Raw genomic sequence first — 288,358 nt, forward strand, 5'->3', positions numbered from 1 at the left:
ATGGTTGCTGTTGAGGTTCAGAAGGGGGATGCAAAACCTAAAGGTAAGCAGTCAACGGCTGTGCATTTCCTCATCGGATTCAGAAAGTTGGAATCCTTGTTGTAACCCCAACACTAAAAATCTTTAAACCTCTTTCGGTTGAACAAATTGTCCCCTAAAGTCACATTACATTATGGTAATCCCACCACCAGCAATGAGGGAGGCTCTGAACAATTCCTGCCTGACCTCCTGCTAACTGTGAATGTGCGGCTCCTAGATAGTTCTTTTAGATTGGTGATAAATTAGTCAAATTCTTCTTCCTTCCCCAGGAGTAACTTTCAGCCCGGCTTTGGGCGAAAACACACACGATTTCTGTGATATTAAGAAGTACACCAGACACCTTATTCAGAGTCCCGAGGGCAGAAGCTATTGACAGAGTCACTGAGCCATCCACCAGACCCGAGTAACTGCCTGCCTGTTAGGCATTCTTGCTCTGTTAATAAATTCAATCCAAAGAGGAAGATGGTAACACATCAAAATATTTTGTCTTTGTATTTCTACAAAGAGTGTATGTACTTCATATATATTTTGGGGAAAAAATTCAAGTTCACAATCTCATCAGTTGCGTTCGCAGGTTTCTGATTTTCCTCTTTGTTACGTTTCTTAAAATCTAACATTCTACACAACCATATGTATCCTTGCAGTGTTCAGATCATGGTAATATGTACTCAATTATGTCTGTACAGAAAATTGATGTTCCATACATAAATCCTATCAGCAGAGTCAAATCTAACACGTTCACCGTATGACTCGGCATATTGTTCTCAATTCACCAGACTGCTGTAGAAAACATATTCCTCCCCTGACAAAACGAAATTCCAGCTTGTATTTTATGACAGACACACCCTTGATGTTATGTTGGCTCAACACTGTCAGTCCTCCTCTACCGATCTGAAAACAGATCACAGGATGGCGCCTCATGACAACATGGGACCCTCGTGGGCCAGTTAAGTGACTGCAGCACCAGCATGCATTGTGCCCACTAACTGGTCTTGGGATGATTGAGATGTGACCACTTCATGAGGTGTGGTGTGTCACGGCGGCCAGATGATGAAGGGCGAGAGAAGAGAAATGGAGGGCACACCACCTATCTGTACCCCCCTCCTGTTAAAAGTTGGAAACTGAACAGGGGCCTATCCTTCACTTCCACTAAGTATGGGATCCAGGCATTTGTGCAGACATGTTCAGTAATACATTCTAAGGGTAACAGTTTGGTTGTGTCAGCATTTTGATTATTACCAGTACCTATCTTTAGAGTTCTTTACGCAGTCCCAAAAGTGCTGCAGGCCAAAAACTGCTACGGATACACCTGAGGCAAGAAATAAGGAAACCAAGGAAACTGGCACTTTCTTTGGTACTTGCATTACAAGATAAGCACAAAAATCAATTCTAAAGTATTATTGGGCTGATTTCTATTTTTTCCCCTTGCTTATTTTGGTATGAAGGGTAAAAACCCAAGTGTCACCAATGGTTTTTAAGAAAATCCATATGTCCACAATTTTGGTTTCTGTTAGTTGCTCTTAGAAGTGAACCAATCAATACTGCGTCCTGGGGGGCCCATCGGGCCAAGCATCTCCTGAAGTACAGGTATAAAAGAAATAAAAGCAGTGCCTACATGAGAGCTCACAGTGTAAATGAAGTTACATAAGATTAGTGTCTTTTCTTCAAGAGTTGTACGACAGAAAAATTTAGTGTAAATTCAATTTTAGCAAGTCAGATTTAATTTTAACTATGTTGGGAAAACGAGACAGATAAAAGTATCTTACAGTTTATCCTTTACAATTTTAAAGCAAAACAAACACAATAGTATATATGTATATATGCATGCATGTATTTAATTTTTACATATTGGGCTAAGAAAATATGTTTGCAAGGGGGAAAAAAGCCCAGTCAAGTATATGGTATATGTGTAAAATAAAGTAGAATAAAATGCATACTGAATACTTAAGTACCAAGAGGCTGACGAACAAAGCATAAAATCAGATCTGAGTGGGGTTAATTAGGGAGGGCTGCATTTCTGTGTGTACATGCTGCTCTTTTTGCAGCACACTATGCAACATTCCAGGACAGCCTGAGGGATGCAGACTATGCAGGTATAATCTGACATCTCACCACCACAGGACAAACATTATTAGATAATTTCATCCCACTCTAGAGGCATAGAAGCCAAAATGCAAACCCTTCTAAAGTCAACTCTTGATTATCCACATTTACAGACAGAGTAAAGGCCATGGTAATCTAAGAGTAGATAGATGGAAAGATCAAGGAGTTGGCTTTAGAATGCACTGATTTGTGAATATAAGTGTATCTAACATTCAAGGAACCACAAATCTGCTATGAATATTATAGTCATGCAGAGTTATAAATCTCCGGAAGTTAGAAACCTTTTCACCATTTGATTAGAGCAGCTGAGAACACAGAAAATTAAGTGATAATCTTAAGACACATTCTTAGATTGGCGACTAAAGATCTATGGGTTCTACTAGACAAGCCTATAACTGTGCAAAATGTAATTTTGGAATTTGGCATAAAAGCATGGCATGAACAAATAATCCAGTCCACAGTTGGAAATATCTGAAAATGATTTTGAAAAAGTCTACTGAACACTGGCAATTCTCTTTCAAATGCTGTAAGTGATCTCTTCTTGGTTCGGTTGTCTCTCTTGTTAACCTTAATTTTTTTGCTACCTCTCTGTTCCTTTCAATAAATTCACCTTTCTTATTCTCATCTTTATTATATGGAGCAATTTCTTCATTTCTCTCCCAAGGTCTGCTGCTTCAGTTTCACAAGCCATCTTCTGAATTTTGCTCTAGATGTTTTCCTAGGAAGCTTTTGTCTGTGAAAGTTTCAAATAAAATCTCTTCCAAGTTTCATCCATTCCCCACTCAAGTCAGAGAAACCCACGCTGCTGAGCTCTACAAGTGAACTTTTGGTATGTGCAGTTAGTTGGGCAGGCATCACAAGCTTCCAGGGCAGAGTTCAAGACATCAGGCACTCATTCATATTGCCAAACGACATGACCCTTCCATAAACATTTTACATCCTATAACCCAAGGTTCACAACCATCAAAGAATGTGTACGGGGCCATTCAAGCCTCCTCACTTTATAATGATTCCCACATGTCTAGAATTAAGGCAATATAATGGAAAGGTAAAGAGTATGTACTTTCAGAGTCAAGACAAACTGGATTGGGATCCTAGTCTTACTGCTATGAATTAACTACATAATTTTGGCAAAGTTTCTAAACTCTGATCTTACCTTTCTTTCTTCATCTATAAAGTGGGGATATCAATAGTACCTATCTCTTAGGGGTACTGTGAAAATTAGAAGAGATAATGTAGGTAGGATGCTTGGTACAAGGTGCTCTACAAGTATTAGCTATTATTAATAAAATCTCTTGGACTTAAGATAACGAGCGGATTCTAATTTCATAGTCTTTAGCACTACAGCTTAGGTGTCAATATTGAACCAGTATCTCAATGTGATTTTCATCTTGTCAAAACTGAATTAAGCTTTCTACTGTTGATTTAACTTTCCAGGGGCACCTTCTCCTTCTAAGTTGAGGTACTAATGCGAATTTATGGTCAACATCTAGTCTGAGTGATCATGTTCTGCCCGTGTGAAATAAAACTCTCTCTTGATGTTGGAGATTGTATATCTGTAAGTTTCAGACTTAAAACATTGACCAGTGCTGCTAAGCACTACTGAACTGAATGGAGGGGGAAAGGGTTATTATGGCAGGAAGAGAAATGAATAGTACTTAATGAACTTACATTTCAATTGAGCAGGGTTTTTAATAATAAAAAAAAAAGCTTTTTATAAATTCTTTTGCTCAGCAACAATAAAAAAAGGAAAAGAGCACTCAGCTGGGAACAATAGCTACTCAGCTCATAAAAATCATTAGAAGGAACATTTTCTTTGTCTACCATGCCCAGCAATTTCACTGGTAGGCAATGATCCAGATCACTTAGATTCTACCTAAAAAATGAGTCCAGAGAACTTCTCAACTTTTTTAGCTAATAAATTAGAATTCTAATTTCCTAATGTGTATAACTCTACCATAAATAAAATTCAGCCCATAATTCATGGAATGCTTTTGACAAGTAGATGATACTGATCTAGTATTAATGGGATATGCTCTTTGGGTTGCCTTTCTGTTAGGATGGAGGCACATTGCTGACACATTCACTCACTGCCAACAAATCCTCCTTGGAGCCAGAGGCCTTTAAGAAGGTCCCTATGGGCGAAGAGATGAGTGTCCATGGATGGTGTGGTTCCCAATGTGCAGAATGAGCTGGCCTATTTTGGATATTTAATTTTGCACTGCAGCCTCTGTAGCTCATCTGAAGTGAGTTGAGTCAGAGAAACTTCAGTATTTTTGACATTAAGGGCCTACCTGATTCATCTCCCACAAATGTCATTAACTACCTTAAGCTCATTGCCAAATGTGTTGAAGATACATCATTAAAGGTTCTTTTTCTGTGTTCAAGATTCCCCATGGCAACCAAAGGATTTCTGTCCTTGGATAAAATATGTTATTTCTAATGACCATGCTGGATAATCACAAGCATGCCTAGTAATAAAATTCAATATTTCTTAATTCAGAAGTATCAGGAAAAAAAGAGCTAGCTCTCTATATTTAAGAATCTGGGTTTTTCTGTTTAGTTTGAGCATATTATACTTTTTAAGAATGTACTTATATCTTTACTGCCTGACATAGTATTTAATATTAGCTGAATTACTAAAATGCATTTCAAACCAAATAAATGGTTTGAGGACTAAATAAAACAAAGTCTTCCACAATCACCATAGTTTCTTCCTTACTGAACTTCTCTCCACTTTTGACTTTATGATGGAATTTGGTGCCCTCAATATAGTCTAAATGGCATTCTATGTTTCCTTTAATTAGCTGTCCACTTGACTTAGACTTTCTCTGGAAGCTGGGAAGTAATTGTTTTATCTTTAAAAGGTCTTTCCTGCTCCCTCAGATTGCATCTAAGATGTAAGAATAAACAGAAACTGCAATAACAACAAAGAACTTAATTAAAAGAATATGCAATGGCAGCAAATATGTAAAAGCCATCTTTACTGAAGATAGGTAACCATTCAAACAAGCATTTTATAGATAATAAGGAGTTGAGGGTGGGTAGCTTTTAAAATTGGTTTTCATAAGTACAATGCCATTTATAGAATGATTACTGAATTAATATGTACCTAAAGTAGTCGTGTCATCTGAGGCTACTCTAGTTTACTTGAATTCTACACTCCTGACAAATTTTTAAAGCAATGCCTTAACTGACTTGAGTAAGAGTGGTAAGAAATCTAAACCCTGCCCTGCTATATATTAAAAATGGCCACTAATTCTTTCATGATCCTCTATATACTCTCCCTTTGAGTTTAGGCAGAACCACTGCCAGTTTTCAGACCCAGCTTGAGTTTGCAGCTTCCATTTCCTGTCTCTTCATTTTCTCTTGTAACACAACCATAGTGTGATGACGCTTCTTTCCATAGCCCTGTGGAGAAGCCTATGCAGAGAATAACTGAGGCTCCTTGCTGACCAAAGCCAGTACTGACTTGTCAACTACACGAAGTGGCTCCCCCAGCCCCAGCTGATGCTGCATGGAATAGAGATGAGCTGTCCCTACCATGTACTACCCAAACTGCAGATTCAAGAGTGGAACAAATGATCACTGGAACACACCTCAAACCTTAACTCAAGGTATTCTAAAAGATTTTAAATTAATTACATGGGGCAGTGAAAGCAGCAATAATTCTATTTTTTGAGCATTTGCTATGTGAGTAAATGCTTTACACATCCTTATTTCCTACAATAATCTTATTAGATAGGATTATCATTTTCTTTATTTTATAAATGGGTGGACTTACAGATTAATTGCCCAAGTTCATGTATTAGGAAGAGAGTATTCAAAACCGTATCTGTCTGACTCTTAGGTACACGCTTAGCAGGAAAGTGGGAATGAAGGAAATTCCAAGGTAATACTATAGACTCAAATTCTTACAAATATGGTGTGGATTAGAAAATATGTCAATTAAAGGGTACCTGGATGGCTCACTTGGTTGTGTCTAACTCTTGGTTCTGGCACAGGTCATGATCTTATGGGTTGTGGGATAGAGACTGAGCTAGGCTCTGTGCTCAGCAGGGCATCTGCTTGAAGATTCTCTCCCTCTGGCCCTCCTCCTGTTTGAGCGCTCGCATATGTATGAGCCCCCTCTCTCAAATAAATAAATTAATTAATCTTTAAAAAAAAAGAAAATATAATGTCAACTAAAAGATATGTCCTGAGGGCACCCCAATATTGCTTTAGCCTAACTTTCAAAATTAGTGATAACAGGAGCACCTGGGTGGCTCAGTGGTGGAGCATCTGCCTTGGGCTCAGATCCTGATCCCGGGGTCCTAGGATCGAGTCCTGCAACGAACTCCCCATGGGGAGCCTGCTTCTCCCTCTGCCTGTGTCTCTGTCTCTGTGTGTCTCTCATGAATAAATAAAATCTTAAAAAATTAGTGATAACATTTTTGAAGCATAGCATTTAGAAAACAACATTTTCTTAGTGCTTACAACTTTATGATGTCTATTATATGTATGTGTTCCATAGCAGAGAGGTTACAAAGATAAATGACAAGATTCTTGCTCTAAAGATTATTGCATTTTTAGTAAGAGAAATAAGACATGTTACACAAACAGGTTTTTTCACAAGGTACCAAGTAATACTATCATAAGTGAGGAATAAAGTGCTTTGGAAATTTATTCATTCATTCAACAAATATTTACTGGGTACCAATGCAGCAGCAAACAGATATGATCCCTGCTCTCAGAATACTGACAATCCATGATATTACTTTTGCTGGTATCAGAAGAAAAAGAAGGATGCATTTTAGCTTGGCCTCGACCTATCCCTAGGCTTTTGACATGTGGAGATCTGGGGATTAGGACATTTAAGGAACAGGGATAATAATGAACAGAAAAATGAAAACCACTAACCCACAAGAAAATTAGGACATGCATGGGGACTTTAAAGCAAAAGCCGTATTTTAGTGACTCTAAGATTAATTTCATTTTCAGTGAGGCCATTATTTTACATACTGAAGGAAAAATACTTAAATTTATAGCAGTGGCTCTCAACTGGGGCAATTTTCTCTCCAAAGAACATTTGGTAATGTCTGCAAACATTTTTGGTTGTCACAATGAGGGTGTTACTGGCCTTTAGTAGGTATAGGTATAGACAGGGATGTTGCTACTCATCCTACAATGCACAGGAGAACTCTGCAGAAAGAGGAATTATTCACCTCAAGATGCCAATATTGCCAATGTTGAGAGCTACGAAATTATGGAATGTCATACATTACGATATGTATCTAGAATTTTTTAAAAAGTATTTTAGAGGTAGATGAAATATAGTGGTTTAGTTTACCTGGGATGACCCAGGCTTTGTAAAAGAGTATTAGAAACTAATGCTGACACCCTGTGTCTGAATCTGTTTTCTCACCTTTGGGATAGTAAAGTGATGGTGACCGGGATCTATCTGAGATAATTTCACGCAATATAAATTAAAGGGCTGATCCTTCAACAGCATGTGTCCATCCATTACTTTTGAGATACCCTGTACTCTAATCACACTAATAAATCCTATTTCTGCTAATTGTGACTGATGTTAAGGGAAACAATACTGACTCATCAATCTCTTCTCTTATTAATTGTATTTAGAGCCCAATTCTCATGCCACTTATTCTTGGAAGCTCCTCCTTATGCTCTCAGTTTATAATATTCTTTTCTTCTTTGAACTTTAGCATATCACCTGTACTTTTCTAATAGTGTGATTTTTCTTTCTTCTAAATATAACTTCTTCGGGGTCATGATCTATGGTTGGTTCATACCTGTAACTCTCAGAGGACCCACTACAGTGCCTTACACATTATAGGTGGTCAATAAATATTTGCAGAATGAATAATTGAATAAATATACAGTATTAAATGGCTATAATTAAAGACGAATTCCTCAGACTTCTCCAACCTGTTTTTCTGCCTTTCCTCACAGGGCTCATTTTGCAAATCTTTAATCATTTTAGTAGCTCTCCAAGTTCTCATGCTTCAGTTATACGGTCTCAGAGAGAACACAGTTCTTTAACAAATCCTAACCACTACTTTACAAAACACCATTTAGTACATTCGATTGAGTTTCTGATCATTTCCCCATGGGATGGCAGTCAGTGTTTGATCTCAAAATATTTAAAGCACCTTACATAGGCATAGTACTAAAGTCCTCTGAGGAAACAGGGGACAATGTGAATATAAATATCAGCAGTAAGAAAACTTATACTTACTGCTCATAAATCCCACATTACTGATGATGATACTTAAGTGAGGGTGGGGAGCCAGGAGAACTTAGGACAAATGGAACAAAAGTCTTAAAATGTATGACTATCACAGAGAAAGGAAGAAAATAAAAATCAGTTAAAGAATTTTAAGGTGTTCCTTTAAAAGATAATAAAAAGACAGACTGTTAATCTTTTATTATTATATGCCTTAATAGTGGAATAAATTATTGTGGCCAGTAGATGTATGAAAATCATGAATACCATAGTTTAATTTGCTGGACTTTTTTGTTTTAAATTCCCCCATCTTTTCCTTCAGAGTGATTCTTGGGCATCAATCAATGTTTGGTGGTTGCTTCTAGCAAGTCTTTTGCTTCATTTATTTTGGTTGCTAAGTAAGGAGATCCACCTGAGAGGACAAAGAAAACATAAATGGATTAAAACACACTTCATTATTGACATTTTTTAAAGTCTCAAATAAAGAAAAACACTCTTAATTAGAATTCTCTGATATTTTCCCACACATACATCCTCTTGACAAATTATTTTATAAGCTAAACAGAAATCACAACAGCATAAATTAAATTTGTTTAGTGAAGCACTACAGATACCCAACAATCAAAGATAACCTGAGAAAAATAATGAAAGAAAGTTATGATCAGGAATAATTTGAAAAACACTCAAACATTTCACTGGTCAGACACGCTATTCAAATATTTGATCAGAGAATTTTTTGAAATGAAGTAGATGGTTAGGTAAATAAAGGTCTCACTCCAAGACTTTTTCTGTAAAGGGAAAAACATTCAAGTATGAAGGAGAGTATCTTTCTGAAGGAGGTAAAGCAATCCAAGGGAACTTTCAGAATCATATCAAACCTTACATTTCCACAAAAACAAAAAATTTGTTAGAAAATGCAAGTATATAGTATCCAGTTCTAACAATCATATTTATTAATACAGATAAATGAATTAAAAATTATAATAGGGCAGCCCTGGTGGCGCAGCGGTTTGGTGTCACCTGCAGCCCGGGGTGTGGTCCTGGAGTCCCGGGATCGAGTCCCAAGTCGGGCTCCCTGCATGGAGCCTGCTTCCCCCTCTGCCTGTGTCTCTGCCTCTCTCTCTCTCTCTGTGTGTCTCTAATAAATAAATAAAATCTTTTAAAAAATGATAATAAAAATAATGTTAAAGGAAATGCTCCCTGTTCTCTGCAACAATCCTAATTAGAATACTTAAGGAGTAGTCTTAGATTCACTGTGCCCTAAAATAAAATTACATCAGTTCTTTTTTTTAGAATTCTTTGCAATGAATCCTTTCTAATGCAAACAGCAAGAGGGAAGGAAATTGAGCTGAATTTCAAATTCAGAATCATTATAAATCACAAACAGAATCTGACATACAAAAATACTAGTTCCAGTCATATTAAAGCTATTTAAGCATTAGAGGCCTTCTAACTTCTAGTCCTGAACATTTTCACTGCTTAACACTTGAGCTAACAATCATATTATGGTTCACCAGTTTCTTTGTGTTTGTTTTTATTTTTTATTCTCCCCTTGAGTACAAACCATCTATGGCTTTGAACACCTCCTAAGACCTCAACACAAGGTCTTGTGTTGAGCAACACAACTTACAACAAACCAAAACACATCTACATAGCATTGGTGTATAAATTGTCCAAACCATATCCAAGCTCTTATTAATATCATACCACCCACTTTATTCAGGAAGAAGAAAGCAGGGAAAACATCAGAAATACGATGTAGTAGAAAGGGCAACACTGGAGGAAGCTATATTTAGCTTTTTGCGTTTTGCCCTTGAGGATACTACTGACATTTTCATATCAAGATCTAAATTGCTATAAACACTTATGGAATATATCATGGAGTGTCCTTGAATATACAGTAAGAATTACAAATGAAGTTGAAAGTTTCCATATACACTTGATCATAAAATAAACTGATTTCATGATTATCTTTGAAAATGATCTTGGAATTAGGTAATATCAATCTTGGTAAGATGTTTAAATGTTTAGAGTTACCAAGGTAATGCCAGGCATTTTGTATATCCTCAACAAATATTAAAATATTAATTGAACTCAAATATAACCTGTAATTGATTGATTGACATGCATCCTGGATATTTAAATCATAGGCCATAATATGCTCATTTAGCAGATAGGAAAAAAACAAAGGCACTTAAGATTAAAAGTTGCCTTAAACATTACATTTATTGATGGAAATGTTAGAGAAAAAGGATTGACAATTTATTTAGAATACTGTTGAATTACCACTCATCCTTCCTAAGTTAAAGAACAGTGGACTTTTGATTTATGTGCATGGTAGAAACTTTGGTCTGGCTCTCAGTCTACCCTTCTTCTATCTTCCTAAAACTTGGAAAAGTTCCCAAGCCCCAAACTACAACTCCTATATTCTTTTCAAGTAGTGTTTGACTCAAATTAGGATCAGTGAGGGGAAATCTTGTGAGATTTGGAAGGCTCAAGTGACAGAAAGGCTTTCCTGCTGGCCCTCTTTATTATTGGTGCTAGCAAATGAGATTAAGGGATAGTAGTGACAGCAGCTGCGCTTCTTGTACAGTTCTAGTGGCAGTCTATGAGGTAGTAGCTTCCCTGACAGAGCAGCTCTAATTACTCGCGAAGTCATTTTTGTCAGACTATTGCGAAGTCTGAAGGAGTAAATTCTAGGTCTGTAAACTCTTACTCATTGTACTTAATGGTCTCCTGCTTAGAACATCCAGTTTCTGGCACTGAATCTTGACTGATTTAACAATGTAGGACACATATCCTATTATTTAATGGACACAATCTACTTTTGGATCTTTCAGTCTTGCTCAAAATTCTTGGGAGAGTCCCCTGAATTCCATTTAGTTAGAACACTCACCCTCACGCTTGATCTCTATACCATTGTACCTTCACTAAACACTGCCGGAGCTCTTCCGCCTTTGGCTACCTGAACTATTATGTTTTAGATCAGCTGTCCCACTGACACCAACTGGAAGAGCTGAATAAAATACAAACACACGTAAGTATGAAAGCACTGGAGTTCTACCAAGTCGGCCAGGTCTTGAGGGCCAAGATCCTAGAGAGAAGGAAAATGCATTGTGATGTGCCCAACATTCTGCACTATTTATAGCCTTCATAGAAATCAACGCAAAATAGTACATATTATACAATTTCACAATTCCACTTATACGAAATGTCAGAAAAGACGCATCTAGGAGCATCTGGGTGGCTCAGTTGGTTAAGCATCCGACTCTTGATTTCAACTCAGGTCATTATCTCAGAGTTGTGAGACTCAGCCCTACATTGACCTCTGCATTAGGCATGGAGTCTACTTTAAGATTCTTTCTCCTCTTCTCCCTCCGAGCCTCCCTCTTCTTCCTCCAAAGAGAGAGAGAGAGAGAGAGAGAGAGAGAGAGAGAGAGAGAGAGAGGACATATCTAATCTATAGTGGCAAAAAGTAGAATGGTGATTATCCAAGTTGGGGTGAAAGACTGGCAATGGCAAAGGGCACCAAAGAACCTACTGAGTTTTACAATGTTCTGTCTTAATTGTGTTAACAGTTACATGGGTATAAACATTTGTCAAAATTCATCAAACAATGCATTTAAATAAATTTTTATGTGTGTAAATTATATCTCAACATAGTTTTAAAAAAAACATGATAAACAAACAATCTAAGTGACATACATAAAACACTTCACCCTGCAAGTATAGAATATGCCTTCTTTTATTTTATTTTATTTTATTTATTTATTTATTTTAATTTTTATTTATTTATGATAGTCACAGAGAGAGAGAGAGAGAGAGGCAGAGACATAGGCAGAGGGAGAAGCAGGCTCCATGCACCGGGAGCCTGATGTGGGATTCGATCCCGGGTCTCCAGGATCGCACCCTGGGCCAAAGGCAGGCGCCAAACCGCTGCGCCACCCAGGGATCCCCAGAATATGCCTTCTTTTAAAGGAACAAGGAACATTAACTGAAGTTGACCACGTGGTATGTTATAAAGCAAGTCTCAACAAACTTCAAAGACTGAAATCATGACAAGCAGTGTAACTTGGAAGTGTGTTCCATGGACTAGTGCTGGTTCAGAGGTGTTAATGGACCACAACTAGATAGGTTTAGATATTGAGAATAAGTGTCTAGAAAATATAGCCTCTTGATGTAGCATTGTGTACCTGTAGAATCTAAAAAAACAAAAACAAACCAACCCTGAGACTTTGCTCTTACATATCTTTTTATTTCAATTTTCTAACAAATTCATTTTAATTAAAAAAAAATTTCATTTTAATTATATTTTTTAAAAGTTGCCAGTCCAATAGAGATTGGGAAACAAGTCCTCTATCACAGACAGTTTGAGAAGTACTATATAAAGTATGCTAATTTACTTTAGTGGAATTAAGCTGGAAATCAGTAACAAATACACCTAGGAGATAGATCCTAACGCTTGGAAATTAATCACTAGATTTGTAAATAACCCATGCATCAAGGAAAATATACCAGAAATTAGCATTCAAGAGAATTAACAAAGCCAAAGGTTAGTTCTCCGAAAAGAACTGATCAAATTCATACCAAAGCATTTGAAATTTAAATGAAATAAATTCTAGGAAAAATGTAAGGTATCAAAACTGATACATAAGAAATGAAGAATCAAAAGAGAATTCTATCTATCTGAGAAATCAAATCTGTAATTAAAATCTTCCCACAAATAAAAAGCCTGGTCAGGATGGTTTTATCAGTGATTTTTTTCCAAAACCTAGAAGAAAAAAAACACATTTCAACTCTTTTTATGATGCTAGCATATCTTTGATAACAAATCCTGATAGAAATATCACAAGATGAACACAGATGCAAAAACAAATCAGGCTAAATATCATGACCAAGAATCTGAGACTGGCTTTAACATTAGAAAATTAATCAATGTAATTCATCATATTAACAGAATAAAGAATAAGTATCCTTTAATTATCTCAACAGATGTACAAAACTCAATACACATTCATAAAAACTTTTCATAAACTAGGAATGGAAGGGAACTTCTTTTATGTGATAGAAGTTGTCAAAAAGTATCACAAACATACTTAGTAGTAAAATGTTGAGACTTTTGGCTCTGAAGTCAGCAACAAGAAAGGATACCTACTATGATAATTTCTATTTAACACTATATCAACGGTCTAGCCATTTTAATAAATGTTCCTTTCCATTCACAATAAAAAAATAAATAAGGATTAGAAAGAAACTGTCATTCTTCATAAATGATGACTAGGTATATAAAAAAAATCCAAAAGAATCTAAAGACAAAATTATAGAATTAAATGAATTTAACAAGTTGCTGGATACACAATAACAATATATACAAACCCAACTGTTATGCCGTAGAAAAAAATGACTTTACAATATAAACTTTTCAAACAAAACAATTCATAGTAGCACTTAAAAAATTGATACCAAGGGATAAATTTAACAAATTAAATATATGATTATAACCCAGAATACTTAAAAGCCTTATTGAACAAGTTAAAGATAACTTAAATAAGTGGAATGATATGTCTTGTTCCTGGCTTAGAAAATTCAGTGTTGTAAAGATGTCAATTCTCCTGAAATAGATCTATATGTTCATGGCAGTCCCCAATAACCCCAGGATTTTTGTGTGTGAATGTGTATGTGTGCACTTGCACATCTTCACATGCATATCAATGTGATAATTCCTAATTTATATTAAGGTACAAAGGGCCAAACACAGTGGAAAAATTATAAATAACAAAAATTTGAAGGATTTATACTACAAAAAAAAAAAAAAGATTTGTCATGAAGCTACACGAATTAAAACAGTATAGTATTGGCACAAACACAAATTAACCACCAAAAGAAGACAGAAAATACATAAATGTCTCCAAAAATATCTAGTCACTTAATTTATAACAAGGCAATACTGTAGATCACCAGGGGGAAAGAGTCATCTTTTCAGTAAATAATGCTAGACCACTTGGATATCTATCTTTTAAAAAATTGAAACTTTATCCTTATCTCACACCATACACAAAAATTGATTCCAATTTATTACAAATATCATTATATAAGATAATAAAGATAATTCAGAAATTATCTTCATGACCTTGAGACAGGCAAAAATTCCCCAGACAAAACAAGAATGCACTAAGAATAAAGGAAAACTTGGATAAACTGGACTACATTAAAATTAAGAATTTCTGTACAATGAATGGACACTATTAAGAGGCAAAAGTAAGCCACAGAGAGAAGATACCTACAACACAAAGAATCATGTCTATTAATACCGGAATATATGATGTTCTCAAAAGTTAATAAGAAAAGAAGACAACACAACAGAAAAAAAATGAATAAATGCAGGATATTCATACTATGGAATACTATACAGTAATAAAAATGAGGGAATCATTACTATAGCATTCACTGCTACATAAATAAATCTCACAAAGATAGTTAAAAAAGACAAATATAGAAACTGTATACTATATGATTCTACTTATATGAAGTTCAAAAATAGGCAAAGCTAATCTATGGCAATAAAAGCCAGGACAGTGGTCACTTTTGGGGAGTGGGGAATGACAGGAAAAGTACCTGAAGAAAAGTTTTGTATGATTTTCTTAATCTGGGTAATAGCTACCTAAATGGGTTTACTTTGTGACAATTCATTGAGTTGTACACCTATAATCTGTGTGTTTTCATGAATGTATATTTTAATTTTTAAAAGTTTATTGGGGGTAGCCCCGGTGGCGCAGCCGTTTAGTGCCTCCTGCAGCCCAGGGTGTGATCCTGGAGACTCTGGATCAAGTCTCACGTCAGGCTCTCTGCATGGAGCCTGCTTCTCCCTCTGCCTGTGTCTCTGCCTCTCTCTCTCTGTCTCTATGAGTAAATAAATAAAATCTTTAAAAAAAAATAAAAGTTTATTGAAAATTTTACTGAGATATGTTGACCTCCTGGAGTTCATTGACACTACATATTCATACTGTCCAAAAATCACTAGGGCACAGCAAACCTATGATCAAGACCATGAGGAAGAAACAGTGACTTTCTTCAAGCCCATAATCTCATCCCAGGTCCCCTTTCTTCTGGAGAAGATTGTAATCATGACTATGATTTGTCATTTAAATATGCCTACCTACCCATTAGATAATAAATACTTCGAAGAGCAATCCTGTCTTAGATATCTATGTATTTTCAACACAGTCCTGAGTACACAGATGGGGCTTGAGACACTCTTTGTGGAGGAGTAGGAAAAGTGATTAGTCACTACTCCATTATTTTCTTGCATCAGGTACCAGCTTCATAGAAGTAAAACCACTCCAAAGGTGCAGAAAACAGGCAAACAAGAGTGTAACAAGTAGGTGCTCTAAAAATACATAAATGCCTACAAAACCCTAACTAGCACAAAAGAAAATAAGCAAATATTCTATAATTAATGTTTCAAAGTTAGGTAGAATTATTAATAATGATATATAACTAATAGTATTAGTTATAATTTAATAATAACAATTATACCTAATTAAATAATAGTCGTTACTAATGTGAGTTTCATAATTAGCACACCAATCTGAGGAATGAGAAGATACAAGTTGCCTTATATCCTTGGGTCTTTCTTATACAGATCTTTTCATAGATTTTTATATATTCTTTAACTTTCATTAAAACTTATGAATGTCTACATCCCAAATCTGTAAGACAGAAGTAAAAAGTATTACCATCTGCTGATTTGAAGGCTTCTTAAAGGGCACCCACATCTCTTAAAAGAAAAATGTTAAAATCGGCACACAGATTGACTTCTGGCATGAGGATCTGCTCCCCATTGGAACTGGTAAAAACTATGTAAAATACCCCAACCATCTAAGCCTCTGAAAATGGTCTTAAAAAGCAAAAGTGAAAGAGAAACATTTATTCAATAAAATCTATAAAATTTCAGTAAGAAAGGCAGGAAACTGTGGTATTTGAACCAAAACAGCTCCTTCCTTCTCTCCTCCCAGCTCAGCCAGAGATTTCTGCTGGACTGCTGAGGCAAAAACACAGGGCTCCCTCTCTCCCCAGACCCTGAATAAAAGGCTTACTTTCTGGGAGCAAAAGGATCTCCATATTTCTCTTCCTGCCCCCAGCTGCCTGATACTAAGGTTAAGTTCTAAGCAAATAATACAGAAGCTCTACCGAATTGTGGCTTCCTTAGAATACTGGGCCTCAAGAGCCCATTTCCCAGTCCATAAGGCATGGTAGTTCCACACAGGAGAGGCAAGGCACAAAGACATTAGGCTGCTGTTCCCTGTATTGCATGCTTAGTTGCTACAATGGGGGTTTCACTTGGAGAGAAGACTGCCATAGTTTCTACCCTCAGCTCCAGAGCCCTGGCAGAGATTTTGCCTGTGAAGTAAACAGGCCATAAAACAGAGAGCCCCTAATTTATTTTCAAAGGAACTGACTTCATTTGCAACAGATTATGGAGGGTGCTCTCAAGGACAGTACAGGGACAGCAGAGGTTTTAAAAAGCAATTGGGAGGAGATTCATGAATCCAGTGAATATACAGCTTAGACTGTAGACCAGTTCACAGGACAGAACAAACAGCAGTGATGAGCCCTCCTAGGGTCAGAACAAATATCAAACACTGACCTCAGAAACTGTTCCATCAAAGGAAAAATTATTTGATTGTGTTAGAGAAATTTATGTCTTACAGCATTGTTGAGAACGACTGAGTAACTGGTCAGAAATTAGTGTAGTTTACAGTTGGGTATGATCAAGAAAAGAGAGGAAGAAGAGTGCCCTATCAGTATCAGTGTCATCCCATGATGACTGATGGCATATTCAAAGCTATGCCTTCTTGAGGAGAAGTGTAAGAAGCGTGTGGGGTGTGGGGTAGGGGGTGTGACTTCCCTAAAATAATCTAGGCAGTTACTAAACAAATAAATAAAAATAATAAGGCCTCCTTGGGGTGCACAAGTTTCCAGAGCTGCTACAATACATATTCTAAAATGTTCAGTTTCCAACAAAATACTATAAGGCCTGCAAAGAACAGGAAAGTATGACAGTATGATCCATACAAACATAATGAAAAAACAGCAACAGAAACTACCTGTGAAAGTGATCAGATGTTGCATTTATAGGAAAGGATTCCAAAGTGGCCATTTTACAACTACAGAACAAGATTTAAAAATCAGTAGAGGTGCTCAAGAGTAGAACTGGCATAAGAAAGAATTAGTGAGTGAACTTGAAGATAGAGCAATTCAGATTATGTAAACCAAAGAACTGAAAGAAAAAATAACAGAGCCTCAGAGACATGTGGGACATCATTAAACTCACAAATATACATATAATGGGAGTATCAGAGGAGAGAAAAAAAAACAGAAAAAATCTTTAAAGAAATAATACTTAAAACTTTCCATTATTGAAAAACAAAAATCTACACATCTAAAGAACTCAACAAAATCCAAATAAGATAAATAAAGAGATCTAAAAACAGATAAATCATAGTAAAAATGCAAAAAAGTCAAAGGAGAAAATCTAGAAAGTAGTGTTAAATTAATTAAATAAAAAAATTGGGAACCCTGGGTGGCGCAGCGGTTTAGCGCCTGCCTTTGGCCCAGGGCGCGATCCTGGAGACCCGGGATTGAATCCCATGTCGGGCTCCCGGTGCATGGAGCCTGCTTCTCCCTCTCCTTCTGCCTATGTCTCGGCCTCTCTCTCTCTCTCTGTATGACTATCATAAATAAATAAAAATTTTTTAAAAAAATTAGTTGAATAAGGAACCCATTAGATCAAAGTGGCTTTAATGCTTTAGTAGCCTATATAATCAAATCAAAACCTAAGGCTGTAAACTCCTCAACATTAAGAAATTGAAACCTGAAGACAACTAATCACAGTCAGCTAGGCTTTTCCAAATAAAGCAAATGCTTAAGCCATAGTCAATCAAGTAATTTCTTTGTTTTGCTTCTGCCTCTTCTCTATAAAAGTATTTCCCTTAGCTCCTGTCAGTGGAGTGTTCTTAACCAATTCCAGTTTATAGATTTTTTGCTCAAATAAACTCTTAAAATTTTTTAAAAGATTTTATTTATTTATTTATTTATTTGAGAGAGAGAGAGAGAGAGAGAGCAGAGGGAGGGGCAGGAGAAGGAGTGCCAAGCTCCCCCCTGAGCAGGGAGCCTGACATGGGGACTCAATCCCAGGACCCTGGGATCATCACTTGAGCTGAAGGCAGATGTTTAACTTACTGAGCAACCCAGGTGCTCCAAACTCCTAAAATTTTTAATATGCCTCAGTTATCTTTTAAAAGTAGCAAAAGAAAAACAATGTGTCACTTACAAAAAAAAAAAATCCTCCAATAAGATTAATAGTTGACTTTGCAGAAACAATGAAGGACAGAGGTGGTGGGATAACACAATCAAAATCCTCAAAGAAAAACAGTGGACCAAAAATCCTAATTTCAGCAAAGCCTTCCTTCAGAAATGAGGGTAGTACAAACAAAACTGAAAGAATATGTTGTTAGTGGACCCACTTTAGAAGAAATACTAAAGGGTGTTCTTTAGGCTGAAAGTAAATGACCATAGATGGTAATCTGAATTCATACATACAAAGAGCACTGGTAAAGATAAATATAATTATAAAAGACAATATAAACACATATTTTTCTTTCTTCTCTTAATTGATTAGAAAGACAACTGTATAAAATAATACATACACATAATGTATTGTTGGACCTATAACATTTAGAAATATATGCATAATATATTTGCTAGTAATAATACAAAGGGAGTGTATGAGAATAAAGCTGTAATGGACTAAGGAAATAACAGCAGATGGTAAAATAATAATTCTAACAATGTACTGTTGGGTTTGTAACATTAGTAGATGTAATATATTTAGCAATACCACAGAAAGGGTGAGATGGGAATAGAGCTACATTGTTTCTATGTATTACTGGAATCTAGTATAAATATGAAGCTGAGTCTGATAAACTAAGATACATATGATAAACACTAGAGCAATCACTTTTTTAAAAAAGATTTTTATTTATTTGAGAGAGAGAGTGTGTGTGTGAGAGAGAGAACACAAGTGGGGAGCAGGGAGGGGAAGGGCAGAGGGAGGAGAAGCAGATTCCCTACCATGCAAGGAGCCCAATGCAGGGCTCAACCCCAGGACCCTGGGATCATGACCTGAGCCAAAGGCAGACACTTAACCTACTAAGTCATCCAGGCTTCCCAATCACTTTAAAAAAAAAAACTCAAAAATTGCGAAAAACTTATTAATGAAATTAAAATGCTACATTAGAAAATATTCATTCAACATAAAATAAAGTAGTAAAGGAGGATTAATAAAGGAGTAAAAAAAACATAAGACATAGAAAACAAAAAAGTAAATCAGACATAAATACAACTATGTTAATAACAATATATATGAATGGATTAAATAACCCAATCAATCAAAAAGTTATTAGATTTGATTTAAAAAACATGACCCAACTACATGTTGTCTGCCAGAGACACATTTAGATTCAAAGACATAGAGACTGAAAATAAAAGGATGCAAAAAGATGTATGATGAAAAAACCAACTGTAGAAACCCTAGAGTGCATATACTCAATAGGCTTTAAAACAAAATGTAAATGAGAATTTTATTTTTTTTAAATGATTTTTTAAAATTTTTATTTATTTATGATAGTCACAGAGAGAGAGAGAGAGAGAGAGAGAGGCAGAGACACAGGCAGAGGGAGAAGCAGGCTCCATGCACTGAGAGCCCGACGTGGGATTCGATCCCGGGTCTCCAAGATCGCGCACTGGGCCAGAGGCAGGCACCAAACCACTGTGCCACCCAGGGATCCCCGTAAATGAGAATTTTAAAAGGGACATATAATAATGATCAAAGGATCAATTCATTAAGAAGATGTAACAATTATAAACATTTTTGCATTTAACAACAGAACACCAAAATATATGAAACAGAAACTAACAGACATAAAGAGAGAAACAGACAATTCAACAACAAATATTAATGCCCCACTTTCAATAATGGATAAAGCAACTAAACAGAAAATCAACAAGAAAACAAAAGAACTGCACAGCACTTAAACCAACTAGATCTAAGAGACACCTAAAGAACATTCTACCAAACAAAAAACAGGATAAACATTCTTCTCAAGTGCACATGGAACATTCTCCAGGAAAGACCATATGCTAGGCCATTAAACAAACCTAAAAAGATAGAATACATTACGTTTATCAAACACAATGGTATAAAATTAACAATAAAAATAAGGGCAAATTTAAGAAATAAATACGTGGGAATTAAACAACATACTCTTGAACAATCGAGTCAAAAGGGAAATCCAAAGGAAAATTAGAAAGTACTTTAAGATAAATGAAAATGAAGACACAACATATTAAAATTTATGGAGTACAACTAAACTAGTGCTTGTAAGGCAATTATAGCTATAAATGCCTATGTTAAGAAAGATCTTAAATCAATGACCTAACCTTCAACCTTAAGACACTAAAAAGAACAAACCTAAAGCAAGTAAAAGGAAGGAAACAGTAAAAATTAAAACAAATTAATGAAAGAATAGAAAAAATATAGAGAAATCAATGAACCCAAAAGCTGGTTCTTTGAAAAGAATCCTTTAACTTGTTGATCAGCAATATAAACCTTCAGCTTGAAAACTAAGAAATGCTGAGATGTAAATTTATAGCATTCTATGCATATATTAGAAAATAGGTAAAGTCTCAAACCAATAATTTAAGTTCCCACCTTAACCTAAGAAATGAAGGAACACATTTGAATTACTAGAATTAGAAACCAATGTTACTATCAACCTTAGAGAAGTAATAAAGATTACGAAAGAATACTATGAACAATTGCATTTCAACAAATTAGATAATTCAGATAAAACGGACAAACTCCTTGGAAAAACAAATTCTGAAACTTGACTCAAGAAGGCATAGACAGGGGCAGCCTGTGTGGCTCAGCGGTTTAGCGCCTGCCTTCAGCCCAGGGTGTGATCCTGGAGACGATGGATTGAGTCCCACGTCAGGCTCCCTGCATGGAGCCTGCTTCTCCCTCTGCTTCCTCTGCCCATGTCTCTGCCTCTCTCTCTCTGTCTCTCATGAATAAATAAATAAATAAATCTTAAAAAAAAAAAGCATAGATAATCAAAGAGACTTATCACAACTTAAGAGACTGAATCAATAATCAAAAAACTATGCACAAAGAAAAGGCCAGGCCTAGCTGGTTTACAGAAGAGGAGGAAACACTTCCTAACTCATTTTAAAAGGCCCACATTATCTTGACACTAAAACCAAAGATATCACAACAAAACTACCAAAGACATCACAACAAAACTACAGACTAATACTTCCTATGAATATGGATTTTAAAAACTCAACAAAATACAAGCAAACTGAATATAGCAACATATTAAAAAATTATACAGCAGACCAAGTGAAATTTATCTCAGAGATGTGTGGTTGATCTAACAACTGAAAATCAATTAATGTAATCCATCACATCTACAGAGTAAAAAGTAAAAGTAGAAGGGAACTTCCTAATCTGACAAAGGGCGTCTCTGAAAAACCCACAGTTAATTATACTAATGGGGTAAAGATCAGATGTTTTTCCCTAATAATCAGAAATAAGATAAGGATGTCTGTTCTCACAACTTTTCAATATTATACTGGAGACTCTACTCAGGGCAATTAGGTAAGAAAAAGAAATAAAGGTATCCAGACGGGAGAGGAAGTAACACTACCTCTATTCACGGATGACATGATCTTATCCCGAACCCACTAAAAAAACCACGGGAAATAATAAATAAGTTCAGCAAGGTTGCTAATTACTGTAAATCAAGTAATATCATTCCCATCACACTTAAAAATAAAAGCCAAAATTCTTAGTATAGCTTTCAAGGTACTACAACATTTGGCCTTGGGTGTCCTATCCAATCATATTTCCTACCATTCTTCCTTTTGCTCATTATACTCTGGCCAATCTCTTCATAATTCCATAAACATATAATATGCTTTCTTTTCAAGACCTTTGTACTTGATGATCTTTCTGCCTGAAACACTCTTTCTTCAGATTTTTATATGACTTTCTCACCCAGGTCTTTGCCTAAATGTTACCTCCTTACAAAGAATTTCTAGGATGCTACAATACTGCAATTGCAGAAGGCAGTTGCCTCTCTCCAGCTGCCAATCTCTATTCCCCCTACTTGTTTTTCTTAAAAGCACTTATTACGGGACATTTTCTACATTAGCCTTTTCTGTATAACAAACTACCCCAAAATTCAGTGGCTAAAACAAATGGTTTTTGTTTTTTTAAGATTTTACTTATTTATTCATGAGAGACACAGGCAGAGGGAGAAGCAGGCTCCATGCAGGGAGCCTTACGTGGGACTCGATCCTGGTCTCCAGGATCACACCCTGAGTGAGCTGAAGGCAGTGCTAAACCGCTGAGCCACCTGGGCTGCCCAACAAATGGTTTTTAATTCTTGCTATTCTATGGATTAAGCTGAGTGGTTCTTCTGAGTTGGGTCAGGTCTGCTGGGGCTGGATGGTCCCCAATAGCCCCACTGGCACTTTTGCTGGGACAACGAAGTCTCTCTCTCTCTTAGTCTTTCATCCTTCAGGAGGTGAGCCTGGTTTTCTTCACATGGTGGTCTCCAGGTTCTAAGAAGTTAATAGCTGACGCTGCAATACTTTTTGAGCTCAGAATTTACACAACTGCACTTCTACTATGTCCTATTGGTCAAATCAAGTCACAAGGCTAGCCTGAATATAAAGGGTAAGGAAATAGACCATCTCTTGATGTGAGATGTTAAAATTAATTTGTGGACAATTTTAACCTACCAAGTTACCTATCTACTGTCTTTCTCAGTAGAATCTAAGATGTGTGAAGACAAGATTGGTTCTCTTGCTCAGTGTCTGGTATACTGTCTGGCTTGGATTAGATACTCCATAAATATGTGTTGAATGAATGACCACTCATATGACATTGCTTCCAGCTCTTCAACATCCTGTTTCCTTTCCTCTGAATACTACTTAGTTTGTCAGTATCCTTCAAAATTTGGAATCTAAAAAAGATAACAAAATTTTACACAGGGTGCCTAGTGCCTAAGTGCCTAGGCTCAGATAGGTAAGTATTAGGTGAATGAATGAATGACAAGTACAGAAGACTGTAGTAACATTCAGTCTTACAATACTGATACTGCGTGTCCTTTAAGGCAGCTTAAGAACTCAGTGACATATTTTTAGTGGCTTTTACACTATTGAATCTTGTGGGCTTTGAGATCAAATATACCCCCATGGCTCCTTTACAACTGAAACATTGCCAAATCTCTGCCCTCTATTTACACAATTGATTTAGAGGACCTAAAAGAACATTATATTTATCCCTGTCGAATTTAAATTTAATCTCTTCTAAATCATTGATCTCTCTCTAGTTGATCATTTCCACTGACACAAAAACCTGCTCAAAATTGTTTAATAAGGTTCCAAAAAGTGTATTTAAAAAGTTAAAAACAAAGAAATCAAACAAAAAAAATTCTTTCCCTTAATGCCACATCCCTGTCTTCCAGCTACTAATCCATTTCTCTCCTTTTCTTCCTCACAAAACTTCTAAAGAAAGTTATTTATATAAACTAACTCAACTTCTTCATCCTCCTTTCACTCTTCAACCTACCACCAATTAAACTGTTTTTTAAGGTCATCAAAGTCTTCCAAAGTTGCAAAAATACTATGGACCCTCTTCTCTGCCCTCATCTTAATGGTTCTCACAGCAATACTTGGCACAGCTGATCACTGGTTTCCTGAAATATATTCCTCTCTTACCTTCTATGGCACCATTCTCTCCACTCTACTCATTTTTTTAAAAATGTTTTGGCAAATGCAAATTTTTATAAAGATTATGCCATTTATATTAACATGTAACAAGTTTAATATTTTTTTAAAGATTATTTATTTATTCATGAGAGACACTGAGAGAGAGGCAGAGAGAGAAGCAGGTTCCATGCAGGGAGCCTTATGTGGGTCACGCCCTGGGCCAAAGGCAGGCTCTAAACCACTGAGCCACCCAGGAATCCCAACAAGTTTAATATTTTTAAATGAATTAAAACATAAATATCTTTAAAACTTTCTCAGTTTTACTTTCTAGTATTACAAATATTGATAGATAGAATCCATACAAAGGCTTTTTGGATCTGAGACTAAAAAGCTTGAAAACTTAGCTTTCATACAAAACATAGGGCATTCAAGAAAAAAATTACTTTGTATCCCAAAGAAGACCTGAAAACCCAAAGGAGGAAATACACAGTAAGAGAAACAGAGGTGAGCTAGATTCCTGAAGTATTAGCCAAAAATCTTAAAATAAAAAAGTCATATATTTAAGAAAATTAATATGGAGAAGATAAATAAAAACAGAATTTCAAAGTAACTGGGATTCCATAACAAAGATTTGGAAATTTTAAAAGATTAAACTAAGAAAAGGCTTAAGAGCGGATTAGACAGTGGAGGGTAACAATAATTTAGAAGAAATTAATAACAAATATCTACAAAAAGGATAGAAATATAGAAGAGAGTATAAAAGACATGAAGCACGGTGGAAAAAAAAGGAACACAGTGAAAAAAAATGGGAACCAAATGTGCACATAACTGAAATTTCAGAAGAAAAGGAGAGAATAAAGAGAGGAGGCAATATTTAAACAGATTACAAGTAATAGAATAGAATTTTCTAAAAATTTTTTAAACTTTCTTTTCTTTAATTTTTTTTAAGATTTTATTCATTCATTTGTTTATTTATTTGTTTATTGAGAGAGAGAGAGAGAGAGAGAGAGAGAGAGAGAGAATGGCTGGGACACAGGCAGAGGGAGAAGCAGGCTCCATGCAGGGAACCTGACATGGGACTCGATCCCGGATCTCCAGGATCACACCCCAGGCTGCAGGTGGCGCTAAACCGCTGCACTGCCCCGAATTTTCTAAAATTAATGAAAGACTTTACCCCACAAATTCAAGAATCTCTACAAACCACAAGCAGGATATATGCACAAAAACCTATACCAATTCACAGCATAGTAGGATTGCTGAAAATCAAAGACCAAAAAATCTTAAAAGCATTCTAAGCTCCCAGTATTCTCTAAGGAGTGACTGCTGCAACATTTTACTTTACACTTTATTAAGTCAAGGAGGTATGCTGTCTTCTTTGGGTAATTACTAGAGAAATAGGTTTTTATTTTTAAGTAGATCTATGAAGTCCAAGTCACTAAAGAAAAAGACACACAAATCTTTTAAAATTTTGGATGAGCCAAAAGAAGTAAAGAAGAGGGAACATAAAATAGATGAGTCAAACAGAAAACAAACAGTAACATGGTATAAATACACTCAAATATCATAAGTACATTAAATGTAAAAGAACTAAACACTTAAAATAAAACCCAGGGGCACCTGGATGAGTAGAATAGAACAGATTCTGTTCGGGCAGCCCCAGTGGTGCAGCTGTTTAGCGCCGCCTGCAGCCCAGGGCGTGATCCTGGAGACCCTGGATCGAGTCCCACGTCAGGCTCTCTGCATGGAGCCTGCTTCTCCCTCTGCCTGTGTCTCTGCCTCTCTCTGTGTCTCTATGAATAAATAAATAAAATCTTTAAAAAAAAAAAAAAAAGAATAGATTCTGTTCTATTATTTGTAATCTGTTTAAATATTGCTTCCTCTCTTTATTCTCTCCTCCACTCAGACAGTTGAGTGACCGACCGACTCTTGGTTTTGGCTCAGGTCATGATCTCATGGGTCATGGGACTGAGCCCTGTGCTGGGCTCCAAGATCAAACAGAGTCTGTTTGGGGATTCTCTCCCTCTGCCCTTCCCCTGACTCATACATGGGCACATGTGAGCTCTCTCTCCCTAATAAATAACTACATCTTAAAAAATAAAAATAAAAAATAAAACCCAACTGCACACTGCTTAGAAAAGACAAACTTCAAACTTCAAACATAAAGATATAGAAAATCTGAAGAAATTGATGGGAAAAGATATACCATATGAACACTAACCAAAAGAAAGCTGGTGAAGCTATAGTTTCAAATAAAGCAGACTTTATGGCAAGAGGCACTACTAGATATAAAGGAGGATATTTCAAAATGAAGAAGGGTCAATCCACAAGGAAAAGAAAACAATCCTAAATTATCTGTACCCAAATCATATAATCATACTATCACAATAAGTAAAGCAAAACAAACACACAAAACCTAAATGGAGAAATAAACACACAACCATAGCAGGTAAATAAGAAGTCAGCAAGGATACAGAAGATCTAATCCAGCAAACAAAATCTACCTTACTCATATATCTTAAATACTATAGAATATATACTGTGTTCACAGAGTATTTGCCAAAATTAATCATAAAGTATGATTCAACTACTTCCAAAGAACCAAAACCAAAGTATGTCCTCTTCCCAAGTGGAATGAAGATAGATATCAATAATATAGAAAACCAAAAATAATAATAATAAAATAAATATAGCCAGAAAATATCCAGTCACCAGAAAATTAGGCAACATATGTTAAATAACATGAGTGAAAAAAATGTTTTGAAGTAATGATAGCTAAAACTAATGATTTGAATATCCAGTTTAAAAAATTAGAAAAAGGGATCCCTGGGTGGCGCAGCGGTTTGGCGCCTGCCTTTGGCCCAGGGCGCGATCCTGGAGACCCGGGATCGAATCCCACATCGGGCTCCCAGTGCATGGAGCCTGCTTCTCCCTCTGCCTATGTCTCTGCCTCTCTCTCTGTGACTATCATAAATAAATTAAAAAAAATAAATTTAAAAAAAATAAAAATAAAAAATAAAAATAAAAAATTAGAAAAAGTAGGATGTCTGGGTGGCTCAGTGGTTAAGCATCTGCCTTCGGCTCAGGGCATGATCCTGGAGTACTGGGATCGAGTCCCACGTTAGGCTCCCTGCATGCAGCCTGCTTCTCCCTCTGCCTGTGTCTCTGCAGACTTTCTCTGTGTCTCTCATAAATAAATAAATAAAACCTTTTAAAAAATTTACTTAGTGGATCCCTGGGTGGCGCAGTGGTTTAGCGCCTGCCTTTGGCCCAGGGCGCGAGCCTGGAGACCCGGGATCAAATCCCATGTCGGGCTCCTGGTGCATGGAGCCTGCTTCTCCCTCTGCCTATGTCTCTGCCTCTCTCTCTCTGTGTGTGTGACTATCATAAATAAATTTTTAAAAAATTAAAAAAAAAATAAAGGGGACATAAAAAAAGGGGGACATAAATGAAAAATGAATGAGAATCTCTACTGCAGGCAGGCGGATTTCAGTTAAATATAAGGAAGAACCCTCTAGTAATTAGAGGTGCCTACCATTGGGCTTCTTGTAAAAGCAGGAAGCTATCCATCACTAAAAATCTTCAAGGGCAGTGAACAGGATATTTTCCCCAGGATAGAGTAGAAACAGTCTTGATTTAGCAGGCAGCATTGATCAGATCGGTGTCCCTCAAACTATGGTGAAGAAGCACTTTTTTAAAAAATGTCGAATTTTTGGTGGATGATATATTTACAAATTATAAAAGTATCACACATTTGGATGTTGTTGCAATGTGCAACAATGTGCAACTGCTATAAAGGTTTCTAAATACTTCCTTTTGATTTCTGTCTTTAACTTGTTGCATACAGGTAACAAATTAGCTCACATGAATAAGCAAACTATACTTTTGAGTATCACCAGATTAGAGAGTTTATAAGAGATGACTGAAGTTCTACAGCTTTTCAAATTTACCTTTTCTGTCTTCCTATTTTTTTGTGCTGTCTTCCTATTTACATTAATAACAAACTATTTATTTGCTGACAACCCACCTCTCTCTCTCTTTTTATTTTACCCACCTCTCTCTTTAGCAATTTAAAAAAGCATCATCTAAAAGATATTTAAAAGACATTGATCTGAAAGCATTAGATCAACTGAGATTTTATCTCACGAAATTGAATAGCAAAATTTACTTTGTACCAAAACACATTTGAATGTTCATTTAAAACTGGTTACAAAAAATTTATTTTCAAAATTAATTTCCCCACACCTAATTTTCTCATGTCACTTTCTTTCCATAAGCTGATAATGAAATGTGTGACAAATTATTGTTGATCACACATTTGAAGTTCTAACTTTGACTTACTATACTAGCTGGCAGCAAAACCAGCAGAAAAGCAACTTGGGGATGAAGTGGGGGTACATTTATGAATTTCAGAAGCATGGAATACAAGATTTAAATTTTTGCAAGTACCTATATAATAGTCAGTACTAACCTTGCCAAATCAAATATAGTAGTCAGAAAAAGAGAAGACAAAATTAAGAGCTGCCCGTTCTCATATTTCCATTTCTTCTGCCTTTCTCTCTCAGAGGACAATGAGACATTTTTGTTTAAAATCTATTATCTTCTTCTCATTAAAAACAAAACAAAACCACTTTCCTTCTCAAGAGACCATTTCAGGATTTATGAGTTATCTCCCAACTCCATCATCCATAAATACTTTCCCTCCAGTAATGCCAATATTCCTTTATTCACCCTACTTTTACAAGAGCAGTTCTTAACTGTGAACATATGCATGGGTATTGGGAAATCTATGAACTCTCTGAAACACCAAATGTTTTTAAAACTGGGGGTGAATGAACAATTATATAAACAAAATGTCCACAGTTGTCAATACATTCTTAGAGGGTACAATAATCCAAAATAATTAAAAGCATATTTTTAAAAAGATTTTATTTATTTATTCATGACAGAGAGAGAGAGAGAGAGGCAGAGACACAGGCAGAGGGAGAAGCAGGCTCCATGCAGGGAGCCCGATGTGGGACTCAATCCCGGATCCCAGATCCTTCGGCCCTGAGCCGAAAGCAGACGCTCAACCGCTGAGCCACCCAGGCGTCCCAAAAGCATCTTTCTTAAGTAAAAAAATGTGATCTTAATAGAAATAGAGGGTACAGGTTCTTCATTAATTGAATAGGCAAATAAAGATATTATATTACTTAACAAAAAGGACTTTAGAAATAAATCCGGGGGATCCCTGGGTGGCTCAGCGGTTGAGCGCCTGCCTTCAGCCCAGGGCGTGGTCCTGGAGTCCTGGGATCCAGTCCCACACATCAGGCTCCCTGCATGGAGCCTGCTTCTCCCTCTGCCTGTGTCTCTGCCTCTCTCTCTCTCTCTCTTTCTGTCTCTCATGAATAAATAAATAAAATCTGAAAGAAAGAAAGAAAGAAAGAAAGAAAGAAAGAAAGAAAGAAAGAAAGAAAGAAAGAAAGAAAGAAAGAAAGAGAAAGAAAGAAAGAAAGAAAGAAAGAAAGAAAGAAAGAAAGAAAGAAAGAAAGAAAGAAAGAAAGAAAGAAAGAAAGAAAGAAATCCGTTCATTTTGTAGAAGATAAAATTGATACTTGGAGAGGTTAAGGGAATGTTCAAGGTCATATTGCTAGCAAGAAAACAGAAGCCAGAGAAAAACACCAGGTTCCTGCTTCCAGATCTATTCCTTCACCTCCTGCTACTACACAAGGCCAGAGAGGATATCAGTAAGCATCCTACAGGCAATCAACAATCCCACCTCTGATAAATACATGACCTCAGAATAAATCAAATAATTCCGTAAATACTACTGGCTCAGAAAACACACATTTCCTTTTCTTACTAAAGATATCTAAAAATACATTTTCTCTTAGACACATTTTAGAACTTGATTCCTTGCCAGCAGGCACAATCAACAACTTGTCAATCATCTGAAAGACATGAGCACCTGATCCTACTGCAATCAATCAGAGAAGGGCATACACTTGACCTGGAAGGGACAAAGGATGTTTAGTAGGAGGCAGAGGGGCTTCAAGGAGGCACTTTAAACACATTTCTTTCTGAGTCAATTACTCTGAAAGCCCACAATGCAAAGTAAATTAGTTGAGTGGATCTCTTAGTAACTGTTGAAGCTATTTAGAAATTTTAAGCAAAACCTCTTTTCAAAGTTTATTCTCTTGTTTATTCACACTAAAGAACAGCAAATAAAAAAAAACCCAAAGATGATGTTTAGTGAAAAGAATTTTTATAGTACATACTTAAATGAAAAAACTGAAAAAGAATGCCCTACTTTGGTGTCACTTAGGATGTGTACAAATCCAAAATTTGTTTTTAATTTTTTTCAAAATAACAAGAAAACTGAAAGTCTGTAAATAAGAATCCAAAAAACCCTTCACTCTCCTCCCCCACTCCACCCTTGACTTCTGAAATACAGTGCAACTTTCTACCATCTGTTATTTTAGAAAAGAAACAGTAATGAACATATGGGCTTTCTCTCTCAAGCAGCTGTAGTGTAGTTAAAGTTATAATAATTGTCTTTCTGTAAGATAAATTTACATTAAAAACCTGGCCAGTTAAAAACAAATGGCTCAGCCTCAGAGCCTTCCAGAATAAAATTAAGAAATTCAGAATTATCTATGACATATTACAGAGATTTAGAAGATATCCTCTAAATCTTATGCTTTTATGTTTAAGGTTAAACAAACATAATTCATGATGCCCGTATCAGTTTACAGAGTCCACAACTCATGTCTTCTCTTTCCCAATCAAAATGCTAAGAGCTTCAAACAGAGGCTAGGTACTCATATATAAAAATCAGTAACTAAGTTCTTGAAAGCTGATAATATAAATCTACCACTTCTGTGGGTTACTGAACTCTAATCCAAAAGCTTATTTATTTATAAGAAAAATCACAATACGCATGGCACATAAACTTCCATTTCAACTATATACGTATCACTTATATATACCACTTATAATGAGTTTAAGTAACTGAAAAGAATTCAGAGCCGACACAGATCCACATATTATGAAAAATAGGAATTTTACCTACCTTTATCTGGATGATTCAAAATCATAATTCTCCTATGAGCTGTTCTAATCTTAGCCTTGCCAGCAGATGGGCTGTAAAAAGAAAATTAAAGTGCTTATAATAAATAGTGTCAAATGCAGATTATAAATTAAAAGTTTATATGGGTTTCAAGGAATTAAAAACTAATGAGAATTTCACCATCTTGTGGATAAATATGAAATTACAGCTTGTCAGTTAATTTTACTAACCATCAAAATAAACTGTGGATTCAGTGTTACATGTATTTTTCTTCCTTTGTAACGCCAGTCTCTATTTTCAATCAATTTAAAAAATAAAACGCAATAGGGGCACCTGAGTGGCACAGTCAGCAACCCACTTGTGGTTTCAGATCAGGTCGTGATCTCAGGGTCACAAGATAGAGCTCCAAGTTGGTCTCTACGCTCAGCCTGGAATCTGCTTGAGTTTCTCTCTCCCTCTGCCCCTCCCATTCATACTCTCTCTTTCAAATAAATAAATCTTTAAAAATAAATAAATAAAACCACAATGAGATCCCACCTCACACCAGTGAGAATGGGGAAAATTAACAAGGCAGGAAACCACAAATGTTGGAGAGGATGCAGAGAAAAGGGAACCCTCTTGCACTGTTGGTGGGAATGTGAACTGGTGCAGCCACTCTGAAAAACTGCGTGGAAGTTCCTCAAAGAGTTAAAAATAGACCTGCCCTACGACCCAGCAATTGCACCGTTGGGGATTTACCCAAAGACACAGATGCAATGAAACGCCAGGACACCTGCACCCCGATGTTTCTAGCAGCAATGTCCACAATAGCCAAACTGTGGAAGGAGCCTCGGTGTCCATCAAAAGATGAATGGATAAAGAAGATGTGGTTTATGTATACAATGGATTATTACTCAGCCATTAGAAACAACAAATACCCACCATTTGCTTCAACGTGGATGGAACTGGAGGGTATTCTGCTGAGTGAAATAAGTCAATCGGAGAAGGACAAACAGTGTATGTTCTCATTCATTTGGGGAATATAAATAATAGTGAAAGGGAATATAAGGGAAGGGAGAAGAAATGTGTGGGAAATATCAGAAAGGGAGACAGAACATGAGAGACTCCTAACTCTGGGAAACGAACTGGGAGTGGTGGAAGGGGAGAAGGGCGGGGGGGGGGGGTGAATGGATGATGGGCACTGAGGGGGGCACTTGACGGGATGAGCACTGAGTGTTATTCTGTATGTTGGTAAATTGAACACCAATAAAAAATAAATTTATTAAATTAATTAATTAATTAAAACACAATATATAGGGTAGGAGAGTCATAGTCTATAGACTATACTGAGTTTGAAAACCTATGCTTCAAGTTATTTGGGGGGAAGGTAGTTTATGTAGTATAACAGACAAGCATCTAGACTTCAGAGCCAGATTTCATTCCCATTGCTATTTAGGATGAAGTAAATTTGGCCAAATTATTTAACCTCTCTACACTTCAGTTTCCTCATTGTAAAAACAGGGCTAGGAACAACAAATTCCTCATAGAGTGACTGTAAGGGTGAAAGTATTAGAATAGTGTCTGACATGTAGCAAGTGCTCCAAAATAGTTAGCTTTTACTATTATTATGTTTCAACAGAGCATCTCAAAACTCTTCATAGCTCATAACTTATTTAGCTTGTGAGAAACCTATGGGAAAAACCTCGCTGTTAGAACCTTTGCAATAAACAAAAAATGAGAAAGTTAAATAAACCTAAAATGATTTCAGTAAAACTAGTTTATCCAGTATTGAAAATGTTTCTCACTAATACATTTTCCAGGCAAGGAAACAAAATTGACACTTAACAACAACTAAATTCTGATATTGCTAATTAATAGCTATACTATCTTATCTAAGTACTTAACTTTTCTGGGTCTCAAATGGGGATAACAGCATCTGACTTAAAGTACAGAGTCGTCATTGTAAAGCTTAAAGTAATTTAATTTGTATGAATGAATCACACTGTATTGGCTAAAAGCAGATACTTTTAGAGATATTCAGACATAGGTTCAACATCCTGATTCCACCATTCATTAGCTACAAAACTGTCTTGCTCACTTAAACTCTCTGACTAAAAATTTTCTCATAAGTAAAACAGACATACTAAACTACCTCCTAGGATCATTATTAGCATAACCTAGCATAGAGTCAGTGTTCAAGTGCTCAAAAATAACTAATCCTTAATTATTATTATTAAGATAAAGGATGATTATGAAAATATATTACATATTTCCTACTTTTAAAAATGAAGTATAATTAACCTAATTCAATGTTTCCTGAGTAACTCAAAAGCATTAACCTGAGTATAAATTAAGTGTAAAGAAATTCTTAAGGTCTGCAGAGATTTGCTCTCCCTTGTCTTAAGGAGTCCGAGAATACTTTCCATTTAAGTCCTCTGTTTTTAGCACTGCCTCCCTTGCTATTAGCTGTCAACCCTTGATTCTGCCATTGTTCCAGTCTAACTATTCCTTGACAGTTACTTATACTTCTAATCTTTTGAGGTCAAATAACAGATCAGGGATCCCTGGGTGGCGCAGCGGTTTAGCGCCTGCCTTTGGCCTAGGGCGTGATCCTGGAGACCCAGGATCGAATCCCACGTCGGGCTCCCGGTGCATGGAGCCTGCTTCTCCCTCTGCCTATGTCTCTGCCTCTCTCTCTCTGTGTGTGTGACTATCATAAATAAATAAAAAAAAAAAATTAAAAAAAAAAAAAAAAAAAAAAAAAATAACAGATCACCAGCATGTTAAAACACACTATCAATTGCTGAATATGCATATAAAATATTTTTCCATAAATAAAAAAAATGTCTTGAGTCAAAGACAAAATGAAAAGAGAAAAAATATCTTGAGACAAATGCAAATGAAAATCTAACACAAATTTATAGGATACAGCAAAAGCAGTTCTAAGACGAAAGTTTATTGTATAAATGTCTATATTAAAAAAGAAAGAGGGGATCCCTGGGTGGCGCAGCGGTTTGGCGCCTGCCTTTGGCCCAGGGCGCGATCCTGGAGACCCGGGATCGAATCCCACGTCAGGCTCCCGGTGCATGGAGCCTGCTTCTCCCTCTGCCTATGTCTCTGCCTCTCTCTCTCTCTGTGTGACTATCATAAATAAATAAAAATTAAAAAAAAATAAAAATAAAAAAATAAATAAAAAAGAAAGAGCTCAAATAAACAACCTCATTTATACCTCATAGAATTTAAAAAAAATAAATAAATAAAAGGAAAAACTAAGAACAAAGTTAGTTGAAGGAAAGAAATAACAAAGAAATAACAAAGATCCAGAGTAAAAATAAATGAAACAGAGACTAAGAATTGTTTTTTTTTTTTTTTTTTTAAGGTAAGCAAAATACACAAACCATTCGCTAGACCCACCATAAAAATAGGAGAGAAGACTCAAATAAAATCAGAAATGAGGGGCACCTGGGGTGGGGCTGGGAGGGCTCAGTGGTTGAGCAGCTGTCTTGGGCTCAGGTGGTGACCCTGGGGTCCTGGGATGGAGTCCCACATCAGGCTCCCCACAGGGAGCCTGCTTCTCCCTCTGCCTATGTCTCTGCCTCTCTCTCTCTGTGTCTCTCATGAATAATTAAATAAAATAAAATAAATCAGAAATGAAAGAAAAGACATTACAACTGATGCGACAGAAAGACAAAGGATCCTAAGAGACTACTACCAACAATTACACACCAACAAAATGGACAATGTAGAAGGATCCTAAGAAACTACTATCAACAATTATACACCAACAAAATGGACAATGTAAAAGAAATAAATTTGAGAAACATACAACCTACCAAGATTGAATGAGGAAGAAATAGAAAATCTGAACAGACCAATTATTAACAATGAGACTGAATCACTAAACAAAAACCTCCCAACAAAGAAAAGCCCAGGACAGAGAGCTTTACTGAAACCTACCCAACATTTAAAGAATACCAGTTCCCCTCAAACTTTTCCAAAAAATAGAAACACTCATTTTATGAAGCCAGCATTATCCTGAAGAACACTATAAGAAAAGAAAATTACAGGCCAACATCCCTGATGAACATAGATGCGAAACTCCCCAGCAAAATATTAGCAAACCAAATTCAACAAAACATTAAAAGAATCATATATTATGAACAATTATATATTATGAACAAGTAGGATTTATTCTAGGGATAAAAAAAGTGGTACAACACTCACAAATCAATGTGAAACATCATAAATGTGAAACAAAATAAAGGATAAAAATCATATGATATTCCAAAGAAATAGAACAGACCAATTGACAAAATTCAATACTTACTCATGACAAAACTCTCAACACAGTATAGAGGGAACATACCTCAACATGATAAAGGCCATATGACAAATGCATAGCAAATATCATACTCAGTGGTGAAAAGCTCCAAATTTTTCTTCTTAGATCAGATATAAAGCAAGGTTTTCCACTCTCACCACTTTTATCCAACATAGTACCGGAAGTCATGGCCAGAGCAATTAGGTAAGGAAAGGAAATGAAGGGCATCAAAATGAAAAATGAAGAAGTAAAACTGCAGATGACATATTACATAAAGAAAACCCTGAAACTTAGAACTAATTAACAAATTAAGTAAAGTTTGAGGATACAAAATCAATATACAAAAATCTGTTACCCTTCTATACACTAATAACAAACTATCAGAAAGAGAAAGTAAGAAAACAATACCATTTACAATTGCAGCAAAAAGAATAAAATATCTAGGAATAAATTTAATCAAGGATGGTTAAAGACCTGTATACTGAAAACTATAAAGCATTGATGAAAGAAATTAAAAACACCAATACACAGAAAGATATCCTATGGTCATGAATTGGGAGAATTAATTCTGTTAAAATGTCCATACTACTCAAAGCAATCTACAGATCCAATGAAACCCCTATTAAAATTCCAAAGCATTTTTCACAAAAATGGAACAATCTTAAAATTTGTATGGAACCACAAAGACTCCAAATAGCCAAACCAATCTTGGGAAAGAACAAAGCTGGAAGCATCACGCTTCCTAAATTCAAACTATATTACAAAGCTATAATAAGCAAAATAGTATGGTATTATGTTAAAAACAGACACATAGATCAATGGAACAGAGAACCCAGAAACAAACCCATTCATATATGGTCAATTAATTTACGACAAAGGTGCCAAAAATATAAAACGAGTAAAAGATAGTCTCTTCAATAAATGGTATTGGGAATCCTGGACAGCCACATGCAAAGGAATGAAACTGGACCCTTATCTTACATCATAGGCAAAAAATCAACTCAAAATGGATTAAACCCTTGAACTAATTAATAAAGACCTGAAACCATAACACTCCTAAAGAAAATACAGGGGGCAAGCTCCTTGACATCAGGGTTTGCAGTAATTTTTTAAATATGAAATCAAAGCAAAGGCAACAAAACAAAATTAAACAAGTGGGATTATACCAAACTTTAAAAAGTTTCTACACAGCAAGAAAAACCATCAATAAAATGAAAAAAGCAACCTATGGAATAGGGAGAAAATATTTGCAAATTATATATTGGATAAGATATATTTCAAACTCCTACCGGGGATCCCTGGGTGGCGCAGCGGGTTAGCACCTGCCTTTGGCCCAGGGCGCGATCCTGGAGACCCGGGATCGAATCCCACATCGGGCTCTCGGTGCATGGAGCCTGCTTCTCCCTCTGCCTGTGTCTCTGCCTCTCTCTCTCTCTCTCTCTGTGACTATCATAAAAAAAAAAAAAAAAACTCCTACCAATTCAACAGTATAACACAGCTAGATACATAGACAGACAGACAGACAGATAGGATTTTAAAAAGAGTGGTGGATCTGACTAGATCTGTTCCCAAAAACATAAAATGGTAAACAGGTAAATGAGGTGATCTGCATCACTAATCATCAGGGAAATGCAAATCAAAACAATGAGATATCACATCACAGCCTGCAGAATGACTGTCATTAAAAAGACAAAAAATAAACAAGTGTTAGAAAGATGCAGAGTTAACTTTTGTACACTATTTGTTGAAATGTAAACTGGTACAGCTACTATGGAACAGTATAGAGGTTCTGAAAAAATTAAAAATAGAACTACCATATTATCTGGCAATTCCACTTCTGGGTATATATCTGAAGGAAATAAAATCAATGTTTCAAAGAGGTATCTGCACTTGCATGTTCACTGCAGGATTATTTACAATAGCCAGACACAGAAACAACCTGTGTCCATCAACGGATGAATGGATCAAAGAATGTGACACACACACCTCCCAGAATATTTTTCAGTCATAAAAAAGAAGAAAGTCTTGCTATTTGTTGACAGCATGAATGGACCCTGACAGCATTATACTAAGTGAAATAAGTTGGAGAGAAAGACAAATACTGTATGGTCTCATTTATATGTGGAATCTGAAAAAGCCAAACTCACAGAAACAGAGAACAGTTTGGTGGTTGCCAAAGACAAGAATAGGAGGGTGAGGGAAATAGGTGAAGGCAGTCAAAAGGTCCAACTTACAGTTATAAGATTAGTAAGTCCTGGGGATGGAATGTACAGCATAGTGACTACATTTAACAATGTTGTATTTTATATTTGAAAGTTGCTAAAAAAAAAAAAAAGGTAGACCTTAAAAGTTCTCATCACAAGAAAAAATAAGTCTGTAACTATGTGAGATGAAGGATTTTTTTTTTAAGATTTTATTTTTTTATTCATGAGAGACACAGAGAGAGAGAGAGAGAGAGAGAGAGAGAGAGAGAGAGAGAGAGGCAGAGACACAGGCAGAGGGAGAAGCAGGCAGAGAGAGCAGCAGGCTCCATGCAGGGAGCCTGACGTGGGACTCGATCCTGGGTCTCCAGGAACATGCCCTGGGCTGAAGGCAGGCGTTAAATTGCTGAGCCACCTGGGCTGCCCGAGGTGAAGGATGTTAACCAAAGTTATTGTGATAAACATTTTGCAATATATATATTATATATATATATATCAAATCAATGTGTTATACATCTTAAACTAATATACAATGTTACATGTCAATTATATCTCAATAAAACTAAAGGAAAAATTTTTAAATAAAAAAATGTAAATAATAAAGAAGTCTTTTAGTGTAAGGATTATTAGGATATTTCCTTTTCACTGTTGATGAAAGTCCGTTGCAGGACCATTTCAAACTTACTCTTTGGTTTGCAGATACATCTCAAATAGATAATCAAGACCTTGTCTGATTCTAAAGACTACTAAGTTTTGAAAAATAAGTCATTAAACATTGCACCAGGGCTATGACCACTTTATTGTTTAACTGCCTATTAAAAACTGAAAAACACATTATTTTTTTTTTTAATTCCAATGTTTAGTTTCCAGTAGCCAATCTACATTTATCATTCTCTTTCGTGGTGCTTTATAGTACTGCTTTCCTTTACTGGTTATGTTTTCTAGTTGTCTTATAGATATTTGACATGTCTCCTCAGATAGATACCAAACTAAAGAGCAGAAGCTATGATTTGCATCTTAAAATAGTATCTAGTATTGAATACGCTATAGGTGCTTAATGCATTTTATACAGACCTCCAAAAAGAAAATGGCTATAAAAAAGGTAAATTCCTTCAAAGAATAATGGCTCTCTATTAGTAAATACTGACACTATAAGGGATTATTGTATTGCAGGAAATGTTAAAGTAGACAAAGAGGAGCTTTAAAAACATTTCATAAAGCAAATCAAATGTGGACCACTATATAATGAAGATGATAAATTCAGTAAAATCTAATTTTTCATTCTATGGGTTCTGAGGGGGAGTTTACATGGTAAGTTATATCTTATTCTGGATATTAAACTTTAATTTAGCACGTAGGACAAAATCTGAAGTATTAACCTTGATAATTAAACCTGCTAAATTATCCTTGATAATCACTCACAATGCCTATAAAAAACAGTACACACGGTTTTGCACACAGAAGTCCATAAAGCATTATGTACAGTGCGGTCTGCCAACTGCCAAACTGGATAGACTGAAGGAAGTAAGAGATGCAAGGAGAGTTTTATGTACAAAGATGGCCATTCAAAATATTCTGCCTTTAAGATAATAATTATGACTCCTGGTGGTGAGCTTTGGGGTTGAAAGAAGTATTCTTGTGTGCCTGCAGAGTTCCCCTTTCCTTACTGCTCTATTAAGTCTCTAGAAACTTAATACATTTTAATGCATTTATTTGTTGTTCTAAAGATTAAACAAGATGGGAGAATCCTAGTTCTTAAACATAGTATAAAAATTGAATAAAGCGTGATGTATCTCTAGTACAGACAATTTTACCATGAAATTGAAAGTATAATTTTAAATATCACATTGCCTGGATCAAGGAATATAAACCATGTTCCCTGGAATGGATCCAACTGGAGAAGGGGGTACACAGAACTGAGTATTCTCTAATCCTGTGGTAAATGGAACAGTTTTGGTTTCATTGTTTTTACTACTGGTCTTTTACTACTAAGCTAAATAACATTTAGCTTAACAAAGTTCCACAGAAGTTTCCAGAAAGTATAAAAATCACAATGTGTATCATTTCGGAAAGTAGCAGGTATAATAATAATTTTCCTGAGCAGCTCAGTAAATTATTTTAGGCTTCATGAAATATGTAAGAATGGCACATAGAATATTAAAATATTCTTAATAGGTTATCAAGAGTCAGCTCCATTTTGTCTTTACCTACTTGTTATATAATCTAAATAGTTTAGATTCATTGAATACAGAGAATGGAGCCACAGCAATATATTCACATCTTAAAGAATCTTTTCAAAATCAACACTACTTGACTGAAAGAAAGGGCTAAAAGAAAGCAAATAAGGTTTACCTTTCTATTTAATGTGTTAAGGGCAAATATTTAGCTTCTGCATTTGTGATACAGATGGGAAAAAAGAGGAGCCAAGATTTATTTAGTGCTTGTTATTTGATAGGCACTTTTATATAAAATATCATCCTATTATTTTATATTATTTCAACAAGGCTAAATATTATTAATTCTATTCAAAACTTAAGAAACTGAAGGGTAGAAGAGCTAAAAATAACTTGACCTGGGTCATACAATGCAGTGCTTCAGTGACAGAACCAGAATAAGGATCCATTTTCCTCAGCTGGTATTTGTTGAGTAGTTACTAAGTGCCATGTTTATATATTAAGAATTATCTATGTATTAGTCTTCACAACAACCCTAGACAATAGAAACTAACATTATCTCTATTTTATAAATGACGACATTGAAGTCACACAGCTAGTAAATGGTAAAACTGGTATTCATGCTCAGACTCACCTGTTATTAGAGTATATATGCTTTTTTTAAAAAGATTTTATTTATCTATTCATGAAACACACAGAAAGATAGGCAAAGACACAGACAGTGGGTGAAGGAAGCTCCCTGTGGGAAGCCTGGTGCGGAACTCAATCCCAGAACCCTGGGATCACGACCTGAGCTGAAGGCAGATGCTCAACCACTGAGCCACCCAAGTGCCCCTAGAGTATATACTCTTAACACAGCAAATTATCCTTGTGAAATTTTATACAGCTTCTAGTTCAAAAGGATAAACCTGTATAATCATAAATCTCAAGTCCTATTTATCTGTCTTAACAACAGGAGTGCCTTGGATGATGTTAACTGATATTCTCAAAAACCTTTATATTCAATTTTGTATTAAGTTTCATATTCACATTCCAAGACTATGAATAGGATGGTAAGGGGACCCAATAAAAGTTCAAGTAAAAAAAACATGGCCATCCTGAATAATATTAAAATAAAGAATAATCAGTAATACCATCAACTTCCTAATTTGGTTCCCCTACCTAAAACTTTTTCTCAGTGAGATATTTCATCTCTTATTTAATAAAGCATCAAGCTGAACTGAGCTCTTTCCCTTGCTCTCCACCCCTTTGTTTTTCTTGCTAAGTCAAAAGAAATAATGAAATGTTTTTGGCCTTAAAAATCTGCTAATCTACAAGAGATTTAAAAGGCTGTATCAGGGTGCCTGGGTGGCTCAGTGGGTTAAGCGTTTGCCTTCAGCTCAGGTCAGGATCCCAGGGTCCTGGGATCTAGCCCTGCATTGGGCTCCCTGCTCAGTGAGGAACCTGCTTCTCCCGCTCCCTCTGACCCTCACCACTGCTTGTGTGGGTGCGCACGTTCTATCTCCTGCTCTCTCTCAAATAAATAAAGTCTTTAAAAAAATAAAAGGCTGTAACAACATAGGGCTTTATGATCTATTTTGCTTGTATTGATTAAATCAACAGATTTGTTGTAGATGACATACTGTAACCAACCCCCACAAAAATTTGAGTGAGTTCTAAGGGAACATAAGGTAAACAAATGAATATAGTGACTAGCAAATCTATAGCAGGGGACATCACTTAACATTGAAAGTTAAAATATCACAGAGCAATCACACAACATTAACTTCCTCCTACACTGACCAAAGTCACACAATATAAATAGATACTACGATGAAACAATTATAATAAAATATGATGGATGTCAAATTGTGGAAGTAGAATTGTCAAACAGATCCCATATTATAACAGGAAAATGACAGATATCAAATTATAAAACTAAATCCAGAAAGAATTCAGTGTCACAATAAGGGATATTTTGATAACTGCTGTGAAACAAGTATTCAAATATAAGAGCTCAGATTTCCTTATTAAGGAATAAAGATGCATCATAACTACGTCTGATATTTTTAGGGGAAGTAGGATATTCTCTTAGATTTGAGATTTTAAAATGTAGAAATTTTGTATTTTCTCCTCTGCCTCCTATTCAAAATTTAAAATACAAGGATAACTTTACTGTAATATTTTCTCTTTTTTTTCAAAACAAGCTTGGCTACAGAACAAAATAATACATATGCAGCACACCTACCTTATACCCAAAATAAGACTAGCTTCTCGCCTACTCATTTTCTGTTCAAATCCTCCTTTATAGTAGGATGAAAGGCTCTGTACAGGAAAGAAAGAGCATGAAATAATTAGTTCCATGTATGAGGTGGCATGACTTCAATCCCATCATAACTGCAGTAAGAGGAATGTATTTTACTAGAATCAACTCGAAACGGTGTGGGGGGGGAGCACTAAACAATGATTCTTTATAAGAAACTATGACCAAGGTGAATTTAAAAAACATTAACAATTTTTTCCACCTTCAAATACATTAATTTTTCTACATTAAGATATAACAGAATAAAAGAAATCAGTAGAAGCCAAAGACTTGAACTTTTCCTAAGCTCTGCAGTAATTTTCTCATTGGATAACTTGATAAGTCATGAATGTTGGTATGACACACATCTTTTTTACCTACTGGATTGCCTGATAGAGAAGGAAGAGAAGGAACTGACAAAGTGGGGAGGATATCAAGTTAGCAGACAGGCAGGCCAAAAAGACCAGAAAACGACTGCAAGATCACTGAAAGGTGGCTAGAAAGGCATGAGCAAGGAAGAAAGTAGTATCAGAAGTATCAGAGAGGCAACTGGGCCAGATTGGGGTGGGTGGGTAATGGGGGAGACGGCTGTAAGCAACTGAAATAATTTAGGATTCTATTCTCAGCAGCAGTAGAAGCCAGAGCACTGAGGTAATGTCATCTGACTTTATTTTGAAAGGATTACCCTAAATGCCAAGTGGAGAATAGAAAGGTGCAAGAGGGAAGCGGGAGACTAGTTAAGAGGACAAAGCAATAATCTAGGCAAGAGATGACGGTGGTATGGGCCAATGTGGTAATGGCAGAGCTAATTTAAAAGTGATCAGATTCTAGATATATTCTGAAAGCAAAACTAACATTTTCTTGGTAGATAAAATAAGGGGTATGAAAAGAGAGGGATTAAAGTTGACATAGTAAACACCACTATACACTGTTCAGCTTCCCTTTTAGATCCTGAGGCTGTTACTGATAGATAGTACTCAAGCTGTCATATTCTTTAGGAATTGCCTTGGCTGGAGAAATTCAAATTCAGGTCCCTTTCCCAGAGCAGTTTCTGTTTGATATAGGAATATAAACATTGTAGTACTCTAGAGCTCAGTCCTTGGACCTCATATCTATAACTCACTTATCAGGTTAAGTATCATTTAGCCTTATGGCTCCTTGCCCCAACCTGGGACAACCACAATGAGCCATCTGAGTCTTAGAGCTTGGCATGAGGTTGGCTGAGGCCTTTGTTACGACTGTACTGCAAACTAAATCATCTCTGTCCTTCTTCCTTCTCTTCCCTTCTGGAGCTGTTGACCCTAAGAGCACTCCCTAATGAACTACTGTTGCAAGATTTCTATTCCTTTACTTCCCACGGTTCTTGGTCATGCTGCTTCCAAGGAGAAAGAGGTAAACCAGACAGAGTGTGTGTGTGGGGGGGGCAGCAAGGCAAAGTTTATTGAGCAACAGTACAAAGCTCCGAGAGAGAGAGAGAGAGAGAGAGAGAGAGAGACAGACAGACAGACAGACACGGACACACCAGAGACGGTTGCTGTTCTGGCATTTAAATCTAGGGATTCTTGTGAGCTCTTTTGTAAAACTATCTTAAGCATCCTGAGTATGCATCCCCTGTGGATTGGCTGCTAAGGTGTGCCAATCAGGGCTTTGATCACACACCCGTCCACCTACTGAGTTATTGTTCATATACTGGTGATCTTTTGGGGCTGACAATTAGAGACTAACTGCCTCAACCAATGATAGTGACCAATGTTTTATGGTTGTTTTTGTCTCAGGATATTTTACAAAAGTCACCTATGCAGAAGCTGCTAGACAGGATACTACTATGGTCCTATTTAAGCTGCAAAAGAAGGATGCTAATGCAGTTTTGTCTTAGCTGTCCTCGTACCCTGTTTTCTTGTCAGGAACCTTGGCTCTGACTATTTAATTGTCTAACTCCTAACACCATCAGCTTGCTAATTTCTGCCTGTCTGCTTTGTCTCAGTTCTGGTGAACTTAAACTGCAAGTGACTTTACGATTTTTTGCCTAAACTGCCAAACTGCCATTTTAATGACTTAAGAGTGGAAGCAGTTATTTGTTGTGGGTAATAAATATTAGGAAATTGGTTTTGGATATAGTAAGTTTGAAATGTCTGTTAAATATCTAAATGGAGAAGTCTGACTTGGAGGTAACATTTGGGACTCATGAGTATACATACAGTCTGTAAAGCCATGAGACTGAATGAGATTACCTAAGGAGTGAGAGTAGAGAAGTCCAAAGACTGAGCCCTAGAGACTGCAAGTTTGAAGGGGTCCAGAAATGGAGAGGAATCAGGAGGCAGACTGAGGAGGCCCAGCAGTGAGGCAAAAGGAAAAGCAGACACCAAAAGTAAGGAAGGGAAAAACAGTTTCAAACACTTCTGATAGGTTAAGTCAGATGTGAGCTGAGAACTGACTGCTGAATTTATCAGAGGTCAAAGTCTTTGACAAGAGCTGCAGGGAGTAGCTGTGAGAGTCTGATTAGAGTGGATTTAAGAGAGTACAGGAGGGAAGGAACAGGAGACAGCAAGTACAGACAATGCTTTAGAAATTCTTAACAGAGGGATCCCTGGGTGGTGCAGCGGTTTGGCGCCTGCCTTTGGCCCAGGGCGCGATCCTGGAGACCCGGGATCGAATCCCACGTCGGGCTCCCGGTGCATGGAGCCTGCTTCTCCCTCTGCTTGTGTCTCTGCCTCTCTCTCTCTCTCTCTCTGTGTGACTATCATAAATAAATAAAAATTAAAAATATATATATAAAAAAATAGAAATTCTTAACAGAGAAACAGGATGCATGAATTCAACTTTTAGAAGGAAAAAAAATACATCAATGATTACACTGCATACATGATTTTAAAACATGAACCCCTATTTTTGTATGGAAAAATAAGCGTATGTAAACATAAAACAAAATCAGAAAATATATATATACTAAAATATTATTTTTCGTTGGTAGCATTATGAATATTTTTTTCTTCTTTATGTTTATTTTTACTTTCTAAATTTTCAACAACAGAGGCTACCTGTACAATTTTTTAAAAAGGAGAACTAAATAAAAGACAAAGGAAATCATTAGAATTTAAAAAATGAGCCAGATCTGGTCATTTATATAAGCTGTTGTCTTTGAACAACTTGTTATAAATTTCCACTTCGTAATAAATCCCTGGCAATTAATTCATTTAACAAACATTTCAGCACCCACTACATGCCAGGAACATTTCAGTGAGACAGGTCAAGTTTTGTCCTTCATCGCATAGATGCTAATCTATCAATGTACCAGTGTTGTGAGGAATAGGATATACTATTTCAAGTTTCGAGTAATTTACAATCTAGAAAGAAAACTAACAACAATGCCCTTCTCCAACTTGTGAGAGGAGGAAAAGAATCAAATTATTTAAGTACACAAAGTAACCTGGACATGTGTGGGTGCACACACACATACACACAGAATATATAAAGGACTAGGGGATTTAATAGAGGAATAACTGCTGGTTTTAAGCTTTCTCTCAGCAGATCAAAATTTTTACTAGATGCATACTTACTTCCTGACATTTCTATCAGTATTTATTTACCTTAGGGAGCTCCAAAATTTCAGAATAAACAGATAAATTGATGTTTCATGAAGTGTCACTCCCACTAGTCACAAAGCTCATTAACCCTAAGGGCAGGTATTATATCTGAGCAATTATTTACTTTTAGTTTTGCCCAGGTGGAAAAGGAGACCCAGAACTTAAAATTTCACATCTGGATGAGGCTCACATCCTAAAACACTGGCCTGCTTATGAGTAAGTTAATCTGTGCATAACTGGAAGGAACAACATAGAAAAACTCCATCAGGGATCCCTGGGTGGCGCAGCGGTTTGGCGCCTGCCTTTGGCCCAGGGCGCGATCCTGGAGACCCGGGATCGAATCCCACGTCGGGCTCCCGGTGCATGGAGCCTGCTTCTACCTCTGCCTATGTCTCTGCCTCTGTGTGTGTGTGTGTGACTATCATAAATAAATAAATAAAAATTTTTTTAAAAGTTTAAAAAAAAAAAAAAAAAAGAAAAACTCCATCAAATAGAGTGGATGGCTATACTTTTCTAAAAGACTTTCCAAGAACAGAAACAGTATGATTCCACTACTTTTATGCTGCTGTCTATTTGAAATATACCCTGAACCTTACAAATTACTATTTTGTATCACTCTTTCATAAAGTATATATATAAACAACATACCTCAATATAATTTTCCTTCTAAAATTAGCATTAAATGCTATAGTGCCATATATTATCAAATATGAAATGAATCAAGTTAAACAAAATCTTCATTAAATAATTTACTCAGCCAAGAGCCTGAAATACAAAACCCCCCAGACAACCAAAGAACTATATCATTCCATAATCTTGAGAAGAAATACATTTATCATAAATTCCTATTATTTACAATAATCTATTTAGAGAACCACAGAGAGGATTTTAATTTATGTTGGTTACTTGAATATCACTTAACTGTAAGACAAAAGAAGTGCAATTTTTAAAAATTGTAATAAAATAAAAGGATACTTTCACAAATAGAAAAATAAAAGCCGGGGATCCCTGGGTGGCGCAGCGGTTTAGCGCCTGCCTTTGGCCCAGGGCGCGATCCTGGAGACCCGGGATCGAATCCCACGTCAGGCTCCTGGTGCATGGAGCCTGCTTCTCTCTCTGCCTGTGTCTCTGCCCCTCTCTCTCTCTCTCTCTCTGTGTGACTATCATAAATAAATTAAAAAAAAAAAAAAGAAAAAGAAAAGCCTCAGAAGAAGATGAATGACTTGAGTTTTTCCCCCAGGAAAAAAATTAGGGATAGTCAACATTAGCTGAGTTAATTAGCTGAGTTTTTAATATACTAAAAATCAAGCAAAAAACTAAAAAAGTTTAAAACAGAATATTGCATTAAAAAGGTCTTTTGCGGGGATCCCTGGGTGGCGCAGCGGTTTGGCGCCTGCCTTTGGCCCAGGGCACGATCCTGGAGACCCGGGATCGAATCCCACATCGGGCTCCCGGTGCATGGAGCCTGCTTCTCCCTCTGCCTGTGTCTCTGCCTCTCTCTCTCTCTCTCTCTCTCTGTGACTATCATAAATAAAATTAAAAAAATAAAAAAAATAAAAAATAAAATAAAAAGGTCTTTTGCTTCCTAAAGTATCTCTGAAATGAGAAGAGAGATATTTTTAAAAGGAAAAGTCCATTATAGGCCTAGAAAAACAAGAAATGAGAAAAGTAGTAAGTCAGAAACTTTAAATACTAGAAGGTTGAAAACATGTAAGACTGCACATACAGAAAAATCACTGTAGCCTCAAACACCAGAAGAAAAAAGAAAAGCCTTCTCAGGAAATTAAGAGGACTGCCACCTGTCATTTTGCCCTCAGGCTAAGAAAGACAATTGCATGCCTGGGATATATTTCATTGCAGGTGGTAGGTCTGAGAGAAGCAAAGGGGAGTAAATAGCAGCTCACATTTCAGAACCCAGAAGGCCAGGGAGGGACAGAGTGTGCCAAGAAATAAAATACACATAGTACTCAATCTCTCCTCAACCTCTCTCTAGAGGTCCCAAGCCTGCCTCTGGGTGCTCCTTGCTTTGGAAGACATGTCTGATGACATAACCTATCATTGTATTCATAGCCCACTATGAACCGTCCCATTCAACTAAATTACTGAAGTAAGTCTACCAAACTGTTTAGGAAGGCCACTTATATTAATCAACTTAGTTCTCACAAACATAAACCAATAACCAAGGCTTATCAGATATTTGAACAAATCCAGTATCATGGGGGAAAAGTGGAACAAAGATGAACAAATAACACCTAGCTTTTGGAAGAGGGAGATAAATCAGGAAGCAGAAAAAGATTTGACAAAATTTGAATTAGTATCTTATATCCACAAAGAGTAAATTGCTATGAAAAAGAAACAAGAAAATTTTCAGGTATTAAAATATTACTGATGTAAAAAATTTAGCAGATGGACTAAATAACAGAATAGCCATTATTAAAAAATAATCAGGTAATATGGAAAATAAGCTTTGGAAATACTGTGGAATGTAAAGCAAAAAGATAAGAGAGAAAATGTTCAGAGACATGAAGGATAGACTTAGAGGTCCAATGTGTCTCTAATAAAAATTCCAGAAACAGAGAAGAGAGACAATGGAAGGAAAAATAAAGTATGAGAGAATCTTCTAAAACAAAAATAGACAATTTTCACTTAAGTCACACTAAGAATACCTGTGAGATTTTAGAATATCAGTAATAAAGAGAAAACCCCAAAAACTTCTAGTTAAAAACAAAAATCACCAAAAAACTAAAAGCCTAAAGTACAAACAACAAAGACAAAAATCCAAACAGGCTGCTTGTTTACAAAGGAGTAAGAATAAGAACATCAGAAATTCTGGCTGAGAGTGTACCAGAAAATGCGGCTAAGAATATGCAGGAAAGAATTTATGTGGGCACTGAGGTTCATTCAGTCTGAGCAGAGATTTTTTTTTAAGTAATCTCTACCCTCAAGGTGGGGCTCAAATTCACGACCCCAAGAGCAAGAGAAGCAGCAGGCTCCACTGACTGAGACAGCCAGGAGCCTCCTGAGCAGAGATTTCTGTACTCCTCTCCTACTGGCTCCACCAGATTTCAACCAGCAGCTAACTGATGATTAACAGTGAGAGCAAAAGAAGCAAACTGTTAGCAGAGAAGAACTTAAAACATTTACCATCCATGCATTCCATATGAAAAAATTACTCCAGGCAGTATTCCAGAAAAATGGGGGGAGGGGGAGTATGAAAAAACAAAGATGGGTTTTAAGAAAAAGATGATGTTAAAGCACAGAGAAAGCAAACCTCAAGAAAAAAATCTAAAAAAGAATCCATAGGAATCTGAACCTTGCAGGCTTTGAGTCACAGAGATTTAGTGGCACATGATTATAAATCCCATTTTTTAGCAACTCTATTTGGTTTAATGATGAATCATATTTATAAGATTAAAACTCTGTAAATGCAGTGTTTTATGAAGTTTGACACTTGGAAATCATTAGTGCCAAGAGAAAGTATGCATATATTTAATTTGTCAGTTTCCCTAGATTTTTTAATACTTAAAAATTGTTTAAGACATTCTTATCTTCACAGAGGTATAATTAGGATGATGACGATGATGATAAAGATGTTCTAAGAAATATTTTCACTGCAAATTGCAGGAGTAGTACTTTGTAGGGGAAAAAAGGGCCAGATTTATCAAAAATTGCTCCTTACCTCAGACCCACAGAGGAGAAGGAAAGAGGGATACATCATTTCTCTCTCCTTAAGAAATGCAGGTGCCAAGTTCCGTACACCCGTGACAACCTCTTAAATGCGTCTACCTTATCCGTGAGGCTCCATAGAGCGGTGAAAATTTTCTCATTTTCTTGTTCTCTCTTCCTTTACAATGTTAAATAATGTAGTTCTATAAAACTTGTGAGTCTTTTGTTTACAATATAAATATATCTACTGAAGATCACCTTAACAGAAGAGAAATAATTTCTGAAATTTTCTCCATTCATTATTTATAAACATATGGAAAGACATAAATAACAATCCATTAAAGAACTATGCCACTGTTTCCATTCCTTTATTTCAAGCCAACATTATGTATTACTTGCACTATCTCAATACCCTCTTAACGGGATTGACAGCTTTCACTCTGGCTCATTCTTGTCTACACTCCAGGCAGCAGGCAGAGTGATAATCTAAAATGCAAATCACACTGCCCCAGGGCTCACAACGTTCCAAAAGCTTTCCGTTATACTCAAAGTGAAATTTGCAGTTTTTATCATAGTTTGTTGGGCCTTAGATGATCTAGGCCATTATTCTCTTTGCATATTCCTCTGGAGTTATTCTCACTGCAAAGATCATTTCCACCTCAGGACCTTTGCAGTGTTCTCACTGCCTAGAAAGCTCTTTCTTCAGAGATTTACCTGGTCTGCTCCCTCACCTTCTCAGAGAGGCCTTCCCTAACCCATCTAATATGGATTCCTCTCTGCTGTTATTCTTGAACCTCTTACCTTGATTTAGTTTTCTTAAAAACAGTCAACATTTCTACATATTAGGTATTTTACTTAGTCACTTGTTAATTGTCTGTGTCCACTAAAATGTACACTCTTAAGGCCAATGTCTTTGTATGGTCCATGTCTATAGCCCACTCCCCAAAATACTGTCTGTCACGTAGTAGGAACTTAATGAATATTTACTAAATGAATAATAAATACCTAGTATAAATAAATAAATAAATAAATAAATAAATAAATAAATAAATACCTAGTAATACTGCAGAAAATAAAATATAAGTAGGTAAACAGAGGGAAAAAAGAAACATGTTCCCTCTAATCATAGACATACATATATATATATATATATCTGCAAAATCACTTGCAGTTCTTTTGAAACTGAGTTTAATTGTCAGTATGTCATCCTTTGAAAGTATGGTCATTGTTCATAGCTAACTAAGCTTCACAAGCCTGTAATGCCTTTGCTAAAACAAGCCATTCATTCTCAAATTGCTGCAAGACAAGTTGATCTATCCCATATCTGCTTCTATTTCCCAGAAGCCAATGTTTATGCTGCAATGCTTCAGTGAGTTTTCTTTGCATTGTGTCTAGTGGTACAAACCAGTTCACTACACTGCAGCTTTTTAGATATCTACTATCATTCATTCTTCACTTATATTCAGCTCAGCATAGCAGCTACAATGCCTATAGATTAATGTGTAAGCCCTATAGAATTTCAGGATTGGAATCTCATAATTTTATATTTGAGATGACCACACGGTGGTACAAGGGGGTCAGTTTCAAATTTTAGGATGAAATAAACTCTTGGGTAAGCTCCATCAGGGCAGGGACAATGCCTGTTTTGTTCTTCAACTATACCCAGCTTTTACCACAGGGATTAGTATAGAAAATCACTACAAGAATAAATTAATATTAATTAAACAAGGAAGAGAAATTACCTCAAGGTCGGTGTACTTACTACTAAAAAGAATATAGTAATTAGATGTCAAAAGCAGGAATAAGGTTAGAAATAAAAATAAAGTGACCAAGACTAAAACAAATCAATAAATTGGACCAACTGTCCTAGGATATAATAAAGAAAGTAAACTACAAGTGCTGGAAAATCCAAGACATTTTCTAAATTACTATCAAGAATGGCATATGAACAAAAATTAAAAAGAGCCTTCTAACTAAGGCCATCTTTAACTCACAGGAGTAGAAATCTTCTTTGTCGTTTCTGTGATTACTTGTTCTAGAGGTTTCCAGAACTGAAATGCATAGCGACCTAAATAATAACAGGAATAAAAGCAAATATATTTTCTATAATCAAATACAATACCCACAAGGTACAAACCACAATATTTATTGATAGCTTCTTCTATCTATGTTATTTCAACAACTATATCAAAATTTGTCAGGAAGTCCTATTTTTTCAAATTTCTAATTTATTAAATAGAAGAAGCATTTCATTTTAACATCAGTAAAATAGTTACTAAATTTATCAAGTTCTAATTCATTATTATAAAATTAGAAAATGTCAATGTTTATATATCTTACTTTCATAGAATATGCTAGGCAACAAAAAAATAATACCCTAGCACTCTTTCTACCACAAACTATAGATAAAGTCCTTTTGTGTAAGTATATTCACACACCTGGTTATTTGCACTGGTTTTCACAGTGATAATCACTTTGAAATATATAGAAAACAAATACTACTTATGATCTGTAAAACATGGGATAATAGTAATGGCATGACCTCTAAAGTAAGAAAGCAATTATGTAAGAAATATTCACCAAAGTTGTTTACTGTTAATTTCTTACTGAGGATGACTATTCTCCTAAAAACATTTTATTTTATTTTAGTGCTTTCTTAGGTATCCTAATAAACTCCTCTGAATCTTCAATAGCAAAAACAGGTTCCAAATTGTTTTGAGGGTATGGAACAAGAATGAAATATTACCTGGCTAATTTACCTTTTGTACACTAATCAGCATATGTATCTACTAAAAGGAGATACTAGTAGTATCTAGTACTAGTAGTCTTGCTAGAAAGCCCATTATGACACTCTGGACTTTATTCAATTTCCAGCCATAACCTTCTTTACAAATCAAGATTTCCACTGGGAAAGTTCAATTACCTACATCTTTTAGAAAAAGTTATCTGTCTAAACATATTGTTATTCCTGTGCAAAAAAAAACATATGAAAGAGAAAAATAGGATGCTAGAAATGGGAAGTAGTCAATCCAAGTAAAGGATAAAAAATTCTTAAGATCAAGGAGAGCATTAAGTAAAGTAAAATTAAATAAATAAGTGAAAGCCTAACTCATCCAAATCTCTTATCCTAGAGTTGTCAACTTCTATGTGATTCTATCATAGTATAAAGTATAACTTTTAAGTTATCTCAAAATAATTAAAAGCACATACAATTAGGCAGTCTCGATGAAAACAGCAGGCAAAGCCTTTAATAAGTGACATCTGGAGGTTTACTATAACCATAGACCAAAAGACTTAGTTTCAACAAGTTTAAGTGTACTTTTTCCTAAATTCTATTATTCAGTTATATTTGGCTCTGAAAGAGATCTGCCTGCTATTTAATATTCTAGTTAGTAATAAGAACTTGGCAACAGTATGGTATGTACACAATACACATGCCAATTCTTCTCATTTTAGAAAGAAGACTCTGGCAAAAGTACAGCATTTTTCTTTAATTTCAAATAAAAATCTTACATTTGAATTTTAAAATACCTATGCCAATAATAGCTAATACTCTAATAGTTAATACTAAAATTGTTTCATGTTTATGGGCAAATTTGTCAGAATTCCTTTTTGGACATGATAGTCTCCTCATGAAACCTCAATATAGTTACAATGAGACACAAGTTCCTGATGCCACAAAGACCAAGAGAATCTGAACCATTGGTCTTCTAGATTTTTGTTTTTTTAAAGATTTTATTTATTTATTCATGAGAGACAGACAGAGAGAGAGAGAGAGGCAGAGACACAGGCAGAGGGAGAAGCAGGCTTCATGCAGAGAGCCCGACATGGGATTCGATCCCGGGTCTCCAGGATCACATCCTGGGCCGAAGGCAGTGCTAAACTGCTGAGCAACCCGGGCTGCCCTAGATTTTAAAGTGTTTATTGTTAAGGTGCTTTAAAAGATAGTTGTGTGAAATTAAATATCATATAAAACAAAAAAAATTTTTTATGTCCCATTTTTCTACTCGATCTTACTAAGTCCATATAACCACAATAGAATGTAACTTCACTTGAAAAGAAGATCTGAGGGATCCCTGGGTGGCGCAGCAGTTTGGTGCCTGCCTTTGGCCCAGGGCATGATCCTGGAGACCCGGGATCGAATCCCACATCGGGCTCCCGGTGCATGGAGCCTGCTTCTCCCTCTGCCTGTGTCTCTGCCCCCTCTCTCTCTCTCTCTCTCTGTATCTGTCATAAATAAATAAAATATTAAAAAAAAAGAAGATCTGAAACACAAAATTGTGGAACTTGAGACACAAATGCTAAAACAAAAAATGTAAATCTTTATCAACAAGATGCTCTCAGATTAATATCTGACTAGGAAATAACTATGCAATTTAAAACTATATGTTAATGACTAGAAGAGACAGCAATTTTGCTTTAAATTTTTACAGCTATTCTTTGGTGAGTAGTAAAAAAAATTCTCCTGAGTTTAAAAGGAAATTACACCAATGTGTTAAAAATGAAGTAATTAAAAAAAAAAAAAATGAAGTAATTAATACATTCTGGGGGAATAACTGCTCATCAGGAAAAGTGACAGTTCAAGAAACATATAATCTGACCTGCAAGAAAAAAAAATCAATATGGAGGGATCCCTGGGTGGCGCAGCGGTTTGGCGCCTGCCTTTGGCCCAGGGCGCGATCCTGGAGACCCGGGATCGAATCCCACGTCGGGCTCCCAGTGCATGGAGCCTGCTTCTCCCTCTGCCTATGTCTCTGCCTCTCTCTCTCTCTCTCTCACTGTGTGCCTATCATAAATAAATAAAATAAAATAAAATAAAATTGAAAAAAAATCAATATGGGAGAATAAGGGAATCCCATATCACTTACACTGCTCTATATTAAAAAAAAAAATTAAAGTATACTATAGCTTAAACTAAAAAAATGCCAGGAAAGTCAACCATTATTGGAGCTAGTTTTCCTAGCTTCTATATTGTTAATTTTCTTCACTACACAGTTTATCTAGGTTTTGCTACACTGACAAATGTTCAGTGACTATAATTGGAGGAAACAATGAGAATGTATGTCTTAACCCAAACCTCAGAATGTGGAGGGTCTCCTCATGAATCACTACAGAAGCTATTTGGAAATATTTCTCCTACAACATTTATTGCTAAGTATCCTTTATTTATCTTACCTGCAAATGCAACAGCTGCAACACCCAGTCCTATAGCTATCAAATTTCTTGCCTATGGAGGAAAAAACAATTATCACTTACAGTCTTACACACCAGCTCTTTTTAAGTAAACCATTTTAATAATGAAAATAATTATGTTAAAAAATTTTTTCCTCAAGCTCTGCTGTGAAGAATAGAACTTCTTTTAACCTTTAGAGTCAGGCAGCCTGGGTGGCTCAGCAGTTCAGCGCTGCCTTCAGCCCAGGGCGTGATCCTGGAGACCTGGGATCGAGTCCCACATCCGACTCCCTGAACAGAGCCTGCTTCTCCCTCTGCCTGTGTCTCTGCCTCTCTCTCTCTGTGTCTCTCATGAATAAATAAACTCTTTAAAAATAATAATAATAATAATAATAATAATAATAATCTGTAGTGTCTATGGTATTCGACCTATTGTGTACTATATATTTAGCCAATTTTCAGTGAGCTAAAATTATTTTTGTTTAATTCCCATATATTTGAATTCATTCTATCCAAGAGCTTTTATGTTACCTATTGTAAAATATTTTCTGTATTCTTTTTTTAAAAGACTTTGTGTATTTATTTTTTGGGGGGTGGGGAGCAGGAGAGGGACAAGCAGACTTGGCACTGAGCACAAAGCCAGACATGAGACCCAATCCCATGATCCCGAGATCATGACCCGGGCCAAAACCGAGTCAAATGTTCAACTGACTCGGCCACACAGGTGCCCCTGTAAATTATTCTTAATAATGGGTTAAATATACTTACCTTCTACAAAGGTAAAAAGCACATATTTCCTTTATATTTGCAATGCTCAATGGCATTTGCTGTTTTTAAAAATTTGATAAAACATTAGATCTATGTTTAGTAAAGTCAAACTGCCAAAAATTAGTAAAAATTATGAATAACTTAGAAGTCAATTTATTTCTACCTTTCTAGACCAACGTAAAAAATTTTAAAGAGCCAAGAATTCAGAATCTAAAGTTATGAGCTCATTCTGATAAAAATCTATTTTAAATTAGTTATATATTCCATATTATTCTATGCTCTTCCCCTTTGCTATCTCAGAAAAATATTTAAGTCACAACAGCAAAGGTTTATGTAGTAAAGATCAGTGATCCCTCTCCCCCAAACATCCATTCTCCCTTTTTTTTCTCTAGGATGAGGAGTTGCTATTTTTAGGCAGACATATTTCCAAGGGTCCCTTAGACTATGGCTATGTTAACTAAGTGTTGGTTTATAAAATAATAAGCAGGGTAGTACGCACAACTTGAGAAGTCCTTCGTGGGACAAGAAAAATGTCTTTCTCCTTTTCTATTTCTCCTTCTGCTGGCTGAAACACAGACATTCTACAGCCATCTTGGATAAAGAAGGAAAAACTGTTGGATGAAAGGCGACTATGTCCTAGATGATCATGGAGCTGCCATAGCACCCCTGGACTGCCTTTATTTATATAGGAGACAGAAATGTTTTTGTCTGATTTGGTGAGAAAGGTAAATCCGTAAGATCAAGGAAAGGCCATAAAAATAAAATCTAGTATAATCTCAGGAGGGAACAGAATGGATTCATTTCACATTGGTGCAGAAGTAGTAAGATAGAGGCTGAGACTGGAGAATGATAAAACCAAAGAGCCCTATAGACATCAGTCTTCAAGTTAGTAAGGGAATACAAATCTTAGGAAATCAAAGCCCCAAGTCTTCAAGGGAACACTCTATCATGAGAAACACCAGAAAACAAAGAGCAGTTGTATGAAGGTACTCTTAACTTCAATATCTAGTAGCTTTCTCATAGAAATCTAGAACTCTTCATAGACAAGATGAAGTTTGTCTACAGCTCTCAGTTCTTGTTCTAAGATATACCTTTTCACCAGGCAGTAACACTGGAGCACCTTAGTAAAGGAAGATTCTTTCCCTGGCAGAGGGGAGGAAGCCTAGAGATAGTTATCCAGAGAGGTAAAAAATATCCAGAGAGTTTCCAAAGTTCCTTTCAGGTTGTCTAGACAGGTTGCCCTGAATAGAAAGGAAGGGAGTACTGATTTTAAAGAAGATATTCTGTTGAGGTATAATTTTGCCATTTTCTAGAGCCTCTCTGAGGCTATATAGTTTGAAATTTCCAGTCTTATTTTCCACTGGTTCACTCTAATGAACCTCAGTCCAAACAAACTACTCAAATGTTTCATGTGTGAATTTCTTCTCCTTCCTTATAACCTTATGTATTCTTTCATCTGACTAGAAATATTTATCTTTGTCTACCCAGATATAATTTGTTAACACTTCAACCTAAATCTACCATAGAATGGAAGAAATCATTTGCAACACAAAACAATGAGCACATATCCAAAGACATAAATAGGATTCCTCCACATTAATAATAAGTAATTAATAATCTTGGTATCCAAGCTTGACTATAAAGTCAAACACTGGAAAATGCTTTACTTACATTAAAGAAGATACAGATCAGTTCCAGTTGTATGCATCAGTTGGCTAGTGGGTGCCCCCAGCAGCTAAATGACTAACAGAAATGGGCCTATAGGCACCCACCCCTCTGGTGGTATAATAGAAGGACCTTACCCCTCTCTACCCTACATTGTCCCTGGAGTCTGAAACACTGAAAGCTGAGGGCATACGAAAGCCATTGACTATGCTTAAGCAGAACAAAGAAACACTCAGTAAGCCTGGCACCAGGAAAGATAACACCACAAAGGTGGTAAACCCAGCACAGGCTATGTTAGCTCCTCATCTCTTAGTGGGGAAGTATTCCGAGCATAAGGCTGACTTTTATTTGGCCAAGTGGGATTGAAATACTGTGCACAAGAGACAGTCCTTCCCAACAGGAAGCATTAGCAGAAAAGCAAAAGGTAGAAGGATATAGAAGTAATGGTACAATTTACTCTCACCCTATTTCCTCTTTGGCCACAGCTCCTATTAAAGGGCTCCTCTTCCATGCCTACAATTGTCATTGGGTTCTGGAACATAATTCTGATCCTCTTGTCCCTTTCCTTGGGTGGATGTTTCCAACCACTGCCAGGCCCTGGGTAATTCATCATTCATTTTTGGTTACCTTAAACCATGCCCACCTCTGCAAATAATCCCTTCAAATAATCTTCAAAAAAAAAAATCATTACTACCAGGACCCTCACTAATACAAACATTACTGTACACCAGTCACTATACTATGCACAAGGCAAAGGCCTATATGAAATGAATCCTATGTAGGACATTGAACATGATGGGCCTCTAATGTTTACATTAATCTCCCAAAGACCTTTATTTTTATCCTTATTACAACATTTATTACACTAATTTATAGTTAAATGTTTTATCTCCTTTACCTTTTCTAGATAGCAAGTGTCTTTCAAATATCTGATGAAATCTATGGATCACTCCTTAAGCCATAAATATATGCACACAGCAAAATTTGTATATATAGGGCAGTCCCAGTGGCTCAGCGGTTTAGCGCCGCCTTAAGCCAGGGCCTGATCCTGGAGACTCAGGATAGAGTCCCACATCAGGCTCCTTGCATGGAGCCTGCTTCTCCCTCTGCCTGTGTCTCTGCTGCTCTCTCTCTCTCTCTCTGTCTCTCATTAATAAATAAATAAAATCTTTAAAAAAAATGTATATATAATTTGAAGGGATCCAAGGGCTTCTCTGAAGCCATTCAGTTTATAAGCTCCAACATGAGAATACCTGTAAGAAATATATAAATAAAGCTCACTAAAATCAAAAAAGGTATATCATTTATCTTTGAGCTCCTACAGCACATCAGAAACCTGCTATATATATTTCATTTTTCATTTATTTAACAAGAAAAATAATAGTATAACAAAATAATAATATAAGAAAAATGTTGATGTTGGAGTTAACATCTCTTTCTAAAGACTAGCTTTACAGAAAGATAAACATGAAAGGCCTTGCAACCTTTAAAAACAACAACAAAACCAAACCCAAATTAGGTAGATCACTGGAGCAAATAAAAATATTCAATATATGACCAAAAACTGTGCAATCAAATCTTATTTATCCACAGTGAATGGACAAAGTATACCACAGCTCATCAAAAACTCATTTTCCTTATTGGAATTAAAATTCCTTATTGGAAGGGAGGTATATCTGATTTACCTCTGTAATGGTATTTGTAATTAATGTGATATTAAAATATAATTATGGATCCCTGGGTGGCGCAGCGGTTTGGTGCCTGCCTTTTGCCCAGGGCGAGATCCTGGAGACCCGGGATCGAATCCCACGTCGGGCTCCCCGTGCATGGAGCCTGCTTCTCCCTCTGCCTGTGTCTCTGCCTCTCTCTCTCTCACTGTGTGCCTATCATAAATAAATAAAAATTTAAAAAAAAATAAAAATAAAAAAAAATAAAATATAATTATTTGGAAGTTGAACTCAACTTGAGATTTTCAAAAAATACCATATATCTTACATAATCAGATTTTACACCCTGAAATAACAAAAATCTTTCTTATAGTTTTCAATGGAAATACTAAAACTATTAGATGCTTTTAAGCAATTAAAACTGTAACCTTAATTGGTCCAGAATAAAAATATGATCAATTTCCCAGAAAAACTATTTATCTATACGTAACAGTTTTCCATTCATTACAAAATCATTGGTATTTTTTTCAGACACAAACTGAGAGAACTCTAAAACAATAAATTCCCCCAGTCCTCCACATATGTGAATGACCCTCACAGGGAAAAGAAACGATCTAATTGCAAATATAGAAAACAGGAAGTACAGGAGAGCGAATCTAAAATCTCAGCAAGCAGTTCACACACAACTCTTAACCACGCCTTTATTTGACTTTAATTTTTAAAAGTAAAATAACATGTAAAACATTCTAAGGCTTTTAAATTGCCCATGGTTCATTTGGCATAACTGTGTAAATATCAGAGAATTCCATCAACATCTCTAATTTACCACTGTTGAAAAAAATTTCACATATGCTTTATTATTATGCTATTTCACATTTACTTAAACTTCAGGATTATATCCTCAGGCTAACAGGATCTAATTTATTTCTTTAATATATACAACATCATATCTGATCCAGTGTCAAGCGCATGGTATACTTCAATTTTTATTCTGAATGTTTTTTAAATAACAATTCTTTAAAACTAAATTGCCAGTAACTGACAAAAACGAGACTGAAAAGACAATTTAAAAGCAAAATGGTGAATCAAGCATAGTGTCAGTACCACAGGACAGTCATTTTCTAATAACGAGGCATTAACCAGGTTAAATGTCTAAAACTGCTTATGCGACTGAGATTGACACCATAGTACATCTGTGGGTTTACACAAACTAAAAGAAAGGTGTGTATATACCAGTACTCTGGCCCAGTCAAAACTGCCACAGGTGTCATACATACATTGGAGAGAAGAGATGGTAAATGTGAATGCCATATAAGGGTTCTTGTTGCTGGTTTTAAAAATATCCACAATACTGCCTTGGGCAAGTTTTCGTTTTAAACATTTTTTTTGAAGACTCAGATATATATGGGTTTGGAAAGTAGCTAGCATTATCTAGGCCGGCAGAGATCTAAATACATTCTCAGATACATTATTCTTTTCTTTTTTTTTTTTTTTCATTATTCTTTTCTGTATAAAATTAAGCTAGCACAGTTGTTGTTGTTTTTAAGATTTTATTTATTTATTCATGAGAGACACACAGAGAGAGGCCGAGACACAGGCAGAGGGAGAAGCAGGCTCCCTGCAGGGAGCCCCATGTGGGACTCAATCCTAGGACTCCAGGATCACGTCCTGGGCCGAAGGCAGCACTAAACCGCTGAGCTACCCGGGCTACCCAAGCTAGCACATACTTATAGAAGCTGATCTTTCTATAAAAACATGCACATATAAGAACAACAAATACCATGATTTTACTCATATGTGGAATTTAAGAAACAAAACAAATGAACATACAGGGAAAAAAGAGAGAGAGAGGCAAACCAAGAAACAGACTTTTAACTACAGAGAACAAACTCATGGTTACTGGAGGGGTGGCAGGGAGGGATGGGTAAAATAGGTGATGGGGATTAAGGAGCGCACTTGTGATCAACACCAGGTGTTGTATGTTAAATGATGGAGCACTAAATTCTACACCTGAAACTATTATTACATTATATGTTAACTAACTAGAATTTAAATAAAAACTTGGGGAAAAATGTGCACGTATATACCTAAGAACTAAATCAGTTACACATCAGTTAAAAATTTCACCAACTAATTGTTTTACAACTGGTCTATCCTGGTGTTTGGGAACGGTGGTCTATATAAGAGAAACAGAAAATATTCTATTTACTCCAAATTTGGAAATTCAGTTTTTAACAATTTCATTATGGTCACCATGAAAAACAAAAACAATATGTTTACACATAACAAAATTATGTGATATTGGCCAATGTTATTTAGTTCTTAAAAATTCATGACAACTCTAGGTTTTATCTGTGAAAATGCCAAAAAGCATAGTTCTCACTGTATTACCTATGACTATACACAAAGCATGAATATTTTAGATACTAAAATGTTCAGGCATCTGCATAATAGAACTGCAGAAACCAATGAATGATAAAATCTCAACCAAATCATTGATTAGTTTCAAATTGGTTGGAGAGTTACCATAGAGATCCTTATTCCTAAGTTTGGCTAAAGAAAAGTCTAATGTCCACACTAAATGCCATTGGAAGAAAATTATGGCTTCTGATGTCGGCTAGTCTTTAAATCTGCTTAATATCATCCTCCTTCTCATCCTCATACCATTCCCCATTCCTCTTTGCCTTTGGTATTCTAAATTTGTACTTTTTTAAAATAAGACTTCATGTTTTTCATCCATGAAGCAAGCATGAACTCCCTCAACCTTCCACCTTGATTATCCACACATTCCACCCCTGAATGTATGGATAATCAACCCATGGGCTTCAAAGTTAATTGGACTCAAAATCCAAATCAACATTTACCAGTTCTGTTACCCTAAGCTGATTTGTCTGGGCCCATTTCTTCATCTATAAAATGGAAATGTGGATACCTACATCATTAGGATGCTCAAAATGATTTATGAGGCAAGGTTATGAAAAATGATCAGCACACTGTTTAAACATGGTAGATCTCTGCTAGTCCTTCTTTACTCCCACGTCTTTACTTTTATTCTTTTCTATTCCTCTCTGCTCAGTCCTCCTGGAAAATTCCTACTTACTCCTCAACAAATAGCTTCAAAGTCATCCCAGTGAAGCTTCCCCCTCTCCCCCCATTCATCTCCTCAACCAAGCAAACCTCTTTAGTGTCCCCACAGGATTTAACAGATTACAATACATGGTACATTATTTAATAATGGTTTTACCTATCAATTTCAAATTCCTTCTAAAATATGAGCTTTCTGGAAGATGGGACTGTTTATCTCTTTGGAGTTTCAAAATCTAACAAAGTACCCAGTACATAGCAGGTTTTCAAAAATTTGTATAATGAGATTAAAAGAACCTTTAAGAAGCTTCCCCACTATCCAGATACCTTTTAGAGTTTAGATGATTTGTGTACTATATTCCATCTGCTAGTGAATGGAATTAAATTTGAAATGGGAAAATATAATGAACAGTGGTCATCAAATTTAACTAAGAAACTAACACACAATCATGTCTCTTAACATCCTAGACCAGGTAAACATATCCAAAAGTCTCACAGATGACCAAGAAAATGAAATAAAGAGTAATGTGCCAGGTAAATTACAATACAAAAATGAAGATAATTCACAGGTCCACATAGGAAAACATGAAGACAAAACTGAGTTGTTTTAAAAAGAAAAATAAAGAAACTTCCAATAAAAGAGTTAGGTACTTTTCAAGTAGCTATTTGGAGGCTATCTCTCATCTTTAACTGGTTGACTGATTTCAATAAATACTCAGTGAGCACCTACTATATTATATGCCAGTCACAATTCTTAGTTCTGATGATTTATCAGACAAAATCCTTATCCTTCTGAAGCTACATTTTAGCACAAGAAACAGACATTAAGCAATATAAATCAGGAAAATATATAATAGAATGTTATGTGCTGTGGAAAATATTAAGCAGGTAGAGAAGTGGGTGTGTATTTGTATATCAAGAGTGATAAATTTAGATACAGTAAGCAGGGAAAGCTTCACTGAAAAGGTGACTTTTGGAGGAAAAAAAAAAACCTGAAGAAAGTGGAGAATCTATGCCAATATTTAAGGGAAGATCACCAGGCAGGCAGAATAAGTATGAAGGTCTCAAGGCAGAGGTATGCCTGGGGTGTTTAAGGAATATCCAGAAGGCCAGTGTGCACAGAGGAGAAAGTGAGAGAGGAAGAAAGGAATATGGAATGAGGTCAGAGGGTAACACGGACAGCAGATCATGTCTACTTGGCCTTTGGGGTCAACATAAGGACTTTAGTTTTGGGTGATATGAGACATGATGGTTTTAAGAAGAGGCCTAACATTATCTTATTCAGAATTCTAAAATGATCACTAGTTGTCATGTTAAGAAAAGACCTGTCAAAGCCAGAGGCATGGAGAGGACTTTGGAGTGTATTAAAATAACCCAAGAAATAATGGTAGCTTGGACCAAAGGGATTAGTGATCGAGATAGGGAAAAGTGGTCAGCTTCTAGATATACTCTGAAGATAAAGGCATTAAGATTTGTTGAGAGATTGGATGTGAAGTATGAGAGAAAAAGAAGAAACAGTGTCCACTGACAGATGAATGGATAAAGAAAATGTGTATATATACAATGGGATATTATTCACCCATAAAAAAGAAGGAAATTCTGGCATTTGTGACAATATGGATGAATCTGGAGCACGTTATACAAAGTGAAGTAACCCAGACACAGCAAGACAAATACTGTATGATCTCACAATTATGTAGAATCTAAAAAAGTTGAACTCATTGAAGCAGAGAGTAGAATGGTGGTTGCCCGGGGCTGAGGGTAGGAGAAACGGGGTGATGTTGATCAAACTTTCAGTTATAGGATGATTAAGTTTCATATTTGAATTTGCTAAGAGTAGGTCGTAAGTGTTCTCACCACACACACACACACACACACACACACAGAGTGAAGTGATGGATGTGTTAATTAGTCTGATGTGGTAATCATTTCACAATATGTGTGTGTGTGTGTGTGTGTGTGTGTGTGTGTGTGTATCTCCACCCTGTATACCTTAAATGCAATTTTTGTTTGTCAATTATAATTCAAACAGATGTCAAGGTCATTGCCTTAAAAAACTGATAGAACAGAGTTGCCTTTTGCTGAAAGCAAAGTCTGTGAGACAACTGGGGTCAGAGGAAAAGGAGGTCATAAGTTCTCATCTAAGAATGAAGATGAGACTGGTTTTTCACCTGGACTGGTTTTTCTAAAAACATGCCATGATGAAAATGATAAAGCCCAAGCAAAGCAGTATGTGAATCTGTAACACTCAGGGAGAAAAAAGGTCTCATTTAAGAATGAAAAAGAAGAATGGGCAGGTTGTCTCAAAAAAATTCTTTCTTTGTTATCTTGCAGTGACTCAATTCTCAAGGGTTAATCACAAGCAAATCACTTTTTGCTGAACTCAGTGTTTTATGTTGTCTTATTATTTGGTTCAATTTCTACAAAGAAAGCTCTTTGAATTTAAACAACCTAAGTGGAAAAAGAAAAAAGAAGAAACAAGAAAGACTTGGCAAATCAGCAGAATTTGGGAAAGAAAGGTATTGCACAAACAGATCAAAAGAAAGAGGGGAAGAGAATTTATTCAAGAAAAAGTGTCAGACATGATAAAATGACATTAGGAAGATAATTTTTACAATTACCCTTCCCTAAAATCTTCAAGCTGGCAAGAATTTCACAGATTTTTATATCTAAATTGGACCAAAACACATTAATCTACTTGGCCTTTACTAAGTAGAATAAAAATCCAATGCCAAAAACAAATACATTTGAAACTCTCTCAAAACACTAATTCCCCTGAAAACTTTAAGTAAAAAGGAAAAACAAAGCTAACTACATCTGTATTTGCTCCACTTTAAAGTCACTTCATTTATTTTTAACTGCAGGCAAGCATTCATCTCTACAGTAAGCCTAAAGAGTAAATAAAAGGGCAAAACCAAAACAAAGCAAAATAATAAAACCAAAAGCCAAACATAGTAAGAAACAAAACTCCCAGGCTTGGTCTAATCGAATATTTCTCTACTTTCTAATGTAATTAACAAAAATTCCTCAAATTTATGGGGTGCCCAGGTGGCTCAGTCAGTTAAGGGTCTACCTTCAGCTGAGGTCATGAATCAAGGGTCCTGGGACAGAGCCCCAAGTCAGGCTCTCTGCTTCTCCTGCTTCTCTCTCTCCCTCTGCCTGTTTTCCCCCTGCTTAAGCTTGCTCTGTCAAATAAATAAAATCTTAAAAAACAAAATTTCCCCAAACGTACATCCTTGCTATACATAGTGATTTATGTATTTATGTTATTATTGAGGAATAAATAATCTTTTAAGTACTGTTTTGCATTTCTTCAGTGACCCACTGATGTAAATCTTGTCTCTGCTTTCTCCTAATAAAATAAGCAGGCTTTCTTTGTTTACATTAAATGTAGCTAGTCAAAGTCCTGCCCCAATATCAATGTAGCCCTGGATGCCTCAGAGAGCACAAAGAGCTCCCAGGATCATCATAAGTTTGCCAAACCAGGCCGTACATTTGGTTGCAAATCCCTAAATCCAAAGATACTGTGATGGTTCGTTTTCTATGTCCATTTGGTTAGGTCAATGAAACATTGATCTAGGTGTTGCTGTGTGGATATTTTGTACATGTGGTTAGTGTCTACCATCAGTTGCCTTTAAAGGAGTTTGTCTTTGATAATATTGGTGGGCCTCATACAATCAGTTGAAAGGCACTAAGAAGAAAACTGAGGTTTCCTTGAAGTAGAAATTCTGCCAAGAACAAACTACTGTCTGAAAGTTTCCAGCCTGCAGGCTACAACTTTCTTAAAAGATGTTATTTATTTGAGAAAGAGAAAAAGAGTGAGCAGGAGTGGGGGGGGGGGGGGGGTCAGGGAAGGGGGGGTCATATAGTGGTCAGAGGGAGAGGGAAAAGAAGGGCAGAGAGTCTAACCAGGGCTCAGTCCCAGGACCCTGAGATCATGACGAGTCAAAAGCAGACCCTTTACCAACTGAGCCACCCAGGTACCCCGGCCAAAAATTTCAGACTTGCCGGTCCACACAATTATGTAAACCAAATCATCAAAATAAATAATATATACTACTTGGTTCTGTTTTCTGAAAAATCCTGATATAGATTTCTGCTGTGTTTCAGCTTTTAGAATATCCCCTTGATTCATTCATTATTCACTAATTGAGCATCTGAACACTTACTGTGGGTGTCCACCACAGACTAGGAGTACTAGGGGTAAAGAAAGAGATCAGTAAGATGACCTCACAAAGGTTACAAATGGATAGAAAAATCTTAAAACATGTATGTCTCCAAATTTTACTAGCTTGCTTTAGTTATTTTATTTATCTATAAATGTATCTAATTCCTTTGAGAACTTAACTAGGTTTTTAACTAGAAATATTTCTTGGGATAATAAAAATATGCTAAAGCTATTTGTCAATGATTCTCAAAAGTTGATACATAGGACATTTCATTGTTAGGCTCAGATTTTTTTTTTTAATTTTTATTTATTTATGATAGTCACACAGAGAGAGAGAGAGAGAGAGAGAGAGAGAGAGAGAGAGGGAGAGACACAGGCAGAGGGAGAAGCAGGCTCCATGCACCGGGAGCCCGACGTGGGATTCGATCCCGGGTCTCCAGGATCGCGCCCTGGGCCAAAGGCAGGCGCCAAACCGCTGCGCCACCCAGGGATCCCTAGGCTCAGATTTTAAACCAGATTACGGACCACAGGTTATTTGCAAAGGCACATGGTTGTAAACACCATCCCATTTCTCATGTTGCTATATAAATGTGCAAGAACACTATGGTTAAGATCCACTGCTTTGGGATGCCTGGCTGGCTCAGCGGTTGAGCGTCTGCCTTTGGCCCAGGACATAATCCTGGAATCCCAGGATCGAGTCCCACATCAGGCTCCCTGCATGGAGATTGCTTCTCCCTCTGCCTCTCTCTCTCTCTCTCTCTCTCTCTCTGTGTCTCTTATGAATAAATAAATAAAATCTTTAAAAAAAAAAAAAGATCCACTGCTTTATACAATTACACGGAGATAACCAGTGTGCTGAGAATACCCTAGTGCACAGACTTTACTAATGTTAACATGGTTCGTCAATTTTGGAACAAGGATGTACTAACTTAAAACTCTAAGTATATAAAATTATAATAATATAGTAATTGGAATTACTTAAAAATTTGTAAAAACTTTTAACACTAGGTTTTAACTTGAAAGGGGAAGACTTCATTTTTCTATCTTTATTACAATTTAGTAATGTAGTAGGGAGCAGCAGAATTGAGAGGCCTAAAGATGACGTTAGCAGATTATTTGACCAGGTACCACCAATAAGACTACTCTACACATTTTTCCTGGGAGCTGGTTCCAACCCTATACCCGGACCATGGCACTTTTTCTCAAAATAAGCTCTCCCTCTTCTGAAGCTGCTGGCTATGAGGAAGGGAGCAGGGGTATCTGAGTCATACCCCTACTGCCCTCACTCACTCTATTAGTCCCTGCCCTTCTGTTTCACCATCTTCCACAAAAAGATAGTATGTTCAATCCCTATCCCTAACACCGAAGCTGTTTGATATATGGCTTTGTGGCTACTAAACAGGGAAAGAAGAAAAATGGAACTACTCTAGACAGGCAGCAAGATTAAGTAAAACTCCCAAATATGAAAGGAATCAATGACATTAGAATCTCCCCTATTCCAGTATCACCACCTCTCTACCTCCCAGTTTATTTCTCTGTTATGATCCCAGACTACAACTTCATAATTTATCTCCCTTACTAAACTGTGAGCTTCTACAGAGCAAGAAGTAGGCTTTATTCATCAATGTAGTCTCAAAATATACTATGGGCTAAATAAAAGTGAATGGTTAATTGACAGGATGGATGCATATGGGGTAGATGGTTAGATAGACGACCAGCTGAGTATTATGTTTCTGGGCAATAGATGACTTCTCAGAAGAACCCAGATAAAGCTGAAGGACAGAGTTAAGGTTCAGCCAGAGGGGAAAATGGGAAGGTATAGGGACAAAACAAAGGTTAGAAGATGAGAAACCTGAATTCTGATTAAGGTTTTGCTCTTCCATCATTGTGACCTTAGGTTATCCCAAACGAATATGTATGTGTGTTGGGGGGCAGGAATCATCTATAGACTATGTTAAATATTTATAAAATGTTAGATACAGATTAGACCAGTTACCTGTGGAATATTTTAAACAGATTCAACCAGACAACTTATGAAATATAAAGTCAACTTCCATCTATTTTAACAATATGGAATCATCTCAATATTAAGCAGACAGGCCAGAAGCAGGCAAGATCTGCAAAGCAAAATTCTAATCAGAAAATTAATTCGGGGCAGCCTGGGTGGCTCAGCAGTTTAGCACCACCTTCAGCCCAGGGTGTGATCCTGGAGACCCAGGATCTAGTCCCATGTTGGGTTCCCCACAGGGAGCCTGCTTCTCCCTCTGCCTGTGTCTCTGCCTCTCTCTGTCTCTGTGTCTCTCATGAATAAATAAATAAAATCTTAAAAAAAATTAATTCAGAATGATACTGAAAAACAACTATGACGTTTGGAAAATACTTGTTAGGAAGAACTAGTGTAGCATCCTTGCTCTGTGTTTCTCAATGCTAAACATCTCAGATCTGTAAATGTAACTTCTGAGACTTGTTATTTGGTCTGAAGCTTCAGATATACCTGCTCTCAAAAGCTGGGTCTTTTTAGGTACTTCAAAATCTAAGAGTTAGTTTCTTTAACTTTCGTCACTGCCCTAAATTTATCTCTTAAGTTTAAGGAATATCCTTTAGTTGTGTTTTCCAGAATTTGGAAGAAAGGAACTTGTTCAGCCAATGGATATCCTTTACCACTTTATTATTGTACTTTTATTTTTTTTAAAGATTTTATTTATTTATGCATTAGAGACACACACAGAGAGAGGCAGAGATATAGGCAGAGGGAGAAGCAGGCTTCATGCAGGTAGCCTGATGTGGGACACGATCCCCGGACTCCAGAACCACGCCCTGGGCTGAAGGCAGGCGCCAAACTACTGAGCCACCCAGGGATCCCCCTATTATTGTACTTTTATTAAATTATCCCTTTGTCCAATGACTTTCTGAATTAAGAGTTCTAAACTATCTCTGAATTAAGTTCCAAATTATTTCAGCCATTCTTCAAATGAGCTTTCCCCTCCCCTCACTTCCACATTCAATACATACTTCTACCTTCAATACATTGGTCTCTTACTAAAAATTTCTATTGACTGTTTTATTTTATTTTTTTTAAGATTTTATTTATTTTTTTTATTTTATTTATTTTTTATTTTTATTTATTTATTTTTTTATTTATGATAGTCACAGAGAGAGAAAGAGAGGCAGAGACACAGGCAGAGAGAAGCAGGTTCCATGCACCGGGAGCCCGACGTGGGAATCGATCCTGGGTCTCCAGGATCGCGCCCTAGGCCAAAGGCAGGCGCCAAACCGCTGCGCCACCCAGGGATCCCAAGATTTTATTTATTTATTCATGAGAGACACAGAGAGAGAGAGAGGGGCAGAGACACAGGCAGGGGGAGAAGCAGGCTCCATGCAGGGAGCCTGAAGTGGGACTCGATCCCAGGTCTCCAGGATCACACCCTGGGCTGCAGGCGGCGCTAAACCGCTGCGCCACCGGGGCTGCCCTCTATTGACTGTTTTAAAAGATGCACACAGAAGTACACACAGTATTCTAGATACAGAGACCCTATACTTTTATACAAAAAGATATATTTGTTTTCCTTTCAAAGCTTCCATAGGGTACTCAATATTTTGTTGGCATTTCTGACTGCAATACAGTAAGTCAAAGTCACAATCATAGAGGTGGAAGAAATGATAGAAAACATCTAGTATAGAAAACTCCACAATTTACAGAGGAAGACACTGAAGTCCTGAAAAGTGACATGCCTTGTCCAAGTTGTAACAGGGATTATCAGTGTCTGCACTAAAACTAAAATAAGAGGTATTCGAATTCCAGACTGGACCCTATGTCTTCAAGCAACAATTTAAAATTATGCCCATACTCTTTAAATTTTTTTTAAATGTTTATTTATTTATGATAGTCACAGAGAGAGAAAGAGAGAGAGGCAGAGACACAGGCAGAGGGAGAAGCAGGCTCCATGCACCGGAAGCCCGATGTGGGATTCGATCCCGGGTCTCCAGTATCGCGCCCTGGGCCAAAGGCAGGCGCCAAACCCCTGCGCCACCCAGGGATCCCCATACTCTTTAAATTATAAAAATCTGTAAATCTTTCCAGCTCATATTCAATGAAACATCCTATCTGACTTTAAAGATTTACTTATTTATTTATTCATGAGAGACACAGAGAGAGAGAGAGAGGCAGAGACACAAGCAGAGAGGGAAGCAGGCTCCATGCAGGGAGCCCAATGCAGGACTCCATCCCGGAACCCTGAGATCATGCCCGGAGCCGAAGGCAGATGCTCAGTCACTGAGACACCCAGGCATCCCAACATCCTATCTGACTTTAACACCCATTCACAAAAACCTTATCATGTCTTATCCTATTTATTAAATTACCTAGAGAACATAATGTCATTTAATTATCTAATGCCAAACTAGATCCTAGCACCAGTCCTTGATGCTCTTGCTCCTTATAATTCCCTACTTCTCATAAAATTTTATCTTCCCTCACCCACCCTCAAGAAGTTATATTTTCAAGACTCTATATTTAATATAAAAAAATCATTCAGTTTGTTAAGTATGGAAGTAGATAAAATTGACTACTTTAATAAGAATAATGGAATTACTCATATTTCCTTCAACTTTTCTTCTGGATAGGGACATGTGGCAATCTGTCATTTTTCCAGTAAAAGGGTCATTACTAAGGCGAGGCATACATTTTAGCCAACAACTCCAAGTCTTACAAGTTGTTGAGGGAGTGATTCAGTGAACAATCTCATGAACTGGTGCTGGGAATTCAAATTGGGACAATCTGTCTTGAGTAATTTCATCATTGGAATCAGCAGCCTTAAATACATTCCAAGTTATCAGGCTCAGTAAGCACAACTTAAAAAAATTATCCTAAGAAAATAATCTGAGAGGTGCATAAAAACTTATATATGAGGAATATTCATCACAGCAGTATTCATAATATAAAAACTGGAAACAATTTGAATACCCAACAAAGGGGTATAATTAAATAAATTAGGGCATATCTGAAATAGGCACTGACAAGTAATATACTGAGGAATGTTTATAGACAATATAATAAATGATTATAGGGATGCCTGAGTGGCTCAGAGGTTGAGCGTCTGCCTTTGACTCAGGGTGTGATCCTGGGGTCCCGGGATCGAGTCCCACGTTGGGCTCCCTGCATGGAGCCTGCTTCTCCCTCTGCCTGTGTTTCTGCCTCTCTCTCTGTGTCTCTCATGAATAATAAATATTAAAAAAAAAAGATTATAATCAGAATGTGCAGCATATACACAAAGGAAAAAGAAAACAGAATGAGATGAGCCAAAATTTAACAGTAGTTATATATTCTTTTCTTTTAAAGATTTTATTTATTCATGAAAGACACAGAGAGAGGCAGAGACAGACAGAGAGAGAAGCAGGCTCCTCACAGAGAGCCCAATGTGGGACTCTATCCCGGGATCCCAGGATCAAGCCCTGAGCAGAAGGCAGATGCTCAACCGCTGAGCTACCCAGGCGTCCCTAGTAGTTAGTTACATATTCTTAGTGCCTACATTTTATCATTTAGACAAAGTCCTAGAATCGCAGAGTTTTTAGGTTTTATTTAAAATTAATAACATAAATTAACATAAAATGTATTATTAGTTTCAGAGGTAGAGTTTCATGATTCATCGGTCATCTATAACACCCAGTGCTCATTACATAACATGCCCTCCTTAATGTTCTCACCCAGTTACCCCACCGCCCCACCCCTCTCCTCAATCACAGATTGTGAAATCAAAGCAATATGGCTTGAATTCTGGCTAGATCTCTACTTGTCAGCACATGACCTCTGACAAATTACTTAGCCTCTATCCTACTGTTTCTCTTTCATCTGCAAAATGAGGATAATAATTACATGTCAATATGAACTTTTATACATTAGAACATTCATATACATCACTTAGTATTTTAGATAGGATAAACATTCAATAAATGATAGCTTCTACAATTACTTTATCATATTATTACACAGTTGTTTCTTTCAAAGTCAGAGAAAAAAACAAAGGTTATTAAGAAAGAAAACACTTGCGAAGATCCCACTTGGTCAGAAGAGTTTCATAACTTAATCTCTTAAGTTAGAAACCCTCTGACCTATTTACTCTCAAATAAACTTTAAAAACAAATTCCTCCTGGCATTCTTTGATAAAAACAAATGCACTGATCTTTGGCATCTCCCTTTTTATTGCTACACTTAATTTTGCACGCTGATCATAAAAATGATGTTGCCACATCTCTAGCTAGCCTCTTCTCTATCATGTACTCCTACAAGCTTTTATTACATTGACTTTAGAGTCCCTGGCAAGTACTCCCTAAACTCTTTTGGCTTGCATCTGATGTATACCTTACCTGCAACACTGTAGCTTTGCTTATTCTTCTTGCTTGGGAAATCATGCCATTTTTTGAAAACTACTTTTACTCCCTTACAATAACCTATTTTACTTTAGGCAACAATTTCTTAGAGTGGTAATGCTTACAGCTTAAATTTCATTACACAGTATTCTTTTCTGCCTTTCTGAGTTAAGGTGAAATAAAATTAACTCTGCTTCAAGGTTTAAGAATTTTTAAACATTATCTTGAAGCATCTGAAGACTCCGAAAATTACCACAAATATCAGGACTATAAATCATTTCTTGGAATTGGATTTCGTCAATTTCTGATATCTAAAATGATAGAGCAGCAATATCATTCAGCAAAAAAGTCAAGGACTTTTCAAGTCAAAATTGGTTTTGTATCCTAGTCCTGCCACTTCTTAGCTATATGACCTTGAGACCACTTTGGTCCTCAGTTTCCTTACATGTAAAATGGTGAAAAGTAACATCAAATTTCTCAGAGTTATTATAAGAAATGGGAAAATGTAATCACAATGTCTGGTAATGAGAAGACATTGACTAAGGGTTAGTTTACCTCCTCAATCATTTGCATGAACATGAACTCAGTACATTCAAGCATATCGTTCTTTTTATCTTATTTTTATATATTCAACAAATAAAAATAGAAAATATTACTAATATTATGGAAGCAGGAAACAGGTCATTTTATAAAACAACATATTTGAAAAGATTAAGGAGCAGTGTTTTGGGGCAAACAAATTTGGAAGAAACTTGTACTGGCCAAAAGTGAATTTATAGTACCAAGACCTACAGTAATACTCTACAAAATCTGAGTCAAAAACCCCTAGGATAGGGATGCCTGGGTGGCTCTGTGGTTGAGCATCTGCCTTTGGCTCAGGGTGTGTCCTGAGGTCACGGGATGGAGTCCACATCAGGCTCCCTGCATGGAGCCTGCTTCTCCCTCTGCCTTTGTATCTGCCTCTCTCCGTGTTTCTCATGAATAAATAAAATCTTTAAGATGAAACAAAACAAAAAAACATAATATACTTAGATATATTATTAAGTACTACAGGGTAACAGAGTCCTTGGTGAGTAAAACTTTAACATCATTGCAGCTAGGCAGTATTTGAGAGAAACAGTGCTGTTTATAGTACCATCTGTAACTGATTTCATGGCTGTTTTCTTTTTTTTTTTTCCTTTTTTTTTTTTTCATGGCTGTTTTAGTTCTTATCCCTTAAGTTCTATATACCTGCTACACAAAACTATTTTTTCAGTTTGGTGGTGGTGATGGTTGTTAAATTCTAGGTATGCCAAAAGGAAGTGAAATCATTCCTCGGAAGATCACAAGAAACCATTCAGAGGAACATACAATATATTACTTTGTACCTGGAGATAGGCATCACTGTTCACTGACCCAATAAGATTCTATAACAAACTTGAAATATAATGATAAATAAATACAGAAAGGTTGATGAATTTCTCTCTTTGATTTCACAGTCTGCTGGCATCCTCGATTAGCAATCCCTAATAGCAGATATTGAAAAATAAAAATAGGGACACTTGGGTGGCTCAGCGGTTAAGTGCCTGCCTTCGGCTCAGGGTGAGATCCTGGAGTCCCAAGATCAAGTCCCACATCGGGCTTCCTGCATGGGGCCTGCTTCTCCCTCTGCCTGTGTCTCTGCCCCTCTCTCTCGCTCTGTGTCTCTCATGAATATATAAGTAAAATCCTTTTTTTTTTTTAAGATTTTATTTTTTATTTATTCATGAGAGACACAGAGCGAGAGAGAGGGGCAGAGACACAGGCAGAGGGATCCCTGGGTGGCGCAGCGGTTTAACGCCTGCCTTTGGCCCAGGGCGTGATCCTGGAGACCGGGGATCGAATCCCATGTCGGGCTCCCGGTGCATGGAGCCTGCTTCTCCCTCTGCCTGTGTCTCTGCCTCTCTCTCTCTCTCTCTCTGTGACTATCATAAATAAATAAAAATTTAAAAAATTAAAAAAAAAAAAGAGAGAGAGAGAGAGACACAGGCAGAGGGAGAAGCAGGCCCCATGCAGGGAGCCTGATGTGGGACTTGATCCGGGGTCTCCAGGATCATGCCCCGGGCTGCAGGCGGCGCTAAACCGCTGCGCCACCAGGACTGCCCAGTAAAATCTTTAAAAAGATAAAATAAAAATAAAGACAAACCAACAAAACAAAACAGAGCATGGCTGAAACTGCAGGAGAAACGGCACATTCTCTGGTGGACTAAAAGCACAGCCACTTTACCCCAAGACAAGGAAATCTTTTACTATATGACTTCATCAGCTATACAAGGGGAAGATAAGGAAAATGGGGACAAGTTGGGTAAAAGGATAAAAATGAAGCTATTAGGTAGGATCCAGAGCTGTGACCCAGGATGAAGTTTCCTATACAAGCTTCTTAGAGAAATGCTTGATTCTAGGACAGGGACAGGAAATATATAAAATGAGCCTAGACCACCTTATAGTGCCAAAAGTAAGGAAGTACTCAAAAAAAATAAAAAAAATAAAAAAACACACCTTATAGTAATGGGGTATGTCAAAGGTGTATAGGAGCCAACTGAAAGAGATGCCAAGGCCAAAGCTAGAACAGTCTGAGCAACAAAATAAACAATACTGAGTTATAACCCTAAGTATAAATATCCATGAATCCTGACCAATACAAATAAATGATTGAGTGAATAAATAAGGGAATAAAGACAAATCTCCTGTGCAAAAAATTTCAAATAATTTCATAAAGAACTCCACCCTCAAGGAGTGGAAGCATAACTCCCCACTCCTTAAATATGAGCCACACACAGTGACTTCCTTTCAAAAAGTACAGCATGGAAAGGGGAAAAAAAAGTTAACTTTACAGTGGAAAAACTAGACAAATACTACGTCATCAAATTAGATCAAGTTTAACCTAAACAGTGAGAGATGATGTTTATAGTATGTGCCTTACATAAGGACAAATTCCAGGACAGGTGCATTCTGCAAAATATCTGACCAGTATTCCTCAAATCTGTCAAGATCATCGAAACCAAGGTTAAGTCTGAGAAACTGTTACAGCTAAGAGGAGCCAAGTCAGACATGAAAATTAAATGTAATGTGATTATCGTGGATGGGATCCTGGAACATTATTAAAAGGACAGTAGGCAAAAACTAAGAATCTGAAAAAAGTACAGACTTTGGTTAATAGTGGATCCAGCAACATTAGTTTGTTAATTATAACGACGTACCATACTAACAAAAGATGTTAACAGAGAAAACTGAGTGGGGTGCATAGGGATTCTGTGTGTTATCTTTTTGCTTTTCTATAAATCTAAATCTATAGTTGAAAAAAGTCTATTCCATTTTAAAAGGGAAAAAGTGTTACACGTGGTGATTGGGTTTTCATGAGAGCTAATAATGCTTATTTAATCTCTAATAGCATTTAAATAATATTCAGAGAGCATAAGACAGTGAAAATGGAGTTCCTGAAATAATATTCTGCTTTACACTGTGAGTTAAATAGACCTCTGCGGGCTAAAGGGAATGTGCATCATTTATAAAATAGTGTTTTGTAACAGTGCTTTTAGGTGACTATGCTTTCAAATTTCTCAACATCTGTGGAATTCAAATCACCTCATAGCTGAAAACAGATAGTCAGTGTGTTGGTCCCAGATCTGTTTGTAGTCACTAATCCATTCCCCAGCTCCTCCCTACTCTGTTCTGCTGGGAGGACAGCTAAGTCCTGCATGGCTCCTGTGTCATCTGGCTCCAACGGAGTCCAACCAATGGGATGCAATGGTGGGAGACAGGAGGGTGGAAAAAAGGGAAAGGCCAGGGTAGTTCTCCCCTTTCCTCCCTGCCTTGTAGCAGCGCCAGAGCAGCAGGGTCACTGTGGCTGCAGCTCCCCACTACACAGATGCCCCATGGTCCAGCTGCCAGGAGCGGCCATGAAAACAGCACCTCTTCCTTGTGACCCTGCAGCCCTGAGAATGCTAGTGGCTTCTTACTGTTCTCAACCTCTGCACTGCCTCACAATCCCGTCTGGCTTCACAACAACTCCTTCGCCTATGAAACCAACTCTCTGTGCTACACTTCCTTTGTTTTACATAATTTAAATGTGTCTGTTTTCCTAGTTAGACCTTGATTGACACAGTTAGAAAGGCTGGAGGGGAAAGAAGATAGAATACATTTGGAGTAAAAGCAGAGGTGATAAAGCAGGATACCTTTGGAGTTCATCCACACATCAACTGTGTGACTTTGGGCAAATTATTTCATTGCTTTAAGTCTCAATTTATCCATCTATAAGTGGGGATTATAACACTAGCTAAACCTCATGGGGTTATTGCGTGGACTAAATGAGTTCATGCATTTAAAGAATTAACCTCATGCCTAGTATAAAATATTTGGCTACCCCTGCTATTACTATTGCCCTTATGGCCTCTAGACCCCACAGGAATGCCCACCCTAATACAATCTTAACTGGTCTTGCCCTCCTCTGCTTCTCTATCCTCTACCCTTCTTATTTTTTTTTTTAATTTTTTATTTATTTATGATAGTCACAGAGAGAGAGAGAGAGAGAGAGGCAGAGGAAGAAGCAGGCTCCATGCCCGGAGCCTGACGCGGGACTCGATCCCGGGTCTCCAGGATCGTGCTCTGGGCCAAAGGCAGGCGCCAAACCGCTGCGCCACCCAGGGATCCCTCCTCTACCCTTCTTAAACACTGCTCCAGGCTTAATCTCCCTGAAGCCTGCCACTGATCACATAGCTCTACAAAACTTCAACTGCCTAGACATGGTCCTCACTCCTTAACCTGATATTCAGGTATATCCATAACCTTATCCCAACATATTTTTCCTTATTGTTTCCCTTTGATAATAAGTTACATTTGTTTTTGTCTCTTTCTAGCTTTTCTTGCAAAATCAAGTATTTTTCAAGCCCCTAAAACCCATGTTTGATTCATCTTTTTACTTAACGATAGCACTTAGTCTCGGTAACTTAGTCCTTACCTAAAAATAGTGGGACTCCGTATCTCACATTTAGGCACTTTTGCTTTTGTTTCCTTTGCCTGCAGAGACATATCTAAAAAGCGTTGCTGGGATCCCTGGGTGGCTCAGCGGTTTAGCGCCGCCTTCAGCCCAGGGTGTGATCCTGATGTCGATCGAGTCCCACATCAGGCTCCCTGCATGGAGCCTGCTTCTCCCCTCTGCCTGTGTCTGTCTGTCTCTCTCTGAGTCTCTCATGAATAAATAAATAAAATCTGTAAAAATAAATAAATAAATCAAAAGTACTGCTAAGGCAAATATCAAAGAAATTAGTGCCCATGTTTTCTTCTAGGAGTTTTAAAGTGGGACTTAATAATTAAGTGTTGAGGGATCCCTGGGTGGCGCAGCGGTTTAGTGCGTGCCTTTGGTCCAGGGCGTGATCCTGGAGACCCAGGATTGAATCCCACGTCGGGCTCCCGGTGCATGGAGCCTGCTTCTCCCTCTGCCTGTGTCTCTGCCTCTCTCTCTCTCTCACTGTGTGCCTATCATAAATAAATAAAATTTTAAAAAATAATAATAATTAAGTATTGAATAAATGAATGAATGAATGACAGTACTTAATAGAATCAGTCTTGAATTAGGTATTTAAATCTGATCCAATTTACCTTCTAAAGCAGTAGCTGTCAAACTTATCACCCACAGGCAAACTAACTCTTCAACTATCTTTGTAAATAAAGTTTTATTGGAACACAGCCACATTTATGCAGTATCTATGGCTGCTTTTGCTTTACAGTGGCAGAGATAAGCAGTGTAGCAGAGACCATATGGCCTGCAAAGTCTAAAATACTATTTAGCCCTCTACAAAATAAATTTGTTGACCTCTGTTCTTGAGGGTGGCAATCCTGATTTATCCATATCCTTCCCACAGACATCTAGCATTGCCTCTATGTACTTGGTATTCAAAAAAAAATTTTATTAGACTCGGTGCATTGACAAACTTAAAAACAGATTTGGAGACTGTGTTATTAGAAGTGATAAGCAATAAAATTACCAAAACCTAGAAAAACACATTAGAAGTCAGAGTATAATGTGTACTCTGACTGCATATAAAATGTATGGGATGCTTATATCTTAACCCTTTCTTTACCATTAGAAAGCCAAAAAGGAGAGATAGTCTCATTTATCTTACTTTTTTATTCCTTAGGGCTATCAGTTCATAATTCCATAAACCATTTCTCACATCCTCTATTTTTTTCCTATCCAGTTGTTTCATTCCATTGCTGATTTAACCAACAAAAATTTATGGAACAGTAACCATATAACTGGTACTATGTTGAGAACTGAGAGAATGAGAATCCTTAAAACATGGTCCCTGCCTATACAGAATATCTAATTTTAGTTTAAAAGACATATTTCAGGGGCACGTGGGTGGCAGCTGGTTAAGCATTCGACTCTTGATTTCAGCTCAGGTTGTGATCTCAGGGTTGTGAGGTCAAACCCCACCACAGGCTCTGCACTCCGTGTGGAGTCTGCTTTGCATTCTCTCTCGCTCTCCTTCTCCCCTTCCCACTCATGCTCTGGCTCTCTAAAGCAAATAAATAAATATTTAAAAATAAATAAGTAAAAATAAATAAGAGATATTTCAAAAAGGAGAAGCACTATTTAAATAATACCAGTAAATCAACAAACGGGCCAAGTCTGGAATCTATTACTGTCATCTAGTTTCAAATATCCACCAGAAAAAAACAGAGTCCCTGGGTGGTTTAATCAGTTAAGCACCTATTTCGGCTCAGGTTATGATCTCAGGGTCCTGGGATTGAGCCCCGAGCCCCAAAGTATCAGACTCCTTACTCAGTGGGGAGTCTGCTTCTCCCTCTCCCTCTGCTCCTCCCACTCTCCCTGGCTTGTTTGTTCATTCGTTCTCTCTCTCTCTCTCTCTCTCTCTCCCCGAGTAAGTAAATAAAATCTAAAATGCTAAAACTTCTATCTCAAGACTGTAACATTTAAGTTCAAGATAGACAATAGTTGTATCTGTGGAAAGTTAAGAAGGAAAAAAATTATTCTGCCTCAAAAAGACAGTTGTGATACAAAGAGGAAAGATGGAGACTATTAACTCATGCCACAAATATTTACTTAGTATTTACTATATACATATACAAACATTTATTCAGTATGTATCAAGCCTTGCGCTAAATTCTTGGGAAAGAAAAATAAATAAATAAATTCTTGGGAAAGAATAGTAAGACAGACATAGACTCTTGATCTCCCTTAGAGGCTAACATAAAGGAGGAATCCTACAAAGAAAAAAATACCCTAATCAACATTAGAATCAAACATTCATGTTTGTCACTCAATAATAATAGAAGTTAATAGCTATCGATTTAATAAACAATTAAGTGACTACCACGTGTCAAATAGAGTACCAATCACAGAAGCATATAAAAGTTCTTGCCCAGGGGCACCTGGTGGCTAAGTCAGTTGAGCATCCAACTCCTTTTGGGCTCAGGTCATGATCTCCAGGTGGAGAGATTGGCCCTGCCTTGGGCTGTGGAGGCTGCTTAAGATTCTCTCTCCCTTCCCCTCTGCCCTTCTCCCCCAGCTGGTACTTGATGCCTCTTTAAAAAATAAAAAAAGGAAAAAAATTTTAAAAGGATACACAATCTGTAATCCATGTGACTTCTTCAAAAGGAAGCTTCAAGGTAAAAATTTGAAATGAAAAATAGAAGTTTCTTTTGTTTTGGTAACAAATAAGTACTTAGTAATTTACATGTTTGGTAGGTCTTAGTTTTCATGTATCAATGTGGACTATCCTGAAATATCTATGTGGCTGATTTTTTTACATGTTACACTATAGTACTAACACTAGAAGTTATACTTTTGGGGAAAGTACTGAAAACTAAAAAGGCTGTCATTTCATACAAACTGGGTTTTTTTTTTTTTCAAAATGCTTTAAAAATTTATAATATTCTCTTCTTAACATTCAAGTTCTTCTCTACTTTTCCATGTGAACCAGATTTGCTAAAGCAAAATCTGACCATGACCTCTGACTATAACACAATTAATTATAAGATACTATTTAAGGCACTACACAAGTATTTTTACATACATTTTAATCTTTTTAATCTCCTAAACTGGTTAATGCACATCAATTCTTAGTCCCTGAAGGAAAGTTTACCTGAGAGTTACTTAACATTTACAATTGCAGATGCTATATTTCGAAAACTTCAAAATAAATTGCATCTTTAAAAAAAAGAAGTGACAAATCTCTTCTTCAGCTCCTTGACATTTTATTTTCTACTATTTTCAATAAGATTACTAATATGTCCCACTCCTGGGTCATTTACTTTTTCCCTAAGCTTACTCTTTGTCAGGTATCCATCCATTACTTCCAAGCTCCTCCAAAATTATTATTATCAGTTCTCTTATCTTCTAACTCATCATTGATCATTACCTGGACCAATGATTCCCACAGAAGCAGAACAGGCCATTAGAGACATTTTGAGAATTTGTGAAGACCTTTTGGTTGCAACAATAATTTGGGTGGGAGGGAGGGTATTTGGTGGATGAGCTACTATTCATTCTAGAAGTCCTAAAATGTATGACACAACCTTGTACAACAAAGAGCTTCCTGCATCCCTCAGGATTTTAAAAAAGAATCTACTGGACATTAAAGTAGGTATATTTATGTTCACTGTAGTCTAGAACTTTATGATACAGTATACATAAAATATATCATTTTCTCACTGTTTTAAAGAAGACTGAATTTTTAAAAAATGCAACTTTTATGTAAATTGAGGGAAGATCTCACTTTGTTTTGGTCAAAATTTTACCAAAAATTGTTAACAATTTGGGAAAAATCAGTTTGTCAATGACAATGGCCCTTACAGTGTCTGAAGTGTCAGTATAATATATTTGAAATCTGTCTACATTTATAGCTGCCACACTCACAGAGATTCTTATTGCAGTTGCTGGCATACTGCACCAATGCAAAGAATATGACAGCAACGGATTACTTCATTATGTCTTCTAATGTATTCATGCTTGAGCATTTAACTACTTGAATAGTAAACATGTTATTTTCTAATAAATACTTCACCTTTATCTTTCAATTAAAACATTATATTGATTTTTAAGGGGTTTTTTTGCCAATAGATTTCATTGCCTATGAATATCATTGAAGGTATTACAGGAGACCTTACAGAATATTTGTTACAAAAAGGAGGCACTAGATTGGACAGGAATCACTTTAGAATCACTGCCCTATGCCCTACACTTTAGTCTCCATGTGACTGGACTACTAAAGATGTCTCCTAACTGATATCTTAAACCCTACAGTACATATCCTCTTCCAAATGAAGTACCTACAGATGTAAAAGATCACCAATATTACTTCTATCTTCAAAATACCACAGAGCTCCCAACTGACCTGGAAATCAGTCCAGTACAGAGATTTTTACGACTCTCCACAAAGAGATTCCTTCTACCTAATAATTTATCCAGTCTACATCACAGACTGAACACTCCACTCGGAAAGCCTTATTTCTAAGAAGTCCGCAAGCCATAGTGGAAAGGGTATAGGGTATAGGACTTGGAATTCTAGGTCTGTCACTTATTATTATTACCCAGGAGAATGATCCAGGGTTAAATTACTTACCACTTTCTGAGTCTCCTCATTTCTTAAGTGAGAATTAAAAAGGACTTTCCTCACAGGGTTATGTTAAGGAATGGAAGAGAAAAGTGGAAGCTCAGAGCTTGCTACTTCAAACTTTTATCTCTTCTGTGTGCTTATCTATTTCAAGGTCTCAGAATAATACCTGGCACCTAGTAGTACTCAAGGAATGGCTGTTGAGAGACGCCTGGGTGGCTGAGCGGTTCAGCATCTGCCTTTGGCTCAGGGCGTGACCCCAGGGTCCTGGGATCGAGTCTCGCGTCGGGCTCCCTGCATGGAGCCTGCTTCTCCCTCTGCCTGTGTCTCTGCCTCTCTCTCCCTGTGTCTCTCATGAATAAATAAATAAATTTTTAAAAAATAATAATAATTTAAGTTTTTAAAATTAAAAAATAAAATAAAATAAAAAAAGGAAATGTTGAATGAAAGCACATTGCTTTCTAAAACCTTCCCAAGCAAGCCCATCTGACTGCTCCAGAAATTTATCTGTTAATCAAGTAATGATGATTGACTGCTCATAAACAGAGTGCTTACTAGAAGTAAATCCCCAGTACCCACTCTTAGGAAACTTTAAAAAATGCTGGAAGGTGGCAGGTCAACATAAAAGATGTCAAACACAGCGTATGACTAGTCAACAATTGGCATGGACAATAGGCCCTGCGCATCTAAAGGCAAGGTATTTATGGATCACTGTGGGCTGGCCCTTCATGGAGTGCCATGTGAAAAAGTTATGTTTCTAGACTTCCTCCAACTAATCCATTCTTCTTACACAAAGCCTAAGAGAGCTTCATAAGGGCCCAATTTGTCACTTCTCTACTTAAAACTCATCCGAAAATGGTACCACTGCCCTCAGGATAACCCAACTCCTTCACATGATTTACCAGATGCTTCATATGTTCCAGTCCTTCCAGTCCCCGGTAAATCTTTGGGAACTGCAATGATTAATAACGTAGCCACCAGCTACACATAGCTAAGCACCTGAAATGTGGCTAGTCCCAAGCCAGGTGTGCTGGATTTTTTTTATTCTATTTTTATTTTTTTTAAGATTGTATTTATTTATTCATGAGAGACACAGAGAGAGAGAGAGAGAGAGAGGCAGAGGGAGAAGCAGGCTCCATGCAGGGAGCCTGACATGGGACTCGATCCAGAGTCTCCAGGATCACGCCCTGGGCTGCAGGCAGGAGCTGAACCGCTGAGCCCCCCCCCCCCCTCCCCCGGGCTGCCCTGCACAATGCCTTTTTTTTTTTTTTTTTTTTTTTAAGATTTTAAATACTTATTCATGAGAGACAGAGAGAGAAAGGCAGAGACACAGGCAGAGGGAGAAGCAGGCTCCATGCAAGGAGCCCGACGTGGGACTCGATCCCGGGACTCCAGGATCACTCACGCCTTGGGCCAGAGGCAGATGCTCAACCTCAGAGCCACCCAGGCTGCCCCGCCAGACACGTTGCTAAGTGTAAAACACGCACTAGATTTCAAAGACTTAGTACAAAAGAGAGAGAGAGAGAGAGAGAGAGAGAGAGAGAGAGAGAGAGAGAGAGAGAGAGAGAGAGAGAGAGAGAGAGAGAGAGAAAGGATGTAAAACATCTCAGTACGGGATCCCTGGGTGGCGCAGCGGTTTGGCGCCTGCCTTTGGCCCAGGGTGCGATCCTGGAGACCCGGGATCGAATCCCACGTCGGGCTCCCGGTGCATGGAGCCTGCTTCTCCCTCTGCCTATGTCTCTGCTTCTCTCTCTCTCTGTGTGACTATCATAGATAAATAAAAAATAAAATAAAATTTAAAAATAAAAATAAAAAAAACAAAACATCTCAGTAATTCTATACTGATCACATATCAAAATACTACTGTGGATACACTGGGTTAAATAAAGGTACCCTATTGGGCAGCCCTGGGGGACTCAGCGGTTGAGCCCTGCCTCCGGCCCAGGTCGTGACCCCGGAGACCCCAGGATCGAGTCCCACGTCGGGCTCCCTGCATGGAACCTGCTTCTCTTCTGCCTGTGTCTGTGTCTGTGTCTCTCTCTCTAATAAATAAATAAAATCTTAAAAAATAAAAATAAAAATAAAGAGCGGTCCGGGTGGCTCAGCGGTTTAGCACCGCCTTCCGCCCAGGGCGTGACCCCGGGGTCAGAGGATCGAGTCCCGCGTCGGGCTCCCTGCATGGAGCCTGCTCCTCCCTTTGCCTGTGTCTCTGCTTCTCTCTCTGTCTCATGAATATATAAATCTTTAAAAAAATAAAAAATAAAGGTACGTTATTAAAATTAAATTCACCTGTTTTGAGCGCCGCTACAGAGAACTTACAGATGCGTAGGAGGAGGTTCGCATTACTTCCCTACTGGACACTGAGTTGCCCCAAATGCTCTGCATTTCGGGCGGAATAAACCAGCTGCAGTTTCCCGGGCCCGCGAATACAAAGGCTGGAGCCTGAAACTTTGTATCCTCTTCCTTGCCCTGAGTTACCCGCCGCTCATTCTTCAGAATCTAGTTTAGTGTTTTTTTTTTTAATTTATTCATCAGACACAGAGAGAGAGAAAGAGAGAGAGAGGGGGGCAGAGACCCAGGCAGAGGGAGAAGCAGGCTCCACGCAGGGAGCCCGACGCGGGACTCGATCCCAGGACCCCGGGGTCACGCCCCGGGCCGGAGGCGGGTGCCGGGCCGCTGAGCCCCCCGGGCGCCCCACAGAGCTCAGTGTTTCACCATCCCTTTCTCCAAGGGCCCCCACGACCTCACGGGGACCAAGACTGGGCTGGGGTCGCCCCCCGCTGCGCCAGGACAACCCACCCTGCTTGCGCCTCTGCAAGCGCCCGTCTCCCCGACAGTCCTGGGAGCTCCCCCCCGAAGGACTCGGTGCACCGAGCGCGGCTCCGCGGGACCAACGGGAGGGGCGGGGCAGAGCTGAGGCTCCCGCGACCGCCACGGCCCGAGGGGTGAGAGGGAACGAGGGCGGGCGGGGGGGGAGTCCTGCGGGAGCCGGCGGCCAGGCCCGGAGAGGGGCGGGAGCAGCCGGCGGGACTCACCAGCCCCTTGTCCAGGTCGGCGTCCGGCCGTCGGGTCGCCGGAGGCGAGTACTCGGCGTAGCGCAGACTCTCGCCGGCAGCGGCGACACCACCGCGGGCAGCCATGGCGACGGGACGCCGCGCGGCGGAAGGGGCGGGGCAGGGGGCGGGGCACGGGCGGGGCCCGGCGCGCCGCGACGTCGCCTACGAGCCGGCCGCAGGGACAAACTTGGTAGGGCGGCGCTGGATCCGCGGACGCCGGCCCGGCAGAGCGCGGGAGGGCGCGGGTCCCCAGCAGACCTCGACCTCGCCCGGGTCCCGGTCCGCCTTGGCCCCGCGCAGCCGAGCGCCGGACTCCGAGCTGAGGCCCCCGCGACGTGGAGGGTATTTGGTTTGTCGGAGGTTCGCAGGCCCAGAGCCATCGCGCGGGGGAGCCTGGCTCCCGCTCAGCCCTCTTCCCAGCCGAGGGCCGGGATGCAAGCCCAGAGGTCGGGTGTGGGTCTCCTCGGATGGCTTTGCAGGGAGGCTGCAGGGCCTGAAGGCCTGCGAGCCACAGCACGCCTCGGAGCATGCTTCCCGTGAAGGCTGCACTCTCCCACCCCTGAAAGCAATAGAGGTGGCCACTTGCTCATCCCTGCAGGGAGCCCGAGCAAGACTCGAACCCAGGACCCCGGGGTCTCGACCTGAGCTGAAGGCGGCGCTAAACCACTGAGCCCCCCTGGGCTCCCCAAGTAAAGCCTTTTGGAGCAAAACTTAACCCACACATGAAGCCAGTGGAGTGTTTTCCAAGCCCTGGAGCAACTTGGCAGCTCTTTTGTCCCCCCCCCCCCTTTTTTTTAAGATTTTATTTACTTATTGATGAGAGATACAGAGGAGAGAGGAGAGAGAGAGGGGCAGAGATACAGGCAGAGGGAGAAGCAGGCTGCATGCAGGGAGCCCAATGCAGGACTCTATCCTGGGTCTCTAGGGTCACGCCCTGGGCTGAAGGAGGCGCTAAACCACTGAGCCACCCGGGCTGCCCTCTTTTGCCCTTTATATCCACTGTTAAGAGACGCGAGCTGTACCGTATGTCCTGTCATTTTCTAGGCTTGTGTCGCTGAAATACTCACTTAATTCTCCAAAGCTCTCCTTAATTGTGGAAGGGGAATACCATTTGTCCAACATTTTGGCTCAGGGAGGTTGCACGGTAAAATGAAGACAACTAGGAGGGGGGGAGAAGGATATGGAAGCAGTTTGGCATTCGTTCATCCATTTATTTGTTCAGTAGGCATTTATGGAGCACCTGTTGGGTCCTATGCACTATGCTGGGCATTGGGCCTACAGTGTCAAGTAGACAAAATTACTGATTCCTGGGCAGCCCAAGTGGCTCAGTGGTTTAGCACCTGCCTTTGGCCCAGGGTGTGACCCTGGAGACCTGGGATGGAGTCCCACATCAGGCTCCCTGCATGAGGCCTGCTTATCCCTCTGGTTGTCTCTCTCTCTCTCTCTCTCTCTCTCTCTCTCTCTCTCTCTCTCTCTCTGTCTCTCATGAATAAATAAATAAAATCTTTTAAAAAATTACTGATTCCTTGCATTTCACATACTATGGGAGGGTTCTGGTGTCCCCTAGCAGCTGGCTCCTCATGGTCACAGGCGACCAGCCTAAAGCAAACAAGCAATTAGAGCAAGACCCAAGTCAGCCCCAGCTCCTTTTAGGGAAGTTGCTGCCCCTGCTCCAGAACTGGAGGGAAGTTTCCAGAGCAGAAGTTTGGAAAAGGGAATAATGGGGCAGTGGGGAGAATGGTGACTCTGTGGGGAGGTGGGCTCAGCAGGATGGTGCCTCAAGTCAAACCCCAACCTAGTGAAAGCAGGTTGCTGACTGCTTGCAAACTTCGCCTCAGTTGCACTGCGGCTCGAGCATCTGCTCCTACAGCAGTAGCCAGTTTTAAAGAAAAACCTTCCACAAAGACTATCAGTTCTTAGCTTTTGGTTCTTGGCTAAGGTCACCCTCACCCCCTAAGGAAGGATGGAAACGAGAGCAATGAAATCCTCTCTCTCGTCACACAGATCTCATCCTCATTTAGCTAAACTCACTTCTCTGGTTTCCCTGAGAGTGAAGAAGAATGCTTTTGTGAAACCCAAAAGGGAAGCCACATTAGATTTTCATCTGCCTATTTTGATTAGCTACACCATTTTAGAGACAAGTTACCTGGTGTTCAATAGGCTTTGTAAAAGAAAGAGAGTGGTAATGTGTTTCAGTAAAAGATGTTTTAAACAGGGATCCCTGGGTGGTGCAGTGGTTTAGCGCCTGCCTTTGGCCCAGGGTGCGATCCTGGAGACCCGGGATCGAGTCCCACGTCGGGCTCCCGGTGCTGGAGCCTGCTTCTCCCTCTGCCTGTGTCTCTGCATCTCTCTCTCTTTGTGTGACTATCATAAATAAATAAAAATTAAAAAAAAAAGATGTTTTAAACATCTGTTGTTTAAAAAGACTTTTGCAGGGGGATCCCTGGGTGGCGCAGCGGTTTGGCGCCTGTCTTTGGCGCAGGGCACGATCCTGGAGACCCGGGATTGAATCCCACATCAGGCTCCCGGTGCATGGAGCCTGCTTCTCCCTCTGCTTGTGTCTCTGCCTCTCTTTCTCTCTCTCTGTGTGACTATCATAAATAAATAAAAAATAAAAAAATAAAAAGACTTTTGCAATAAAAATAAAAAAATAAAGACTTTTGCCCCCCGACCCCAAAAAATGACATTTGTGTGCCTCAGTCTCCTCATCAGGAAAATGGAAGATGATAATGGAACTTCTGTGTAATAAATGAGTCGACTTAAAAAAATAAAATAAAATAAAAGAGTCGACTTTTGTAAAGCTCTTGAAATAGCACTGGATACCTTATAAGTTCTCTGAAAGTGTTAGTTACTATTTTCTATATATGACTCCTTTCACCTCTTTCCTGTATATTTTCTTATTGCTGCCCCCTGACAATGGTTGTGGTTGATCCCCAAGGGGTTGTCTTGTCTTTGAAATGATAAAATGTGACTAGACGTTATATAATGATAAAGTGTAATTGTGGGGAGAGAACAAGTTGTTTTTATGAAAACTAAATTAAATGTTTTGGAAAGGCTTAATTAAAGCAAGTATATATATATATATATATATATATATATACACACACACACACACACATATAGTTTAAAAAGCTGTTGAATGGTGATCATAGGAATAAAATCATAATAATTGAGTGTGATTCTACATCGTTTGTTTTTAAAAATGTTCTGTTCTCCTCTATTTTAAACAAATCCAAATTAGGAATCATATAGGATAGATTATCAATGTGGAAGAAATCTGAGGCCGAGGACCCACATCCAAATAAAAGACCCTGGGAGGCCTGGATGGTTCAGCAGTTGAGCATCTGCCTTTGGCTCAGGGTGTGATCCTGGAGTCCCAGGTCCAGTCCCACATGGGGCTCCCCGCAGGGAGTCTGCTTCTCTCCCTGCCTGTGTCTCTGACTCTCTCTGTGTGTCTCTCATGAATAAATAAATAAAATCTTAAAAAAAAAAGGCCTTGACCCTACAAATATAGAGTACATAAATAGATATAGTGTGTGTATATTGTGGTATTAAAATATCATAGAGGGATCCCTGGGTGGCGCAGCGGTTTGGCGCCTGCCTTTGGCCCAGGGCGCGATCCTGGAGACTCGGGATCGAATCCCACGTCGGGCTCCCGGTGCATGGAGCCTGCTTCTCCCTCTGCCTGTGTCTCTGCCTCATTCTCTCTCTCTCTCTGTGACTATCACAAATAAATTAAAAAAATTAAAAAAAAAACAAAAAAAAAAAAACCTCTTAAAAAAAATAAAAAATAAAATAAAATAAAATATCATAGGGAGTGGGAGGAAGGGTGTTACTAGGAACAAAAAATTTAAATAACTCCATAGTAACCAGGGCTTGGCTGGCGCAGTTGGTAGAGCATTTGACTCTTGATTTCAGGGTTGTGCGTTCAAGCTTCACAGTGGGTATGGAACTTGCTTAAAAAAAAATTTTTTTTAAACACACACACGAAAAAAAAAAAAAAAAACCTTCCTTACTAAGAAACAGTGATTTGGTTTTTTGTTTTGTTTTGTTTTTTTGTTATTTTATTTTATTTTTATTTATTTATTTTTTTTTAGAAACAGTGATTTGTAAGTGATGTTTTAAAAAAAATAATATTTAGGGGCACCTGGGTGGCTCAGTTGGTTGATAGTCTGGCTCTTGGTTTTGAGTAAAGGACAGGCAGGGCTAGGTAGGGAGAGATACATAGGGGGCATTGTGATGAGGCTCATGGAAATCCCCAAAATGCTGACCAGTAAGGAAACCAGAGATAAGGGAACCAACCCGACCACCTGCCCTAGGGGTGGGTGGGGAGGCTGTCTTTTTTATACAATCACCTGTGATCAACAAAGAATAACCAGACCCTAAAAAGAAGTAAGCCATTAAAGAGATTATCACCAGTCTTTACTCAAACCAAGACATCCTAAGAATGGATAAGGCTCCCTGGTCAGTTCTAAAGAAAAGACTTGTCAATGGAGGCCCACGCTGGCAACCCTGTCCGGACCCCTCTCATTCCTGAGAGCTTTTTCTGTATCCTTGCTTAACCACTTTACTCAGTCTCCTTTGTCTGCGACATTCATTCTTTGACTCAATGAGACAAGAACCTCACTCTCCCACCTCACTTAAAGGCCGAAACCCCGGACTACTCCCACCGAAGGGTGAGTAGAAGCAGACTCTTCTTTCCTGGGAGATGACTCTCCCTTGGATAACCTCTTCTTTTAACAGCAAAACCAGGCACCTGTCGGCCAGTTAAAGGCAAATAGCACAGCCTTCTGTTTTAAGACTGAGTTGACAGGCTTCTAGAGAAAGCTTTGATCAATCCCCCTTCCTGAAAAGAAAGGAATGTTGGCCTAAGCCTACCCAATTCTGCTTTGTTCATTGGTTTTTCTTAAATGGCCTTCTCCTACCTTTGCTGGTAGTAGGGCCCTTCCAGTCTCCCAATGATCAATATGCCCTTTTAATCAGGGATTTATTCGAGAAAGAGTATTGCCTATGTAGATATAAGACTTTTCCATTTAAAAGTGTCTTTCATGAGGGGTGCCTGGGTGGCTCAGTGGTTGAGTGCCTGCCTGGATGCCCTAGGCCGTGCACAGGAAATGCCAGCTTGGTTGTATATGAGATTTCTTTAGTAAACTAATTATCGAGATGCCTGGGTGGCTTAGTGGTTGAGAGTCTACCTTTGGCTCAGGGTGTGATCCCGGAGTCCCAGTTCCACATTGGGCTCCCCATGGGGAGCCTGCTTCTTCCTCTGCCTGTGTCTCTCATGAATAAATAAATAAAATCTTAAAAAAAAAAAAAGTGCCTTTCATGAGAACTTAGTTTAGGAAGAACAACATTTTCCTCATTTTTGCTGCCTGGTTTAAGACATATTTCTCTGTTAGGTGTAATTTAGTTTTAATCACGGCCAGGAATTAAACCCGAGTTATCGGTGAGCAGGATTACAGCGATCTCTTTCTATGATACTTTGGAAACAGCCTGATGTTTCCTGGGCATTTACTCCCCTTAGGATACTTTGGGCATTAAGGAGTGTAATTACCTCCTTACACACCCCCAGTCAATTCCTTAATTGGTGGCATTAGTGGCTGGGACTTTAATGGGTCATATGGTTGAGGCTTTCTTGTTCCAATAACAAAAATATGAAATTATGATGACGCTAAAACTTGGGGTCTGCACCCCTCAACAGGGCCATGCTTGCAGGTGGGACCATAGGTATATCGACAAAAAAAGCACCCAGGGATAAAGCAAGGAAACATAATTAAAATCGGTTTATAATTGGCCTGACTGATCGGATATTCAAGGAGCTAGGGACTGCAGGCCAATTTAACATGACCAAACAACAAGAGCTCAATTCAAGAGAGCTCCAAAGAATGAGGTCTTTAAAAGGATTCCCTGCTTATTTAAGATTCATCCTGGGAATGCACAGGAGGACCGGCAATCCAGCGCTCTGAACCTGCCCTTCCGTTACCATTAGTGACCTTGGGGATTCTCTGAGACACAAAAGAGTAGAGACCGGCCCTGGGGATCACACCCCAGGGAAGCCTCATCCATAAGCAACACACACCTCCCACTGAGAGATCCTAGCTGTTTCAGTCACATTCTTAGCCTTCTAAAAAGAATATTAAACTGTTAACCTCCCTAAGCCCTTATGATTAGGCCAGACTTTCTGGGGGGAAATCCAGAGGAGATAAGGAGGATCAAGTGATGGACAGGTAAGAGTGGCTACTCCCACCGGCCTAATCCCTCCTCAACCCAAGACGTTAGGCCACTCTTTCACCTTGGGTAGGCAAACCAGGGGACGCCTTGGTTCTTGGGAGAGAACTGATATGTAGGGATGCCTTCAGAGTCACCTCTTTATAACAGGTATGGGGTAAGGGGCTCCTACCAGGATCACAAGATGGGAAACAAACCATTCTCTGTGGGAACTTCTCTACATTGGGTACTGCAAAATTCGGTAATTTCCCCCTTGAAACTCTTGCAGTGTTTTCCGTGGTGGGTTCTTCAAGGCAATGGTAAAATAAGGTGTGACCTTTGCAGCAAGGCATGGTCTCTTCTTCAGTTCCCAAGGACTCTCCCTTGGGGTGCCTTTTAACCCACTGGAAACAATATTGATTGCAAAACTAGGAAAGGATTGATCTCCTGTAACACTGCATGGCCTCAATGGGATTATCAGTTAGATCTTCTGCATGGAACGGGGCTCTACTTCAGGACCCCCACCGAAGGGCCTCTTGCAGAATGTGTTTGCTTGAAGAGGTTGACTAGTAAACTACCTCCTGACATACTGGACAGTTATCTAAATAAGCCTCTGGATAAACCCAAGTTGCTGGAGGAAATGCAGGCTCTCCCTTGCAAGGGGGATACTGACTCTCACTCTCACTGTTCCTCCCAATAGATTCAGGTTATAGTAGCGCACATGGGGGCTTCTCCCTCATTCATTTCTCAGGTTAATGGCTATAATTGGAGCCAATTGTGGTTAGTCTGCCTCAGGACGGGGATTTTAAGGAATATTCCCAAGCAGCTGCTGAAACTCCCTATGTTTCAGGGAGGTTCCCTGTCTTCTCTGGCCTGACATGGACTGCTTAATTCCACTTGGTGGAAGAACATGGGGTTTGCTCATCTGTCCAAGTGGATGAACCAGGGACCCCTTTTCTCTGCCTTCTGGCTGCACTTTGCCTCTTCTGTCTTCTCCCCCTGTTCCTGCTTCCACACCACCGTGTGTGCCGCCTGTGTTCACTACTCACTTCGGATTTCCCCACCAGTGTCTCAGGTAAAAATTGACAATGAGGAACAAACTGATGGACTTTCAAGAGTGGATCCAGATGGACTATAATTCAGTATTTAGAGTTCGTTGGTTTAAGGTAGACATTCCTTTCAAGTTACCAGCATTAAATGTGAAACCTATTCTACCAAGGTCTACTGAAGGTCAAATAAGCTCATGTTATCTCTGTTGCAATTTGTTAGCAAAAAGATGACTTAAAATGATGTTTAATCTTGTCTGCCTCAAAGTTTTCATGGGTAATTGTTAAGATAGCTTTCTAAGTCTTTGGAAAGACTTAGAAGCTTTACATTTTGCTTGGATGGTAATTGGGATTGAAGTCATTGGACATCTAGGTCTTTTCCAAGTAGGGTAAAGTGCTAAATCATTGATTATTGGACATAGGTTTGTGCTTTTGACTTCTTATTGCAAGGAAACTAACAATATTTGGGTGTATTGGTAAACATGCTTTGTTCTTTTTTTTTAAATAAATTTATTTTTTATTGGTGTTCAATTTACCAACGTACAGAATAACACACAGTGCTCATCCCGTCAAGTACCCCCCTCAGTGCCCATCACCCATTCACCCCCACCCCCCGCCCTCCTCCCCAACATGCTTTGTTCTTAAACGGGTTCATAAAATTGCTGTCTAAAGAGTTCAGGTGTAACAGTTCACAATTGGTTACTACTTAGTTTTCACTGGAGACTAAGGTCTCTAAGAGACCAAAATCCTGCTAAATGTAGTTAAGACTGATGGGAATAAGGGAAGCAACTCTGTATGTAGAGAGGTTGGAGATATGTAAGAAAGATATAAGGAATAGGAGTGCATTTTTGTTGAAAGTAAAAGAAGGTAATTTTGTCCCAAATGAGATTGCTTGTTTGGAAAGAAATGGCTTGGGACAAAATCTGAGAGCAAAGGAAAGTTGTAGAAGGTTTGTGAAGGGAAATCTTTGGAAATAAATTTTAGGTGTGGTCAAGATGGACTAAGATTAAGAGAATGGATTTTAAAGTACAGGGGGATAAGAATGAAAGTCTGTGTTCTCTCTATTCAGCAGGTTTTCTTGAAGGGTTGGTCTGCTCTTTATAGGAAGATGTAAATGGTTGTTTTCTTTTTTGTCTGCCCAGAAAAACCCCATTTCTATGTTTTGCTTTTATCAGGTCTTTAACATCCCTAATTCTAGTTAGGCATGTGCTTGAAACCTTTCTAAAGTTTTAACAAACTTCCCAAAAAATAAGGTGTAAATGAAGTCTCTGACTCATTAGGCCTTTTTATTTAGTATGTTAAGTTACTCTGGAAGCACTATTTTTTTTTAAATTTTTTTTAACTTTTATTTATTTGTGATAGTCACAGAGAGAGAGAGAGAATGAGGCAGAGACACAGGCAGAGGGAGAAGCAGGCTCCATGCACCGGGAGCCCGACATGGGACTCGATCCAGGGTCTCCAGGATCGCGCCCTGGGTCAAAGGCAGGCGCCAAACCGCTGCGCCACCCAGGGATCCCTGGAAGCACTATTAAACAACGGATAGGCCTTAGGTTACATTTGGGTAAATGCTATAACTATTCTAGAGATGATATGCAATTTATAAAGTTTTAATATGTTTTAATGAAAGGTCATCACTTGATATTTTGATTATTGAAATATTTCTTTTAAGATTTTATTTATTTATTCATGAGAGACACAGAGAGAGGCAGAGACATAGGCAGAAGGAGAAGCAGGCTCCATGCAGGGAGCCCAATGTGGGACTTGATCCGGATCCCGGGTCTCCAGGATCACTCCCTGGGCCGAAGGCAGTGCTAAACTATGCTGAGCCACCCGGGCTGCCCTGATTATTGAAGTATTATGTGTCACAGAAATAACTGAGTTTCCTTGTCAGTTGCATCATTAATGAACTCTCATATCAGATCATTAACCATGTCCATTTCTAAGTTTTTGTCATTTCTTATGGTTCTTATTATCTTCCAAAATGAGTTTCATCTTCAAGGAGGTTCATATAAAGGATTTTTAGGACAAATACAGGTATTCAATATCTTTAAGATCAAAACTGAAATGGGTAAGAATTTCCAGAACTAATTAAAGCTGCTTTCAAACTAAATAAGAAATGGTAATATGGGACTAAGTGAATTGGGAAAAATGATTATAGTTTTTTTGTGACTCTTGTTTGAAACATGCTGGTTCTCTTATATTTGCTCTCCCAGATTAAGGAAACTTTCTCTTAAGTTATCTATGACTTTTGGAAATGTGATAAAGTATTCATTTGTGAACAAATTGTAGCATTTAACTTTTCTCTCTACCCAAACTCTCTGAAATTTGAAAGTTCTCAATAAGTATTCTTTCTTCCATGGCAATCATAATCATTTGCATAAATTCATTAAAAATCTGTTCTCCTTGTAACAGGACACCATTGGAAATATTGGTTATTTTACCAAGGCTTTGACTGGAATGGCAGATTTGAGAGACATGCATAGACTCAGATATGACCAAACAGCTTTAAGGAACTAAGGTTGACTTTATGAAACATGAAGCCATAATTATGATCAATTAAATAAGATCAAGATATCCACCGATCTTATCTAAGGGATGTGATCATAATTTTGGATCTAATGCTTGTTTTATGTTTATCCTTTTGCATGTACCATTTGCTCTCCATCATGACCTGCGGAGCCATACCATAGACCTCTGGACCAGCCTGTGGATAGATTCTAACCGCTGCACAGCCTGCCGACCCATTTCAGCAGGAAGCCGCCAGAGTGATCATCTCCCATTCCCTGACAGCAATTAGGGTAAATATTTTAGGGGGAGGAATGAGTAAAGGACAGGCGAGGCTAGGTAGAGAGAGATAGATAGGGGGCATTGTGATGAGGCTCATGGAAATCCCCAAAATGCTGACATGTAAGGAAACCAGAGATAAGGGAACCAACCAGACCACCTGCCCTAGGGGTGGGTGGGGAGGCTGTCTTTTTTATACAGTCACCTGTGATCAACAAAGAATAACCAGATCCTAAACAGAAGTAAGCCATTAAAGAGGTTATCACCAGTCCTTACTCAAACCAAGACATCCTAAGAATGATAAGGCTCCCTGGTCAGTTCTAAAGAAAAGACTTGTCAATGGAGGCCCACATTGGCAACCCTGTCCGGACCCCTCTCATTCCTGAAAGCTTTTTCTGTATCCTTGCTTAATAAACTTCTACCACTTTACTCAGTCTCCTTTGTCCGCAACATTCATTCTTTGACTCAATGAGACAAGAACCTCACTCTCCCACTTCAGTTTCAGCTCAGGTCATGAGATCAGTCATGGAAGTGACATCCCCTCCATGACTCAGTGCTGGAGTCTGCTTCAGATACTTTCTCCCCTCCCCTTTTCCATTGCAACGCTCTCTCTCTCTCTCAAATAAATACATAAATAAAAATCTTTAAAAAATAATGTTTAAAGATAAAATAAAATAAAAAATACTGTTTATCCTCCATTTAATTAGGTTTTCAGTTAACCCACAAGTCACTATTCTGGTCTGATCAGAAAACAGGACTCTCGTGGGTGGCAAGTGCAGTGGGCATAAAAGGATGAGTCTGAAAAGGAGTCCAAGAAGATAGCATTCAAGCTGACTGTAAGATTGAGGCAGGCTTGGGGGAACAAGGTATGAGAAAGCATTGCATATGAAGAGTATTACAAGTAATTCTGTTTTGCTAAAGCTTAAAGTATAGAGAAGAGAATATAGATAGATGAGAGTGGACAGATAACCAGACAAGGGCCGGATATTAAACAGCTTTACTTAATAAGAAAAGGCATTTGGAATTGGTAAATGCCTTATAGGTAAAGCCAAGATATCAAAAAAATATTGAAGGTGGCAGTGACATGATCAAATCTACATGCTAAGAAGATCATTCTGGTAGTAATGTGGAATTGATGGGCCAAAACTAAAGAAGGAAAATCAGCAAGAAAGTTATTTCAATAGTCTGAGTACTAAACCTTGGGTGCCAGACTAGGACGGTGGCAGGGACATGGCAAGGAGGGTGATAGTGAAGGTTTCCTTCCAAGGAAGGAAGGTTTCCTTCCCATAGTCAATCCTTCTTGGCCCCCACCCAACAAGGACCCAAGAACTGTCTCTGCCTCCTACTCTCAGGAAGAGTCCTGATTAACCTAAGCCAACCAAGGTATCCCATTATTCTAACTGTTTAGCATACATAGCCCTTCTTGGACATAGGGGTTATAGAAAATGTTTGCTGGGGAAGGAGCTTTTTCTCTACTCAGTTGGACATGAACAGAGAAGCATGAAGCCCTTATTGTGGTTGGCAATCATTTGACAGCCTTGAGCTAGGGTGACCATTTAACTTATCTCAAACTAGATCACAGTTGAATGCAATTCAGTGTTATAAATAATTTATGTTAACTTTAGGATGAAGCAAACACCATTGAAAGCCACAATGAGATTACAAAGAAACTGAGTTTTTATAATAATGATAATAATGTTATTATTATTTTTAAAGATTTTATTTATTTATTCATGAGAGACACAGAGAGAGGCCAAGACACAGTCAGAGGGAGAAGCAGGTTCCCCGCAGAGACCCCGATGTGGGACTCGATCCCAGGACCACGGGATCACACCCTGAGCCAAAGGCAGATAGACGCTCAACCACTGAGCCATCGAGGCATCCCAGTAATATTAACTCCTATATCAACCTTCACTTAAAGTCAAACTTATCTCTGAACTTCTTAGTTATGAAGTAAAAATTGTTTGTTTTGATTTCTCTTTAAGGATTTAAAAAGAATAAAGATGGTATAATGAACTCTCATATTCCAAAAATCCGGATTCAACAATTGTCAACATTCTGCCACAATTCTTCATCTATTTTCCTTTTTTGATGAAATATTTTAAAGCAATCAAGATATCATGTCATTTCACTCAGATTATTTTAGCATATATTTCAGTATGGGCATTTTCTAAAATCACACCATTGTGAACCCAACAAAAATTATCGATAACCTTTGTGTTGTCAGGGAGGAAGATTATCCTCTGCCTTTCAAGGTCCTTCTAGCTGGACTTAGAATCAAATTGATATGAGACAGATTAACAGGAGAAAATCAAATTTAATAGATGTGCATAGGGGAAGTCCACACAGACATAAAATTCCAAAGACAGTGAGGCAACAGGAAGCTTATAGGAGCTAATGAGAGAAGTAGAGTCTGAGGATACAAGGGGGAGGAAAGCCATTAGTATCAAGTTGAAAGGAGACGTTTTGAAGCACAAAGGTTACCCCATTATGCAGGTAAGGTTCTTAGGCAAAGGGGAGTCTCAGGTTAATAGCTCTCTTCCAGTTACAGGCTCTCCTTTCCAATGTAAATTTAGGCAATTGAGGACCAGGGAGAGGACTTATCCTGCATTTGCTGGGTTTTGATTACTTGATTACTTTTTTTTTTAATTTTTATTTATTTATGATAGTCACAGAGAGAGAGAGAGAGAGAGGCAGAGACACAGGCAGAGGGAGAAGCAGGCTCCATGCACCGGGAGCCCGACATGGGATTCGATCCCGGGTCTCCAGGATCGCGCCCTGGGCCAAAGGCAGGCGCCAAACTGCTGCGCCACCCAGGGATCCCTACTTGATTACTTTTAACTCAAAATAATGTTTATGTCAAAGTGGCCTGTCTTGGGTCACCCTGCGCTTGTCCCCTACAGTGTCAATGTCACCTAATATCCAGTTCTTACCCAAATTCCCCTGATGGTTACAAAAAACCTTTTTTTCGCTTTTTAAAATTTAAATTTAATTAATTAATATATAATGTATTAATTTCAGAGGAAGAGTTCAGTGATTCATTAGTCTTATATAACACCCAGTGCTCATTACATCACGTGCCCTCATTAATGCCCATCACCCAGTTACCCCATCTCTGCCCCCCTCCCCTCCAGTAACCCTCAGTTTGTTTCCTATGATTAAGAATCTCTTATGGTTAAAAAAAAAAAAAAAAAAATCTCTTATGGTTTGTTTCCTCTCTGATATGGTTTTGTTTACAAAAAACTTTTTAAATAGTTGGTTTGTTCACGTTGGAATCCAAACAAGGTCCACACACACACATGTAGGAGCTGATGTTTAAGTCTTATTAGTCTCATTTAATCACAAAAATCCCTTTCCCTACATTTTTTTCATGCCATTGACTTGTTGAAGAGACTGTCATTCTATTTTTAAACCAAGTTCTAGTGGGATTTTCTGTATTTGCAACCAAAGTGGTTTTACTAGTCCGAGGAGAAATCTAAGAGGTGAAGAGATAGTGTCAAGAAGACAAGGGATTGAGCAGATAGAAGGGATGAGGAAAAGGTAAGAATCCAAGGTGATTTTTAGGTTTCTGCCACTGGCAACTATAGAACTAGGAAAAAATACAAAGAACAAAAGAGAGGGAGAGAGAGAGAGAGAGAGAGAGAGAGAGAGAGAGAGAGAGAGAGATTAGACTCTGTGCACACCAAAGATGTAATTTTGGAATCTAGGTGAGGTTTGGTTGGGAGAGGCCCGGAGCCGACAACCAAGAAAGGATTCTTGAGACATTTTTAGTGCAAAATGGTGGTTTTATTAAAACATAGGGAGAGGACCCATGGGCAGGAAGAGCTCCTGCCCTGGGCTTGTGAGGAGTGGCTGATTATATACTTAGGAGTTGGGGGAGGTAGGAAAAGGCAGGTGTTCAAAATGATTTATGTATGCTAAACAGGACCTACAAGATATTTGAGGCCTCGCCATTGTCAAAGTAAGGTTGTTTTTCCCTCTAGTAAAGCATTAACATTAAGATAATAGGGAGTTTCCTTCCGGAAATTAGGTTATTGATAAGAATGCTTTATTCTTGTAAATCACCAAGGCGTTTGTTTTGTAAACTGAGGGAGACTTAGGTCTGTAAGACAATGATCTCTAAAAATTAACTATTAGCTTTTCCTTTCCCTTAGCTTTAGGGCAGTTGGGAGTGCCTGAGGAATGCCACCCATATCCCACCTGGGAGGGGGAGTCATTTGTGGGGCGTCAGCTTGTGGTCTGTTCTCAGCAAGACCTCTGTTCCCTCATCACCCAGACTCAAGAAGTGGATGGGAAAAAGGGCGGGGGTGGGAGGATGGGGTGGGGTGGGTGAAAGGAGCTACAAATAAGAAGCCAGAAAAGTAAAAGAGGTAGAAGTCAGGAGATAGTGGGTCATGGAAAACAAGGAAATTTCAAAAAGGATGAAATAGTGAAAAATTCCAGATACCTGCAGATAAACCAAGTAAAATGAGGATAAAATGTTCCCGTTGAATTTGACAGGTAGGTATGACATAGGTAAGCCAGGTCCGAGCCCCCAAAGGGGTCCTGCAGGACCAGCCAAGAGGGTTCTCGGCTTCATGCAGGATAAAAATCAAAATGAACCAGAGGGAAGTGAGAGCGGAGTTTACTGAAGATTCAGAGAAAGTGCAGATTGAGGCAGAGTGTCTGAAAGACTCTGAAAGGAGAGTGAGTCTCTCCTTTGCTTGTGGTCTGGTGTAGATGTCCTCTCTGGCACCCAGGAACTGGTTTAAACAAAGACAAGTGTCCAGGTACCCTCCATAAGTCATTTATACCCTCAAGCGAGGGGGTCTGTCTTGGTGTCAAGGTGTCTGGAGTCAGTGGTCTGGAAAACATATATGATGATCCCACAAGTCACTCCTTAGATGTTATCTTACTGTGCTGGAAGATTCCAAAGAAGTCATTAACTCCCTGACTCTTACAAAGAAAACATATTATAAAATATGTGTAGGAAAAAAAAAATATGTGTAGGGCAGGATGCAGGTCCTAGCAAAAATAGAAGCAGGAAATGGAACAAAAAAGCAATTCTTCATAGAGTCCTTTTAGTTTCTCTAACTCAGGTAGTTTCATCCATACTGAGAGAAGTGGTCACCACCCAAACACACATTCTATAATATTCTAAAAAAATTATTCTTTTAAAAAAGTATAAGGGGAACAACCTGGAATCCTGTTCCCTTGTGCATTGATATCAGGTAGTTTACATAGAACAAACAGAAGGAAAAATTAGCTCATTTGGATTTTACCATCTATCAGATGATTCGTTTTTTTTTTTTTTTTAATTTTTATTTATTTATGATAGTCACAGAGAGAGAAAGAGAGAGAGGCAGAGACATAGGCAGAGGGAGAAGCAGGCTCCATGCACCGGGAGCCCGATGTGGGATTCGATCCTGGGTCTCCAGGATCGTGCCCTGGGCCAAAGGCAGGCGCCAAACCGCTGCGCCACCCAGGGATCCCTGATTCGTTTTTTTTAAATGAATGTTTGTCATTCCATGATTGCTTGGATAATTGCTAAAATGTTCATCCCTTGGAACTTAAGTAGGAAGACAGTGAAACATTCTGCATTCTTCCCCTTCGTAATAATATTCACTGAACTACCTACAGCAAAGACATACAGCTAAGGAGTAGTTTCAGAACTGTATTTCTAATCCTACAGGAGATTTTTAAAGACAAAGAAATAAACCTAAAGGAATTCACTAGGGGATAAGCCAAACAAAAATGCATTTTCATTTTTTAACTTCAACATGCATTTTCAGTTGACTGACTGCCAATAGCTGGAAAGCTAGTTTCGGCCTCTGTCAGAGGCAGTAAAATAAGTGCCCTTCATGGAGGTGTCCACTCATGGAAAATGGGTATCTACATCGTGTAGGTTTGTCTAATGGTCACCCAGAGCAGCATCTGCTGTTCAGGTGCCAGCTAGAGATAATCCCATGAAAGCAAAGCTGGCACCAGTACACATATGTTATTTTCTGGAGCCAATTTACATTTTGTGCTTTTGTCTATCTGAGCCAGAACAGCATAAACAATGCCAAACCCGGTTTTCTGATTATTTTCAGGCTGATTGAATCTGGCACATGACATGGTTTTATCTAATTAACCCACATGTGGTACAAAACAAAACAAATTTAAAATGGAAAGCTCTTTCTGCCTTTATTGAAAGACTGAGGTGAATATATAATTATTTTGTCCTTGTCTCTCAGCCAGATTTATAGTTGAGAGAGGAGGTCTTTTCTCCCGGATAGCAAAACAAGTTCTTTGTATTACCTGCCTATTATAATTAAAATGTATTATGTTTTACATTTTCCCAAATCTAGCTCTTCCCTTTTCTCTCTCCGTTCCAAAGAAAAGAAGTGTGTAGAAGATGTGTTCCTAATTGTGGCATAATAAGAAATATAGTTGATCTTTGTCCCTGGTGACTGGCACTAATCTCCTAAAAACCTCTGAATTTCTTGAGTAATAGGAGTGTCTTATTATTCATAAGGAACTTCTTTAGAGCAGCCTGAGTTTGTTTATGCTAATGAGTGGCTTAGGGTGGAGTCCCTAGATAGCTTCAGGATGGGGCCAGTCACAAAAACCAAGTAATTAGAAAGTCCTCACTTTCAACTCCACCCACCATCTCTGGGAAGGAGAAAGAGGCTGGGGGGATACATAGTAAACTCTATAAAAACTCTTGAACTAGGAGATTTGATGAGCTTCTGGGTTGGTGAACTTGGAAGAGTGCACCCCAAGTCTAAGGGGATAGGAACTCCTGCTCTTGGCACTCTTTTGGATTCCATCCTATTTTATCTGGCTGTTCATCTGTATCCTCTATAATATCCTCTATAGCAAACTGGCAAACGAAAAGTAAATGAATGTTTCTCTGAGTTCTGTGAGTTGTTCTAGTAAATTAATCAAACCCAAAGAGGCAGCCCTGGAAACCCCCAATTTCTAGCCAGTCAGTCAGAAGCATGGGTAACAACCTGGACTTGCAATCAGCACCTGGAGTGTGAGACTGAGGTTGCAGTCCTGTGGGTCTGAGCCCTTAGCCTCTGAGATCTAATGCTATCTCCAGGTAGAGTCAGAACTGAATTATAAGACACCCTCTAGTATCGCAGAATGGCCTCGTGTGGGGAATACCCCCACCCCCTGCCCTGGCCCCCAGCCCACATTTGGTGACCAGGAGTAGCTGAAGTGTTTAGTGTGAGTAGTAAAGGAGGAACACAGGTATGCTTTTTTTTTCCTTTATACTCATAAACACATGGATTGTTTGTAAAAAAAACAAACAAACAAACAAACAAACTCAAAATTGGATGAGTCTATCTTTTTGAAAAAGAATGTTAGGCAAAGTAAAAGATCAGCTATCAATTTAGGGTTGTAATTCTTTCATACTTATTATATTATAAAATGGTAGTCTGAAACCCAGCATCATATTCCTCATTTAGAAGTGCTTCAGAACATCTAACACAGCAGTGAGTACTGTGGTACTCAGTCAAATGCTGTTTCATGTTGATGGCAGCAATAAAGTTGTTAGAATAGGAAGTGGTATATAACCACCATTTTTTAAAAGGATTTTTATTTATTTATTCATGAAAGACACACACAGAGAGAGAGAGAGAGAGAGAGAGAGAGGCAGAGACACAGGCAGAGGGAGAAGCAGGCTCCATGCAGGGAGCCCAACGTGGGACTTGATCTTGGGACTCCAGGATCACGCCCTGGGCCAAAGGCAAGTGCTAAACCGCTGAGCCACCCAGGGATCCATCCCCAAACCACCATTTTTTAAAGATTTTATCTATTTGAGAGAGAGAAAGAGAGCGTGCACACACAAGCAGAGGGAAGGGCAGAGGGACAGGAAGACTTTTTGCTGAATGAGGAGCTTTACTTGGGGCTCAATCCTAGGACTCTGACATCATGATCTTCGCCAAAATCACATGCTTAACTGACTGAGCCACCCAGGTGTCCCCATAACCACCATCTTTTAAGAGAGAAGAACTTTTTCTAAAATGATGCTAAAAAAGTAAAATACACTTAAACATAAATCCTTTAGAGTGGAGCAGAGCATAGCCCAGGCATAACTTGGCTGGCATGGCCCCCATGGATGGTATGTTCTGGATTTAGTGTAAAATGGGGTCACAGGTGGTGGGAATTCAACTGGCACAACTCCTATATGCTATGGGGTCAAGGCTGAGGTGATGACCTGCAAGTCAAGTGGTAGGCTCACAGGTAAAGCAGTCTGTTATATATAAGGTGATTAAGCAAATAAGTAAATGTCTTGAAGAGGAATTGGTTATTAACTTTTGAAGGTTCAGATATGAAAAAGGGAAGATTAGAAAAATCTGTGGTATTCAGTTAGAATCAGTGTAAATTCAGTTTTTTATTTATATCCTAGTTCATCTATATATGTTTTCTAGTGCTGCTATAAAATTACCACAAATTTAGTGGCTTAAAACAGTACTCATTTATTAGCCCACATTCTGTAAGTCAGAAATCCAAGGGGACTCAGTTGGATTCTATGTTCAAGGTCTCACAAAACCAAAATCAAGGTGTTGGTCAGGCAAGGCTTTTACCTGGAGGCTCTGGGAAAGAATCTGTTTTAGTCGGGTTGTTGACAGAGTTCTGTTTCTTGCGGTTGTAGGACTGAGGTCCCAGTTTCCTTCTGGCTGTCAGACAGGGCCATCCTCAGCAACTTGAGACTACCTGCATCCTTCAACATAGTGTCCCTTTATCTTCAAGCCAGCAACAGCATGTCAAACTTTATTGTGCTTGACATCTCTGACTTCCCTTCTGCTTCTAGATGGAAAAAAGTCTCTGCTTTTATTTATTTTTTATTTTTATTTATTTATTTATTTCTAAAGTCTCTGCTTTTATTTTTTATTTTTTTAAATTTTTATTTATTTATGATAGTCACACAGAGAGAGAGAGAGAGAGAGAGAGAGAGGCAGAGACATAGGCAGAGGGAGAAGCAGGCTCTATGCACAGGGAGCCCGATGTGGGATTCGATCCCAGGTCTCCAGGATCACACCCTGGGCCAAAGGCAGGTGCTAAACCGCTGCGCCACCCAGGGATCCCTAAAGTCTCTGCTTTTAAAGGACTCACCTGAATAGGCAAAGCTTACCTACCTGAACCATCTTATTTCAAGGTCAAATGATTCAGAACTTTAATTATATCTGCAAAAATCTCTTCACAGCTGTACTCATGTTAGTGTTTGAGTGAATAAATGATAGACAAGATTCTTAGGGAAGCAATCTTTAGAATTCTTTTTCTCATACTATCAATGGATTAGTACATACTTATATGGAAAGATTTGGAAATATTTGCATGTGTGGGTGTGTATATTGAATACATATCTTTGGAAAGAGCCTAGAAATAATGATACGCCAGCAAAAATGAGTACACCTTGTACTCAAATGGTTTCTAAATACCATTCCCCACTAAATGGAAATAGGGTTTCTTGGATAATTCTATGGTTGAAGCAGGGAAAGTACAAAAGGCTCTGTTGTAACAGAAAGTAAGGAGTGCTCAAAAATGATAGGCCATGTGCAAAGGATCAGGGGCCAGCATGAAGGAATTCTCAATGGCCAAATGTGACCATCTAAATAATGATACTGAAGGATTTTAACCTACTGAATAAAATAGATTTCCAAGAGTCCTTATTTGTCTAAATGGATACACAAGGAAAAAGGGAAAGCTGAATGTCATCTAATAATGTTGAAGAGATGATGGAATTAGAAATTACTGTCTTGCAATCACAAATGATTCAGGCAAAAATATCAGTGGATGCTAAAATCACTGTGTAAAAGTCTGATAAGGAATGGGTTATTTACAAAGCCTGAGTATCTTCCCACAAATCACATACTAAATGCTTATTGATTATTCATTAACTATACAGTGAAATCTAGTATGTACTATCTTCACCAAGTGATAATACTATGACCAGTAATGGGACAAACTGCCATTTGAATGTTTCCCAATATGATGTGCTGAGAAAAACAGACTATCTCTGTGGTGGTATTTCTGCTGAAATGCATAGCTTTATTTAAATCTTGAGGAAACACCAGACAAACCTTTGCAAAGAATACTGCAGAATTACTAGGCTACACTCCTCAAAAAATGCCAAGGTCACCTAGAGACAAGGAAAAATTGGGAACAGTTCCAGCTTGAAAGAGATCAGAGGCATGACAACTAAATGGTTCTAGACTGGATCCTGGATCAAGAATAAAGGGAGAGGGACGCCTGGGTGGTTCAGCGGTTTGGCGCCTGCCTTTGGCTCAGGGCGTGATCCTGGGGTCCTGGGATCAAGTCCCATAGCGCGCTCCCTAAGGGGGCCTGCTTCTCCCTCTGCCTGTCCTCTCTGTGTGTCTCTCATGAATAAATAAATAAAATCTTAAAAAAAAAAAAAGAATAAAGGGGAAAAGGGAAGAAGTTTGCTCTTTGTTTTGTTATGAAGGATTTTTTGAGACAAGTGGCAAAATTTGAATGGAACCTGTGGCCTAGATGGCAGTATGTATTGATGTTAATTTCTTGATTTTTATGTGTATACTATGGTTATGTAGAAGAGCGTCTCCATTTTTGGGACATGCACACCATAGTATTTAGGAGTTATAGGGCTGTGTATCTATAACTTACACTCAAATGTTTCAGCAAACAAAGTTTAGAAAATCCTGTATTGGGATGCCTGGGTGGCTCAGCAGTCGAGCGTCTGCCTTAAGCCCAGGGAGTGATCCTGGAGTCCAGGGATCAAGTCCCACGTTGGGCTTCCTGCCTGTAGCCTGCTTCTCCCTCTGTCTGTATCTCTGCCTCTCTGTGTGTGTGTCTCTCATGAATAAATAAGTAAAATCTTTTTGAAAGAAAGAAAAAGAAAGAAAGAAAGAAAGAAAGAAAGAAAGAAAGAAAGAAAGAAAGAAAGAAAAAAAGCCCTGTAGAAAGTTGAATTGTGTCCCCCAAAGAGATAAAGTTTGAAGATCTAACCCTATCCCTGTGAATATGTCCTCATTTGGAAATGGGATTTTTGTAGATGGAATCACTCTAAGATGAGGGCATACTGGACTAGGGTAGACACTAAATACAGTGACTGTTGACCTTATAAGGAGAGAGATATTTGGAGGCATGGGGACACAAAGAAGAAGGCCGTGGCAGAGGCAAATGATGGAGTGATGCAGCTATGAGTCAAGGATTTCCAATAAACAACAGAAGCTAGGAGATGAACATGGAAGAGATTCTCCCTCAGGGCCTCCAGAAGGAACCAACTCTGTTGACACCTTGATTTCGAGCTTCCAGCCTCCAGAACTCTAAGTGAATAACTTTCTGTTGCTTCAAGTCACCCGGTTTGTGGTACTTTGCTATGACAGCCCTAGGAAACTAAGACAAATCAAATCACTTGCTCGCTATTAACACCAGCATCTTAGGCATATGATTTTCTGAACTTGAGTATTTTAAAAGAGCAGCTGAGAGAACAATACAGTAATGTATTTCTATGTACACATAAAAAATTTTTGTTATTTTTCTACGCACACATCTTTCATCCACATACCTATGGGACTCTTGCATATGATGTCACTGTGTCTGCTGTGATCAGAATATGTGTGTTAGGGTTGAAATCCTAACCCCAAAGGTGATGATATTATCAGGTAGGGCCTGATAAGGCAGTTAGGTCATGTAGGTGGAACTGTCATGAATGGGATTAGTCCTTTTATAAAAGAGATAGGCAGAGCTTCCTTAGCTCCATTTGCCATGTGAGGATACAAAACAAGAATTCTATTACCCAGAAGAGGGCTGTCACTTGACCATGCTGGTACCCTGATCTTGGACTTCCAGATTCTAGAACTGTGAGCAATAAATTTCTGTTTACAAGCCACCCAGTCTATGGTGTTTTGTTACAGCAGCGCAAATGGACTATGACACTATCTTTTAATTTTCATTTCCTTCCTGCATAGTGTCCCCTTTAAGATGGCCAATACGATAAAGCAGACTGAAGTAGTGGAGAGAGCAGCAGAGAATTAGATGAATTAGATCTGAAGCCTGCTTTTGGAACTGACACCACACAGGTAAAAATGCCTAACGATGTCTGACACACAGTAGTATACACCCAGTAAATATGTATGTAAATGTGTGTGTGTGTGTGTGAGAGAGAGAGAGAGAGAGAGAGAATTGCTATGCAATAATTCTAAGGAGCTTGCTTTAAATTTAAGGTGGAGGAACTGACATTCTTCACAGGTTATGTCAGGATAAATAATGAGACAATAAATGTAAAATTTCTTTTTAACCTCTAAACCCTCCTGCAGAGAACATTTACATCATCTGTAAAAATGTTACCATCACACTAATGCACGCTCACAATACTATTTGCAGTTCCAGATTATTGGGTTTGCCATGCCACTTAACCATGTTAAGTGGTTAAATAATAACCTGGAAAAAAAAAAAAAAAACCTTGATAATTTCCAGTGTGGAATGATCACATTTGGGCCTGAAATCATATAAAAGCAAATGAGTAGGAGAGGTTTTACGGAGAGGGAAACAGGTTCAGAGGATCATGTAATTCCCTCAAGGTCATGGCTTTAAGAAGAAGAGACAACATGGGTAACTTTCTTATTTAAAATTCCTAAAATGCTGCTGTCAGTCATCTCTTTAGAACACAGCTTAGCCAGAAGTAAACATCTGCTTTGAAGCACAGAGTGTTGATGGTACCTGAGAAACTAATCCACCTATTACTATTTATAACAGAATACATTTGATTGCTTCATTTATTTTCCCAGTGGGTGGAAAATTCCTCTTGGCATTCCATAGCCCAGAAGCATGTTTTCATGTTTTTTTTTTTTTTTCTTAAATTAAATACACCCTACAAGGAAATAACGGTATGATGATCCAAGGCCGTTTGCAACAGAAAAAGTATTGTGGACAAACACAACCAGGAAATTGTGGGGTTTTTTTGTTTGTTTGTTTGGGTCTTATCTTTGTTTTTGTGGCAGATTCTATGTGAATTTGTGAGGTTTTGAGACGAAAGTCTATTGGATTGTTTGAACCCACACTGAATAGCAAAGAATCTCTAATACTGACAGTACAAACTGTGCTACTCTCTTCCCATTTTACTTGTTCTTCCTACTTTATGGCTGTGAAAATGTATTGAACGCAAAAGGGACTGAAGGTGATGTGGGCTTGCCCTTCCAAATACTTTTATTTTTCTCAACCCTGTGAAAAAACAAAACTCAGTCTCATTGAGGTGATGTTCCCCGACTCCGGCCCTGAGAACAGTATGACCTTTTCAGGGTTGGCTGCATGGGGTCCACGTAGAACCATACTCTGACAACAGACTTACCAGATAGGAGTTCAGAAGGAGTTTTGAAAGCACTGTCAAACCGTTAAGAAATTTCTTACAACAATAACCAATTTTTATATCCTTACTTTTTCCTCATTCTCCTAAAAAGTGTCAGGTATTACATTCCTTGCCACAGCCTATGTTTTAGTACATTCTGTGTACATATTTCGTTATCCTATCCAGCTACTGCTGCTGCTCTATACTATACAACATCTACTCCATCACAAACTACAAAAAAACCCAAATTGTTGTTCTGCTGGCAGCCAGCATTTGGTCTAGGCCTAATGTTCTGAGAAATGACCTACGAGAAGCGATGTAAAATATAAGTTCAAGATTTCTCCCTACACTTTGTCTATTTTTCAGCCTTCTAAGCTGTCATTTTGTTATGGTTTAGTAACTTCTCTCTAATGTTTGTCTGGACAAAAAGGAAGCTAAGAGCTGCTCCTAAAAGAGCTGATAATGGTGACTTATTAACTGTAGTTCTTCATCTACGGGGCTGATTCTCAACCTCAGCTGTACATTGGAATCCCTGGCAAGCCTGTAAAATTCCCAGTGTCCACGCTGTACCCCAGACCAATGAAATCAGAATTCTGGGGGTGGAACCTCCGTAATTCTAACGCTGCCCAAGTGATTCCAAAGGTAGCTAACATTGAGGACCGCTGAGCTAGTCAATCAATAGATTTTCCACCTTGTCTGTGACTGTGTTCCCAATTGGACTTGAGTTTTTGGAGGTTCAGATGTGTCTGAACCTCTGTTCTTATACTCTCAGTGCTGACCCCGGACCAACCAGAACATTGGCCTGGCTGACCAATGTCCACCCTGAATACCTCTGCATTCTTTTTTTTTTTAAATAAATTTAATTTTTATTCGTGTTCAATTTGCCAACATAAAGAATAACATACCTCTGCATTATTACTAACTGACCAGCGTGCACCTGGAATAAGCAGGGAGAGAATTCTAGTTCTCCTTCAATATTGTTGCTTCCCTTCTTCTGTAGTGATAAAATTGCTTCTATAATTTAAAGATAGGGAAAAGGACACCCAAGTTCTCTTTTCTGTTTAAACTCCCTTTCTGGGATCCCTGGGTGGCGCAGAGGTTTGGCGCCTGCCTTTGGCCCAGGGTGTGATCCTGGAGACCCAGGATCGAATCCCACGTCGGGCTCCCGGTGCATGGAGCCTGCTTCTCCCTCTGCCTGTGTCTCTGCCTCTCTCTCTCTCTCTCTGACTATCATAAACAAAAAAACAAAACTCCCTTTCTAGGTCATCTCATCCAACCACCTGGGTTTTTATACACTCTATAAGCCAGTGAATTCCAAATTTATGTCTTCAGTTTGGGCATCTTCCTTGAACCCACACTTCTTCTTTAACAACTTACTCTACTTGGATGTCTAGTAGGCTCTTAAAACTCAACATGTCCAAAAGTGAGCTCATGACAATACCCTTCCAAACCACCAATACCAGAAACATCTCCCTCACAGCCTTGATGGCAACTCCATCTTCCAGCAGCTGGAGCTGAAAACCTTCAGATCATCCCTGACTCTCTACAAGTCACATCCAATCTGTTTCTGTTCATCTTACACTAAAATTCCTGTTCATTATACTTTAAAAATATATCAAGAATCTGGGCATTTCTCACCACCTCTACTGTGTGTGTGTGCGTGTGCGTGCATGTGCAAGTGTCTGTATGTGGTTCAAGGCATCATCATTTCTCATCTGGATCATTGCAACTGCCTCTCAACTTGCCTCCCTGCTTCTACTCTTGCTTTCTTTCAGTCTATTCTCAAAACATCAGCCACAGCGATCTTGTTAAAACATGTTACATCACATTACTCCCCTGCACCAAATCCTCCAAATGCTTCCCATTTCACGGGAGTAAAAGCCAAAAGCTTTACTATGACTTAAAGGACCCTGTATGGCCTGGCTCTGAGTTATGCTTCTGTCCTTATTTCCTACTACTCTCTCCTTCTGCTCACATCCACGTTTTTGTTGTTTATCCAACACAGACATTTTCTTACCTCAGGGCATTTGACTCTATTCCAATTGCTCAAGGCTGAAATTCAGCTGGGTTTCAACATGAGGCCCTAGGGGATGTTTATGACTTGCATTAGTTTTTATTGGTTTGGGCATATGCTGTGACTGGGCAGTGCCTGTGTCATACTGGTCATTGAATATTTTGAGTATCAACATGCTTTCTAACCTGAAATGCTCTTCTGGTGCCCTCACATCCCCGAGATCCCTACTCAGAGGTCACAGGAAGACATTTCCTGGCTACCCTATCTAACATTTCATACAAATTTTACTTCCCATTCTCTTTCCACTTTAATTTTTCTCCTCGTATTTGTAAGTGTTTTTTGTTTTCTTTTATTTATTTATGATAGTCACACAGAGAGAGAGCGAGAGAGAGAGAGGCAGAGACACAGGCAGAGGGAGAAGCAGGCTCCATGCACCAATAGCCTGATGTGGGATTCGATCCCGGGTCTCCGGGATCACGCCCTGGGCCAAAGGCAGGTGCTAAACCGCTGCGCCACCCAGGGATCCCTCTCCTCGTATTTGTATTAGTTATCCACTGCTGCATCACATATTCCCCCAACATATAGTGGCTTAAAATAATATTAAATATTTTCTCAAGCAGTTATGTGAGGCAGAAATTCAGGAGCAGCTTAGCTGCATGGTTCTTGCTCAGGCTGCATCAAGATGTCAGTTAGAGTTATAGTCATCTTGATTAGGGGCTGAGGATTACACCGCACAGTCCTTAGTTGGAGGAAACAAAAGGGCAAGAATAGCAGAACACAAGAATCACTGGAGGCCACCATGGAGGCCAGCTACCAACAGTATGCCCATGGGTCCCCACAGGTTCACATGCAAACTATACTCGTCTCCTCCCAAGCCTCATCTCATTAGAGCATCAGCTCAAAAATCTAGAATCTTGTTATCTACATCAAGTCTGGTGCAGGTGAGACTCCACACAGGTTGTTACTTAGGTATAGCTCCTCCAGTATGGTTTCTCTTGACCTGAAGGCCTATGAAGTAAGGGGTCCAGTTATCTGTCCCCAACATATCCCACATAAAATGGTGGAATGTGCAAAGGATAACCAATATAGGTGCTTTGCTCGAAGGGGGAAATGGGAGGAACATAGTGATTCTGAAATTCAACAGGGTACAAGTTGGCACTTCCTTGATTAGGACTCGAGGCCTGGGAATAACTTTTTGTGGCATTTGGTTACACACTGTGGGCTTTCAGTTCTGCCCTTTGAGTTATCTTCTATTTTCCATGAGAGGTAGCCCATGTGTGCAGGGCTAGTTTTCCCAGCCTGATCCCTGTCAGTGTGAGACTCCATTTCATCATGTATTTGTCAATTTCAGTCCAAACTGGTGACATTTCTGAAAATACAATTCTCTTCAAAAGTTTTCGGTGGGGTGCCTGACTGCCTCAGTCAGTAGAGTAGGTGACTCTTGGTCTTGGAGTTGTAAGTTCAAGCCCCACATTGAGTGGAGAGATTACTTAAAAATAAATAAATAAATAAATAATCAGTCTGAGTTGTGTTTTTTTTTTTTTTTTTTTTAAATAAATGTCATTTGGGTTTATCCCATTGGACCAAAACCACACCTTGGCAGAGTGGCAAGAGTGGCAGAGTGGCAGAGTGTTAAAGGATGACATTTTTAATCTTCTAAAAGTTGTATTCTTTGACTGAATGGTTCCTAGAGATATTTATTTCCTTAGATCATTCTGAGTTCTTTTTTTTCTTTTTCTTTTTCATTTTCTTTTTAATCATTCTGATTTCTTAATGAAGGAATCAATAGCCACTCTCTCATGTTCTATTTTATTTTATTTATTTATTTTTTTTTTAAAGATTTTATTTATTTATTCATGATAGTCACACAGAGAGAGAGAGAGAGGCAGAGACACAGGCAGAGGGAGAAGCAGGCTCCATGCACCGGGAGCCCGACGTGGGATTCGATCCCGAGTCTCCAGGATCGCGCCCCGGGCCAAAGGCAGGCGCCAAACCGCTGCGCCACCCAGGGATCCCTCATGTTCTATTTTAGATCAGGCTCTCATGATGGTGGTCTGATTTGATCTCTTCCCAGAGCCATTTCTTAATGGCAGCATAGTTTGCCATTGGAGAGGCAATTCCTAGCTCCTTTTAGATAACCCTTCATTTAGGTTCTTTGTCTCTTCCCACATTTTACTATAAGGAGCAAGAATGAAAGAGGCAGGATCTTCCATAGTCTGCCTGAACATCTTCTTGACTGGCTCACTCAGTTCATTAGGTACATTTTCTACTTCCCATATTACCGCAGGTCACAGTGTTACTATCTACCACCACACAATAAAGATCCCTAACAATGCTCCTAAATTTGTGCCGACATTCTCCTCAGAGTCCTTCTTGCTTCTGTCCTCTGACCAGCTTTGAAGCCAAGCCCATATTTTCAGTCTTCATTAGACTGCACCACACTTCTGGGTACTATATTTTAGCTGATGACTTCTGCATTACAATTCATCCCAGATTTGGGGTAGGAAGCAAGAATCACTGGAGGCCATCTTGAAATCTGAATACCTTAGTATTTAACAATATCTAACACACTATAGATCTTACTTACTTATTTGCTTTGTCAGTTGTCCATCTAGCATGAAAGCATGTGGCAGAGGGATTTTTGATGGGTTTATTCACTACTATATCCCCAGTGCCTGGTTTATACTAGATACTCAATAAATATATGTTAAATTCAGTAAGACCTCGTTTCTTGGCCTCTCTTGTGGCTAGATGTGGCTATGCAACTAAATTTGACCAGTGAAATGTGAGCAAATGTACTGAGTGCCATCTCTAGGTTGTGCACGTAAAGATAAAGCTGTCCCACAATTTCTTTTACTCCCTCTTCACCAGCTGGATTATTTATGTATTAGACGTAGAAACGGGAAATACCCTAGAGAAGCCAGAGCAGCGCAATAGAAGCCTGGACCCTTGACACCCTAATACAGTAACACCATCACTGTACTAGCCCTGGCTGGCATATGCTAGGATTAGTACCTGAGAGCAAATTTCTTAGCTGTTTAAACTATAGTTATTTTGAGTCTCTACTATTACAGCTAAACATGTAGTTTAACTAATATGTTACATGAGTGAGAGGGGCTAGATAGAAATATAATCATGCCTGAAAATAGCCTGAGAAAGTAAGATAAATGGCCATCTAGCACTTAGAGAATGACAAATACAGAACTCTTCATATGTAGTCTTACATCGTAGGAATATACCACCATTTATCCATCTATTATTATTTCTTTTTGTCATTTTGGGTTTTTTTCCCTAGTTCTAAGATACAATTGATATACATCACTGTATAAGTTTAAAGTGTACAGCATGATAGTTTGATTTACAATCCATCCATTACTGATAGGTATGTAAATCATTTCTAGTTTTATACTCTATGAATCATGCTTATGTGAAATTTTGGTACAGGACTTGGTAAATCCACATACAGTGGAATGGCTAGATAGGAAAATATTCAACCTTAGAAAATTCTGTCAATTTTTCAAAAAAATACTAATTTACAAGCCCACTAGCCTAAGTCAAGTCAGGGCATGAGAATTTTAGTTTCACATTCTCACAGTAGCTTTTTTCTTTCATTTTAGTAACTCTGTTGAGTATATGGAGGCATCTCACTATAATTTTATTATTATTTTTTTTATTTTTAAGATTTTATTTATTCATGATAGTCACAGAGAGAGAGAGAGAGAGTCAGAGACACAGGCAGAGGGAGAAGCAGGCTCCATGCAGGGAGCCCGATGTGGGATTCGATCCCGGGTCTCCAGGATCGCGCCCTGGGCCAAAGGCAGGCGCCAAACCGCTGCGCCACCCAGGGATCCCCTCACTATAATTTTAATATACATTTCCCCCATGATAGATAAAGTGGAGCTCCTTTCCATATATTTACTAGCCATTTGGATATATATATATATATATATATTTTTTTTTTAAGATTTTATTTATTCATTCATGAGAGTGATAGAGGCAGATACACAGGCAGAGGGAAAAGCAGGTTCCATGCAGGGAGCCCGACATGGGACTCGATCCCGGGTCTCCAGGATCACTCCCTGGGCTGAAGGCGACGCTAAACCGCTGAGCCACCAGCGCTGCCCTTGGATATCTTTTTAATGTAAAGTACTTGTTCAAGTATTTTGCCCAGCTCACTTTATTTTTTGAGAATTTAAATAGTATTAATCACTGTATTTATTCAGTATACTATGTTGGATACATGATACTAAACACTTTATGCTTACCTTATGTGTACAACCACGTTCAGTAGCTCTATAACTCATTTTCATTTCATAGTTGAAGAAATCAAAGCCCTGAGATGTTCAGAAGTTCATTCAATGTCTGTCAGTTATAAGTGGTAGAGCCAAGATCTAAACACAGATCGATCTGACAAAGCCTGAAACTTGCATGACAAATCCAGGATGCATAACATGGGAATCATTCCCTCTCTTCAGACTGAATTTATCCTCATTATTGTAATCATTTTTATGACTCTCCCTCTGTCAGAGATTGTTTTACTGGAATTCCAGGAATAAGAGCCATATTGGTTGGCTGGCCTCTGAGGACTATTCAGGAGGGTCTTGAATTCTAACTTCTGTGGAGTACCTTCGGGGACACTCAACCCCAATCACAATCCTGGAAGCATACAAGGCCATGGCTCCTTTTTAGGAGTCAAGTCAAATAGGAGAATGCTAGGTTTTATCCATAGAAATGGAACTCTTGTTGGCTTCTAGAAGACATTAGAGATGGAGCAATGTCATGAAATGTCTATGTCGTGCTCAGTGCCTTCCAGTTATGCCAAGTTCCAGTTTCACTGCGGACTGTACTCTTGTGCCAGGTATTTATATATTGCTGGGTAAAACTATAAACAGCTTTATTTCTATTCTGAAAGAGATTTCAAGATAAAACACACTGAGGGTGTAGCTCTGTAATGTTTTAGCAACTGAAAGCCAAGAGCTGCTGGAACTAAAGTTAAGAACTCTTTGACGACCAATTTAAGTATTATTAGAAAACATATATAAAGTGCTTGCATTGACAGCTCAAAAAAAAAAAAAAAAAACCACAACACAACTTTCCATTTATTTGGCATCAAGGTGCAATTTGCGAACCACTTTCATACACGTTATCTCATTTGGCCATCACAAACCCCTGAAGGTAGATTGGACAGCTGGTCTTATTATGATTAATATTTCCATTTTACAAATGAAGCAACCAAACCTGAGAGAGTTTCAGTGTTTGCCCGAGGTCACAAAATTTTTAAATGTCTCTGCCAGGTCTCAAATTTAGGTCTTCTGCCCCTTGCCCCTACACTACGCTTTCTCTTACATACTTGGCCATATTTACAAAGGATGTGAACACTCACAGGAGCTGGCTTAGAGTTAAAACATCAGGACAATGAGGAGTTCCCTAAGAGAGAGCATTTTTGGAAAAGGCATAGTGGTGGGGTTCAAAATGGCCAGTGCTGTGGAAAGTTTCTGTTTGATTCATTTGTCACAGCTAAAGGAACCCTTCAGGGGAATTTCTCTCCCATGCCACTGACAAGAGTCTTCAGAACTTTCCCCAGTTAAGGGAGATTCCTTTCATCCCTGCAGCCAGCAGAGGTCTGTGACAGCTACTCTGCAATGTTAGAACCCAGAGATGGAAGCCACTACCCTTGCCTCAGATCTGAGTTTACCAATAAATTAATGCAAGCCACCTTCCAGAAGATAGCAAATATTAGTGAAAGCACATTTCTCCTCATTTCCCCAAGCGACAGTACTCATCATCAGAAAAACAGAGAGAACAAATGTACATCTTTCCATTCCCCAGTAGAATTCTTTATGCTCACTATACAGCTCAGTATTTTAATGCTGTTAAAGAAAAAGGAATTCTAACCCAAATTTAGCATGTTTGCTATTCATGAAAATTTGACAAGTTGTATAAAGCACTGTCACTATAAAGATTATTTGACCATGGAATTATAGGGATGAGTGCTGGAGCACGATGGTTTTTATTACTTTTGATTCTAATAGGTTTAGAGACTTTGACATAACTGTTTTTTGAAAAAAAAAATACATAGCTGCTCATGGGGAAAATTATAAGAAATGAACAGCATTCCAAATTCTGGATTTTGTCAAAAGATATATATTGTCACAATCATCTTCCAAAATGTGGACAGTTAGACGTGGGCTCAGGAGACCTAAATTCAAGTTCTGGTTCCGCCACTAAGCTATTACACAATACTGACAAGCCACGTGACTTCTCTAAGTTTCTGTTTCCTCCTGTCTAAAATGAGGTGGCTAGACGGTCTGAAATGTGAAGTTAGCAAAATAAGGTCTATCTGCTCCCCACTGTAGTTCCTGGGTCAAACAGATTAGGAGTCTGTGCTTATCATTCAATAAACATCTATTCTATGAACTTAAGGTGACTTATAATTGTAGCATTCCATGATTTTATGGCATAAATTTAAAGAATTCCTAAAGAATATAGAATTGCCACAACATAAATAGGCTTATATACAAATACACACACACACACACTTAAAATGAGGAGATGCCTAGTAGTAGGTGAGTTTTACATTGTTCCTTTGTTGGAAGAGAGAAATAAATGCTTTAAAATAGCTGCGTCCTCAATCTTTTGGCTTAATTTAACTTTTCACTGCAGAATCAAATTTAAGGAAGCATGACTTTTAGAATTTTCAGAAACTGAGATTCACATTGAGATACTTTATGACAAGCAACAGCTAAGAATCTATGTCTCTGTATTTACTCACAGTAATGAAACAGTAATGGAAGACAACTAATTTAAAAATCAGATATATGTTTTCATTTATTTCCTTGGAAGATAAAGGACATACTTGGACATGTTAGCATTAGCCCAAATTGGTGAAGTTTCTTTTTGATTTCATCTTATTTTTAATCTTATCTTAGATTAAAACTCATTGTAATCCTGAATTGCCATTCCCTATCAATATCTCATTTTACAACATATTCCTGTGTACATCCTTTTGAATCCTCCTTTTCTTTCTCTCAGGTTCCCTCTTACCTACCCCAAAATATCTTTTGCTTAAACTCCTTTACCTAAAGGAATGAATAAATGATTATTTCCCAGAGGCTGTTACATATTAAAAGAAAACCATTTCCTAAAGGAATCTCTAATTGGCCAAATTTCAGGCAATTTAACAATCTCACCAGATTTTAGGGATTCCTTCATTTCCCTTAAAACATACAGGCAATTATCTAGTTACAATGGTTCATCAGGCTTTTTTTTTTTTTTTCCCAAAGATTTTATTTATTTATTCATGAGAGACAGAGAGAGACAGGCACAGGCAGAGGGAGAAGCAGGCTCCATGCAAGGAGCCCGACACAGGACTGGACCCCAGGTCTCCAGGGTCAAGCCCTGGGCTGAAGGCAGCAGTAAACCACTGAGCCACCCGGGCTGTCCTGGTTCATCGAACTTTTAAAGCCACTCTTGTGCAAACAGAATCAGGCAGCAATCCAGTACATGGAAGAGATAAGAGCTAACATACTCTGGTTGAGACAGTGGTGGGGATCCAGAACTTTCTCCACTCACTGTGCTTCTCTCCACCAGCCATTGCTGTAGAAGCCCACGACTCTGAGCAACCCTGGTAAAAGGCCAGCCCATATTCTCATACAAATACACACACATTAAGTAAGAGCATATGTGATGCACAAGCAGATAACCACTCGCAAGTATCCTAAAGGAGTCTGTTGCAATAATAAATCATAGACACTTTTTTTTTAACACTGAGAATATAGCAAAATGAGAAATGAACAGATTAAGCAATTCAGGCTTTGCCTATTACCTCAACTTCTATCTCATGTTTGAAACCTTGGTATGCTACATGGTTGGGTTATAAAATAAATAAGTGTATTCCTGAAGTCTGTGTTATTACTAGCTCCATCAGAGGAACCATTTTTCCCTTATTCAAACTTTGAATTGAATCCAATCACCAAACAACAACTGCTTTCTCCTTTGCTGGTATTTTCCCAGCAGGTGACATTTTGAAGAAGATTGCCTCCAGAAAGACCACCCAGATTCCACTTTTTGGTGGGTTCTAGAACTGCCTTTCTCACCCTGCAGCCACCTGCAACCCAACAGTTTCCAAATCAAGGTCTTTTTTTTCAAAATTTTTATTTATTTATGATAGTCACAGAGAGAGAGAGAGAGAGAGAGGCAGAGACACAGGCAGAGGGAGAAGCAGGCTCCATGCACCGGGAGCCCGACGTGGGATTCGATCCCGGGTCTCCAGGATCGCGCCCCGGGCCAAAGGCAGGCGCCAAACCGCTGCGCCACCCAGGGATCCCCAAATCAAGGTCTTTTACCTGTGCCAAAAACCTGTCCCTCTTCCTGGTTAATGATGAATGGTTCTGCCTTCTACCTACACACAAAGCGAAAACCTTATAGTTACCGTTAAATTACTGGGACTCTAAACTAGGCAAATTGTGTAGATAGGGATTTTTCAACCTCAGTGTTACTGACTTTTTGGGCAGGATGATTCTCTGTTCTGGGAGGCTGTCCTGTCCATTACAGGATATTTAGCAGCATCCCTGGCCTGAACCCTCTAGATGCCAGGAGACACACCCTGACCCCCTGCTAGGCTTCACAGTAAGAAGTGTCTCCAGGGGCAGCCCCGGGTGGCCCAGTGGTTTAGCACCGCCTTCAGCCCAGGGCCTGATCCTGGAGACCCGGGATCGAGTCCCACGTCGGGCTCCCTGCATGGAGCCTGCTTCTCCCTCTGCCTGTGTCTCTGCCTCTCTCTCTCTCTCTCTCTGTGTGTGTCTCATGAATAAATAAATAAAATCTTAAAAAAAAAAAGTGTCTCTAGGTATTGCCAAATGTCTGCTGGAGGCAAAAATCAACCCCAACTCCATTTGAGAAGCACCAGTGTAGATGATCTCTTTATTCCGTGCAGTTCCCCACAAGGTAAGTATTATAACTTCATTCCATGTAGTGCAGACCAGGAAACTGGGCCTCTGGGAAAATCAGTGACTTGTCCTTGGTCATGAGGCTGGTATGTGGCAGAGCGGGGTTTCAGAGTACTGTAAAACCTGTCTCCCCATCTGTCTTTACTACCTCTGGAGCTCAGTTCCCTTCTGCATCTAGTTATTTTTAAGTATTTTTTTAAAGATTTTATTTTCTTAAAGTAATCTCTACACCTAACCTGAGGCTTGAACTCACAACCCCAAGATCAAGAGTTGCATGCCCTTCCCACTGAGCCAGCCAGGCACCTCTGCATCTAGTTTTTTAATCTCACCGTGTTAGCCTTTCATTTGGGATGTTTGGACTCTGCTCCCTGCTTCCTATTTCACGTAGTATTGCCTCAGTTGAAGCCTGTATTTCCTGGCTAGATTATAGCAAGCAGGCTCCTAATTTATCTCACATATTTCAGTCTCTTCATTTTTTAGTTTCGCCTTCACAATTGCTGGCAGAGCTTTCTCAAATATGTTATTACATAACTGCCCTATTGAAAAACCTTCTGCGCCTTCCATATGAACCCACAGCAGCCCTCTCAAAGGGTGGTCCCAAGACTGGTATCTCCAGGACACCTGTTAGAAATGCAAATCCTTGGACAAGCTGAAAGGCATCAGACATTCAAGAAATATTGTTTACACACCTGGTCTGTGCAAGACATCCAACTATGGTACGGGGACTTTTTCAAATATGGATTTGCAAGACTGTATTTGTAGATCTGGGGGTGAGTCTCAGCATCCATATTTTTATTTTAAGATTTTATTTATTTATGAGAACACACAGAGAGGAGAGAGAAAAGCACAGAAACAGGCATAGGGAGAAGCAGGGTCCATGCAGGGAGCCTGTTGTAGGACTCGATCCTGAGTCTCCAGGATCACACCCTGGGCTGCAGGCGGCGCTAAACCGCTGAGCCACTGGGACTGCCCAGCAGCCATATTTTTAAAAAGCTCCCTGGTGATTCTTCTTTTTTAGAAATTCATTCATTCATTCATTCATTCATTCATTCATTCATTCATTCATTCATTCGAGACACACAGAGAGAGGCAGAGACACAGGCAGAGGGAGAAGCAGGCTCCCTGCAAGGAGGCTGATATGGGACTCGATGGGGTCAGGACTTGGGCCTAAGGCAGGCTCAACCCCTGAGCCCCCCAGGCGTCCCTTATAAAGCTCCCTGGTGATCCTGATGTCTTGGGGGTGATCACGACAGTCATAATGCCGGCTATACAAAAAATGAGAGCCGTCTCTTGCCTCCCACAACCTGCGTGGTAGGAGACATGTAAACAAACGCTAATGCCACCAAGGTGCAGGTGATTTAAGAGTTTGCTTCACTGTTGGGCTTTTTTTTGGGGGGAGAGGGGGAAGAGGGGTTTGAATTCACTTTGCATTTCCTTTACCTTGAAAGTAGTTGCGCAACAGCCAAACAGCAGTCATTACCGGTAAAAGGGAAACCTTTAGGTCAGCTCCGTTGGCGCAGCAGTTTAGCGCCACCTGCGGCCCGGGGCGTGACCCTGGAGACCCGGGGTCGAGTCTCACGTGGGCTCGCTCCGTGGAGCCTGCTTCTCCCTCTGCCTGTATCTCTCATGAGTAAGTAAAATAAGACTTAAAGAAAAGGGAAATTTATTATATTTATTAGAGGCAATTTTATTGGGACGCCAGGGTGGCTCCGCGGTGGAGCGTCTGCCTTCAACCCAGGGCGTGATTCTGGAGTCCCGGGATCGAGTCCCTGCAAGGAGCCTGCTTCTCTCTCTGCCTGGCTCTCATGAATGAATAAATAAAAATCTCAAAAAAAAAAAAAGATGGTTTTATTTATTTATTCATCCCAGCTCTGGCGTCCGAAGGTTCATACACACTACTCACGGTCTCAAATATCCAGCAGTAACCCCAAATCGGGGTTACCTGTTAAGCCGCCCCGAAGGCATCTTTCGGGGTTCTGGTCCCCTGGTGCTGCTCGCCGCCAAGGTGCGGGCGGCGGAGGACAGGTGTCCCTCCCACGCTCCCAGGGGGCGGTGGGTGAGGCCGGGAGCCGCCCCCGCCCTCCGCAGCCCCCCAGGCCGCGCGGCCCCAGCCCGCGCCCGCCCTAAGGGCAGAGGGCGCCGCCGGGAGAGGCCGGGGGAGGCCGGGGGAGGCCGGGGGAGGCGGGGGGGCGGGGGCGGGGGCGGGCCAGCTGCGCGGCGCGGCCGCGGGAAATCGAAACTCGAGCTGTTAAAACCCTTGGGGATCGCCCTCGAGACTCCCCAGGCGTCCCCGCCCGCGTCCCTCCCGCCGTGGCCGCCCGGGACCGCCGACCTGAGCCATGTTCACCCGCACCCACGCCCGGGGGCCGCGCACGGAGCCAGGCCCGCCGCAGGGTCCCCGCCCCGGCGTGGAGGGGGCGCCCCGGAGCCCCGCGGAGGACAGCCCCGGGCCCGCCGCCCGCCGCCCGTAAGTACTGGAGCCGTCGCGCAGGCGCCTCTCGGCCGCTGGGAGCCGGAGACCACCGGGGCCCAGTCGCAGGTTTTTGTTTTGTATTTATTTTATTTATTTTATTTATTTTATTTTACTTTATTTTTTTATTTTATTTTAATTATTTTATTTATTTATTTTTATTTTATTTTTAAATTTTATTATTTTATTTTATATTTTATTGTATTTTATCTTATTTATTTTATTTTATATTTTATTTTATTTTATTTATTATTTTATGATTTTATTTATGATTTTATTTTATAATTTTATAAAATTTTAAAATAATTTTATTTTATTATTTTGTTTTATTATTTTATTATTTCATTTTATGATTCTATTTTATAATTTTATTTCATTTTATTATTTTATTTTATTTTATAATTTTGTTTCATTTTATTTTATGGTTTTATGATTTTTTTTTTTTAATTTTTTTTTTATTTTATGATAGTCACAGAGAGAGAGAGATAGAGGCAGAGACACAGGCAGAGGGAGAAGCAGGCTCCATGCACCGGGAGCCCGATGTGGGATTCGATCCCGGGTCTCCAGGATCGCGCCCTGGGCCAAAGGCAGGCGCTAAACCGCTGCGCCACCCAGGGATCCCTATGGTTTTATGATTTTATTTTATAATTTTATAATTCTATTTTATAATTCTATTTTATAATTTTATTTTATAATTTTGTTTTATTTTATGATTTATAATTTATAATTTATCATTTTTTATTTTATAATTTATGATTTTATTTTTTTATTTTTATTTTTTAAATTTTTATTTATTTATGATAGTCAGAGAGAGAGGCAGAGACACAGGCACAGGGAGAAGCAGGCTCCATGCACCGGGAGCCCGATGTGGGATTCGATCCCGGGTCTCCAGGATCGCGCCCTGGGCCAAAGGCAGGCGCTAAACCGCTGCGCCACCCAGGGATCCCATTTTATGATTTTATAATTTTATTTTATTTTATTATTTTATCATTTTATTTTATTTATTTTATTTCATTATTTTGTTTTATTTTATGATTTTGTTTTATTTATTACTATTATTTATTATTTATTATTTTATTTTATAATTTTATTTTATAATTTTATTTTATAATTTTATAATTTTATTTTATAATTTTATTTTATAATTTTATAATTTTATTTTATAATTTTATTTTATTTTATTATTTTATTTTATTATTTTGTTTTATTATTTTATTATTTTATTAGTTTGTTTTATGTTCTTTTGTTTTATTTTATTTTATTTTAGTTTTTTATTTTATTTTATTGATTGGGAGCATGCAGGCTTATTTGCCTAGCAAAAGCAGTCAGGAATTACTACCTTGTAAATTGAGTGGGCCCAGTCTGCGGTTCTTTACTACAAATCTGAGCTCCTGTTCCTTTCAAGAACATGGTTTTCCTGATTCTTGTGACTAGCTGCGCGGTTGAAAAGACCTGTGTAGAAAGGGCCTGAGCTGCTTACTAGCTTTCCAGGTATTTCCAGAATTCACACTCTTAACTGGTATGAAAAAAAAATGTTTTCCTTCCTGTTTTAGAAGATCAGTGCCCTAAATGATATCTTCATATCCGCTGCCAGGGTAGGGGCGGAGAGGGAATGTGTTAGGGTGTAGGAGATTCATATGCTGTGTCTGGGAGCAAGCTTGCATCTCAACAAAGTTCCCGGATAAACCACCTCTTAGGACCAGAGGAAGTAGGACTTGGTGAGGTGCAGAGCTGCTGCAGGATTTCCAGACCTGGCGTTGGTGGGTACATAAGAACTGTTATAGGTAATTTTTATCTTGGTCTTCGGTTCAGGGTCTACATTTGGTACCTTGGAAACGTTTTCTTATGCCTTGTCAGTGATCCTCTCTTTCTTCTCAGTGGAAGAAGCTTCTTTAACACAATAGTATGGTGTACACAGTGCCTTTGAAGAGCTGCCTCTGTGAATTGGAGTTGTTGCAAGTGGTTTCATTTTCAGTTCCCCGTTTTCCATCAACTTCTAATCACATGAAAGACATGCCGGTTGCTAAGGAATAGTGTATAACCTTATGGCCAATAAACAGTAGATTTTCTTTCATCCCTTAATTTTGAAAGAATTCATAAATATTTTTAATATTATTCGGGCTTTTAATATTATTTGGCTTGGGGTTACCCTTAGATGGAGTGGGTAACCTGGGTGATTTCAGTTAGAGATTACTTCATTTCTCTCCTTGGCAGAATGGGAGATGTCTTGCTACAATAGACATTCATTAATTTCAAGTTATCTATAGCTCAGCTGTACCATTTAATGTAGTAGAGGTCATGGACATACAGTCTCATGTGGATTATGAGTACCTTTTATGTGTCTGTTTATTAAAGAACAGCTACTTAGATATAATCATTTAGATGCAAGCTCACATCAATTTCTAAATATTAGTGGTTGCATCTATTTTTATTTGATTTTAAGTTATCCCAGAATCTTGCCAGACCAAATTGTTCAGAAAAGGGATGTTTTCTAATTAATTGTCCAGGTCTCAATACCTGAAGACCTCACTGCATACTATTTTGTGATTTTTTTAAGATTTGGTAATAGACCATTAGAGAGTACGTAGGAGAGTTCAGCAGCTTTCCCAGAACTGATTCACTCATTTATTAAATATTTATTTATTTAAGACACAAGGGCAAGGGGTAGAGGGTGAAAAGGGCTGGAGAGGGAATGTCTCAAGCAGACTCCACATGGAGCAAGGACCCCCACGTGGGGCTTGATTCCAGAACCCTGAGATCCTGACCTGAGCTGAAACCAAGAGTTGGAGGATTCACCGACTGAGCCACCCAGTTTACCCCTATGTATTTATTTTAAAAACTGTGAACCAGTTGCAATCAGTAGAGCATTATAGGAGACATTCCCTTTTAGGTGTTTCATATCTTTTTTTTTTTTTTGATTTTATTTTTTTATTCATAGACACACAGAGAGAGGGGCAGAGACACAGACAGAGGGAGAAGCAGGCTCCACGCAGGGAGCCCGATGTGGGACTCGATCCCGGGTCTCCAGGATCACACCCCAGGCTGCAGGCAGCGCCAAACCGCTGCGCCACCGGGGCTGCCCAGGTGTTTCATATCTAAGATCCTGTTTGGACCACTCTGAATTCCTACATCTCCATCACTAACTTCTATCTATTGTTTATTCCCACTTGTCTCCTTTAGGGGAACTGGAAAACCAAGGAAAATGGTTGCCTGGTAAATAACATCTTAGTAAAATTCACATACACACATTAAAAGCTACTAAGAAGGGGGTTTAATTTATTCAGTTTTTAATTTTTGGAGAGGAATTACAGTATTTTCTGGGAAATAAAAAGGAAGGATAAAGTGCTTAAGAAGCTTCATTTGTTCACCCTCAATATGAGCCTATTTATATGAGAAAGGATTGAGATTTAACCTTGTATTGTATGCATCCTTCCATTAATTTCTTAGGGAAGCACCAGTGTAGGCATAGGAGCATGGGCTTTGAGGCCACACTTGGGCCCACCTTCTGATTCTGCCATGACTTGCTCTCTGAACATCAACATGGTGCTTAATACTTTATGCCTCAGTTTCCTCGTTACTTAAAATGAAATAATACTAATCTCTGAGAGGCTCTTTATTTTTTGTGTGTGTATGTATGCATAAAACATCATGCCTGGCAGAAAGGAAATATCCAGTAAGTATTGGGTCCTGATAGCCTTGAATTCATTTAGCAAATGTTTATTGATCAAGTATGCTATCACCCTGAAGTGGAGTGTTTGTACTTGTAAAAATACACTGATTTAAAACACCTTCTTACATATAAATAGATATTTAAAGGCAATGTTTTAAAATTTTAAATGACTTCTGAGAACCTCTAATAGACTCTAAGGCAAGGCTGTGTTCTTGATTATATTTGGATTTAAGTAATTATAAGTGCTAATTCGTATCAGCTTTCCCAATTATTTTTAGTTGGTGTTTTTCTCTTGTCCTTAAATATCATAAGCCATCTACACAGATTGAAAGAGAAAGAAAGCTTATCCAAAGCTTACTTCAAATCCAAAGTAACACTTTACCTTCACTTTCCCTTTCAATATTTTGCTCTTTTGCAAATATCTCGCACTCACTTATGTAGCATCTAGATAAATACAAGATTAAAGCATGGGTTTTTCTGGAGGGGGTTTTCACCTGACTTTACCCAATTCTGGGCAATAGGTTCTTGTCTGTGATAGCAACACAGCATTCACTTCATTGAAATACTAGCCTATAATCATACTTGGAAGTGGTCCTTTAGCTTGATGCCATTTCAAGGAAATAAAAAGATATTCTGAAAGTGAACCTATAATTGGAATTTTGCTGTACAGTTTGCATCAGGTGAGCTGAATTTGTATATAAATTAATATTTGTGGCCTACTTTATTTTATTTATTTATTTTATGATAGTCACAGAGAGAGAGAGAGAGAGAGAGAGAGAGGCAGAGACACAGGCATAGGGAGTAGCAGATTCCATGTATCGGGAGCCCAACGTGGGATTTAATCCCGGGTCTCCAGGATCGCGCCCTGGGCCAAAGGCAGGCGCCAAACCGCTGCGCCATCCAGGGATCCCTGTGGCCTACTTTATACTAAGGACTGAAGAGGCATAAGAGCAATAATAATAGCAAACAATGCTTAGTATGTCAAAGTGCGTTATGTATATTAACTCTTTCAGGCCTCATAACAACCCTAAAATAACAGGATCTCTAGTTCTGGATACTTAATTAAAATTTTAGGAGAAAATAACTACTCAGTAGAAGATAAGCCCTTATATACCTTATAGTCTTACTGTTGGGGCGAACAGTTCTTAGATAATTACAGGAATGACTTCATAAGCCAAGGTCTGAGGCAGTCTTGGGAGCAGAAGTGTTCCCAAGGAGTGATGTTTGAGCTGCAGTCTACAGGATAGTTAGGAGCTGTGTGGGTTTTTTTCTGACATCAAATGCATTATTCCAACGCCAACCAACTTTCATTCAGTTCTAACACTACCGAAAGTTTGCATGGACCCCCCCCAGGTTAGGGCCCGATGCCATAAGACTGCCCCTGTTTTATTTATTTTTTTTAAATTTTTATTTATTTATGATAGTCACACAGAGAGAGAGAGAGAGAGGCAGAGACACAGGCAGAGGGAGACGCAGGCTCCATGCACCGGGAGCCCAACATGGGATTCGATCCCAGGTCTCTAGGATCGCGCCCTGGGCCAAAGGCAGGCGCCAAACCGCTGCGCCACCCAGGGATCCCTGCCCCTGTTTTAGACACCAGCCACAAATGGGGTCCCCAAACTATCCCATACTTCTGCCTGACCACAAATGTGGGAGTTTCCATGATGCCTCCTCCCCCAGTTTGATAATTCACTAGAACGACTCACAGAAATCCTAGAAATTGCTGTTTATAGTTTTATTTATTTTTATTTATTTTTAAATTTTTATTTATTTATGATAGTCACAGAGAGAGAGACTCCATGCACCGTGAGCCCGACGTGGGATTCGATCCCGGGTCTCCAGGATCGCACCCCGGGCCAAAGGCAGGCGCTAAAACGCTGCGCCACCCAGGGATCCCTTATAGTTTTATTATAAAGGGTACAGCTCAGGACCAGCCAAATAGAAAAGATGTATAGGTCAAGATATGGAGGTGGAGTGTTGCACAGAATTCTATACCCTGTCTCAGTGGACTACCTTCTCGGCACTTTGATGTGCTCACCAATCTGGAAGGTCCTCAATCCTCCTTCAAGAATATTTATTCCAGCTCCATTAAACAGGCATAATTGATTCCATCATTGGCCACTGAGTTGATCATTGAACTCAATCTCTAGCTCCTCTCTCCTCCCCAGAGGTGTTCAAGGGGCAGACCTGAAAGTTCTAACCCTCTAATCACGTGGTTAGTTCTAACCCTCTAATCACGTGGTTAGATTTTCTGGCAAATAGCTCCTATCCTGAAGCATTCTGGGGTCACCTCATTAACATACAATCAACACTCTTTTATCACTTGGAATCCCAAGGATTTTTTGGAGCTCTGTGTCAGGAACCAGGGACGAAGTAAGTTTTTATAGTTTGTTATACCCCAGGAGTTTATACAGCCTCTGTGGCAGTCAGGGAAACTTGCTGTTCAGATCTTCAAAAGAACTTACTGTGGGAAGCATAGTCCACTGAGGGCCCAGCTGCAACCCCTTTGTCCATTACCCTTTGTTCTGAGAGCATCTTATTCTGTGTTCTTCCAGCCAGTGTCTGAACATTCCAGGGTACTAGTGTCAGCCTGTTCCTGGCCCAGGTGGGACTCCTCTATTGGGCAATTGGGCAGCTTTTGCCAGAACACTCCTCAACTGAACTATCCAAGATTTTCTCAGAACTGTACATCAGTCTGAGGCTTTTCCCAACTCAATCCCCCCTCCCGTCTCGGCTTTCATAGGTTTCAGATCTGCTCATGTTCTTGAGGGTTTCACGGCCTACCCCTGCTCATTCCCCTTTTATCCTTCCTAAGCCTTCTTCCCAGTAAACCTCTTCCATGTCTAATCCTGTCATGATGTCTTCTTTTTGGAGGACCCAAACTGACACAGCCTCTTAGATAAACCATACTCCCAATTACAACAGCTTAGACACTATGTCTGTTGAAGTGCTATATAATTGTACTGGGGAAATCCACTCCTTTTTCTTACTTCCTCTCTTTGGGGCCCTGGTTTCCTTATTTCCTTACTCAAACTTCAAAACTTCCCCTAGTTTGCTGTGCTCCAGGGAAAGAAAGAATTCTGGTAACTGATAGTTTTCTTTCCCTTCATCCTCAAAGTCTCAAGGGACAGTGAAGGGTGAATAAAGGATAGCTTGGCAAGACTCCTTATTAATGGCCAATTCCTGATTTTTCTCTCTTTTCCCTTTAAAGAGCACTATACTACATTAGTATGAAACATTTTATAACTAGAAGGTGGGATATAAAGTGGAATGTATGATAAACTAATTATTGTTATAATGTTCAGTTTTTATGAACATCACTATCTAATAATTGTTGAATATGTTCTGAATTCTGAAGTATAATGTCTTATGTTCAAGACAGATCATCAAAAACTTCTTATGTCATTCTTGACTTAGCTCATTTCAATCCAAACTAGCCACATAAAATAGTCTTAAATTAAGTACAAGTTTTTACAAACTTATGAGAGCCTGTAAGAACTGCTTTCACTATTTCCTCTTCACTGCAATGCCCCAGATTTCTCTTTTGAATCCTCATATGAGTGTGAGAAAATAAGCTTTTGCCTATAGATGTTAAATGGCATGAAAGCATCAGGCTATTACTCCTCCCTGGGGATGGAGAACTGAATAATGACGAAGTTCCTTTTAGTGCTCTGAAATAATACTACATGGAAAGAGAAAATCTATGATTGATTTTGATGAGTAATCTTCTTGACGGCTCACTATAGATGGCTGTTCATTAGAGGGCTATAACTCAATCTTCAGACGAGGCTCATAAGCATTCAGAAAGTTTGTAAAACAACAGATAGTGTTTAACTCTTAATGATAATTATATGGCTCAATGAACTTGTTAGGTGTCTCAGTGATTACTATATTCTAGCAAACTGATCAGTAGAACTCTATTTGACTTATTTTTGAAATGAAAAATGTGGCAAAGCATTCCAATACTGTAGTAGCTTAAAGTAAATGCCTTATGAATAGTCAAACTGGGTACCCCAAGAGAATAAAACTAAAATAACAATCAATAGCTTGAACTCTTATGTCTTGGGCCTCTTAACCAAGTGCTAGACCTTGAACTACGCGTCATAGAATTCCTTTTTCTCATCATCATAAATTCTTTGCCACTTCACAGTTGAAGAACCGAGTCTTGAGGGATTAAATGATTTCCCAAGGTCTCATGGGTTTTTTTTTTTTTTTTTTAGTGATAGACTCAGGTTTGAGTGCTGCTGGTTCTATCTACCAAAGTCTAGATCCTGACCATGATATGCAGCTGGAGGAGGAAGGGGTAGTACAGCTAGCTAAGTTCCCACCAATCGTCATATTTTCACATCAAGAAAATAAGAATTCTATAGACTAAAGGGAGTGACACTATAGAAACAGTAATGTGACATTTACAGCTTTAAAATTCTCTGGATGGAGAAATGGTTTACATGAATGCAGTTTCTGTGGGGATTCTCTGGTCTCTGCTGCTTTTCTTAAATGACAGTTTGGTGGGCTTGCATTAGAACAGTTCTTTTACCATCCTTGTTTATGAACAACCTAAACAACATCTGCTTCCTGGTGATCTTTCAGATTTCTGACCATAGACTAGAGTAAAAGCAAGCATGAATGTCATTTGACATTCATGATCAAGGACGTGTGTGGGCATATATGAGTTTATATATAACTGAAAAAAAATTTTAGCTCTCACCCTTACTGTATGTGATGCACTCTGAGGCTTTCTAGTCTCATTCATTAAAAATAAACCCATTAAATTGGTTTCATGACCCATTAGTGGGTTACCTGTGTACTGTGAAAAATGTAGTTCTGTGCATGGCAGAAGAGATTGCTGGAGTGGATGGAAAGAAAAGCCATTTTGGTTTGCTTAGATCCAATTTATCTTCCTGTTTATACAGGAGGGTAGAAATTATGGTTCTGTTTAGACGAATATCTAACTTTTCTGCACCAGATTTCACTCCTCAGTATGAATGCATTTGCAGTCTGCCAAGTCTTAGGGAGCAATCATTTTTGCTCAAATACAATATCAAAAATGAGTGGGCTTTTCTCAGAAAGTCTTTGACAGCTGATACAGTGAAACAATCAATCAACAGGATGATGAAAGCATGAAAACACATAATACCTATAATATTCAGTAGAAGCAGAGCAGAAATGAGAAAAAAGAAACTTAGTTCAATTACATAGTAAGGTTATTTAATTCAAAGTCAGTAGAGTGCTGTAAGGTTATACATATTGTTAAGGTTAATTGCATCTATTCAGAATCTATTTTAATCTGAAACAAAAGCTTAACAGGAAAAAAATCATCAAAGGGAGAAGACTGCATTTGAAAGGTCTGTTCTATATCAGAGAATCAGCTAATGATGATCTTCTTTTGTTCTGTAATGTTTGAATTCCCCCCCCCAAATATGAACACTTAAAAGGGAATCCATTAAACTCCTATAGAAAAATGAAAGACATTTATCATCATTAAAACTCAAGGGCTTGTATGGCCCCGTGTTTGTTTTGCTATGGCACCAGAGAGAGTGGAAATCCTGTGCTACCTAACCTTGTAGGAAAATCTGAGCCTCTGCTTGAAGTCTTTGTTTTAAATATTTCCTCACTAAAAAAATCTTTGGAATATCTTCCCCTGATTTTAAAAGTAAAGTCATATCTGCTTGTTATAAAAGTTCAAACATTACAAAAATAAGATAGAAAGTAAAAGTCCCCTGCAATTCTTTTTTTTTTTTGTCCCCTGCAATTCTAATCCTTAAAGATAAACACTTTAACTAGTTTGATAGGAAGACATCTTTATTTTTATTTTTTTTTAAATTTTTTTATTTATTATGATAGTCACACAGAGAGAGAGAGAGGCAGAGGGAGAAGCAGGCTCCATGCACCGGGAGCCCGACATGGGACTCGATCCCGGGTCTCCAGGATTGCACCCTGGGCCAAAGGCAGGCGCCAAACCGCTGCGCCACCCAGGGATCCCCGACATCTTTATTTTTAAAGTGGAGGTTATGCTCTTTGACTCTTTATGCCAAGTAGAAAGTCTTAGAGCCATTATGCCTTTTGATTTCTATTGCTAATGGAAGGCAGCAGGCAGGAGAAGATATGTTCTCTTTCTAATCTTTATTTTAAAGTGGGATTGCTTGCTATCCTATAGGCAGGTACTGTTTTCACCTTGGGTTATTATTTAGTTGTGCAAGGAAACAACCCTTGTTCTCACACTGGAATCTTGGATATTATCTTTTATGTAGTACTCTTCCCCAAAATGTCTAACTTGAACATCTAATCATCATTTTCTCAAATCCAGAGTGTGAAGTGTTCTATAAATTCTATAAGACAGTTTACCTGGTATATTGGTCAGGGTTCTCCAGACAAACAGAACTAATAGATTTTATATAGTATATATATACATATAACATAAAATGTATAAATGAATTTTAATATATAAATATATAAATTTTATTATATATAAAATATGCAAATTATAAAATAGAGTATAATTATAATAAATATATAATATTTTATAATTATATAAATATACAATATGCTTATATATTTATATGTGAAGAGATTATTATTTCATATATATATATTTATAAAGAAATTTGTTATAAGGCTATAAAGTATTGGTTCACATAATTATGAGGGCTGAGAAATCCCATGATCTGTCATCTACAAGCTGGAGACTCAGGAAAGCCAGTGTGTAGTTTGAAGTCCTAAAAGCAATAGAGCCCATGGTGTACATTCCCCTCTAAGTGTGAAGGCCTGAGAACCAGGAGCATCAAGAGCAGAAGATCCATGTCTCAGCTCAGCTAATCAGGTCAAGACTGATTTCAACCTTCCTCTGCCTTCCTTGTTCTGTTGAGGCCCTCAGTGGGTTTGGTGATGCCCACCCACAATAGTAAAGGCTGCCTGCTTTCACTCAGACCATGGATTCAAATGCTTACCTGTTTCAGAAACACCCTCACAGACATACACAGAAATAGTGTTTAGCCAGATACAGGGGTATCCTGTTGCCATGTCAAGTTGACACATACAATTAACCATCACACCTGGACTCTTCAGAAATGTTAGTCATGAAAGGCAGGAAAAAGTCAAGGAAATGGTCCTGCATCCTAGAAGTCTATAGAGACATGTCAAACAACAGGCATCTGTAATCTGTGATTGGATCCAGGATGCAGTGGGGGTAGAGAAGAATATTTTAAAAGTTGGAACAATTTAGAAATTTGAATATAGAGTAAATGCTATATTAATGTTAATTCCTTTGGGTGCAAAAGTTTTTAACATGTAACTAGGAGAATGTCTTTGTTTTTAGGAGATACATGCTAAAGTATTTGGGGTTATCTTACTGACTCTGTAGTTTACTTTCATATAGTTCAGAAAGAATAAAGATGAGAGTGAAAGAAATGTGGCCAAACATGAACAATTGGTAAGTATAGATAAATAGTATATAGGTTTTCATTTTATCAATATTTTAACTTTGCTTGTAGGCTTAAAATTTAAGACAAAAAATTGGGGAATAAGTAATTTCAGATCATATTCTAAAGTTCATTGTGCTTCTTTCTTTTTTTCCTTTATTCTTTTGGAATCTGGAGAAATTCAAAGGCAGTTTGTCATGGAGCTGTATGTTTAAGATTTGTACAGTTTGTCCTAAGTATATTATGGCTCAATAAATAATTTAGGGAAAAAAACCTGGGCTCAGAAACATGCTATCTTTTACAGAAGACTATTTGCTAATCTTTAATGAGCTATTTATCAACACCACTTTGTCTCATGCGGTGGTTCTTATTACTCCTAAGACACAGATCAAAGGAAAGAATCAGGAACTAGGATATAGATGTTAGAGACAAATGCCAGAACCAAGATTGTAAAAAGACAATTAGAAAAGCTAAATTGTATATGTTGTGGAAGAAGTTGGAGCAAAGAAATTCAGTCACAGCATGAAAAAGGAGATGTACTGTGATTCAGGGCTAGGTTTTATTACATATGATAAAAGAGGTATCATATATATATATATATATATATATATACACACACACACACATCATTCTTACGTTACAATTACATATAATAGATATCTCCAAATAGGTGTCTTAAGCATAGATGGCTTTGTTTATTTGTTTCTCACCTATGAAATAAGTGTGAAGGCAGCTAGTCTAGGGGTGATGTAGTACAAATAGCAAGCAAGTATAATAGAACATTTATTTTCTAGCATTGGTCTAAGGACATAGCTGTTAGTCCCATTTCATGGGTGAAAAAAAAAATAGAAAAACTTAGTAATTTGCTCAAGATTATAGTTAGAAAGTAACAGAATTAAGGTTTAAAGTCAGGCAGCATAGCAATAGATTACTGCTCATGAGGTGGTTTTATAGTCACAGGGCACAGCATAGCTTTTGTCTTTCTGCTCTGCTATTTCTTTTTTCTTTTTTTTTTTTTAAGTTTTTATTTGTTTATTCATGAGAGACACAGAGAGAGAGAGAAAGAGAGAGAGAGAGAGAGGCAGAGACACAGGCAGAGGGAGAAGCAGGCCCCATGCAGGAAGCCCAATGTGGGACTCCATCCAGGGTCTCCAGGATCATACCCTGGGCTAAAACACGGAGCTAAACTGCTGAGCCACCTGGGCTGCCCGTGCTTTGCTGTTTCTGATGTGTGTCTTTCATAGTCAAGTAGCCTCATTGACCAAGATAGCTGCTTGAGCATTAGCTACCACTTCAGTCTTCCAGGAAGGGGAAAGCAACCGACAATTTTTCCTGTCTGTCCCCATTTAAAGGAGTTTTCCTGGAAATCCTTCTCAGTGGCTTCCATTTATATTTTGATTTCCCAAACTTGGTAAGATGGTCATACATAGCTATAAAAAAGGTTGTGGACTCTAATCTTTTAACCGGGTAGAGTTGTCAACCTGAATAGTATAAAGGTGCCGTTAGAAGGAGGAGGTGAAAAGGAATGGTTGGTTAGGGCCAGTATCTTCCTAGTTTGAGAACTGGGGAGAGTGAGGCCTGAGGGCAGAAAGTAATCACCCAATCAAACTTCCTGGGATTTTTGGAAATGCAAATGGGATATCTAAGGGATGAAAAAATTTAAATGTAGTCCACATTCTTGTTCTTAGAGTCTTCTTCTGGATAATATTCTGTGCAAAGCTTTATTTTTATGCTTTGTACATCCTGCAGGATTGTTTATAATAGAGAACAATTGAAACAACTGAAATAGTTAAGTGAGTGGTTATATTATGCTATATCCATGTTGTGAAGTATTATCAGCCATGTAATATTAAGCTTGTTACGTGAATAGTTGGGAAAACTACTTATAAGTGAAAGTAAGACATACAATTTGACTTCAGATATGATTGCAACTGTGTAATAATAGATGCAGAATATAGATTGGACTGAAATTTACTCCAAGAAAAGTATTTGTGATCTCTTAAGGGTGGGATTATGAGTGACTTTTCCATATTTAAAACATATATCTTTGTGAATTTTCTCCTGTAAGCATATGTTTCTTCCAAAATCAGAAATAAAAGGCAAAATTTGTTTTTAAATGTTCTATGCATGGGACGCCTAGGTGGCTCAGCAGTTGAGCATCAACCTTCAGCTCCAGGGCATGATCCTGGAGTCTCAGGATCAAGTCCCACATCGGACTCCCTGCATGGAGCCAGCTTCTCTCTCTGCCTGTGTCTCTGCCTCTCTCTCTGTGCCCCTCATGAATAAATAAATAAAATCTTAAAATAAAATAAATGTTCTATGCAGAGATTTAGATGTAAGTCCCTCATGGCTTGCATTTCTGGTTTTCTCCTTGATACTCTTCAGGAGCAATGCTTAAGACATGTAGACATAATCAGATCTTAGTCTAATAATAATAATAACAGAAAATGTACAACCATTTGGTAAATAAGTGGCTTTAATGCAAATGCCCATTTCCTTATCACTAAGCTGTTCTTAAAGAGAATGTTTATCCTGAATATTCTCTTGTTGGAAAAGACAGTCCTGCGTGGGCCTCTTCCACTCTTAGGTGTCTTGCTGGGTGTGCCAAGACCGCACACCAGACCATTCTTTCCTCTAGACTATTCCTCTCATTAGGTAGCTGGGAACCTTGAAAGATGAGGTTAGCTTTCCCTACAACCAAGACCAGGCTTGCTTACTACCTGCTGTAAAAATGGTAGTTTCCTCAACCGTGTCCCTCACCTGTCATGCCAACACACTGTGTGTGCAGTGTCTGTCATGTTGCCCCCATCAGACTTGGTGCCGGAGAGAACAGACATAAATATGCTAATGCTCATGCAGTATGTTGTAATGCATGAGTAATAAAGTCTTAGTCTCTGACCCAGGAGTCTCATGGCTTTTTTTTTTTTTTTTTTTGAGTCTCATGGCTTTTGCCAGCACCTATGGAACAGTAACAGGCTTACCGTTAGGCTAAGGTTAGCTTGTTAGGTTAAGGTTAGTTTGCAAGCAGGCTCAAATCAATTCCCAGACCTGATATCTCTATGTTCTGAAAATAGGAATTCCTTGTAGTTATTTTTACTGAGGAAGGAAATATCTTTTCTTTTTTATATTTTGTTTCATTTCAGTTTGCCAACATATCGTATAACATCCAGTGCTCATCCCATCAAGTGCCCTCCTCAGTGCCCGTCACCCAGTCACTCCATCCCCCCACCCTTCTCCTCTTCTGCAGCCCGTTGCTTATTTTCCAGAGTTAGGAGTCTCTCATGGTTTGTACTGAGGAAGGAATTTTATACATTTTGCAAGTGTACCTAAAAATTGGTTCCCGTCTCTACTCCTGTCATTGGTTTTTGGCCTCTTAAAGGTAAGTCTCTATAACATTATGTTTCATATATATTCTTTGTATCTTTAAAGTGAATCCCTCTTGCTTTTCTCATAGCTTTTATCATTTATGTGTGTATATGTGTTTTAAGGGACAAAATGTGACATCTTTCAGGTCTACCCTGTATGGTTGTGCAGGTTGGTAAACTGCACAAACTTACCTGGCTCAGGTGATAATTTGGAGCTGAAATACATACCAAACCATGTGCCCTGGTGTAGGGGTACTTCCACCTGAAAGAAGGGGCACATTTTTCTAATTTGCATAAATTAACCCCACCTCACTAAGTCATGAGCCTACACGTAGGGGTACTGGGATGGATGGATGAATGGATGTGTGCATGTATATACTTCTTTCGACTTTCTGTAAAGTTATCCTATGAACAAAGGAGCTGATGATCTGTGATCTCTTGTTTATCTTTTCCTCCCTGGGTGTCTGTCTGTTCAAGCCCTCTGGGTGTCTATTCAACTGTCCAGCAGAAGCTGTGAATTAAAGAACTGACCCACTTCACATCAGTCTCTTGAATGTGTAGACAATGTTTTGGGTTCTGCAGGTTCTGAGACCAAAGAGAATTCATGAGCCCTTCTACACTGGAGTTGTGGAGTGCTGGATCAGAGTTGGTGTAACAGGTGGAGTGGTTAAGGATGAATCTCTCAGCCTGTCCTTGTCACTTTTTTTGTTTTTTTCTTGAGAATATGGTCTGTTTATAAAAGAACTTTTGGAAACCTGAATACCTCAAAAGTTTTGACTCATGTTGGCCTAAAACAGTAAGCTTCAGAGGCCCCTTTAGAAGGCCATAAAAGAAAAACCAATATGGAAAGCTGTAGCTAAAAAATAAATCTCTATCCAGTGCTTTTGATTAACCAAAAATCTTTTTTTTTTTTTCAAATTCACACAAGGTTAGGATTTTCTTGAACTATGAAAATTTCAAACTAATTTCTTACAGGATAGTAGACTACATGTCTACTATTCTGCTTGAAAAGATCTGTTTGTTACTTAATCTTCTACCTCTTTCTGAATTTTTGCTCCTGACTATGTTTCTTTTTCAGTCAAACCAGTGTTGTTCCTAATTAGAAATTTAAATTACATCTACTGCAGTTTGTACACACCAGGGGATATATTTATGGAATACTTTTAGTCAGCCAAGGTATTTTTCATAACTTCAGCATAACGTTTTTTCATAGAGTGCTTATTGATGAGACATTATAAAAATTGTGCAAGAATGAACACCAGAGAAGCAGTTGTGTAGCTCAGGAGAGATCTCACAAGAAAAACATTCCTTAAATATATTTTTCTTTTTTGTGTTTTTTCTTTCTTTCTTTTTTCTTTTTTCTTTTTCTTTCCTTCTTTCTTTCTTTCTTTTCTTTTCTTTTTTTTTTTTTTTTTATGGTGCAGGAACACATTTTCCTCTTTGTCTTGTGCTGTTCTTTGTATGATTTCCCCTAGTATGTCTCACGGATGTGCGCTGTTGAAAGTGAAAATAATCTTACGAATTGTGATATTTCATTAAGTTTCAATGAGGTAATTAAGGAAACTCATTTTCAAAGATATACATTTATTTCAGTGGCTTGAATATTGCTTAATCAGGAAATGCCCAGAATACTAAATATAGGTAGGTTGGGCTTGTCTAGATCAGCATCTTTGAGAGTCAGAATGTTGAAAGGGAAGACATGCAGGTTAAAACAGCAGAGGCCCTTGCTGTGGGTGGAAACTAATTGGCTGAAAACATGAATAAATTATACTTGTTATTCGTGTCAAGAAAAAGCGAGGAGAGAAGGGATGAATATTTGTATCTAACAAGGCGTTACACTCTGCCACACGATAAAAAAATAAAAGATAAAGAGCAGAACCTTAGACCTAGGCTCCTCTTCCCCGTAGCAGGTAAGAATAGAAGCTCAATTACTTGCCATTCTTTCTTCTGAATATTATGTTTCAGATCTGGCATGTTCAGGCAAGAAAATGTTACTAAAAAGGTTGCTAAGGAATTCTCTAACATGAAACATTTATTACTGGGACCTCTGTCCTTGACCCTGGGGTTATGTTCAAATGCTTTCAGTTAAAAGGCTCTGAATTTAGGGTTGGATAATTCTTTCCCTCTTTTCATGGTCCTGCACTGTGTACTCGTAGGCTACACGGATTGCAATAGATTGACTACAGTTCAGTTCCTAAAACAAAAGATTCTAGTATGATGTCATCAGACTTTACCTTATCCAGATTAGAAATTGTAGAGTAAAAAAAAAGAAAAAAAAGAAAAAAAAGAAAAAGAAATTGTAGAGTAAGATCTTTTTAGAAACAGATTGATTTTGTTTTCTTTCTCAATCTTTCACAAAATTTGCATAGGGGAGGCCCAAGGAACTTGCAAAATTCTCTATGAGTTTGCTCTTAGTAAAGTCCTAGTACTTCTTTTTTGCCATTTTAGAGCCTACCTTTTAAACTTGAGCTTGCTAAGCTTCTCTGAAGATTTCTTCCCGCCCCTGGGGTCTCTGTAACTCTCCCCCACCTTGGATCTCTCCTTATCATCCTATTTTGACACTTGTTTGGGTATTCTCCTGGTGTGCTCCTGCAGTTCCGTAAATTGTTCCAAACTAGAGTCTACTCTCCGTTAAACTGGTTGGTGTCTGTTTTTTCATATTTTCCTCACTCTTCAATAGCCCCTTAGCACAAGTCCATAAATAAGTGCTCAGTTAAGTAGATTCCTTTGGAAGCCTATCAAGAGGCTGGAGATAAATGACAGTCCTACTGTATGCTTTCTGTATTGAGCTGAAGAGTTAGCTGCAGATGCCCAGCTGGTCTAAGACAGAAGTCCTGGGTTCGAGTCTAAGCATCACTGCTTAATTAGCCTCATGACCTTTGGCAGATGATTTAATGTCTATGTGTTTATCAGTGATTTAATCCCTAAATCCCCTTAAGTTTAAATGTTGAATTATCTATCTAGCTTGAATTATCTACAGCGATGGTTCTCACAACGTGGTCCCTAGATCAAGAACATAGACATTACCTGGGAATTGTTAAAAAAATGCAGCTTCTCAACCCCCACCCCAAACCTCCTGAATTAGGAACGCTGCACTCTAACAGGCCCTCCAGGTGATTCTGAGACACACTAACGTTTGAGAACTACTGGTTTGTATAGAGTCAAATCCCTGGTAGTGTGAGAAGCTTTATACCTTAATGTTAGTGGACATTGAGGATTGTGCAGTCATGTCATGGTTGGTACTTAAATCCAGTACCTTGTGTTTCATCTTTAAGGCTCTGTACAGTGGCTCACCACTGCATCATATTCAAATGCGCAGCTATTATCCACAGAATTCAGCTCCCAAGCTCCTATGAAGTGCTGGCAATTGAGGACTGAAAAATCTTTCTTAGGGTGAACAAAGAATATGCAATGGACAAGGGATTAATTTCCAGTAGCAGCCTCCTGATTTTATATTCATAACGTCGTATGCATGTGAGGCTACACATGCAACGTCTGCTGATATACATTAGGTAATTGGGCATCTTGCAGCCCCATTTGCATGCAAAGGTGGTTGTACACTTCCCATTTACAAGTCTAAAATTAAAGCCCAGTTTGAAGCAGGCTGAAGTCTTGCTGCTAGGAAAATAATGAGATAAGGAAGAAATGACTTCTGTTAATCAGCACTTTGGCCTCTACTGTTCAATCTTTGCTAATTTGTCCTTTGAAATTGTACATTCTGTGTTGAAGAGAAAGAATTCTAAGAGTATCTGGGTTTTTTTTTTTAAATCCTACATTTATAAGCTGTGTTTATCCATAGTATTTCCTCTAAAACTGTCCCCACACATATGCTGCAGTCTGTTGCACTAGATTTCTGCTCTGTGAAGTATTTGTACTCTTGTGGGACCACGTGCATCATCTCAATCCCCCCCACCCCCCAATATACAGACTAGCTCTGTGGCATCATTTCATTTTAGTTCAGCCCACATGCATGAAGCAGCTACTTTGTGCCAGGCATCGTGCCAGAGGCTGGGTGTGTATAGATCAGTCAAGTTTCTGTTCTCAAAAGCTCACAATATTTTAACAACTTCCTGGTATCTCAGTGTTGTGTATTTTTTTTTAAGATTTTATTTATTTATGAGAGACACACACAGAGAGAGAGAGAGAGAGAGGCAGAGACACAGGCAGAGGGAGAAGCAGGCTCCATGCAGGGAGCCTGATGTGGGACTTGATCCCGGGTCTCCAGGGTCAGGCCCTGGACTGAAGGCGGCGCTAAACTGCTGAGCCACCCGGGCTGCCCAGTGTTGTGTATTTTTGCTGAAATGAAGTCTTCCCAGATCCCCATCCCATGAATTAAAATCCTTCTCTGATTATGTTCTACTTGTGTCCCCAGGAGGATGGGGGACCTAGTAGACCCAGGCCTGGAAGAGTCAAAGTCCCAAAGTCCCAAAGCACAAGACTGTGGTCAGAGGGTTACTCAGATGTGTCATGAAGAGAAGGTGGCTGCATTGCAAATGGCCTGTATTTCCAGTTTGTGGGAACAAGAATGCACAAGTGTTTTCTGTACCCCCAATGTGGGTCATCACTGCAGAGAATGCCCATCTAGAGCCCTTTCCAAGGGAGTTGCCCACGAGTGCCACCTGGAGGAAAAATGGATCCCTACAAAGACAGTTTACCAAGAGCCAAAAGGAAGTAGTCACTTGTCAGTGTTCACCAACTGCTTTATATTTTCACGTTTGGCCCTGTGCATTTGTTTTATCTTGGCAACTAGATTGGAAGCTCCTAGAGTACAGAGCTGGGTCTTAAGAAGAAGGTTCTCTTACATGATATCTGTTTGTGGGTGATGAGCATAAGTATATGAGCAGAAAGACTGTCTGGAGGTTTATATGCATGAGTAGTTCCTCATGGTAATCGTTTTTTTCATCTTTATTCTAGCCCAGGCGCATATACCATGATAGCACCCAATGAAAACCGAAGAAGTCAGATACAAAGGAGTACGTATTTGTATCCATTCAACATTCAGAATGCTTCTTCTCTTCTTATAGAGGAGGATTGGTTTACTTAGGTTGTAGTATTTTTATTTTCTCGTTTGTATAGACTCACCAGATCTTACACCAAATTTTTTTCTTTTTTTAACTTCAGCTGCTTTACCTTCTGATTATTCTGTTGTTAATGCTTCTAAATTTGTTTCTCTATGTTAATAGCAGAAACTCATGTAATGTGGTTGTAAATCTCAGATTTCCATTGGCCTCAAACAATTTCACCATCTATTGCCAGTAAATCGATCTAGTTCCCAGGAAATTGGGCTGGCTGCAGATACTTTTACAGAACTATGAACACCTGTGGGGCAGATGAATTATATATGAAATATATTATGACATAATTTGTCTTTCTTTTTTTTTTTTTTTAAAGATTTTATTGGGATCCCTGGGTGGCTCAGTGGTTGAACATCTGCCTTCAGCCCAGGGAATGATCCTGGAGCCCCAGGATCGAGTCCCATGTCGGGCTCCCTGCATGGAGCCTGCTTCTCTGTCTGCCTGTGTCTCTCCTCCCCTCTCTCTCTGTCTCTCATGAATAAATAAATAAAATCTTAAAAAAAATATTTTATTTATTTACTTGAGAGAGAGAGAGCAAGAGTGAATGCGAGAGAGAGAGAACATGCAGGAGGGAGGGAAGAGGGAGAAGGAGAAGCAGACTCCCCACTGAACAGGGAGCCAGACACAGGACTGGATCCCAAGACCCTGGGATCATGACCTGAGCTGAAGGCAGATGCCCAACTGACTGAGCCACCACCCAGGAGCCCAATTGCCCCTTTCTTGATCTGTCCTGTCCCATCCCTTCTTAATAGAATCTTTCTTTAGCCTCTGTGTTCCCATAATTGTGTAAGTATCAGAGTCTACCCTCAGCTATTTTTATATGTGTACTTGGCTTGTGTGCATTACCATCTCTTTGAGGGCAGGGACACCTTACTTATTTTTGTGCTCCTTGTACCTAGTGGGTATGTAACATTTTTGCCTGAAGTTGTACAGTAAAATAAATGCTGTCATTTAAAGTTAAAGCATTATACCTTAGAGGTGGATGGAGAACTAAAGTTCAACTAGTTCACAAAGAAGTTATGAGGCTTGTTCAAGTCAAGCTCTGGGCTAGCCCTGATGTTCTGTGCTCTCCTTTATGAGATCTTGGTAAGAAATTTAATACTGTGGCTAAGAATGGACATACAGGCCCAACAGGCCTCTACATTAGAGACTTTGGTCTCCACCACACAGGTGGCACCCTGGGTGGTACACCTGCATCAGAACACCGGCAGGATACAACAGTCCCAACTATGCAGAGCGATTGTGGGTGCTACCGGTGGCGACCACCCAAATCCTAAAGGTTCTGGCATTTTACAAGCTTTTGATTTCAATACTTTCCAGGAATTTAAGCCTTGGTGTGGTCTGGAATTTTGGGATGTTTCAGTTTTTTTTCTTTTTTCTGCTGATAATTAAAAACTACCATATAGGGACCTTTGAAACAATCAGGTCTGGGAAGATTTCAGACGTGCCTTGGGAAAGACAGGATCAGGATCTCTGGAGCCCCCTGCTGTCACACAGGGTCCATATTTGGGGAAATAGCAATGCTCCAGCACGAGGAGGCCTTTGGCCTGGTGGTATCCAGCGCCAGGAACCCAAGAGCCCTCACTCCTCCCAGCTGCAGTAAGCTTGGGGGACATTTAAAGTACAGTTACTATGGGCATCAGAATTCTCTGGGGAGGGCAGCTCGGGTGGCACCGCCTTCAGCCCAGGGCCTGATCCTGGAGACCCCGGATCGAGTCCCACGTCAGGCTCCCTGCATGGAGCCTGCTTCTCCCTCTGCCTGTGTCTCTGCCTCTCTCTCTCTCTGTCTCTCATGAATAAATAAATAAAGTCTTAAAAAAAATTCTCTGGGGATATGTTTACTGTGTGTGAAGAGTTCTTATCGACATATGGATAGTCTCATTTTGCACACATCGTCTATAGGGAATTAAAAAAAATGAATTTGATATAGGATTTTAAAAATGACAGAATGAGAGAAAAAAAAACTAAACTCCCTTATTTTAGTAGTTCAGTTTTTTTTTTTTTTTTTTAATCAAATTTGAACCTTCAGTTCATACTCTTGGAGAGAAATTGCCTCAGGGGTGGGTGCAGGGTGACTCCAGGGGGTGGGGTGGGGCGGGGTAGGGTAGGGTGGGGTTGGGGGGTGGGGGTTTCTTCCTTTCCTGGATATTCTGTCCACCGATGCTTGCATACAGTTAATCGCCCTCTGACGTTTGTTCCTTTCAAGGGACCTGTTTCCTTTTTATATTCTAATAATTGATGACATTTCTCACTTGGCTTAGTTGCTGAGCAAGAGCTGAAGAATCTTGAGAAGTGGAAGGAGCAACATAGAGCGAAGCCTGTTAACCTGGTGCCAAGGCGGTTAGGTAAGCCAGCAAACCAGGTGCCTGAATTGGGAGGACAGGGCCACCCAGGGATCCTGTTAGCACCTTGCCTACACCTATCTTTGGACACAGGTTACAGGTTTTTGGGTCACTGTGCTGCTTGGAATGGAATGCATTTAAAATGGAAACTCTTAGGTGTGTAGGGATGTTGTTTCTGATTTTCTGCAAGAAGCAAATGTATGATGCCACAGTTGTGTGGGAATAAAGTGATGGCTTAATTGCTGAATAATTTAGATCCTCTTAGATGATCAACTCTGAAGAAAGCTTACCTGGGGTGCTGCATATGCCTTGTCGTAGCACTAGTCAGGATGGGAGTGAAAGCTAGCACGAGCATATTAATCCTGCCAGGATTAATGCTAATGGGAAAGTAAATGAATGGATATTCAATTCTAAAACTAAGAATGAGAATGAGCTGGGGACCTGGTGGTGGGTATAAAGAGAACACCACCTGTGTTTTCATTCTACAGATAGAGAGACCTTTGGGCCTCTGGAGTGCATGCCAGTGTGATGAATTGTGCGGGCTGCCCTTGCCTGGTGTTTGAATCATTCAACAGGGATGCCACCTAATGGGAATCATTCACGTCCTTTCTTTTCTCTTCCAGCAGCATCTGAGAACTGAAAGGGCTGGTGAAAATAAAATAACCTAATTTGGAAATCATTTGATGGGTGAAAGTGATGGTATTATCACCATCATTCCACTGTATTTCGGGGAAAGGGGTTAACCTCAAGTGTCACCTTTATGCTGAATAAGCCACATTTGAGGGGCATAACCAAGGAACAGCTTTGTCCTTCCTAATGCCCCCCCACCCCCCCACTGGCTATGTGGGACTGGTTTTTCCCCATGCTCTTTGGATGAAATTAGATCTTTTTGGTCTTTCTCAAATAAAAGTTGTCCAGCTAATTCTAGGTGTTAAATAGTATCATTTAGTCATTAGTGTTCAGTCTTAGGTACTAGTCAAAACTCTGTTACTGATGGAGATTCAGGCTCTCTCTCTGCTCCAGGCCAGGCCTACTCTGAGTAGAAAGCTAGCAAAGGAAATGGGACATGGCTGAATTTTTCTCTATTGACGCTCTGTTCCCAAATTCTGACCCCTCCTGGGTAGAAGAGAGGAGAGATAAGAGAGGTAGGATCTGTACTGCGCAGATCTGGTTTCTGAAAGTCCCTGCTGTGCATTCTCACTCCTGGAGTTCTTCAGAGCCCCCTTGCCTGCCATCCGTCTCTCTCCTGGATTTCTCCCATAGACACAACATATACTTTCTTGCTGGCGTACTTGGCTTCACCGCTGGCTCTTAAGCCGGTAGACCATCTTTGTAGGGTGGCCCACATGGGCAACAAGCCCCTGTAAGATGGCTTTATGTTGCCATTCTCTTTCATGCATCCCAGATGGGGAGCACAGGAAACACTTGTGTATCCTTTCTTCCCCCATACTCTGGGAGTACAGACCATTTGCCATGCAGCCACCTCTTCTTGATGACCTGGGTAGCCATCTAACAGCAGCCAGCATCCCTGACTTCTCTAGGAATAGGTACACTAGATGCTTCAGTCATTGGAGATGCAGATCGAGTTCTCCAAGTGATTTTCATGGTCTCTTGCCCATTTTGACATAATATCCCTTCTTCCCCAAATATACACACAGACAAAATGGAATTCACAAAGACCTCTTTCCTCTGATTCTACCTCCTGTGACCTATCCAGCCTCTTTTATGGGCTGAAGGCAGTTGCTAGTTAAGGTTCCCCTGTTTTCAGTTACCCCTTTGCAGATCCTGCTGAGGGAGCCAGGCCCCTCACTTTAGAATCTGGAGCAGTTGGTGCCTAGTATCTCAGAGCCTTAGCCAATGTGAGCAGGAATCTCATTGCAGTTTTCTGTTAATAATATACCTAAAATGATTAAGGTTATAGGTATGGGAAGAGGCTGGGGGGAAAGAGAAAAATTTAGACTGTGTTAAACCTTGAGATAAGTTTTGAACAAAATCTTCAAATTCTTAGGAATCTGACTTTCTTTATTTCTATTAAATTTCACTTCCTGCCCTATTCTTCTACCCCTTAGAATATTGGAATAGTCCTGGGAGATGCTGACAGTGGCTGTAACATTAGATAAAAGCTCCAATAGTCCTCACTGTTTCTTTCCCATTCCCCAATCCCCCACAACAGAGACTGAAGGGCTAAAACAAAATAGGCCTTATACATCTTTTGGGACTCAGAAGAAATGTCTCTATGGTGTTTTTATCAGTTCAATTACAAAAACTACAGTGAATGCAAATTGTTTTAATGCTGCTTCTGTGTGAATGAATCTTTCAGAGAACTGACACTTTTAGTGACCAAAGCACCGGAGAATTATTTCAAAGGGATCTTTATAATGCACATACCCAGCTTGCATAAACACCGAGAAATCCCTAAACAGCAATTCTTAGATGATTGTCAAGCTGCAAGGATTTCTGTCCCCAGATTATTTGAGGTTTAAGAGAGGCAGATAATCTAACATCCATATTTTTCAATTGAATACCTAAGAAAGAATAATAAATAGTATGGATTGACAATCAATTGCTAACTAAAATATTCCCATTGTAGTTTTAAAAACTAGGTTATAAAGACTATATATTTGTCAGGCCAAGACCCCTGAGGATTTCCTGCACTTCGCTACTAGCATGTGGGGCAGTAGAGTCAGAAGAAGAAAAACAGCATCACTGATCATCATCCTTAGTAGGTTAAGGAGTGGTTATACTGAAGCAGGGGGGATGTTCTAGAATTTCTAAGACAGGCACTATTTCTTATTATTTAGCTTGGACCTTTAGGTATAATCTCAGTCTAAGTGAAAACCTGAATACCTACATGACTTAGTAGGATTGTCCTTTTCTTTCAGGAAATGGCACCATGTTCTGTCCAGCTCTGTTTCTCTTTTAAGAAATTACCATTCTCTAATGTCTTAGTAAGAAAACTGGTTGTATCCTTATTTCCAGAGATAGGAAAATGTTAAAGAAATTCACAGTGTAGACTTATCATGTATTAATTAGTCTTTGATGGCTGACATTTCAGCTTAATATTCATGTTTCACCTTTGTGACTTTTTTTTCTGTAGGTGGAAGCCAATCAGAGGCTGAAGTCAGGCAGAAACAACAACTCCAAGTGATGCAATCTAAATACCAGCAAAAGGTCAGAATCCATCTCTTTTAATTTTGGCAAGGAATTTGAGTACCAGCACTTTCAATAGCCATGGAATAATACAGTAACTTTACCAAAAGCATAAAACCTTTAAACTGATTGCAAAAGGAAACTCTCAAAATCAAAGAAAGAAGTGAGAAGCAAAGAGACAAAAATCTAGAATTCTTATCCATGCCATGTATCAGTCAGCAGGACCCTTGATGAAGGGATTTATTATTATTATTTTTTTATAGCTCAACTCTCTACCATGTTTTAAATGTTTTGTTCTAAGAACATGAATCTGTTTACCCAATATAAGTCATGAAGGTAGTACAAAAAGATTTAAGGTGTCAGTGACTTTTTTTAAAAAAAAAAAACAATGAATTTATGAGTTTTATAGTAAGGAAATGTTATCTTCTCTTTCTCCTCCCCAACCTGGGTGGGAGGTGGGAAGACAGAGAGACCAAGGAAGAAACACAAGAGATTAATTTCATGGGTAGGAGATGCAGTCTGACCATTCTCTGTGATCTAAGTAGCTGGAAGCACCAACCTATAATCATGGTGAGGTATAGCACAAACAATACTGTAATTTGCCTTTCATCATAATTTTGTGTTCCAGAGGTTCAGACTGAAAAATAGTAACTGGTTTTTTTTGTCCCCTGTAATTTCAATACAATTTAGCTAAAAAGAGAAGAATCTGTGAGAATCAAGAAGGAAGCAGAAGAAGCCCAAATCCAAAAGATGAAGGCGATTCAGAGAGAGAAGGTAAGACAGTGGAAAGGATGATGAGCTACCATTTGCAGAAGGCTCACTGTATGCCAGGTTCTCTTCCCCACTCTGTCCAAATACAAATTCATTTAATTCTCAAAATAACCGTATGAGTATATATTATTTTTTTAAAGATTTTATTTATTTATTCATGAGAAACACACACACACACACACACACAGAGGCAGAGACACAGGCAGAGGGAGAAGCAGGCTCCATGCAGGGAGCCCGATGTGGGACTTGATCCTGGGACTCTAGGGTCACTCCCTGGGCCAAAGGCAGATGCTCAACCACTGAGCCACCCAGGCATCCCAGTATATATTATTCTTATTACCTAAATTGATAAGTTAGGAAACTGGCAGAGAGGATACATAACTTGCCCAAGGGCTCATGGCCAGTAAATAGAAGAAGTGGGATTCAAATCCGGGCAGACTGGCATCAGAGCTAGAGTTCTTGGTGACCACGCTGTTTTACCTCCCAGGCAAGCGATCCATGTAGGGGCTCTGTATTGGGCCAGAAGCCAAAGCAGTTAGTAATAAGAGCAGTCAGTGAGCTGTCATGTTTATATCCAAATATTGAATTTTTTGGGGTGAGAGTTAGATAAGTGAACATATACCTCTCTCGTTGATAAAAGAAAAAGCGTGCATTTGCATTTTAGTGTTACTGGTATTATCTATTCTAAACCTCAAAGTGAAGATGATTTTTTTGGTTTTGATACTCTTTCTGGGGCTTGGTGAAAAGAAATCTCTTAAAAATTTTGCTTTTCTGCTGCAGAAGAAGGAAGAATGTAGAATTGTTCTATCCCCATCTCTTCTTTCTCCTCACATTCCCCATAAAGTCCTAAGCTGTGGCAGTTTTTAAGTATTAGAGGCGTGGGAATGTTGGCTCATGATACCACCAAGCATGGCACCTGCTGCAAGTATAAGTCGTGGAAACACAGTTCCTGTTCTTGCCGTCTGCCTGTCTGTCTGCCTATCTCTTTCTCTCTCCCTCCTTCTCTTTCTTTTTTTCTTTTAAAGATGGAGTGTTGGTCAAAATTTAAACCTGTTACCAAGCAATAGATATTTTTACAAGGTTAATGAAGCCAAAAGGTGATGGCTTATAAAACATATGAGAGTATATGAGTCCTTCGTACTGTCCGCCTGGCTGGTGAGCAGACTGTTTTCCGTTTTTGTTTTTAACCTTTAAAATATTTTTTTGGTCTTTCTACTTCTCTACTCCCCATTCTTTTCATCCAGCTTTCTCCTCTCATTTTTTGTCTTTAAAGGAAAGTTCACATTTTGGTCTTGTGATTGTAGAGGGAGGTGTCCCCTTTACATAGTGTGTCTGTATTTCAGGTGGAACCAAGAAAACATCCAGTCATCACCAGGAATTGAGCTAAGAGGCTTGCAGGTCCTAAAGAATTATTGTGTTGCAATGTTTTCTTCTAAAAGTCATGAATTAGTGGTCATTTAATCCCCAAATTGGCTGGCTTGTGGGTTATTTATAGCTCATTTATTCCCAGGGCAGATAGTGTACACTATTCAGAAATGTTAGTGACTGAAGTGGCTTTCACATTGAGGAAAAGCATCATTTTCCTCTTTCCAAGTTGTACCATAACACTAGATGGATCACAATCATTAACTATAGAAATCTTAATTGGGTTGGCTTTTCTAATGTGATAAGTATAATGATTATTGGTATCATTTTGTCCAAAAGTAAAAGATAGGGAGAGAAAGTTGATATGTTGATGCTTCCCACTCCAAATGTGTTCCTTGAACCAGCAACATTGGCATCACTTGTTAGAAATGCAGAATCTTGAGACCCCATCCAACACCTTTTGAACCAGAGCCTGCGTTTTAATAAGCTCCCCAGTTGATTCTTGTGCATATAAAAGTTGAGGAACATTCACAAAAACTACCTAACACGATCAGGAGCAAGTTACACTGGTCCTTCCACAGACTTGATTTCTCCGGTTAATTGCCCTGTGCTGCCACCAGGACCTAGCTCTTTCTATTCTACATAAATCTGTGGCTCTTCATACTAAATGTGAGCCTATTTAGTAGCTTCTGTCAGATAAAAGAAAAATGGACATTAGCCATCTAGAAATGGCATACTTCACATTGCCAGTGTGGAAATGGCCAAGGGAAGCAATAATGGGCTGTGCTTATGGAGCACTTATTCTTTAAAATGCACGGCCAACACAATATGGATATCACACTGCAAAACGACACCCTCCTCCTCAGGCAAATGGCTACTGTCCAGGAATTCTGAGTCAAGTAGAAACTAAGCAGCCTGTTGCCACCCAAGAGTCCCTAGCTTAGCCTCTGATCGTAACCCCCCTTGCCCTTCAGTTTTCCCTTCCCCAGGAGAGGTCCCTATGGATCACTGGGTCTCTAGTTGGTTACCACCTGTGTGTGAGTGAGGGGAGAGTAAACTGTCTTCCCTGCCAACACTTGTGAGTGTTCTTTGATTTTTAAGAAGCACAAGGGTGTGAAAGGCCGCCAGCATGTGGTCATGTCAATGGGTTCAGGAAGAGTTAGTCCTATAGGTGAAGGGGAAGTTTGGAAAGGGCACTTACTTGGATACTCCAGTCTAACTTTTATTTCCTGTACTAGAACATGTTGATGTTCTGTATTCTTCCCCTGGTGTACTAGAGCCTCCTGAACTTCCTCTTGGTAACTTGAACCCGACCACGCAGGAGTATCTTCACCACAGAGACCAGTAAATGCTACAAAAACAACCTTCCTCTCTTTCTCTTTGCTGGGGCTGGTTGCTCAGTTTATCAGCACACCGCTGCTTTAGCCCAGGGCGGAAGAGGGCCTCCCTCACTTTCTCCCACCACACACATCAAAGCAAATGGTGGGTATTCGTCCTTTCTAATGGCTGAGCAATATTCCCTTGTATATATAGAGCACATCTTCTTTATCCATTCATCTTTTGATGGACACCGAGGCTCCTTCCACAGTTTGGCTGTTATGGACATTGTTGCTATAAACATTGCCCCTCCACGTTCAAATCCCTGGAACCTAGGAATGTGTTGTATTACATGGCAAAGGGGGGGGGTATTACATTTGCAGGTGGAATTAAGGCTGCTAATCAATTGACCCTCAAATGGAGAACTCTACACTATCCAAGTGGCAGTGTAATCAAATTGGGAGAGGGAGGCAGGAGATTGAGAACTGAGGAGACGATAGCAAGAGAAAGATGTGGCCTGCCTCTGCTGCTTTAAGATGGAGGAGGGGGCCATCAGTCAAGGAATGTAGGCAGCCCCTAGAGGCTAGAAAAGGCAAGGAAAAAGATTCTCCCCTGCAGCCTTCAGAAGAAAAGGAGTCCTGCTGACACCTTGATTTTTAACCCAGTGAGGCCATCTTGGACCATCTTGGACTTCTGACCTCTAGAGCTCTAAGATTTTTTTGAGTAAACTTTCATTGTTTGGAGCCACAAAGTTTTGGCAATTTGTTACAGCAACAATGGGAAACTAATGCAACTCATGTGGTTTTATGATAATGGATTAAATTCTCTTTCTGGAAATCTATAAAACAGAGAAAACATCTCTAAAATATGAGAACATCAGAGTGAATGAAAGTTGTTAAACAGAGGCAGCATACTACAAGTACTTTCTTTGCCACTGGGTCTTTCAGTTTAAGTAGACAGGTTTTCATAAATCCTCATAAGCAAGACTTTTGCCTGAATTTTGTGCCATGAGAATCAACCTCATGGATTTTTCCTCAAAATCACATTGATGAATTAGGTAATAATTTGATTTTTTCCCCCACAGGCTTTCATAATACCCACATACTTAAAACATGAAAATCTTCCAATTCCATGTTAAAGATCCTTCCTACCTCCTGGAATCCTCGTATTATTCTGCCTTTGATCTTCTTGTGTTTGAAATAATATTATACATGTGGTATATAGTTCATAAATACTTTCATTTAATATTCAGAACCTCTTGGGGTCTCATAACCTAAAAATGGGCAGGAAACCAGCCAGAGATCTGGGTGGCATCTGATGACTTTCCTTGTGATTTCTAGTAAACTATGAAGTCATAAAGCTGATAGTTATTTGGAGCACTGGAGGTCACTGTGTTTAAAACAGACACCGAGAAGCATTGTTAGTTATTTTTAATGTTATAAAGTGAAGTAGGAGCTAACCAGTAGAAAATAAGGTATGCGTGTTAGATGCGGAGATGCATACGTACACGTTTTTTTTTTAATTTTTATTTATTTATGATAGTCACAGAGAGAGAGAGAGAGGCAGAGACATAGGCAGAGGAAGAAGCAGGCTCCATGCACCGGGAGCCCGACGTGGGATTCGATCCCGGGTCTCCAGGATCTTGCCCTGGGCCAAAGGCAGGCGCTAAACTGCTGTGCCACCCAGGGATCCCCGAACACATGTTTTTTAAGGAATCATATTTGTTACTTATTTCTAGGAAGCAAGAAGTAGCAAGGGCTAAGTTTAAGACATTACAGGGTAAAATGTTAAGGTACTTATTTCAATATTTTTATAAAGTAGCAAAAATGTCCATTTCTGAAAAATTTCAAGGAACACCAGTATTTCCCCAGAAATATGGTTCCTACATTACACATTTCTTTGTGGATGAACTGGTGTCAGCAGTTAGCCTCTATTGCTGAAATCCAGTAGGATCCCTTAATTAATCCCATAGTGCTGGGATGTATGTCTTTGAAATATAGAGATAGTACTAAAAAAGTAAGCTATTAGCTTCTCTATGCCTTACTTTCTTTATCTGTAAAATGGGCGTAATATTAATATAATGGAATGAAGGCTTAAAGGATACAATATGTGCAGAGCCCTTAATACAATGCCTAGCATGCAGCAATCACTGAATGGGGTGCCCTAACCTAATTAATTATAGATGCAGAGAAGTGCTTTAAGACTATCTCATTTGACTTTGTTGTATCAAGCTGTTGCGTGGAAGGCAAATAATTATTTTACACATGAATTGCTTCAATTATTTCATTTTTACTAAACTCACATGAATGAGGTTGCTGGAGAAAGCAAACACATGTTTTTGTGGGTTTTCTTTTTTTGCTCCACCAAATCTGTGGGCTTCCCTCTCAGCTGGGTCTCTAACAATGCACTTCACTTTGCAGTCCTGGCCCACCTCTGATTACCAAGATCTTCCTCCCCTCGCATCCTTCTTATCCTCCTCTTTTGTTTTCAGCTCATCATCTCCTCTCTTACCTTCTGGAAAATAAAGTCCATCAGGCCATAAGGACCCTTATTTTTCTGTTTCTGTACTCTTCCTCTGCTGTTTCTATCCCTACCCCATCTCTGGATGAATAAGAAAGTGCTTTTCTTCGTTGCTATGATGGATTCTTCTACCTGTGTTTATAGTCTTATCTTTCTTCCCATCTCTTTGGGAACCTTGCTGCTCCATCAGTTAAGCCCCCTTTTTTCTTGTCACTTTCCTGTCCCCCACCCCCTGTCTCTTGGGCTATCATCCGACTCAAATCTCTTATCTTAAAAACAATGTGTCTCTCTGTGTTCTGGTTTGCTTTCAACTCCCCTCTACCGAGCAAGCATCATGGCTCAACGGCTTGAAAGCCTTTCTACCATATTTGATTCCCAAATGCCAGTCTGTGGCCCAACTTCTAGCAATCACCTGAACCGAAGAATCTCTTGTTTTAAAAAGTGTCCCTTGGGTGATGCTGAGTGCAGCTGGCTTAGGAACCTGCCTTTGAGTTCTCACCTCTACTTGTTCCTTTGGTGGGCAGAGTTTGACTTCTGTCTCTAGTGCTCCAGTGGTACTGATCTGGCTAAGAGCATCAAAGGCATTCTTAATTGAAAAAAAAAATCCCCCAAAACCTAACAGACTCTTTAATTCCTAACTCATTTAAACTCTTTGTTATATTGTAACTTTTAAGTACTCTGTCCTTCAAATTCCACCCCTCTGGATTTCTGGATCCTTCCCCCAACACACATTTTTTTTTTTTTTACTATTGATGTTCTATCCAGGTCCCACCTGTTGGTCCTCTCATCCCTGTACCTATGCCACCATAGTCTTAGGTGAAAGTCCTCATATTTCATTAAGCATTTAAGCGTTAGTTATTGCCTGTGCTGATGATTTCTGAAATCTGTATCTCTAGCCCACATTCCTGAATCCTAGACAGGTGTGTTCCTCTGTATCTTGATACTTCTCTCCAGGTGTGCCGCAAGTAGATCTCAAGTGCAGTAGGTTTGAAACTAAACTTTTGTTCATTCTATTGCTCTTAATGGCCAGCCTCCTGTTATATCCCCCCTTGCCTTACTCATCCTCTGTTGAAATAGTCTCCCTCCTATTATTTCATTTTCCCCCTCTCCTATTATTTCTGTTCCCTGCATTTTTCTAGAGTTTGCCCATCCTTCTCTGTTCCTGTTACCTTAATTTGGGGCTCATAATTTATGGCCTGGATTACTGTGAGAACCACTCCATTGGTTTTTATATCTGTGGTCCTTCGTGCAGCTTATTCTCCACTTTGCTTTCAGAGTGGGCTGCTTACTGTCCTGCTTAAAATAACATGGTGGCTCAGCATTGCCTTTAATGAAGTCCAAACTCCTCTACTTGGCATATAAATTCCTTTATAACCACCCTTTCTCATTTTTTTCAACCTTATTTTCTCCTATGTTTCTACAAACGCCTTTCAATTTATCCATGAACTTCTTGGGGCTCCTTAAACTGGCTTATACTCTCATGCCTTCATTTACTGAGGGTATTGTAAGGTATAAGAATGTCCCTTTTCCTCTCCGGGGTCCCAACCAGCCCATCACTGCCTTAGGGCAAATTAGAGGGAGATTCTTCATCCAGGAGGTCAGTTCTGTGGGTGCTGAGGTGGGGGACTGATAGTACTTTTCTGAGACGTAGAAAAAGACAGGTGTGCCGAAGCATCCTGTGCTGGGATATAGGGCGTGGAGAGCTGAATGCCAGCCCTCTTTAGCCTCCCCAACCCCTTTGCAGGCCTCCCCTGGGTAGTGAGCAACCTGTATAATGGAGTGAAGTAGCTCTGCTCCCATCATCTCCTCCTGGAAAACTTGATAAGATTGATCTCTGTCTAGAATTTCTACTTCTCGTTAGACTGTGGTTCTTATCCTTTGAATTGGTCCATCAGCCCCTTAGTGAATCTGAAGAGAGCTATGGATGAACCCGCTCTCCCTAAAAATGGGCATATTTATGACATAGAGTTCACTCATGAATCTGAGGTTAGAAACCACATTCTGAATGTTACTTAGCGTGGCTCCTGAGCCCAGGACCCTATCTGCCACTTGGAAGACACTAAATTAATGTTTGTGGAAATGTTGAAAGCATTTCCCAACTACCTACTTCTGTGCTTTTTTTCTGTTCATATTATTTGCAAACCTCTATCCCCCAACATGTTTTATATACTGCCATCACTGGGTCCTTGTTTGTGTTCCCAGCGAGCCTCTGAAATTTTCCAGAGGAGGCACTGCTCTGTTCATATCTGTATTCTCAGCATCTAACATAGTACCAAGTGTATAAGGCATTTGATAAACGTCTGAGCAAATGAGATTCAGTAATATTAAATGATTTGCATAAGGTTACTTAGTGATAGTGGATCTGGAGCAGGATACATCATTTTTTTCTTTTTCTTTTTTTTTTTTTACATCATTTTTTTCTTTTAGACCCCATGTTCTTAGACATTTTATTTATTTAATCAATTATTAATTAACTTGAGAGAATTTGAGAGAGCATGCATGTGAGTGGGGTAGGGAAGGGCAGAGGGAGAGGGAGAGAGGGAATCATAAGCAGACCCCACATCCAGCAAGGAGCCCCACACGGGGCTCAATCCCATGACCTTGAAATCATGACCTGAGCTAAAACTAAGAATTGAATGCTTAACTCACTGAGCCATCCAAGTGCCCCTAGACATTTTACATTTTGTATTTGCATATTTGCATTTTGTATTTGCATATATATGTGTAAGTATGGTTGGATGACTCCTTAACTCTCTGTTAAAAGGAAAGAAATAAATAGTATAACTAAATTTAAGTATTTGGATTAGTATAATAAACAGCTCCCAGGGCAGCCCAGGTGGCTCAGCGGTTTAGCACCGCCTTCAGCCCAGGGCGTGATCCTGGAGACCCGGGATTGAGTCCCGTGTTGGACTCCCTGCATGGAGCCTGCTTCTCCCTCTGCCTGTGTCTCTGCCTCTCTCTCTTCTATGTGTCTCTCATGAATAAATAAATAAAATCTTAAAAAAAAATAAACAATGTTGATAAAAAAAAATAAACAATGTTGATAAATATTGAAAATAATTTCTCAGATACTCTGGTATTTTGCCAAATACTTCTCCATCAACTTCTGAGGGATAATCAGACCATTGTTGGACAGAATTTAGCTACCGAATAACTGTTTCCATGAGTTAAATTCAATGATAATTAGTGAAGAGATTAAAACCAGCCCATGCTTGTGTGGTTTTCTCACTATTTTTCAAAGTAGCATTCCTAAAAGTGGTTTAGTGAATCCCTACTTCTTGCTTCCTGTCTTTTACTGCCCCTTGCTTTTTTTTCCAGAGAAGTAGGGGCTCATCACAATTGATCTTTTGGTCTCCTGAATCAGGATTTTTTTTTCTAGGTTGAGAGCTTGTTGATTTGGTTTCATAATTCTCTGTTTGTTGGCTTTCCAGAACTTGTTTCATTAGTAACCCAATTGCTTTGCATTATAATTGATTCCATTTGTAGGAAATTTCCTTTGTCTTTTTTCTGAAACTGAAGTCCTCCATTTTATTTTTCAAAATGGGAGTAGTAAGTGGTTCTGTGGGTATGAAGAGTTTCATGGAAAACATGAAGTTTTTCCTCCTCCTTGAAAGATGGAGCCAAACTTATGTCAGGATTTAGAAATGATGATTTCCATTATTTCCTTTTCACAGGTCTTCCTGCTAGGCAAATCCAATTCTTTTTATTAAAGCAAACCCAGCTGCTTGCTGTCTCCCTTGGATTCATTTAAAGCTTCAGGTCTCCCCTGTGTTGTAGAACTTGTTTCAACTCCCCATTAAACTTGTTTTCTAGGAACTTTACTTGTTTTTCATAGGCAAGTCAAAAAAAAAAATGACAGTTATGTCATAGTGAACAAAAAGCTCGAGGGTTATTTAAGTTGGATTAAAATATGCCAGAGCCTTGGTGACAGTAATATCAAATATGAAGTCCTTTGTTTCTAGATTCTCCAAAAAACTAATTAAAAAAAGAACTCTTTCCATTCCATTTTTTATGACATTTGCTATTCAGTCTCTCAACAGCTTTCAGTATCTGATTCTAAGTCAGGAGGGAGTTGAGTTGGTTTATTGAAAATCTTTTTCTGAATGTTTTACTGGAATGTGAATATATATATATATATATATATATATATATATATATACATTTTATGAACTACTTAACCATTTCTTATAATTTTCATTTAACATACTTGGTGTGGAACTTTCATGTTTTCTGTAAACCATCTTGAAAACACTTCTTGAAATATAAATGTTGCCATCATGTGAACTAGAGAATAAAAATATGAATGCTGATTCTGTGATTATACCAATCAAGTTGGGAGAGGGGAGCCATGGAAGGAATTTGGGGCTCCTGGCTTTCAGTAAACCATTCCCATGGGTTGAGACAGCACATCTTGGAAGCCCTGGTAGGTATCAGTCTTGGACTATTGGAGCCACTTGAATCTAAGGATTTAGATTCCTTAAAGCTTAAAGCTTCCCTAATAGGTGGCATTTTGATATTTGCAATTTCAGAGCAATAAACTAGAGGAGAAAAAAAGATTTCAAGAAAACCTCAGAAGAGAAGCATTTAGAGAGCACCACCAATAGTAAGTTTGTATCTTCAGAACTTTGTACCTTTATAGACATATTGTTCATTCTGCTTTTAAATTCTAAATGATGGTAACTGTTTAAGACCTTTGGTATTAGATTATTGGCTGTCATATTAATTATGTGATTAAACTCAGTCATTATATAAGTGAGGTTCTGAGGTTCACAGAGTACTTTTTTTTTAAGATTTTATGTATTTATTCATGAGAGACACAGGCAGAGACATAGGCAGAAGAAGAAGCAGGGTCCTCGAGGCAGCTGGATGTGGGACTCCATCCTGGGACTCAGGGACCACACCCTGAGCCGAAGGCAGATGCTCAACTGCTGAGCCACCCAGGCATCCCCAGAGTATTCTTTAGTAGTCAATTGACTTGAAATACTACTACTAAATTTGAGAAATTCCCCATTCTAAATAATTACTGGAGCTGATTCTTTGGTGACCCAAAGTACTTCTAATAATTTTGACTTTTGGGGGATCCCTGGGTGGCTCAGCGGTTTAGTGCCTGCCTTCACACCCAGGGTATGATCTTGGAGACGTGGGTCCCGCATCGGGCTCCCTGCATGGGGCCCGCTTCTCTCTCTGCCTGTGTCTGTGCCTCTCTCTCTCTCTCTCCCTGTGCCTCTTATGAATAAATAAATAAAATATTAAAAAAATAATAATGTTCACTTTCAAAACACTGATAAAGGGAAGATGATATTTGAAAAGTACCCAAGCAGAATCTAAACTAATTAGGGGTTTATCTAATAGACTGAGGACTAGTCACACTTGTATTTTTGTAGACAAAAATTGAGAAATAATTTAGCAATTATTGGCAAAATTCCCAATTGGCGGTCATACATCTAGGGACTTTTTCTAGTATGACTTATGAATATCAGTAGCTAATATGTATAGGGTGACTACTATGTGCTATGTAATGTAGGTAATCTACTCTGTTATAGAGGCTTTAAAGATAAGCTTGTGTCCTAACTCTAAGTAGCTAGAGTATATGCAAGCAGCTTCAAAGAATAGAAAAACCCAAAAAGCATATTTTTTATTATAATTTAGGAATATATATTATATATAACCTAGAAATTAACCTAGGGTAATTACAAAAGAATTAAAACCAAGCAGATATAAATTCAAAATCTGGGATCCCTGGGTGGCGCAGCGGTTTGGCGCCTGCCTTTGGCCCAGGGCGTGATCCCGGAGACCCGGGATCGAGTCCCACATCGGGCTCCCGGTGCATGGAGCCTGCTTCTCCCTCTGCCTGTGTCTCTGCCTCCCTCTCTCTCTCTCTATCATAAATAAATAAAAAAATTAAAAAAAAATAAAATAAAATAAATTCAAAATCTCATCTCCATTCCCTAGCTGTGACCTTGGACAAAATACTAATCCTCATTTTTTTTTTTTTTTAAGTAGGGATGACTGTATCTTTCCCATAGGCCATTTGTAAGGATTAAATAAAATATCTTACATAAATGGCATAAAAGTACCTGAATTATATGGAAACAGAAATGAAACTTCTTACAGAGGTCCTTGTTGGGTGGATCAGACAACTTCTATTTTGTAGTGATTGTTATATAGAGACTATTCTGGTCCCACCCAGAATGGGCAATTGGCCTCTACTTTCAGATGGATTGTTATTTGACTGCCTCCTGTTCTCTTCTCCCATTGTTGTATCTCATTTTCAGAATTTAAGATCATTCTAGTGTTGGAATGAGCATATGTGACACCCTATCTAGAGTATGTTGCTCCTCTAACTTACAGCATCCTCTGGTTTTCTCATTCCACTGCACTTACCTTGTCTCTATCCCAAGCAGTTCCTTTTTGCTTTAAGTCTCCAAGGGAGGAGTGGGAAGAAGTTTCTCAATGTTTTACTTTTCCTCTTAGTAAGTGAGGTACTTGGCCTCTACTACCAAGGCCAGAAAATTGGGAGATGGAATGGGTTGGATAGAAGTGCCAATGAGTGATGTCATCTTTTTTAAGTTTAAATAGGCATTGCCCTCATTTAAGTCATTGAATCCCTAGCCTGTCTTTCCCTGCTGTTCTTCTAAAGACTGGCATGCGGGTGAGGGAGCTGGTGGGAATCTAAACACCAAGAGAAATTGTCTTAGAGGGAGATGGCAAGAGGGAGACAGTAGATCAAGGGTGTCACTATATTATTGCCTTTCCATTCATTGGTAAAGGATGGATGAGCATATTTCTAGGCCAACTAGAGGAGTTGAAGGAGATAATGGAATGCCTTGGGGGCAGTCATATGCTAGAGACAAAATAAAGACAAATGTATTTATCCTGTGTCATCCTAATTTCACTGGAAAAGGGAAGACCTGTTTACCAATGAGGGGTCTTAGGTACAGGACTAGGAATTTGCAAGCCCATTCTCTGGAGAGTTTTAAACATAGTAAGGTGAAGGATGAGAGATTCTCAGCATCTAAAGGACATGGAGGCTATGTCACCCAATCACCTTTCTTTCGTAGTCTCCAGCTTCTTGAGTCATGCTTTACTAAATACTAGAGATCAATCACCTTTTTCTCTCTAAAGAAAATAAAAAGAGTTTTACCCTCAACCACCATCATTGGAACTATACCATCATTGGAACTGAATTCAATTACACGCATATTTCACTCTTGCTCTTTCTTCTGCTTATCATGAAAGTCCCAGTTAACCAGGAAAAAGGAGTTGACTAAAAATGAGAAGTGTCTCAAATTGATTTTTAAAGCCTATTGAGAAACAGAAAAATATATGTGAGTTTTTTAAAGAATATTTTGTTTTGCACTACTTTTGAAATTAAAAGACTAATAGCTCATGAAATGAATGATCATTATATAGCTAGAGATATGAAAGGGACTTCTTGGCAAACATGGATCCTATGTATAACAAGCCTGTCATACCTCTTTATAATTGGTTTATGGTACAAAAATTGTCTAGGAGAGCTGTTAGAATTCTAGTAGCACAAAGATTTCACCAGACCAACCACGCTATTCCCCATTCACCAACGTCCTTTTCCCTCCCACCAAAACAGTTAGATTCCCCTGAAGCTGTTAAACCAAGGAACACAAAATAGAAACACAAGTAAGAAATTCTTTCAAATTAGTCAATACCTCATGTCCTTGCTAGTTTCAGCATGCTAGGATATGTGGTTCAAATAGCAGACCAGAAATGGTGGTGGTGGTGGTGGTGGTGGTGGTGGTGGTAGTGGTGGGGTGTGTGTGTGTGTGTGTGTGTGTGTGTGTGCGTGCGCATGCGCAGAAGTGCGTCCATGGACTTGAGCAGACTGTAGATCCAAGCTGCTGGAGAAAAAGCTCATGATAGTATCCCGGGGCACCACAATGAGAATCTTAATGTGCTCTTTCTTAACACCTTATTCCTGACTTCGTTCATTTGCTTCTGATTATTTTTAGTGTTGTCAATTATTTAGCTAACAGGCAGAAAACTAGGCTTTTATTGACATCCAAAGGGACTCTCCTGAGTGTAATAATGAAGGCAGTTTATTGAATGCCTGTGAGGTTGCTTTCTAATTGTACGCATTAATCTGCCCATGCAAGCTGGCTGGAAATACACAAGCAGATTGCGTGTGCAGATGGAGCACACAGGATGGCTTTTATGAAAAGACCTCTGGAATGTACTTCTGCAGTACTGTCTTTTCCTTAAAAATCGAATGACTGTGACTATTTCAATTGGCAGCTGAGAGCAGACCAGATTAATGGTGCATTAAGTCTGCTACTCTGGCTGGGGACAGATTCATTTCACAATTTAGAATTAGTTCTAGGATTCTTGAGCATGAAAGCAGAGGGTAGAAATAGGCATCTAACCTTGGTGTAGTTTTCACCATTATTTTTACTCTCTGTAGTTGCTTATTTATAAAAAGTCAAATGTGGCACTTTTCAGGGTGTCCTTTTCTATTACTTAATATTTCTGGTGGGTTTGAAAATTTGAAGTAATAGTTAATAAGCCTTTGGCTGTGCTTTTTTAAAAAAAAATCAAAGGGAGGATGTTGGGATTTGGGGGATTTAAAACACTTGAGTAAAATCTCAGCATTTAAAATTTTGAATGGTGGCTTATTTTGAGGGTTGTAGTCATCTTTCTAATAACGCCTTTTGGACAGATGTAGAGATAGGTCTGAATTTTGAGCCTATTTAATCGGTGGCAGAGGCTCATGTAGGATGGGAGTAGCCGGATGCATTTCGTGTGTGAGTGCTAGGAAAAACAAGGTTCACTTAAGGATTTGCTGGAGATGTAACAATTGGGTATCTTCTTTTTTTTTTTTTTTTTTTAAATTTTTTTTTTTAATTTTTATTTATTTATGATAGTCACAGAGAGAGAAAGAGAGAGAGGCAGAGACATAGGCAGAGGGAGAAGCAGGCTCCATGCACCGGGAGCCTGATGTGGGATTCGATCCCAGGTCTCCAGGATCGCGCCCTGGGCCAAAGGCAGGCGCCAAACCGCTGCGCCACCCAGGGATCCCAATTGGGTATCTTCTAAACATTTATTTTTTTAAAATTTTTTTTTTTATTCAGGATAGTCACAGAGAGAGAGGCAGAGACATAGGCAGAGGGAGAAGCAGGCTCCATGCACCGAGAGCCCGATGTGGGATTCGATCCCGGGTCTGCCAGGATCGCGCCCTGGGCCAAAGGCTGGCGCTAAACCACTGCACCACCCAGGGATCCCCTCTTCTAAACATTTAAAGTGTTAATTCATATCTAATAACCATTTAGTATAATAGATTATACAGTTATATAGTTTTAAAAATATAAAGCACTTGACTCTTTGAGATAAGCAAAATAAATAATTAAAAAATAAGCAAAACAATAAGCTGCTATATTACTGAGAACCTATGGAGTATCAGGAGCATTAGGTATATTATATGCATTTTGTCATTTAATTTTTAGTTGAGCCCTATTATGGATATAGCCTCCTCATTTTTACAGATGGAGGGATAAGTAATTTAAACACCCAAAGTCATGGAGACAGTAAGTGATGCAGCTAAATCTTGGTCTTGAGATTTGGGGGAGCCAGAGAAAATAGGTAATTGAGAGGCATGTAGTTTAAAGGTCAGGAATTGCTGGTTGAGATGGGAGTGATAAGCATTGAAGTGACATGGAGGACCTGTGGAGAAGACTATGGGGTAGATTGGTTCCAAGAGGAAAAGTTGGGCAGGGTTGACTTCTGTTTCTTCTTACCATGATCTACGTTTTGCCTAGAGTAGGTGAAAGAAAAACCGAAGAAGTATGTCTCCTTCTTCTGATTTTCATCATCTATGATGCCATCCTCTTCCAGGTCTAACCCTGGGTTAGTACCACAGTTAAACTCTCTGTAGGCTCTGTGGGCTTTCGTGACCTCTCTGGGCTCTATGCTACTCCTAGATACTGTTTATAATGTTTCTAGGGAAGAGGGGTTCAATTCTTAAAACCCCAGTTGAAAAAGCTCTTGGAACCAAGTTCATTCCAAAACGGGACCTTTCTGTCCCTAAACTGCCAAGCACCACCTTGAGCTCAGCCTGTCCGTTGTAATGTTGGGAAGTTTACTTCATTTCTACCATCAGAACCATGTATCTCTTTTATTTCCATTTGAGTAATAGTATGATTAGTTCCTAGGAGGCACATCTTCATCTATTTTAGTTTCCTAGAGTGGAGGATCCAGGCAGGTCTGCTGAATATGCACACTTACGCCCCAAGTTTGCCTTCTAATATGCTCACAAAACTTCTAATGCCCTTCATGGGAGCTTCCAAAAGACACTTAAGGGCTAAATCGATCCCTCTTCCATATGGTAGGCTTAAATCCAACTTCTCATTTTATAATCCAAGTAAGGTGAATCCAAAGTCATCCTATTCATAACTTTCTATCTTATGCTAATGAAGTGAACTTACAGATACAAAAATCCCCTGTCTATTTTGTTCGGAAGAAGACTGAATATTTTATGGGAAATCTGATGTGAGAGAGAATCCCTGCCTACTGAATGTTAAATCGTGCTGATGGTTAAGACTGTATCAGAATTTCTACCCACTATTGATTCTTCCTGCATATGTCCTGGTGCACGTTAACTCATTCTCATTCCCACTGCTACCACCTTCATATAGGTATTTATCACATGCCACCTGCATTATGGCTTCCGTCTCCTTGTCATCCCCTGGACTGCTGGAATGGCTTCATCACCATCTTTGCCAACTGTCTTTTTCTTTCGTTGTCTTACATGTTTTGTCAGATTTCATTTTCTGCAGCACAACTGTAGTCATGTCTCTACTCTCTTCTAAAAGTCACAGTTATTTCCCATTTCTTATTAAATGAATTCCAAACCCCTTAGTCATACTGTGGGGGAACTGGTAAGAAGGTATCAGAACATGCTAGGATTTGAGTCTGTGTCAGGTGGTTGGAGGAGGCTTTGAGGAAGCAGGGTTTTGTTCTGGGTTGAATGTTATCAAGAGGCAGGGGTGATTGTGACTAGGTATCTTAATCTTACCTAAAAGGAAGAAATACCTGAGTGATTAATTGTAATGGTAATATAATTAATAAAGAAGTGACAGTCATACAAATTAGCTAGGAATTTGGGGTATTTGGTCATTTTGGTTTATTTTATTTTTTAGGATTATTTATTTATTTTTTAGGTTTATTTATTTATTTATTTATTTACTCATTTATAAGAGACCCAGAGAGAGACAGAGACACAGGCAGAGGGAGGAGAAGCAGGCTCCATGCAGGGAGCCCGATGTGGGACTTGATCCCAGTATTCTGGGATTGCACCCTAAGCCTAAGGCAGATGCTCAACCATTCAGCCACCCAGGCGTCCCATTGGTCACTTTGGTTTAGACAAGTTTCTTATATCTTTCTTTACTCAGACATGTTAATGAGTGGTCTTATTTTTGTTAGGATCCATCATAGTCACGGAGTGACCTCTTTTGATGTTGATACTATGTGAAATGCTTCCAAACGGAGAACACCAAGGCCTTGCTGAGTGTCAGGGCAGCTCCTGGATGTCAGGGACAGCCTTCTAGCCTTCTCAATATGTAACTAATAATTGGTAAAAGATGAAAGTCGACTAGTGTCTTATTTATAAACTAGTTTCACTTAATTATCTTTTCATTGGAACCTGGTACTATCAGTGTTCCCTTCTTGTGAGGGCAGATCTGGGGTCAGATAACTTGGGCCCAAACTATAACCTGTCTGCTCATGAGTTGAACATTATTTAACTCTTTGACCCTCTGTTTCCTCATGGGGTGGGACTAGTAAAAGTTGCTAATGGGAAAGATTAATCAATATAATCCATGTAAGACATCTAATATTGTGCTTGGAGGGAGAAACTAAACAAAGTCTGAAGTCACTGCAAATAAGGAAAGCACAGGAAGAAGTAAGAGAGGGACCAGATGATTCTGGACTTTGTTCCCAAGAATAGAGCCTAAGAATTTCTTTCCAACATGTGAGTTTTACTAAGGCTGCAGGGCCCAGAAAGTACTTCTCATAAATATACTGTCCCTAGGGGAATATGTGCCCCCTCCCCCATCTTGGAGACAAGCTACCTGCTGAGCCAACTTTATCACTTCTGTGTGAGCACAAAGAGACTTACTGAAAAAAATGACCACAAAATGAACTCTGGTCAAACAAGTAATGAATCCAAGAAGACAGAAGAGAGAAGATATCAGAATAATTGTGAACAAAGAAGATAGTGTCATTTGTTGTCAAGTATATGATGGATTTTTATCTTTTTTTAAAATTAAGAATCAGCATGATCAAATTAATAACAAAGAGGATTTCAGTGCTAGAAAAGGCACACAGAAGAGAGGGAGATAGGAAGTAACATAAGTATTTTTTTCTTTGCATGAGGAAAGGCTTGTAAATTCTACATATTGATAGAGGACTAATGTGTGTTTAGTTATATGTACAAATAGAATAGGATATAGGATAAATAACATAACACAGGACATATAACAGGATTATTGGATATATAACAGGATATATAGGCTCTATAACATAAAAACATTAGGAGACAGACAATACATAAGTGAAATACAATGAATGAAAATGTAATCATTACAACAGAAGGCTGAAAAGAGGGTGGAAGTTCTATAAATGAGTCAGCAATCACAGAAAAGGTATATAGGCCAAATCTCCTTATGAAAAGAAATGTTCTGGGATCCCTGGGTGGCGCAGCGGTTTGGCGCCTGCCTTTGGCCCAGGGAGCGATCCTGGAGACCCGGGATCGAATCCCACATCAGGCTCCTGGTGCATGGAGTCTGCTTCTCCCTCTGCCTGTGTCTCTGCCTCTCTCTCTCTCTCTGTGACTATCATAAATAAATAAAAATTAAAAAGAAAAGAAAAGAAAAGAATTGTTCTTTGATTGCATAAAAAGATGAAACTCTAGCTATATGCTACTATAAGAGATACCATAAAACAAAGGAGCTGAAAATAAAGTCATGGAAAATATAACCATAAATGCTAACAAAAGTAGGCAGATTAATTAATATCACTATTAATAGGAGACAAAACTGAAGTCAAGGTGAAAACCATTCAACAGAATGAAGGGTCTTTTATAGAGATAAAATATATAACCCAAAAGGTAATGTGAATTATAAATCTTTATCAATTTGAGACCTATAAAGCAAACTGCTAAAGTCTGTAATATAGTGGGTTTGTCAAATTTTCCTTTTTATTTAGCTAATTTTCCATTGAAATGAACATATTAAGTGAACCAAGAAACAAATATAAGGAATAGAAAATTTGAATAACAATGACTCAGTATGATTGTAAAGACAGGTGTAAGGTGTTATACCGTTTATTATTTTTTATATTTAATTTGATTTTTTAAAAGATTTTATTTATTCATGAGAGAGAAAGAGAGAGAGAGGCAGAGACACAGGCAGAGGGAGAAGCAGGCTCCACGCAGGGAGCCCGACGTGGGACTCAATCGCAGGTCTCCAGGATCACGCCCTGGGCTGAAGGCAGGTGCTAAACCGCTGAACCACCCAGGCTGCCCTATACCTAGTTTATGAAAAAAAAAAAAAAGCCTCTTGTGGTGCCTGAGTGGCTCAGTTAGTTAAGTATCCCATCCTTGATTTCAGCTCAGGTCTTGATCTCAGGTCATGAGTTCAAGCCCCACACTGGGCTCTACACTGGGCATGGAGCCTACTTAAAAACAAAAGAAAACATATTCTGTACAAATATTAATGTAACTACAATTGGCCATGACTGAGGTTTCAGTTTCTCAGAAAATCCCTCAAATATTCCCCAAATCCTAAAAAGCTACCATTCCTAAGAAAAATCTAATAAAATTAGAAATTAAACAAGAAGGAGGTTTAACATCCATTCACTTAAATTTTTCTAATCACTTTTCTAAATGACTTTTTAGTATATAAATTGAAACCAAAACTGAAATTGCAAATTACTTGGGGATAAAAGAATACAAATTTTAAAGTATCCCATGTTAAAATCTATAGAATGTGGCTACAAAATTATTTAGCAAACATAGAGTTTTAAAACCATTCAGTAAAAATGGAAATAAAAAAAAGCATTTTATTAAGATAGTATTTTAACCATAAAATAAATAAAAAGAGATGGAAGGATAATACAGGAAAGAAATATTTTCGGTAAAAAAAAATCTGTAGAAAAGGAATTTATCATCTGTAAATTAACCCCAAAACTAGTTTTTAAAAAAATTCTGATAAAATTTCAGACAGATTTTGAACTTGTTTGATTTTCAAAGAAAAAAAAAAAACCTACAAGGACAAGAAAGGAAATATAACCAAATTCCTGGAAGCACAAAATACTATGTCCTACTTCTTGTTGTTAAATGAGGACATCTGAGTGAAAAAAAATTTCCTGGGGAAAATGTACACTAGACTTAAAGTGTGAATAGAATAAAAACTATAAATGGAAGGAAAAATGTAGCTTGATTTTACGTATAAAAGATGGGAGGCCCAGTTGGGTTTTTTCCAGTGAGTTCTACTAAACTTTCAAAGAAAGTGTTAGATTTCTTTTGAAATCCTAGAAAGGAAGCCAGTTTCCCCAGCGGAGTCTGGAACAGGATAATGAGAGTGCTTGTTATTACTGACCTGTACCTAGAGACTATTTCTAATTCTAACAAATAAAGAACCTAAATATTGGCTCTTTAGAAAGAGATAAGTGTCTCTGATTGTCTTTCTAAAACATCCCAAAGGGATCAACTAAAAAATTAAGAGAGCTGGTACAAATAGGCCAACTAACGTGAATGGATCTAAAGCCAATATGCAAATATTTGTCTTTCTTATACACTATCAAAAGCTCATTACAAAAATATAATTGAAAGAAAGATCCCATTTAAAATACTCATCTGCACTGTAAAACAAGTGGGTGTAAGTCTAATAAATACCTACATATTATTTATTTGCCTACATAAATAAAATACCTAAAAGAAGATGAAAATAAATATAGACCATTTAGTATAAAAAGAAAAAAAAGAATATTATAAAGATAATAGTTCTCCTGAACAGGAAATTTTGTGCAATTTGATAAGCCAAGTTTAAAGAGAAAATACTGAAAAGGTAAATAAATTTTAAAATGAAAAATTAAAGGGACTTGGGGGAGAGACTTACTGTACTAGGTATCATATATATAATATAAAACTATAGTAGTAATAAAGTGTCATTGATATTGTAGTAAATAAATCTATTCAGTGAAAGAGAAAATCTACAAGTAGGCCCATGAATATATGGGAATTTAGTATTTAGAGCTTCAGTTATTGATAAAAGTATTCTTTCAAATCAGTGTCAAAGAGATAATTTGACAAAATGTATTGAACCTACAAAATTAGAATATAATGAAGAACGTTTTTAGAAAGGAGAAGATTCTACTCCACAAATTATAAGTCACACATATAACTCAGAAGCCATAAGGAAAAGTACAGATCTAACTGCAGAAACTATTTATGATAGGAGACAGTGAGCAACATTACAAGTGAGTCTAGGAGAAAATATTTGCCTCAAGAGTAATGGAAGAAGGCTTAATTTCACAAAGAACTCTACAGATTAGTAAGAAAAAGACAACTCTAGGAAAATTGGCAAATGGCTTGAACTAGCAGTTAAAAGAGAAGGAATATAAAATCAATAAAAATATTGTGCCCTCCCTAATGATCAGAGAAACACAAAAATTTTGTTTTTACACCGGCCAAAATATAAAGGTATTAGCATTAGGCAGTGCGTTGTCGTTTATTCAACAATGAGCGCCTGGTATGTGTCAAGCACTATTCCTTGTTACTAGGTTCTAGGTATGTATTATAAATAAAACAAATATAGCCCCATCACCAAAAAGCAGAAATTCAGATAAATATAAGCAAGCTAACCTAGAAATATATAGAATAATAGACAATGATTCCTATGAGAGAACATAGTGTGAAGATAGCCATCTTTACCAGTGATCAGGAACACTGGGACTGGGAGTGGGGAATTTCCTTAGCATGACTGGGAAGACCAGAATCTGAGAAAATGACATCTGGACTGAAGATGGAAGGATGAGAAGGAATGAGGTCTGCTGAGAATCAGGGAAGAAGGTCCTAGGCTGAGGGAACAGCACATAGTGTATTCAATAACCTGAAAGGAAGCTGGTATATTTGGGTTGAAGTGGGGAAAGAGAGATCCTGCAGTTGCCAAGATAGGCAGGAGCCAGGCCAATCATACAGGGCATGGCACAGAGTCTGGGCTTTATTTAAGCTCTAGAGGGAAAATCTTCAGAAGCTTTATAAATGCTTTTTAAGAAGTGATTATTACCTTTTGTTGTGTCAAGAATAGATTTGAGGAGGCAAGAATGGACATGGAGAAGCTAGAGACATCACTGGGGGAGTCCAGGTAGGAGTTGGTGTTGGCTCAGTTTAGAGTGATGTTAGTGTTTGTAAATTTCATGTCAAGCCAACCTACCCCACAACTCTTCCATCCTCCTCCAGGCCTACCATCCCCAAACACCTAATATATTATTTTCCCCAAGTTTGATTCCCTTGCTCTGGTGCACAAGCAGAAAAAGCAGATGGTTGACTTTATCTGAGAAAGGAAGGGGAGAGTTAAAGGAATTTGTAAAGGGAAGATCATAAAAATGGACTGTGGGGTCTAAGCTGCCCAGTAAGTAAAGATGGGTGGAAATTGATAGTGAGAAAGGGAGAGGAACAAGGCTTTGGAAAGCTCAAAGAGGCTAGAAAACTATTGTAGTAAGGGTGTTTGTGCAAAGAACACGGAACGATAGAAAGTTCTGTCCAAGAGTGAGATCTGTCATTTCATATGTTGGAAGGAGGCTATTTGTTGATGATGATACAGTCTAGGGTAGGACTCTAGGAGTGTGGCTGAGGCAGAACGAAGAGCTACTGGAAAGGAGAAAATAAAAAAAAAAAACAGAGCTTGGGGGCTGGAAGGCAGGGACTTGTTGTTGACAGTAGTTGAGATAGGAAGGCTAGTCGTAATGCGAGAGAGATGGTTGACCAGAAGGTTTGGAGAGTGGCAGCAGCAAACAGGAAGAACATAGGGTTTACTGAGGTCAGGAGCACTACAGGAACAGACATCCTTTTTTGCAATGGTCTGGAAGTAGTAGGGGGAGCAAAGAAGATGCCTGTGTCACCGCTAGGAACTGAGGAAAATGTAGTATGAGAAATAAAATATCTCCATTTAGGGAATTTGGCAGAAAGCACTGGCTTTAAGATACAGTCTTGGTTTCAGGTAAGGAAGAGAGCTGAGGAAGATTTTTTTTTTCTTTTGAAATAATTTTCAGCTTAGAGAAAGCTTACAAAAATACTACAGCGTCTTGCAGTAAGATCTTCTCCTACCTCCCCCTAATGTTAATACCTTGAATAACCATGGTAAAGTGATCAAACTAGGGAATTAACATTGATACACAACACTCTAAACTAAAGGCTTTATCAGAATTTCACCAATTTCTCTCCAATGTTCTTTTTCTATTTTAGGATCTGACTCAGAATCCCATAATATAACTAGTGCTCATGGGGATCCCAGGGTGGCTCAGCGGATTGGCGCCTGCCTTTGGCCCAGGGCGCGATCCTGGAGTCCTGGGATCGAGTCCCGCGTCGGGCTCCCGACACGGAGCCTGCTTCTCTCTCCTCCTGTGTCTCTGCCTCTCTCTCTGTGTGTGTCTATCATAAATAAATCTTAAAAAAAAAGTTAAAAAAATAATTATAATTAGTGCTCATGACTATTTAGTTTCCTCCAGTCTGTGACAATGCTTCATTTTTGCTTTGTTTCTTGCTTTATGTTTGATACTTTCAAGCAGTACTGGTTAGTTACTTTGTAGAATTTTGGGTTTATCTGATGTTTTCTTATGGGCAGGTGGAGGTTTTAATTTTCAGAATACTAAGAAGGGCTGCTGGTCCTCAGAGCATCGTATCAGATGGTACATGATGTTGATGCCTTCGTTATTGGTGATGTTAACTCTCAGTCTCTGGTTACATTAGTCTCTGCTGTACAGCTCTTGTTTTTTCTCTTTGTAATTGGGGGAGATACTTGAGGACTATTCAAATATCCTGTAATCCTTAACTCCCCCCCCCCCCACTGATTTAGCTCTGAGTCCTTATAAGTGTATGAATGGTTTTTGTTCACATCCACTTACATTGAAACTGACTCAGGCAAAACAGTGTCTGTTTAGATACCAGGATAAACAGTATCTGTTTATCCGATAACCCATACTGCTAAGCACAAAGCAGAGACTAAAGAAATATTTGCTGCCTGCACAAATGCATATGTGAATGTAGGTGAATACTTGCTCACCTAAACCTCATGGTGGGGAAATTCAGGTTTGTGAAGCTATTGTGAAAGACGAGGAAGAATGTGTTGTTAGGTAGTCCTCATATAGAAGGGTTCCCAAGACACACTGAGGTTTTGTTTTCAAATGGATGCCATAGCATGATTTAATCATAGGTCAGAATCATGTGGATCTAAGAGAATTATGCATATTAAGTATCTATCTGTACGACTATAATAGTTCTTGGGATCACCGGGGGTGGGGGGGCTTTTGAGAAACACAGATTCTCAGTTCCTACTCCAGACATGCTGAATTACAAAGTCCAAGTCTTGAGTCCAGTAATTTCCAAGAAGCATCATAGATGATGCTCATGGGGCCAGCCTCACACAGGTGTTCCAGTTGGCATTTTGGACATTACTGTTCTAAGGAACCTAGAATGGCACGCGTAAAGCTTTTCCCTGATAAGCACTACGACACTGTGTATGCTTTTTCTCTTTTTGAGAAACATGTCAAAAATCATAGAAAGTATGTATCAACCATGAAGGTCATACCTGAGATTGAGCTTAGGTTCATTTTTAAAAAGAAATTTAAATGGCGAAGTGATGGATGAACCCTTTCACTGTTCCCCCCCATCCCTCCATCTTTTTTCTAGCAGCAACAGCTGTTCTGGTACGTAGCATTTGTCAGTGCCTTTCAGCCAAAGACCACCAGGGATACACCTTGTAGTTGAACATGCTGGGTTTGTTACTTGTTGCAGAAAAGGCAAACTCACATCACAAGAAGTGGTGGGATATCTCAGTGAGACTGCTAGGAAGAATTGATTAGGATTTAGATTTTGGTTGGGTAATTTTGGGAAGGGTCTAAAGAAGCAGGGGATTGTGTTTTCAGCATATGGGGACAATTCTATGATTGGGTGTGTCGGTAAATCTTACCTCTAGGGAGGACAGCCTAGATGAATACGAAGATGTAATTGGTAAGGAAGTCGCCATTCATTTAGCAAGATGGAGGATATATGGTCATTTGTGAGGTGCACTTGTGTGAGGTGGGTGCTCCTGTGGGACCATTTATGTTATCAGTAGAATAACATGGTTTAGCTGTGAGTTTCGAATTAGTCTGTAATAACATCATGACGTGTAGCTATGTCAGACCAGTTCCCAGATGTTTTGGGCTGTTCTTTTTCTCATCATGTACACTTCTCCAATTTTATTACATATACATGAATCCACACAAGGTACAGACTTTTTTTTTCAGACTGTTTTTTTTTTAATTTTTTATTTATTTATGATAGTCACATCAGAGAGAGAGAGAGGCAGAGACACAGGCAGAGGGAGAAGCAGGCTCCATGCACCGGGAGCCCGACGTGGGATTCGATCCCGGGTCTCCAGGATCACGCCCTGGGCCAAAGGCAGGCGCCAAACCGCTGCGCCACCCAGGGATCCCTGTTTTTTTTTTTTGATGTCTCTTGGATAATTTGATCCCTGCATCATACTTTTACATTTTTTTTCTTCATCAGATACCTTTTTTTTTTTGAGATTGAACCATACTGATTCTTGATGGAGATCTAATTCATTCCCTTCTACTTTTCCATTCTTATCTCCCTTCTCCCCAACCCCTCAGCCCCCAGATCCCTTTATCTTTCTCTGAGACTCTTACAAATGATACTAGATTAAATAACCCTGTTCAGGTGTCTTTAAATACCTATGCAAGACTTTCTCTAGAGTAGGCACCTAGAAGTAACGTACATACTCAACTCTACTAAGGATTGTCAAATTACTCTCTGAAGTAGTACCATCAATTTTTTCCTCCATTAGCAATTTCTAAGGGGACCAGTTTTGCAAGACACTCCCTGGCATCTGGAAGGTTATTATATTTTTTATGCTCTGGGCCTAAGTAGTTCATAGACCTGACAGGAAGACAGCTCAAGGATGAGCAGGCTCTTCCCCTTTTCCACCTTCCCCTCTCTCAACTAAGGTTCTGAAATACCTAAGCTGTCTAGCTAAATCCTTGAGAATTTTTTTTTCTTTTTCTTCCTCAAATCTTCTTGGTCATCTCTTATACTTTTGGAATTGATCACCTAAAATGAGAAATGATCTTTTTGTATCTATTTCTTTTTTTTATTTTCTTGTATATATTTCTTTATGTTGTGTTATTAGAGTATGCTAAATATTGTAATAGACTTTAAAATATGTAATAGATTGAGTACTGTGGGCTTGTTGGGTTTTTTTTTTGTATTCATTTAAGGCATGGGTGAACAAGGTCGAGTGGAGGTCTCCTCTACTCATATATTTAGGCACCAAGCCAATATGGGCTCTCCTACAACTTTCAAGTTTTGGTTATCTTTACTCCAGCCAGCCAGAGGAGAAAAATGTGTGTGTGGGGGGGGCATGTGTGGAATGTTTATAATTTGTTCTGGAAGGGGTATGCATCACTTCCTTTCACATTCTATTGGTTAAGACTCAACCCCGTGGCCAACCTTAACTGCAAGGGAGGCCAGGGAATGTAGTCAAGTTGTGTGACTTCAATAGGAGACCATGAATCTGATGGACATTTAGCAATCTCTGCTGCAACTGGGTTGTGCGGAAGTGAGGTTATCCTAGAGACACCTTTTAGGAGAACCTATAGGAATCACCCTAAAAACAAGCAGGAAGGACCCTTGAAGATTTGAAGTCAGACATGAGTGAACTAAATCTTCTAAACCAAGTCCGAGTTATTGGTAATCCTTTCATCAGTTCTGTGGAGAATACAGGGAGTCCTGTATCTATGCATGGGTTAGAGTGATAAAGCAAAAGAGGATGATTCCCTCAATAGATGACAGAGTCACAGGGATGACAAACGGCAAGAAACTCCAAGGGAAAGGGGGTGACTCAGTGCTGCAGTCTGAGGTTCATAGTCTTATTGGACTTCCTGCCAGGAGATTCTCAACTTTTGCCCTCAAAAAGGTTGTGTATTTTATTTTTATTAAATATGACCACGACCGCTTACAAGGATCCCCATTCAGTTTAGCCAATATATGGAAATGAGATTATATACCTAGGTAGTGTAGACAAATACCAGTTAGTTTAGTAACTTGGGACTTGGCTTGTTTGCATAGTTAATCTTTGGGAGTGATCTGCATTCTGCACATACCCCTACTTGTATTCCTGTGACAGCCCTGTGGCCCTGTCATTATGATTTAATTCTGTGGCATAAGTGAGGCAGTGATAATTGGCAGACAGGCCATGACTAGTGGCTGGCTAGGCAGGCAGCTAGCTTTGTGCTTGGTACTAGCAGCTGAGAAGCAACTGTCCATACACAATGCAGGGCTGCCAATCAACCTGGTCTGAAGTTCCTTCCTTGTTGGTCACGGTGTTCCTTTGTCACTGCTTTTCCTATGTCTGAACTCAGCTAAGGATATTCAGAAATTTCATCCAAACTTCTGGCAACTCCCTTACACTTTTGACTGATGACTTCATAAAGCCCCAGACAGTGGGGCAGCTTCCAGACTCCGCGACTTCATTAGTCTCCTTGTCTATTCTGGGCAAGATAAGCAATCCCAGACAAATGGAGAGGCTGTTTGTCTCAACTGTCGAAGCCTTACGCTCCTCAGGGTTATGTACGTCGCTTAACTTTTTGCTCTTCCTTTCCTAGCTTAAGCTTCTGACCTTGTTCAAATGCCATGTTCTGTCTAAGTAATTATTTGAAGGGATGTTGGCATCTCTGTTTAATTTTGAACTCCTTGTTTTGATTTTCCCCTCCTCTGGATACCAATTATTTTCACCTGACCAGTTGTGCTTCCTTTGATGCCTGTATCTTAAGTATTGATGAATTGGAGCTTAGCAGTATGACTAAAATATTAGGGGGAAGAAGAGGAAGGAGGCAAGCAGAGAGCAGGCTGCAAGGGGACTGGTGCAGTATGAATTAGGCCTCCATGAGGATTTTTTTTTTTTCTTCATGAGGAATTTGGTTGTGAATGTGAAATAAGGTGGTAAAAGTCCTACAGATTACATGGGGAGAGGACACAGGAATAGAGGTCAATGGTAGCCAGCATGGGAAAGCCACTGGATTAAGGTTTAGGCAATTCTACTGTGCTGTGCTTGACATAGGTGAGAGGAGAAATTAGGGTGATGGTTTGGGTTCTTTCTTTCTTTCTTTCTTTCTTTCTTTCTTTCTTTCTTTCTTTCTTTCTTTCTTTCTTTTTCTTTTTGTTTAAAGACTTATTTTTTTTGAAAGAGGGAGAGATTGAGCATGCACAGAAGGAGTAGCAGAGGGAGAGAGAGAATCTCAAGCAGACTCCCTGCTGAGCACAGAGCCTTACTCGGGGCTCAGTCTCATGACCCTGAGATCATGACCTGAGCCAAAACCAAGAGTTGGACACTTAACTGACTGAGGACCTAGGCACCTCCAACGTGTTTTGGATTTTTAAGGGAAAATCAAAAAACTTCTTATTAAAACTGAAGATATTTCTAGGCCAGTTTTTCTGGGCTAAAAAATGATGGCAGAAATGCAAACCAGAACCAGCAGCACTTCTTATTTTCTATGGAAGGTACAAATCAAATGTGAAGGTGTGTATGCGTGTGTGTGTGTGTGTGTGTGTGTGTGTCTGTGTTGAGAGAAAAGGTCCATTGCTGCTTTCAGATTCCCAAAGCGGGGAGGGTCTGTGATCCATACATGGTTAAGAGTTACTGTGTTGGAGGGTCTGTGTATCATGAGAGCAGTCAAAGCCGCGAGGGAAAGGAGAAGAGAAAGGGGTGAAGGGCCATGTGAAACCAGTGTGGAATGAGTCCTAGGGGACCCAGTATTCCCCAGCTCTATCGTCAAGTCTAAGTGTCAAGCTTTAAATGCTCAGATGGGAAATTAGGACCCCACGCTATGGAACTTGAGAGAGCATTTCTCTCCATGTCCAAATACACTAAATAGAAAATATGAAATCATAGGTTCACATTCTACAAACCTAATTTTATTTTTTTCCGACTAATGTTCTTCAAGGTTGTGGTCTTGCTTGCAATGGCATTTTGTTTTGGTTTTCTACACTACCTTGTTCTCAAACTAACCTTTTGTTCTACTCGGGAGACTTTCAGTCATCACCCAATGGAAGTCTAGGCTAGTATCCAAAAGTACAATAAATAATATTTCTATTTTCATGAAGGCACTGACACCTATTTGTGTTCCTGCTAGCAAAACTGCTGAGTTCTTGAGCAGACTGGACACAGAGTTGCCAGACCGGAGTACCCGTCCAATTGCTTTTCCTGACTCACAGTCTTCAACTTGGGTAAGTGTGGGCTTCCATGCAGGGTTCCTTTCTTTATAAAATACCTTTATAAAAGGTATTTTATAAAGAGGTATTTAGAGAATGAAGACCAAGGGTGTAGAGTGACCTTATAGACTGACCTTATAGACTAGATGGCTGGAACTAAAGGCAGATATGGGAAGCTTGTGGTACTCTTTGGCCTAATACCACTGAAGAAATTTGTATACTGTGTTGGAGAACTTGAACCTCATTCTGTCAATGCCAGTGGTACTAAAAATGTCCTGGGAAGGATCAAGATCAGATTTGCATTTTAGTGGGATCACACTGGTAACCAGGTGCAGGATGGCTCTAAAGGAATAGAGAGGCAGAGAGGCCTCTAAGAGGCTCTGTATTAGCCCAGGTGAGGAATGATGGAGATAGTGTAGTGGGTGGGAGGATGATGCTGAGAGCATAGGTCAAAGAACCACTTAGAAGGTGAAGTGGGCGGGGCCTGGGTGGTTGGCTGGCCAACTGGGGACAAGAAAGCAAGTGGAATTAAGGATGCCTCTGGGAGAGGGTTGTAGTTGAGAGAAAAGATGGGTTTAAGTTTTTGGGTTCTTTTTTTAAAGATTTAATTTATTTATTAACAAGACACATACACAGAGAGGCAGAGACCCTGGCAGAGGGAGAAGCCGACTCCCTGCAGGGAACCCGATGCAGGACTTGATCCCAGTAGCCCAGGGTCATGACCTGAGCCAAAGGCAGATGCTCAACCACTGAGCATCTAGGTGTCCTGGATTTAAGTTTTTAAGAGTGTTCACTTTTCCAGGGTTTGGGCAGGTGAATAAGATGGTAGAGAAACCTGACCTTTATCTCTTCCACCCCTCCCCCCTTTCTCCTTAGTGATCGCATTTTATTTTTTATTATTTATCTGTTTATTTATTTATATTTAAATTCACTTTGTCAACATAGCATAACACCCAGTGCTCATCACATCGTGTGCCCTCCTTAATGCCAATCACCCAGCAGCGACTGTGTTGTAAAATGTAAGGAGACGTCCTGACACTCCTTAGGAAAAAGGTCATTATGCTCTTAAATGTTCCTTATTTTTTTGTCCACTGCTAATGTGATATTCCGAAATCTAGGTTAGCCACAGGTCCTTTCACATCTGTCGTCTGTTTCCTCACTGCAGGGCACTAGAGGAAAGACTTGAGAAGCCATAGGTAGTGGAGCTAAATCCTGAGTATGGACAGTCATTGACATCTGTCCAGATACCTGTGGCTATGGGCGACAGGGCGGGGAAATAGGAATCGGATAGCTTTATCAACTGTGTGCTTGGCTGCCAGGATGGTCTTGATTCCGTTTGAGGGCTTCCTGAAGCCTGTGGTTTGAAACACATGGCAGGACTGTGTGCGCTTGCTCAATTGATTTTTGGCTCATTTCTTCAATTTAACAAGATCATCCTGAATTTTAATATTGTGATCCAAAAGATGAGTCATCTCTTCCAGAGCTGTGTTTTCCGTGGATTGATTAGTGCATTAGTCACACGACCCTCAGAGCTATTCATAGAAAATATGGGGCAGCACTGGAACCGGGATGGGTTCTTTATGAGCTGTGTTCACTAGCTGCTCCCCTTTCAACACTATTAATAATTTGTTGGTGTTCAATATATATATATTTTAGATTTTATTTGTTTATTCATGAGAGACACAGAGAGAGAGGCAGAGACACAGGCAGAGGGAGAAGCAGGCTCCGTGCAGGGAGCCCGAGGTGGGACTTGATCCCAGGACTTCGGGATCATGCCCTGAGCCAAAAGCAGATGCTCAACCTCTGAGCCCCCCAGGCGTCCCGGTGTTCGATATATTTAAGTGACTTTTTTTTTTTTTTTACCCATATTGTACTCTTCTCATTCCGTCTAGTCCATATATGCATAGAATTCCTCTGAGAATGCTCTGCAGAACCATTTCTAATGCTCTAGGGACGTCCCACATACACAGTGCACTTTTGCGATGTAGAAAGAAGACACCTGCAGTTTGCCTTAGCTATGGTCAGTGTATAGAATGTGAACTCCTTGTGGTGCCCATTTATGTGGGGTGTGATGAGCTGCAGGGTTTCGAGGTTTTTTGTTTTTGTTTTTTTTTTTAAACAATTTTAACATAATACAACTTTTCTGAGAAAATTGCTCTTATCACACTTACTAAATGTGGATCTTCCATGGGCAGATGGGAATCTAATAAATGCTAAATAATTCCATCTAGACTACAAGAAAATTCCTTTAAGTGATACACAAGAGAACTTCGGACAAAAGACAGTGTTTACTTACACATGGGTTGATACAGTTCTCTGTACTGTGTGTGTGTGTGTGTGTGTGTGTGTGTGTGTATCAGAAGTGCCAGCATCCTCATGTCTTCCCTAGTCATTATCATTGAATATTTCTGGTTATACACTAAATGATTTCCAGTCCACTTTGTTGTCCCTTGCCTCCTCTTCCAGAGAGAATAATAATTTAAAAAATCTCAATAATTTAAAAAATCTCTCACTGTTGTTCCACTGCCCAGTGGCTCCTGGTATCTTCGAAGATAAAGTCAAAATGCTTTAGCTTAAGCACAAAACCCTTTCTGCCCTCTGCCTTCCTTCCTCCCTCCCTCCCTCTTGACATAATACGTTTCTCTACAGAGAATCTAGGTCTTTGCTATTCCAAGTATGGTCCATGGACCAGTAGGATGGGCATCATCCGGGAGCCTGTAGAGGTGTAGACGAATCTCAGGCCCCGCTCCAGACCTGAACAGGAAGCTGCATTTTAACACAGTCTGTGGTGACTTGTATACATATTAATGTTTGGAGGGCACTGCTCTATAGCTCGTACCTTTCCAGCCATTTCTTCTCACTTCCACTGCTCAGGGCTCCTAGCGCAGTTTGGTTTAATTTCTATCCATGTGACACACGTTTTTTAAAAAGCCAGCACTTAGAGACACGTGTCCTTTGTACCCTTTTAATCCCATTTCTACTTCCAATATTTTAAATTCCTTGTATTAATTTCCCATTGTTTATAAAATAAGCCCTGGGGATGTAATGTGCAGCATCTGACTAGTTGACAACACTGGACTGTGCATTTAAAAGTTGCTAAGAAAGTAGGTCTTTTTTTTTTTAATTAAAAAAAATTTTTTTTTTTTTAAGAAAGTAGGTCTTAAAAGTTCTCATCACAAAGAAAACATTTTGCAGCTAGGTATGGTGACAGATATTAACCAGATTTATTGTGGTGATCATTTTGTACGACGTACAAACATTGAACCATTATGCTCTACACCTGAAAGGAATATTATGTTCCATCACTTATGCCTCAATGTAAAAAAAAAAAAAAAAAAAATTCCATTGCTGCTGTAACAAATCACTGCAAACTTAGTGGCTGAAGACAACATGGGTTCATTCCCTTACAGATCTGGGGGTCAGAAGTCAGCAGTGAGTATGAAGGGGCTACAATCAGGGTGTCAGCAAGGCTGGCTTCTCCTGGAGGCTCTGGGGGGAATCCGTTCCTTGCCTCTTCTAGCTTCCCTTCAGCTGTCAGCACTCTGGCTCCTCAGCATGTGGCTGCCTCCAACCTCTGCTTTCTTCCTCACATCATTTCCCTTTGACTTTCTTGCCTTCTGCCCATAAGGATCCTTGTGATTACATTGCACTTACTCGGATCATCCAGGATCCTTTTCTATCTCAGAATCCTCAATTTCTGCAAAGTCCCTCTTGCCATATAAGGTGACCTTCACAGCTTGCAGACTTGGGGACCTAGATGTCTTTGGAGGGCCATTTTATTCACCCCACCACACTCCCCTAGCTGTTTCTTTGTTATTTGGATTCGTCTTATCTCTTAATGTGTATATTGCTACTGCTTGACTAATCAAGTTTAGAGTTTTGTTAATTTATTCCTTCCCTTCCATCCTCCTAATATAACTATTCAGTATTACAGGCATTCTCTTCCTATGATGACACAAATTTCTTTTTCTCACTGCCATGCCAGTTAGTATACTTTACATTGGCTTTCTCTTACAACTTCTCCAATATTTTGTTTTGAACATTTGCGTAGTTTCCTCTGAACCTTCGACTGCCTTCCTTCAGATTTTGTGACTGTTTTACCAAGTGCCTCTGATGCAAATTTCCACACAGTTTTCCATTTTGTGCCTGTCAGATAACTTATAGAAACCCCATTTGGGGGATCCCTGGGTGGCGCAGCGGTTTGGCGCCTGCCTTTGGCCCAGGGCATGATCCTGGAGACCCGGAATCGAATCCCACGTCGGGCTCCCGGTGCATGGAGCCTGCTTCTCCCTCTGCCTGTGTCTCTGCCTCTCTCTCTGTGTGTGACTATCATTAAAAAAAAAAAAAAAAAAAAAAAAAGAAACCCCATTTGGGGTTTCTTTCCCTCCTGGCAACAGCCCTCTATCAGCCTTCTGCCTTAACCTGGGCTGGTTGTGGGACCTTCCTTTCATAGAACGGCTCTCAACCTCATCTATGGGGGTGGGGGTAGGAGAGGGTGGCTTTAAAATTCACTGATGCTTGGGTCACCCCCACCCAGAGATCCTGCTGTATTGTTGCCTGGGCTTCAGGGCTTTTAAAGCTCCCCGAGTAATTCTAATGTGCAGCCTAGGATGAGAATCACTGTTTTAAAGTCATCGGGGGAATTGCTCTTATTTGCTTTCCTATGTTGGGTCCCCTGATTTCTGGGTCTCATATCTTCTATTTTCCTGTTTTATTTCTTTATTTTGATGGAGCATATTATTTGGTGGCTTCCCAAGAGAAGATGCATGCTCAGGTCATTGCATGTCTGAAACTATCCTTATTCGGCCCTCACACTTAGCTTGTAATTTTCTGGTAAGTAGTCCAAATTGGAAATAATTTTCCTTCAGAATTCTGAGGGCAGTGCTATTCTACTTTGAGTATTAGTTCCTGAGAAAGCCAAGGCCATTTGAATTTCAGTCCTTATGTATAAGGGTTTTACCCTGCTTCACCGGGAAATTTAATATCCCCCCCTGCCCCCACTTTTTTTTTTTTTCCTGGTATTCTCTAAATTCATAATGATGTGCCCTTGTAGGGGGGTCATTTATATTCATTTTCAGTCTGGAAACTCGTTTCTAGTTCTAGGTGATTTTCTTGTGTTATTTCTTTGATTTATTTCCCTTCATTTTCTCTAAGGAATTCTTATTATTGAAATCCTAGGCCTCCTGGATTTTTCTTCTTCTTTTTGAAAAAAATATTTTTCTCCTTTAATTTATCTTTGACATTTTTTTTCCTACTTCTTGGCATATTGGGTTAGACAAATCCTCAGTCCTTCCCCTCCCTCCTGAGCGTCTCCCTTGCTGTCATGTTACTGCCACACGCACACTTCTGGCGACAGATGTGTGGGGACTTCCCTCACACCAGGTGTTTCTGTGACATCAGCTGGGGGTCCTGTAGTTTAACTCGGTTTGGACACCATCTACCTGGAGGTTCTCACAGGTTAAGGACTCAGTCCCCCCAAACTGCCCTCCCCTTCAGACACCAAATTGCGAATAGTAGGCCCCTAGATTACCACAACTTCTGCTCAACATGGGTACAAATTGGGTATTCCCATGATCCCCTTCCTGGGTTCCCTTAATTTGCTAGAATGGTTCACAGAACTCAGGGAAACACGTACTTATGTTTACCAATTTATTAAAAGATACGATAAAGGATACAGATGAACAGCCAGATGAAGAGATATATAGAGTGAGGTCTGGGAGTGTCCTGAGTGCAGGTGCTTCTTTCCCTGTGAGTTGGGCTATGGTCACCCTCCCAGTGTGGATGTGTTTACCCACCTGGAAATTCCTTGAACCCTCATACTTTTGGGATTTTGTGAAGGCTTCCTCACATAGGCTTATCTAATAATTAACTCCATATCCAGCTCCTCTCCCCTCTTTGGAGGATTGGAGGGTTGGGTCTGGAAATTCCAAATTCTAATTATAGTTTGGTCTTTCTGGTGGCCAGTTCCCATCCAGGAGCCTATCCAGTAGGCCTCATTAGAACAAAAGATGCTCCTAATGCTCTCACCACTTAGGAATTTATATGGTTTTAGGAGCCTTGTGTGCAAGGGATGGGGTCAAGGCAAATATCAAACCAAGAGATGCTCCTAATGCTCTTATCACTTAGGAAATCACAAAAGTTTTAGGAGGTCTATGCCAGGAACCGGGGCAGAGATTGTGTGTGTGTGTGTGTGTGTTTGTGTGTGTGTATGTGTGTGTACACATGGGTTTTTTTTCTATTATCTCAACAGATTTTCTTATCTATCTTCTAAATATTTTACTGGCTGCCTTTTTGTGAGGGGAGGGAAGATATTTTTATTTTCCCAGAGCTTCTTTCTTCTCTGTTGCTTTTTAAAAACAGCGGCCTATTCTTGTTTCATGGATAAAATATCACCTTCTAGCTCTCAGAGGACCCTGTGCAGGGAGCAGAAGAAAACTTCAAAGAAGGGGGCCCAGAGGCTCACTACTCAGTATGCAGGATTTTACACAATCCTTTCATTCTCAACCCAGGGTTTGACCACCATAACCTTCTGTGCTAGGTGTGCCTGGTTTCATTTATCCAGAGAATACATTTCTGATTTACTGTCAGGGTTGGGAGAGTTAGTGCCTGAATTTACAGGATGGGAACAGGCATAGGCACTTTCCTATCTTTCATCTGTCTTCCTCAGCAGCTGTTGCATCTATTTCTTGGGTCCTGGTGTTACTCTCTGCAGAAAATCGGCGTCTTGTGGGTATCCTCCATCCCTGCCAGCATGTCTTTTGTTTGGCTCTGATTCTTCATCTACTTCGTCTTTCTAGATTTTTGTCTGGGAATACAGATGTATCTTGGTTTCTGAATGTAGAGTTCAATTCATTTTTCAATTCATTTTCTCTTCTGTTTAGGGTAATTTTTGAGAGAAGGATGAACTGTGGTCTCCCCGCCCACCCCAGAATTCATTTGTTGGAGTCCCAACCCTCTGTACCTCAGAATGTGACTATACTTGTGATTAGGTCTTTATAGAGATAATCAAGATAAAATGAGGGCATTAGAGATGGCTGTAATCTAACAGGAGACGTGTCCTTATAAAAGGGAAATCTGGGCACAGAGACAGGCATGTGTACAAAGAAGATGATGTGAGGAGACAGGGAGAAGATGGCCATCTAGAAGCCGAGGAGAGAGGCCTAGATCCTTCCCTCACAGATCTCGGAAGGAACCAACATTACAGATACCTTGATTTTTGAACTTCTAGTCTCTAGCACTCTGAGACAATACATTTCTGTGTTTAAGCCACCCAGACTGTGATACTTTGTTATGGCAGCCCTAACTAATGAATGCTGTTTTTCAATTGTTCACACAGTACCCTTCCTCCTGCTAAGGCTGACGCGTACTCACCTTTAGAACACAACTTAGTGTCAACCCATTTTGAGCAGGTGTTCTTTATCCAGTTTAATAAAGTATCCTCTTTTAGCTTCTTCTGTCATAATACCCATCATAATACCCATGATACTGTAGTCATCAGTCTTCTTGTCTGACTTCCACACTAGGCTATGAGGCACTTGAGGTCTGAGATCATGTCATATAGAGTGCTTGCACATAGAGGCTTAAATATTATTTATTGAACAAATATATTATAAGCATACCTTTTGGGGCAGGGTGAGTAAAAATATATATTTTAGTTGAATAACAAAAATTTAGTAGTGATATATTAAATTAATATTTAGTGATAGAAAAATCATGTGAATACAATTGACAGAAATTGCTGGGGTTTAGAACTAAGAAAAATAGTGACCAAAAGGTTTTCCCCTATTATTTTTGAACAGAAACTTCCTGTGCTCCCTGGGAATCACAGCTGGGTAAGCAAGCATTAGGATGGCAAGCAACTCGAAATTCTTCATAGTTGAAGAGCCATGCAACTTCCCAGTCTCTGTAGCCTTTTATTTTTTATTTTTTATTTTTTTTAAATTTTTATTTATTTATGATAGTCACAGAGAGAGAGAGAGAGGCGCAGAGACACAGGCAGAGGGAGAAGCAGGCTCCATGCACCGGGAGCCCGATGTGGGATTCGATCCTGGGTCTCCAGGATCACGCCCTGGGCCAAAGGCAGGCGCCAAACCGCTGCGCCACCCAGGGATCCCTCTGTAGCCTTTTATTTTTATTTTATTTTTTTTTATTTTTTTATTTTTTTTAAATTTTTATTTATTTATGATAGTCACAGAGAGAGAGAGAGGCAGAGACACAGGCAGAGGGAGAAGCAGGCTCCATGCACCGGGAGCCCGACGTGGGATTCGATCCCGGGTCTCCAGGATCGCGCCCTGGGCCAAAGGCAGGCGCCAAACCGCTGCGCCACCCAGGGATCCCCTCTGTAGCCTTTTAAATGCTACTTATGTTACAGTCTAATCACTGTATTTTTTTTTTTTTGAGTCAAAAACTAGGACCCATATTCTGATAAAAGACCAATAAAGTGGTTAAGTTTAAAAGGAAGTTATACAAATAGAATTTAGGTTTCTCACTCAATCATCTTATCTGCTTTAACTAAATATTTTATTACTCCTTTTAACCTCCTGAGTAGAAGATGTGTGCCCCTGGTCCATTTCCATCTCTTTCAGGTCTTATATGGGATAGTTGTGATAAGGACTAGCCTTCTCTAATGTAAAAAGAAGGGGTCATTAGAGAACCACTTTCCACCTTCGATGTCTTGTCACAGTCCTCTTGTGTTTAGGATTTAGATAAGAGAAAAATCCTAGGATATTTTTGCCTGTTTAACAAAGCAGGGTTTGAATATATGAGGGCTTTCTGAACACATCTGGAGTTCCATTATTCTAATTAGTGGTGCTGTAGATGATATCATTCCAAAAGCCTTTCTCCCTTCCTGGCAAGTGCTTATTATTTGATGGAATGTGGGTTTTTATAGTGACAGAAATGGGGGAATGAATTAAGAAGTGCTTGAGAAAAATTATAGTAAGGAAAAAGGCATGTGTGTGTGGGGGAACCAGCCTTCATAAGCTTTATGGGTTATTAGTCCAAAGAACTAGGCCTGAAATATGTAGTGAGCTGCCATGATGCTGCTGGTAGTTTTATGAGAACAATGGCATTTCCTACGTATTAGCTTATCAGGTTGCCCTCTCTGCCTTACAGAGGGTGGGCCACAAATCACTGTGAGCAGAGAAAGTGTATGACAAATGAACAGACAAATACGTGGAATCTCATAAATTCCAGAATGCATGGTCACTATGCCAGTGTGTGAAATGCTGTCCCTGCGGGTCAGTGGGACTGAAGGGCATCCTGCTGTGCGTGCGGGTTCTCCTAAGGCTGCCCCTTGAGGCTCTAATTCAGCCAGAGGTAATGACTCTTGAGCTCCTGAACAGCCTTTTTCTTCTGAGAAATAAATATGAGCTTTAGGTACCTATTAGGGATGCAAAGACTTAGAAAGAAATCCATCTCTGGAACTCTATGGTATCCATCACCAGTTGACAAGTTATTTAATAGGATGCCATTAATGAGCAGTAGGCATGTCTGTGTTTCTAAAGTCACTGTCTCCATTGCTCGTCTCTGGTATTAACTGATCAGCGACTTGGGGGTATATATGGTTTATTTTTATTTTTATTTTATTTTATTTATTTATTTATTTATTTATTTATTTATTTATTTATTTATTTATTTATTTACAGAGAAATATAGCTTGGTTTGAGAGCAGTATCTTTCCTAGGCAAGGCCCGCTTTCCCGAATCTACATGTGTAAGGCATTAGTTGAGCTCCCTATATGTTGAATATGACAGCATTTCAGCTGAGCAGCAAAGGAGTTAGGAGGGGCTGAAGGGAGGCACATTGTAGGCAGAGAGCAGAGTGGCAGATTCAGGGCTTCAGAATCTGCTAAACCTGAAGTTTTAAATCCATTTTGACCCCGTGGTCCAGTTCAAGTTATTTTACATATCCAAGGCCATCTCCTTGTTCACAAAAGGAGGATGATATCTACTTCATAGAATTTAAGGATTTGGGATCCCTGGGTGGCTCAGCGGTTGAGCTTCTGCCTTTGGCCCAGGGCATGATCCTGGAGTTCCAGGATCGAGTCCCACATCGGGCTCCCTGCATGAAGCCTGCTTCTCCCCCTGCCTGTGTCTCTGCCTTTCTCTCTCTGTGTCTCTCATGAATAAATAAACAAAATCTAAAAAAAGAAAAAAAAAGTTAAAAAAATAAATTTATATGAAAAAAAGAATTTAAGGGTTTAATAAAGTAGTAGAAATAAATGCCTGGCAATTGAATGTATTGGCACTCTTGTAAATGAGGTAAAAACTGTAGATTTTCCTTCTCCCTGCTGGGCTCATTCTTAGTCCAGTTTCATCTCCATGCTCTCTCCTTACCAGAGTCTAGTTAGAATTGCTGCTAGTTAGTGGGAATATACTTGAAATAGAGGAAAATTAAATATGTTTTTCAAATCCTTATCACTAGAAAAATAAACTATGTTGATGATCTCTGAGGGGATATTTTTTTAAGCTTAATTAAACAAACGTTTAGATCATCCTTTAAAATGTGCTGGATGATTATGCTGATACCAGCTTTGTTTTTATATATCCCCAGGGAGATCTGCAGACATATGCATTAATCACCCAATAAGCAAGTGTGTATGGAGAGCTTACTGTATGCTTGGTACAGAGGTTGAGTTATTAGAACCAGTCCCATGGTAGGCAGACTAGTATATTGTGGTGATGCTTTTTCCTATGATCTTTTTCCCCTATATATTTATAGGCCAGAAGCTGGGCTTATAAGGATTCTCTAAAGGAGGAAGAAAATAAAAAATTGCAAAAGATGAAGGAGGAACAACATCAGAAGGTACGCATAAGACCTTGCTGGTCGCCGCTAATTATTTCCTTGTAGTACTAGATAATTTTGAAGATTTTCTGAACAGAAGGATTTACATACATGAAAATCATGAGAAAACATTAAAAATTAAAATAATGAGTTAAGAGGATGGTGGGTTGTGGTCAAAAGTCCTGGTCAAAACTTTCATGGTACTTCGGCTCATAGGAGGGCTATAGAGTATCGCTGTCGGTGGGCCAATAGTTCATGGAGAAGATGACAACATTTGTGAACTTCTGATCTACAAAATAAATCCATGTCGCTGCCATTTTTCAAACTAAAGATAATTGAAATTATACGTAGTGTCCAGGGAATACTATAATACATAACAAATAGCCATTAAAAGTTATGAAACTGGCTTATTCACTTCAAACACACATATAATAAAGATATTCTATGCATGTATACAAATACGTGAGGTATTCCAAATGTTTTGAAGATACAAATCAATGAAATGAATGCAGAGCCTCCTAAGAACAGCACTTAAAGGGTAATTCTCATTAGAATATAAAATTTCTGGTATGATAACTGAAAATGTTCAATGTTGTAACTTTATGGTTATACCTGTGTTTTATACATATGCTCAGATGGGGCCAGAAGCTCCTCAGCATGGGATGAGAATGAAGACCAGCGGTTAGCTCCAAGCTGCCACCTCATTCCAAATCTTTGTGTGTGTGTGTGTGTGTGTGTGTTGTGTGTTTTAAAGATTTTGTTTATTTAAGAGAGAAAGTGGTTGAGAGAGAGAGAAAGATCACAAGCAGGAGGAGTGGCAGAGGCAGAGGCAGAGGGAGAAGCAGGCTCCCCACTGAGCAGGGAGCCCAATATGGGGCTCGATCCCAGGCCCCTGAGATCATAAGCTGAGCTGAAGGCAGATGCTCAACTGACTAAGCCACCCAGGCACTCCCCCATCCCACCCTCCTTTTTTTATTTTTAAGATTTTACATTCCAGATCTTTGAGAAGAAGCAAGATAAATTATTTAGCTAGTTAGACACCATTATCTTCCCCATCATTTTCACTTTTCAACTTCTCCCCTTGCCATTTTGGTGGTTGATAAATCCTGACATTTCTTCCAGAATCTCTCTCCAATCCATATCTTCAATTATATAATTAACTTGAATTCTAACTCCTATTTGATTTCCTTGATTTGGTTTAAATTATTTTCTTGTATCTTTGCTGTACAACACAATTTATTACAGCCCTTGTGTGTAAAATCACTTTATGAAATAGACTGTATGTACTAATCATCATTGCTATAATTTAACCCTTTTGAGTGCTATCCTCCTCCAACAATTGTCAAATCCTTACTCCTTTGTCATTCTCAATAGCATATGGTATAAATGACTGTGTCATTGAACTGCTTTGTGCATAGAAGGAAATAATTAAATCACTGAAAGAAATAACATAAGTTGTACATTTAGTTATTAAGCCACTATATAAACAATGAAGAACCTAAGAAACATTTTTATTTCATGGTGTTTTTTTATTGAACAAATCTTTTTCTTTTGACAAAGGCCTCATATTGAAATTCACAATGAAATAATTAATATTATAGTAAGATTCTGTAGTAATTAACATGTAGAAGTGAGGTCTGGTATATTCTCATGTTGTACTTTCATAATGCCTATCAATTGACATGTAAATGTCAGTCTGTTTCTGTGACCTTTTAACTTAATATCAAGTCCTGAGGTGCTTATATACTGAGGAGAATGTTGTGAAGTCAGCATAAGATGTGATTTATGTAAAAAATAACTTCTAGTGAATTTTAAATAGTACTTTATAAAGTTTGGTGGAATATTTGAATGTGAAAACCATTAAAAGTAGAACGTTTCACAAAGAGAATGCTCAACAGATTAGAAAATCAGATCTGGGATTTAATTTTCGGGTTGAGCAGTTATTTTAAACAGTGAAAATTAAGCTTTTTATTTCTTAATCTTGTTTTTCTTCTAGAGTTAGACAAATATTGATACATACATATTTTCTGGTTATTGATTGAGTATATTTTTCTTTTGCATAAATTATTTCCCTTTACTTACTGTAGCTTTGAGTAAAATGATTACCTTTGGCATATACATAATCCCATCATTAAGAGTTTTTCAATAACAGTAGAATAGAGAAGGTTATTTACCTTATTTTTATTTCTCTTCTTTTTTGTTCAATCTGTTGTTTACATGTCCACGAAGGCATTGGTAGAGCCTCTCATTCCATATCACTTTGATGATTTAGCTTAAGAAAATACGGATCATGTTTATGGTAAGAAGATAAAGGAAACCAGACATAATATCACATTTATTCATGTGTTTGTTAATTTCATTCATTCAACAAGTATTTAGTGAAAATTCACTATGAAGTGATTCATGAGCAGATAATCTAGGTTAAGGTAAGGTGATTGCACATTTATTTTGCTCTGTGTGTCTCACATTCTTTCATTACTCTGGTCTCTGGACATAGTAGGTTCTTCCTTAATGTTAACCTTTCAATATTTTACATTTAATTCAGTTCCCTCCTCTCACAGAAATTTCTTTATAATCCCCCTTTTTCTCCTATATGCTCAATATATTCTTCTCATTTGACTACATTTTTTTTAATGAACAAATACATTCTTGCCTTTATAAAATAGCCCATTCCTTGATTCTGCTATTCTTAGAGATACCATCTTTTTTGCTTATATTGAGGAGGGGGGAGGAAAGACAAAGGTAATCATAATGTAATCACAACTTTATTATCTGTTTTGCCCTTTGTTCTTTATGTTCTGATTTAGATTTAGAAATGCTTGTACCAAAACCTCTCCAAAGGTAAAATTCCTTCTGACCATTCAATTCAGTGGTCATTTGCAATCCCTGTCTCCCTGTAACAGTGTGTAATATCTCTTCGAAGTTTTCCCTTTCTAGCCACCCCCTGCCCCCTTTTTTTCCCCTGGTGTATCTCTCTCCAAGTAATCTATCTTGGTATCCATCCATCCATCCATCATCCATCCATCCATCCTATCGACAAACATATATTGAGCTCCTATTATATTTGGAGCCTTTTGCAAGATGTTAGAGCTTCAATTAAGAACGGGATAGACAAGGTCCCTGACCTCCCAAAGTTTGCTTCTTAAGGAGGCGATAGACAATTAAAAGGAGACAAAGAAATAAAACACTGCATTTTTAATTTATGGTGATCAATGACTTTGTAGTAATTAATGCTGCAAAGAAAGGAAATTGTGTGTGGTGATAATTTCAGGGTGGTGTATTGAATACTGTCCATTGCCTACCTGTCAAATAAAACCGTGATTTTTTTCTTCAGATATACATTCTCCCTGTCATAGCCCATGTTTCAGAGAAGGCAGGCACATCTAAGTCCCAGGGATCTGATCCCAAAGGATCTAACTGCTCTTGGGAGTTCCATTCTCCTCAGCTGTGGTTGGTTCAGCTATGGACATGGAAATCATTCCAACCAGTGAGTCTTAAGGGAACCCTGTCTTTAGTACAGAGTTTTATCAGTATGAAATATACTAGTCTTCTCATTTAATGATTTTCAGCTTGATTTTTTTTGCCTTTTTATTTTGTATGATTCTAATATTTTCTCTCTTGGCTTTTTTGTTAGAATTTATATGGCAATTTCTCCCCATCACTTAATTTTAACCCCACTGTATCATTTGGTTTTAAATTATATTTCTAGTGACAAAAGGGGCTGTTTTTTCTTTAACCCAGTATCACGATCAGTTTTGATTTAATATATTCTCATTTATTGTGATTACTAGTGCATTTGCACATCTTCTTGTTATATGATTTGCTTTTTTAGCTATATTTTCTTATTTTCTCTATTTTTTGACTTTCTGAATTTTTTCTGTTCCATGTATTTGTCTTTCCTCTTTTCTCTCCTCTCCTCTCTTACCCTCTCCCCTCCCCTCCCTGGTGGTCAGAAATTTCAGGTTTTTTTTTTTTTTTAAGATTTTATTTATTTATTCATGAGAGAGAGAGAGAGAGAGAGAGAGAGAGGCACAGATACATAGGCAGAGGGAGAAGCAGGCTCCACGCAGGAAGCCTGATGTGGGAGTCGATCCCAGGACTCCAGGATCACGCCCTGGGCCAAACTCAGGCATTAAACCACTGAGCCACCCAGGGATACCCTCAGTTTTTTTGTTTTTAATCTTATATGACCTTTGGTCTGTTGAATCTCAAAACATATGTTTGACTTTAGGGGAATTTCTAATTCTTTTATGTTTCTCCTCCTATGTTGTCTTTGTTCTTTATTTCTGGGGTATGTTGCAAATGGATTTTGGGAATCTGAGATCTGTTCCTTATACTTCTTAATTGTTTTCCTTATACTTTTTGTTTGGCCTTTTTCGTTGCATTCTGGGAGAAATCTTTAATTAGATCTTCCTGCTCACTGATTTATTTCATAAGTTTCCACTCTGCTTATCTGGCACACGTATTGAACTTATTTACCAAGATTGCCAACATTGTGCTGTGTAAGCGCCATATTCTTTCTGAACTCTTCGTTGATGGGAATAACGCAGACATTCAAGCTTTCTGTCTACTATTTTAGGTGTATTTTTTCCTTTCCATTTAAGTTTTTATATAACTTTTTATGTCTTTTCACTACAGTGGGATAGGTCATGAAAGAAAATCCACTGGACCATGTCTTTAGCTACAAAAAAAAGGGGGGGGGGTTGATAAATTGTAATCTCTACTTTTCTTTCTCAAGGTATGATTTTTTGGCATCTTGGACATTTTGTTTCTTTGGGCATGCTGCCAAGTGAAGTATTTAGGAGCTTGTCTTCGGGGAGTAGTAGCCTCTTTTTCTCCTATAGTCAGTAGTACCTGGGACATTGTCTTGCTTCTCTGAGCCGGATACCCCTCTTCTATCCGCTGGCTACACAATGGCCCATGTCAGTGCTGTCTGCCATGTAGTCAAGTCTGGGAAGGGAAAGGGCTTTCAGTGCACTCCTTCAACTCATCCTCTTAATCACTACCTCAGTATCCCCTTTTAGAGCTCTTTCGGAAGCACAGCTAACTCAGCTCAGTTTACCCTGTACATTTGCTTCCTTGTGTAACTTATCCGGTCTCTTTTCTACCACTCGGGAACAGATTTCCAACAGGCCAGTTGCACTTACTGATTTTGCATGTTTATTTATTTATTTTTAATTTTTATTTATTTATGATAGTCACACACACAGAGAGAGAGAGAGAGAGAGAGAGGCAGAGACATAAGCAGAGGGAGAAGCAGGTTCCATGCACTGGGAGCCCGATGTGGGATTCGATCCCGGGTCTCCAGGATCACGCCCTGGGCCAAAGGCAGGCGCTAAACTGCTGTGCCACCCAGGGATCCCAATTTTGCATGTTTATTGATTTATAGTCATGTGGAAAGTAAAAACAAGCCAAAAAGAGAGAGAGAGAGAGAGAGAATACTGAAATAATTGGGTGACAGAGAAAAGGATTATAGAATATATAAAAAATTATGATAGCATTTTATGGGGAATGCATGCAAAGTTGTATTCTGAGATGTTGTGCTCAGAAAAAAAAATTATAACTTTTAAATCCAATCAGTACTAAAAAGAAACGAATTAAGCATCCAGTCTAAGAATTTAGAACAAGAACAATAAAGGATACTGAAGGCAGTAATTAAGATAAGAATGGAAATTAATAACAACTTCAAGAAGCAGCTGTTATAAAAATCTAACAGCTTGTTTTTTGATAAGGTCAACAAAATGAACAAATCTATGGCAAGTCTAATCAAGAAGAGATTAGTAAAAATGCAAATACACAACATTAGAAATGAGGAGCCAGAACCATAGATTTGGAAAAGATTAAGCTTATATTACTATAGATAATGCTATGCTAATAATTGATATGTGGATTAAGTGAATGATTTTACAGGGAAATATAAAACTCTAAAATGATTCAGAGTTAAAACACACAAAGACAAATGAAAATGCAAGTGATTTCTAAAGTTTTCTAAGAATTATTCTCCCCTAGCAAGCTAACCTTGGGAAATTTCACAGGCAAGTTCGTTGGAATTTTCAAGGAACAAATTTTTTCTCTTATGCTTTATGAAGAACTTTACAAGTTGTTTCAGAGCAAGGAAAAAGAAAAAGTAATTTAGAATTAATACTGAACTGTAGTCCTCATGATGGCACAGCCTGATAAAGAAAATACACACACATAGAAACTTGTAGAGGCTAACTTTGAAAGAAAATTCTAGTTAATGGTATATTTTCTCTTAACTAATTTACCAAGGCAAAGTAAGGTTTATTCTAGGAAAAGCAAGGTAACTGAATATATATTATAACTTTTTGTATCTTTTCACTACAGAAGGATAGGTAATGAAAGAAAATCCCCTGGACCCCCCTCTTTAGCTACAATAAAAAGGATTGATAAATTGTAATCTCTACTACTAATTTAAAAGCAACAATAACAACAACTAAGGTGAACTAGAAATTTAAAATATTGTCTTAACATACATATAGTCTACCAAACCAATAACCAATACTAACTCAGAGTTGAAATACTAGAGCAGTGAACAATATCGGGGTATCTGCAACCCCTACTACCAACCAGTATTTGGACCTGGAAATTCTAACCTAGTGCTTCATAAAGTTATTTGATGGAAAACTTTCTTTTTTAATTGAAAACTATTAATATAGCATGGAACAAGGTTTGGGAATTATTTTAGCCAACTTGATGAAGCAAAAATAAAAAAGGAGGCTTTTATAATTATTGAAAATAAGTAAAGTTATTATTTTTGGATGGGAGCTATTTGCCTGTACAACCTAAGAGAATCAACTGAAAAAAGATTAGAACAAATGGAATTAAATAAAAGAATTGGTTATAAAATAGATGCAGGAATCTCAACACCTTTCTCGAATATTAGCAAACATCAATTAGAAAATATAATGGAATAAAAAGACCTTATCAAAAAACAGCTATGTAAAGACATTGCTCAATTAAAAAAAGTAAATAAGCCAAAAAACGTCCAAACTTTCCTATGATCCGTGTCAGTTTGAATTAATGTGGAGATGGTAAAATTCAATATTGTGATGACTGTAGTTCTATCCAAATTAATTTGTGAGGTGTGTGCAATTCCAATAAAATTTTCAGTGGAATGAGGTGGTTTGAAAAACTATTTCTACATTTCAACCGTGAGAATAATCACAAGATTAAATAAGAAGCTTTACAGAAATATAGACAATAATTTGTGTGTTTGCTGGGGCAAGGAGAGCCTACAGAATTAGCTATTAAAAAATACCTCAAACTCCCTTGTTCTGCTGCTCGTAAGAGGTGAACAGAAGGGCTCTTTGACGACTTCAAATTAGAATTTCCTAAATGTATAAGCATTAGATGTAAAAGTATAAGTTTATTCTGTGGAAATCATCAGAGATCAGAGAGATGTTCACAGGGTGTATACCTAAGCATTGTGTTTTTTTTTTTTTTTAATATTACTGGAAGGTTTGAAAACACTTGTTTAGTGAAAGAGGATTTGAGAAGTTTGGAGTTTGGAATACCATGTAGCAGTTGCTACTGTGTTTTAAAGAGATGGGGATACTATCATCTATATAAAAATGAAAAATAAATACACTTTGTAAAATAGACTCCAGGCAAGTTTTGAAACCTGCCTCTTCTCATTGTACTTTGTGCAGATTACTTCATCCCTCTAAGCTTTACTATGTATGGTAGTTGTTTACCTTGTGATACTGTTTCTAGGATCAAATGGGAGAAAGCTTGTAGACAGTTCATCTTAATGCCTGGCACGTGGTAAGCCTACAAATGTGCCCTGAGGTGCTGATAAGAGGTTATAATCTTGCATAAATCAAGAAATGAAGGAAAATATACGGACATGTTATCCCTGGGTAGAGAGATTTTATGGGTGATCATTATGTCCTCCTTTATTTTTATTTTATTTTTTTAAGAAAATATTTTATTTATTTATTTGAGAGAGAGGGAGAGAGAGAGTGAGCATGAGTTGGGGGAGGAGCAGAGGGAGAGGGAGAAGCAGACTCTGGGCTGAGCAAGGAGAAGACGTGGGGCTTGATCCTGAGATCACGACCTGAGCGGAAGGCAGATGCTTAACTGACTGAGCCACCCCAGGCACTCCTGTGTCTTCCTTTATTGTTTCTGTACTTTCTGCTCTTTCCATGATGAATAAGTACGTTTTATGAGAAATATTTTTTCAAAAAAAGAAAGTTGATTAGGAAATATTTCTGGGCTGGGGGACAGAGAGCTATGTGATTCCATGGTTTTTATAGCTGGACGTCCATTTCTCTTTATATTAAAATGGTACAACTAAAACACTAATTAGTACAAGGAGAATACACAGGATTAATGCTATTTTTGACTCCCCTGCTTTACCCATTAATATTTAGTTCATTTGATTTGGTTGTCTCCTCTTAATTTGTTAACATGGTTTCCACGTTTCTCCATCTTTGTCCTTCTGGACAAAGGCATTGCTGTGAGGAGCCCCCAAACCAAGACTTCTCTCAGCCATCCCCTTCCCATAAAGCTCCTCTCATGTATTTAAAAACATTCAATAGAAGGGATTCTTTAACATCTGTGGCATCAGCTCTCCAGCTTCCACTGTCTTTTTCCCCTTGAGTGGAGACAACATCCTCTCCTGGGGGAAGTTTGTCCTGGCCAGGCGACAGCACTTTAATGTTGACATAAAGTGGTCAAGCTGAACCATGTCCGAAACATGCCTCCCTAGGATTCAGACATGACTTCAAAATGACCCTATTTTACTCTTCAGTTACTGCACACAGCCTTGCTCTGGGGCATCCCTTTCATTCTGGCCACAGCGGGTTTCCCCAGTGTCGCTCTTGCACACACCTGGCTGCTGTGTGGTTGACCCTTTGGCCCATTGGACTGCACAGAAGCAACTTCTACAGCCTCTAGCAGGAATGGTGAGTCCTCTACTTCTCACTGTTAGCTTGGGCCCCAGCATGGATCTCTGGCACTACTTGCAGCTCCCCAGCCTGTCCCCTGGCAAGAGCGACCCTCCCGGAGGGGTGAGCAAAGGCAGAGGCACAGCTTGCTGAGTTGTCCACACTTACGTACCCCATGTTGGCCAATGTCTACAGCAGGTTCTGCTCTTTGCATCTCCAAGGTGAGATTTTATTTATCTTATTATTCAGTGCCCTCTTTGTGTGGAGCTTTGTCTGAATGTAGGGAGACATGGAAAGCAGTGAAAAGACGGGCTCTCTTTCCTCTGGGAGACTTCCTGGCCTACGTATATTGTTGAACAACACCCAGCAAAACTTGCTCCTTGTTTCCCTGCACCCCTTCCTTTGTATGCCCATGTCCTGTTGCTTGAATTGTTCAGCAGTCTATTTCTTTGTGCTTTGTCTTGCAGTTCCCCTTGTTACACTGCGGTTTCCTTCAGGGTGGAGCTGTATCTATTTGCATCGGTCCCTGCAGCATGCATCCAGCTGTCCGGGAAACAGTCAGTGCTTACCAAATGCATGCTGAGTGGGACGGGCTTGATAGTTTCTCAGGTGCTGTGGGTCTTATTCCTCCCACTTAAAGTGTTTTGATCTCCTTAACGTCCAAATCTCAGTCCTTGGGACAAGAACAACTTTCTCATATCTGTCCAACTGGATATTGCACTTCTGTATGAGAAACCAGTAAATGAAGCAAGGATGTGCTCATAAGGCATGCGGGCGCATCTGCAAAGGCTGTCAATTCAGCAGAACAAATTAATTAGTTGAAATTATCCTTCATGGTACCAAAGGAAAACCAGCCTCTCCCTCGTAAATACGCTTTGCTAGATATAGAATAATCATCCTGAGCGCAGCGATGCCAGGGCCTCCCCTCTGCCATCTGGAGTGATGTCCTTGCATGGCGATGCCTCATCAGCGCTGCCCCGGGTTCTTCCCTCCTGCTCTGTGTTTCCTCCTCTCCCTGTCCTTGCTCTGTCATAGGATGATGCGTGGTCCTCTCTTCCCATCCTCTTCTCTTCCTCCCTGCGGTTCTTGGCCTCATAATGTAGCATTCTGCTTTTTAACATCTTTACGTATTCAAAACCATGTATTCATTAGGATGTGCAAATAGAGGGGAATATAAAACACCAGAAGTGGTCTCCCACGCAGGTAAACCTCAGCTGATGGCATGAGGATGGGAAGCAAGCACCTGGGTCAAAAGTTAGAAAGCAAAAACCATGTATGATGTGCCTCTTCCCCTGCCTATTCTCCCTCCATGCTTCTTCTCTCCCCAGTGATAATTATAGTCAACATTTTGTTGTATGTTTTTTTTAGAAAATTATTTTAAGTATGATACACATCCGTACATAAAAGTTGAAATGGATGTGCATCCATCTTTTCACATGGGATAGTCCCAAGAAAACTGCTTTGGACCTACCTTTATTTTTTCCCTCTATATAATTTATTTGTCCCATGGGAATTTTTTTTTTTTGAGTATTTGGCACACGATGTTACATTAAGGTGTACAACTTAGGGAATTACCAAGTTTATACCTATGCTAGGTTCACCACAAGCGTGGCTACCATCTGTCCCAATACATCACTCACTATCACAACATCATTGATTATACTCCCTATGCTGTGTCTTCTAGTCCTGTGACCTGTTCGTTCCATTACTGGAAGCTTTCACTCATTTTGCCCAAGCCCTCACCTCTCTCCCCTCTGGAAGCCATCAGTTTGTTCTCTGAACCTATCTTTTATTACTTAATGTGTCTTACAGATCCCTCTATAGGTGCCTCCCCTTCTCTCTCATCTATCTTATTCTTTGTTTCTCCTGCATAGTATTCCATTGTATAAATGCTTTAACTTCTTCATCCAGGTCCTTATTAATGGGCACTAAGACTTTCTCTGGAACTTTTACTTTTCAGTAATACAACTGTGACCATCCCTTATATGTATATCTTTAAACAGTTTGGCAAGGACGCTGGGGTGGCTCAGTGGTTGAGCGTCTGCCTTCGGCTCATGTCGATCCCGAAGTCCTGGGCAATATTGAGTCCTGCAGCAGGCTCCCTACAAGGAGCCTGCTTCTCTCTCTGCCTGTGTCTCTGCCTCTTTCTCTGTGTCTCTCATGAATAAATAAATAAAATCTTTAAGAAAAGTAAACAGTTCTGCAAAGGATGTGTACATTTTACATGTTGATGGTTCTGCTGAATTATCCTCCAAAAATGGAATCTGTTTTCTCTAATTTAGATATGCCACCAAAGTGCTTGACTGCACTTGATTTTCTGTTGATCTTTTCTACTTTTTTCCAGTATGATAGAAAAATTTTTATCTCATTCTTCTGATTTTTATTTGATTGTGTCACTTGTTTATGTGTTTCCTTTTTTTGAAAGTGGAAATTCTTAAGGAGCAAAGACCTCCTCTATCTTATTCATTATCGTATCCCTGTCACATAGATCCAAGCCTGGCTCATAATAAGCACTCAGATACTGAATGAATGAATGAATGAATGAATGAATGATTGGATTAGTCTATATGTGTTATAAAAAAATTTAAGTTTGTTTTCTAATTTTGTTTATGATATTTTTCCCAATGGAAGCTTTGAATTTTTATGCAGCCAAATTTATCAGTCCTTTTCCTTTATTATTTCCGAACCTTCCTTGCTCTGTATTTATAAATAAATGTACCCATGCCTCCTTTGAAAACTCCTATGGTTCCATCTTTTAAGCTTAAATCTTAGACCTCTATAAAATTTAATTTTATGTTTAAAATATCCAGTTTTAATTTTCTCACAATAGTTAGCTAGTTCTTCATTCATTGAATTGTCTCTTCTGCATGCATTTGGCATACAACTTGGAGGTAAACTACATTTCCAGGGATTTCTGAATGCAATTAAATTGTTTCAATTGCTAAAATTTCATGATAGGTTTTAATATTTGGAGAAGCTGATTCTCCCTCATTTCTTCTCTTTTTTTTCATGGCTATGATTGCATATTAATTTTTTCCAGATGAATTACGGGATCCTTTTTGCCAAGACTGAAAAAAATATTTTAAAGAAATATGTAATAATAGTCATATATACCCAGAATATATGCCTTTTATAGTTTTTATCTTTGTCTCCTGAGAACTTAATTTGTTCAGAGTTCATGTTATTAAGCTTAGGATAGACTGAATATCATAAGTTACTCCTTGGAGAAGTAGGTTAATGCATGTGAGAAGAATTAGCATCCTTTGAGAAAAGAGTTTAATTTTGGCTAGATATGTTCTGCTAGAACTTTTGAGTGTAAATGGGTGCTATATTTCTGGCATTTATACTTGAGTATGATGAACTACTGACAAGTTATCCTTAATCTTAACTGCCTATTTTGGATACATCTTAAAGGAGATTAGATACAAAGTCTAAGCTTTAGTCTTTATTTTGCTAATAATGAGCCATTTAGCTCTTGATAAGTTATCTAAACTGAGTTTCTGATCTTGTTCCCTCATCTATAAAATAAGCATAATCTCTACTTATTCATTCACTCATCAAATAATACTTTATTTACCTGCCCATCTTTAGGAATTATTGTACAGTCAAATAACAGAATTCTGGCAAAATTTTTGTTGGAAAATGTTAAGTTCTAGTTAAACATTGTACCTTCAAAATATTTCATTTACTTATCTCCAGTCCCTCTCTTCTTAAAGTCCATCAAAAAGATGATGAAGGAAAATTTTTTTTAATAATAAATTTATTTTTATTGGTGTTCAATTTGCCAACATACAGAATAACACCCAGTGCTCATCCCGTCAAGTGCACCCCTCAGTGCCCGCCACCCAGTCACCCCCACCCTCCGCCCTCTTCCCCTTCCACCACCCCTAGTTCATTTCCCAGAGTTAGGAATCTTCCATGTTCTGTCTCCCTTTCTGATATTTCCTACCCATTTCTTCTCCCTTCCCCTCTATTGAAGGAAAAATTTATTTATTTATTTATTTATTTATTTATTTATTTATTTATTTAATTTTTTATTTTTTAAAGATTTTATTTACTTATTCATGAGAGACACAGAAGGAGAGAGAGGCAGAGACACAGGCAGAGGGAGAAGCAGGCTGCATTCTGGGAGCCCGACGTGGGACACGATCCCGGGTCTCCAGGATCAGGCCCTGGGCTGAAGGCAGGCACTAAACCGCTGAGCCACCCAGGGATCCCGGAAATTTTTTTTTTAAAGATTTATTTATTTTAGGGAGAGAGGGAGCACGAGCAGGAGAGGGAGAAAGAATCTCAAGTAGACTCTATACTGAGCGTGGAGCCCCACATGGGGCTCCATCTCATGACCTTGAGATCATGACCTGAGCTGAAATCAAGAGTTGGACAGTTAGCAGATGGCACCACCCAGGTGTCCCCCACAGAAATTTTTTATTTAAAGCCATAAGCCAGGGATCCCTGGGTGGCGCAGTGGTTTGGCGCCTGCCTTTGGCCCAGGGCGCGATCCTGGAGACCCGGGATTGAGTCCCACGTCGGGCTCCCTGCATGGAGCCTGCTTCTCCCTCTGCCTGTGTCTCTGCCTCTCTCTCTTTCTCTGTGTGACTATCATAAAAATATAAAAAAAAGGGAAATATCCAAAAAATAAAAATAAAAATAAAAATAAAAATAAAGCCATAAGCCAGTAAGAGCAAAAGAATAGATTGGAGACTGCAGTAAAGAAAAGGAATCAGCAGAATTTTGGAAGCTGAAATGTAGAGTGGAAAAAGCTAGAACTCATTTGCAAGAACTAGTAAGGTGCAAGTTGAAGTAGTGCTGATGCAGTTCAGGAACTGGAGGCACCTGGTACCTCCAGGGCTGACGTTGGAAAGATGAGGATGGCTTGGAAGTCTAAAGAGAGTAGGACACCCAGAGTCCCTCCCCTGCCACACTAAACTTTGGAAAGCATTGTAAGGATGAGGGCTAAGGATGGTGAGAGGGGAGGTTCGGATTGGGATGGGGATAGTAATAGAGACCTAAATCTTCCATGGTAGGAAGGCAAAAGATAATATGTTTTTTCAAAGTTAAGAAATAGCAGGATATGCATACTCTTAAGGAGGTAATTGACAAATGAAACCACACAGAGGAATTGAAAGTGATTCTAGGGTCGATGGGGAGGACAGGAGCTTCTTTCCTTTTAGTATAGGCCTTGGTAGTACTAATAAGTAGCTCTATTACTTGCTAGACGTTTAAAACTATGTTCGTAATATTATAGTGACTAAAATGAAATAAATGACTTTATGCCATTGTAGGAAAGTCAACCTCTAGCATAAGGCTTGGCATCTAGTGCATAAATACCTGTAGAATGGTTGAGTGAATATTATTCAATTATTTAGAAAACACTCTGACTTCTTCCCTTAGTGGTGGTACCAGATAGCAATTGGAATTAAATAATGTGCTTTAGGGACTGATGAGTAATATATTTTGAATGTCACAGTTTATGAAACCAGTCTCTTTGTTATGGGGGTTATGCAATGTTGGAAGGCCCTTGTAGTTAAAAAAAAAAGTCCATCTAGGGCATGTGGGTGGGTCAGTGGTTGAGCGTCTGCCTTTGGCTCAGTTCATGATCCCGGGGTCCTGGGATCCAGTCCTGTATCAGGCTCCCTGCAGGGCCTGCTTCTCCTTCTGCCTGTGTCTCTGCCTCTCTCTCTCTGTGTCTCTCATAAATAAATTTAAAAAATCTTTAAAAAAAAACTTAAGAAAAGTCAATCTGAATTTTGAATTTATTTTATAGTTTTCATCAAGGACATTTTGTGCTTAAAAAGTTATAGTGTTGACATGTGTTTATCAAGATGTCTCAATATTTTCCCTACCAGAAAATCCTCTGACTCAGGCACTAACTTATGACACAGTCATGATAATTCTCCTCTTTCTGCCTTTTTTTTTTTTTTTTTTTTTGTCTTTGAAAAGAGGTTAAAAATCAGCCTGCCTCAAGGAAGGCAGTTGAATACTAGAGCAATCCTGGCACCTAGTTCTTTGGCTTAATACCATAAACAGAGTAACTAAGTTTGGAAGTTGCCTCTTCTAGGAAAATAATCAAAATGTCAGAAGCAGAGATTTGGCTGTAGTAACATGATCTCCTACCTGAAGCAAAGTATCCCCTCTAGGGAGTCCAAAGTTCTGCTGGTATTAGAAGTAACTAGTCAATAATAGGTAAGTCGATTATTCCCCAGGATTGAGGATGTTTTACTAATAGAATTGCACTGCAGAATCGAGTCCAACATTTATTTGTAAGCTGCTATCAATTTGTTGGGAAAGAAATGCTAAAGAAAATACCAGGAAATAGTATGATGTGACATTTCTTGAAGAACTGACTTGATTTTCCTTTGTAAGACACAGGTGAGTTTAACTCACATTGTATTTGTCTCTGTGTATGTTGTACCTATGAAGCCTAATATCTTGAGTATGCACATGGGCTTTTTAATCTTACAATTTCATACTCTCAGAGCTATTGTTTGGCCAAGGCATGATTATTTTTGCTACCTAATTATGTAAGGCAATAATTTCACATGGAAATGGTACTTAAGTAAAAGTTTCAAAAATGAAATATTATACCAGCTGAGGTTAAATATGTAATTGATTTGAGTATCTTCTATACAACCATGTTAATTGAAAGCCATATTTTAAAACTCTTATTGTTCTTAGAGTGAATTACTGGAATTTAACCAACAGCAACAGGAGGAAGCAAGAACCAAAATCCACCAAGCTGAACACAGGAGGTATAAATAGCTAATAAAATAAGCATCCTTGATGAAAACAATTACCTATAAAGTTTTCACAATGTTTTAAGAAAACACTATAGTCATATATTAAGTATGGTTTTGGAATATATATTACCTTTTTAATCTTTATGTGATTGGGGTATGGTACAGATGGGAGGATGCCAACTGCTACATACATACACATACAATATCCAGTTTTTCTGGATAGGTGGCATAAATTCACACTAGAAAATGTAATCTTGCTGTCAAACTATTTGTTTATTTAGGTTATACTTAATTTGCCTCCCATGGGACAAAGTATCTTAATACTTTGAGATGATCTTTTACTATTTGTAGACAACTTTAGAATAATTGAAATCATATAGATGGTGAGATACTCATACTTGAATACGGAAGGTCAGACAAGAACTATTTTATATTGATTAATATAAAAAAATATAAATATCTTAAATAGATATCTTAATATCTTAAATATCAAAAATATCTTAAAATAGAACCATTAAGCAAGTTTTAACATTATAGGTACTCTCTTATTCCAAATAGCAGACATTAAGAGTACCTGATAAAATATATTGATGTTGGGCCAGTGCAAATAACCTGCCATATGTATTATTATTCCAGAATTTTCCTGGGGGCACTAGGGTTATCTGAGTTTATTGCAGTGATCGTGAGGATCTCAGGAGAAGAATTTAATGTAAAGGCTTTCATGATCTAAAAGAGCAAATTCTTTTGAAATTGAGTGGCTTCGCTTATACATTTAACCTTCCTACTGTTGCTAATGTGTATTTTTTAGTTGTGGTGATTTCATTTTGCAATTGAGACTTTACAGAGTGCTAAGAAGCTCCAAATTCTGCTGGAGCTGTGAACTATAGATAGGTACTCATATTTTTTCGATCGGATTATTCTGCTTCCATAGTCCAGCCAAAATAGTTTTAAAATATCAAGTGTGAATTTATGTGGTTTTCTCCAATTAAAAGAAAACACCAAAACTCTGATACACTAGTTAGGCTATTTTTTTTTTTGGGGGGGGGGAAGGATAACAGTTACTGCTCCCTATTTTTAAAAAATAAAGTAGGTTATAAAATAGTTTATTCTTTTACTGATTTTTCTCATTTTCTTTTAAAAATTCTTCCTACTAAAAAACCTGATCATGCATTTCTTTAACATTGGTTGTTAGTAGTAGCCAGTTACTTCTCTGGATTTCTGAGGATTGATTAGATTATAAAACTTTAAGCATCTTAAAGATAGTGCGGTATGTTACATTAATAGGCCCTATTGCTAAGAAATTCATCTTCAATGGGCATCCAATGAAAATGCAAATTATTTGATTAGAGGTGGAAAGGATTAATTTCTTGTTGTAGGAAACTTGAGCCTCATTATTTAAGTTTATTTCCATAATTTTGGATACCTAAATATTGGTGGGGCTATTTATTTTCTACACCTTATTTTTTCTTTTGATTGACTCTAGTTAAATTTAGATGCAAATTTATTCTAAGAGGAAATCTCTCTGGGTAATAACCTGAGTAACCAGTTTTGAGACAACTGATCAAGTTTTTAAACACATTTTATGTTCTCAGTTTTTGAGGAGAGTGTATTGTTCTTCAGCGTTTACAGTGAGTTTTTGCATGTTATATGAAAATATTCAGTAGTCTTTTAATGAATAAAATAGCTGTGACTATTCCTGCTGAGGGCAGCAACACTAGTTGTGTGTGTGTGTGTGTGTGTGTGTCTGTAGGGGCCATAAATTAGATTATCACCAGGGACATAATTTTATTAGAATTAAAAAGACAGCATGCTTTCTACTATTTAAAAGTTGACATAGCAGAAAAATCAACTCTGACTTTTATAATAAAAGCTTGTGGAATTCCTCACAAGCTTTTCAATGCATCCTGTACTGATTGAGCCTGTCTGCACCTGAACCTGACCCATGGTAACTTTCTGAGTAAGAGAAGAAAGTTGAAACCTCAGAGAGAAAAGACAAAGCATGTAGGTCAAGGGTTTGAAAAGCTCTGGGCTATGAGCTGAAACCTGGAGTTGACGGAGTTGATTTACAGAAACTTGACCTATTCTTAAATAATAGTTTTTATCCATATTAACCCTTATAAGAAAATCCAGAACAGTGGTTTGACAGTAATAAAATATATGTACTTTCTAACACTAGTAAACAAAAGCATGAACTGGCGCTTTTTCTTTTCTTTGTTTTTCTCAATTCCTATTGAAAATTCAAACTCTTTACTACCTACGATCTCTGGTTGAACCCACTCTGCTGTCCTCTTAGTAACTGATGCTCAAAAGTGAATAATACCACCTGCGTACATGACAAGCCATCTGTCTTCACAGCGTGGGAACAAACTGACAGCAGTGGACATTGGGCTGTTTTCCAGCCTATACTCACCACCATTGGTGGTTTCATGATGTAGCTGCAGTCACAGAAGCAGGCAGATGTGGGGACCATGCACCTGGATGAATCATTTATTCACTTTTTACCTATCAGGACACACTCCATAAAGGTTTTGTTCTAGGCACTGGGAATAGGCATAAAATGGCAGAGAATATCCCTGACTCCATGGAAATTTCAATTTGGAAAAAAGAAACAAAAGTCAACAAGTCAACAACAAGAGTATTTCAGACAATGATATGTATTGTGAGGGGAGAGATTGGAGGTGATAGTTTCTCCATGAAGAGGTAACATCAAAGGACAAGAGACAGTCACATAGAGACTGAGGTTCAAAACATAAACTTAGATATCCCTTATTATTAAGGTATAGGAAAAAAATGCAAAGGTCCTAAAGTGGAAATGAGTTGGATTTTTTGAGTCTCAAGTGATTGGATTATAGATGGTAAGGAAGAGAGTAAGATGAAATGAGGTTAGTGGGAGCCAGAAAATAACAAGATTTTGTAAGCCAGTGATTTTATTCTAAGACTAATGGGAAATCATAAGAGACTCTTAACTCTAGGAAAAAACTGAGGGTTGCTAGAGGGGAGTGGGGGAGATGGGGTAACTGGGTGATGGACATTAAGGAGAACATGTGATGTCATGAGCACTTGGTGTTATATGCAACTAACGAATGGCTGAACTCTACCTTTGAAATTCATAATACATTATATGTTAATTAAATTGAATTTAAATGAAACATTTAAAAGACTAATGGGAAATCATAGGGTTTTAAGTAGAAGCAAGGCATGATCCCTTTTATAATTATATATTAATGTGGAAGTAAAAATAAGATGAGAGAAGATAGTGATTTGGACTAGAATGGTGGCCATGAAAAGAACTGGGGAAAGAATTTAGGATGTGCTTAGTGGATAGAGTCAACTCTAGACTTCTAGTGGTTTGGATGTGGGGTGGATGAGCACTGTTGAAGGAAAGCCCATCTCTGCTAACTGACAAAAAGACTAGATGAAAACAATCCCAGGTTTATGGGCAATCCAGAATACCATTGGTTGTGTGGTTAAGGAGAATCAGGGTCAGCTTTCTCTCTTTTTCCTCATGATAAGTGTAGTCTTTAATCCCCGTCACCTATTTCATCCATCCCTCCACTTACCTCCCCACTGGTAACCATCAGTTTGTTCTTTATAGGTAAGACTGTGTTTCTCAGTTTACCTCTCTCCCCCCCGCCCCCGCTCATTTGTTTTGTTTCTTAAATTCTACATATGAGTGAAATCATCTGGTATTTGTCTTTCTCTGACTGACTTGTTTCGCTTAGTGTTCTACTCTTTGGCTCCATCCACGTTGCTGCAAATGGCAAGATTCATTCTTTTTTATGGCTGGGTGATACTCCATGCACACACACACACACACACACACACACACATTCCACCTTTTATTTATCCATTTATCTATTGATGGATACTTGGGCTGCTTCCATAGTTTGACTATTGTAAAAATGCTATAAAAAAACATAGAGGTGCATGTTTGAATTAGCATTTTTTGTATTCTTTGGGTAAATACCCCGGAGGGCAGTTACTGGATTGTAGGGTAGCTGTGTTTTTAAGGGTCAGCTTTTTTCTTAATATTCAGGCCTCTGGCTGAGTAAGAAACTGTTCTATCTGCATGCTGAGAGGTCTAGAAAAGATGACATAAACATCACACTCTGCAGCAAACCTGGCTGACTAGAATATGGCACTCAGGTATATTTTATGATGAAGGGAGAAAGAAACTTTCTAATCACTCAGATGTGACTACTGTCTATGGGACTAGAAGTTATTGAGAAAACAATAAGCCAGAGATCAATCTGGGTCAACATGCACTTGGCATTTTAGCTGGCACTGAACAAGCACAGACAGGCACAAAACAAACCCAGCCTCTGACTTTGCCACCCAGCAGTCCTTTTCTTCAAAGTTCCCAAATCTCCCAGTCACTGACTTATAGCCACCCACCGTGGCCACTTTCTGCCAATCTTCATGATCGAAAAGGAGGCTGGGACTGGGTCCTACCTCCCCTTCCTTCCATAAACATATACTGAGCTGTTGTTCTGCACGAGGCACTGTGTTTCTGCCAAGAAGCTTATGGTCTTAATGACACTGTTCCTCAGTAATCCGTTGACATCATAGGATACAGATCACAGTGCTGAGTCTCCAGCTTCTACGTCCCTGACTCCACTTAACCACACATAGGCAACTTGGGGCATGGTGTTGCCTTTAATTTACTTTTTAAAATTTAAAAGCTATAGTATATAACCCACAGGAATGTCCACGAAACAGATATTTAGAATGATTAATTACAGAGTGAACAGCCAAGTAGCCAGCTCCAGAAATAGAATATAACCACTACCCTACAGTTAACTCTTATTCTGACCTTTACTATAATCATTTTCTTGCCTCTCCTTAAGGTTTTTTTTTTTTTTTTTTTTTTTTTTTTTTTTCCTTAAGGTTTTACCTTACACGTGTTAACCTTAATTTCTGAAATTGGTTGCTGCAGGTATGACCAAACATCAGGGAAAGATCTATTTATTATTCTTCCTTTTGAAAGTTTGAGTTTCCCTCTTTGGATGTTTCCCATTTCTTATACTCTCTTCCCATTTCCCTCTACTTTTCACTTATGGGATTTTAGCAAGACTGGCAGTGGGGGACAGGGCACATGGGAGGGACATCTCCATCGTAATGACTTGCCACAGAGGTATTTTGGGTTCCTCTTCATGTTTTAGGTCTTGCTGAAGCTTCCCTCTCCTCAGCCTCTGGAGTTCATACATGGCAAGGCTTGGGGTGGGGGGTGTGGTTGCTGGGGAACAAGGCTATTGCCAAACTAGGTAGAAGATGAAGGAATGAAGCTCTGAAGTTCAGAATTGTGCCCCCTTTGGTAGGAGTCACAACTGGCACCAGTTCCAGCAAAGGGCTGTGAACAGCATGTCATATGGTTAATGTGAAAAGAAGTTTCTATAGATTACTTCTAAGCTGAGGGGGGAAAGCAATCCCCAGAGCTGGTTCATGCAGCATGTTAGGTTCTCAAAAAATCTCTCAGCCCTGTAGCAAGCTTTCCACTTATACACATTTTTCATTGTTTAAAGGGTAAATAATGTTTTTCTGGACCGGCTCCAAGGCAAAAGTCAACCAGGTGGTTTGGAGCACTTTGGAGGCCACTGGAATATGAATAGTGGTAACAGCTGGGTGAGTTTTTTCTTTTCTCTTAAAAAAAATCTTTCAAAGTTGAAGAGTAAAAACAATGAGAATTTAAAAAATATGCTGTGGCCTTCTCCCAGGGTATTATTTTTTTGGTGTGCTGTTCAGCTGTGTGATGGGCGGTCAGCCAGGGTGATTACTGTAAATTCCACAATAGTTTCTAGAGAGAGGGAGAAAGTCCTGGTTTCAGTGCTGGCCAATCACAATAAAAAATGACACCTGCCCTTTGTTCTCAGTGTGATTGCCTGGGCTATAAAGATTTTTTTTTTTATCACCCCTTGCCCAGACCTACAACAAAAACAAATGAAATTTTTTTTCAAGAAGATTTTAAGTGTAATATGGTTATAAAAATAGTAAGCATTCTCTAGCAATATATTCTTTCAGTGAAACTAGCACATCAAAGAAACCGGTATTTAATTTTTCACTACAAAATGATTTTTAGAAAACCCTACAGCAAAAGGCCCTTTTTGGAAATGAAATGTCCTTATGGATTTCTGTGAAGAAAATCTTGCAACTTGTGTTATAATATGTGCTTAATGTGTTTTGCGTGCACAATATATCTTTGAACCAGCACTGAATCTTTGGAATGTATATGATTGCAGGTTTTGCAATGTGTATAGAATCAAAACTAACTATAGTGGGTTTTATAATCTAATTGAAGCCCAAGTGCCTACGTACCTACTAAAAAATGGAGCAGATAGAAATCTTTAAACTGGTAAAATACAACAAAACAACCAAGTGCTTGCTGGAAATTCTAGAGATCACCCTTTAATAAATACCTGATGGACAAAAGATAATTTTTGAGAAGACAATCTGTTGGAAGTCTTAAGCATGTTTTCTTGAAAGGGATTTAGCAGTTAAAAATTGAATAGATTTCACAAAAATATGTATATATATAATTAATGTAGGCAAATTTGCAAGGAATCATACTGGATGTGTATCCATGATATATACTCATGTGTATCACTATGGCATTCAGAATACATTCAGAATAGGGACAACATGGAAGAGAGAGAAAAGAATCAAAACACAGTATCTTTGCATCATGAGTTACATTTTACAAATTACTGACTTATTCATAAGAATATGTGTTTTGGAGTCATGTGGAAAATGGGGCATTGTTACTTGAAGACATTACTCAAGTTCATGGAATTTATAAGTTGTGAGACATGATTGAAACTTGGATTTTGGACAGAACTTGGAAACTCTGCACATTTTCTCCTCTACTTACCAACTCTTGAAAGTTAGAAAGTACTTAGAAAATTATCTGGGATTGAGGGGAAGGTGTGGGAGAGAGTAAGTGAACATCACATGGACTGCTGTTAAGGGAATGAGGATTTGGAAATCTGGTTCACCACTGACTATTGGTAGGTCTTAGGGAAGTGAGATGTATAGGCCTTATGGAAATGGGCTGTAAATCTCTGCTTAGATTCTTCATGGATAAAAAGAAAGGAACATCATTTTCCCATGATATGAGTGAGGGATATTAAAGTTTCCTTAGTAGGATAGTCTTGTCCAAGTCCAGAGTGATTATCAGCTCTTCCCTTACTGAAAGAAGCAGTGACAGAAGGGTGAGAGCTTCCTCAGGCCCCCACCTGCACCTCCCTTCAGACATCTTTACCTCTTTGTTCTAACAAAGTCTTTGCAGACTTTGTTCTAACCCTACTCCCCTCTCTCCTGAACCGTCAAATATTCATCTGAGCTAGAAAATTCCCATCAGCATATGGTAAAAATATAAATTGTATTGATATTCCTCTTTCTCTTGCTATTGTCCTGTTTCTCTGTTCCCCTTTCAAGCAAAACTTCAAGAGATATCTGTCCTTTAGCTGTCTGTAATTTCTTTCTTCTGCTTCTCATAGGCTCATTTAAATCCTGATTTAGACTTTAGCAGTCTAACCATAATGCGCTTGTCACGGTCACTAACAATAATGTCCATATTACATAGTCCAGTGGTTATTTTCAGTCTTCATTTTTTGACCTATCAAAAGTATCACTTGTCACAGTGATTCACTCCCTCCTCTCTGAAACTGTTTACTTGGCTTTGGGGCATTATACTCTCCTGGGTTTCCATCAATCTCAGTGGTTACTCCTTTTCATTCTCCTTTTGAATCCCCTGCATCTTGCTGTCTTCTCCACATTGGAGCACCTCAGAGATCCACGTAGGATCACCTCCTGAACTTTATGTTCATTTAACACCTTGGTGGCCTCATTCATTCTCATGAACTTAGATACCACTTATATGCTTAAAACGCCCACATTTCTAATTCCAGCCTTGACCTCTTCTTTGACTCCAGACTTGCATATCCATTTATCCACCCAGTATCTCTACTTGCATGTCTAATGGACATTTCAACCTTACCATGTCTAAAAGTTAACCTTGGATACCTTCTACCTGGAGTACTCCATCTGTGCTTTTTCCTTTTATATATTGATATAACCCATCTCACATCCTCACATTTGATCCGTCAGCAAATCTTCTTGACTTCTCCAAATAGGTACAAAGCAGCATCGTCTCACTACCTCCACCACTATTATCCTGCTTCCAACTTCTATTAGTGCTCGTCTAGATTCTTGAAATAGTCTCCTAGATGGTTTCCTTGCTTCTACACTTAACCACCTACAACCTATTCTCAATATGAGAGTGATCGCTTTGACTCAGAAGCCAGATCCTGTAACCTCCCTGCTTAAAATCTTCTAGTGGCCCCCATCACTCTCTAAATCACATGGATTAAAAGCCGAAATCTGTACAATAGCCTACCATGTGTTTCCTGACCTAGAGCCCACTTTATCCTTCTGGAGCTCTCCCAGCACTGCCCTTCTTCTTTATTCCTCCCAGCCACACTAGCTTTCTTGCTGCTTTTTAAAAACTTAAAGAACTGACTACTTTAACCTTATAGCCCTTGCCCAGCTGCTCCCTCTATACTCATCTCTATATGGTTTATTCTCTAAGCATTTTCTTGGATTCACCTCAGTGAAGTTTCCTTTGCCATATTTAATGCTGCTATTTGTGCCTTCATCCCTGGGGTCTAGTCATCATTTTTCTGGGCTCTACTTCTTTTTCCTATGGCACTCTGCAACTTCTAACATACCTTTCTAACATTATTTGCTTTTATCTATTATTTACTGTTTACTCTTAGCCTCTTCCTGTGGTAATGTATGTTCCATGTTGCATCAGTTAGGGCCCTTGATTGTTTTGTTCACTGATATACCCCAAACATAAGACAGTGATTGGAACTTAGCACAAGCACAAGGAAACAGGTGGCTGTGATTGAGCGTTGGTGAAACAACAAAGATTTAGAACCAAATGATTTGATATACTGAATTTAAAATAGCTATATATAAGACATTTGATGGAATAAATATTGGATTTTAAACAATGAGCAAAAACAAGAGACAAAGACGACCAAGAAGATTTGAAAAAGAACAAAATAGAACTTCAAGGAATAAAGAAACATAATCTTTGGAATTAAAACACTCAATGAATTCATCACAATAAAAGGTACACAAATTAAGAACTAAATCAAAATACCATTTCCCATCTATTATTTTGGCAAAAGAACAAAAGATTGGCAATATGCTCTGTTGGCAAGGCTGTGGGGAGGGCTGTTCACACGTCGTTGGTGGGAATTCAAAATGATACAAACGCTATCTAATTTGTCACTGTCTTTTCTTAAAATATAAACCAGAAAAAAAAAATAAACCAGGCTGAGATATATTGCAGAAAAGCTCTACTAAATATTAAAAAAAAAACCCAGATAATTCTAAATGTCTAGAAATTTTTCCAGATAAATGAAAAAAGAAGATATTCTCCCAAAGGATTAAGCAAGTGAATATAACTTGAATCAAGTTCACACAAAGACTATACGAAGAAATATGTATATAGGCTCACTCATAAACAGATTCAAAAAATCACAAAATTTTGACAGATTCAATAATGAATTTCTTTAAAAAGCATAATATATCCTTATCAAATTGGATTTATCCCTGATGCAAGCTTGATTTATCACAAATGAGTAAACAAAACAAAACAAACTGAGATGATTTACCTCATAAATTATAGGAGAAACACCATATGATCATCTCAGTAGATACAGAGAAAACATTTGATAAATTTCAATACTCATTTGTGGTAAAAGCTGCTCAGAAAGGAGAAATGGAAAGGACATTTCTTTAGCTAATAAAGGGAGCAAAAAATCTGTAATAGAAATACATCAAAAGCTTTTCCTTTAAGTCATATGCAAGGGTTGAAAGGAAAAGAAACATTTATAAATCACAGATGATACAATTATCTACTCAGAAAAATCCAAAAGAATTGATTTTATGTTATTAGAATAAGTAAGAGGACAACAATGTTGGTAGATATGGGATCAATATATAAAAACGTCATGTCTATACATTGCAAATAAACAGAAAATTAATAAAAAGATAAAACCAAGAAGGCAATGCAACCTTTAAAAAATATATACATTTTTAAAAAGATTTTATTTATTTATTCATGAGAGACGCAGAGAGAGAGAGAGAGAGACAGAGGCAGAAACACAGGCAGAGGGAGAAGCAGGCTCCATGCAGGGACCCTGATGCAGGACTTGATCCTGGAACTCCAGGATCATGCCCTGGGCCGAAAGCAGGTGCTAAACCGCTGAGCCACCCAGGGATCCCCCTCAATTTTTAAAGAAATACCTTAAGGAATAAATGTATGAAGTTATACTTTGTTAATGGATAAGGATCGGAATGACCTGTCATAATCTATAGATTTAATTAAATTCTAATCAAAGCAAAGAACCGGGAATAACCAATTCACTACTAAAAATAAAGAAGTAAGTGTGGGGACTTGAACATTTAATACAGTCTGGAATAGGCATAGGCAGACCCAGCCAACCATTTCTGGAATTCTGACATATGACAGAAGGCAAAGCACATCATTGGAGGAAAGTGTCCTCTTCAACAAATGCTATTGGGACAGCTGAGTACCTGCATGAAATCATAACCATTCAACAGGAGGTGGATTAAGGCTTGTAAGTAGAAAAGAGGACTTTTCAAATTTTAGAAGAAAATAGACTATTTATAACCTTGAACTAGGGTGGATTTTGTAAGACCCAAAGTATAAACCAAAAAGAAACAATAAATATACATTAAAATGAAACATCTGTTCATCAAAGGACACCATCCAGAAGAAAGAAGAGAAGCCATATATGAAGATTTTATCCTGAACATGTTTTGTAAATAACAAGTGGACAAAAGTTTAGTATGCATAATATATTTAGGCTGTGTCATTTATTTGGGAGTTGATAAATGACACCGGAGCTCCCCTAGGAATGAACGAGGAGAATTCACAGATGGGGCTTGGAGGAACTACTGGAATCTGTACAAAGCTGAAGAAGAAGAAAAGGAGGAAGACAGAAAATACAACAAAACAATGATGAAAGCTAAAGAGAGAAAAACTTATTTCTTGGGACATCATATAAACACTTAAGGAGTAGGCCTTTGATAAGTGTATTTTAGGTAGACAAATTAGATTGACATTTATCTTTCAGTCTTTTAAAATTTAAATCACATTAGTCTCATATTCCTTAATCTCTGTGTGTATATACATATATAAATATATAAATGCATATATAAAAATATGTATAAATATATAAATACACTTATATATTCTTTGATAATTTAAAATTATTTTTACATTAAAAAACTTTTGGTGAGGATCCTTGGGTGGCTCATCAGTGTGGTGCCTGCCTTCAGCCCAGGGCATGATCCTGGAGTCCCGGGATCGAGTCCCACATCAGGCTCCCTGCCTGGAGCCTGCTTCTCCCTCTGCCTGTGTCTCTGCTTCTCTCTCTCTCTCTGTATCTCTCATGAATAAATAAATAAAATCTTAAAAAAAAAAACTTTTGGTTTTCTAGTCTCCTCTACTACTTTTCATGATATAACTCGGGTAACACTTTGAAAGAATCACTTCAATTTCTCTTTTCTTTGACACCAGTAGGTGAGACCCTTTGAAATGCTGTGGGAACCCTAAATCTGGTGTCTTCAAGGGTGGTTGTGCATTTGCCATGATCTGTGAGGCAACCTGAGATTTAAATTTCCCAGAATGTTAGAACAGCAATAGTCTGAATTCCAAGTGTAACATTGCCCAGCATTCTGGGAGGCTTGATGGAGGCTTCTTGACCCTTTGCACAGGGTGAGGGGTGGAGGGGACTCATTTAGTCTATCTCCCTCTGGTCTATCTCCCTTCCTCGAGGGACCCCTTAGAAGTCACCTTTCTGCTGCATAATACAAGTCCGTTCTAATCCATACATTTCCATTTAAATTGTTCTGCTTCACAGTGTTTGTCCTGTCCTTGCTGTAACCATGGAGGTGGGTGACAGTATTTGTGAACACTCTTATTCCTGACCCATGTTAGCCTATCTCCAAGAACACAGCTGATGAGCTGTCACTCAACAAGCCATTACTTTGTTGACAGAGACTATTTTGTGAATCCAATGCAATGGGTCTTGAAAATCAAAACGTGTCACTGGGACAAATCATTAAAAAATGGGCATTTAAGCCCAAGAGAGTAAAGAGCATTCTTTGAAGGAACTTCATTTTGTACTTAACAAAGGCTCTGAATTTTGTTTTGCTGCTTATACTAATTTTTGTTTTCTTTTTCTTCCAGGATGTGTGAGAAATATTTACTTACATCTGTCCTTTGTCAACTGACCTTGAAGGACCTCACTTGATGCTTTTCCTTAATGCTACTTTGTTTACCCTTGCTGTTTTACCTTGACTTCAAATTGCCCACCTACTCAGCTGAACAATTGAGGATGACCAGTTTTTCCCTGTCATTATTTATGGGTGTTCACAGGAGCTGCTTGCTAAGCTCATATTAAATTTCTACTACCAGTGGAATTTTACACTATTTTCCTCATTGGTTTCACATGTTATTGGAAGCATAATTACAGCAATGTTAGTATGATGAAAAAGGAGGGAATCATTTGATAGTCTCACGCTTGCAAGAGCTTTGGATGCTACATGCTTGTCTCTTTAAGCAGCTAATTCTTATGTAATTCTCAGATCAGGTTTGGGGAAGCTTTGGCATTTTTTAGATTTTAAGCTCTATGTAATCCGGGGTACAAACTTGGGCAAAAGAAAATGATAAATCTTTTATACTCTTTTAAATACATTTACAAATAAATTTTGAAATACTTCTATATAAATGCTTTGTTTTTATTTTTAATGAAAAGCTCTTGAGTTTTTCTCTTTTGATGGGTCTCAATTTTATTTTCTTCTTTATAGTCCATATACATCAAATGTAGGAATGCAATCACTATTGGATCTGCCTTTGATATTGATTTACTTACTAGTACTATGCCTCTGGTTTTTCAGAGCAGGCAGTTAATTCCCTGAAAGGCCATTGTTTACCTAAAAATCAACTAGATACAAATGTAGTTACCATGTATGGTTTGGAAACTTGTCTTTTCTCTATGCAACCTATTTCCTATAGATAATTCAGTAGGCTTTCCTATTCTACTTTTATGCCCTTTAACCAAGTTATAGACCTTAGAGTACAAAAATATTGGTTTTCCATGCTTTATGCTCTAGGCCCAACTCTATGGTATAGAGGAGAGCATTGCATTTAGTCTTAGAATGAAGGTTGGAAGAGAAAATTTTTACAGCTGGGCAAGTAAGACCTTTTTTTTTTAATGATATGTAATTGGCATACAATGTTATATTAGTTTCAGGTGTATAATATAATGATTCAACATTTGTATACATTGCAAACTGATCACCACTGGTTACCATCTACCACCTTGCAAAGTTGATACAATACTACTTGGTATATTCCCCGCTGTACATTATATACCCAAAACTTACTTATTTTATATCTGGAAGTTTGTGTTTCTTGATCCCCTTCACCCACTCCCCTACTTTCCTAAAACTTCTCTGGCAACTACTAGTCTGTTATCTGTGTATTTGAGTTTTGTTTGTTTGTTTTATTTTTAGATTGCACATATAAGTGAAACCATGCAGTATTTGTCATTCTCTATCATACTTATTTCACTCAGAATACTACCCTCAAGGTCCATTCATGTCACAAATGGCAAGATTTCATTCTTTTCACTGGTTAAGTAGTATTCCATTGTGTGTGTGTGTATATATATATATTTTTAATATTTTTTTATTTTTTAAGATATTATTTATTATTCATGAGAGACACACAGAGAGAGAGGTAGATACACAGGCAGAGGGAGAAGCAGGCTCCATGCAGCGAGCCCGATGTGGGATTCGATCCTGGTTCTCCAGGATCACACCCCCAGCTGCAGGTGGCACTAAACCGCTGCGCCATTGGGGCTGCCCTGTGTGTGTGTGTGTGTGTGTGTGTGTGTATATAACACACATTATATATACATAATATATATAATGATTGGATACATATATGGAATATATATGTATATATACAAATATATATGTATATATATTTATTTGCCACATTGTCTTTATCCATTCATTGATGGGCATTGTTTTCATATCTTGACAACTGTGAATAATGCTGTAATGAACATAGGGTACCTATATCTTTTCAAATTAGTGGTTTTCTTTCTTTAGGTAGATACCCAGTAGTGGAATTGCTGGATCATAAGGTGGTTTTCTTTCTCTTTCTTCCTTTCTTTCTTTCTTTCTTTCTTTCTTTCTTTCTTTCTTTCTTTCTTTCTTTCTTTCTTTCTTTCTTTTTCTTTCTTTTTCTTTTTTTTTTCTCATATGGTGGTTTCATTTTTACATTTTTGAGGGAGCTCCATATTGTTTTCCATAGTGGATGAGCTAATTTACATCACCACCACCAATGCACCAAGGTTCCCTTTTTCTCACATTCTTGCCAACACTAATGTCTTGTCTTTTGGTAATAGCCATTCTGACAGGTATAAAGTGCTATCTCCTGTTATGATTAATGATGTTGAGCATCTTTTCATGTGCCTATCAGCTATCTCTATGTCTTCACTGAAAAAAAAAGTCTGTCCAAGGACACTTGGGTGGCTCAGCGGTTGAACATCTGCCTTTGGCTCAGGTCGTGATCCTGGGGTCCTGGGATCGAGTCCCACATCAGGCTCCCTGCAGGGAGCCTGCTTCTCCCTCTGCCTATGTCTCCACCTCTCTCTCTCTGTATGTCTCTCCTGAATAAATAAATAAAATCTTAAAAAAGTGTTCAGATCTTTTGCCCATTTCTTAACTTGACTGTTTGTTTTGTTATTCAGTTGTAGTTCTTTATGTATTTTGGTATTCACCCTTTATTGGATACATGATTTGCAAATATCTTCCTCTATTCATTAGGTTGCCTTTTCATTCTCTTGGTTTTCTTCACTGTTCAGAAGCTTTTTAGTGTGATGTAGTCCCATCTGTTTATTTTTGCTTTCTTTTCCCTTGCCTTTGGAGTCAGATAAAAAAAAAATCTCTAAGACTGATATCAAGGAGATTACTGTAAAGAAGTTTTCTTCTAGGAGTTTTGTTTCAGGTTTTATATTCAAGCCTTTAATTGATTTGGGGTTAATTTTTGTGTATGGTGTAAGATAGTGGTCTAGTTTCATTTTTTTGCATGTAGTTCTCCAGTTTTCCCAGCACCATTTATTGAAGAGATAGTCCCTTACACTTTGTGCATTCTTGCTTCCTGTATCATGAATTAATTGGTCACATATGCATGGGTTTATGTCTGGGCTCTCTATTCTGTTCCATTGATTGATGTGTCTGTTTTTATGCTGGTATCATACCATTTTGATTACTATAGCTTTGTAATATAGTTTTAAATCAGGGAGCATGATACTCCTGGCTTGTTCTTTCTCAAGATTGTTTTGACTATTTGGAATATTTTGTGGTTCCATATAAATTTTATAATTATTTGTTTTCTGTGAAAAATGCCATTGGAATTCTTATAAGGATTGCATTGAATCTGTAGATTGCTTAGGATAGTATGACATTTTAACATTATTAATTCTTCTAACCTATGAGCACTGAATATCTTTTCAATTATTTGTATTGCCTTCACTTTCTTTCATCAGTATCTTATAGTTTTCAGTGTACAGGTCTTTCATCTCCTCGGTTAAATTTATTCCTAGGTATTTTATTCTTTTTCATGTGATTGTAAGCAGGATTGCTTTTTTTTTTTTTTTTGGATTTCTCTTTCTTATAGTTCATTATTAGTGTATAGAAATGCACCAGATTTGTAGATATTAATTTTGTATCCTGCAACTTTACTAAATTCATTTATTTTAATAGGTTTTTTTTGGTGAAGTCTTTAGGGTTTTCCACATACAGTATCAAATCATTTGCAAATAGTAACAGTTTAACTTTTTCCTTTGCAATTTGGATGCCTTTTATTTCTTTTTTCTTGCCTAGTTGCTTTGGCTAGGACTTAAATACTATGTTGAATTAAAGTGGGGAGAGTGACCATCGTTTTCTTGTTCTGGATCCTAGAAGAAAAGAGCTTTAAGCTTTTCATTATTGAATATGATACTAGCTGTGGGTTATGTATGTTCCCTCTGTCCTCACTTTACTGAGTTTTTATCATGAATGGATGCTGAATTGCATCAAATGCTTTTTCTGCATCTACTGCAATGATCATATTTTTTACCTTACATTTTATTAATGTGGAATATTGCAATTGATTTGTGGGTGTTGAGCCATCCTTGCACACTGTAATAAATCCCACTTAATTGTGGTGTATAATCCTTTTAATGTATTGTTGGATTCAATTTGCTAATATTTTGTTGGTACTTTTTATATTACTGTTAATTAGGGATGTTGGCCTGTAATTTTGTTTTTTTTATGGTGTCCTTGGCTGGTTTGGGTATCAGAGTAATAATTGGCCTCATAAAATGAGTTTGGAAGCATTCTCTCCAGTATTTTTGGAAACCTGTCTCTCTAGCTGAAGCTCCAGGTTAAGTAAATAAGCCTTTTCACAAGAAGACTGTAGATATGTTTTAGTCTTCTGTCTATACAGTGCTCTGGGGTTTGTGGCCTTCCAAGAACTGTCTTTCTGATTGTTACATTCCTGTGGAGCTCACAAATGCTAATGCCCTTGGCCACCGGGGCCAGGTAATTAAGGGGCATTCCCGTGTGCCCGCATTGGCTTTAGCTACTCAGAAAGTATAGGGAGTGGGACACACTCTCTGGCTTCAGAAAGGCAGCAGGAAAATGTCTTGACTAAATGTACCCAGGGGCTTCAGAAATCCAATGGCAGAGTGTACCAGCTTTATGATGGGAGGAGGAGAATGCCATGGCCACTATACTTGCTAGCCCCAGCTGGGGAATGGTGCAGGAATGTTGTAGCCTTTCACACTTCATGGACTTTAGCTAGGGAGCAGGAGAATGCTACTACTGTTCAAGTTTGCCTGCCCCAGCCAGGAATTAGGGGAATGCTGCAGCCACCTGTGCTGCTGGCTTCAGCAAGACAGCAACATAGTGCTGCTACTGCTGGCTCCTGACTGTCTTAGCAAAGTGGTGGGAGGGCTATGTGTCCAGGCTCACCCACCTATGCTAGCAGGATAGATAGAGTGTCCAAAAGTGGCATCTGCCCATAGCTCCATCTCTGGTGGGAATTTTAGCTGTCCCCTACCCCACTAGCAGATGCTTTTAGATTGGTAAATGAATCTCCTTCACATAAAGTATAGATGCTTATCAAACTGCTACTTTTCTGCTGGGCCTTGGGACAAATTAGACTGTATCAAGTCCTCTGAAAAGAGAATCTCAGTTTCCTATAGGAAGACACTTTGGGTCCCTTGGATGTCAACTGTGTTGACTTTCTAAGTCAGATGTTTGGGGGGGTGGTGGCGCTCATTACTCTGGAGATAGGGGGCACCAACTCCTCTCTCCAGCAGACGTGCCAGACTGGTGAGATCCCTGTTATATGTCCCAGGCTGGGGGTGGGGTTTTTGATGAGATTGTGCCTCTACTTCTCCTACCTTTCTCAATAGTGGCCTTTTAATCCCTGGTTGTGGAGAAGCAGTACATCTAGTTCTCAGATCTTTTTCAGAGAAAAACTATTCATATGTAGCTGTTGGTTTGGTGTGTCCTTGGGAAGAAGTGAGTTCAGGATCTTCCTATGCAATCATCTTGTGGAAATCTCCCCAAACTGATAATATTTTGTAGCTTCGAGGCATCTTCTGTTTTTACCATTCTGTTGCAATGAACTTTCCAAATATGTATTCAGGGAAGCATTGGGACTTCAGGTTCTTGGGGCAAGACTGAGGGAGCTCACAGAGGCAGGACAAAGGTATAATATACATAGGGCCACATTGGGTGGAGGTGGGTGGCTGAGAACAGATGGCACTCAGCTGGCTTCTCCGGAATAAACAATGCCGATACGCTTGGTTTTCTTCTCTTCTGCCAGCAGAAGCTGCGTCAGTGCTGTTGACGCTAATATAAAATGTTTGGTCCATTTGAAATCTTTGTTGTTGCCTAATATGGGGAAAACTAAATCCCGTAGCCTGGATTGGAAACATCACCAAAATGATTGTAGATGTGGGAATGTTGCAGACATTTTACTGCTGTGGCACACAGCCATTTCAGCCTTACACCTGCCAGCCTGGCTACCTCAGAGTCCATAATGATGTTCAGGTTTTTGTGTCTGGGCTCTGCATTCCTCACTTGCTGCTATTTCCCAGTCTATAATCAGGAACTGATATATAGGGGAAAGAGATGCCTTTTTGTATTAGTGGATCTCAGGACAGTTGTCATTAATTTCCTTTCCACTACCTGCTGTATCCTGCATCCTCAAAACAAAGATTTTGTTCAGGTATCTGGTCTCATTAAAAAAAAGAAAAAAATCATTGTGCAGGTATGGAAAATTGTGACTTCAGGGCCAAAATGATCTAGAATATATGCGGGCCTGTGGACATCTTTCTTGGACAGTTCTCTATGTAGGTGGAAGGAAGCAGAAGAGAAGCAAGGATTGGTGCATAAGGGAGCCTACTGTTTGCTTTTCACATATAATCTGCCCTGTTGAATCAATTGGAATTGAATTTTGACTTGTGGATGACTTTGGATTGGAATCTCAAAGCCTCCATCACAATTTCTATGCTTTTGAAGTGCTTTCTTCTTCTGAAAAAAGAGAATAAAAATGAGACAAACTTACAAAATAGTTGTGTGTTATAGAACTTTAGACATACAGATAAGTAATAAAAAGGAAAAAACCCAGTGGTTTTTAAGGTGTTATTTACGGACAACTACAGTTGTTATTTTGGTATGCACCCCTCCAGACATTTTTCTATCTATATGTATATCAAAAATCCTTGCAATAAAAATCCTTATAGTTACTTGTCTAATGACTGGATAAGGACAAACACCTTGAATTAGAGTTTATAGAGGTTTTCAAATATGTCGTCAAATTACTTTCCCAAAAGGTGACACAAATATTTATTACCACCAGAAGCATGCTCTATACCTAATAATGTTTGTGGTTTGTAAATCATTGCTTATATACTGAGTGAAAAACGTTATTTGAGGGCAGCACTGGTGGCGCAGCGGTTTGGCGCCGCCTGCAGCCTGGGGTGTAAAAAATAAAAAGGGGCCCCGGAAGTATTCCCACTATGGGAATTCTCCTTACTTTATAAATTAAAAATGAACCCAGGGGAAAAAAAAATGTTATTTGAGAGCTTAACTTTTCTTTTTAGCATAGATTTGCTGGTCATTCTTTATGAGACACAGTTGATTTGTAAAAGATCCATGTAAATACATTATATTGTAAATATTCTTTTTTATTTATTTTTTTGGAGTTTATTGTAAATATTATAATTTTTATATGTTTTTAATACAGTATTATTTAACTTAGTATTGCATTTTAAATATTCATGTATCTGGATTTATCAATCTTTGTCTTTTGTGGTTTCTTCTTGGTATTAAGTTGATCGGTTATTTATTTTTAAAAACATAACTTAAGTATAGTTGACACACAATGTTAATTAGTTTCAAGTATACAGTTTAGGGATTTGATAAGTTTATATGTTATGCTATGTTCACCACAAGTATAGCTACCATCTGTCTCATTACAATGCTATTGCAGTCTCATTGACTATATTCCTTTTGTTTTGCTTTTTATTCCTATGACTTACTCTTTTATAACTGGAGGCTTATATCTCCTTCTCCCCTTTGCTTATTTGCCCAACTCCACACCCCTACCCTTTGGCAACCATCAGTTTGTTCTCTATATTTATAGTTATGATCCTGGTTTTTGTTTATTCACTTTTTACAGCATATTAATTAATTCATTTATTTATGAGCGAAAGAGAGTAAATAAGCAGCAGGGGAGAGGGGCAGAGGGAGAGAAGCAGACTCCCACTGAGCATGAAGCCAGACATAGGGTTTAATCCCACGACCCTGAGATCATGACGTGATTGAAAGCAAGAGTTGGATGCCCAATCAAATATTCCACCTAGGCACCCATATTCACTTTTTTTTTAAAGATTCCATTTATGAGTCGAATGATATGGTATTTGTCTTTCTCAGTCTTCTTTCACTTAGCATAATACCCTCTAGGTCCATCCTTGTTATCTCAAATGGCATGATCTCATCCTTTTTTAAAGCTGTGTAATATCCCATAGTATGTGTGTGTGTGTGTGTGTGTGTGTGTGTATACACATAGTATGTATATGTATGTATACATATATAGTATGGCTATCCCCTAGTATATGGGGGATATACACATAAACCACATGTCCCTTATCCACTTGTCTATTGATGGACACTTAGTTTGCTCCCATATCTTGGCTATTGTAAATAATGCTGCAATAAACACGGAGATACATATATCTTTCCAAGTTAGTGTTTTCATTTTCCCTGGGTAAATACCTAATAATGGAATTATTGGATCCTATGGTATTTCTATTTTTAATTTTTTGAGAAAAAAAGTATTTTATTCTTTTTAGTGCAATTGTAAATAGCTTTTTAAAGAGATTCTCTTTCTGCAACCTTGTTAATATATAGACATGCTATAAATTCTGAGTATTAATTTTATATCCTGCCATTCTACTGAATTTATTACTCTAGTAGTTTTTTTTTTTTTTTTTGGTAGAATCTTTAGAATTTTCTATGAATATTTTCATGTCTGCCAATAGGGACAGTTTGAACTTTTTTACCAATATGGGTGCCTCTTCTTTTTCTTGTCTGATTGCTGTGGCTAAGACTTCCAGTACTATGTTGAATAAAAGTGGCAAGAGTGGACATCTTTGCCTTGTTGCTGACCATAGAGGGAAAGCTCTCAGTTTTTCATCATTGAGGATTGTATTAGCTGTAGTTTTTTATATATGGCCTTCACTACATTGATGTTTGTTCCCTCTAACCCCATTTTGCTGTCAGTTTTTATCATGAATGGATATTGAATCTTGTCTAATGCTTTTACTGCATCTATTGAGATGATCATATAATTTTAATCATTGGTCATGTGATATATCGTGTTGATATGAGAATATGGAACCATCCTTGCACCCTAGGAATAAATCTCACCTGATCATGGTGAATGATATTTTTAATATATTGTTGTATGTGGTTTGCTAATATTTTATTGATGACTTCTGCATCAATGTTCATCAGGGATATTGGCAGGTAGTTTTGTGTGTGTGTGTGTGTGTGTGTGTGTGTGTGTGTTACCTTTGTCTGGTTTTGGTATTAGGGCAAAGCTGGTATCATAGAATGTATTTTGGAACTTTCCCTCTTCTACTTTCTAGAATAGTTTGAGAAGAATAGTTATTAGTTTTTCTTTAAATGACTGATAGAATTCACTTGCGAATCCATCTGGTCCTGGACTTTTATTTTTTGGTATTTTTTTATTACTAGTTTAGTTTCATTACTTGTAATCAGTCTGTTCAGATATTATATTTCTTTCTGGTTCAGTTTTTTGGGAAATATTTATGTATTTGAGAGAGAGAGAGAGAGAGAGAGAAAGCAAGCACAAGCAGGAGGAAGGGTAGAGGGAGAGGGAGAAGCAAACTCCCAGCTGAGCTGAGCGGGGTGCCCAATGCAGGGCTCAATCCTATGATGCTGGGATCATGACCCGAGCTGAGGGCTCAACCAACCGAGCCACTCAGGTGCCCCTTCCTGGTTCAGTTTTGGAAGATTGTATGTTTCTAGGAATTTATACATTTCTTCTAGGTTATCCAGTTTGTTGACATATAATTTTTCATAGTATTCTCATAATCTTTGTATTTCTGTGATATCAGTTGTTACTTCTCCTCTCTCATTTCGTATTTATTTGGATCCTTTTTCTTTTTTTCTTGTTTAGTCTGGCTAAGAGTTTGCCCATTTTATTTTTTCAAAGAACCAGCTCTTGGTTTCATTGACTTTTTTTTCTATTGTGTTTTTAGTCTCTACATCATTTATTTCTGCTCTGATTTTTATTTTTATTTTTTTATTTTTTATTTTTTTAATAAATTAATTTTTTATTGGTGTTCAATTTACCAATATACAGAATAACACCCAGTGCTCATCCGGTCAAGTGTCCCCCCCAGTGCCCGTCACCCATTCACCCCCACCCCCCACCCTCCTCCCAACCCACCACCCCTAGTTCGTTTCCCAGAGTTAGGAGTCTTTATGTTCCGTCTCCCTTTCTGATATTTACCACACATTTCTTCTCCCTTCCCTTATATTCCCTTTCACTATCATTTATATTCCCCAAATGAATGAGAACATACACTGTTTGTCCTTCTCCGATTGGCTTACTTCACTCAGCATAGTTCCATCCACGTTGAAGCAAATGGTGGGTATTTGTCATTTCTAATGGCTGAGTAATATTCCATTGTATACATAAACCACATCTTCTTTATCCACTCATCTTTCGATGGACACCGAGGCCCCTCCCACAGTGTGGCTATTGTGGCCATTGCTGCTATAAACATCGGGGTGCAGGTGTCCCGGCGTTTCATTGCATCTGAATGTTTGGGGTAAATCCCCAGCAGTGCAATTGCGGGGTCGTAGGGCAGGTCTATTTTTAACTCTTTGAGGAACCTCCACACAGTTTTCCAGAGTGGCTGCACCAGTTCACATTCCCACCAACAGTGTAAGAGGGTTCCCCTTTCTCCGCATCCTCTCCAACATTTGTGGTTTCCTGCCTTGTTAATTTTCCCCATTCTCACTGGTGTGAGGTGGTATCTCATGGTGGTTTTGATTTGTATTTCCCTGATGGCAAGTGATGCACAGCATTTTCTCATGTGCATGTTGGCCATGTCTATGTCTTCCTCTGTGAGATTTCTCTTCATGTCTTTTGCCCATTTCATGATTGGATTGTTTGTTTCTTTTGTGTTGAGTTTAATAAGTTCTTTATAGATCTTGGAAACTAGCCCTTTATCTGATACGTCATTTGCAAATATCTTCTCCCATTCTGTAAGTTGTCTTTTAGTTTTGTTGACGGTATCCTTTGCTGTGCAGAAGCTTCTTATCTTGATGAAGTCCCAATAGTTCATTTTTGCTTTTGTTTCTTTTGCCTTCGTGGATGTATCTTGCAAGAAGTTACTGTGGCCGAGTTCAAAAAGGGTGTTGCCTGTGTTCTCCTCTAGGATTTTGATGGACTCTTGTCTCACATTTAGATCTTTCATCCATTTTGAGTTTATCTTTGTGTCTGGTGCAAGAGAGTGGTCTAGTTTCATTCTTCTGCATGTGGATGTCCAATTTTCCCAGCACCATTTATTGAAGAGACTGTCTTTCTTCCAGTGGACAGCCTTTCCTCCTTTATCGAATATTAGTTGACTATAAAGTTCAGGGTCCACTTCTGGGTTCTCTGTTCTGTTCCATTGATCTATGTGTCTGTTTTTGTGCCAGTACCACACTGTCTTGATGACCACAGCTTTGTAGTACAACCTGAAATCTGGCATTGTGATGCCCCCAGCTATGGTTTTCTTTTTTAAAATTCCCCTGGCTATTCGGGGTCTTTTCTGATTCCACACAAATCTTAAAATAATTTGTTCTAACTCTCTGAAGAAAGTCCATGGTATTTTGATAGAGATTGCATTAAACGTGTAAATTGCCCTGGGTAACATTGACATTTTCACAATATTAATTCTGCCAATCCATGAGCATGGAATATTTTTCCATCTCTTTGTGTCTTCCTCAATTTCTTTCAGAAGTGTTCTATAGTTTTGAGGGTATAGATCCTTTACCTCTTTGGTGAGTTTTATTCCTAGGTATCTTATGCTTGGGTGCAATTGTAAATGGGATGGACTCCTTAATTTCTCTTTCTTCAGTCTCATTGTTAGTGTGTAGAAATGCCATTGATTTCTAGGCATTGATTTTGTATCCTGCCATGCTACCGAATTGCTGTATGAGTTCTAGCAATCTTGGGGTGGAGACTTTTGGGTTCTCTATGTAGAGTATCATGTCATCGGCGAAGAGGGAGAGTTTGACTTCTTCTTTGCCAATTTGAATGCCTTTAATGTCTTTTTGTTGCCTGATTGCTGAGGCTAGGACTTCTACTACTATGTTGAATAGCAGTGGTGAGAGTGGACATCCCTGTCTTGTTCCTGATCTTAGGGGAAAGGCTCCCAGTGCTTCCCCATTGAGAATGATATTTGCTGTGGGCTTTTCGTAGATGGCTTTTAAGATGTCGAGGAAAGTTCCCTCTATCCCTACACTCTGGAGTTTTGATCAGGAATGGATGCTGTATTTTGTCAAATGCTTTCTCTGCATCTAATGAGAGGATCATATGGTTCTTGTTTTGCTCTGATTTTTATTATTTCCTTTCTTCTACTCACCTTGAGATTTGTTCTTCTTTTCCAATTTCCTTTAGGAGTAAGGTCAGATTATTTAAGTTTTTCTTGTTTCTTGAGGTAGGCCTGTATTGCTATATACTTCCCTCTTAGAATGGTTTTTGCTCAGTCCCAGAGATTTTGAACCACTGCATTTTCATTCTCTTTGTCTCCATGTATTTTTTCTTCTTCTTTGATTGTTTCATTGACCCCCTGGTTCTTTAGTATCATGTTGTTTGGTTTCCACATGTTTGTGTTTTTCCTAGTTTTTTCCTTGTGATTTATTTCTAGTTTTATACTGCTGTGGTTGGAAAAGATGCATGGTATGATCTCAATCTTCTTAAATTTATTGAGGTATATTTTATGGCATAATATGTGATCTGTTCTGAAAAATATTCCTTTTTTAAAAAAGATTTTATTTATTTATTTGACAGAGAGAGCGAGAGAGAGAATGCACACAAGTAAGGGGAGCGAGTGTCAGGCAGAGGGAGAGAAAGAAGCAGGCTCCTCAATGAGCAGAGAGTCCCACATGGGGCTCAATCCCAGGACCCTGAGATCATGATCTGAGCTAAAGGCAGATGCTTAACCAACTGAGCCACCCAGGTGCCCTATGGAAAATATCTCATGTGCATTTGAAAAGAATCTATATTTGTTTGTCTTTGGGTGGAATGTTCTGTATATTTGTTATGTCTATCTGGGCCATTATGTGAATCAAAGACATTGTTTCCTTACTGATTTTTTGTCTGGATGATCTTATCCATTGATGTAAAAGGAGTGTTAAAGTCTCCTACTATTATTGTATTGTCATCAATTTCTCTCCTTATGTCTGTTAATATTTTTTATGTGTTTTGTATTTAGGTCCTCCAGTGTTGGGTGCATAGATATTCACAATTGTTATAATTTCTTGTTGGATTGGTCTCTTTATCATTATGTAATGCCTTTCTTTGACTCTTACTACAGTCTTTGTTTTAAAGTCTGTTTTGTGTAATATAAGTATTGCTACCCTGGCTTTTTTCTCATATCCAGTTGCATGGTGAATGTTTTTCTATCCCTTCACTTTCCATCTATATGCATCTTTAGGTCTGAGGTACATCTCTTGTAGATGCCATATAGATAGGTCTTTTTTTTTTTTTAATCCATTCTGCCATTCTAGTCTTTTGATTGGAGCATTTAGAAGAGTCTATACCTTTAGACAAAAGGTCCACAGGTATTTCTTACACAACCCCATCCCTATTCTTGGCTTCTGCTGAGATGATTGAGTGGATCTATGAATCACACAAAAACTCTCTTTAGCAAAAGGTTGTCCAGCAGCATTCTTGGCCTGCTTTCCAGAGGATGCTTTCCCAATAGTGAATTTCTTAATTTTAGCATCCTTTGCAATCTGTATAGGCTGAAAATCTTGAAAATCATCAAGTGCTAGTTCTTTTTTTCCTTATAGATCTTTAATTCATTTCCTTCCTTTTGCATAAAAAATTTAAAGTAATTATTGATAGGTATGTACTTATTGCCATTTTAAGAGTTTTCTGATTTTTTTTTATAATCCTTTGTTCCTTTCTTATTCTCTTTCTGTATTTCTTTGTGATAGATGAGTATCTATAGTGTTTTGTTTGGCTTTGTTTTGTGTGTGTGTGTGTGTGTGTGTGTGTGTGTGTATCTATCACAGGTTTTGGGTTTGTGGTTACCATGATGTTTATATATTACATCCTAAGTAAACAGCTGTCCATATTAACTTAATGGTCATTTAAATTCAAACACATTTGGGATGCCTGGATGGCTCAGCATTGAGAGTCTGCCTTCAGCTCTGAGTGTGATCCTGGAGTTCCAGGATTAAGTTCCACATCAGGCTCCCTGTGCAGAGTCTGCGTGTGTCTCTGCCTCTTTCTCTGTGTCTCTCATGAATAAATAAATCTTTAAAAAATAAATCCAAACACATTCAAAAAAGAAAAGAATAAAAAAAAACTTTTTTTCTTTTCCTCCTTTTTTTTCCTTTTTTACCCCCTTCTCCACATTTTATGTATATGTTGTCAGATTTTACATCCTTTTTCCATATTTTTCTTATGTGTAATTATGGGCATTTCTTTTCCACTTAAAGAACTCCTTTTAACATTTCTTGTAAGGTTGGTTTAGTGGTGACAAACTCACTGTCTTTTGTCTGGGAAACTCTTCTCTCCTTCAAATCTGAATGATAATCTTGCCAAGTATTCTTGGTTGTAGGTTTTTTCCTTTCAGCACTTTGAATATATCACACCACTTTTTTTCTGGATTGCAAAGTTTCTGTTGAAAGAATAGTGGATAGTCTTATTACAGTTTTTCTTGTAGGTAACCTTTTATTTCTCTCTTGGTGCTTTCAAGATTCTCTTTTTATTTTTAACCTTTCACGTCTTAATTATTATGTGCCATGGTGTGGGCCTCCTTGGCTTCATCTTGTTTGGAACTCTGATTTTTGGACTTGGAGGTCTATTTCCTTTCCTAGGTTGGGGAAGTTTTTAGCTATCATTTCTTCAAATAAGTTTCCTACACCTTTCTCTCTTCCTTTTCTGGGACCTCTGTAATGTGAATGTTAGTTCACTTGGTGTTGTCCAAGAGATCTCTTAATCTGTTCTCAAGTTTTAGTGTTCTTTTTCCTCTTAACTCTTTTTGCTGTTCGGATGGTGTGCTTTCCAGTTCCCTGTCTTCCAGATCACTGATATGTCCTACATCCTCTAATTTACTGTTGGTTCTTTCTAGTGTGTTTATTTCCATTATTGTATTCAATTCTGATTGGCTCTTTTAAATACTTTCTATCTCTTTATTGAAGTTCTCACTGAGTTCTTCCACTCTTTTTTCCAGTTCAGTGAGTATCTTTATGATTATTCCTTTAAATTGTTTATCCAGGGCAGCCCAGGTGGCTCAGTGGTTTAGTGCCACCTTCAGGCCAGGGCCTGATCCTGAAGACCCAGGATCAAGTCCCACGTCAGGCTCCCTGCATGGAGCCTGCTTCTCCCTCTGCCTGTGTCTCTGCCCCTCTCTTTCTCCCTCCCTCTCTCTCTCTCTCTCTCTCTCTCATGAATAAATAAATAAAATCTTAAAATAAATAAATTGTTTATCCAGCGTATTGTTTATTTCTGTTTCACTTAGATCTTTTTCTGAGGTTTTTTTCCCTCATTCTTTCCTTTGGAGTATAATCTCCTGCCTACTCACTTTGCTCCACTTTCTGTGTTTGGTTCTATGGTTTAGGCAAAATAACTACTTCTTCTCCTAAGGGTGAAGGAGTGGTGTTGTGTATGAGGTATCCTGTGCAGGCGGCGTGTGCTTTGTGACTTTTGCTGGCTGGCTGGAGCTGTGGCTGTATATGCTACTTACTCCTTTAATTGGTAGCTTTTTACTGAAAGAATAAAGAAAAAAAATAATAACAGAAGAAAAAAGAGAACAAGAACAAAACAACAAAACCCACCCAAGCAATAAAAGACAATTTTAAAAAGTAAAATAAAAAATTAAAATCCCACAAAATCGCTGCTTGTTTTTTGTGCCCTGGCATCCCCAGGGTGGCTGGTGTGGGTTTGTGTCTCTGGGCGCACTGAGGTCCCAAGCTCACTATGAGTGGGACCCTGCTCTGGTCTGGGCCTTTCAGGTGGGAGAGGAGAGAATATTCTCACAGTTCTTCAGCTCTCTTAAACTGTGGCTTTTTTTTTTTTTTCTGAGTTCCAGGGCAAGTGGGGCTACTATAGGCTGGAAGACCCCATGCTTGCTGAGGTCGCCAAGTTCCCTGTGATTACTAGACCTTCTAATGACAGAGTCTGAACACGCCCCTTATGGTGGCCACACCTGTCTCCACACTCATCTCCAGTAGGGGCTTTTAAGGGGGGGCAGGAAGAATTGCTGTGCTTCCTTGGCCCTTTTAAACATTGGCCTTTTTTCTGTGCCCCAGCGCAACACAGGCTAGAGTGGGCCTGCAAACCTTGAACTTGCTGAAGGCTGCAAGCTTTTTGTGAGATCTGACCCACCAATTATGGTGTCAGGACTTAATATGGCATCAGAGCCCACCCTTTAAGGCATCCAGATGCTGGGCTTTTAAGATGAGGGGGACAGAGTGTTCCAACAAGCTTCTAAGCCCCTTTATTTTATTTTAAATATTATTTATTTATTTATGAGAGAGAGAGAGAGAGAGAGCATGAACATGGGGAGGGACAGAGGGAGAAGCAGGCTCCTCATTGAGCAGGGAGGCCAAGGTGGGCTTCCATCCCAGGACCCCAGGATCAAGACCTGAGCCCAAGGCACAGGCTTAACCAATGAACCAACTGAGCCATCCAGGCCCTCATCCGAGCCCCTTCAAACCCCACCTCCTTGTCCTGGGCCCCAGTGTGATCAGGGTTCTGACCCCGACTCCTGCTGGGGGAAGCCATAAGCTCCCTGAGAAGGCCTGCTGGTGGCGATGGTGTTCCCAACCCTGCTCCAGTCTGGGATGGTAAGGTAGGGTGGGAGTGCAAACCATGTCCTCCTCCGGCCCTTCCCACCTGGAGGGCTTTGCCCGGCCTCTTCTGCCACAGCGTAGAGATCTAGCTTTGTCTCTTTTCTCTGCTAGCTTCTCTTTTAAACCCCAGCTTTTTTGCTGCACCCCAGGACAGAGGGATCTGTCCTCCATCCCTCAGGGTTGTCCCCAGCCCTGCTGATCTTGGCGGCAGCGCAGATGGGGTGCCCTTCCTTTCCCTGTCTCCATCTCTGCTGCTCTTCTCTCTGTAGTTGTTCATAGCTATGCAGTCGGACCTCAGGCCCAACTGTTCTGCTAATAGGTGTAATTTGGTGTGTTCCATGGAGCAGGTGAGTTCAGAGTCTTCCTAGCTGCCCTCTGGACCAGAACCTACCAGTACTTTCTGTGTGGATAGATTTTAAAATGCGCAAAGCAGGGGCACCTGGGTGGTTCAGTTGGTTAAACCACCTGCCTTCAGCTCAGGTATGACCTCCCAGGGTCCTGGGGAGATAGGTAGGGAGCCTGCTTCTCCGTTTCCCTCTACCTCCAACTCCCTCTGCTCATACTCTCTCTCTCTCAAATAAATAAAATCTTTAAATAAAATGTGCAAAGCAGCAACCCAACCAGTGACTCATCATAAGAAAATGAAAAACTGTTGAGAATGGTTATGGACAATATGGGACAGGTGATCTCGTTCCTTTCCTAGCATAGAGCTGAGCACCCACATTCGTTTGCATATTTTTACACTAGAGAAAAATTTCCTGCGTTCCCTGAACACTTTAAGTTAAAAAAAAACTTAGATTTTTTTTTTCTTCAGATTGATTTTGTTAGATGTTATAAAAATTCGGTAAGCTTATTTTTAACTTGCAGATCTGGTTGTCTTTCATAAAATATCTTTGGAAGTTATACTGTACGTATAGTAAATGTGGACATATATCCTTCCAAAATAAAATTCTTGGCGTCTGTAAAATGAAGACTTTAAAAATTCAAAGTTTTGATAACTGAAAGTTTGTAATTGACTTTCATTAAACCCATAATCATAGTGACAGCACCGACAGGCTTAATTTTAACTTCCAGGAAGTTAAGCAGATGATTAGCTGGACCTCAGAAGAGGTGTTTGGGGGTGCGGCTGCCAGAGGAGGTAGCAGGCATTGTGTTGGAACCATTACAGGTAGAAGGAAATCATAAAGAGGCTGTGGATTTCTTGTTTTTAACCCTGTGGATTAGTGCATATCGTAGCTACCTCTGTGCCACGTGCATGAAATAAAATTGGGTTATACAAAGAAGAAAAATTATGGCTTTTGAGTTACCACAAGGATTACAGGGAGAATAAGTACATGGTAGGCATTTCTTTCAGGAGGAAGCTGTGTATGTGCTGGAATCCTTTTCTTTTTGAATAGTCTGCTGCTTAACAGTGGAGCTTAGAAGGGATCATAGATATTTTTTCCCTTACAGAACTATTTGCTCAAAAGTGAGGGTGTTTATATTTATTTATTTATTTATTAAAGGATGCTGTATTTATTTTTAAGATTTTAGTTATTCATGAGAAAGAGAGAGAGAGAGAGAGAGAGAGGCAGAGACACAGGCAGAGGGAGAAGCAGGCTCCATGCAGGGAGCCCGACGTGGGACTCGATCCCAGGACTCCAGGATCAGGCCCTGGGCTGAAGGCGGTGCTAAACCGCCGATCCGCCCAGGCTGCCCAAAAGTGAGGGTCTTTAAAGGCCTATAAGGGCAAACAGAAGAACATTTTCATTACACTTATTGCCATGTCATCGTGCCATCTTCTGGAGCAGAGGATACAGGGAGATTGGTGCTGCAACACTCACATCCCTAACAAGCTGCTTACTACAACCCCTTTGCTTTGCCACTCAGAGCTGCTGCATGTGCTTGGGGCCTCCCTTCTCTGGTTCCCTGAAGAGCACTGTTATGGCCAACCTGTAGGAATTGTTCAGTTAGTCATCACAGGGAAGTTGTCTCATTCTCTACAAAATACTACACGAGTGACCCACATTGTTTAATGAACTAACTAGCCATTGCAATTTTTTATAGTTTAGAAACCATAATGGTGCCAACATGGAGCAGACATTGGGTGTTAGTCCCGAGACAGCAGAAACAGATAAGAGGGGAATATTTGAATTTGAAGGTTATGAGTTAGGAAAAATCAGAAAATGATTTAAATACAGTATTTATATTCCAGGCTGTGGAGGCACAAAGATAAGTGGTACGGTTTCTGTCCCCAGGGAATAGAGCAGTCAGGGTAGACCAGGTGAACTTGCTGCTGGCACAAACCAAAGGGCTGGCAGAAAGGATGTTGTCAATGCCCGTCCTTTAATGCCTGCTGATCACTAACAATGCCTTCAGCTGTTGCATCTTGGAAAAGAAAGGAGAACCACTGGGTTGCTGGGAGATGTGAGAGGATAGCTCTGCCTTCCACTAAAACAGTTGAGGTGCTTTCTTGCTTTTCCTCTTTGAAGAGGAACAGTTGTGATGCTTTTGTTCTTCTTTCTTTGAAATGTTGGCTCTTCCTTCTCCTGCTTTATCACCATTTTATAGAACAACCCTGAGTGTAGAACACCATCAACTCTTGCAGGACTCAGTAGTCTTCCTTTTGCTCATCCATACATGACTTATTGGCAGGGCTTGTCAAACCTCCACAGTCTTAGCAATTGTTCCCTTTCTTTCAATTTATTGCCATCCATTTTTAAAAAGATTTTATTTATTTATTCATGACACACACACACACAGAGAGAGAGAGAGAGAGAGAGAGAGGCAGAGACACAGGCAGAGGGAGAAGCAGGCTCCATGCAGGGAGCCTGATGTGGGACTCGATCCTGGAACTCCAGGATCATGTCCTGAGCTGAAGGCAGGTGCTAAACTGCTGAGCCACCTGGGCTGCCCTATTTCCATCCATTTTATTTGGTCCCTTGGTATGTTGTAAGAGACCATTGTCGAACAGAAGGACCCAGTTCTCTGGCCCCCTGCACCCCACTCCCATGATATCATGGAAGTGGTGGGAATCTTGTGAGGAAGTAACTGTTGTTTTAGGATCTCTGCTAGCCAAGCAGAAAGAAGGCCTGGAATGCCAAGACGAGTACTCAACTCTTAGAGAAGGCAGATTTCCGTGAATTCAAGAAACGATGGTTATAATTCTACTACTTAAGGGAGGATTCAAAGGGATGGGCAGAGCTTTCAAAATTGTAGTCTATCCTTGCAATTATGCGTGCTGTTCATGTTGATGATGAAAAGAGAAGACATCTACAGCAACATGGCAGGACTCTTTTCTGAGAAACTCACATTTAAAAAGAGCATGTGCAGAAAGGGGAAAGGGGCTTGTTGCCAAAGATTATGTGAAAGAGAGACAAGGGCCAATAAGAGTGAATAGAAGGAGCAAAGGCCAGAGTGTGCTGAGGCTTCTGAGGACAAAAGTTAAGGGCCGATAATGGAGGGCTTTTAACTTCAGAGCAAGAACAAGAAGGAAGAAGCCCGTGGCTTCAAGCCAATGGTGTGATGTTGATGGATCATGTGAAGAAAGCAGAACTCGTTTCCTCCCGTTTCTCCTGTCTTCTCTGCTAAGGAGAGCCGTCTTTGGGCTAAATAGGGTAGAATGAACATTGTTAAGAATTGAAACCCAAGATGGGTGAAGAGATTCTGTGAAAGCATGCATTGGCTGTAAATGAGCCCAAGGTTCTGGCTCAGAATGAGTTAGAGTGCAGGGTTCTGAGAAAATGTGCCAGTGAGTTTGTCCCCCTAAGCAGGGGGAGCTTTGAGGGTAGAGGAAGGGAGAAAAGCAGGCTGGCTGAAGATAGGTAAATCCCACAACCTGGAAACTATAGAATCCAGATTTGGAAAGGGCCTAGATGTTTAGTTTAATCTGTATCTGACGCATTATTACCTGTACGAGTAGGTGTTTTATGGATGTTCAAGGACACCTTTGATAGGCCCAGCTTATCGGTCTAGTATGTGATCCCCTTCCTTAGCATTATAAGAATTCATTCCTTTCTCCCTTTCTTTATCTTTCCACAAACATTTGTTGAGTGCACACTATATCATATTGTCTAGGGAGAGAGATGACATAGTTCTTGCCCTATAGTCTTTATAGTTAGAGGGGAAAAAATAGGAATTTTGTTTATTCAACAAATAATAAGTGGCCCAGTGTGTGCTGAGCACTTTGTCAGGTACTGGAGATAGGGTTTTAAATAAAACCAAAGCCCTGCCCTCATGCAGCTTTTATTAGAGGACAGATAGATGACTAGCAATAAACATAACGTCTAAATTGTATAGTATACTTGAAGATATACATGCCATAAGAGATGTGTCAACAGAGGGGTATGGTGATGTGTAAGGCTCTTTGGGGACAGTGAGTGCACAGGGGAAGGAGGAGTAAATTCTCCTCAGACACTTTAAGACCTGATCTATGAGCTGAATCTTAAAAGATGAATGGTTTTGAAAATAACTGGTTGCTTCCAGGGAGGAGTACAGCTGGTATTCCAAGAAGTAAGAGATATTTGATCAAAGAAGTGTAAATGAAAATAGTGGAATGTGTTAGGGCATGTCTGAGTAATCAGCATCATTTCATTTAATACCAACAGCTTGAGGTAGGGATTTTTTTTTCCCTTTTCCTCTTTTTCCTTCTCCTTCCTCCTCCTCCCTATTTATCCTCCTGCTCTTTCTTCTTGTAATGATGGATACTGTTGGCTCCTATTGAGTTTACGATTAGCTAAAATCATTAAGATTTCCACTCATGTTATTTCTGAGCCATACCACCCTACTCTTTACTTGTGGGAATATTTTGTATTCTCAATAACCTTGTATGGATTTATGTTGTGTGGGTTTTATGTTTCAAAGAAGAGTTGAAATAACTAAAGTTAGGATGGAGAAGAGAAAACTTCAGAAATGGATGACAGTTGTCTCCCCATATTCGGAGGTCCATCACGGAGAAGAGAGCTCCATTTTCCTTCTTTGTGACCATTCTTACTAGTGGATGGGACTTCAGGGATGTAGATTTCACTTCCATGCCAAGAAAAGCTTCTAGAAGTTGATTTGAGGACTAGCCAGGTACATTTCTCAAAGTGTGGTTTGGATCATGGAGAGATGGGGAGGTCTTGGGCAAAATACTGACTCCAGGGCCCCATCCTAGACTTTGTGAACAGGGGCCAGACATCTACATTATAATAGGTTCCCAAAGAAATCTCTAAGTACACTGGAAATGTTAGGGAAGAGAGTTAATCATCTTTTCCTTGAGAGCCCTTCGCATCTTGGAAGCCTTTGACCCTAGAAGACCCTAGAAAGGGGAGCCAGAGAACACTCATCTTCTTTAAAGTACAAAGAGCCTGATGACTCTGTAATTAGTGTGACCATAGAACTTACCATTCAAATCAGAACACTTTTGAGAGTGCAAGGAAGCACTAAAAATAAAAATATATTATTGAAATGTTTATTTAATGACTGATAAAGTAGTTTCATTGTGTTGATGGACCCATAAAAATTATATTCAAGAACTACTTAAAAATAATTTTTTTCCTAAAATGTATAATAACATCTCTTATATTAGAATAAACTTTAAAACTACTTTATATTGAAAAGTAAACATTAAAAATATCTGAATCATTATTCACCCCTTTAATCAGTTCCTTAAAACACATTTATCTCGCACACCATGGCAGTGTAGTTTTCTGAAGATGTGGGCTTTTTTCCTCCATATGATCTTGTTATGTTAAACTACGAAAAAAAATTACCTGAATTTTTCTTCAAAGTTGCATTTTGTGGTCAACAAATTTGAGGTGAACCTTTAATTAACCTTTCTGCAGACCATATTATGTTGGAGACTATACTTTCTCTAACATACTTAATAGGATCAGAATAAATTCTAAGTGGATGATATTCTCAATTCTAATGTAGTTTCAAGGGTACTTTTGAAGCAGAGTACCTTGCTTCAAAAAGTATTTTTACAAGGCAAAACTTGTCAGCTATCACCATTTTACGAAGTTTATATTTTGCAGAAATTTAATTCTTGGTTTTATCCTAGTCTGGTATAATGAAAAATAGGAACTCTATAAAAAAACTTCTTCCTATAAATTGAGATCTTTATTCCAAATGCAATTCTAGAATTTAATAATTAAATCTTACACATCATTTGAACTGTCATTATTTGTTCAAGTCTTTTGTGGGAACAAATTTTAGTGTCTTGCTGTTTTTATTTTATTTTTTTATTTATTTTTAAAAAGACTTTATTTATTCATGAGAGACACAGAGAGAGAGGTAGAAGGAGAAGCAGGCTCCCCGGGGGAGCCCGATGTGGGACTTGATCCTAGGACCTTGGCATCACGACCTAAGCCAAAGGCAGACACTCAACCATTGAGCCACCCAGGGGCCTCAGTTGCTGTTTTTAAATCTTGTTACCAATAATCCCAATTTGCTGAAATTTTGGGAAACTGAGGTTTGATCTTTCACTCACTGAAAATGTTGATAACGAATTTTCCAAAGCTGATTTGGAGAAATGTGGCCCAAAATCAGAAGGCTAGTTTATAAAGAGTTCAACACCATCATTGGACACTTAGATTGATTTACAAATTATTTTTTCAGACTCAAATATTTCTAAAATCCTACTTATGGTGGTCAGCAAAAAGAGAAAATACATACCACTTTGTATTCAAAATCATACTTTTCACAAAAAAGTATAGTTCAGTTATTCTAAATATGTATATATATATATATAAATATTTATAGATTCTTATAGCAACTGCTACTATTTTGACTTGAGTGCCAGTGTAAATTATGTTACACCACATCTAATCCTGGGCAGATTTCTATTCCTTAAGTTTTTTTTAAGAGAAAGTTTATATATATATTTTATTTATTCATGAGAGACATACACACAGAGGCAGAGACACAGGCAGAGGAAGAAGCAGGCTCCATGCAGGGAGCCCGACTTGGGACTTGATCCTGGGACTCCAGGATCATGTCCTGGGCTGAAGGCAGATGCTCAACCACTGAGCCACCCAAGCATCCTGAGAAAATGTGGTTTTACAGTGGTACTGTGCTCCATCAAAATTTGTCCTTGGAGCATCTGGGTGGTTCAGTCATTTAAGCATCTGGCTCTTGGTTTCAGCTCAGGTCATGATCTCATGGGCTGTGCGATCAAGCCCTTCGATGGGCTCCGTGTTTGGCAGGGAGTCTGCTGGCGGATTCTCTCCCTCCCTCTCCTTCTACTCCTGCTCTGACACATGCATGCATGCACTCTCTCTCTTAAAAATAAAATTTGTACTACATTATTATGCAAGGATAACTTTATTAGTTTGGACTAAGAACTGAATTTACAGCAGCTGCAATTCATTTAACTGAGTTTATAATGGCATCTCACTTTAGTTCACCTTCAACAGAATGCAATCCCAAATGCTTTACTTTGGTGCCATGAATTAACATTTTTAAAAAAGGAATCATTATTGAAAATAACTGTTATTCAGTTTGTAGATCTGATTACATTTATATAAAAGTGGCATCATTTAATTACTTGAAACATTTTTCTGCTAGTGGAGCAGAAAACCTTAATAGCTGTCTCCACTTTTTGTATGTGCGTAAGAAAAATAGGATGAAATTAATTCGTTAAGTTGATTACTAAATAGAATAAATAGAAATAAATACATTGATGATAGTAATTAATAGAATAAAGTTAATTTAGACCAGCAGTTATTTGATCTAAATGAAAATCTTGCTTTCCTATGTATTTCCTACAGCTGTAGGGTATAAAGTCATTGTGTTGTGGCACAGTCTCGGGAGCTAATACAGATGCTTTAGCAGATTTGCATCTTCTGGTTTTTGTGGGATCAGTGATATATGGCCCCCAGAGTAGATGGTCAGCGTCGATCAATATTTTGGAATTTATAGGTTTGTCATCGACTTTCTCATGAATGGAGTATTTTATTTTCCATCAAACAGTCCCTTTCATCTTTTGAGCACATTAATGCCAAAATATTTGTCTCCAGTTTTTAAAGGGTTACCAATAATAACACAGTTTAATAGTTGTAGATGCATATGGGATACCATTAATGTTAAAACCAGGGCAGCAAGAGCATTTAGATTTGTTTCCATCCTCTAAGTGATGGGACTGCTCCGTGTCTGTTATGCATATTTCATGTACATCTAGACTAAAATTTCCCTGGTTTTCCACTGACTGCACTGAATGGTGGCCTGCTGACTTCAGGCATCTCTCAAAATTAGACAAGGGTTACCCCACAACTGGTATACCAAGAGGCCAGCAGAGGCAGCAGCACCAAATCTTCTCTCAGCATTATCCCAGATGGATGAGAGCTCTTCTCAGCTGCTTGTGTTCTTGCACTTTCTTTGTTAAGTGAGCCCCTCACAAGCTGTCCTGGAAAGGGAGGTGTTATGTTGTGCTGCAGGTTGAATTATCCAGAAGAAGAAGATGCTGAGAGGAAGCTTGGGATCTGTGATGGTTTTTTGGGGGGCGGGGGGAATCAAGAGGAAAGAAAGGGGGAAGAGCAGGATTGGGCAAAGAAAGATAGTCACCTGTGATGTAGGCTTGACAAAGCCTTGGCTAACCTGGATGGGAGTTCTGGAGCAATGGTGGCTCGTCAGAGGTGTCCTGCAGTGGGTCGAGTAGATGGGTTTTCACACCTACTTCTTACTCAGTCACCAGGTGTAGACTGTCCTGGAAGATACATGACCTTTGATGGGGCCACTCTGTAGTTGAGCAGACCCTGAAGGAGCTGACATGTAGACATGTAGACATCCCACACCTGGGCAGCAAGTCCTCCCTTGAAGAGGCATCTGGGCACCACAGAGTCTGGCACATATGGTGTCTAGATAAGATTGGGAAAGTGAGATAGGTTACCTCTGCGCATCCTCTGATCTAACCAGAGTAAGAACTCAGCTCACTACATATGTGTCTCGTAGATTACCAGATACATCTGCTGTCAAAAGTGAAATCACCAAATGGCACCAGTCAGAGGCTGTGAGCTGCTTGGAAAGCCACCTCTGAGATGGAGACTGGAGACTGGTGTACAGCAGTTTGTAGGGAGTGCGCTTGGGACCCCCAGCTCTGGGAGGGGAAGGAGGTGAGATGGCTTGGGCAGAAGGAGGAGGAGAAGGCAACCTCCACAGAGGCCAACCCCATGGGGAGCTCTGAAGCTCTTTATACTTCTACATAAACAAGTCATTGAACATGGGTGCTCTGGGAAGGGGACATAGCCATGTTGGGATGACACTTTTCATCTGAAGCAGTTCTGATGCAGGGCGACAGCTGGGGCAGCTACGAAGGAATCCTGCAGTCCTGATGGGGGCTTTGAGGGGTGCCTCACAGCATCTCCCCGGAAGTGTTCTGAGCCCATCCTGGCTACCTAATGCCACCACTAGTACTGCTGCTGCTGCTGCTACCAGCACTACTACTTTACTTAAGAAATCCTGAACAAATGTTGGAAGAGGGAACACTCGAGACAGCAGTTGTACACTAAGGTGTCCCTGAGCGCATCCAGAGACAGCCACCCTGGCTCCAGTAGAGTTCAAGGTGTGATTTCCAGAATGAAGGAGGACTTCCATTTCACAGCCTTGGAGAGTGAGCTGCCAATTCAGGAGTCTTTTGGGCTGATTTGCTTGAATTTTCACTTGGGTTTCCCTTAAATGTGAAAGGACTTAAGTAGATTATTTCAGTCGTTTGTCTAGGATGGAGTGTGACAGTGCTTATTTCTTTTGCAGTGTTTTCTTCCATTTTCTGTGGCCCCCTCTGTGATCACTGTGTCCTGATCGCTCAGCAGACCCTGCCACCATCAGGGGACGCCTGGCTGCAGATCCCAGCATGCCCAGTGCTTACTCTGTTTGGCCCCCACTCACACTTAGCCTTGCTCTCCCTCAGGCTGTGAGCAGAGGATTTTTCACAACCATCGTACAACATAGATGCTCATCCCCACCAATCCTTTCAAAGAGCCCAGGGACTCCAGGCGGTTCCAAATGAGATGCTTCTGCCAAAAGAATGCAGCGAGAGCAGCTCTGGCTACCGGAGGGAGGCCAGTGCATTTCGTTTCATTATAAACTCAAACCAGGGTCAAGAGGAGGTTGAAATACCTTTATTTAGCCCTCAATCATTGTCATGGCTGGCACACAGTGCTGTAGAATCATGAGGGAGGAAGCAAAAGCAGGAAGAGCTCTGAGCTTGACATCAGGAGGCCTGGGTCCCAGCCCCTCTCAGGCTCTGACATTCTGGTTCTCCATGAATCACATCTTCCTCACTGTTTTCCCCTCTGCCTGGAAGAGTGTCCAGTTCACCTGGGCACCCAGAGGTGTGTGCTTTTGTTTTGAGAGCTCCCCTCCCTTGGACATAGCTTGTATAAAGAAAGAATTAGGTGTGGAAAAAAGTTAAGGAGTTATAAAAAAGATTTCCATCCTTTGCTGCACAGTCTCCTACCCCTACCCACAGCACACCTTCTCCAAACAGTATCTTGCAGCCCATGGGGAAAGGTATCTCCCAACCTCATACATCTTCCCTCTCTCTATTTGGAACTGGGTGTGTGCTCACCCATGGAGCACACTTTATGTCCAGGAGAATAGTTCTGTGATGAGTCAGGCCGAAATTCTGCTTCTTCACCGTTCTCTCTTGTTGTCCAACTTTTCCTCATGTTCCACATGTTTCTTAATCCCTCCTGTCTATATTATATTCCTTTGTATTTGTGCTGCATTTTGCCTAATTTCCTCAAATACACTTGGGGTTTACTCATTTTCTCTTGAGCTGGTTCTCGTCTGCTATAATCTCTACACTGAGGTGTTCAATTGTAGTAATTTTTTGAAATACAGCAGCCTGTTAAAATGTAGACTTGTCTCTGATACCTTTTATTGTGGTTAAAAAACACACATAGTGAAATCTACCTTCTTAGCACAATTTTAAGCGCATGGCGCTGTTTTGTCAGTTAGATGCACAGTGTTGTATGGAACATGTCCAAGAACTTTTTCATCTTGCACGATTGAAACTCTATAGCTGTTGAAGAGTAACTCCCCATTTTTTTCTCCCCTCAACCACTGGAAACCACCATTTTGCCCTCTGCGTCTCTGAGGTTGTTTTCGATACCTCCTATAAGTAGAGTCATGCAGTATTCTGTGCCTAGCTTACCCTGCTTAGCATGTTGTCCTCAAAATTCATCCCTTTGAAGCATGGAAATGACAGGATTTCTTTCTCTTGAAAAGCTGAACAATGCTCCATTGTTTGTATGTACCACGTTGTCTCTATCCATTCATCTGTTTACGGACACTGGGTTGTTTCCACCTCTTGTATGTTGTGAATAATGCTGCTGAGCCCTGGATTGCAGATGCCTCTTTGAGATCCCGATTTCAATTCTTTTGGATACATACCCTGAAGTAGGATTGCTGGGTCATATAGTGGTTCTATTTTTAGTATTTTGGGAGCCCTCCACACTGTTTTCTACAGAAGCTGCACTATTTTACATTTTCTTTAATAGTATGCAGAAGTTCCAGTTTCTCCACATCCTCACCAACGCTTGTTATTTTTATTCTGTTTTGATTTTTGAGAATGGCCATCTTCGCAGGTGTGAGATGCTCTCTCATTGTGCTTTTGACTTGCATTTTCCTGATGATTAGTGATGTTGAGAATCTTTTCATATACCTGTTGACCGTCTTTGAAGAAATGCCTATTCAAGTCCTTTGCCCATTTTTATGATCCGGTTAATGTCTTTTTTGCTAGAGTTGTAGGAGTCTCTTATATATAATGGATATTAGTCCCTTATCATGTATATGGTTTGCAAATATTTTCTTCCATTCTGTGGGTTGCCTTTCTACTCTGCGGTTTCCTTTGCATATTTATGTAGTCCCACTTGTCTATTTGTTCTTTTGTTGGCATATCCAAGAAATTGCCAAGACCAATGTCACAAAGCTTTCCCCTGTATTGTATTCTAGGGGTTTTATTTATAATTTCAGGCCTTACATGTAAGCTTTTAGTCTATTGTGAATTGATATTTGTGTCTGATGTAGGATAAGAACCCAATTTTATTCTTTTGCATGTGGATATCCAGTTTTCCCAGTACTATTTGTTGAAGAGACTCTCCATTCCCCTTCATATAGTCATTGCACTATTGTCAAAGATCATTTGGCATTTTGTCTATATGGGTTTATCTCAGGGCTGTTCTGTTCCATTGGTCTATATGTCTATCTGTATGTCTCTACCACACTTTCAATTTTTGTAGCTTTGTAATGCAGGAAGTATGAGGTCTCTAGCTTGTTTTTATAGATGGTTTTGGAATTTTTTTTTAAAGTTTAAAGGTCATATGTGATTTTGTGTGTGTGTGTTTTGTTTTTGTTTTTAACTTATCTCTTCTTTCTTCCTAGTTCTCAGCTCTTTCATTTTAGTTTTGGTTTTTATTTTATGATTGCTTTCAGAGTATTTTGTCAACTACCCTAGAACATGTGGCGTTAAATCTACTAATTGTTGTGTCTGCTATTCTTCTTCAAGTAATTTCATTTCTTGTGTGTTTTGTAATTCTTTACTGCAAGCTCTGATTGTTATTCCCATGTAAGTCACGTATTTCCTTGTGGCTCAATTTTGCATTTACTTTTGCCTGTGCTTCAGAGAATCCCTAGTACTAGAGCAGTTTTTATAATACTCTCTTGGTTTGAATTTATTATATTCCGTGGGCATTATAACTTCCGTTACCATAACTGGTGTTGAGTTTTAATTTCGTGGAAGATTTTGCTTGTTTTCTACTCAGATGCCCAGCAATCTGTAAGCTTTTTCTCCCCTTGGAAAAAAAAGGGGAAAAAGCTGATGGGTGGTTTTTCTAGTCTTCTTTCTCCAGAGAAGGAAGTCCTTCCTAAGACTTTGCTCTATGCAGACTTCTTATTTTCTCCAGCTTCCTGCCTCACACTCCCCTAGCACATTATCTCCTTTTCCCAGTGCAGGGTAAAGCCTTGGCCTGTAGCTTCCTGGCTGGCCGTGCAGAACCAGTCTCCTGTGGGCTCTTCTCTCATCAGTGGTCACAATTACCACTCCGTTTTTGGGTTTTCTTTTCATTCTTCTTTCTTAAGGAAGAAAACTTTCTTCCCTCTTAGCTCTCTTCTTTCCTTCTCCCCCTCCCTTCCCTTCCTTTCTTCCTTCTTCTGAGTTGATTATGTATTCTGTACTGTTGCTCTATCCTTTTACTTGGCATTCATATGTTTTCCATGGATCAATAGTGCCTGCATGTGGTAGTAACGGCAGTGGAAGGATGCAGATGAATTCAGTTCATGTTGCCCAAGGATTGCAGGAGATCCTTTAAAAATGAAATGAATATTGTCACTCCCCAGTTTAAAGTGTGACAATGACTTGCTATTGCATTTAGATAAAACCCTAAACTCCTGATTTTGGCTTTAAATACTCTATGTGAGTTGATTCCTATCTCCCTTTGCAACCAGAACCCATGGTACTTCTCTTTTCTTCCTTTAGTCAAACCAGCCTTCCTTCTTGCCTTAGTGTCATTGTTCCTTCTGCCTGGAATGGCTGGTCCCTAGATCTTTGCATGGATTTCTCCATCTGGACATCCAAATGGCAGAATTGTCACCTTCCTCAAAAGGTTTTCCTTGCTGCCTAACAAAAGTAGGACCTCACTCCTTCCTCTCTCATACCACCCTGTTTCTTAGTCTTTGTGACACTTATCACTTTGTTAATTCATATTAATTTATATTTTTGCTTGCTTACTGCTTATTTTGGAGGCCAGATTTCAGAGATTGCTGATGGAGAAGGAGAGACATAATCAAGGGTGTCTCCTACACCTGGGGCTTGAGCAAGTGAGCAGACTTCTGTAAGAGAAGTAAGTGTGAAATGGAAATCAAGAGTTCTGTTTTTATGTTTGTGATTCCTTATGTTTGTGACTCCTAGTCTTTATCCTAATAGATAAATCAAGTGGGGAGTTAGAGATAGAAGTTTGGAACTCAAGCAGAAGTCATGGATGGAGATATACATTCAGGCATCATCAGGATATAGATCATATTTAAAGTCATATGATTAAATGGTAGTACCCAGGGTAAGAGTGAAGTGTCATTAGAAAAGTGAAGATAATACATATTTTGAAATAATCACCAATGTGGCATGGTCAGAGCTTAAAGATAATACTACCATCGAACAAATATATGAAAAATGAGGGAGTACCTTTTCATAAAGAAATTAAACAGCATGACCAAAACTTTATCTAATTAGCTTAACTTAGAAGTTTGATACATGGAACCACCAGTGATGACCACTCTGGATTTTCAGAGGAGGAGAAATTCTGGACTCTCCCTCCCACATGATTTGACCCCAAACAAATGTGGTAACGATTTCATGAATATGTTCTTTCATCCTTTTCCATAAGGATTAGTGTGGATGGTCTGAAGGAGATGACACATGGGTATTGTCCAAAACAAGCAGTTATGTTAGAACTCTCTGGAAAGCTCCACGTTGGCTGTATCCCTAAAGGTTACTGAGAATGGACCAGAAGAGTGTTTTCTTCCCTCAATATTTTGGGGTGATTAAGTTATGAATTTTTGCTACTTATTTGTACTTTAGTGGAATGGAGTGATATTGCTAAGTTTCTTCAGACAATGTAGTCCAATGTGGGAATTATGCTCTGAGGTTTTGAGGTATGTGATAAGGTTGAAAAATTGTCAGCTGTGGTCCTGGTAATGAAATGAACAGGCTCTCTGTCTGCTCTCACTTCCTTGAGCTACAGATCACCATCTCCCTTCTAAATCTAACTTACTTCCTGCTCTCATTGTCTTCTAGACTTATTTAGGCTATAAAAGGTTTGCCTAGAGATATGGATTGTTTATGCAGATGGTGTGGCTGCAGCTCTGCAATATATCCCTGCCTTTGCTTTATGATTTCAGTCAAAACAAAATTAAAGGCTCATAATCACCCTTGTTCAGGAAGCAATGAGGAATATTTTAAAGTTCACATTTTCATCGATCTTTCATCAAGAATAGGACCTAAGTTCCAAATGAGATGCATTTTCTATAATGCATGTGGTGCCCTGTCCTGAAATAGCTATTGTTTTTGTCATTCTGATTTGCTGGGCAGACAGTTGCATATTAAACAATAAAAAATAAGTTTTTGTACATGACATTTCACTTTTGGATAACCAGCAGCCCAAATTTCCAAGCATTAAGATTAGTATATTCATCTCCACAGGTGTCCAGAAATGAAATGAAATGTCACCTAAAGCAGTAGACACACTTCATTGCTATTACACCCCAAACTTCCTCCAGTAAAATATTTTATTAAAATTAAATGAAAAACCAAAACCCACACGGTAGTTGTTCAAGCAGCTTTAATGGGCTTTAGGATGGAGCACACTCCCAGCCATTCGATAGTGGATATTTTATTATGCACAAGAATATTATACTGCTCTTTCCTCATCTTTTTGGCTGTGTGTTGAATCAATTAAATTGCAGCTTATAAATTTCTGCTTAAAATCTGAGAAAATAGCTTTTGTTTCTATTTATAGATACAGTATGTACTTCCTGAGAATGTTCTCCTTCTGCTGAATCATCCTCTCCTTTCTCATCCTTTAGTTGTTCATTTAGCAAGTATTTATTTATGGCTGAGTTACTGTGTTTGTTCTTAGGGTGACAATTGTGAACAAGATAATCAAAGTCCCCAGGACCTTATGAAGTTTATAATTCAGCCAAGTAGACAAGGTAATGACAAAAACAACAATACAGCTTCTCATGCTTATTCGGTGTTGACTATTTGCCAGATACTCTTCTAGGTGAGGTCGTGTATTACATCACTTAGTCATGACATGACAATGTGGGAAGGTCCTATGAGCGAGGTTCCATTATTGCCTCCATTGTATGGAGAAGGAAACAGATGCACAGGGAAGCTTTAAATAACTTGCCCAAAGCCACACAGCTAGAAGTGGCACTAACAATTCAAAGTGACAGTGTTGTGATATGGGAAGCTTGGAATATTGAAAAAGCCTGATTTAGAGTCTCGTGATCTGGTGTCTTACACTTTTGAGCTGCCATAATAAAATAGCTGGCTTAAACAGCAGACCTCTATTTTCTCACAGTTCTGGAGGCTGGCAAGTCCAAGTTGAAGGCTTGCCTGGGTTCCCATTTCTGGTGAGGGCTTTCTTTCTGGCTTACAGATGGTTGCCTTCTCATTGTGTTCTCACATAGCAGAAAACAAAAGAACAAGCTCCCTGGGGTGTCTTCTTCTACTAGGACACTAGTCCTATCATGAGAGACCCCTCCTCATGACCTCATCTGAATCCAATTACTTCCCAAAGATTCTGTCTCCAAATACCGTCACATTGAAAGTTAGGGCTTCAACATAGGAATTTTAGGGGCAGACATAATTTAGTTCACAGCAGCTGGATATAGAAGTTTTTCAGGTCAAGGATTACAGACCCCTCTCCAGATCAGAAATAATATTTAACAACTATGAATGAGATGACTTAAAAATAATGTATATCTCTGCTAGATCCCAACAGCATCATAAGGGTTGCTATATGATCTTTAGCTTTTTGAGGCCTTTAAGCCTTGGCTTTTCCCATCCGTGAATAGGGAGGAGAATTGTGTTGCTGTCACCTTATGTATATACAGAATTTGTATATGTGAATTGTGTTTATTTCTGTATGGGAATGTCTATGTGAATGGTGAGGTGTGCACATATCTGTGTGTGGGGGCAAGCAATCTTTTTTGGCACTTCCAAACATACAGCACTTTTTGAAGTAGGGTAAAGGCATAGTATGTCATCTGATCATCACAGGTTCGGTATTTTTCTCATTTTTACATGTGTAGAAATTGAGGCCAACAGGTCAAGTTTCTATTCCAAGGTTGTGCACTTGGTATGTGTATGAGCTACGGTAAAGTGTAAACAATGGACCTCTGATCCCTGGATCAGTGCTTTAAGGGTTGCCCCATGACTGCCCAGTGCTGGCGCACTTCTCCTGACACATGGGCTCTGACAAAGATGTTCATTCTCTCTTATGCTCAACTGACATTTCATTTTGTTTCTTGCCATCCATGACTACCACAGTGGTGAGTGTTTCGGTGTATTTCTGAAGTATTGATTTCCAGTCAGCCCCCATCCCAAACACCCTACCACCCACCCACTTCTATTTGCTTCACTTCAGCTCGCTGCATGCTGCTCTGAGAGCTCCTGCTTAGTTCTTGCCTAGTTTACATGCAGCCTTGCAGAGTTTTATTGTAGCCACCATGCTCCAGGGCTAGGAGAACAGATGAGTTTCAGTAATGTGAGCAGATTTTGCTATTTTTTTAAGTTAAAAACAATTTTCTTTATACATGTAGAAAAATATTCATTTATATCCTTTCATACAAATCTACGCATTGAGTCATAGCATAATGGCTTTTTAAAAGTGAAATATTTTTTTGATCTGCCCTGACCTGCTCTTTCTCAACCCATATCAGCTTCTGCCCCCAGCTACTCCGTGTTTATAATCTAGCTTGTACCCTTCCAAGTAATTCTCAGTGCTCATCTTATAAAGGCACATGTAAATATACATACGTGTGTATGTTTATATATGCATACATATATCTTCATATATGTATGTATTTACATATGTGTTTGTTTATGTGTGCATTTATGTAACACATATATTATATATACACCTAAAAACATATATGTGTGTAATACGAAACAGGTCATCATTTTACAAAAATTGGTTCTTTATTTTTATTGTTATATGCACTTTACTTTTTGTTTTATTTTGTTTTGCACTTTACTTCATCTTGCTCTTTTCACTCAATAAGAAATCATGAAAATTGCTCCAGGCCAATTGTCAGAGCTCTAATTTATTCTTTTGTTATTTAAAATTTAAAAATGGAAAATTTAAGACAGACACAAAGATGGAGCAAATAATATGGGGAATCTTTACTGCCCATTAGCTGGCTTCAATTGCCAATATATTTTATTCTATATATTTCACCTGACTTTAAAATATTTTCATTTAATTTTTATTGGAATATTTCTAAGGAAATGTAGACTTTGTTATTTTTATCAGGTAAATAATACGAATTGCTAATAGAGATGTTTTATTTTTTTTAAAATTTTAATTTATTTATTTTTTTAAATTTATTTTTTATTGGTGTTCAATTTACCAACATACAGAATAACCCCCAGTGCCCGTCACCCATTCACTCCCACCCCCCGCCCTCCTCCCCTTCTACCGCCCCTAGTTCGTTTCCCAGAGTTAGCAGTCTTTACGTTCTGTCTCCCTTTCTGATATTTCCCACACATTTCTTCTCCCTTCCCTTATATTCCCTTTCACTATTATTTATATTCCCCAAATGAATGAGAACATATGTTTGTCCTTCTCCGATTGACTTACTTCACTCAGCATAATACCCTCCAGTTCCATCCACGTTGAAGCAAATGGTGGGTATTTGTCGTTTCTAACGGCTGAGGAATATTCCATTGTATACATAAACCACATCTTCTTTATCCACTCATCTTTCGATGGACACCGAGGCTCCTTCCACAGCTTGGCTATTGTGGCCATTACTGCTATAAACATCGGGGTGCAGGTGTCCCGGCGTTTCATTGCATCTGTATCTTTGGGGTAAATCCCCAACAGTGCAATTGCTGGGTCGTAGGGCAGGTCTATTTTTAACTCTTTGAGGAACCTCCACACAGTTTTCCAGAGTGGCTGCACCAGTTCACATTCCCACCAACAGTGTAAGAGGGTTCCCTTTTCTCCGCATCCTCTCCAACATTTGTTGTTTCCTGCCTTGTTAATTTGCCCCATTCTCACTGGTGTGAGGTGGGATCTCAGGGTGGTTTTGATTTGTATTTCCCTGATGGCAAGTGATGCACAGCATTTTCTCATGTGCATGTTGGCCATGTCTATGTCTTCCTCTGTGAGATTTCTCTTCATGTCTTTTGCCCATTTCATGATTGGATTGTTTGTTTCTTTGGTGTTGAGTTTAATAAGTTCTTTATAGATTTTGGAAACTAGCCCTTTATCTGATACGTCATTTGCAAATATCTTCTCCCATTCTGTAGGTTGTCTTTGAGTTTTGTTGACTGTATCCTTTGCTGTGCAAAAGCTTCTTATCTTGATGAAGTCCCAATAGTTCATTTTTGCTTTTGTTTCTTTTGCCTTCGTGGATGTATCTTGCAAGAAGTTACTGTGGCCGAGTTCAAAAAGGGTGTTGCCTGTGTTCTCCTCTAGGATTTTGATGGACTCTTGTCTCACATTTAGATCTTTCATCCATTTTGAGTTTATCTTTGTGTATGGTGAAAGAGAGTGGTCTAGTTTCATTCTTCTGCATGTGGATGTCCAATTTTCCCAGCACCATTTATTGAAGAGACTGTCTTTCTTCCAGTGGACAGTCTTTCCTCCTTTATTGAATATTAGTTGACCATAAAGTTCAGGGTCCACTTCTGGGTTCTCTGTTCTGTTCCATTGATCTATGTGTCTGTTTTTGTGCCAGTACCACACTGTCTTGATGACCACAGCTTTGTAGTACAACCTGAAATCCGGCATTGTGATGCCCCCAGATATGGTTTTCTTTTTTAAAATTCCCCTGGCTATTCGGGGTCTTTTCTGATTCCATACAAATCTTAAAATAATTTGTTCTAACTCTCTAAAGAAAGTCCATGGTATTTTGATAGAGATTGCATTAAACGTGTAAATTGCCCTGGGTAACATTGACATTTTCACAATATTAAATCTGCCAATCCATGAGCATGGAATATTTTTCCATTAATAGAGATGTTTTAAAAAAATAACCATAATAAGCATTATCACTTAAAATTTAGAGTAGTCCATTAAAAAAAATCACCTAATATCCAGCTTCTGGTCAATCCCCCTCATTTTCTCAAAGATGTCTTTTTTATGGTTGATTTGCTTGAATGAGGATTAAAATGCCAAGCATTGCATTTTCCTTATATGGCTTATAAATCTCTTTTAAATTTATAGGTTTTTCCTTCTCATCCCCTTTTAATGCCTCTATTTATCGAAGAAACCAGGTTAATTTCCTTTTTGAATTTCCCACCTTCTAGATCTGGCTTATTGTATCCTTACAATGTCTTTTAACACATTTTTCTACATTGTGTTTTCTTTAGATGCTTGAATATAAAGGATTGACTAGATTCAGGTTCAGTTCTTGTAGCAAAAACACTGAACGGCTGGTGGCTGCATGCTTCCTGCTGCACCATGTTAGGAAGACTAGAATGTCCATTGGCCTACTTTAAGTGATGCTGAAATTGGTAATTTCAGGTGGTTAGCTTTATTTCCCCTTTGTAAACTTCCAAGAACCCAATAGTTCTTGGGCATTCGGAGAGGACCAAGGAAAAAACAACACTTCTTCAGGCAGATAGACAATTTCTCCTATGCTTCCCCGAGCTGTTCTTTAATCAGATGAGAAGCTGAAACCCTTCCCTCCTCTCCTTTCTTGGTTGGAGAAGAGTTTTCCTTCCTTCCCTTGAAGATCTTAGTGAAAGCATTCTATTTGCTTTTCCTAACTGTGCTTCTGGCAAAAGGATGTGCACTAGCTCTCCAAGTCATACAGCAGCTTGGACCTCTCATCAGCTCCATACAACTTTGGATGGAGGTGCAGCTGTGTGCCATATTGGCAATACATTTTATTCTCACAGTGGGCATTCCTGGCCTCCTTGATTCTATATTTTATTTCTTTGCCAATCATCAGACAGTGTGCAATGGAGGAAACAAAATTTATTGAGAGCTTTCAGCTCTGTGACTAGCAATAACCATTCCTGGCTGGTTACAAAGTTCCCCCAGATGCACTGTGCTATATAACCCTGGCTTCCTGGTTCATTGTAAATTCACAACACTATCCTAACTCAGCCAACTGGCCCTCTTTTCAGTATCTACATAAAAAGAAAGCTCCTGGTAACACTCTTAAAGCTTTTGATAATAGTTATTGACTTTACAGAAAAACTTTTATTATAGTACAATATACATTGTAGAAAAGTACATATAAGTGTACATCTTGATGAATTTCTACAAACTGAACACACTCAATATAAACAGCATTTGGATCAATAAACAGTATATCATAAGCACTCCAGAAGCCTCTTTATGTTCCTCTTCAGTATCTCCCCTTCTACCTCCAAGGATGACTATTATCCTGATTCCTAAAAGCATAGATTAATTTTGCCTGGCTTTGTACTTATATAAATGGAATTGTATACTATATAGACTTTTGCATCTGGCTTATTTCTCTCAGTAAAACATTTGTAATATTCAGTCATATGAATATATGTAATTGTAAATTGTTCATTCACATTGTCATAAGGGTTCTGTTGTGTGTCTCTGCCATAATTCTTTCTATCTATTCTCTGTTGATGAGCATTTGCATAGTTTCCAATTTGAGGCCATTAAAATTGGTATCACTATCAACATATTAGTACATATCTTTGCTGAACATACATATGCACTTCTGTTGGGTATTGACCTAGAAGGGGGATTTATGGTCATAGTGTATGTTCTTTATTAGATAATGCAAAAGAATTTTCCAAAGAGTTGTACCAAATCATACACCTACCAGGAAGGAAGTGAGATCTCACCAACACTTGATATTTTCCATCTTTTTCATTTATTTTTTCACTTGAAAGAAGATTCCCAGGGTAGAGAAGACTTTCTAGTACCAGCCTCCACATTCTGTCTGAGTGTTGTAATACATACGGGGTAGATTGGACTGGGCTTCTGACAAGATCCTGCTTTATTTCACCAATGATAGATAATAGGTCAGATGGATACATACAGCTTTGCATATCAGCAAGGAGAGGAAGCTTATAGTGATTTAAGAGCAGCCAGCTGTTTCCTCCTGATGTTTATTTTCATATAACTTTTATGACAAAAATAAAGACAGTAAAAAATATTCACAATTATATAACTATAACACATTAATAATTTTTAAGCTCCCTCATCCCCAAACATCTATGAATTTTATATGGTTGCAATCATAATCTAAGCATAATTTTATATTATGATTTTTTGAATGGATATATATTTGAAGCACTCTCTCATGTTGTTTCAATATTTCCTTATTATAAGTGTAGCTCATTTCTGAAGTTTTACTATTCTAGAGAGATCTGAAGAACATATCTTCACCACTTTACCTTTTATTTCTTTCTTTTTTAAAAAAATTGATTCTTTAAGATACATTCTTAAGAGTAGGATTACTAAGTAGAAAATTAGCTTCTTTTTGGCTCTTGATTTGTCATGCATGTTCCCTTACAAAAGGCTTTCCAGTCCATACCAGTGAAATCCAACCTTCTCAGAAAGCACAAAAGCTTAGCTTTACTAATAGCAACAAATACTTTGCTCAGGTTCATAAATAAATAAAAAGTATAACATATTATAAAAGGAAATTCCTTGTATTTCAAAGATTTAAAGGTTTTTTTTTTCTTAGCTTTATTTGTAACAGCCAAATGAGGAAGCAACACAGCTGTTTATCTGTAGGTCAGTAGATAAATAAACTGTGGTACATCCCTACCATGGAATGCTGTTTAGCAATTAAAAGGAAGGGATCACTGATACATGTGGCAACATGAATAAATCACAAAATAATTATGCTGAGTGAAAGAAGCCAGATAAGAAGAATATATATTTCATGATTCTGTTCTATAAAACTGTATAAATGCAAACTAACAACAGTGACAGAAAGTGGATCAGAGGTTGCCTGGAAACATGAGGTGAGGGTGGAGAGGGGCAAGAAGGAAGGACTACAGAGGAGCACATGGGAACTTTTGAGTATAAAGATATATATACTATCTTGATTGTGGTTATAGTTTCATAAGGATATAGATCTGACGAAACTTACTAAATTTGTACACTGTAAATAAGTGTGGTTTATTGCATATCAATTGTACCTTAATTAAACTGTTTCAAAAAATAAAATTTCTTGCCCAATATTTGTTTGAATCAAAAACAAATGAGGTGTGTTAACTGATGTCTTCCATTATTATTATGCAGTATAATGGGTTTAAGGGACACAAACTCATTACACCACTTAATGATAATAAGTTAATAGCGATTCACACCCCTCATTTTGGGTTCCTCCCCAAAAACGTTTTCCAGGCCTAAACCTCAGTACCTATGAATGTGATGTTATTTGGATATAGAGACTTTGCAGATGTGACTGAGTTCAGATGAGGTCCTACTGGATTAGGACAGGTCCTAAATCTAGTGGTTAGTGTTTTTGTAAGAGGAGAGGATGTACAGACAGATACACAGAGAGAACACATATGTAGATGGAGGCAGAGATGGAGTGATATAGTTTCAAGTCAAGCACTACCAAAGATTTGGAGGAACTACTGGAAGCTAGGAAGAGGCAAGGAAGCATTCTTCCCTCAAGCTTTCAGAGGGTACAGGGTCCTGGTGACACATTGATTTCAGAAGTCTGATCTGTAGAACTGTGAGGTAATAAAAGTCTGTTGTTTTGAAATAACAGAAGTGGCAATTTGTTACATCAGCCCTTGGAAACTAATTTATAGAAATATAGTAATATGCCTCTACTAGTAGTGTAATTTAATCTTTTTTAAAAAAGTTGTTAACAACAAGGGAAAAATACAGTGTATCTGCACTATAGAAGTAGATGTCTGAATATTAGGGCCTGGGATGAAACTTTGTGTTTGAAAAAATGGATCCCCACCCTTTTGTTCTTCCCTTGTTTGTCTCTGCTCTGTCCTGTAGCCAAGTGTGCTACTGTCATGTCTTTATATTAATATGTGAACACAGTCCAATACATGGACATTAAAGTATTGTCCATGGTGCTTAGTAATCTGGAGACATTTCCAATGGGCATCTGTGAGGTCAAAACTACTTTCAGTTTTGCGTTTTTCACTGTGTTAACATTTGCAGTGATAGTACAGAAGCAGTGCTGGTAGGTGAAACTGCTGATAGCTTAGCATGGATCAGGGAAGTACCACCAACTGCCTAGGAGCATGGTATTCTTTATCTGCATGCATTGGGAGAAAATTAAAAAAAAAAAGAATTTCATTTAAGAATGACCTTGGTGAACTATTGTTCAAAGTACTAAGAGAAGTCCTAGCCATAGTAATCAGAAAACAAAAAGAAATAAAAGGCATCCAAATTGGCAAAGAAGCCAGACTTTCACTCTTCACAGATGACATGATACTCTATGTTGAACACCCAAAAAACTCCACCCCTAAATTGCTAGAACTCATGCAGGAATTCAGCAAAGTGGCAGGATATAAGATCAATCCACAGAAGTCCGTTGCATTTCTATACACTGACAATGAGACTGAAGAAAGAGAAATCAAGAAATCAATTTCATTTACAATTGCACCAAAACCCATAAGATACCTAGGAATCAACCTAACCAGAAAGGTAAAGGATCTGTGCTCTGAAAACTATCAAACACTTATGAAAGAAATTGAGGAAGATACAAAGAAATGGAAAAACATTCCATGCTCATGGACTGAAAGAAAAAATATTGTTAAAATATGCTATCCAAAGCAATTTACACATTCAGCGCAATCCCTATCAAAATACCATCAACATTTTTCACAGAGCTGGAACAAATCCTAAAATTTATATTGAACCAGAAAAGCCCCCAAATAGCCAAAGGAATGTTGGAAAGAGAAAACCAAAGCAGATGGCATCACAGTTTTGGACTTCAAGCTGTATTACAAAGCTGTAATCATCAAGACAGTATGGTACTGGCACTAAAACAGACACATAAATCAATGGAACACAATAGAGAACCCAGAAATGGACCTTCAACTCTGTGGTCAACTAATCTTGGACAAAGCAGGAAAGAATATCCAGTGGAAAAAAGACAGTGTCTTCAACAAATGGTGTTGGGAAAATTGGACAGCCACGTGCAGGAGAATGAAACTGGACCATTTTCTTACATCACACACAAAAATAAACTCAAGATGATGTCAGACCTAAATGTGAGTCTGGAATCCATCAAAATCCTAGAAAAGAACATAGGCAGCAACCTATTTGACCTCCCCTGCAGCAGCTTCTTCCTAGACATATCTTCAAAGGCAAGGGAAACAAAAGCAAAAATAAACCATTGGGACTTCATCAAGATTAAAGGCTTTTGTACAGCAAAGGAAATAGTCAGCCAAACTAAAAGCCTACAGAATGGGAGAAGCTATTTGCAAATGTCTTATCAGATAAAGGGCTAGTATCCAAAATCTATAAAGAACTTATCAAAATTCAACACCCCCAAAACAAAGAATCCAGTCAAGAAATAAGCAGAAGACATGAAAGGATATTTCTCCAAAGAAGACGTACGAATGGCCAACAGACACGTGAAAAAATGTTTAACATCACTTGGCATCATGGAAATGCAAATCAAAACCACAATGAGATACCATCTCACACCAGTCAAATGGCTAAAATGAACAAATTAGAAAACAACAGATGTTGGTGAGGATGCAAAGAAAGGGGAACCCTCTTTCACTGCTGATGGGAATGCAAACTGGTACAACACTCTGTAAAACAATATTGAATTTCCTCAAGAAGTTAAAAATAGAGCTACCTTATGACCCAGCAATTGCACTACTGGGCATTTATCCCAAAGATAAAAATATAGTCATTGAAGGGGCACCCGTACCCCAATGTTTATAGCAGCAGTGTCCGTAATAGCCAAACTATGGAAAGGACCCAGATGTCCATCAACAGATGAATTGATGAAGATGTGATATATACAATGGAATATTACCCAGCCATCAAAAAACTGAAATCTTGCCATTTGCAATGACATAGATGGAACCGGACGGTATTATGCTAAGCGAAATAAGTCAATCAGAGAAAAACAATTATCACAGGATTTTGTTCATATGTGGAATTTAAGAAACAAAACAGACGAATATAGTGGAAGGGAAGGAAAAATAAAACAAGATGAAATCAGAGAGGGAGACAAGCCATAAGAGACTCTTAACTATAGGAAACAGAGGGTTGTTGGAGGAGAGGTGGGTAGTGGATGGGGTAGTTGGGTGATGGACATTGAGCACTGGGTGTTGTATGCAACTGATGAATCACTAACTCTACCTCTGAAACTAATACACTGTATGTAGGAGAGCAAGACCTCAGTGGGTAAAAGAAGCAAGAAGAACAGGGACGCACATAAATGGCAACGGCTTTATGTGTGTGGCAAGAGTCAATTATTCCTGCCATGGGTCCATACTGAAAACAGTATATACTGAAACAGCAATGATGGTGGATAGACAGCCAGGCCTGCTGAGGTCAGTACCCCATCCCCTGTAGTCCTGTAGTTAACACTCCTCTGAGACCCATGCAGATAGTCATGGACGCAGTTCCCTACTGCCCCTCTTATGATTGGTTTCTTGAGTTGTTTTTCCTTCCTTATTTCCACATACTTTGCATTCCATGATAATAAAACTGAGGACAGCCTGGGTGGCTCAGTGGTTTAGAGCCTGCCTTCAGCCCAGGGTGTGATCCTGGAGACCTGGGATCAAGTCACACATCGGCCTCCCAGCATGGAGCCTGCTTCTCTCTCTGCCTGTGTCTCTGCCTCTCTCTCTCTCTCTCTCTCTCTCTGTCTCCCATAAATAAATAAATAAAATCTTTAAAAAAAAAAAAGAAAGGAAAAAGATTTAAAAAATAAAATAAAATAATAAAATAAAATAAAATAAAATAAAATAAAATAAAATAAAATAAAACCGAGAGCCAATCTGGACTCGGGGCTTTACCTGGGCATCTTCATTTCTTGGCAGTGCCTGATGGTGTAGCCGCTTGGGGCTTGTCTTTGTTCCAAGATATTGGACTCTGAGTCATCATTTTCTTTCATTGGAACACACCACGTGGCAACTCTAAGTTAATTGATTGATTAAAAAAAAAAAAAGAATGACCTTGGTGAAGTAGCCAGGTTACTTATTTTATTAAATCTTTTTTTTTTAATATTTTTTTTAATTTTATTTATTTATGATAGTCACATAGAGAGAGAGAGAGAGAGAGAGAGAGAGAGAGAGGCAGAGACAGAAGCAGGCTCCATGCACCGGGAGCCCGACGTGGGATTCGATCCCGGGTCTCCAGGATCGCGCCCTGGGCCAAAGGCAGGCGCCAAACCGCTGCGCCACCCAGGGATCCCTATTTTATTAAATCTTAATTCTTGACTACATGTCTTCTTTTTTTTTTTCTTCAGTATTCCATGTGATGACATGGGAATACAAATAAAATCCTTCTGTCACATACAAAAGTACCCAAAAAAGCACACTTGTGTGGTTGAGTTATGAGCTGATCCAACAGTGTTTCCCAAAACATCATTTTTATATGATAGTCTCTTGGTTATTCAGTTTATTCGGACCGGTATTTGGCAGACGTGTCCTTCCATGCCCAGAGATTCTCCCTCAGAGACAACAATCTCAGAGATAACATTTTTTTACTGAGAATGACTTTTCCTGTAAAAGCCTAAACACAGGTAAGGCCTAGGGAGTCATAGCAATTTGCTTAAGGACACATAGCATAAAGTGGGTTTGGAAACCAGGCCCCTTTAACTTTCAGCCTGCTACCCTTCCAATTCCGTTCAATAAGACAGGTGGCTTTCCATATTTCATGCATCCTCTCCTCGAAACAGAGTTAATGCTGCAAAAGAAAGAAATGCCAGGTGGAAAAACTGACAAGTCAGATATTACACAGCCACTTAATTTTTATTTTGTAATCTTCACAATCTGAGCAACCAAGTAGAATACATAAAGAAGACACTAAAATGTGGCATAATAAAATTCATTTGACCAGGAATATGGCGTTCCATGTTTTTGTCTCCAGCTCAGTTCTTTTTTTTTTTTTTCTTCATTTTTAATGTCAGCTGTGTTTTTGGGTCCAGTGCTCACTTTGACAAAAGCTACATTTAGTTGCAAATTGAGACATGGTGTGTAGCTGCTATGATTAAGGAATTCAGAATCTTTGTCCAATATTAGGCCTTGAGGGTAGAAAGAAATGCTGGGGAAAAAAAACATTTCAACCTTGCCATGTTCTGATGAATGCCTGAAATAAATATTAACTGTTATTTCTGCAAACTTTCCCACTGTTTTATATACTTCATTTCCCCCATTTGTGAGTCTACAACGTATTCTGGCACATTATGGCTTTCTACTCATGATGAGTCTTCTCAGCGTGGGCTGGGTCAGTGTTTGTAGCTCAGCTGGCTGGTGCCAGAGTGGAGAGCTTGTCTGATTTGATTCCACCCCAGGCACTGAAGGATTTTCAAGATTTTCCTCTTAATATTTGGCTTTACTTGATAAACCTAGGGCATGCTGGGAAATCTCAGCAAGAGGAAAAATTTACTAACCATGGGGAGGCCTGTTTGGAGGGTTGTGGGTAAGTATGAAAGCTTATGAGTGTGACTACTAATGACTCTTGAATGTTCTGCTTTTCACAAGATTTTCCTTCAACAAAAAGTGTGTAGGCTTGTAAGGACAGAGGGTTTTTAGAAAATTCAGCCAACCTCAGAAAGACCAATGTATGACTGAGTCATTTCCCAAGAGAGAAGCCACTAGTCAGTAAGGTACGTGGAACCATATGTTTCAGGATGCAATTTAGAATTTCAGAAGCAGGAGCTGGTAAAAGGTTGCATAGGGTTTTAGCCTTTCATTTTTATCATCATTTTTCTTTTTTATTAGTTGAGTGCTGACATTGCCCTTGGCATATGCAGGATAAAAAGCATGCTATCTGCCTCTAATCAGCATTGGAGAAAGCGCTCAATTCAGAAGTGGGCTCTCTACAACTGAGAAGGTGACCAAGTCCCAAAGACTTAAAAGTTTGTGTGTATATGTGTGTGCATGCAACCGTGCAAACCAGTTTCTCGTGTGTTTTCTTTTAGATTATATTTTTTTCTTCTTTTGTGCTTTTTTTTGTTTTTTGTTTTTATTCAGTCACTAAGACTTTCTGTCTTGAAAAATATTTAATAGCCTAGAATCTCATTTTGTCTGGATGCTCCAGATGTCAGCTGGCCCTATGGAGGAGGTGGTAGGGATGGTGGCTTTGCGCTGTGCCCTGGAGGAGAGAATATCACTGACTGGATGACAAGACTCTGAGGGAGTCTGTATCTAGAACTAGCTTTTCTGATCATGCAGCAGTTGTGTGAAGCATCGGACAGTGGCTGATTTCAGCAAGGAGGGAATCCAACCAGAGGTGGTCTGTGTGCAGCATGTCCCATGGAAGTATAAGTAGCCTTGCCTTATGTCCCTGTAGAGGGATGACAGGGATAGCATAATGTGCCAGCTAGGATGACTCTGTGGTCCTCTGTCAGCTGAAGATAACTTCACCTTAGTTTAATTGAGTTCAGTTCACTTTATTAGGTTCCTACTTAAAAAAAAAAAAAAAGCACAAGGCTTGAACATAATTAATTCTTCTGATTTAGATACAAGTATCCTCATTTTAAATAGTAGGATATAGGATTAGAGAGAATAAGTGTCTTATCCAAGTTCATGCTACTGAGTCTTCTCACCACATATCTCCATTTTGATAAAAGAGATGGCTTTCCTTTCTATGACAATATTTCAATCTCATGCCCTGATTAGTGAGTCTTTTTTTTTAACTTCGTTTTTTCCAGAACACTTCTATGTTCACAGCAAAATTGAGAGGAAAGTACAGAGATTTCCCATGTATACCTCTCCCTCACATGCATGGTCTCCTCAGTTGTCAACACCCAGCTCCAGAATGGTACATGTGTTACCGTCAGTGAAGTTACATAGACACATCGTAATCACTCAAAGCCCATAGTTTACATTCGAGTTCACTCGTGGTGGTGTACGTTGTGTGGGTTTGGACAAATGTATAATGATATGTATCCTTCATTACGATATCATACAGAGTATATTTCATATAGAATATTGCCCTAAAAATCCTCTGTGCTCTCTGCCTGTTGATCTCTGTCCACTCCCACCCCTGGCAACCACTGAACTTTTTACCACCTCCATGGTAAGACTTTTCCGGAATGTCATGTAGTTCCAATCACATACCATGTGGCTTTTCCAAATTTACTACTACTATTTGCTTGGTAATATGCATTTAAGACTCTTCCATGTCTTCTTTTTTTGGGGGGAGGGAGTATGACAAATATATTTATTAATTAAAAATTAATGTAAGAAGAAAAAAAAGAGAGAGGGAAGCAAACCATAAGAGACTCTTAACTATGGAGAACAGACTTAGGGTTGATGGAGGGACGTGGGTGGGAGATAGGCTGAATGGGTGATGGGTATTAAGGAAGACACTTGTGATGAGCACTACGTGTTATATACAAGTGATGTCATCAATCACTAAATTCTACACCTGAAACCAATTTTACCAAATATGTTAACTAATTAGAATCTAAATAAAAACTTGAAGAAAATTAATACAATGATTTCATTATAGTATTACATTGCATGAATGTTTCAAGGGTGAGCATTCCAAAAGGGAGAGTCTGATGGAAGCTATATTGCTTTTTCCTTTCTTCTTTTTTTAAGTTTTTATATAAGTTCCAGTTAGCATACAGTGTAATATTAATTTCAGGTGTACAACGTAAGGATTCAACACTTGCGTACATCACCTAGTGCTCATAATAAGCGCCCTCCTTAATCCTCATTACTTATTTCACGCATCCCTCCACCCACCTCCCCCTCTGGTAACTATCAGTTCTTTATAGTTAATAGTCTACTTCTTGGTTTATCTCTCTCTCTTTTTTTTTTTTTTGCCCCCTTCCTCACTTATTTTGTTTCAAATTCCACATGGGTAAAATCATATATTTGTCTTTCTCTGACTGACTTATCTCACTTAGCATAATACTCTCTAGCTCTATCCATGTCATTGCAAATGGCAAGATTTTAAGATTTTATTCATTTTAATGGCTAAGTAATATTCCATTGTGTGTGTGTGTGTGTGTGTGTATACACACCACTATTTTTTTGCAGGGGTGGTGAACTTTTTTTTTAATTTGAAAAAAGCAGCATTTTATTGAATCCATACATCTGCTCTTACCAGCCTCATTGTGTGTTAGCTGCCTGTACAATGAGATTATTTCTATCAGCTTTTTAAAAATAAATTTATTTGTATTGGTGTTCAATTTGCCAACATATAGAATAACACCCAGTGCTCATCCCATCAAGTGCCCCCCTCAGTGCCCATCACCCAGTCACCCCCACCCCCCGCCCACCTCCCTTTCTACCTCCCCTAGTTCGTTCCCCAGAGTTAGGAGTCTCTCATGTTCTGTCTCCCTTTCTGATATTTCCCACTCATTTTCTCTCCTTTCCCCTTTATTCCCTTTCACTATTTTTTATATTTCCCAAATGAATGAGACCATATAATGTTTGTCCTTCTCCGATTGACTTATTTCACTCAGCATAATACCCTCCAGTTTAAAAACTTTAAAAAATATTTTATTTACAATTTGCCAACATATAGTATAACACCCAGTGTTCATTCATTCCATCAATTGCCCTCCATAGTGCCCATCACCAAGTTACCCCATCCCCCCAACTCCTTCCCCTTCTGCAAACCTTTGTTTCCCAGAGTTAGGAGTCTCTCATGGTTTGTCTTCCCCTCTAATTTTTCCTCACTCGGTTTCTTTCCTCTTCCCTATAGTCCCTTTTACTATTTCTTTTATTCCACATATGAGTGAAACCATATGATGATTGTTTTCCTCCGATTGACTTATTTCAGTCAGCATAATGCCCTCTGGTTCCATCCATGTTGAAACAAATGGTGGGTATTCATCCTTTCTGATGGCTCAGTATTATTCTAATATATATATATATATATATAGTATATATATATAGTAATATTCTATATATATATATATAATCTTTATGATATCTTCTTTATCCATTCATCAATTGATGGACACTTGGGCTGTTTCTGTAATCTGGCTATTGTAGATAATCCTGCTACAAAAATCGGAGTGCAGTACCCTCCATATCTTTTAATATCTTGATAATTCATTTTTTTAGTGTTGAATAATATTCTATTGTCTGGTGATGTACCACAGTTTATTTGCCCATTTGCCTGCTGAAGAACATCTTTGTTGATTCCAAATTTGAGCAACCATGAATAAAGCTGCTATAAACACCTGTGTGCAGGGTTTTATGTGGACATGTTTTCAACTCCTTTGAGTAAATACCAAGAAATGCAATTACTCTTTATTGCAATTGCAATTGCTCTCACTTTATGGTGAGAGTATACTTAGTTTTGTAAGAAACTGCCAAACTGTCTTCCAAGGTGGCTATACCATTCTGCATTCCCATATGTACACACATATATGCATGTAATATATGTATACTATATACACAATGAACAATATATATACATATATACACATATATAATGACATTTATATATATATATATTACACATATATTAGATACATTTTTTTTTGGTAGAAACTGGCTCATGTGAGTGTCATGGGTTGGCAGATCCAAAATTTGTAGGACATTAGGACAGCAGCCTTAGACAGAGGTTAATGTTGTACTCTTAGGTCTGAAGTCTGTAGGGCAGGATATGTATGTTACAGTTTTGAGACAGAACTCTTCTCTAGAAAGCCTCAGTTTCTGCTCTTAAGGCTTTCCACTGATCGAATGAGGCTCACTCATATTATTGAGGGTAATCTCCTTTACTTAAAGTCAGCTGATTGTAGGTGTTATGTCCACAAAACAGCTTCACAGCAATATCGAGACTAGTTTTGACCAATCAGCTAGGCACCAAACCCTAGCCAAGTTGACACATAAAAATCTAACTGTTACATCTATTGTTGTTGTATTTTTTTATTGTAGCAGAAATAACAATTAACTTGATGCACCACCTGTGCAAGATTTTTCTAGAAGTCCATTTTAGGGTCTCAGCCTAAAACTTGTGTTAACAGTCCTTTTAACAAATTTATAAGGACCTAATCCTCTTTCTGCTTAAAATAATTAGAGTGGTTTCTTTTATTTGCAACTGAACCTCATTGCTATTCTAGCAAAGTCTTGGTATGAAAACATGACTGGGAGAGTATGAGAAAGAAACTCTGTAGGCCAAGTATATTCATGAGCATAGATGCAAAAGTAGCAACTAAAACATTAGCAATTGAATTCAGGAATCAAAAAGCTAATATATGATCAAGTTGGGTTTACATCAGAAAAACAAAGTTCATTAGAAAAATAGTTATTTTACCACATTAACAGTTTTGATATTAAATATATAAAAAGCATTTGATAAAATGCTATTAGGGAACTAGAAATACACATGAATTTCCTTAACTCAATAACACATATCTAAAATACCAAACATCAGACATGAAACAACAGTAAATTCAATGTTAAGCAGAAAACCTTCCCTTTAAAAAGAGAGTAGCAGGACAAGGACAGTCACTATGACCATTTAGGTGCAATGTTGCAGTAAAAATTTCAGAAATAGTACTCCTAAGAAAAATGAAATAATAGTTGTAAAGATTGTAAAAGTGGGAACAAAACTTTTGTTATTTGTGGTTGAAATTATTATAGTAAAACCCATAAAATGTAGAGACAAATATTAGTATTAGTAAGAGTTCAACAAGGTTTCTGGATGAAGCTCAATATACAAAAGTTGACTACTTTTCTAAACACCAGACACTGACCTTTAAAAATACAATTAACACAATAGGTAGGAATAGGGAAAATAAAGACCATTAAGGAGAAATTTATGATGATTTTATTGAAAACCCCTAAAGACTGAAATAACTGAGGCAAATACCACATAAGAAGGTTCAATATTATAAGGATGTTAGTCCTCACCAAATTGATCTACATTTTTAAAAGAAATTCCAATCGAAATCCCAAGAAGAGTTTTTATAGAATTTTTCAAGTATATTTTAAGATTTATAAGAAAAAACAGAGGTAAAAATAGCCCAGATGCTCAGATGCTCTGGAAGAAGCACATGGTGGGGACTGGAGGTTGGTTGGGGTGGGGGAGGAGGGCAAAGGACTTACAAACGTTAAACACTATGGTAATTACATCAGTAGGTAGTATGTATAGATAAATAGATAATCAATGAAATATGCAACAGCTCAGAAATAGACATATAAGTGGAAATCTGATGCATGGCAGAAATAGCAGTGGCTATGGAAAAATAGAAAATTGGATTCCTACATGACAGGATAGACAAGTCAACTCTAGATGTAATAAGCATTTACACGTGATAGGCAAAACTTTCAAAGGAAGTTTCCTTTCTGAGGCAATACAGAATAGGTTTATACTTATAGTTGAAAATTTTGAACAAAACATAACAGGCAAAAACTGATTTAGGAATTAGTTGCTCATTAAATATTTGGTAGAACTTGCATATAAAACTGTCTGGTTTGGGGGTTTCCTTTATGAAAAAAAGGTTAAATGAATTCAATTTCTCTAATGAGTATGGATATATTCAAGTTTTTTATTTTTCTCTTAAGTTTTGGTAATTTAACTGTCTCAGGGAATTTGTTGATTTTTTTCCCCTAAATTTTCAAATTTATAGACAAAAAACTATAATCTTAAAAAGAAATCTTGTCTTTTCTGAATCTGTGATTGTGACCTACTTTTATTCCTAATACTATACCTTTTCTACTTTTTCTTGGTTTATCTTGCTGAAATTGGTCAAATTTACTATTCCATTAAAAAAATTATTTTGTCGGAACACCTGGATGGCTCAGTGTTTGAGCATCTGCCTTCAGCTCAGGGGGTGATTCCGGCAGCCAGGATCGAGTCCCACATTGGGCTCCTTGCAAGGAGCCTGCTTCTCCCTCTGCCTGTGTTTCTGCCCACCCCCCCTACTCATGAATAAATAAATAAAATCTTTAAAAATTTTTTTTGTTCAATTGATCGTCTTTATTAACATCTTCATTTCCTATTTTATTCCTGTTTCATTTTATCTTTACTGTTTAACTTTCTTATTTTCTTCATTTTTAGTAGATTGATTTTTAAAAAAAATTTCTTAGGTTGGACTCTTTATTTATATTTACCCCTTTTCTCTAATAAAAACATTTATGGCTACAAGTGTTATTTCAATTACCTTTTTTTTCACTTTTTTTCTTGTTTTTGTTTGTTTAATTCCAGCGTAGTTAACATAAAATATTATATTAGTTTCAGTTATACAGTATAGTGATTCAACAATTCTACACATTACTCAGTGCTCATCATTCAATCCCCATCATCTATTTCACCCATTCCCCCACCCACCTCTTCTCTGGCAACCAGCAGTTTGTTCTCTATCGTTAAGAGTATGTATTTTTGTCTTTTTCTTTGTTTGCTTGTTTTGTTTCTTAAAGTCCACATACGAGTGAAATCATATGGTATTTGTCTTTCTCTGAGTGACTTATTTCACTTAGCCTTATACTCTCTAGCTCCATCCATGGTGTTGCAAATGGCAAGATTTCATTCTTTTATGGCTAAGTAATATTCCAGTGCGTGCATGTGTGTGTGTGTGTGTGTGTGTGTGCATCTCACATCTTATTTATCCTTTCATCTGTCAGTGGACACTTGGGCTGCTTCCATAATTTGGCTATTATAAATAATGCTGCTATAAACACAGGGGCATGTATCTTTTCAAATTAGTGTTTTTGTATTCTTTGGGTAAATATCCATTAGCAGAATTACTGGATCATATGGTAATTCAATTTAAATGTTTTTTTTCTATTTTTAATTTTTTTGAGGAACCTCTATACGGTTTCCATAGTGGCTGCACCAACTTGCATTCCTGTGAAAAGTTCATGAGGGTTCCTTCTTATCCACATCCCTGCCAACATTTGTTTCTTGTGTTTTCAATTTTAGCCATTCTGACAGGTGTGAGGTGATATCACATTGTGGTTTTGATTTGCATTTCCCTGATGATCAGTGATGTTGAGCATCTTTTCATGTGTGTGTTGGGCATCTGGTTGTCTTCTTTGGAGACGTCTGTTCATATCTTCTGCCTATTTTATATTGGAGTATTTGGTTTTTGCTGTTGAATTGTATAAGCCCTTTATAGATTTTTGATAGTAACTCTAATGAATATGTCATTTGCAAATTCAGTGGGCTTTCTGTTTTGTTGATGGTTTCCTTTGTTCTGTAGAAGCTTTTTAAAAATTTTGGTATAGTCCCAATAGTTTATTTTTGGTTTTGTTTCCCTTGCCTCAGGAGGCATATTTAGAACAATGTTGCTATGGCCAATGTCCAAGAAATTACTGCCTGTGTTCTCTTCTAGGATTTTTATGGTTTCAAATCTCACATTTAGGTCCTTAATCCATTTTGAGTTTATTTTTGTGTATGGTGTTAAGTCAGGTGTCCAATTTCATTGTTTTGCAAGTAATTGTCCAGTTTTCCCAACATCATTTGTTGAAGAGACTTTCCCACTGCATGTTTATGCATCCTTTGTTGAAGATTAATTGATTATATAATTGTGGGTTTACTTCTGGGATCTCTATTCTGTTCTGTTGATCTGCATGTCTATTTCTGTGCCAGTACCCTACTGTTTTGATCACTACAGCTTTGTAGTATATCTTGGAATCTGAGATTGCAATACTGCCAGTTTTGTTTTTCTTTTTTCAAGATCACTTTGACTATTTGAGATCTTCTGTGGTTCCCTACAAATTTTAGGATTATTTGTTTTAACGTCAGTTACCTTTTTAACTGCATTCCTCAAATTTTGCTATATAATGTTTTTGTTATTGTTTCAAATTTTTTATATGATTTCTCCATCAAGCCATGAATTACTAAGAAGTGTATTTTTAACTTCCTAAATACATGGACTTGGAGAAATCCTCCTCTCTGATTTCTAATTTAATATTATTGAGATCAGAGAATGCAGATTATGATAGGGGTCTTTGAAATTTATTGAGACTTTCCTTTATGGTCAGTTTTTAAAGATAGTCCATGTATATTTGAATAGAATGTTTATTTTCTATATTCTATAAATGTACATTAATATATTGACTATTAATTGTGTTCTTTGAATATCCTATGTACTTTCTGATTCTTTGCTTACTTGATCTTTAAATTACTGAGAGAGGTGTGTTAAAACCTATAACTGATGATGGTTGATTTGTCAATTTCTCCTTTTCATTCTATAATTTTTGTTGTATGTATTTGAAGGTGTATTTGAATGTACATGCATGTATTTCATGTATACGGATTTAGCATTTTTACATCTTTCTGGAGAACTAAATTTTTATTAATATGTAGAAGCCCTCTCCACCTTAAATTTTTTCCCCTTAAAGATTATTTTTTGTCTGATATTATTATAACTATATCAGATTTCTTTTGGTTAATACATACTTTTTCTATATTTTAATTTTTCTGCAGTTTATTTTCAGATGTCCCTTTTGTAAATTTCATTTTAGATGTGTCTTAAAGAATATATAGTTTCACATTCTTTGTCTTTTAGTTGGGCAATTGAATCCACTTATGTATATTTTGATCCACTTCATCCATCTTCTTTTGTGAGTTTTGTTGGCCAAATCTCTTTTGTGCAGTAAGAACTTTAAGCTTTTCCCTTTTAGGTAACTGGAAATTATCAAAGTGTCTATTGAATACAATTTAGTACACATACACAGATACATGCCTCATAGGAAGTAGGTTATTTTTACCTTCATTTTACATCTGAGGAAATGGAGCCAGACTGGTTGTCAGGTGTTAGGTCTATTATGTGACTATTATGTGACTAAATTTGAATCAAGACCTAGAATTGGACCCCAAGTCCACCATTTTTTTCATGCTTCCATCTTGTCTTCAGGATAGAAAGGTTCTGTTATCTGCAATGGAACTACAGATGGCAGTAAAGATCAAAGGGGGAAGAGGAATTCCAGGAGAAGCTGGTGGGGTGTGTTGAGCTCAGAACTTTTATCGTTTTTAAAGGAAGTTGAATAAAGGTTTGAAAGTGAATGACGTTTTGCTTTGTATCTTAGTTCTTTGAAGAGATGTATTCATTAGAAAGTGATGATGAAAAAAAAAAAAGAAAGTGATGATGTTTGCTGCAATAAAAGTGATTTTTAAACACAGGGTCATTTTGTTTATTAGTCATGATCTTTTATCCATGATAAAATGAAAATTTTATAAAACCATACTTTGGAACAGAAATGAATGGTGATTTTTGTCAGTTTTTTTGGTAACTGAAGAGAATGAAGATTATTGTTGAACAATTCTGACAATGAGAAGACCTAACCCCAAGTCTATTTTAATGATTCAGAAAGATCAAAGCATAGAATTTCTCTCTGTTAAATTATTCTGTTTTATTGTTCAATAATTTGCTTGGCAAAAATTTCTTGAGAATCTTCTTAGGGTCCTGAAGCTAGTTTTGGCAATAAGATTAGGATTTGAGAGGAAACAATGGTTTGGTTAAATAAAACTTTGATCATTAATTGTCTAAAGTAATAGAGATCATGTGATTAAGGGGCAGGGAGGGGATTGGAACTGTTTGGGGGGATTAATGAATCTGTAAATGCAAACAGACTGATTTTCTTTATGGATTCTATGAAATCTCAAGATAATTGTTTTTTCGTATTAGATCACAGCAGCAGCTTTCTAGACCCAGTGCCAGATCCCCTTGTCCAAATTGCAGCCCCTTCACAGTGATGTAGAGTTCTGATAAGAGCTCTAAGTGGCTTGAACATACTGTGGGAATTATGTTGAAGCTGGCTTCAGAATCCCTGTTTTGCAGGCTGAGGTCACTGATATTTTTGAGAGTATGCTGCAAAATTCATTTTCAAAGGAAATATACTTATTCTAAAAGAAAAAGCCTTTTAAATGAACAAAATCTAGTTCTAGATCTTAAATTTGTTTGGACATTAACAAAGGCTGAATTTCACTTTGATTCACTGATATTCTAAGTCACCAAAACAGGATGCTGATTGTTGATGCCCCTTTCCTTCTGCTGTAGGATCACCTCTACGTTGTATTAATATAGGAAGTGAGGGTGGTCTATGAGATGTACCAACAGTTAAAAGTTATGATAGTAGACTTTTAACTGATCCCTCATGTCTATTCTTATTCTGTACAATTTATACAAATATTACTATTGAAATAATTTTTTAAAGCCATTTGAAAGTTATGGATAAAGGTACTACCTCTGTCACTTGGGTTAAAACCTATTCCCAGTCCAGTCACAACCTGCCATTCTGATCTCACCTCTAATCCTTTATCACCACCTCTACACACACACACACACACACACACACACACACACACACACAAAATTTTGATCACAACAGGGTATTTGCTCTTTTCTTTGTATATGCTATTCACACTGCCTGAAATACTCTACCATTATAATCTCAAGACCCATATTAAATATCATTGGTCTTTGAAGCCATACTGTACTTGCCTTCCTAGTTGTTCCCTCCTCTGTGCCCCCAAAGCATACTATAAATTCATCATTTTATGGACTTTACCAATCATAGTCTAGTAATCCATAAACTATAGCACATTGCCATTCAGGGAAAGCCCACAGAGAGTAGCTGTGCAGGGATTAACTTTGTTCCGCAAGTTTACTACCGTTGTTCTTGTAACTTCTCACCTTGCTCCTTGTTAGCTCTGGGGCAGAAAAATACACTTGCTGGCGGTATACCTTAGACTTAAGTAAATAATGGAGCATGTAAAAGAGGCTAGTACTAAGAAATGACAGCAAGGAGACTAGGGGGGATTTCTGTGATCCCATGGTGGGCTGTCTGAGCCCACCCTGCTCGAGTGGCCATCTGTATCTGGGGGATGCACAGAAAATAGGGATAAGCAAATCAAAGATTACCAATAGAACACATTCTGCTTACATCTAAGAAACCCAGGATTAGGTTAAGCATGTGAAAAAGAATAATAACCTTCTCTAAGTGCTGATATTTCTGTAAAACTAGTATTAGTCATACATTTCTATTTTAATATAATGGTTAGAAATATAAATGCATGTTTGTGCTGAGGTATTATAAAAATAGTTCAGGTTTTACTTATAATTTGGATAAGTGTAATAATCTGTTAACCTCAACTTTAGAATGATGGGCTATTCAAGGCTATAGACTAGTCTGGTAATACTAGTTAACAGTTGCCATTTATTCAGTGCCTGTTAAATCCCAAGTACTGTGAGGGATGCCTCACAACTATATTTTACTTTTGCATATTTAGTTTAATCCACACAAAATACTTTTAGACTAGGTACACTCATCTCTATTTTATAGAATAGACAACAGATGCCCCGAGAAATTGAATAACTTGCTCTGTGTCACCCATTTTGTGAGTAGAGTCTGAATTAGAATTCCAGTCTTTCTGCCTCCAAAGCACATGCTCTTTTTGTCGTACAAGGCTGCCTCACAAGGTAACTTTGAGGAATAATATCTATGAAGAAATAGTTTCTCAGAGACTTGACCTGCAAACTAACACCTATAACTCAATAGCAGACAATTCCACCAGTTAAGAGAAATATATTTAAGAAATCAATTTGGGGGGTGCCTGCGTGGCTCAGTCAGTTAAGTATCTGCCTTTGGCTCTGGTCATGATCCTATAGGGTCCTGGGATCGAGCCCCATGTCTGGCTCCTTGCTCAGTGAGGACCTGCTTCTCCCACTGCCTCTGCTTATGCTCTCTCTCTCTTTCTCTTTCTCTTTCTCTTTCTCTTTCTCTTTCTCTTTCTCTTTCTCTTTCTCTTTCTCTTTCTCTTTCTCTTTCTCTCTCTCTTATTCAAATACATGAATAAAATCTTTAAAAAAAAAAAGAAATAAATTTGGCATCCAAAAAATATGCCTACCACGTACAATGACTACAAAAATACTTGAAATAAGTGATCAGATATGGTTTATCTCTTGATGGTTTTCCATCACTGTCCAACCCAACATGGGTTGACAAGACCTCCATGGACACCAACCATGTAAAGGTTGTGACCTACAACACCATTTGTCCATGGCCCTGTCCCACACTCATTCTTCTCTGTGCTTCTCTTGACTTCCTATTTACTTGACCCTGTGTCTGGTCACAGTATCTGCGCAGTCTTCCTCACTGTGTTCTCTGTATTACACAGGCCTCTCTCTCTTCTGGCCCTTAACAAAGTTCTGGCCTCTGATCTGACACTGCAGAGCTGGATGGCCTTGACAGATCTCTCTGGGATGCTGTTTCTCTGGGAGTGGTTTGGAGACCACTTCTATACAGATCACGTTGGGGGAAGTCTTCTAGAATATCTGGACTGACTGAATCAAGACCTCTGGGGAGTGGGTCCTGCAGTCTGCACTTTAACAGGCTTTCTCATTGATTCTTATGTGACCAATGCCTTACGAGTACTGCCCTGCATTTCGTGTGACCCCTAGGCGTCCCTACCATTTCTGTTATCCTCTGCAGTGACTCTCCCACATGTGAGAGCTCACTGGTCTGACCCAAATATACTATTTCTTTGTTCCAATCATGTGTTTAACTAGGAGCTGTTTACAGTCACTGAGAGTGACTGCCTGCCCTTTGCAATCACAAATGTAATGTTCTCTTTACTTCTCATATAACCTAGTTTCCCCAAAGCCTCATTTGTTTGTGGGTACAAATAAAGCCGCTTAATGTTTATAACCCAAATTTCACTGACTCATGCCTGTACCTACATAATACAAAACCTCAATTCCAAGCAAAATTCTTTCCCAGTATTTCTGGGAGGTCTTGGAAGGTGCCTCACAGGTGCTCTCAGTCCTGCTTCTCCTCTGTACTGTACTGCTTGCTGATGTGTGTTGCTTTTGGAGTCATTTTGTCTATGCTTCTCCATGACTCCAAGACTGACGGCCCCCTTGCAGATGCTGATCCGTATGACCAGGACTAGGTGCTCTAGCTGCAAATCCTCAGGGAGCTGAGAGTGGTGCTGTGTTCCCAGGCATCCTAATGGGGATGGAGCCACTCTGAGCTAGACGTACAAGTGGGGAGGATGCTGTTCGCTCTGACTCTGTGTTGTATTTTTTTCTATTTAAGCAACACTGCTACTTCCCTGGGTCCCCAAAGTCCCTTGTGGAACTATTTCATTTAATTTGGGCATGCAGCACTCCTCTCTTCAACATCCCAGGCAAATAAATACTTGCCTGTATTTCCATCCACTTCCCCTGGGTGCCCACAAATAAACCATATACCTTACAACCTCTGTGAAACATCTACTCCTCATAATTCATCACATGCTCAGCCGTGTCTGAATCTCTGAAGCTCCTTTAAACTTAGATTGGGACTCTTCTCCTCCCAACCCAGGGCACATGTGTGGTAAGTTTTGGATTCCAATGGGCCCAGTTTGAGAGCTACTAAAGAAACCCCCTTGGGAAGAAGCTTAAACAAACTAAAATGTAGGATAGGCTGTCAGAGTGAGAGGGCCCAAGTAGTCCTGATTTGGGCAATTTATTTTTCCTTTAAAAGAGGACATCTGATATATAATTGCAGAATATGAAAGCAAAGCAAAGCAAAGAAGCAGAGAACTGAACCACATGAAGGATTCAGCATTCTAAATAGAACACATCCTCCCCTACCTTCCTCCTTTACCGTATAGAGCCAGCTGTCACCAGAAGCTGTTTCCAAACCAATTACCATTCCCTTATCAGAAAGGAGGATAAAATCTTAACAAAGGAACAGATGATCGGATGCCATTGGTTCTTCTGACTCTGGAACTGCTTTAGAAAGGAAGTTGCATCTTTGCAGAATTATTATTATCAATCAGCCTTTATTGCTTCAGCTTTCTTTATTGCATTCTAACACACAAAGTAATGAAAACATATAATAAAGAGAATAAAACACGTAATGCATCACTGTGCAGATATTGCAATCATAGCAAATCCAATGTAAATGCCCTACAGGGAATACTTGAGCCTTCCAATACATTGCTAACAGTTTGCATGATACTACATCACATTATTTATCTACTAAACCTGTCATGGTCTGCTAAATATCGTGCCAGCATCAACCCCAAATAGTACTACTCCTTCCCATCCTCCAAACGGAAGGCATATTTCTTTGCTGTCACTGGTTTTAATGTTTGCAAAGAGTAGCTCCAGCTCCTGAATAATTAATGCATAACGATTACTAAGCCACGGGTAGTTTACTATTCTAGCCCCTCTGGTCTTTGCAATGTTGCTTGCTTTAATATGCACTTCGAATTGGAACCAAGAGGTAGTAAAAGTCATTAAGACGGCATGAAGCTAAGTCAATAATGATTTACAGAGTTTGGATGCATTCCTGGGTTTTTCATTCTTGGCTCTCAAGCCCCATCTGCTGCTCATGTTCTGACTTGGTCTTCCTTTTGCAAACGCTTCTCTGATGACAGGGTTTCCACTTGGTTTTATACTGACTTAAAAAGAGTTGACTCTCAAGAGTTCAGGTCAAGTACACGCTTCCCCTGTGGTATTTCCAACTCTAGAAGAACATTGGTCATGACTAAATATATTTGGAATACTTGGGTCAAATATGTGCATGTCCAGAAAGGTCATGATCTCAAATGGTATGACACCTAGTAAATACTAAATAATAATACTTGCAAGGATGATTTACCCTTTGGAAGGGTCTTAAACACTAGCTAGGAGGACTTTTAAAAGAAGTAGTAGGACCTTTCTCCTGGTAAGAATGGCAGAGTACTAATGTGAAGACTAACTCTTCTGTGCACTGCTTCTGATTTCTGCTCAATGGCATTCCCACAGATCAACTCAGACTTTAGTAATTCTGGTATGTTGTAAACTGTTTCATCTAAAAGGGCAGAGATGGGCCACTTTAGTGGATTTGCCTTTGAGCTGAAATGATCCAACGCTCCAGGAATATCTTTTTAAAGTTTGTTTGTTTGTTTGTTTGTTTATTTATTTATTTATGAGAGAGAGAGAGAGAGAGAGAAAGTATGCACACAGAGAGAAAGGGAGAAGCAGACTCACCACTAAGCAGGGAGCCCAATGTGGGGCTGGATCTCAGGGCTTATGACCTAAGCCAAAGACAAATGCTTAATAGACTGAGCCACCCAAGCATCCTGCTCCAGCAATATCTAATGAGAAGACATGACTGTAACAGGGCAAATTCCCCTTGGATAGGCATTAGAAAGAGAACTGGTTGCTTCTAGAAGGACAATGACTCACAGTTTGTTCTCAGTGATGCTTGTTTGGGGCTAAACATACAATATACTATAGAAATTTGACCAAAATATTTGTGAGATGGTGGTGTAGAAAAGAATATGTTGTAAACACCATGCCACATTAACCAAATGGAGAACTACTTGCAGCTTGGTGGCTTAGTGTTTTTCTTTTGTAGAATATTATGCCATTTCTCTTTCTTTTGGAGTTTCTCAAATGTCATCATCAAATGACATTTTTAAAAACATTTTAGAAATAAATGTATACGTGACTTGAGTATGGTTCTGTAGATTAAAAAGATAACAGAATTTTCTGATAGTAGGATGTATTGTTAATTTTTTGATGTGGTTTGGAAAATGTCTTTGACTAAATGGACCCTGGTCACCTATGTGTTAGCTTAAATCTAAAAGGTCAAACTTGCTATTTCGTCCTCACCCAGTCTTATGTACTGTAATTGGTGCTTTGCCCTTTCCAGCTCTTAAATTGTTGCTAGGTCTAGCACTGGCTTAAATGGATGGGACCTTTATCATTGATAGAGTAAATAGAAGTGAGGCTAAATATATGCTTTGCTCTGTGATGGCAACTGGTTTGCTAATGAATCATTTGTTAGAGAAGAATGAAGTAGAAGAGAAATATCTGCAGGGATGACCAAAGGAACCTCCACAGAATGGTGTATGATTAAATGACAGATTGAATAGAAAAATCTCTGAGTACTTTGGAGAAATAGAAGACAGTGACTACAAATCAGCATCACTTTTCATGATGGATTCCTAGTAGAAGAACCATGTTGAGTCAGGCTCCTCCATAGCTGATGACGTGCAGTGGGACCATTGGATGCATTCTTGGTCTAATTGGTTCATTGCTTACTGCCATAGTGAAAGGGGTGGTGGTGAGAAGAGTCAAGGAATCCCATAGGAGTCCACAAAATACTTTGACTCAGTCCTATGGACTCTCCTTACCCCATCGCCCCATCCCTCCAGATGTCAGAGCCCCATCTTCTGTTCCATATGCTTGTGATTACTCCTGTGAGTGACCGAAGCCATTGAATGTGGGGGGGAGGTGACTTTCCATAACAGATATGTTGAATGGAACTGTATAAAGGCCAAATGAACTTTACTGGTGCTTGTAAATTGATGGGTCACACCCAGACTGCTGTGCTCTGAGCACTGGCTCTGCCACCATAAGCTCCTAGGTGGAAATCTGAGTAGCTTCTCAGTGGTCCTCTATTCCTGTTTATGAGATCTCTTCTCTCTCCATCTTGCTGGGTGTGAAGTCGTTTCCTGGACTGAGTGACATGGGGGCACCAAAGATCCCATTTTTTCCAAATTTGTACCTTCTTGTACCTGCATTTCAGCTTGTCAAATATGAGTAAAATATTTGACTCCATTCTTCTCTCCTCTGCTATTGTATTCCTAAGGCCGTAAGTAACTCATAGTGTCTCACTTAAGTTGGGGGAGACACTTGTGGAACATATGAAGAAATTCCAAGGATGGAGAAAGTTGTTGTGGGAAGGAGATTGAACATGACTAAAACTTACAAAAATATTATCTTGCCATATTTATTTTCAGAAATGCAAATTTCTTGAAGTGTATGGGACCTTGGATAAGTAATTTAACTTCTCTGGGGTTCCCCATGTTTCTTTTTTAACAGATATAAAAATTGCATGTAATTCCTAACCTTGAGTGTATTGAAGGATATAAAGTACTTCATCTAGTACTGAGCATGTCACATAAAGATATGTTCAATGTGAAAGAGTAAGCCACTTTTACCACTCTAGAAGACTGAAAAGCTAATATACCTTCCAAAAGCTCCTTGCTATAGCCAGGGACTGGGTCATGTTCTCAGCATCCCCAGCCATGTGAAACAGGGAAACAGATTTGGGATTTAAAGTCAGAGGATCTGCATTTGGATTCTGAATGAACCTCTTTTTAAATTTTTAAATTTTTTTTTAATTATTTGGATGAACCTCTTATTACTATTTGACTTTAGGCCTGTTACTCAATGCAGTGGTTTCCTTTGCTAAACAAATTACCACACCTCTGTGGCTTCAAATAACAGAAATTTATTCTTCTATGGTTCTGGAAGCTTAAAGTTTAAAATCAGTTCCACTGGCTCCAAATCAAAGTGTCAAGTAGCTGTACCTCTTTGAAGGCTATAGGGGACAATCCATTCCTTGCCTCTTTTAGCTTCTGGTGGCTGCTAATAATTCTTGGTTTGTGGCTGCATCACACCAGTCTCTGCCTCTGTGGTCACGTTCCTTTCTTGTGTGTGTGTGTGCACATGCTTGTGTTTGAAATCTTTCTCTAGAGACTTCCTTGTAAGAACCCTTGTGATTACATTTAGGGCTCACTGGATAATCGAAAATAATCTCTCCATCTCAAAATCCTTAATCCTATCTGCAAAGATCCTTTCTCCTTATAAGGTAGTATTTATAGGTTCCAGTAATTAGGACCTGTTATTCTTGAAAGGTCATTATTCCACCTGTGGCCCCTGACTTCCCTTAGCCTTAACTGTTTTCACCTGTAAATATAATTGGGAACAATAGTACCAAACTCACAGGTTATTGTGTTGATTAATCCAATAACATGTGAAAATGACTTGTTTACGCTAATGGGTGATACAATAGCTGCTGCGAGATCATTGAACAACCATTTGGATTCTCACAGCTGCAGTATGCATCCTACAGTCCTATGGCAAGATGCAACATGCAGCCTGTGTTTTCTCAAATGGTGTTAGAATCCTCTAAAATTGAAAATCATAGGAAGTTGTCAGTTTTTGTTTAGTTCAAACACTATAAGCCTGGTCTTTGCTGGACACTCCCCTGAAGATAGGAATTACAAGGATGAAAAGTGATTTTGAGGAATTCTATTCCTGATATATTCCATGTGGGGTGCACAGGCACACAAGCTTGGGGACACAGTGGTAGGTGTCATGAGATAGCAGGGCGTGAGAGTGCTATGCTAAGGAGGGGCATGGAGGAGACTGGCTGCTTAATCTTTGTGGGCGCTAGTACTGGGGAAGTTCCCCTGGTCTGCAGGCCTGAACCGCCCTAGTGGCTTTGTCGTTGCAAATTGAACAGATCACTCTTATACCCTTTGGCTCTCAAGTCTGGGGATGAAATAAGTGACCACATTGTAGAATGAGATAAAAACACAGACTTTGCTGCTTGACTCTTCTCCAAGGCTCAAAGGTCATGAAGAGCTGTATCAAGGGGATGCTATCGATTTAGCACAAAGATCCCAGGAAGGCTCTTAGGCCTTTTCTCCCACTTCCCAATCTAAACATGCCTGAATCTTTAATAATCAAACCAAATAAATTATGAAATACCCAGTGACAGCTGGTGGGTTTGATGGAGCTGGCCCTGAAAATAGATTTGTAATTCTGTCGTGTTGATGGGGAAGAAGATGTTGATCAGCATGTTCCTAATTCATTATCATGCTAGTAAGGGCTGCTGCCTTGCGATTTCCTATCAGATCCCTTGTTGAGCCTGCAGTGGAGGGAGACGTGGGAATGTGTCATTCATACCTATTGGGAATAAATGTTGTTTTCTCTTCCAAATGTATTGTTTCAGCATTCTAGGTAATTATTATATGAGAGCTAACAATTGTAGTTCCAGTTTCAGAGAACTGATAATTTATGAGGATCCTATTTAGAGAGACAGGGCATATTTATCAAAAGATAACAATTCCTAGTAGCATATTCCAGAGTAGCAAATGAGTGGCTCAGACAAGGAGTTTTAAAGACATTTGGAAGAGAGTGGTGTTTGGGGAAATGGTTCCAGAGCTGAGCTTTAGAGTGTTGGCAGTTAGGAGGCAGTTAGGAAGGGCTTTCAGGGACATAGAAAGAGTGCCACTCAAAAGAGACACGGGCAGGAATGTGCTGATGTGCTTTGGGGACAGAATTTATATCCATGTTGATGAAGTAGTATGATTAAAGCCACATGATTGTAAAATAAGTCTGAATAGAGAATTGCAGTCCAGATTCATTCATTCATTCACTCACTTATCAGCTACTTATTTTTTTAAAATTTTAATTTAATTTTATTTATTCATGATAGGCACACACTGAGAGAGAGAGACAGAGACACAGGCAGAGGGAGAAGCAGGCTCCATGCACCGGGAGCCCGACGTGGGACTCGATCCCGAGTCTCCAGGATCGTGCCCTGGGCCAAAGGCAGGTGCTAAACTGCTGCGCCACCCAGGGATCCCCATCAGCTACTTATTAAGAGCATGCTATGTGCCGGCCTTGACCCTGAAGTATAGATACTTGTATTTTATCATGTTGACAATGAGAAACTAGGAAGGCTTTTGGGCATTAGAGTAAAGTAAAATCATGTAAAATCATGAAGTAAACTAAAAATTATGATTTGGGAAGATTCATCTGGCTGCCTTGCATAGCGTGGATTAGCCTGGGGAGATCCTGAGAAGGAGACATGAGCTAAGGAAAGATCGCAGCCAATGGACTTGGATAAGAGTGGTAGCAGAAGGAATGGATGCAGGAGATATTATTGGGGGGAGAAGTGGATATTCTTCTCTTTCCATGACCCTTTGTAGGATAGTGTTGTTTGCTTACATGTTTTTCCCACCAGACAGTGAGTGCCTCAAAGACAAAGACCATACCTGAATAATTGTGTCTCCACAGCCCTGGACTCTGTGCCTGGAACACTATAAGTCCTCCACAAAGGTCTGTTGGCTTTCTGATTATTCAAAATGGACTGGATATGAGAGATGAGGAGAAAGAAGAGTCAAAGAAGGCTCAAGTCTCAAATCCAGAAACAGCGGAGGGTTACTCGTTATCAAGGGGAAAAGAGATGGTCAATAGCGATACAGCTATTTAAACATGTTCTGCTGCTTTCATTGGTTGGGCATTTGTGACACTGAGGTGATAGTGAGACAGTAGAACTGACTTAAGTTTCCAGGTTACATTTAAGAAAAGAAACAAAGGGGCAAGGTTCTAAGAGAGTATTTTGAAATCTTGGGTAGGAGAGGGATGGGGAGTAAGTATAGTTTGTAATAGCATATTCTTTATTCCTACATCTGATCTGATTTTATACTTTGGAACAATACAAGTTATAGAAAGGAAGTTAAATATTTGCTTATCAACTGGCAAATGAATTTCAAAAGATTAATATACTTTGATAAAAAGCTCTAGCCAGACACTTTTCCTAACACCTTTAAAGTCATACCACACTGTTGGGGATTTACCCCAAAGATACAAATGCAATAAAACGCCGGGACACCTGCACCCCGATGTTTATAGCAGCAATGGCCACGATAGCCAAACTGTGGAAGGAGCCTCGGTGTCCAACGAAAGATGAATGGATAAAGAAGATGTGGTTTATGTATACAATGGAATATTACTCAGCTATTAGAAATGACAAATACCCACCATTTGCTTCAACGTGGATGGAGCTGGAGGGTATTATGCTGAGTGAAGTAAGTCAGTCGGAGAAGGACAAACATTATATGTTCTCATTCATTTGGGGAATATAAATAATAGTGAAAGGGAATATAAGGGAAGGGAGAAGAAATGTGTGGGAAATATCAGAAAGGGAGACAGAACGTAAAGACTGCTAACTCTGGGAAACGAACTAGGGGTGGTAGAAGGGGAGGAGGGCGGGGGGTGGGAGTGAATGGGTGACGGGCACTGGGTGTTATTCTGTATGTTAGTAAATTGAACACCAATAAAAAATAAATTAAAAAAAAAATAAAGTCATACCACATAGATCTGGACCATCCTCTTGGAAGATGGCTTGGCAGGAAAGCATATAAAACCTTTATCCCAGTTTTAAGATTTTACATACAAAAAAAATGAATAACTTGGTGCCCATTTGAATAATTCAGTCAGTAATTGAACCAGTGAAGACATATATGGGGCAAAAAGTATAAGTCTCCATCACAGCCTTCCATATAATTTAGGGTACCTGGATGGCTCAGTCGGTTAAATGACTGACTCCTGATTTCAGCTCAGGTCATGATCTTAGGATCTGAGATCAAGCCATGGTGTCAACTTCATGTTAGGTGTGGAGCCTGCTTGGGATTCTCTCTCTCCTTCTTCCTGTCTCCCCCTGCCCTGGCAGGTGTTTTCACTCTCTCTCTCTCTAAAAAAAAATAAAATTTCATTATATCCAGCTATTGATAAAAGTCTGATTTTTTTTTCTAAAAAAATAAAATAAAAATCAGATAAAAAATCAGATAAAAGTCTGTTTTTTTTTCTCATACACACACACACACAGACACATACACAGAGGAATTTTTTTTTACACGTAAGTAAGGTCATGCTATACATATTTGTTTTGAGATGTCTTTTTTCTTTAACATCTATGATCTTTGATGTCCGTACATATAAACCAGCCTTGTACTTTTAATAGTTGTATAGCATTCCATTGTAATAATAACAGTTAATATTATTTAGGCATTTACTATAAGTCAGCACGTATGCTAAGCATTTAATATGATAATCTCATTTACACTTCCGCCAATCCTAAGGGGTGGATATTTTTATTATCTTCACTTTGGAGATGAGAAAAATATGAGATTGGGTAAATTTTCCAAGACCACAAAGTTAGCAGTTATCAGAGACAGAATTTTATCCTAGGCAATCTAGTTTTAAAGTTTTTATTCTATAGTACTCTTTAATGGATCTACTATAATTTATTTAAATAATCACCATTAATGGACTCTTAAGATGTTTTCATTTTTTCAACTCATTCATTTATTCATTGAGCAAGTATTTTTTGAGTGCCCACACCTACCATACATTAGTTTTTTTTTTTATTTTTAAAGATTTTTAAGATTTATCTATTCATGAGAGAGAGAGAGAGAGCAGCAGATACACAGGCAGAGGGAGAAGCAGGCTCCATGCAGGGAGCCTGATGTGGGACTTGATCCCGGGTTTCCAGGATCAGGCCCTGGGCTGAAGCCTGCGCTAAACCGCTGAGCCACCCGGGCTGCCCTACACATTAGTTTAGATTCAACAGTAAACAAGCTAAACAAAAATTCCTGCCCTCATAGAGTCTACTGGAGCAGATAGACAAAAAAAATGTAAATATATATAATACAGAAATAATAAATACAGCAGTGAGGAGAGATAGGAAGTATTATGGGTAGAGAGTTGGAATTTTAGATAGTGTGCAGGGAAGGCCTTTTTGAGAAGATAACGTTTGAGCAAAGACCTGAAGGAAGCAGGAGCACCAGTCTTGTCAATATCTGGGGGAAGAACATTCAAGGCAGAGGGAACAGAATGAACAAAGGCTTTGAGAAACAGTAAGGAGGCCAGTGTGGCTGGAGTAGAGTGAACAAGGGGAATAGTCGTAGAAGACAATGTTAAAGAGGCATACATGCCAGGTTATGTAGTGAATTCTGGGTGAGATGGAAAGTCATTAAAATTTTGAGCAGAGAAGGGACAAGATTTCACATTTTAACAGCATCAAATTATTGAGTATAGACTGAGGGAGATAAGGGCAGACACAGGCTCTTGCCATCATCTAGACAAGAGAGGATGATGGCTTGGACAGTACTGGCAGTGATGAAGTGGTTGAATTTTGGGAACATTTTGAGAGTAGAACCAACAAGATCAGATGTAGCATGTGAACATAGAAGAATCAAGGGTGACTCCATTGTTCTTTACTTAAGCAATGAGATATATTAAATAAGAAGAATCTGTTAGAGGTCTACAGGGAGATAGCAAGTAGAGAGTTGTAGATAGAGTTCCGGAATTCACAGAAGTCCAGACTGGATTATAAATTTAAGAGTTGTCAATATACAAGTGATATTTAAGGCTAGGTGCTCAAGAAAATCACCTAGGGAGTAAGCAAAGATAGAGACGAGGGTCAAGAATGAAGTCCTGGGTTGTGCGAACCTTACAAAAAGGCTACAATCAACACTCTTATATGTATTCTTTGCATACATATGAAGTTATTTATTTCAAGATGTTTCTGTAGAAGGATCAAAGGTCCTTTAATTAAAAAATTAAATGTAAAAATTTTTGATTTTGGGAGTCACTCATAAACCAACCCCTGTATCCGTCTGTATTCTCAGTCGGAAGCAACAAAAGTCCAGACTGCCTTAAGCAAATAGTTTTCCTACACATTTCCTTCCACTAAGGAAGTGTAGGGGGCAAGTACTAACTAAAGGCTGGAGTAGTAGGCTTCAAAAATGAATGGAAACCAAGGGAACCTTATGCACTGGGCAGCAGGAAGGGGTTCATCAAGACAGTACCGTAGCCAGTGTCTACATGGCAGAGAGGTGTGGTGCTGAATATGGCTTTGACCATTGCACCATTCAATGAAATTGAATCTTGTCACCATAAATCAGAAGTCAGCAACTACAGTCCCCTTGTCAAATCCAGCTGTCCACGTATTTTCATTAAGTACAAGTACCACCCATTTATTTACATATTGCTTATGGCTGCTCTCATATTACAATGGCAGAGTTAAGTCATGGCAGTAGAGAATCTGTGGGACACAAAGCCAAAATTATTTACTCTCTGGCCCTTGACAGAAATTTGCTGACCTGAGCAGTAAATGAAATTCAACACTCAGTTGGCTAGGTCTGCCATAACAAGGTACTCAGACTGGTGGCTTAAAGAACAAATTTATTTTCTCACAGTTCTGGAGGTTAGAAGTCCGAGGTCAAGGTGTCAACAGGAATGTTTCGTCCTGAGGCCTCTCTTCTTGACTTGTAGATGGCTGCCTTCCCACGGTGTATTCACATGGTCCTTCCTCTGTGCATGTCTGTGTCCTAATTTTCTCTTTGTAGAAGACACCAGTTAGGGCAGCCCCGGTGGCGCAGCGATTTAGCGCCGCCTGCAGCCTGGGGTGTGATCCTGGAGATCCAGGATCGAGTCCCACATTGGGCTCCCTGCATGGAGCCTACTTCTCCCTCTGCCTGTGTCTCTGTCTCTCTGTCTCTCTCTCTCTCTCTCTCTCTCTCTGTGTCTCTCATGAGTAAATAAATAAAATCTTAAAAGAAAAAAAACTTTAAAAAAAAAGAAGACACCAGTTATATTAGATTATGGCCCACTCCAATGACCTCATATTACCTTGACTTCCTCTTTATTTTTTTTTAAAAGATTTTATTTATTTATTTGAGAGAGAGAGAGAAAGAGAGAGAGCTTGAACAGAAGGAAGGAGGCAGAAGGAGAAGGAGAAGCAGGCTCCTTGCTGAGCAGGGAGCTGGACGTGGGCTCCAACCCAGGATCCCCAGATCATGACCTGAGCCAAAGACAGACTTTTAATTGACTGAGCCACACGGGTGCCCCTTTGTTTACCTCTCTAAAGATCCTATCTTCAAATATGGTTACATTCTGAGGTACAGTTGTGGCTAGCACTTTGTTTCAAAATTTTCTTAGCTACTCCTTTTCTCCCCCCTCCAATAAACATTCAAATAATCATATTAAATACTCTTTGTAATGCTGCCTGGGATTTTTATTGGGATTGCATGGAATTTGTAGATTAATTTAGGAAGAATAGATGCCATCATCATATTGAATTGTCTCAGTGAGGAGTATTGCATGTCTCTTAATTTTTTCAAGGATTCTTGCATATCCTTTAGTAAAATTTTATCTTTTTAAATATGGGTTCATATGGGATGCCGGGTGGGTCGGTAGTTGAATGTCTGCCTTCACCTCAGGTCCTGATCCTGGGTCTGGGGATCCAGTTCCACATCGGGCTTCCTGCATGGAGCCCACTTTTCCCTCTGCCTATGTCTGCTTCTTTCTCTGTGTCTCTCATGAATAAATAAATAAAATCTTAAAAAAATAAATACAGGTTTATATACTTTTTGTAATGTTCATTTCTGAGTATTTTATAGAACTCATTGCTATTATGTTTGGGACATTTTGATTACATTTTCTAATTGGTTATTGCTTCTACAGGGGAAAACTACTGTTTTTGTAAGTGTGTCTTTTATTTGGATACCTTACTGACTTTCATAGTTCTAGTTGTTTATTTTTTCGGACTTTCTAGTTGAAAACAGTATTTACTGCATATAAGATAATTTAATCTCTTTATTACATACACATACTCATGCACATATATATTATGTGTACATATAAATGTATATATGGAGAAGGAGAGATGCAGAGTGAAAAGAGGGACAGAACTTATTTATTTTTCCTATCTTTTTGCATTGCCCTGGGCCATGTAATATTAGTTGTCCTTTATGGAAATATCTTTTGTTTGTAAACATTCATGTATCCTTCTTCCCTTTCATACTTCAGAGAAATACAGACAGGGAACAACAAATATAAAAGCCTACATTTGAGTATGTTGCTATCTGCAGTTCTAGAAAGCAATAAAAATTGACATAGAAAACCAGGCAATCAATGCCCCAAATAGATGTGTGATAAGTTAATATTTATTAGGGTCTAGATCAGGACTATCTAGTAGAAATTTAAAATACTTTCACATAAAACAGTCTATCTTTTACTAGAACACACAAAAATGAATGGATACACTTCAATAAATTGTTGCTGATTAAGGAAGGAAGGAAAATGGGACTGAGGAGCATTCAGAGGAATGGGTGAATGAATGAATATATATAAAAATTGAAAGACTGCAAAAAAGAAAGAATAGGAGTAGGCCCCCAACAGCTATGCCAACTCTTGCATGTGTTTAGTTGAACATAATCTTTAACAAGCTTGGGATATACTAATGCAAAGCTAAGTTTCCTGAAAATCTGTCAATACTGAATTATGAAGAGACTCTTCCTCAGTAATTGAAGTGATCAGACAATCATTGCTTTGTGGTTTTGATAACTCCATAGGAGGTATAGTTGAATTATAAATATCAGAGAGCCATAGAAGAAGGAGTCAAAAAAAAAAAAAAAAAAAAAAAAAAAAGAAGAAGGAGTCAAGTTGTTTTACTTTCACAGAAAGTAACTCTGAGGGGGATGTCTTCAGTCCAAGATAATATGGGGACACCTCTTTGCCCATTTGTTCTCTCCACCAGCCATTTCTTTCTGACACCTGGGAGCCAGGATGGCTCTCTATTTTGAGAGGGATGATATACTATTGGCAAAATCTTTCTTAGAGTCTCTTCTAGGTAGGGTTTCAAACAAACCATAAAACTCTTAACTATTGGGAACAAACTGAGGGTTACTGGAGGGAAGGTGGGTGGGGGGATGGGGTAAATGGGTGATGGGTATTAAAGAGGGCACTTGTAATGAGCACTCTCAAAAATGGTTTTTTTTTTATGCAAGTGATGAATCACTAAGTTCTAAAACTAGTAATCATTAAATGTTAACGAACTTGATCTTAAATAAAATCTAAAAAAAAAAAAATTCAAATAGAAGTGGAGGAAAGAGCTCTAAGTTGGGTGGTTGCCATGAGGAAGCCAAGATATTTTTTTTCCTTTGTTGTATTCTTTTAAACAGCCTGCACTGTTTTTAATCATTCCTCATACTGTTCTAGGCAGGAGTAACTGTCAGATAGCAAAAGATGAACTCAACAGGGTGTAATCATAAAATAACTTTATGTTTCCTCCTGTGGCCCTTTCAAACCATCTCAGTGTGCTTGTTTAAGTCCCATAGATTTTCCAGTAACTCTTAGATTATAAAAAGTCCTCAGTTGCTTCAAGTAGCAGGAATAGTCTCAGTCCAGCAATTTAAGGATACAGTCCAGTTTCATAATAAAACTCTGAATTTCATTTGAGATTTGAGACTCTCCTCCTCCAGCTTGATACCACTACTCTGAGGTAGGAATCTAAGACTAGGAGAGGTGGGCCATTTCTGTCTATTGTGTTTATGTGTGCTTTGTCTTCACATGCACCCTTCACTGTACCCCACTTTGCTGACTCTGCCTCCACAAGGGTTAAAGTGGGGGGCAGGAGAAATAAGTAAGGGGAAGGAAAACTCTTCCCTAACTGAAAAAGATGTCATCTGGCATTGCAGATAATTCCTTTTCAATTTCTACTTTCATAGATCATAGAAAAATAAATTCTTCCAAAGATTTTTTTAATGAAGTGAGCATAACATTGTCACCAAATACTGAAAAAGTTTACACAAACATAGTCACAAATTTTCATTTCAATAGTAAAATAATTATCCTAACTGAAAAAAAAATGAAGCAGAATTCAGTAGTACTTTAGAAAATAATATAGCCTAACTATGTAATGTGTATTTGAGTGCTTTGCAGCTGGTTTGGCATAAGAATATACATCATAATATATCTCATCATATTAATATATGTACATTGGGAAAATACTATAATAATAGAGATACCAAACAAGATAATAATATAGATACCAGACAGGCATTTGATAAAATTTAATGTCCATTCTTGATTTAAAAATTCAATTAAATAAGCATTTATAGGTCATTCTTTAACATGATTTTTAAAAATGCCCATATCCATCAACAAAATAGCATCATACATAGTTGAAAAGCTCTAGAAACATTCCCACTAAAGTCAGAAAGAAGAAAAGAATGTCCACTAACACCACTATTATTTGACATTGTTTATACGGAGGTACTAGATGATGTAAGTAGGCAAGAAAAACGCACATTACAAATGATGAGGTAAAATCTTTGCATATAATGTGAGTTTTAAACCCGTGAAACCAAAGATCAATTGAAAAACTACTATAAACAATAAGATAATTTGAGAGATGACTGCTACAAAATTAATATACATAAACAGCTAACTTTTATATGTACTATCAGCCATCAATTAGGGACCCCATTTAGAATTGCAGTAATACATTGTGCAGAGCCAGATCCCAATGTCAAGGAGCATGTGCTCAGTGTTTTGTCATGTCTGTGAATTGCAATAAACATGTGACACACCTTAAAACATAAAATAAATAAATAAAATGAAGTTGCAATGAAAAGATGAACTCAAGAAGAAACATGCAATGTCTATATAAAGAAAAGTCCACAAGACCCCCTAAGAGACATGAAAATGATGACTTGAACAAATGAAAAGGTATGCAAAATTCC

The 288,358-nt window shown here is 38.6% G+C and overlaps 2 protein-coding genes and 1 long non-coding RNA gene across 10 annotated transcripts; 2 read left to right on the top strand and 1 right to left on the bottom strand.

Moving 5' to 3' along the window:
* Nucleotides 1-8,532: 8,532 nt before the first annotated feature.
* DNAJC15 (DnaJ heat shock protein family (Hsp40) member C15) lies at nucleotides 8,533-85,117 on the bottom strand. Of its 3 annotated transcripts, XR_005376284.1 has the most exons (7): nucleotides 84,981-85,117; nucleotides 54,635-54,686; nucleotides 51,454-51,527; nucleotides 42,156-42,232; nucleotides 31,257-31,327; nucleotides 27,741-27,878; nucleotides 8,533-8,780 (listed from the first exon to the last, which is right to left on the bottom strand). XR_005376284.1 is itself a non-coding variant. In XM_038569627.1 (6 exons), the coding sequence occupies exons 1-6, from the start codon at nucleotides 85,083-85,085 to the stop codon at nucleotides 8,710-8,712; spliced, it is 450 nt and encodes a 149-aa protein (XP_038425555.1). In that variant the 5' UTR covers nucleotides 85,086-85,117; the 3' UTR covers nucleotides 8,533-8,709. The 3 variants fall into 3 exon arrangements, 2 of the variants coding, with proteins under 2 accessions (XP_038425555.1, XP_038425556.1); XM_038569627.1 differs by lacking the exon at nucleotides 27,741-27,878; XM_038569628.1 differs by lacking the exons at nucleotides 8,533-8,780; nucleotides 27,741-27,878 and adding an exon at nucleotides 13,090-13,139.
* A 4,191-nt stretch (nucleotides 85,118-89,308) lies between these two features.
* LOC119865124 lies at nucleotides 89,309-107,073 on the top strand. The gene is made up of 3 exons (XR_005375986.1): nucleotides 89,309-89,677; nucleotides 94,945-95,052; nucleotides 106,963-107,073. It is a non-coding gene; the product is annotated as an uncharacterized LOC119865124 (long non-coding RNA).
* Nucleotides 107,074-121,624: 14,551 nt separating this feature from the next.
* On the top strand, nucleotides 121,625-215,536 carry EPSTI1 (epithelial stromal interaction 1). 6 transcript variants are annotated; one of them, XM_038569629.1, is made up of 12 exons: nucleotides 121,625-121,767; nucleotides 141,138-141,196; nucleotides 143,560-143,643; nucleotides 146,738-146,811; nucleotides 147,481-147,564; nucleotides 157,293-157,366; nucleotides 176,200-176,293; nucleotides 184,078-184,110; nucleotides 187,001-187,084; nucleotides 202,648-202,721; nucleotides 208,232-208,331; nucleotides 214,996-215,536. In XM_038569629.1, exons 1-12 carry the CDS (start codon nucleotides 121,640-121,642, stop codon nucleotides 215,002-215,004), a joined length of 897 nt encoding a protein of 298 aa, XP_038425557.1. In that variant the 5' UTR covers nucleotides 121,625-121,639; the 3' UTR covers nucleotides 215,005-215,536. The 6 variants fall into 6 exon arrangements, with proteins under 6 accessions (XP_038425557.1, XP_038425558.1, XP_038425561.1 ...); XM_038569633.1 differs by lacking the exon at nucleotides 121,625-121,767 and adding an exon at nucleotides 123,368-123,530; XM_038569632.1 differs by lacking the exon at nucleotides 121,625-121,767 and adding an exon at nucleotides 132,844-132,869.
* Nucleotides 215,537-288,358: the final 72,822 nt, after the last annotated feature.

The sequence above is a fragment of the Canis lupus genome, chromosome 22 (assembly GCF_011100685.1).
Source record: "Canis lupus familiaris isolate Mischka breed German Shepherd chromosome 22, alternate assembly UU_Cfam_GSD_1.0, whole genome shotgun sequence".
In the NCBI taxonomy this organism is placed as follows: domain Eukaryota; kingdom Metazoa; phylum Chordata; class Mammalia; order Carnivora; family Canidae; genus Canis; species Canis lupus.

Coding starts and splice junctions, on each gene's coding strand:
- DNAJC15 (XM_038569627.1), bottom strand. CDS start 85,085: ATGGCTGCCCGCGGTGGTGTCGCCGCTGCCGGCGAGAGTCTGCGCTAC. Junction 51,528..54,634: donor TGCAGCTGTTGCATTTGCAG/GTAAGATAAATA, acceptor GTTATTATTTAG/GTCGCTATGCATTTCAGTTC. Junction 8,781..31,256: donor TTTGAATCATCCAGATAAAG/GTAGGTAAAATT, acceptor TTGTCCTCTCAG/GTGGATCTCCTTACTTAGCA.
- EPSTI1 (XM_038569629.1), top strand. CDS start 121,640: ATGTTCACCCGCACCCACGCCCGGGGGCCGCGCACGGAGCCAGGCCCG. Junction 141,197..143,559: donor AAGAAGTCAGATACAAAGGA/GTACGTATTTGT, acceptor CACTTGGCTTAG/TTGCTGAGCAAGAGCTGAAG. Junction 146,812..147,480: donor AATCTAAATACCAGCAAAAG/GTCAGAATCCAT, acceptor AATACAATTTAG/CTAAAAAGAGAAGAATCTGT.